Here is a 288,358-nt window from a genome sequence, read left to right on the forward strand (position 1 = left end):
TTATTTATGTCTGCGTTGGGCCTTTGCTGCACGCGGGCTTTCTCTAGTTGCGGTGAACAGGGACTACTCTTTGTTGCAGTGCATGGGCTGCTCATTGCATTGGAGTCTCTTGTTGTGGAGCACGGGCTCTAGGCACACGGGCTTCAGTAGTTGTGGCTCGCAGGCTCTAGAGCACCGGCTCAGTAGTTGTGGCGCACAGGCTTAGTTGCTCTGCGGCACGTGGCATCTTCCCAAACCAGGGCTTGAACCCGTGTACCCTGCATTGGCAGACGGATTCTTAACCACTGCACCACCAGGGAAGCCCTTGCTTAGCCCTTCTTAGTCACTATCTCCCCATCCTTCACTAGTTTCCTTTCACTGCTCTGGACCATCTCCAGATTCCACCTTCCTTCTTCACTTCCTGGACTGGCTAAAAGTAATGAGGACTCAACTTTTCTACCTGGAGTTTTCCTGCTCATCACTTTTGACATTGTGCTGACCCCTTTGAACACAGCACAACATTGTGATGGAGTTCAGCAAATATTTCATTTCCCAAAATTGAATAGGATAGTTCTGGAAAAAAAATAACTCTGTGGATTAAGTTTAGGATGTCCAGAGTAGACATCTATTCAGAGTCTGATCATGAGAACCACACCTCCTTCCACTCCAAATTTGTACTCCTAGGAGAAGCTACTATATCTTCCCATGATTTCACTCCCCTAATCAGTTGATTGGTTCATGAGAAGGCATCTGACCTGAGCAGTGTCAATCACACTCTTTCTCTAGAATCTTTTTTTCAAACTATAGCCAGGAAAGAACAGTTAGCCTTCTTTTTAGCAATAGAAGACACTTCGGTGGCCATGTCTCCTAGGAAGAAGTCAATATATAATAAAAGAGAGTGAAGTTGATATGCTTCCAAAGGCATTAGACTTCTTGGTTCCATTCAGTCCGGAGGGAAGATGCACCCTGTTCTTCCCTTGTACTAGTACATAAGCCACATCAGTTATAAACCCATAAATGGCATCTTTTGCCTAAGTTAGTGCATGTTTAGTTTCTGACCCTTAAACACAAGAGACTTGATATGAGTTCTCAAAAAACTAGGTCCCTGCAAGATTCTTTGAAACTGGGTCTTTGGCATTTTCATCCCATTGTGATTTGCATACATTTTCATTTGCTTTAAGTGCCCACCTCTTAGTATTTTACGACATGGAGTACTGGAAAAAAAAATATGGTCTTTAGAGACAGAAAATCTGGTTTAAATTCCGGCTTTAACCCTTTTTTGTGACAGTGCAAGGGCCTCTCTGAGCCTCAATCTCTTTTCTATAAAGTGGGGATAAAAATAACCTTTGCCCTAGCAACCTCTTGGGGTCATTATGAGGATCAAAATAAGAAAACAAGGAGGAATGGGGCCATACTCATCTTTGCACTCCTAATGTCTACCATAAGGCATGGAACAGTGGTGTAGATACTGAACAAATACTTGATGAACAAAAGAAAAAAGAATGAAAGCATTTTGTACACTTCAAAACACTATTTAAATGTAAATTAATATGATTAAGACCACAACAGCGGAGTATATATACAAATATTTTCATTGGCAGGTTGAGTTGATCTTGGGCTGAATGACAATTTCAGTGTTGTGAACAAAACTTCCTGTAAACAAGATGTGAAGTGAATGGAACTTTTGTCCACCATCCCTCCATCCTCTCTTTGGTTATGCTCCCTCTGGTCCAGATAATGTGTCAGAGTGTCTCTGATCCCAGGTTCTAAAAGTAGCCAATGCTCTGCAGCTGCTGGATGCTGTTGCAGAAGCATCAAGATGGAGGCGATGGTGAAGAAAGAGGTTATTAAAATGATCTAAGGCCCTTTCACTTATAATTAGCACATAACCTTACTTCTCCATTTAAAGCATCAACACAGCTAAGGCTCCCACAAAAGTCTCAGGATGCAAATTGCCCATTTGTGACTCCTTTTTCCCTTCCTAATCACCCATGTAGAACTTTACAAAGAAGACACAGGGACTCAAGAAGCACAGTTGCCCGGGGCCATTCAGTGTAGGGACAAACAGACCTACACACTGTATTATAATATAGCAAAGTGTAGCCACCAAGGTTTATAATGATAATTCTGAATCATCATCAAGTAAAACTTTATACACGGCATAGTCTGGCTACTGAGGCAAGAAAGTGGTCAATACTTCATTTTAAAAATCCATCAACATGACTAAAATTATTTTAAAGGTTTATTGCTTCAGAAAGTATGTTCTGAATTATCTGAAACACATTTCCCCAAATGATTCATTTTCCAATTATTCAAAAGAGCCTTAGTTTTTGGGTATCATTGTTTATCCAATGGTTCAGTAAGTTAATTGTAAGCATTAGATGCCCATAACATAAAAATCCCAACCCTTAACATCGTACAGTAGGTGAAAATGAACAATCTCCCAACAATAATAAGTATATTCGATTGGGATAAAAATGTTTTGCCTCACTAACCTTGACTTTTAATTTGTAAGGGAAATCTGTCTTTGGTCAAATTTCCTACAGTTAAAGATTGTTGAAAAAAATGAATTATCGTGGGCTTTGGATTTTTCTTTTATCCCCACCAATAGATCACTAAATTGTTGTTAATTGTTTGAAACAAATCATCTCCCACTTTCCTACCTTAATAGATGTAATATAGTATGTAAGCCATACAGAAGAAATGCATGTTTGCATTTCTCACTGTTCTCTCAGAACAGTGAGAGGGCCAGAGGGACTGGGTGAGAGAAGAGAGGAAGAAGGGTAGAAACTGGGGACAGAGGAATATGGGGTGGGACTCGGGGTAAAGGAGATAACGTGGGCCATTGTAAAGACATTTGCTTTTACTCTGAATAGACTGAGAAGCCATTGGAGGATTTGGAGTAGAGGAATGACATGAACTGATTTAACATTCATATAGATCAGCTGCTGGGTTGAGAATAGACTGTAGGGGGCAGGAGGAAAGGTGGAAGCAGAGAAACTGCTCGCTGATGAACTAGAATAGAGGTGAGGGAGATGGGTCGCTGGGACCAAGGTGGTAATACGGCCGTAGTGAAGATGTGAGGATTAAATGATACAACACATGCACAGAAAACAGCATCATGATTGGCACAGTCAGTGCCCAGTAGACACTGGCTAGTATTAGTATTACATCATTCTGAACCCCATGACTCATCAGTAAATGGTTGGTTGATTGAATGGCAGAGCCAGGTGAGTGATTACAAATTAGAGAGTCAATAGCAGGATTAGAAAAGGAACTTTTTTTTTTTAACATTTCGGCATCGATCAACCAAAATGAACTGGAATTGAATCAAACCTAAAGAGTTCATGCTCCCCCTCATTGAACTGTCTGCTTGGATTGTTTTTTTAAATTACATACATACACACACACACACAAAATCGAAAAATCTGTGGTCAAAATGGTTGTTGAATTGCTGCCATTGCCCAGAATCCAGCCTGACCTTGCAGCACTCCTAGATATTAAAAATCCTTTCCATGGTCTTACATTTTTTGGTTTAACAATCATAAGAGACCATGAACTCCAATATCTGAAGCAAACGTGTTAAACATCTGGGATCTGGCACAAGTTTCGCCTGTGGGATGCTTTGTTTGGGCAAACTTTTATTGAATTGAAAAAGAAGTAAGGACTGAGTTTCAAAATATTCGTGTAACCTAGTAAAACTATTTCTCTGAAGCCCGAGTCAAAATACAGAGTTCTTCAAACCAACTAATAAACTTAATTTAAAATCAGGCTAGAAATCAGTTCTTAAAACACAGAGCGGTGTCTAAAGGGAATCAAGCTGACATATCCAGAACTCTTGCTCCAACAAGAAGATGGCTAGTCTGAATTAAGTGGATTTTTCTAGACTAAAGGCTGCAGTTCACAACCACTCGAAGGAAGTCCATGACATTTGCAGGAAGGGCACCAGTCTGCAGTTTTGGGCAAGTTCTGTCACTTAAACACAGATGATCTTGGGCAATTTACTTTACCTCTAGATTTAAGTTTCCTGTATATCCTATAAAAATTGGAAAGAACAACCGCCCCATGGGTCTTAGAAATTTACAGGCATTAAAAAATAGAATAATAAGGGTGACAGAACATTTAAAAGCTCTATACATATAGGTTCATAGGAGAAGAGGAAATATTGGGAGGAGGAAATAGAATGCAAGAGATTATTATTAGAAGATAGGAGAGAAAAAACAAGCTGAACAACGCTTTTAAAGAAGAGAAGCCAAGGCTGGTCTTCCGAAGTGTTCTTCAGGGCAGGCTTGTATTCTTTTAGTATCTCCCCAAAGTGCCCAGGGCAGCATCCACTGACTGAGAGACAAACACATCCCTCTCAGCTTCCACCATCTACATCCTGACATTCTAAAGGGTGGGGTGAGGGTTAGGGTTAAGGCCGACAACCTACCCCATTGTGTCTAGCAGGCAGAAGGATGGAAGTAAAGCAGGAACATGTCTTCTGAAAGGGGGACAGAAATCGTTTTTAAAACCCACCTTTCCCTTTTAAGAGGGACCGCTAGTCCCTGCAAAGTATTTTGTGCAGCTGAGCATCTGGAGGGGTTTTGGCCTGAATGGTGAGCTGGGAGCTGAGTTTGAGAGTAGGCATTCTGCATCCTAGAGCCAGATGCATTTGGAGTTTGTGGACTTCATGGGAAGGAGGGACAAAGAGGCAAGCTGAATGGAAGAGGAAGAATGGGGGGTGGCAGAGGACCTACTGAAACAGCAGGGATGGAGAGCTGAAGTGTAAATTACTCTCTGTCCCACCCTCCACTCTCAAATCCTCAGTAAATTTTGACTCCATACACAAATGAAAACAGTGTTTGTATTAGTTTCCTAGGACTGCTGTAACGAAGTACCACAAACTGGGTGGCTTAAAACAACAGAAATTTATTCTCTCCCAAGTCTGGAGGCTAGAGTTCCCAAATCAAGGTTTCAGCAGGACCACACTCCCTCTGAGGCTCTAGGGAAGAATCCTTCCTTGCCTCTCTCCCAGCTTCTGGTGGCTCCTGGAAATCCTTGACATTCCTTGGCTTATACCTACATCACTACACTTCTGCCTCCATATTCACGTGGTTTTTTTGCTCTCTGTATATCTTTGATATGCCCTCTCCTCTTCCTATAAGGACGTCAGTCATTGGATTTGGGGCTCACCCTACTCCAGTGTGACCTCATCTTAATTTGATTGATTATCTGTGCAAAGACCCTATCTCCAAATAAGGCCAACTCTGATGTTCTGGATGGGTATGAATTTGGGGGGGACACTATTCAATCCACTACAGTGTTGTTTCATCTTTTTTTCTGTAAAAATCAGAGTTTCATGTCAGAATCAACTGGCAAGGGGCTGGGGGTCGGGGGACCGTGTTGGTGGTGAAATGGCCTGTGAACCAAGTAAATTCAGAGAAGTTCAGAGTTTGAAGTCAGAGGTGACCACCTCCCACGAGACTGTTCAGAAATCTGGAAAGGCTTTGGAATTCTACAGGGCATGGAATGAGGAGTTCAAGGCAATATTATCTAGATCTCATGGACCAGGAGACCCCAGCTGACTTCCGGGTTATCACTGAAAGAAAGACACCTGGAAGAGGGCAGAACAAGTGGAAGAGAAGGAAGAAGAGGAAGAAAGGTGGGGAGATGAATAAGAAAGACAGATGAGTTTTTAAAGGGAGACCAAGGAAAAAGAAAGCAGGGTTAAGGAGCTAATGTAAGACCTGGTATATTAAAAGTGCTCAAGATAAGTTTGGAGAAGAGAGAAAAGGAGAAAGAGAGGGAAGGAGGAAGAGATGTGCATGGGAGGCCTCATACAGTGTCACCAAAATTGCCTCCACTGTCACCCAGAGCTGTCCATATCGTGGTGGCTTGCTCATGACCCTGATCAATTTCAAAGACGAGCACACCATGTGGGAACGCTTATTCCTTCTCTCTCTGTATCAGTGTTCTGTGGACTAAAGAGGTCGCGGTCCATTTTCCACCCAAGGGCCCTGAAGTCTTTTTTTCCAATAATGCATATTCTGTCTCAACTCTAATTTGAGTTGCCACATACTTGTGGTCTCCTTGTGGTTTTTGCTGTCCCTCATTGTGCCACAGTTTACCTTACTGAGTTCCCGTGAAAGGACATGACAGTGGTCTAAATTAGTGAATGTCCTTCAGCACAGAAGGGCAAGGAGAACCCTTGTGGATTAAGCAAATAGCTTTCAGATCACTTGAGATACAAACAGTGTAAATAGCTCAGGATTGGAAAGATTCTGTGGTTTAGGGGAAAGAGAACTACTAGACCAGGAATCAGGAGACCTATATGCCAATCTACCACCAGGTTACCTGGAACAAGTCAATCCCCTATTCTCAGCCTTGGAATCTTCATTACAAGGCAATTGGACCTCATGACATGATTTCTAGATCCTTTCGGCTGTCATGGTCTATAGGGAGGCATTATCAATAAAATCCAATTAAAATGACCTCCTTAGGACATCAACAGTGTATTGGAAGAGTGAAAATGTTGCTGGAAACCACATTCCCACTTTGTACAAAGTTGAGATGAAATGGACCTGATTTCAAGTTGAAATGAAATGAAATGAAATGAGAAGGAAACTGCTAAGAGTATGCTGAGAGAAGTGAGGCCACTTTGGTCCTTCAAGTTCCAAGAACTGTTTATAAACTGAGTCGTTGCTTGGGTGAATGGCTTGGATATTTGGAATATTTGAGGTGAAGAAAGGCATGGGGCAATTGCTGCTTGCTAGGATAATAGGGGAGAAAATCACCAAGCATTTCCACATACATCATCTTATTTCTCAAAACAACAAGGAGGTGAGTATCATTAACCCCATTTCACAGATGAGGAAAGTAAGGCTCAGAGAACCCAGGCAACTTATTCCAGGTCACAAACTGATAAGGGGCAGAATTGGGACCCAAACCCAAGTCTATTCAACTCCAATCCCAGTGTTCCCTCTGCCTCCCCAGATTGACACTATTATACCCAGTTGTCTGAGCCAGAACAAAATTCCTGTAAAGAACCTGAGTTGTGCATACCTCACTTTTTCATCCTCTAGTGTAAAGAACACAGGCATGCTTTCGAATTGAGAGTGATGGCTATCTGGCCAGAGGCCAGAGCAAAGAACTGTTTGAGCAGGGATTCTTAAGCAGGTCAAATCCAAGAACAGAGTAGAAACTTGAAAAATATTTGTTGAGGAGTCAAGTGAATACAGGGTTCAGGGTTAACATTTTTTCAGGTTACAAGGAAAATCTGAGGCTCAGAGAGGCCAAGTGTCTTGCCCTAGGTCAAGAGAGACCTAGAAAAGTTCTCTCTTTTTCCAGAGAGAGCTGGAAAAAGAACCAAAGATGTCTAGACTTCCAGACTAGAGATATTCCCACCACATCACCATAACGCCTAAGGCCAATAGAATTTTTCCTATACATTTAATTAAATGCAGTATACTTTAGGGGGAAATGAATGCTAACCTCCAGCCAAGAACATTTATTTGCCTAATGGGTTAATAAGAAAATGACTCTGCTGTTTCGGAAGCTAATAGATGGCATGGTTAATGTAATTTTCAGTTTTGATATTGGGCCATGAGTCATTTTTGTTTATCTTAGCATTCTTTCCTCAGGTATGGTATGTACTGACCATAATTACTGGGAGTAGGAGCCCCGTCACTCACTCAGGAAGCAATTGACGGACTCTCAGGGAGTGGATGACTGCTTTCATGAGTGTCTTTGGTCTTTTAGATCAAAAAATGGATCCTTGGGTTTCTCATCCTCAAGGAGCCACCTCATCTGCATCCCCGGGACCACTTCTCAAAGGACCCCCAGAACTCAATCTCTAGCGTCAAACTCTCTCCTCCAACACATACTTCTGACCATCTTCAGAATACCTCCACCTGGATGTGTTACAGTCACCTCAAAGCCAGCAGATTCTACCTGTCCAAGGCTATCTAACTGTGCAGTTAAGACCTATGCACTTCCCTGTATGTAAATTATACCTCCACACAAAAATAAAAATAACAGAGCAAGTTTAAAATGGAGTTCATCTTCCCCTACTTCCCAAACCCCTCCTCCTGAGGTATTTCTCGGCTTGGTTCAGGGTGTGCCTTAGCTCCGTAAGCCTCCACACCCAGTAAATCAGCAAGACCTATTGATTCCATCTACTGCAGTTCTCCTGACTCTTTCCCCTTCTCTCCATTTTCTCTTGTCAATTCCCATCATCATATTCACTTGAATGACCCTGACCCCCTACTTTGTGCCAGGTGCTATGCTAGCCCTTAAGCCTACAGTGACGAGCAACATGTAAATGGTGTCTTGAAGGAGTTTGCATTTTAGAACTCCGCACGGTAATCACAGCCACAGGAACACAGGTAACAGGAGTGTTTCATTCTACACAGGAGTAGAGGGCGGAGTTGGCAGTGTAGTCGTAGGGTTTCAGGGATGGGTCTGGAAAGCTCAGAGAGGAGCTGACCTCTGAGGGGAATACTGACAGATGAAGAGGCATCTGGCAAGTGGACAAAGAGAAGCGCTGCCAATGAGAGGAGCTCTAGCAAGAGCAGCTGGAGGGAATATATAAGCCTTTCAGGTTGGGGGAGAAGGGTGTTGTTTGTTTGAGAATTTGTCATGAAGGAGGGGAAAGTGATTGGAGATGGAACTGGAGAAGAAGGCAGGAACCAGAACATGGAAGGCTTTGTCAATCACGTTCAGGGGTTTGAACTTTACCCCATGGGCAGAGGGGGGGCTGGGTGTCAGTAAAGACTTTTAAGCAAGGAACTAGTCAGCCTTCTCTTCAGAAAGATCAACTTAGAGATAATGATCTTTTATGTGAACAACCTGCAGTATTTTGCTTGACTCCCATTTCTCCCATCTCCATACACCACTTCCAAAGTGATCTTCCTAAAAATAAGACCATGTCCCTTCCCTAATTAAAAAGCAAAACAAAATAAAATACAAACCCTACCATAGTCCCCCCCGTAGCAGACAGCAGCAATTCCCAAACCCTAAGGAAAATTACTGCTGGGGATGTTGATAAATTGTTCTGGGGAAAAAAACATTTCCCTTGCAAATAAGTTTGATTCACCTTTATACAAAAATTAACCAGGTTTCCTTTTCATTGTAGGACTTCTCAGAGGCTTTAATTTTCTAATATCAATTGTGACTCTTTCAAGAAGGAACTCAGAATTCAGATTCCCCAATCTAGTAAACAAGCGAACTCTTCAGTCTTGGAGCACGGGTTAGCATCTCCGTGGGCTAGTGTTCTGTGAAATTCTGGTCTCTACAATAAAGTCCAAACTCATTTAGATGAATAGGGCCATCAATAATGTAAAGAATTCCATTGCTCCCTGCCATACACACACCCTTGAATCCTCTGCTCCAACCACATTGGTCTTCTCAGTGTCCTTTCCTTCCTATGCTTGAGGACCTCATGGTCATCCTTTAAGTCGCAGCTAAATCTCAATTCCACTGTGAAAAAGGGGTGTACGGGTGAAGGTTGCAAAGATATAGGTGGATCTGAGTAAAGGTTACTGTTCATAAAACCACAGTATGTTCTATTTGGGAATAGTTTGGATGAACAATTCTATAATCTGTGAATTTACGAAAAGTGCTAGACTACATTTTACAAAGAAAGTTAAGGGTGATTTGTTACTGGCAGAGAAACCCTGGTCTTTAGAGACTGTGCACGGTCCTGAGTTTAAACGGACTCCAGTTTTTCCCAGCCTCTGCTCCAGATTATACGAAGACTATAGGCACCATGTCAAGCTGCTAGATGCCACGATGGACTAGGGACAAAGAGTATTGGAAAGATTTTTTAAAGTGCATTTCTGGTAATGAGTGGGGGTAGCCTGGCCCCTGACCAAGGGGTGTTGGAACGAAGGAAGTCGAGCCTGGAAAGGAGAGATTGGAGGTCAGAAAGGACTCTGAGAGTGAGTCCTCAGGAAGAACAGCCACAGGGAAGACCCAGGGTCAGATCACTGGATAAAGATTCTTTCTTTTTTGAGCAGGGATGACAGGAGAAAAATGAGAAAAGGGAAGTCGTGTCTTTGTTCAGGAAGGGATGTTCTGGAGACTGGGGAGAGGTTCTGTGTGCTTGGGAAAGAAGAGAAGAGGCGGTGGAGAGAGGAGGTGGAGGGAGAAGAGGTCAAAATGCATCCATAGTCTTGTACTTTGCCCCTCAGACCCAGCTGTGCTTTCACTGGACCGGACCCGACCACCAACTCGCAACTTTGGGTTGGAGATCAGGCAGTAGGGGTCAGGGGACAGTGCAGAAACGGAAAGACGAGAGAGAAGAGAATAAAGGGAAGAAATGAGAGGAGGAAGAGGAGGAGAATGAAGGAGGCTCCCAACCCCAAGCCCACAACCTTACTCAGAAGTAAAGCAAGGAAACGGCGTTCACACTCCCGGGGAGGAACAAGAGAAGCTCCATCTCTATCCTCGTCCTCTGCTTTGCCACCTCAGCTTTCAGCAGGTTGTTGAGGAATCAGCAAAGGAATGGAGTGGGGCTAAGTGAAATCTGGTGAAAATTAAGAACCAGAGTAGCCTTGAGGCAATCTCCCAAGATGGAAGCTTGCAGCTGGAGGGAATAAGTGTGAAGAGCAGAATATTTATTAGCTGAGTATTAGCAGAGTACTGGCTCAGTATTAGCTGGAGGAAGCGACATCCTTTCCTTCCAGAGCCTGCCCCTTCTCTGCAGCTGCTCCAAATGAGGCAACCAGCTCCTTTTCCACTTGCCTTATTGTCACAAAATTCTTGCAGTACACCTGGGAGCTCTTCACCCCCTACTTGAGAAAAGTCCTGGCTTTTATGATGGAAAATGATGCCACGAGTCATTTAAAAGTTGTACTGAGGGCCCTAAGAGGTTATACATTGAAAGTTCCAAAAGGAAAAAAGCAGGAAGCAAGAGGGCCTAGCTCTCCCCCAGTGTGCATAGATTCTGAGCTGAAAGGATCCTCTTGACTAACTGTGGTTTTACTGAAAAAAAGTCAATTATGATTTCAATAGTGCCTTTGCACTTAAAAATGCTGCCTTTGCAGCAGTGTTATTGGCCCACATATCTGCTTTTCTGAAAGACTGGGAAAATGCTGTGTGGAAATGCCAAGCTTGGGGTGGACATCTCTGTGGGGGTCTTTTTCAAAGTGGAACTAGAAGAAAATGAAACAAAATAAGACAACACAAAATTGTAAGACTACAGAATCACTGTAAATAGCTAAGTTATTTGCAAATACCACAGCTTGGTTTCAATAACTTTTTTTTTTTTTGGTAAAATTTTTAAGAGCAGAGGATGGAGGACATTAACAAATATAAGAGCAATCCATGCTCCTCTTTATGGACAAATTATAAGTGGTTTGCACATTAAAGCTCAGAAGAACTCAAGGCATGTATTTGAAGTATAGTAGCTACCTTGTGATAGAAGCCAGTTCTGCAACATCAAATGCATTCTCGGTAGAAAGTAGGATAGCAAGAACTGGAAAAAAGGCTAGGTAGAGACCAAAACAATCCTCCCCAAACAAAAACTACTTTTAAGTGGCATCCAGCTATCCAATGACTCTCTGGTAGCCCTAAATCAGCATTAATAAATTAAAAACATCAAATCTTGATAAATAGGTATCATAAGGACCTTGGTGTTTGCATCCATGCACAATTTACTCCTACATTCATCTTGCATTATTGCTCAAGAATACTCCAAATTCCTGAAAAAAATGTTGCTAGTCACTGCCTGTCAACATGTCATTGCCTCTTTGAGAGAACACCAACAATGACAATATAATCGATCATTCCTGTGTTGACACCTATTTTCTCACCCTAATGGTCTGTTTCACTGATGGATGCTGGTGAAGATTCATTACTAGGAAGCATTAGCAAGTCAGAGATTCTAACTGGATGCTGTCACTTCCCCTGCCCCCCCCACCCCCGGCAAAAAAAACTTACCAAAGTGATAAATCTTGCCCCAGTGCACTCCTTTTTGTCCTGAAACTTCTTGATTATTTTTTTTAAAAACATCTTTTAGTTACTTATGTTAGGGATTCTAATGAAGCTATCAGCCTTCTGCTAAGTAAAGGCACTAAGAAAATTGAGAACAAAAATATCAACAGGAAAGAACAATCTGTATATCTGTATGATAGTTGATGAGCATTGGCCAATTTCAAAATAATGAAGAGCTTTACTAAAAGTTTGCTTTTCTTTTTCCATAGAGATTAAAACATTGTATTTCAAGGTACCTACAAACAGTATCCAAAAGAAAGAAAATTTTCAGCTAACATTGATTTTGTGTTTCCTTTCAGTGTATTTAGTAAGCCTAAGCAGAGACATCTATTTTTTTTAATTAATTAATTAATTAATTTATTTATTTATTTATTTATTTATTTATTTATTTTTGGCTGTGTTGGGTCTTCGTTTCTGTGCGAGGGCTTTCTCTAGTTGCGGCAAGTGGGGGCCACTCTTCATCGCGGTGCGCGGGCCTCTCACTATCGCGGCCTCTCTTGTTGCGGAGCACAGGCTCCAGACGCGCAGGCTCAGTAATTGTGGCTCACGGGCCCAGTTGCTCCACGGCATGTGGGATCTTCCCAGACCAGGGCTCGAACCCGTGTCCCCTGCATTGGCAGGCAGATTCTCAACCACTGCGCCACCAGGGAAGCCCGAGCAGAGACATCTTATTCTAAATTTCAAACATGTTTCTGAGGATGTTCATAAGAATTTTTGTTGTGTGAAATAGACATGTCTTAATAATTATGAAAATCTAACCAAAATCATTTTGTTCACACTGCTAAAATGTACCCACCACGCTGTATTCCAGTTTTGTCTCAGAAGCTGCATAAACCCTTAGATAAATATCTTATCAGGGGCTTGTATCTATCTTGTTCATCTCTCTGAAGCCAGAAACTGGCCCAACCAAAGTGTGTTCTCCTCTTACAATGAAAACCTTCTACAAACAGGATTTCATGTGCTGAGAGGAGAGGAAAGAATAGTTGCTCCTTTATCGTGTCATCTCTCTCTGGGTGACCCTCTTGGCTCACCCAGATGAAGAGTTTGTACATATTACAGTAAACAGTCCACAAGAATACATTGAAACCACCGAAAATGAAGTAATCAGACCTGCTGAAATGTTTTCACCATCTGGGAAAATAACACCCCAAGGGCCAAGACAGTTACCTAAGAAAATTTTGAAGTATGTTTTCCAGGCCTGAGAGGCTACAGGTAGGTGGATTCTGTGCCAGTTAGAAAGTGTTATGATTGGCAAATGGCTGTGAAACTCTCAAATTGCAGTTTAATGGAAATGCTGGCTGTCATCCCCAAAGTACATTTCAAGAAATCACAAAACTTTAGAATTAAAGGCAGCTGAATGGAAGGTTTCATCCACATTGAACCCAGAAGATTAGGTGGTAACACAAGAACTTTTGCAGGTGTCCCAGCTCTTAATCTGGCACCTCTTCCACCACAGAGTCCTTCATTCTTCCAGCCCTGATGGAACAGAACAGAGCGGGGTTCATGTGACAAGCTCTCAACCCAGCTCGGAGATGGGGCAACGCTGATGAGGGGGATGGTGTGGAACGGCCTGATACCTCAGGGTCCAAGGGGACAGCCAGCCCCAGCAGACTCCAGCGGAGGGGGCACAATGCTGAGATTCGAAGAGCAGGCTTATCCCCAGTCTTGTGAAAATAATAACACCCAACTATTCCCAAGGGGTGGCCGAAGGCAACAGCTTTTCGGGTTCTGGGAGCCTCTGTAAGTGTTTCCCAAGTGTCTGGGGTTTGGCCCTACAGTACATACACGCTTAGCCCCAGGGCATTTTTCCCTTAAGTTTTAGGCCCAAGGGTATTTTAAGGTAAATTGATCCCACATGCTTCTGATTCATTTACACTGAACTCATCAGACTATGTTTGGAAAGAACACTCTGCAGGCCAAGAAGCCCTTTGAGGCTGCTTTTATGAGTCTTTCTGTGCCTTTTTTCTTAGAAGTAGGAAGCCACGTCTTAACATGAACAAATAAAATGCACGTCCTAGAGACACAGGTCTGGTTCCAAATGTGGCACCTCTGAAACCCATGGGTCCTCAAATCACCAAGACAAGGCTGCCCCTCCTTCTTTCTCAGAAGTTAAAGAAAACCTTACCCTCGAGTTGTGTTGAGCCTGAGTCAGTCATTCGGAGCGGCTCGGTGCAGAGCTCACATAAGCCTTCAGCATTCTAACTCCACACCCAGTCCTGACACCTAAGCCTCCCCACCCAGGGGGAGCCCAGGGCTCAGGGCCACCTCTGCTCTCTGCTCTGTGGATCTGGGCCCGCACACTGGCAAATCTGTAGGAAATTGTCCTTTCTCTTCTGAGCTATGAAACTGGGGCGGTGTGTTGTTGATTTGTTGCTGGTGTTACTGTTAATATCACTTGAACCTGACGGAGAGGGCACAGTGGGAAATGGTTTGGAAGAGCTTTGTTTTAGGAAGGAAGAATTAACATATCCCCTCTGGAGGCTGACGGGAACCAGGAAATGTTTGACTTTTACTCCTTCCCCTTTTAGTATAAAAGAAGCCTGAGGTCTAACTCGGGCAAGATGGTTCTTTGGGACATGAGTCCACCGTCTTCTCGGTCTGCTGGCTTTCCAAATAAAGTTGCTATTCCTTGCCTCAACAATTAGTTGCTCAATTTATTGGCCTGTCGTGCAGTGAGCAGTACGAGCTTGGACTCGGTAACAGGGTTGACTCCTGGGATGGGACACAAAGGTAGCTGTCCCCACCTGTTCTCCCATCTGTGACTTGCACTGTTGACTCTCTTTGTCCCTGCCTGGGGTACCAAGATTGAAGGGAATTCAGGTCCCTGACCAGGAAAAGAAAAATGAACCCTACAAGTAAGAAAAGATGTTGAGGGCAAGGTGACCAGGGCTTGGGCCACATTTGTCTCCCTCTCTTTATGCAATGAGCTCTCAACTCCACCTATTTATTAAAAGTTTTAAGATTCCCCATGCCTGGGCCCTACCTAAGACCGACTAAATCAGAATCTCTGGGGGTGAGGCCCAGGAAGTCAGGTTTTTTTCTAGAAAGCTCCACTGGTTATCTACTATGCAGTCAGGAATGAGGGCCACTGATTTAAAGTAACTTGATACATTCCTATTCTGGAAAAGTACCTGGAAATAATCTACATCAAGGGGGATTGTTTGTTGTCTTCCAATTGAACGGAATAAGATTCAGGCTTGATGCATTCCCCTCCCTCCTCCACCACCATTTCTCTCCCCACCCTCACTCCTTATCATGTTGTTAACGATCATCTCACTCTCCGGAGAGCTTTTCAAGCCAGTACACAATAAACTAAAGAGAACGAGAACCAACCCCAAAGGCTGAATCATCTCCGATGTCAAAATGAACCAAACACAAGATCTCTTCAAATATTTAATCAGTTTGGAGACCTCTGCCTTCCAACCCAGTTGTGTAAAAATTCTTAAAAAAGCATGATGAAGGGGTCCTCAAAGAAAACGTTGGGCTAAAATGGAGAGGAGACTGGGTTTGGGAAGACAGAACATAACATGTGCCTTAAGGTCTTTTGAAGGAATTCTACCGCGGATTAAAAAAAAAAATACTCAAATGAACAAGAAAAGATTAAACAGTTATACAGATTTAAGGACAACTAAAACTTCTTTTATGGCTGAAAATACCAGACATGGCTTTGAAATAGACTCTTTAAAAACCCTTAGATCCTGCTGTGGTTTCTTTCCATAGCCTTCTCTGTACATGCAAGAAGCAAGCTAGCTACACCCAGCATCCCCAGGAGCATTTTGGGCCTTGGCAAAGAAGCAATCAGCGAGAGATAGAAAGAAGGCCTGGAGGAGGTGAGAGGAAGCGGTTCACAGTTTTTGAACGTGGACTCAGACCCCAGCCAACCTAATCTATTTTCTTTCAAAAATATGGAAATAAACTGAAGGCCTTGAAAAATCACCATCGATCTCAGGTTAGGGTGCCAATGATAATGCTTTTTGATAACTGTGTCATAGCAACTGGGGAAGCATGTCCTTCAAAGTGACGGGGTTTATAATAATACAGGCGTGGTCGGGACTCGGGGCTGACTCCCCAGGAGACGTTCAGCAGGAAGGGCGTCACGTCTTTCTCGCTCTCATTCTCTCTCTGGTTTCTTCGCTTCTCCTGTCCCTTGGTGCTGTTGAGAGGCAGTGTCAGAGGCTCCAGCCCAGGGCTCAGAATGGGTACTGAGACACGTATATCCGCAGTCGGATCACGGAGCTGCCTCTGAAGTTGATGACGGTGTTGACAGTGATCATTTCCAAGTCCAGCTGTACGTCCCGGGGCCCTTTGATGGGGCGTGTCATCACCAGGGTGGCACTGATGGGGCCTGTTTGCTGTGGACGGAACCGGGGATACCAGTTAGAGAAAGTCTGACTGGCTTAAGGAACCAGGGTGAGCTTGACCCCAGAAGCTGTTGAACAACGGCAGAGAGGGTGAGGAAAGCTGTCTATCAGGAGACGTGGCCCCTGGGACAGTCACCAAAGCAGAAAGCCAGGTGGTCTGGCCACAGCCGGCCTCTGTAGCCCCAGTCGGGGCGCTCCTCCTTGCCCACTGCTGGCGGACAGCCACCCCTCGATGCCATGCTCTTCCCCCGACTTTGAGCATGCTCCTCCTGGCTTCTCCCTGCTGTCCCTTCAGGTCTCACCTGAAGTATCACCTCCTCGGAGGAGCTTCTGTGCTTTCCCCAGTCTAATTCAGGTCCCTATGACCCTCTGCCAGAGCACCCTCTACTTTGCCCAGGAAGGAAGGTATTCGTTACCGTGTGTCATCGTCCACCCTATTTACTTGGTCCACGCTAGACTATGAACTCTGTAAGAGCAAGGACCGGGGGCAGGTTTTCCACCCCTGAACCCCCCAGCACCCAGCAGGGTGTCTAGCATGTGGTAAGTGTTCAGTGACTGTATCTTGAATGAAAGAATGAATAATTGTCCAAACTAACTACGTGACTCAGGGCTGTCTCTTCACTTCTCTGTGCCTCCTCTCTAAAATGAGGGTTTGTACCAGATCAGTAGTTCCCGAGTAAACAGCTCCAAAGCACCTGGGACACTTTTTAAACTAACAATTCCAGGGGCCAATTCCAAGATTTTCTGCTTCAGTGGATTTTTCGATGATGCCTGGACAAGTGTGACTTGTTTACCAGCCTCCAGTTGGTTCTGAGCATAGCCCCTGCTGGAGGTCCCGGCTGGACACTCTGCACTCACCTACAGCTTCACCACTCTGTGACCCTATCGCTGTGGTCCTGATAACTTCATGTGAGCTTTTTTCCTCCTCTGAATCTTTTTCTAAAGCTTTCAAGGAGGTAAGGAGAGAGGACTGACATAATTGAGCTTCCGCCATGTGTGAGGCGCTCTTCTGGCCACTTTTATGTATATGTGCTTATTTAATCCCCGTAAAAGCTCTGAGAGTCCTGGCTACTCAAAGTGTGGTCCCTGGACCAGCAGCGTCAGCATCATCAGGGTGCTTATGAGAAATGCAGGCTCTCAGGCCCCCCTAGGACCTACTGAGCCAGAATCTGGAGCTTAACACAATCTGCAGGTGATTCATGGGCACATTAACAATTGAAAGGTGCTCATCTAAAAGCACAGGACCCAGGCTGGGGAACCTAACTGCCATACTAAAGGTATGTCTCATTATTTCTTTTTTTCACCGTTCCTTGTGAACTGAGGCTCCATGAGTTAAGTCATTGCTTAGGGTCACTAGACCAGTCAGGGGCAGAGACAAGGGATACCATTCCGGTGCTTTTGTCTGACCCCAAACCCCAGGCCTTCTTTACCGCACAACAATTATCAGAAAAGACTGATGTGTGTTTTACTTCTTCCTAGCACTGCCCTGAAGGACAGATGCTCGGGGGTCAGTGTAACGGCCAGAGAGTGGGTCCCTGGAAAGGAAATAGCATAAGGGAACAGGGCATGCTGGATAATCACTTCCTACAAGCTGCAGAGTCCAATGCTGTGCCCAGAAACTGAAAGCAACAAGCTCTGCAAAATCAAGAAACGGCTTGTTTAAAGCCACACCAGGCATCTTATCTGTCTCCTTGAAGGGAGGGCTCCCCATAAAGTTCTGGACATCCCCAAGAGCTGCCACAGTTAGGACAAGGGCGGGGCAGGCAGACAGGTGCCACCCAGGGGGTGGGACCTCCCCTGTCCTCTGGGCTATCAGCAGCTTTACAGCCACGCCATTTCCTCTTGGCATCAGCTCCCTCCATTCCCGTCAGCATCTGCGCAATTGACACCCTCTCATGCAGAGGATCGCTAGCACTTCCTTGTCAACTCTTGCAAAACCTCGGAGCCCTGGGCCAGGACTTCAGAGGGTACAGCCAAACAGGGAAATGCCCAGGACATTTACATATACAAATATCTCACCAGCTTTCACTGTTTGCATGAACAAAGGCCAGGAGCTGAGGACCCTGAGCTGACGGCAGGCCTCTGGAGGGAGAGCTGCAGAGGCTGCGACGACGACGACGGGGAATGGAACAGCTGGAAACTTCCCAGTTATCCCTCTGGGCTGTCCTTGTAAATGTCTCCAGAGTGTGAGAGCATCGTTGCCTCTCCTATTTGGAAGTAATCTTAGAGCTCAGACAGTCTGATCCCCACCAGGATCAGATCTACAGCAGCCTGAGAAAGGCCTGCCCACAAGCACACGGAGGACTCAAGTGCCTGCCAAGAGAGCTAAGGACCGACATCTCCACTCCTCACTGGGCTTTTAGGGCAGAGCCAGGGCATTAATGAAATAGGCCTCCCAAGAGGCTCTAGTCATTGGTGGACTTGGTGGTCACTGGTACAAAATGATGATGGTGACGGTGATGGTGGTTGATACTAGGCATTTGGATATGACCTTGCATACATCCCTTATTTAATCCTCATAACCCTACAAAGTAAGTAGGTTAAGTACACTAGCACATGGTACTAGAGCATCTGACTCCAAAAATCAAGCTTCTAGCCACTAAGCTGTACGATAAGGTCTCAAGTATCTCTCAATTTCCTGACGTCCCATGGCACTTACTCTAGTTGAGAATCACTCCTTTGCACTGTAAATGTTTGCCTGGTTGTTTTCCCCTCCCTACCATAGTGTGGATTCCTGGGGGCAGAGGCCACATCCTGTTTGTCCCTACACTCTCAATGCCTGACTCAGAGCTGCATATGCAGCTGCAGCGGTGCTGAATTAACCTCCATGACAGAAGAAGGAGTGAGTGACTGAATGCCTGTGAAGCTGCCCGCATGGGAGTAGCTTGCAAACAGCCCACCCGCTGTCTGGCTGTCTGTCTTCGTGGCCCTGCTCCTACACACGCTCGGGTCTGTTCTGAGTCAACTCGCGGGATGGCATTGTCTGACATGGGGCAAGCAGCCGGGCCACAGCAAGTCAGCGTCCCTTGGCCCGGCCACATGATCCCCGTGCACTTGGCCACAGTCTGTACCCTGTGACCGTGCTCCTTCTTCTGGCCCTACTTGTGTCCCTAAGTCACCTGGCCAAAGCCAATCACCAGTCCTCCGTCCAGGGCTCAGTGTGAGACAGATTGCCAACGGGGCTCATGAAAGGGATGTGCGCCTGCGTATGCACCTGTGCATTTGTGTGCACGTGAGTGTGCACACATGTGCATACCTGTACCTATGCATACAAGCAAGTGTGTGCATGTGAGTGTGTGTGTGCGTGAGTGTGCATTTGGTGGGTGTGGCTGTGCATACCTGTGTGTGTGTGTGTGTGCACGCGTGTGCATGCATGTGTGGGTTGGTATGCATGTGGCTTGCCTGCTGTGTAAAATGAAGCTCTTCCCAGGTGCTCGTAATACAGTCAGTGACTCTCAGGGTGGCAGAGCCTGAAGAGCCATCAAGCCCCACCCCTCACGGGATGCTCCAGTCCCTTGAGCATCTCTGACCTCCCCAGGGCCCAGCAGCCCACAAACTCTTAACAACAGTAGCAGCAGCAGCAGAAACGATGCTATCGATACAATCATAACTAATGCTTATTGGACACTTTCTATTGTGGTTAGATGTTAAGGTAGACTTTTCTTGTTATCTCAATCTCGGCTGAGACCCCAAAGCTAGAAAAGTAGGTGAAAATACCCTGCATCCTAAAAAGAAATGTGAGAGTATGTACAGATACTGGTGGCAGACTGCCTGGGTTCGAATCCTGCTCTGGGGCTTCGGAGCTGTGAGATCTCCGGCAAGTTACTTCGCCTCTCTGTGCCTCAGTGCTCTCATCTGTAAAGTTGGGAAGGTCAAACAGGCCCCAGAGCACAGGATTGTGGTGAAGATGAAAGGAGTGATACATGGAAAGTACTTGGCGTATGTCCACACCGTATAGGATTTGCTGCCAGTGCTGTCTGTGTAGTTCCTGTTGCTGTTGTTATACGATGTAAGTGTATTAAACACACTTACCAGCCCCAAAATCAAGCAAGAGGGGCTTTCACTGTGGGTCCCCTGACATGAAAGGAAGCAGAGAGCAGCACCGGACTTTCCTGGAGAAGTCTAGGGAAGAGAGCCCCAGAGCTGCCCTGCACCACGGGGAGGAGACGGGGCTGCAGGGGAGCTGGCTGCGGGTGTCCTGAAGGCCCAGTGTAAGGTCTGCCCGCTAGGGTGAGGCAACACCCACACACACAGACTTTCTGAGAGAGAGGTTTTCGGTGACTAGCGGCCAACTAGAGGCCCTCGCCCACATCTGGGGATGGTCAGTGCAAAGTCAGTCCTCAGGGAAATCTCCAAAGAACCCACAAAGCATCCCATGAAAGCAAGAGCATTTGGGCTCTGCCCCAGAGAGAGCAAGAAGGCCTGCCTACAATGGCAACAATCGAGTAAGACCCCATCCCTCCTAACCACTCCCCTTCCACCATATGTATCCCCAAAACCCTGGAGGAGGAGCCAGGGCAGCACGGTCAGTGGGGGGAGGGGAAGAGGAAGGCAGTACAGAGGCCAAGCTGGCAGGGGGGCGGGGGGGGTGGCGGGGCTGGAACTTTACACTGAAGGAGAGACTGGGCAGTTGAAGTTTCCACGTAAAGCAGCTGGGACTTCTGATATGGGAAAAAAGACAATTCAATAGTAACTGAAAGTGCCTGCGAATCTGATGGGATCCACCTGACAGCTCATCTAGGTGTGTGCAGGTTCAAGACAGCAGAGTGAGAAAAAGAAAGTTATTGAATGTTCCATCCTGCTGGTTTGATAAAAACAGCCGTTCTGTGCTCCAGGCACTTCGCTAAGTAGATGATCTCATCAAATCCTAAAGTAGATACTGTCATTATCCCCTCTTTACAGATGAGGAAACTGAGGCTCAGAGAAGTTAGGTAACCTGCCCAAGGTCATACGGTTGGTAAGTTATAGAATGCAAACGAGGCAGGTCAGCCCGTCTCCAGAGCCGACGTTGGAATGACTCTGTGGGGCCTCCTGAGGAGGGCAACGCAGCTTTGCACAGCTTGGAAAGGGAAAGCCCTGCTTCCTCCAACAGATTTCTGTCTTCCTGGCCCCATGCCCTGTGGCTTCACAGGGCCCCTACACCGAGCCTGTTTTCTCTTCCCAGGGGCAGCCTTCGAGATCTTTCCAGCCAGGATCCACCTCCCCATCCCTAAGTTCCTTCAGCCATTCCCAGGGCAGGTCTATGTTCCCTCATCCCCTTCGTGTCCTGACATCCTCATCTGAATAAATACTAAAGAATTAGGGCTCTTCTCAATGTTCTCAGAGAGAGAGCAAACCACCTACAGCTCAAAGTTTTGTGAGTTTCAAGGGTCCCCTAGTCGCTGTGACAATCCAGGCACTAGAGGAAGCTCCCAGGAAGGGGCCCTCCCACGTGTTCACTCCACCTGTAGAAGAAGACAATCTTCTTCCCACCCCTCCCACCCCCACCCCCACCATTGCGGGGTAGCTCTTGCAAGTCAGCCTCACAGGGAACATTTGGGTCTAGGGGATTTTAGGAGGTGGTGACCTGGGAGTGAAATCTTGCCAAGACAAGGCCGCTTCCTGCAGGGGGATAACCTGAAGCAGGTAATGTGGGTGATGGTATTTTAAATCCCCAAGAGGGGAATCTCTGTGCCCTATGATTGGGACCCACTGTGTCTGTACAGATGACAGAGGCCAGACTGGAGAATCCTGGTGGGCTAGGCTTATGCTCGGTGGGGGGGGGGGGGTGTCGGGGGGTGGAAAGACCCCAGAGGCTCAGGCAGGTGGGCTGTGCTGGGTGGCCATGGCTTACGGGTTTGGAGAAAGGACTGACAGAGGCACAGCTCAACTTTTTCATCTTGAGAAGTTCCCCTACCCTCAACTCACTCCAACGTCTTCCAAAGCCCTTGACCTCACTACACTGATCTACAGAGGCTGGGTCCGCAGGTGTGTTATCACACATGACCCAGCCCTTTTAGGGTCTTGCCAAAAACGTATTAGTGAGGAAACAGGCAGCTGTTTACTCAGCTCCTGGGGCCTTTTCTAATCTGTTCTAATCCTGCTTCTGAGACCTCTCTGTTTTCAGACAGTCCCAGCACCAGAGGCAAGGACTGGAAGGTTCTGCCAGGGGCTGGGGAGAGGGCAGGGAAAGAGCTCAGGTACGTGGTTCCCTCACAGGCCAGTGGGCTGTGTCCCGTGAAAGTGTGTAAACTTCTGAGTCTAACGCCCCACGGGGAGCCTGGAAGACCACATACTGTATTCGTTAGTAATGCAGATTCCTAGGCTGAATCATGGCCCCCAAAAGTATCGGGTCTTAATCCCTGGAACCTGTAAATGTTACCTTATAAGGAAAAGGGATCTTTGCAGACATGATTAAGTTAAGGATCTGGACATGGGGAGATTATCCTGGATTACCTGGATAGGCCCTAAATCCAATCACGTGTCAATTCGAAGAGACAGAGGGAGATTTGATACCCAAAGAAGAGGAGGAGGCTCAGTCACAATGTGACAACGGATGCAGAGATTGGAGTGATGTGGTCACAAGCCAAGAAATGCTGGCAGTCACCAGAAACTGGAAGAGATAAGGAATGGATTCTCCCCTGGAGCCTCCAGAAGGAGCATGGCCCTGCTGACATCTTGATTTCAGGGCAGTGAAAATGATTTCAGACTTTTGGCTTCCAGAATAAATTTCTGTTGGCTTAAGCCACCAAGTGAATGGCAATCTGTTACAGCAGCCACTGGAAACTGATACACTAGGCCTTAGCCACCATCTTCTGAAATAGATTCTCTAGAGAGGACGCTCTGGAATTCATATTTTCTACAAGTACCCAAATTCACACTGAAATGTGAAAAACATCGCTCTAAGCCAGGGGGCGCTAAAGACAGGTGATTACCCCAGAGGTTGCAGGCGATGAAGCTCAATAATAGAAATGGTACAGTATTGGGTGTATGTAATTTACAAAGAAGCAAATATATTTTAGGATGTGTGCTCTAAATTTTTTTCCCCGATACGGATAAGCTGGTGCTGTCCAATCAAACTTTCTATGATGACAGAATTATTCTATATCTGAGCTAATACAGCAGCCACATATGGCTACTGAGCCCTTGAAATGTGGATAGTGCAACAGAAGAACCTAATTTTTAATTTTACTTCATTTTCATTAGTTTAAAGAGCCACGCAGCTACTGTGTTGGACAACGCAGGTTAGAGCCCACTTCTGTGAGGAATGCCTTTAAGTTCACTGCCATGTATGTGCCATGAGGGCAGGGATTCAGGACTGTTTTGTTCACTAGAAGTCCTTCTAGTTTCTAGAAGTCCATAGTAGGTACTTGATGAGTATTTGTCAAATGAGTGGATGGAAAAAATGGATATGTGAATTCCTCTCCCACAGGATTGCAGGAGGAATCTGAAGAAGAATATACATATGTAGATAGATACAGATACAGGTATAGATATATCTATATAAATATAACTGAATCACTTTGCTGTACACCTGAAACTAACACAACATTGTAAATTAACTATACTACAATTTTTTTTTAAATGGTTAAAAAAAAAAAAAAAGAAGAATTCAGGAGGAAAGAGACCTACAATTGCATCTTGGCCTGATTTCTCATTGCAGTTGAGGATTCTGAGGCTCACAGAGGAGAAGCAACTTTCGCAAGACCACACAGAAAGTGAGAGGAACCAGGACATTGGAGTCCTGACTCACATCCACTTCCCTCTCCTGTCTTTACACCTGCCCCTCTTGACTCCACTCTGGCCTATTTCTAGAAGCATGCTCCAGGCTAGACAACAGAACACCTTGTTGAAGATGGTGACCATCACTCAGCACCCCCTCTTACCCGCATATAGAATTCTCTGCCCTCATTCCCAGACTTGATCTGGAAAATGTAATAAGCCCCAGGGTAGCGGGTCGTTGCTTGCATTTGGAAGATATCAGCAGGAACAGAGCGTCCAGACACCACGTCCATATCCCGGTACAAGATGGTGAAGGGCTGGTCTCTGCAGCCAGGATTCTCAGCGGGACACATACAGCGGCTGTCGGAAAGGGAAATCATGTGAGAACTCGGGAAATCCTTTCCAGATGCTGGATGTACCTACTTCCTTGTTTAAAACACTGAAAAGGAGGCCACCGCATTTTTACCATCCAAATGCTGTGACTGTAGAGGCTCTCTACTCCCGGCTCAGGTCTAAAAGCTCTCTAGCGGGGGCTTCCCTGGTGGCGCAGTGGTTGAGAATCTGCCTGCCAATGCAGGGGACACGGGTTCGAGCCCTGGTCTGGGAAGATCCCACATGCCGCGGAGCGGCTAGGCCCGTGAGCCACAATTACTGAGCCTGCGCGTCTGGAGCCTGTGCTCCACAACAAGAGAGTCTGCGATAGTGAGAGGCTCACACACCGCGATGAAGAGTGGCCCCCACTTGCCGCAACTAGAGAAAGCCCTCGCACAGAAACGAAGACCCAACACAGCCATAAATAAATAAATAAATAAATAATAAATAAAAGCTCTCTAGCATGTAGGTGAGCTCCCTGTTTCCTAGAGAATGGCCTGTTCTGGCCAGTCAGCTATTCTTGCTACTAGAGCATAAACCTGAGATGTCTGGTTTTCAGAACACTGGGGACATCCTCTAATGCACTTCACATTTGTCACATATTTAGTCAGAAAAATGTGCTGCATAGCCCTTCACTTCCCCAGCCATCCATACTCATTGAGAAATTTCAAAAGTGAGAAAGTACATTAGACTGACAGGTCTTGAGTGGTCCCTCTACATTTTCTGTTGCACTTACCCCAGTCTGTGTGGAATATAATTCAATATTTTCTTTCTCTAAACAAGCACTCAGAACTCACTATGTATAAGATACAACATTAGGACATGACTTTAAGATGTTAGGACATTAACTGTAACAATAAATAAGATCCTGATCTTAAATTCACTCTCTAACAGGCGAAATAAATCACAGATACAAATATCTCTAATACAAAGCATCTAATTTGAAACACTAGTAATAGCATTATCATAGTATGAAGTTGACTCATTACCAAGGTATGCCTGTTATAGACACCCCTTGATTTATCCGTAAGCACTCCCATCTCTCACCTCATCCCTGAGACTCCCCCTAGGGGGTCAGGGTGCATAACAAGATGAGAACATCTGTTGATCTATGCCTTGGTGGCCAAAACTGGGAGTAAGCCTTGCTATGCTTCTGTCACTTTCCCTAACTTCCAATCTATCTTCAAAACCTAGCAGTCCTACTTCTAAAATGTAGTCCAAATCCAACCACTCCATCTCCACTGTCAGTGCACTGTCTCACTCACTGTCTCACCTGGACCTCTGTGACGGCCTCCTGTGATGGAGTAGAGGGCGCTCCCGCTCCAATCTGTTACACCACAGGCAGAGTGCCCCTTGTGGAACATAAATCAGGTTATGTCTCTATCCTACTTCAAGGTTCTACGGTGGCACCCATCGCAACTTGGACAAAAACGAAACACCCATTTTAGCCTCTAAAACCTCATGGGGTCTGGTCTCTGTCAGTTCCTCTAACCTCCTCTTGGGTCACCGTCCATGTCATTCATGAGGCTGCAGTTTCTTCCGGTCCCTGAAGACATCAAGGTCACTCTTGTCTCACAGTCTTTGCACACACTGTTCCCTTTGCTCATCCACCTCTGTTAACATCGACTCACCTTTCCATTCCAGCCCAAGGGTCATTTCCTCGGAGGGGCTTTCGGATTCCCCAGGCTAGACCAGGTCCAGCCTACTCTTTCATTTTGTAAATTTCTGTTCTTCCTGTTCACAGCCCCTATTACCATCTACGATCATGGATTGATTATATGACAATTTGCTTACTGTCTTCTCCTCCACTAGCATAAGAGCAAACACCACAGCACCTGGGAGCAGATGTGGCACAGAACAGGAGCTCAACTAACATTTCATAAGTGAATGTATAAAAAGAATTTTTAAACTTTTGTTTTTTAAGGCTCCATCAAAATATCCAAGTCAAAATGTCCCGGGTGCCAAAGTGGCCGCATTAAAATGTCACGTGTCACACAGAAAAGAATTGTTTCCTAAAAGAAGCTTGGAGGAGGGAGAGATGGCTCCTAGCTGAAGAGGATCACAGATAGCTGGGAGAGGTGACACTGGAGCTCAGATCTGAAAGATGGGGCACATCTGTCTGTGTGGCAATGGCAGGAATGCCTTCCATATGACAGAAAATGTGGGCATGGAAGCCAGAAGGCTGGACATTCTGCGGCATGGGTGAAGGTGAGAGTAGGTCCTGTTCAGGTTGGCAGGAGTGCAGGACACCTGAACGAGGAAATGAGCTGGATGGGGGTGGCTGGAGTGAAACTGGAATGGAGCCTGGAGACAGGGAGTCTCCCAGGGTTCTCAGTGGCTAGTTGGGGACCTCGCCAGTAACACCAGCTCAGTGCTGCAAGCTGCACCGGGTCAGGTCCCCACCACAGACAAGAGTGGCCTGGAGAAACCCAGGGAGAACCAGGAATGGGAGCTGATGAGGGCAGCCTGAAGCTCTGCTCTGCTCCAAAGGGCCCTGGAACCAGAAATCAAAGAACCCTATTCTAAAGGCTACTTAGAAGCACAGCTCTTAGCAACAAGTGAAGACGTCTCTAAGGGACCAGCCTGTCCCTGCTTTGTCCTCTTCTGTCCAGCTTTTGATCAGAGCAGGAAGCACACTGGTAAGCTGTGGATTTCTCTTGGAAACTGCATCCCTAGAGGGCACGAATGATAGGCACGTCCATTCATCTCTTTATCTCCAGTGGGAGGGCTGGGCGATGCTCAGGGCATTTGACTGGAAGAGAGAAGGGCAGAAGACATTCCTGCATGTGTGCATGTGAGTGTGTGTGTGTGCACGTGTGCGCACGTGGGCTGAGGAGGAACTCAGATGGTTAAATAGGAGCTAAAGAGAAGGAAAAGGAATTCCTAATACACCAGGGGCAGAAAAACACTGTCCTAGGGCATTCACCTTGTAGAGGTTGCCTTCAATTTAGTTCTCTCCTCAACTCTAATATTTGCCATCTGGTGACTTTGTAAAATCACTATTGTGGGACTTCCCTGGTGGTGCAGTAGTTAAGAATCCGCCTGTCAATGCAGGTTTGATCCCTGGTCCAGGAAGATCCCACAGGCCGCGGAGCAACTAAGCCCATGTGCCACAACTACTGAGCCTGCGTTCTAGAGCCTGCGAGCCACAACTACTGAGCCCATGTGGCACAACTACTGAGCCTGTGTGCTGCAACTACTGAAGCCCACGTGCCTAGAGCCCGTGCTCTGCAACAAGAGAAGCCACCGCAATGAGAAGCCCGCGCACCGCCACTAGAGAAAGCCCGCACGCAGCAACAAAAACCCAACTCAACCAAAAATAAATTAATTAATTAATTAATTTAAAAAATCACTATTGTGACATCAAAAACTTGATTAGAGCAAGCTAGGTACCCTCGGTTATTGAGAACTCTCTAGCGACCTCTCTAACCCCTCACTACTCCCAGCAAGGTCCAGGGAGACTGGAAGCATACGTTTCACCTGGGGGCTTTGTCTGCAAGGCTGAGTCTCGCATCACCCCAGGCCCACAGAATCAGAATCTGCCTGCTAACAAGATCCTGGGTGGTTCCTATGCACGTGACCTTTGAGAAGTCCAGCTCTAAAAGACCCTGTGTATCCAGAACAAAGTCACTAAAGAGAAAAGGAGGTTCATGAGCCCTGCCTCTCCTTTTGGTTAGCTTTCTAGAAAATCTTCATATAGCTCTGGCATGAGTGGGGGAGTGGTAGAGAACAGTGTGTGTGTGTGTGTTGTGTAGTAGGCAGTAGGCCAGGTCTCCCAATGTCCTGGAGGTACACTCTCCTTTACACCACACTGGCAGCCTTCTGAACCAGGCCCCTCACCATGTTCCCATTTCCCAGGGGAAGCCATGACTTACTTATCGCTGATCCGCAAATAAGGCTCCTCGCAGCGGATGGGGTCAATGCACTTGAAGCCCCCTTGCAAGTTGTAGCAAGTCTGCTGCAGGATGCACGTGTGGTTTCTGTGCTCACACTCGTTGATGTCTGAAATGCACGGTAGACAAGAGGCTGAAGCCAGGTAGCACCTCCAAGGTGATGGTCACAGGCCAGATGGGTGGGAATGGGGGGGGGGCTGCCTGGGTCTTTCTATAGAGCTATGCTAGCCAATATGGCAGCCACTGGCCACACGTGGTCACTGAGCCCTTGAAATGTGGCTAGTCCAAACCGAGATATGCTGTTAAGTGGAAAATATACCAGATTTCGACGACTTAGTAAAAGCGAAGAATGTAAAATATCTTACCAATAATTTTTATATTGAGTACATAGTGGAATGGTAATATTTTGGATATATTGCATAAATAAAATATGTTCTTAAAATTAATCTTACCTGTTTCTTTTTACTGTTTTAATGTGACTAGGACATGTTACTAGGACATTTTAAATTACATATGTGGCTCACATTTGTAGCTCACAATATATTTCTACTGCCCGGCACTGCTGCGTGGAGAATTCTTGCTTAGTGTTTGGGTTAGGCAGGTTCAAGGAGCTGAAAATGAGTCTGTTGCTCAGCTACCAGCCTCCTCCGCTTGCCCCAGTGAGTGGAGCATGGGAGGGAAATCATCTCAAACAGCCAATCTGGAGGAGACCCATCCCTTTCACAGCCTGGGGTTCTGACCCTTGGAGAGACACAGCAGTCAGAGGTGAGAGGTATCTCCAGCATCCATTCTCTAGGAAGTCAGTAGAGAAAAGCTGACCAGGCTTGTCTCCAGGGGCCATGAGAAAACCTGCTCATGGACCAGGGCCAGGCCATAAGATGTCCTGGTCGGGTCTGGAGCAGTCTTCAGAGAGGCCGCAGAGATCTGCCTGGGAAGGCATGACCAGCCACCTGTATCTCCAGAGTTCATTCCAGAAGCAAGAGTGGCCTTGTCCTTTCTGAGGCCAAAGGATGGATTGCAGGGCAGGAAGGCACCAGCCCAGGCATCCTGCCCAGAGCCTGCCACTCTGGGAGTCACCAGCACCCACTCACACCCTCACCTCTGCCACCTTCCCCGGGTAAAGGCATCCAGGTGCCCCCCCCCCCCCGAGCCAGCCCCACCTCACACCTCCCCTCTGAACAGCCTTACCCTGGCAGCTTCGGTTGTCATCCAGCAGGATGTAGCCAGCTGGGCAGGAGCAGAAGTACGTGCCAGGCTGGTTCACACACTCATGTTGGCAGAGGAACTCAGAGAAGCTGCACTCGTCCATATCTGGGGGAGACAAGTTACACCTGCTGTTTATAATCACAGACTACCCAGGGATGGGAGCTTAGTGCTATTCCAGCTTTATTTATTCCAGCTTCCACACTCTCCTGACACATAGGATAGCTTTACTGCCAAGAGTTGCCAATTCACTTCTTGAACACTTCTGATGACGGGGAGCTCACTACCTATCAAGGCTGCCCATTGATATTTGAACCGCTCTAATTGTTAGAAAATTCTCTCCTACATGGAGCTGAAATCTGTCTCCATCAAGCTTATAACACCCTTTGCCTCTGGCTCAGCTACATCATCTACTCATCACTGGCTCATTTTTGCTGTATAGGTGAATCCACCCTCCACCTCTGGAGGTGAGATTTGTTTGCCTGCTGGAGTTTTCTGGGTGCAGAGCTCTTCCCCCAGACCTAAACACATTCGCTGGCCCCAGTCTTCCGAAAGGGCAACTTTACGAGTGCTAACTCCCCTCTAATCTCCTGCAAGTTGAGAAACAATATTATTCCTAAAATCACAACTAAAAGGGACATCTCCAGAAGGCCAGGGGGTGTGAATTATATTAAAACTTCAGGGACTTCCCTGGTGGTCCAGTGGTTAAGACTTCGCCTTCCAATGCAGGGGGTATGGGTTTGATCCCTGGTCGGGGAGCTAAGATCCCACATGCCTCCCAGCCAAAAAAACCAAAACATAAAACAGAAGCAATATTGTAACAAATTCAATAAAGACTTTAGAAATGGTCCACATCAAAAAAGTCTTTTAAAAAAGCAAACAAAAAACCAACCAAACAAAAACAACTTCATTGTGTCCAAAAACCTCCTTGAAAGAGAAAACTGGAGCGGCATGGGGTGGCCCTCCTGCCTCAGCTGACCCCTGGGACGTGGGACCTGTCGCTGGGCCAACTCTCCAGCCGCAGAGGTGGGGACGTGAAGGGGGAGCCACTGAACTTTTAGACTGTGGCCGCTGATGCAGAAGCGGGCGTTCCAGGAAAGCCAACTCTTCATCACACACAGCGTTAGGCAACAGAGCCCCCATTTGAGCCTCATGCGATAAGCACGCCAAAGAAAACATGTTTTTCTTTCATTTGTTGTTTCCCGAAAACTTGCTTTCTCTGTTTTCCCCATGTGACATGTCCTCGGATTGCTCTCTGGAATCACCCAGAGAGGGTGTCAGCGCACGTGAGGCTCCTTCTCCACCATCTGACAATTCCAGGTGTTACATGCCTGATGTCTCTCACATTCGAGAGGGAAAAACTCCTTCCCTTTTCCCCCAGGGGCCTTTGGGCGACAGGTTATGAGCCAGCAGAATTGGGAGGCTGATTTGAAAATTTAAGTGATAGGGAGGGTGGGAGGGAGACGCAAGAGGGAGGAGATACGGGGATATATGTATAGCTGATTCACTTTGTTATAAAGCAGAAACTAAAACAACACTGTAAAGCAATTATACTCCAATAAATATGTTAAAAAAAAAAAATCACACTCAATGAGTCAGATCTGCTCTGTCCTGCCCGCCTCCCGCTCCCCAGGAGCCTCAGAGAGTCTGGTCTTGGCCGCAGCCAACCTAACAGAGAGTGTCCTGCTTATTTCTGTTAAACTTGTAGATTCCATTCATACCTTTAGTAGAAGCAGTGGTAAAACCTGTCATTTCCTGAGAGCTCGCTATGTACCAAGCCCTGGGTTAGATGCTTTACATGCCTCATTTTATTTAATCCTCACCTCGGCCCTAGAAGGAGGTGCAATTACTAACCACACCTTACAGAGAGAAAATGGAGGCTCACAGAAGTTAGGTAACTTAACTAAATTTCCTGATACTGAGTAAGCAGGAAAGCTGGGATTTGAACCCAGCCAGCGGCCCTCCAGATCCTACACTCGTCAGCACAGTGCCATAATGTCTCCCTAAATGTAAATCATGCTCAGGACTTAAAACTGGTGGATCTGGGGAGTCCTAGGGTTGGGAAATCCCCTGAGCGGGGCTAGCCCCAGTGCAGATGGAGAGGGTAACACCCACCTCCACCTAACAGACCCGCTCAGTTTATCTCGGGCACAATCCCCAGACGTTACTAAGGGCTGTGGCTCCATCCTCCACTTGAAATACAAAAGCTGAAATACAAGGCTGGTTCTGGCAGGGAGCCCACATGAGGCCATTTTCACACATCCACATGAGAACCCACCATGGTTTCCAGGGTCAGCTCACTTAGCAAATCTCTAAGGGACACGGCTAGGAAGGGTCTGGGGCTGCACGGAGGGGCCCCACCAGCTGGGATAACACAGTGAAGGTAACAGTTCCTGGGGGCGAAACAAGCAGCACAGAAAGGCAGTAAGTAGGAGGGGACAGACAGCAAACTCCCTGAAAACATCCCTGCCTACTCTTCGGCCAGCCCTAAAGCCCGCAGTGGACAAGAAAGTGGGCATCGTGGTGAACGTGGAGAAGATGGCCATTTTGGTTAAAGTGAGTCAACTGAAAATCTTTGCCAAACCACCAAGGATGGCTTCTTGAAAAGCCAGAAGTCCCTTACACCTTCACTTAGAGAAAGTAAGTTAACACATAATGACACTCAGTTACCACAGCTCATTTAATCTATATGAGCACCCTGTGAAGGTGTTTGTTTGTTGGTTTGTTTTGTAACAAATGGGGAAACTGAGGCTCAGGCAGTGACTTGGCCAGGGAAAGTACTAAACAGGAGAACCAGACTTTGACCTTGGCTCCGTCTGACTCCGCAGTCGCTCTCCCATACCTCCTGCGCAGGAGGCCAGTAACCATCTGTGGATGGGCAGACAATTCTCCAGAAACGAATAATCCCATCTCATAAGGCTAAGCTTTCCACCTCTTAGTTCCTTGGCCCAGATTCCCCAAAGGAGTGCCATGGCAGAAGGAAGGGGGGGCGGTGAAATCTAGGAAGAAAGTAGCTTTTCATGACTGAGGGTATTTTATGGCTGTTTCTGGGACTGACATTTAATCGATCTAAGGCTCTCTGTAACTGCCTACTTTCGGCTCTGGCTTTCCTGGCCCTGGGGAGAAGTGCTCATTTGTTTCAGAGAATTCTGTCCCTAGAACACTCCGGTCCTACGTGAAGCTATTACACAAGTCCCATTCATGAAACCCTAGGATTAGGAAACTTTCCATTCTGGAGGACAGAAAGATTTTCACACCCTCGGGTATGGCCCACTCATTTTGAAAAATACAGGGAAGCATCATTAATTTGTACTGTGCTCGTTTACAATTCCTGATGATGCTAAAAGCAGATGGAATAGAGTTTAATTCAACATTTACAAAAAATAGGGAAAGAAAAGAAGGAAAAATTAAGCAAAGGTTGAGCTGTACATGGCTCTGTGCAGGATGCTACAGGAACAAATATGAGTAAGATGCTGTCTCTATTCTCAAGGAGTTTACAAGAGTTTACACGTTTCTAAGAAAGTTATAATAGTGTCCATACGCTAGCTTGGGCAGAGTCATAGCTTCTTGGGCTTGGAAGGAATTAGCGAAAGGTCAACTGAGCCATCTATGTTTTCACAACAAATTAAGATTTTACTCATTCAACATCTAATCATTCATTAGTTGATTTGCAAACTAGTTATTGCATGCTCGCAGTGTGCCAGGCCTGGAGCTAGGCACTGATTGTAGAGATTTTAATAGTTTACATACACAGTCTCATTCATTCAACACTCCCCCTCCCAACCCTACCCTGTGAGACTTGCTCTTATTCCTGCTATTATTCTATTAGTACTATCTGCACTACCCCCAAGACTTGACTCAGTGCTGGGTGAGGACAGATAACTCAACCCAACATGCAATATTAGGCAACTCCTTTTCCTCTTCAACGTCGTGTCAGACCCTAAAAGGTAGCTCCACTGAGTTTTGCACTAAGGGTCAAATGACAAGGACATGGGACTGCACTCCACCTTTCGGGAAGTGACTCATCTCTGTTTTGTGTGGTTGTGACCCACTGCACTGGAAAATGTCCCAAACTGGAGATGTGTCTGGGAAATGAGAGGAAACACCTGTGAAGAAAGCCCCCGCCCCTGTGCCCCTAGTACAGGTGGAAGTCTCCAACGCCAAGCCCATTACCACTGCAATGAACTCCATCATCCTCAAGTTCATATCCCGGGTCGCAGCGGCAGATGAAAGAGCCATAGGTGTTGACGCAGGTCTGCACGCAGGGGTTCTCAGTTGCACACTCGTTCACGTCTGTGGAAAACCAAAGCACATCACTGACCATTCCCACAACAGAACATTTGTACTAACCGGGCAGTAAAATGCACCAGCAACAAAATTACTACCACTAGGAGACCAGATCCACAGGCACCAAGGATCTCCATCTAGGACCAATCAGACGGAGAGCTCGGACCCCAAAGTGTTCACTGAAGAACCAGGGCCTCCATTCATACGTCCCTTCTGGGGTTGCAAGCTGGGAAGGGTGGAAATGGCATGTATACATATCATATACATGTATACTCATGTACACGTATACACCTCCGAGAAGTCCACTCTCCGAGGCTCACCAACAGGAATTTCTAGGCAACATCTGATCTTTCCCATCACCAATTGAATTCATCCCCAATTAGCTCTTCCCTCACCTCCACTGACTTTGAAGTTTCAGGTAAAGAGGTAAATAATCATGACAATTTAAATAATAACTCTACTCATTATTGCTGTGGACTGAATTGTGTCCCCTCCAAAATTCATATGCTGAAACCCTCACCCCCAAATGTGATGATATTTGGAGATGGGGCCTTTAGGAGGTAATTTAGGTTAAATGAACTCATAGGGTGGGGCCCTCATGATGGGATTAATGCCCTTATAAAAAAGAAGCACCAGAGAGCTTGCTCTTGTTCTTTCTGCCATGTGAGACGTAGGGAGAAGGCGGCCACCTACAAGCCAGGAAGAGAGGCCTCACAAGCACCCAACCATGCTGGCACCTTAACCTTGGACTTTCAGCCTCCCCACCTGTGAGAAAATAAATTTCTGTTGTTTAAGCCACCCAGCTTATGGTATTTTGTCATGGCAGCCTGAGCTGACTAAGACAGTAAGACAGAAATAATGTCACTGATTATTACAAAAGGATCTCACACTCACGGGATACTTACAGCCCTGTTTCAGGACCATCACCCCATGTTACAAGTTCAGTAGAATAAGGAGAAGACCACAAAGGGGCACAAGGAAACTTTAAGGAGTGATGGAATATTCATTATCTTGAGTTGGTGATGGTTTCATGGGGGTATACATAAGTCAAAGTGCATGAAATCATGTACTTTTAAGAGTGCAGTTCATTTTACGTCAATTATACATCAACAAAGATGTTTACCTCTGTTTTGAGGTTGAGAGATGTGCCCAAGTCCCCAAGCTAACAAGGGCACAGTTGAAACTGGGACGTAAGTCAGGGGTCTTTCCACAATACCCAAGATTCATTCCGCACAGCTCGGAGAAGGGGGAGGGAAGGAGGGAGCCCCTTTGTACAATGGCATCAGCTGACCCGTTCTGAGCTCCCCCATCCCGCTGCCACGCTCCATAGGGCAATGACCAAAGTTCCAGCTGAGAGAATTTCTATCCCCTTCAAAGTCCAGGTTAACCTCTGAAGACTCTTAACAGAGATTTGAGGGCCTTCAGAGCTAAAAGGTAAGTGGCTTAGAAAAAGAAAAAACAGATAGCCATGCATGGAGGGTCCAGTGAGATACCAGTCTCCGCTGGTGCCCAATGGGAGTCTAGAGGCGGTCCACCCAGGAGGCCAGGAAAATGTCGTGGTGCCAGGCCGTCGAGTGCAAGTTCAGGCAGAACTAATGAGCATTAAGGGCTGCAGTCCTCGGCTTCCGGCCGGATGCTGGCCATGCAAGGTGAATGAGCTAACGGCCCACCCGCTCACAGCTCTCAGCTGCTTGCGCTTCTGCCCCCTGGGGCCCTGGCTGCCCTCCCCTGCCAGCCCTGGCGTGCACACGTGCCCAAATGCCCTTCGGAGTCCTTTGGGAGCAGACCGCATCCCACTCCGACTTGCTGGACAGGAAGGCTGGACCCTTGGTTCTACACTCATCTCTGCCACCACCTAGCTGTGTGACTCTGGCCAAGTTGCTTAACCTTTCTGAGCCTCGATTTCCTCATCTGCCCTGCCTACCTCATAAGGTTATTGTTGGAGTTCAGTGAAATGAACAAACGTGACAATGCTTTGAAGAGGGAGGGCAAAGCACTCTTCCTTGCTTGAGGTGTTAGGAATACAAAAGCTCGCCGGAGTATGTAACATCCTGTGTTGCCGCGGGCCCTGCTGATGCAATATCCCAGTGGCCAAGTGCCCAGTGTCCAGGCCTGGATGCCGTGCCTGCTGCTTTATCACACTGCTGGCCTTGGCACTGCCAGATGTGTTAACTGTTCCTTGTCAAAGGCCGGTCCCTGAAGGACACATGGGCCTTTTGGCTCTTCTGCACGTGGCTGTTCCTTAGTGGGCGCTGGGGGAAAACCTGGGCTGGCAACTCGAGCACCCAGCCCTGGCACAGAGAAGCCTGCATCTGCTCTAAGCCGCTTATCACAGCAGCAAAGGAGCCAGGCGCCTGCTCCCTGCTCTATCAGCTCCCTCAACCTCCCAGCCCAGGCTCTGCTCTCAAAAGAAAATGAGTTCTCCTGGCGAGAGGAACACAGTCGAGACTTCTTGGAACAAGCAGCAGAACCAACTTTGGAAGAGAGGCTTAGAAAGAATCCAGGATCCAACTCTTTAACGCTGATGCCTTCCTGTTTACCCAATGATTTAGATACGATTAAACTAATGGAGACATAATATCCTCCAAGTAGCTGGCCAGAAGCCTGCCAGCCAGACCTCGAATGGTGTGACAAGGAAATGGATCCTGCAAAACCTGGTGACAGGCTCCAAACAAAGACCTCATTCTGAGTCCCCGGCGCTGCCTCCACCCTGGATGGGGCAGCTGCCAGGGCCTGGAGGCCCGGGCAGCGGGCTGGGGGTGGGGAGCTTGAGGCCAGGCAGGAATTGCACTAATTCTTGGGTCTTAAGTCCCCCACTCACTTCCTGAGCAGAAGAAGCCTTCAGACGGCAACTGCAATAGGCTTGGAACTTGTTTTTCTTACTTATCAGTATTCGAAGCGATCATGTGAAAGTCAGAAAATGCCTTTGTTTCTTTCATTCTGTTACTGCGGGGAATGCTGGGTTGTAGGGGAAGTTACCACCACCTCCAGACGCTCTGCTAAATAACAGGCCCTCCTAACACGGGTGAGGGGAAACTGTAAGGAGAGGCATCAAAGTTGCCCGTGAAAACCCTGCATAGAGTGTACCTGAATATTTTGCAATTCATCAAGAATCAGGAGCCCTCTCTCCTCATCTCTCTTTGGGCCTCAGGAATTGAACTCAGGCTATAGGACATGTGACAACACTTCTGGTTGGCCAAAAAAGCTGGCAAGGCTACTTGTGGACAGCAGATACATAGAGAGAAGCAAATCCATGAAATCATAAGCTCCCAGCTGGTGGATGACTGTGGTTCTAATTTCAGCAATACTCAGAGGACATTCTGACATGTTTCACATAACCTCAGTTAGGATCTCAGGTTTCCGTAAACAATGGGATGGGCAGGCAGTGACAATGAGTGGAAATACACTTTAACAACAGCGTTTCCCACCAACATAAACTGTCAGACTCTGAAGAAGACAGCATCTAGGGTTTCACATTGTGTTCAAGTTATCATTCACATCACATACCTTGGCAAGACCTTCCATCCTCGTTGAGGGTGAAACCAGGGTTGCACGTACAGGAATAAGATCCAGGAACATTCGCACACAGCTGCTGGCAGTAGCCATAGCGACATTCATCAATGTCTGGAAACAGAATTGCAAGCAAGGTAAGATATTCTTTCTTCTCAATCACCGATGCCACCCCAGCATCATTACTGGAGTAGGATCACAAAGGGAACCATAGGGGAACTAACACAACAACAGCACCTACTAAGTGTCAGGGATGGTGACACCCTCGGGATTCCGGGCTCAATCTCTCTACCATCCTCCCTGACCCATCTCAGTGCTATCAACACCTGAACCTATACTGAAAGTTGTAGAAGAAATTTCTGCTTAGAGTGGAACATTGGTCAAGATGGCCTCTAAGATTTTATACAAATCTAAGATTTAACGCTAAGATTTATCCAACACCAAGAGTCACTCTAAGATCCTACTTAAACGTGTCATTGCCCTGGAAAGGGACAAGTTGGCTTGAAGTGTAAGAGGAATCCATAGCCTGGCTCCTGTAGGCTCTTTGCCAGCTTCACTAATAATGAATATGTCCAGCTGTCAGGAACAAGAGTGAGTGTAGGCCAGGTCAAACTGGGTAGCACTGCGGTCTGGAGACCTATGAATCCAGGGACACAAGGATGCCGGAGTTGGCCTTGCATCTCCTCCTTGTAGCAGAGTGGACATAAAACTCTGGATAAACACACCTCTTCCAAGCCATGATTGGCCTTTCCTGAGCAAGCAGCTATGTGGGTGAATGGTTCCTTCTAGCAGAGCCAGGCTGACATGTACCAGTCAACAGGGAGGCTGACGTCATTGGGAAAGCACTTCTCAATACCCCAAGCTGATGGGCTGACGGGCTGACAGCTGGAGAATTCACTCCTGCAGGATAGGGTGTTTCGAATGAAGCCTCCAGGTGGGGACCAAGTCTCACCTGACTATAGCTATAACTGGTCCTTATTTCATCCTCACCTCCCCCTAAACATTCCCCCTCTGGTACCCCACTTCCTCTGGAACCAGGGTCCACCAAGGGCTCTGAAGGCCAGCTCAGAACTTGTCTCTGTGCCTGGTTTCTACCACCTACTGCCAAAAAGGACCCCATCTCCACCTCACTCGTTGTTCAGCCCTCCTCAGAAACCGTGCCCTGCCCTTGTCATTCTGTTTTATCTCTGAGTCGCAGCTACTTCTAACCTGGCTCACCCCACTGCCCACCAAGTGCCACGCAGCTCCTGCTTATAAAGCACATTGCCTTGTGCAGTTGCTGATCCTGATCTCTTACGTGGGTGCAGTTGGGCACGTCCCCAAGCCAGGGAGGCAGCAGGGGGAAAAGAGGGCATCTTCTGCCTAGGGGTACCTTGGAAGAAAGGCGATTCCCAGCCCCTTACTTTTCTGCAAAAGCAATGCCTCCAAAGTCGCACAGAGTGGGTGGTGGACGGCTATAGAATTTGCATTTTGAAAGAGAAAGAAGAGTTTGGCTGAGAGAAGGCATGAGTTTAGCCCATACTGAGGAAAGGTCTTCACTTTGGATGTAAAGTGTAAGCAGGCCATGCATGTAGCACCACGTCAGGCCTCCAGGAGCATCCCTCCCAAAGCTTCATGCTCTGTGGAAGAGAACAACCCCCCTGGTAGAGGAATGTCCCAATTACTGCCCCCACTCAGAAGGGGAGAGGTTTCCTGGCCCCAACGTCTCTGTAATCTGGCCTGTATGTCCTGGTCACCTGGTTCTCTCTAGCACCTTCTTGTAGTGGAAAAAACTGGACTGAGAAACAGGAGACAGATTTTAGACCAACTCACTCTAACTTTGTCCAACACGTTCCTCTTCTTTGAGTCTCAGTTTCCAACTCTATAAAAGTTGGATGACATAATATCTAACATCCCTTCCAGCTCTGAAATTCTACATACTGACTTCCCATACAAATAACTCACACTGGTTTGCTTATGTTCAAATCAGTGGCATCAAATTTTCCATAATAGCTGAGGTTGGTTAAAATGCAAAGCAATCATCATATTTACAAATGCCCATGTGCAGCCAGCTCTTTGGTGCCTGCAAAGGAGAATCAAGTCAAGTCTAGGCTGGCTTGTCAGACCCCAGGACGCTTGGACAGGGCTCTAGAGGAGACCTCAGCTCAGTCTCAATCAAGAAAGACCTGGAAAGAAGAACTTTTTTGTTTGTTTGTTTCCATGATGTTGTTTGGATTTGTTTCTCAGCTCCTCCAGGACTGACTTTCAGGAGACAGAATAGTGTCTTAGAGAATTTAAACTAGTAGGGCTTTTCCAAGAAAACAGCAAAGAAATCTCACCCTACAAAGAGAAAGTGCAGTGACAGCTAGAGATTGCTATGATTTCATTGCAATGTTTTGCAATGGTTTAGTTTTGGCTAAACCAAAAACTAGAGGAGAAGAAAGGAAAATAGCCCTCCAGTAAAAATAAACAGAGAGATCATATAGCCGATGCCAACCGCAAGGGACAAAATTCTCAATTGGTGCTGACTGACTCCTTAAAAAAAGACCACAGTTAGTGGGGTGGGCGTGGGGTGGGGGCTGTGATGGGGTATTAGGAGGAGATGATATTAGACCAGAATCCGCTGATCCACATTTGAGACTTGGGACATTTCTGTGACTAAGCAAGAATTCCCTTCTATTGGTATGATTTCTAATTGGGACAGAATAACCCTCACCTCTATCACTTCCTGCCTTGGTTATCAACTTCCTGAAGGCAGAAAGTCTAGGTAGAATCAAACATGAACCCTTAAAAAGTACTTTCAAAAACTCTGATGACGACATGCAGTGATGTGGTGATGGTGACAACTGATTTTAAAGGGTGGTACTACGCATAAGCCCAACAGCCTCCTGCCTCCCCCACCCCCAAAGAAAAGCCCGCTGCCCTTAGACCCCCAGCCATGCCCACATTTCACTATACCCAACACAAGCATTAACTCTCAAGAGTTTCTGTGTAGCCCACAGAGCTGTTACCTAAGCACTGGCCTTCGAGCAGCCAATAGCCGTCAGTGCAGGAGCAGGTATACCCTCCTTCTGTGTTGATGCAAATCTGGGTAGGGTTGCACTGGTGGGAATCCGTTGCACACTCGTCCACATCTGTAACACAGACATGTTCCAAAGAATGTCACTTACATGTTTAGAGCCCTGCAGCCACTAGAGGTGCCAGCTGCTTGCTTGTCTGGCTGGGAGGCAGTTGATAATGTCCCTGGGTTATATCCAAGGAGACGGAAGCACCTCCCTAACAGGTACCACTAGGAGACCCTGACCTTTTTGGAGGGGGCAGAGCTAATCTGCTCCCTGGAAATCCACAAGGGAAATGGCCAAAGAGAGAACACACATCCTTAGGCGCATTTCTGCCATCCTAGCCCATCATTCTCTGAAAGCAAGTTCAACCATTACTTGGTTTAGAAATGCATTTTGTATTAGGCTTACCCATTCACGTATTAAACCGGTCTGTTGTGTACCTGCTGTGTGCACAGAGCTATGATAAATACCACTGAGAACATAACAGAAGAAAAAGAAACGTCCCTGGCCAGCGGAATGTTGTAGTCAAGTCACTTCACTGCATCCATGCGTGAAAATCTTTCAGCGTAGAGCTCCTGCTCCTTCATGAAGCTCCCCAGAGCCCTCCAGTCTTCCTTCCACTCCGGAGCTCCGAGGGCTGATCTCTTGCTGCCCGCTGCTGACACTGGGTTTCTCCAAGCTGCTGCGTCCCCATCCGCCTGCCATGACAGTGTGCAGGTACTTATGTCCAAGTCGGTCGGTCCCGTTTCCTTAATTGGGATCTCAGAGCACAGAGACCAAGTTGTTTTCATGGCCACATTTCTCATCTGGTGTACACAGCACTCAGAGAACTGTTTCAGCTGAAACGAATCCTTCTTCCCTTTCTCCCCACACTGCACTTTAGAAAGAGTGTTCAATCCTATAAGCGGTCCTCCTGACACCACGCTCTCACTTTGACCTAAAGGACAAGACCCCCTAAACCTTTGGCTATGAAGGGATTCACCCAGCGGCCTGGATCTGCCTGGCCAGGCCCCGCCTCTCCTCATCACTCCTGCCCTCACCTGCCTGTACTTTAGGGCTCCTGCCTTTTGCCCCCTCCTCACTGCAGGCAGGGTTTGCTCATCTGCCCCTTCTCCCCGCCTCTCCAGAACGGACCGTCGTGCCATTGGAAATAACATTAAAAACTGCACTTCACTGAGCCTGGGCAGTGCGCCCGACTCCTCATTTTTTCTCACAATTGCCCCATGCGGTGAGCTGGTGACCCCCACTTACAGATGGGAAACAGTGAAGATGCTGAATCACCAAGGCCAGAGCCAAGTCCAGGCTTCCCCACCTGCCTGCCTCCCAACCCCCTCTGCGCAGGAGTGACAGAGGTCACACCGCGTGGCCCAGGCAGGTCAAGCAGAGGAGAGAGGGCTGAGCTTTTGCTGCCTTTTCCTGCCCCACCTGGAAAATTGTCTGCCTCTTGACATCACAGATGGAAGACTGTGGTGGAGCTGCGGGGCACCTAGGATTCCAAAGTGTAAGCTCCTTGGGTAGCACAGGTGTGCACTCAGGAAGCAAGCACAACTGGTCCAGTGAAACGTTCAGCCAGGTAAGCGATGGTCTCCAGGCTCCAAGCGACACCACCACAATCCACCACCACTGGTATCACAGGTCAACACCAACGACACTGGTCAGTTCCCATCCCACCCCCAATGACCAGGTGTCTGGGCATCGTGTGGAACCAGGCTCCAGCCCGCGAAACATGGACCACCTCCAAGAACCCGCTTCCAGGGTGGCAGCAGCCTCTGCTCCAGCCTGACACGTGACGACGTGCAGCCTCAGCGGCAAAGACCCGCCGCCATTCTCAGCTGCAAGAGCTCCTGCCTTTGCCCTGGGCCTCGCTTCCAGCCCCAGGTCTGCCCACCCGGCAAAGCCTCCCAGGGGAACCGGCGAATAATGCTTGGCCAGCAGCCTCTCCTGCTCAAATCCATACTGAAGCCTCTGATAATAAATAACACCACTATTGGCCAGCACATAATTACATTTTTTCAGCGGGAAGTGATAGATGGCAATCGTACCCTGGGAACAACATTGCCTTAGGAATTTGTGCTCTTTTTCCTGCTACAAGGGGAACACAGGGTGAGGGAGACTTAAGGGGCAACAGAGCTGTTAGAGAGACTTGGTGATAGCAAGTTCCCAAGGCTCTGTGTTTGTGTAAACTGGGTGCACACGACATGCCCCCAAAGCCCTGCACAGAGGAACCAAACGCTCACGAGGGGACCAGACTGGGCTCAGAAGGGCATGTGAGGTCTAAATGTGTTTGCACATGTGCACACACAGGCACGTGCAAACTATTCAAATACAGAAACAAAATCTCTAAAGTTTTTTTTAAAAACAAAAAAACTCCACCACTTTTACTGAGTTAAAGAATTAACTCAGTTATACCACATTTCTGTTGATGTACGTTCAAAAAACTACTTGAATTGATTGATTGAATGATTGAATGGGTTGAATCAATCAACTGACATTGGATTGTCAACATAAATATATTTTGAGAACTCAATAAGTTTGGAGTCTTTAGGGGATGTAAGTCCCATCTTTATATCCTCAAAACATACCTGGGGCTTCCCTGGTGGCGCAGTCGTTAAGAATCCACCTGCCAATGCAGGAAACACGAGTTCAAGCCCTGGTCCGGGAAGATCCCACATGCCGCGGAGCAACTAAGCCCATGCGCCACAAATACTGAGCCTGCGCTCTAGAGCCTGTGAGCCGCAACTACTGAAGCCCGCGCGCCACAACTACTGAAGTCCGCGCGCCTAGAGCCCGTGCTCTGCAACGAGAAGTCACTGCAATGAGAAGCCCGCGCACCGCAACGAAGAGTAGCCCCCGCTCGCCGCAACTAGAGAAAGCCCGCGCACAGCAACAAAGACCCAACACAGCCAAAAATTAAAAATTAAAAACAAACCTGGTTTAACCTGGGTCCATAGTAAATGTTTAATAACTATTTGGTGAATGAATGAATAAATGAACACATGGGCAACAAACATTAGGACCTTTGAGCCCCCAGACAAGCTTTTCCCAGCCAACTTGCTGACAAGTGCGTGGATTTTGAAAACCACCACCCCACAGAAAAACCCCATCAGCTTGCACACCTGTGGGGCTGAAACTGGGAAAGGTCATGCTGTGGGTTCCACACGAGGCTAAAAGACTCATCACACATTCCAGCTCACAGCTGAATTGCTTACATTAAATACATTTGACTTAAATAACAGAAGGAAAAGTACGTCGAACCACTCCAAGGACATTCTTTGGCAAAGGGGCCTTGTCTGCATCAGTGGAAAAGTGCAAGTTACGGCAACCTGAGTAAGTGTCATTATCCTTGGACGCAAACCATGCCTGTTACTCCTTTCCTTTTCTGTGGGATGTTTAGGAAGCGTCCCTTAAGAGAAAAGAATGCTGGGTTCATGCAATCATTCATGTACTCATTCACTTATTAATTCTTTATGTTCTACTGTGTGTGTGTGTGTCCTCCTAAATTTCTAGGCCAGTGGGAAAGCTGGTGTCGAGTGCAGTCCCTCTAGCTGTATGGTTCCCGGAAGCAGAGGGTCCCTCCAGGGGGCTGTAGCCCTGGGCAGCTGCCTGGGCCCTTCGAGGATTCCAGCACAGCAGCCATGGCTCGTCTCTCCCCAGCTGGGACAACATCCCCCCACCGGCCAGGCGACCAGCACCCTGGCAACGGAAGGAAAGTGCTCACTGACATCTCCAGAACCAGATCAAAGCCCAGCACTGTGCCTGCCCAGGAAGAAATCATCCTCCATGTTGAGCAGCACAGCTCTGCTGCCCCACGAGGGGCACTTTGAGGAAAGTCCTCAAAGCAGGCAACCTCATTTCCTTGACACCCTTCCAGAAGGCAGAAGGGAGCTCCCGGCCTTGGGACAGCAGCCTGCACGGCAGGGATACTCATATAGGATGTCATACCGATAGCTGTGTCCCATGTCCCCAGCAGGTGTGCTAAGGCAGTGTGAGTGAAGAACACCCTTCCTCCAGTCAAGATCTCACAGGGGTGCCAGCTGGAGGAACTGGGCTCAGACTTCAGAATACACCTGCCCAACAAACTGGAACAACAAAAGGAACAGAATCTTCCAGGCTGAGACCTTAATAGACATTTCTCCAAAGAAGACATACAGATGACCAGTAGGCACATGAAAAGATGCTCAACATCACTAATTATTAGAGAAATGCAAATCAAAACTACAATATGGTATCACCTCACAGGGATCAGAATGGCCATCACTAAAAAGTCTACAAATAACAAATGCTGGAGAGGGTGTGGAGAAAAGGGAACACTTCCACACTGTTGATGGCAATGTAAGTTGGTGCAGCCACTATGGAGAACAGTGTGGACGTTTCTCAGAAAACTAAAAATAGAATTAGCATATGACCCAGCAATCCCACTCCCGGGCATATACCCAGACCAAACTATAATTCAAAAAGATACATGCACCCCTATGTTCATACAGCACTATTCACAATAGCTAAAACATGGAAACAACCTAAATGTCCATCGACAGATGAATGGGTAAAGAAGATGTGGTACACGTATACAATGGAATACTACTCAGCCATAAAAAAGAATGAAATAATGCCATTTGCAGCAACATGGATGCAACTACAGATTATCATACTAAGTGAACTCAGAAAGAGAAAGACAAATACCATATGGTATCACTTACATGTGAAATCTAAACTATGGCACAAATGAACCTATCTACAAAACAGAAACAGACTCACGGACATAGAGAACAGACTTGTGGTTGCCAAGGAGGAGGGGGCTGGGGGAGGGAAGGACCGGGGGTGTGGGGTTAGCAGATGCAAACTAGTGTACATAGGATGGATAAACAACAAGGTCCTACTGCATAGCACTGGGAACTATATTCAATATCCTGTGATAAACCATAATGGAAAAGGAAATTTAAAAAAAGGAATGTCTATATGTGTATAACTGAGTCACTTAGCTGTACAGCAGAGATGGGCATAACATTGTAAATCAACTACAGTAAAAAAAATAAAATTAGAATTTTTTAAAAAATTTTTTAATTTAATTTTTTTTTTATACAGCAGGTTCTTATTAGTTATCTATTTTATACATGTTAGTGTATACATGTCAATCCCAATCTCCCAATTCATCCCACGACCATCACCCCCCCACCCCCCCACTGCCACTTTCCAGGCTGACTTAAGGGACAGCATGAGAAAAGGCCACAGCCTACAAAGCTGCTAGGTTTAGCCCTTGGAGCAGGAGTCTGTGATGGAGGCAAGTGGTGATTGGCAGGTCCCCCCTCTCTCTTGTCAGACGGAGTTCTCACAGGGCATTGTGACTATCATGCTATTGGTTTATGCCTATTATATGTCCTTCCTTGGGAGTGGATTAGTTCTCAGCATACAACCCACTTTTCTGTCCCCCGTAAAACTAATGGTTCCAAGTATGATCTTAGGGTTAACTCACAGGTTGTTATATAAAAATCTCTACTGGCAGGTATAATGGACAACGTACTGCTATAAATATGCATGAATATGTCTGAATACAAATAATATGCATATGTATGCCAGCTACTTATTATATTTGAATGTACATATTATATACCTACACGCATTTACATTTCAGCATTCCTAAAAGTTCAAGGGAAACTAGTTAAACTGTTTTCATAACACAAATTCTCATTGAAATAAATATCCTTTAAAAACGGTAAAACAAAGCAAAACAAAACAAAAGCTAATGGTTCCCCCATGCCCACAGGGAGAACATTTCCTAAGCCATTCTGCCAGCACTAAAGCTTAAGAGAAAAAAAGACCAAAGGGCTGAGACTTCCCCAGAAAGGGCTACTGGGTAAAAAAAATAAGAACTTTGAGAGGCGGGCAGAGCTGGGTGTGAATCCAGCCTCCTGCACTTAATAACTGAATATTACTGACAAGTTGATTGATCTCAGGGATGCTCAGATGCTCTGCAAAATAGAGCTTCAGCAGCCTGCCTCCTAGGCTGCCATGAGAGTTCACAAATCAACGTGTTTGCAGGTCCCATCGCCATTGCCTGGCACATAGGAGGTGCCCAGGAAATTATAGTTCCCTTCCCCAGTGAGGTGCTGTTTCTAACAGCTGAGAAAGGTAGGGGAAGCTTGGTTTCTGCCTGCTGCAGGCTTTGTCCTGGGATTCAGAAGACACCACGATGACAGCCCTCAGTGGGCTGTGAGACGTGGTTAGTTCTACGGTTCCAACACAGTTAGAGCCTTCTCCCCCCAGAGCCCGGGAAACGTGACAGGAGATTGAGACAAGAAGTGAAAAGAGGAGGGTACATTCCTTTGTGGGGTCTCAGGCTCCGCCTACACACTTTGGCATCTATAAATCCAGCTATGATTCTGTAATTGTAGACGTCCGAAAGCCTAAGGGTACGTGTGTCTTCCTGAATTCCACAGCCAAATGCGATCAACCTTAACACCACAATTCTTCCCTCCTCCTGTATCTTCTCTTCTCCAATACTGTCAATAAGGCAGGGCTGACTTTGTGAGCCTGTGTACACACCCTCGGCTGAATGTCTCCGTTCTTGAGTGAGAACGGCCATCAGCCAAAGGGAAACATTCTCATTGGGTGACACTGGGAGAAACTGTCGAAAAACGTTTGGAAGACTGCACCTTTCCAAAGGCCTCCACGAGTCCTTTTTTGGACATGGCCGAATCACTTCCTTGGTAGTAAATTTTTACCCAGTGAAACAACATGTTTTCCCAGCCCGTTTTTGTTCCTTCCTCGCTCAAGCTAATGGGGCTTGATAAGAAAGAAGAAAATAACAAGGCACATTCCAACGCCTCCAATTGAAGTCAGTTTTAGGCCTGCTGCTGGGCTGGATCGGGGCCATTTTTCAGCAAGACGACCTCAGTGAAGGCTGGAAGCTACACAGACAGGACAGACTTCCCAAACACCTGCTTAATTAAAGATCTCAGCATTTGAGAACTTGCTTGTTGAATTCCCAGGACATCTGCATTCCATGTGTCTTATGGGTCCTGGGCAGTCATCAGGAGCCAGATTTTTCTGTGTTTACAGCATTTTTCCCAATCCTTGATACCAAGCTTAGAACACAAAGCTTGCTCGTTTTGTGCCTCTAATTAGGCAACAAATATGTGGTCCATTTTCCAAACAACAAAAAATCCTCTCCTTCTGGATGAAACCAGCTGGACTGTAGCTTCCAACCTCTCCATGGATTCTATCTTTCTACCCATAAAGCGAGAACTTGGAGGAGAGCTCTGAAAGGCCCTTCTAGCTGTGACCTTCTACAGAAACAAAGTATGCAGCTAATGGGGGTCACATTGCTTGGTTCTTGGGTAATTATTTTCATCCAGAGCGCTTGGTAAACATCAGCTGACTTTAGCTGATTTCAAAGTGGGCAGGGAATTGGCTAAGCTCATTCAACTTTTTTTTTTTTTTTAAGTTTTTTGCTCATTCAACTTTTGACAACGTATGAATTGTCACTGCAGTTCCAGGGGTGGGGTGGGAGCGAGGGGGTAGTGACATATGTGTTCCTTCTTGAGCATCATGCATCAAATTGTCCTGAGAGTAAGGGGACAAGGCTGCTTATTGCCAATGTAGACATGGTATTTTTTTAAAGGGCATGAGGCTTTAGCCATTATTGTGATTATAAACCAGACAAACATGGAGCTCAAACTAGATTTCCATTTACCAAAAGTCCTGCCATTTGTCCATCAACAGAGAAGGATTTTTGAAACTATACAAGTCAGTGGTTCCCAAACCTAGCTACACAAGAGAATCGCTGGGCTAAATCAGAAAGTCTAGGGTGGAGGCTTGGAAAGCTGTTTAAAGTTACCTAAATGATTCCAATGCAAAACCATATCTGGAACTTGCTGTGCCAGACCAGTACTTCTTAAACTTTAATGTGCATATGAATCAGTGGGGATCTTGTTGAAATGCAGGCACTAATTTGGTCAATTCTGCATTTCTAAGTTCCAAGTCTGCTGGCCCAGGAACCACACTTCGAGAGGCAAGGTGTTAGATTATTGTGGGTGATGTTTGGTTCTGTATCCATGCAACCTACTCAGAGTTTAAGAACTGTTCAGGAGAGTCTAGGAGGGAATTAAGTGTTCAAAAATCAAGCTGGCAATCCCTAACCAGATTCTTCTCTAAGATCAAACCTGCTGGTTACAATAGTATTGTGATTTTTAGAGTCTTATTCAAGAAGTTCTCAGTGCAGCCTAAACCACAGTCTAAAAAGTGCTTTCCTGGGGCTACATACCCAGCCATTACTCATGTCCACCTGCAGTGGCTGGGCCCAGAGCACTGTGTACCTTCAGAAGGTTCTCCTCCTTTCAGTTTGCTGGTGGTGTTTTGATTTCCTAAGAGTTAACTCAGTTCCCTGAATCTTAACTAAGATCTTGGCAATACTGTCCCCAAAGTGACGACAAAAACTGCAAAAGATTCCAATTAGGAGCAAAGACAATGTTTTTCCTTCAATACAGACCATCCCTTGTTCAGGAACGCAGTCTATAAATACTATAGCTCTTAAATCACGTCATCTCCATTGCATCTCACCATAGGCTCCGGCTCCCGGTTCCCTCTGAGCATATTTCTCCCCCATACCCTTCTCTCCTGATGCTGTCTCAGTTCACGGTGTCACCGTTTTCCTGAACCTGGGGCTAGAAAGCTCAGTCATCCTTAAGTCCTTCCCCCCACCTCCTACTCTCACACAATTCGCCTTCTGGAAATTTTGCAAATTCTTTCTTTCCATCCCTTACCCCCCAATATTCCAAGGCCTTGCTGTCTTTTCTCTAAACGGTTGGAATAACTCCGTACTAGGCTGCCGGCCTCCAGCCTCTCCCGCTGGAAGCAAATGAAACACAGCCTCCAGAATCATCCAAGACATGGAAAAGATCGTGTGGTCCCACAGCTCAACACTTCACTCCCTTCCTTAGAAACCACACAGCTTTCTTTTTACACCTCGGCAACAGAGCACGTCAAGCCTAATTTTATACTCACACATGTGCTAATTAAACACATCTGGTTTTATAGCATTTCACACTGTATGACAGAATTAGCTGTGCAGGGCTCCATCTTCCTCCACCAGACCGCAAGTTCCTGGAAAACGAGAAATGGTTCTCATTCACATTTGTGTCCTAAGCACCTAACATAGCACCTGGTGATGGAGAGCATGGAAGTGAATGAGACTGGAAATGAAGATACTTTGTCCTTGGACTTTTCTGAAGGCAAGAGGGGGAAGTCAGTTACACCACAGGACAGGAGAGGAAGGCAGTTCGGCCAACCACCTCTTCGGTGGCCCCATGTCTCACGCCGTGGGATGGAGGATGTCTGGGAACAGCGCCTGCCCAGCAGAGCCTCAGGCCCCCACCTATAGTGCCCGGGGCCTCATCCCCATCCCAGTCTTTGCCCAGGGCTGATTTGAGAGTGTCCTCAACCTCCAGAGGCTTTGACACGCCATGTGCTTGGCCTGATGGAGTGAGTTATGTTTCCTCTTTCCTCCTAAAGAGCCGTACATCTCAGACGAGGAAAAAGTTTATTCTCAACAATCACAGGAGGGAGGAACATCGGAGGAGAGAAAAGAAACACCTTTCCCTGGCCTGAAAATGGGCACCAGCAGGACCCCTTAGGGCACAACCAGCCCAATCCTTTTTGCAGGCTCAGGACCAAACCCTTGGCCTGGTGGGGGCTGGGAGATTACCCGGGTATGCAAATTCACCCCAAGGAATCAATCAGCCTGTCGTCAGCAGCAAACACTCCCCGCCAGTCCCTCTCAGAGCACGAGAACGGAATCTGCATGTGTTCTCCTCCTCACGCCGGGGTCAGACACTCTGCTACCACTTCTGACTCCATCACTAACTAACCAGGGCACCCATGTGTATGTCATCGGCCTGCATTTGCTCCCCTGCCTCTGAAATGGGGCCACCATCACCTGCCCTCCTAGGACTTGCAGGCTAGTGGGGAAGGCAGGCGGTGAACAGAAACCAGTGTGGAGGGCACTGCAGAGGCTATGGGAACACATAACAGTGAGTGTCCCACATCTGGGAGGTGAGGCCAGGTCTTGCCCATGGACAGTGACATAGGGGAACACTTCCTTCACATACACCCATTCCTGGAACCCCAGGACAAGGGAGGCGAGTGACAGATGGCTCTTTCAACATAACAAGTTACAAGCAGCAGGCCAGCAGGTGATTAAGAATATAAATATTTCGAGACACCTTCAAGATGGTGGAGGAATAAGACATGGAGATCACCTTCCTCCCCACAAATACATGAGAAATACATCTACATGTGGAACAACTCCTACAGAACACCTACTGAACGCTGGCAGAAGACCTCAGACTTCCCAAAAGGCAAGAAACTCCCCACGTACCTGGGTAGGGCAAAAGAAAAAAGAAAACACAGAGACAAAAGAATAGGGATGGGACTTACACCTCTGGGAGGGAGCCGTGAAGAAGGAAAGGTTTCCACACACTAGGAAGCCCCTTCGCGGGCGGAGACGGGGGAGGGATGGGCAGGGGGGAAGCTTCGGAGCCACGGAGGAGAGCGCAGCAACAGGGGTGCGGAGGGCACAGTGGAGAGATGCCCGCACAGAGGATCGGTGCCGAGCAGCACTCACCAGCCTGAGAGGCTTGTCTGCTCACCTGCCAGGGTGGGCGGGGGCTGGGAGCTGAGGCTCCGGCTTCAGAGGTCAGATCCCAGGGAGAGGACTGGGGTTGGCTGCATGAACACAGTCTGAAGGGGGCTAGTGCGCCACGGCTAGCTTGGAGGGAGTCCGGGAAAAAGTCTGGAGCTGCCGAAGAGGCAAGAGACCATTGCTTCAGGGTGCGCGAGGAGAGGGGATTCAGAGCACACCTAAACGAGCTCCAGAGACGGGCGCGAGCCGCGGCTATCCGCGCGGACCCCAGAGACGGGCATGAGATGCTAAGGCTGCTGCTGCAGCCACCAGGAAGCCTGTGTGCAAGCACAGGTCACTATCCACACCTCCCCTCCTGGGAGCCTGTGCAGCCCACCACTGCCAGGGTCCCGTGATCCAGGGACAACTTCCCCCGGAGAACGCACGGCGCGTCTCAGGCTGGTGCAACGTCATGCTGGCCTCTGCGGCTGCAGGCTCGCCCCCCATCCATACCCCTCCCTCCCCCCAGCCTGAGTGAGCCAGAGCCCCCGAATCAGCGGCTCCTTTAACCCCGTCCTGTCTGAGCCGGAACAGACGCCCTCAGGCGACCTACACGCAGAGGCGGGTCCAAATCCAAAGCTGAACCCCAGGAGCTGTGCAAAGAAAGAAGACAAAGGGAAATCTCTCCCAGCAGCCTCAGGAGCAGCAGATTAAATCTCCACAGTCAACGTGATGTACCCTGCATCTCTGGAATACCTGAATAGACAACGAATCATCCCAAAATGGAGGCGGTGGACTTTGGGAGCAACTGTAGACTTGGGGTTTGCTTTCTGCATCTAATTTGTTTCTGGTTTTATGTTTATTTTCGTTTAGTATTTAGAGTTTATTATCATTGGTAGATTTGTTTATTGATTTGGTTGCTCTCTTCCTTTTTTTTTTAATGTATAGATATATATTTTTTTTTCCTTTTTCTCTTTTTGTGAGTGTGTATGTGTATGCTACTTTGTGTGATTTTGTCTGTATAGCTGTGCTTTTACCATTTTTCCTAGGGTTCTGTCTGTCCATTTTTTGGGGTTTTTTTAGTATACTTTTTAGCGCTTGTTATCATCAGTGGATTTGTTTTTTGGTTTGGTTGCTCTCTTCTTTCTTTTCTTTAATTACTTCTTAATTATTTTTATTTTAAATAATTTTTTATTTTAATAACTTCATTTTATTTTTATTTATTTATTTTTTCTTTCTTTCTTTCTTTTTTTCTCCCTTTTCTTCTGAGCCATGTGGCAGACAGAGTCTTGGTGATCTGGCTGGGTGTCAGGCCTGTGCCTCTGAGGTGGGAGAGCCGAGTTCAGGACATTGGTCCACCAGAGACCTCCCAGCTCCATGTAATATTAAACAGCGAAAGCTATCCCAGAGATCTCCATCTCAACGCTTAGACCCAGCTCCACTCAATGACCAGCAAGCTATAGTGCTGGACACCCTATGCCAAACAAGTAGCAAGAGAGAAACACAACCGCACCCATTAGCAGAGAGGCTGCCTAAAATCATAATAAGGTCACAGACACCCCAAAACACACCACCAGACATGGTCCTGCCCAACAGAAAGACAAGATCCAGCCTCATCCACCAGAACACAGGCACCAGCCCCCTATACCAGGAAGCCTACACAACCCACTGAACCAACCCTAGCCACTGGGGGCAGACACCAAAAACAATGGAAACTACAAACATGCAGCCTGCGAAAAGGAGACCCCAAACACAGTAAGTTAAGCAAAATGAGAAGACAGAGAACTACACAGCAGATGAAGGGGCAAGGTAAAAACCCACCAGGCCAAACAAATGAAGAGGAAATGGGCAGTCTACATGAAAAATAATTCAGAGTAATGATAGTAAAGATGATCCAAAATCCTGGAAATAGAATGGAGAAAACACAAGAAACGTTTAACAAGGACCTAGAAGAACTAAACAGCAAACAAACAATGATGAACAACACAATAAATGAAATTAAAAATTCTCTAGAAGGAATCAATAGCAGAACAACTGAGGCAGAAGAACGGATAAGTGACCTGGAAGGTAAAATAGTGGAAATAACTACCGCAGAGCAGAATAAAGAAAAAAGAATGAAAAGAATTGAGGACAGTCTTAGAGAGGTCTGGGACAACATTAAACGCACCAACATTCGAATTATAGGGGTCCCAGAAGAAGAAGAGAAAAAGAAAGGGACTGAGAAAATATTTGAAGAGATTATAGTTGAAAATTTCCCTAATATGGGAAAGGAAATAGCTAATCAAGTCCAGGAAGCACAGAGAGTCCCATACAGGGTAAATCCAAGGAGAAACATGCCAAGACACATATTAATCAAACTATCAAAAATTAAATACAAAGAAAAAATATTAAAAGCAGCAAGGGAAAAACAACAAATAACACACAAGGGAATTCCCATAAGGTTAACAGCTGATCTCTCAGCAAAAACTCTGCAAGCCAGAAAGGAGTGGCAGGACATATTTAAAGTGATGAAAGAGAAAAACCTACAACCAAGATTACTCTACCCAGCAAGGATCTCATTCAGATTCGACGGAGAAATTAAAACCTTTACAGACAAGCAAAAGCTAAGAGAATTCAGCACCACCAAACTAGCTTTACAACAAATGCTAAAGGAACTTCTCTAGGCAGGAAACACAAGAGAAGGAAAAGACCTACAATAACAAACCCAAAACAATTAAGAAAATGGTCATAGGAACATACATATCAATAATTACCTTAAATGTAAATGGATTAAATGTTCCAACCAAAAGACATCAACTGGCTGAATGGATACAAAAACAAGACCCATATATATGCATATATATATATAAGAGACCCACTTCAGACCTAGCGACACATACAGACTGAAAGTGAGGGGATGGAAAAAGATATTCCATGCAAATGGAAATCAAAAGAAAGATGGAGCAGCAATTCTCACATCAGACAAAACAGACTTTAGAATAAAGACTATTACAAGAGACAAAGAAGGACACTACATAATGATCAAGGGATCAATCCAAGAAGAAGATATAACAATTGTAAATATTTATGCACCCAACATAGGAGCACCTCAATACATAAGGCAAATGCTAACAGGCATAAAAGGGGAAAATCAACAGTAACACCATCATAGTAGGGGACTTTAACACCCCACTTTCACCAATGGACAGATCATCCAAAATGAGAATAAATAAGGAAACACAAGCTATAAATGACACATTAAACAAGATGGACAAAATTGATATTTATAGGACATTCCATCCAAAAACAACAGAATACACTTTCTTGTCAAGTGCTCATGGAACATTCTCCAGGATAGATCATACCTTGGGTCACAAATCATGCCTTGGTAAATTTAAGAAAATTGAATCATATCAAGTATCTTTTCCAACCACAACACTATTAGACTATATATCAATTACAGGAAAAAATCTGTAAAAAACACAAACACATGGAGGTTGAACAATACACTACTAAAGAACCAAGAGATCACTGAAGAAATCAAAGAGGAAATAAAAAAATACCTAGAAACAAATGACAATGAAAACACGATGACCCAAAACCTACGGTATGCAGCAAAAGCAGTTCTAAGAGGGAAGTTTATAGCAATACAATCCTACTTCAAGAAGCATGAAGTATCTCAGATAAACAACCTAACCTGACACCTAAAGCAATTCGAGAAAGAAGAACAAAAAATCCCCGAAGTTAGTAGAAGGAAAGAAATCATAAACATCAGATCAGAAATAAATGAAAAAGAAATGAAGGAAACAATAGCAAAGATCAATAAAACTAAAAGCTGGTTCTTTGAGAAGATAAACAGAATTGATAAACCATTAGCTAGACTCATCAAGAAAAAGAGGGAGAAGACTCAAATCAATAGAATTAGAAATGAAAAAGGGGAAGTAGTAACTGACACTGCAGAAATACAAAGGATCATGAGGGATTACTGCAAGCAACTATATGCCAATAAAATGGACAACCTGGAAGAAATGGACAAATTCTTAGAAAAGCACAACCTTCCGAGACTGAACCAGGAAGAAATAGAAAATATAAACAGACCAATCACGAGCATCGAAATTCAGACTGTGGTTAAAAATCTTCCAAAAAACAAAATCCCAGGACCCGATAGCTTCACAGGTGAATTCTATCAAATATTTAGAGAAGAGCTAACAGCTATCCTTCTCAAACACTTCCAAAATATAGCAGAGGGAGGAACACTCCCAAACTCATTCTATGAGGCCACCATCACCAAAACCAGACAAAGATGTCACAAAGAAAGAAAGCCAATATCACTGATGAACATAGATGCAAAACTCCTCAACAAAATACTAGCAAACAGAATCCAACAACACATTAAAAGGATCATACACCATGATCAAGTGGGGGTTTTCCCAGGAATGCAAGGATTCTTCAATATATGCAAATCAATCAATCTGATAAACCATATTAACAAACTGAAAGAGAAAAACCATATGATCATCTCAATAGATGCAGAAAAAGCTTTTGACAAAATTCAACACCTATTTATGATAAAAAAACCCTCCAGAAAGTAGGCATAGAGGGAACTTACCTCAACATAATAAAGGCCATATATGACAACCCTACAGCCAACATTGTTCTCAATGGTGAAAAACTGAAACCATTTCCTCTAAGATCAGGAACAAGACAAGGTTGTCCACTCTCACCACTATTATTCAACACAGTTTTGGAAGTTTTAGGCACAGCAATAAGAGAAGAAAAAGAAATAAAAGGAATACAAATCAGAAAAGAAGAAGTAAAGCTGTCACTGTTTGCAGATGACACGATACTATACACAGAGAATCCTAAAGATGCTACCAGAAAACTACTAGAGCTAATCAATGATTTTGGTAAAGTAGCAGGATACAAAATTAATTCAGAGAAATCTCTTGCATTCCTATACACTAACAGTGAAAAATCTGAAAGAGAAATTAAGGAAACACTCCCATTTACCACTGCAACAAAAAGAATAAAATACCTAGGAATAAACCTACCTAAGGAGAAAACAGACCTGTATGCAGAAAACTATAAGACACTGATGAAAGAAATTAAAGATGATACAAACAGATGGAGAGATATACCATGTTCTTGGATTGGAAGAATCAACATTGTGAAAATGACTATACTACCCAAAGCAATCTACAGATTCAATGCAATCCCTATCAAACTACCAATGGCATTTTTCACAGAACTAGAACAAAAAATTTCATAATTTGTGTGGAAACACAAAAGACCCCGAATAGCCAAAGCAATCTTGAGAAAGAAAAATGGAGCTGGAGGGATCAGGCTCCTGGACTTCAGACTATACTACAAAGCTACAGTAATCAAGACAGTATGGGTCTGGCACAAAAACAGAAATATAGATCAATGGAGAACAGGATAGAAAGCCCAGAGATAAACCCATGCACATATGGTCACCTTATTTTTGATAAATGAGGCAAGAATATACAATGGAGAAAAGACAGCCTCTTCAATAAGTGGTGCTGGGAAAACTGGACAGCTACATATAAAAGAATGAAATTAGGACACTTCCTAACACCATACACAAAAATAAGCTCAAAATGGATTAAAGCCCTAAATGTAAGACCAGACACTATAAAACTCTTAGAGGAAAACATAGGCAGAACACTCTATGACATACATCACAGAAAGATCCTTTTTGACCCACCTCCTAGAGAAATGGAAATAAAAACAAAAATAAACAAATGGGACCTAATGAAACTTAAAAGCTTTTGCACAGCAAAGGAAACCGTAAACAAGACCAAAAGACAACCCTCAGAATGGGAGAAAATATTTGCAAATGAAGCAACTGACAAAGGATTAATCTCCAAAATGTACAAGCAGCTCATGCAGCTCAATATCCAAAAAACAAACAACCCAATCCAAAAATTGGCAGAAGACCTAAATAGACATTTCTCCAAAGAAGATATACAGATTGCCAACAAACACATGAAAGGATGCTCAACATTACTAATCATTAGAGAAATGCAAATCAAAAGTACAATGAGGTATCACCTCACACCAGTCAGAATGGCCATCATCAAAAAATCTACAAACGATAAATGCTGGAGAGGGTGTGGAGAAAAGGGAGCCCTCTTGCACTGTTTGTGGGAATGTAAATTGATACAGCCACTATGGAGAACAGTATGGAGGTTCCTTAAAAAACTAAAAATAGAAGTACCATATGACCCAGCAATCCCACGACTGGGCATATACCCTGAGAAAACCATAATTCAAAAAGAGTCATGTACCACAATGTTCACTGCAGCTCTATTTACAATAGCCAGGACATGGAAGCAACCTAAGTGTCCATCGACAGAAGAATGGATAAAGAAGATGTGGTACATGTATACAATGGAATATTACTCAGCCATAAAAAGGAACGAAATTGAGTCATTTGTTGAGACGTGGTTGGATCTAGAGACTGTCATACAGAGTGAAGTAAGTCAGAAAGAGAAAAACAAATATTGTATATTAACGCATGTATGTGGAACCTAGAAAAATGGTACAGATGAACCGGTTTGTAGGGCAGAAGTTGAGACACAGATGTAGAGAACAAATGTATGGACACCAAGGGGGGAAAGCCACGGGGGGGTGGGGATGGTGGTGTGCTGAATTGGGTGATTGGGATTGACATGTATACACTGATGTGTATAAAACTGATGACTAATAAGAACCTGCTGTATAAAAAAATAAATAAAATAAAATTCAAAAATTAGAAAAAAAACTAATACTAAACTTTCTTTGCATTATTTGTATGGAAATATGTTAATATAAATGTTTCAGACATTACATGAAATTCCTAAAAATCTTATATGTTCTGGTATAATGTAATAAGTCATAATTCTAGTTATTACTTTAAAATGTATATCTCAGAAATAACTAAATTTCCTTGTCAATTGCATTATTATGAACTTCCATCAAATCTTTAACCGTGGTCATTTTTATGTCTTTTGTCATTTACAGACAGTTCTGGGTGTACTCTGATGCTTTTGCAAAAATGTTCCTATAAAAGGATTTCATCTTCAAGGAATTCATGGAAAAGACTCTGACAAGTACAGGTTTCTGGTAACTGACTATACTGCTGAACTGAGTGAATAAGCATTTTCAGAACTCTAATGGAAAACTGATGAATTCATAAAAGTGCTAACAGAAGATCAAGATGAAAAAAAGATTAATTACATGGGACTCAGTGAACTGGTGAGGATGATTATAATTTTTGTGAGTTTCTGTTTGAATAAAAAAAATGTGATAAAAAAATGTAACTTTAAAGATCTGCATAGTATTTCATAGTATATTTAACAATTTCCTCACTGTTGAACATTTGGTTCAATATTTGTTAGAGCAAACAACATTACTATATATACATATTTGTCTGCATTTCTGTCTGTTTATTCCTTATGATTGATTTCTAAAACAGTGCTCTTTTATTGAATTGTATTTATTTCCTACTGGAACACTGCATTTTATTTATATTTTGAAAGTCATATTTTTCTGTCTATTCAAGTATGTATAATACCTAGTTTTGTTCATTGCAAAATAGACATAAATTCTTTCAATTCAATTCTTAAAACTGAAACTGTACATTCATATAATGATGCAAAATATAATACAGAAATGCATGTTAAAAAGTACTTAACCAATACTTCTGCTTACAATCAAGCCTCCCCCCAAAACATGTAAAACTTTAAATCATTTCTATTTTTAGTTCTTGTGATTATCACTATAATAGTTAATGATATTCTTTTATAGTCACTTCTTGATCTGAGAACTTGGGCATTTTCTGTAGATTCTTGCTATGAGAGGAGGATTTCTCTCTATTATGGTCCCCCCGCCCCAACCTACTTCTTTTATTTTTGACATCTATATTATTATTCTTGCTTATTATTGCTTATCTCTGTAACTCTATGCAATAAAATTAGGTCATTTTTTTCTTGTATTCTCAAAAAAAAAAAGAAGAAGATGTGGCACATATATACAATGGAATATTACTCAGCCATAAAAAGAAATGAAATTGAATTATTTGTAGTGAGGTGGATGGACCTAGAGTCTGTCATACAGAGTGAAGTAAGTCAGAAAGAGAAAAACAAATACCGTATGCTAACACATATATATGGAATCTAAAAAAAAAAAATGGTTCTGAAGAACCCAGGGGCAGGACAGGAATAAAGACGCAGACGTAGAGAATAGACTTGAGGACATGGGGAGGGGGAAGGGTAAGCTGGGACAAAGTGAGAGAGTGGCATGGACATATATACACTACCAAATGTAAAATAGATAGCTAGTGGGAAGCAGCCGCATAGCACAGGGAGATCAGCTCCGTGCTTTATGACCACCTAGAGGGGTGGGAGGGAGACATAAGAGGGAGGAGGTATTGGGATATATGTATACATAAAGCTGATTCACTTTCTTATACAGCAGAAACTAACACAACATTGTAAAGCAATTATACTCCAATAAAGATGTTAAAAATAAATAAAATAAAATGGTCAAAAAAAAAAAAAAAGAATATAGATATTTCATCCTGCAACCAACACCCTCTGCTGGTCTCTCCTGCCCCCCATCCCTCTACCCTGCTATGGTCCAAAGCTCCCTGCTCCCCATCACTAGCCGATGACCTCAGCATATCAGAGAATAACTGTTGAGGCTACAACTGAAGAGGAGGTGAAATTTCAGGGGATGGGAGGAAGAGGCGAAAAGCAGGTAGGGACCCTGAAGGTAGGGGAGAGGATGCCAGAGAGAGAGAGAGTCTGAGGGATACTGTCTGCCGGCTGAGGGGGCCACATGTCCTGAGAGTCTGGAAGTGAGGGCCCCACCCCAAACGGCACAGGACTGAAAGAGCCACACATGCTCCCCACCACTCTTTGGACTTGGTAAGAGTTGGACTGTATCACTTAAACCAAAAATAAATATTTGAACTGATTAAACACTTTTCAGGATTGCATGTTTATCTAGCTGATGGAGTAGGGGCTGCCCTCTTCCATCCCCCACTCTGTGGTCACTAGCAGACATCTGGATTTCTCTAGTTCAGACGGCAAGGAGGTGAAGGAGCTAAATGCAGGGCCAGCCAACTAGCTGACCTACCGACCAGTCTAGCTCTCCCTCCCACCATAAAGAGCACAGCGCCCAAATCCCAGGGCCAATAACACAGCTATTCAGGATTCATTTACGCCACACCCATTCACTGGGAGTCAACACTGCGGTAGGTACTAGGGATTCAAAGATAAATGACACGTGGGCCATGTCTGTTTACAGTCTAGCAGGCAACAGATAAGGGACCAGATAATCCCAATTCAGTATGGTAAGTGTCACCTGGAGAAAAGAATGAGGGCATTTCCAGGAAGAAGAGACTTTCTGGAATAGAAGATATTTGGGTGAATCTAGACAGATGATGTGGCAGAGGCTGCCACAATTGGATATTGCCCTCCAATATCCATTCTCCCAACTAAAGACTGCATTTTTCAGCTTCCCTTACAGTGAAGTGTGGCTATGTGACTAAATTCTGGCCAGTGGGATGTAAGTAAAAATAATGTGTTACAGCTTCTGGGTCATGCTTTAAAAGAATGACTGTGTGGTTCCTTTGTCGCTTCTCTCCTCCCTCTGGCTGGGATGTAGGTGTGATGGTGAGAGCTGGAGCAGCTATCTTGGATCCAGAGGTGAAAGCCACACATTGAGTTTGGTCTAGCCACCCTACCATCCCTGAACCACCTGCCTCTGGACTGTACCATGAGAGAGAATTTTAATTCTCTCCTATCTAAACCGGTGTGTTGAAGGTCTCTTTGTTATAGTAGCTTAGCTTGCACCCTAATACAAATGAGTAGGAGTTAGCCAAAACAAGTAGGTTGGGAATGGCATGTGCAAAGGCACTGAGGCATGAGAGGCATAGCACATTCAGAGAGCCAACAGCAGTTAATACAAGCAGACATATGTGGGTGAGTGAAGAGGAGGGAAGGAGGAATAGGAGCCCATTTGTAAAAGGATCATGTGCCAAGCTAAGGATGCTGGAGGAAGAAGAAGAGAAGGGGAGCAGAAAGAACAGGAAAGGGGAAAAGAAAAGAAAAAAATGAAGAGATGATGAGGAGGGCAAAGGAGGAGAGAGGGAAGGATAAATCCAGTCATTCTCTCCTGCATGTGGGAACTTGTATTGGTTCTTAGTCAACCCCCACAAAAGTCCTAGCCCTTTGCAGTTCTGCAGCAATTAGCATCAAGTTTTATGTCTTGATGAGCTGAGTTAGCTTTGATCAGAAAATATTAACGTACATATTTTTTTTAAAGCCACAATAAGCTGAGCCCCCCCGCCCCCTGCCAAAAAAAATTTAGTTTCTGATGCTAAATGGTTGGGTCAAGAGTCTGCTCAGTTGGGTTTTTTTTTTTTTTTAATTGGAATATAGTTGATTTACAATGTTGTGTTAGTTTCCACTGTACAGCAAAGTGAATCAGTTATACATATATATATATATCTCCTCTCTTTTTTAGATTCTTTTCCCATATAGGCCATTACAGAGTATTGAGTAGACTTCCCTGTGCTATACAGTAGGTTCTTATTAGTTATCTATTTTATATATAGTAGTGTCTCTATGTCAATCCCAATCTCCCAGTTTATCCCTCCTGCCAACTTTCCCCCTTAGTAACCATAAGTTTGTTTTCTACATCTGTGACTCAATTTCTGTTTTGTAAGTAGGTTCATTTGTACCATTTTTTTAAGATTCCACATATAAACGATATCATATGATATTTGTCTTTGTCTGACTTACTTCACTCAGTATGACAATCTCTAGGTCCATCCATGTTGCTGCAAATGGCATTATTTCATTCTTTTTTACAGCTGAGTAATATTCCGTTGTATATATGTACCACATCTTCTTTAGCCATTCCTCCGTCGATGGACATTTAGGTTGTTTCCATGTCCTGGCTATTATAAATACTGCTGCAATGAACATCGGGGTGCATATATCCTTTCAAATTATGGTCTTCTCCTGATACATGCCCAGGAGTGGGATTCCTGGATCATATGGTAGCTTTATTTTTAGTTTTTTAAGGAACCTCCATACTTTCTCCGTAGTGGCTGTACCGATTTACATTCCCACCAACAGTGTAGGAGGGTTCCCTTTTCTCCACACACTCTCCAGCATTTATTGTTTGTAGATTTTTTGATGATGGTCATTCTAACCTCTGTGAGGTGATACCTCATTGTAGTTTTGATTTGCATTTCTCTAATAATTAGTGATGTTGAGCATCTTTTTATGTGCCTCTTAGCCATCTGTATGTCTTCTTTGGAGAAATGTCTATTTAGATCTTCTGCCCATTTTTTGATTGGGTTGTTTGTTTTTTGGATATTGAGCTGCATGAGATGTTTGTATATTTTGGAGATTAACCCCTTGTTTGTCACTTCGTTTGCATATATTTTCTCCCATTCTGTGGGTTTTCTTCAACTGCATTCTTAATCAGGTTTTTTGATAAGAGTTAGTAGCAGTAGTGGAGGAAGTGCTAACAAAAAATAATGAAAACAAATGGCCCAGTGTAACTCTCCCCATAACCACTGCATTTTTCTGGGTCCCTCTGCCACAGACTTCCTGGAAGTAGTTGTCTACAGTCGCTGCTCTGCCTCCACACCTCCCACTCTCTCTTTAACCTGCTCCAATCAGACTTCCATCCCTTTGATTTTACTAAAGCCTCTCTGGTCAAGGTCACCAATGATTTCCACAAGGTCAAATCCAATGGTTTAGTCTTTATCCTTTGTTACTTCTCAGCAACATTTGGTGCAGTCATCCTCTCCCTTCTTCTTTAAAGACTTTCTTCATTAGGCTTCCATGATCCCACCCTCCCCTGGTTTGGGGTCTTCCCTAAGGGTATCCTGGTAGTCAGTATGGGTGGGTCAGGACACATTATGGGTAGTCATTATGGGTGGGTGGTTACAGTATTATTCATAGTATCCAAGAAGTGGAAGCAACCTTACTGTCCATTGATGGATGAATGAATAAACAAAATGTAGTCTACACATACAATGGAATATTACTCAGCATTTAAAAGGAAAGAAGTTCTGACACGTGCCACAACATGAATGACCCTTGAAGACATTATACTAAGTGAAATAAGCCAGTCACAAAAAGACAAATATTGATGATTCCACTTATATGAAGTATCTAAATGTAGTCTAATTCATAGAAAACAGAAGGCAGAATGGTGGTTACCAGGGGTTGAGGGGAGCGGTAAAAAGGGAGTTAGTGTTTAATGGGTATAGAGTTCTAGATTTGCAGGATGAAAAAGTTCTGGCGTTCCGTTTCACAACAATATGAATATACTTAACACCATTCAACTATACACTTAAAAATGGTTAAGATGGTAAATTTCATGTTATGTATTTTTACCCCAATAAAGTTAATATCTGTAAATCAAAGCATATTCATTGAATTCCATTCTAAATTTTATCAATTTTTCCTACCTGAAGACATACTTGACCTGTGATCTGAAATAAAATCCCAGAGAATACACATATGGCAGCATCCTGTGCTTCTGAGGAGCTTAACTCTCTGCCCAAACAGCGCGCATCCCCTTTGTAGCTCCCTTCTCCACAACGGAATTAAGACTTGAGTATCCCTGGATGGGAGTAGAGAATCAGGAGAACAAGGAGGGAGGGGGAGAAAGATGAAGGCATAGAGAGATGGGGAGGTAAGCAGGGAAGCAGGAAAAAAGAGGTCTGGACTATGCGTGGGTCATCTCATACTTCTGTGAACTAGGTTCAAAGGACAACAGAGGTTGGTGAGAATATGGGCTTTGGAGTCAGACCTGTTTCAAATCCTGCCACCCCCAGTTTTTTAGCTCTGTGATTTTAAACAAGTCTTTTTCTTGTTTTTTGTTTGTTTATTTCTTAGCCCCTAAAAGCCTTGGTTTCCTCATTTGTAAAAGGAGCTAGTGATGGTACATTACTCAAGGGGTTTTGTGAGGATCCTATGTAAGTAAAACCTGTAAATCAGTGCCCGACACAGAAATGGCCCTCAGTCAAGGTTGATTGCTCCAGCTTCATGTCAAAAAGTAGGAGGAAGAAGAAGGGGAGGAGAGGGATGGGAGAAGGAGGGGAGCCCACCTCCTAAAAGAAGAGAAAAAACTAGGAATTCAAAGCCAGGTCCTAGTCCAGAACCTCCCACTAGCTCAATGGTGGCCCCAGGCAAGTTCTTCTCAGCCTGTTTCCTCCTCTGAAAAACAAGGTCTGAGGTCCCCTCCATCTGGAAAGGTTGATAAATCTGAGTCCTCTCTGCTCCAGACCAGTTTCCTACTCCCATCACTCACTGTCTATACCTCTTACCTATGCAGGGCTGCGGAGGCCCTCTGGAGGACGCAAGAGGAAAAGACATAAACGTGGCCAGGAGCTGCTCACAATTTGACTCAGCATACAAAATGAGGACATGACCTTGTAGAACAGACTATTACAAAGTAGGGAGAAAACGTAGGGTAAGAGAGTAACCTGAATGGGGAAGGGCTTCTTATCTGATGCTCTTGGGGAGCACAACTGAGTTATCTTCTACTTTCTGTTTGGCCCCATGTCAAGTGTCTATTATAATATATAAACATTATTATCATGTATGACTATTGTTATAGCATATGAACATTATCATAATATGATGCAAATATTGTTACAATATACGAATGCTCATGTAATGTATAAACATTGCCATCTTTCCTGAGATTTACCCTGAAATAAGGAAGTTCTCATATTTCCCTCTGGACCTCTTTCAAGACCTGTTGAATAGGCATCTTCAAAAGGCCTTTCTCAGGGGCTTAGGAAAAGACAGAGAAGCTAATAATTAACTATTTTCTCCTTCATATGCCAGCTTCACCACTAACTAGGTTTACGTCAGTTTTCCTTTTTTTTTAAATGGGGGTATTATGTCTAACTACTTTCAGGGACTCAATGAGATAGGAGTTTCCTTTGGAGGAAATGCCACCTTACACATATTTTAAACTATTACCGTTATAGAAGAAATATTTTTCTCCAGAAATACGTGCAAAGCGATTATCTAATTCTATTACATTTAAGACTGGGTCTGATAGTCTCACACTATCAGTTTTGAAAGCAACCTCTCACCCAGCCACTCAGTGTCTGCTTCTCGGGCCAAAGGAGGAAGGGTGTGAGCAGGATAGAAGACAATTTTGGCGGGCCGTTATATTCCTAGTGTGCACTTGCAAGGGTATTTTGGAATAAGATGTAGCTGGCAGGATTGGACATCTTGGCTGAGTATAAAGAGATAATTCCTCTAATGCCTGGTCACTAGACATTGATTCATCTGTCATTCATTAGATCGGCATTTACCAAACAACTTCCACATTCTTGGCATTATGCTAGGTATTGTGGATACAAAGTGAATAAATCATGTTCCAGACAAATTTCACAGAATCAGTATCACACAAATCATATTCCTTGATGACAATGCAATTAAATAGAAATCAACAACAACAAAAAAGATAAACCCCCATAAATATGTAAAATTTAAAAACTCATCACTAAATAAATCATGGACCACAAGAAGTGGTCACAATAAATCAGAAAATCCTTAGAACTTAATAGCAATGAAAACACTACATATCCAAATTTGCAAAACACAAAGAAAAATATATAGTCTTAAACGTTAGGAAAGAAGAAAGGTTTAAAATTAATGAGCTAAGCATCCAGCATAAGAAATTAGAAAAGGAACAAAGAAATCCAAAAAAAAAAAAAAAAATTAGAAAGAAGATAATAAAGATAAGAGCAGAAATTAATGAAATAAAAAGTAAAAAAAAAGAAATAAAGATCAACAAAGCCAAAAACTGGTTCTTCGAAAATGACTAATAAAAGATATGACTTTAGCATATTTTTAAAGAGCACAAAAATATTAGGAATGAGAATAGCAATAGAACTACAGATTCAGTAGAGATTTAAAAGATAATGCAAAGAATGCTATGAAAAAGCTCATGCAAATTAATTTGAAAACTTAAATGGACAAATTCCAAGAAAAATATAACTTTGCAAAACAGACTTAAGAAGCAGTAAAAAGTCCTAACAGTCCATAACTGTTAAAGAAATTATATCAGTAGCTAAAAATCTTCCCTCTCTCTCTCTCTCTCTCTCACACACACACACACACACACACACAATCAGACCTCAATGATCTTACAAAAAAATTCCAATAAACCTTCCATGAATAGATCATTCTAGCCTTCCAGAGAACAGAAAAGGAAGAATATCTCACTGTATCAAGCTAATATGTTGACACCAAACGCAGCAAGAGTAATTTTAAAAAAGAAAAGTGATGCGTCATTTTAATATATAGACAGTGATGAAAAAAATCCTAAACAAAATATGAGCCAAACAAATCCAGCAGTTTACTGTAAACAAATTATACTATATCATGACTAAGTCGGTTATACTAGGAATGAATGAAAAGTGGTTTAATAAGAAAATCCATCATTGTAATTCCCCACAAAAGCAGATTTTTAAAGCCTATAATTATCTCATAGTTGTAGAAAAGCATTTGATAAAATTCAATACCCATTAATTATTAAAAAAAAAAAGAAAACTCAGCAAAACTCATTCTTAGTGAGGAAACATTAGACACAGTCTTTTTACCACCAGAAAAGAGACAAGGATTCCACTGTCAACACCTATATTCAACATATTTCTAAAGGTACCAGCCAGTGCTGTAAGACATGAAAAATAAATAAAAGGTATAAAAATTAGAGAAGAAAAGAAACAAAATTCTCATTATTCACAGATAGTGTGTTTGTCAGAATCACCCAAAAGACTCTACAAAGTATTGGAAAGAATATGAGAATTTCACAAGCCATCTAGATATAAGCTCAATATATTAAAATAAGTTGTGTTTCTATATACTAGCAACAAAAGAAACACTGAATTTTTAAAGATATCATAAACATAGCAAAAAAAAAAAAATATATATATATATATATATACACATATATACACACTTCCTAGGAATGAATCTAGACAAAGATGTGCAAAAAGGGAAGAGATTTAATGTCCATGGATAAAAAGATTCAATAAAATGAAGATGTCAGTTCTCTTCAAATTTATCTAAAAACTCACTGAATTGCAACCAAAATTTCAACAAGTTTTTTCTTTAAAAAAAAAAAAGTTACAGGTCTCATTGTCACCACTGCAATAATATTACAGTGATGGAAGCAAAACCTGTGTTCTCAATGTAGCCACATTAACAACTTATGGGCCCCATGAAAAACAGCGCCCATTTTCAATAGAATGAGGCTTCAACAATTTTTTTTAAGGGATTTGGCCCAAGAATAGCCAAGACACTCCTGAAAAAGAAAGTAAAAGGAGTCTGTCTTATTAGATAGTAAGACTTATTAATGAGCTATAATAATAAACACTGAGGAGTATTGGTGCAAAAACTAACAGTGGAAGAGAGTAGCAAGAACACAGATACAACACAGGTGTAGACACTTGATAAGTAAATGAGGGGACATTACAGAGCAATGGGGAGGGGAGTAGCTACTCAATAAAGGGTGTTAGGGTAGGTGATTGTCCATATGGAGAAAAGTGAAACTGGATCTATACTTTTCACCATATACACAAATAAATTCCAAATAGATTCAAGAGTTATATGTGAAAAGCAAAGTCTTAAAACTTTTAAAAGACAATATAAGAAAACATATTTATGATCTTAGGGTAGCGAAGGATTTTTCAAGCAAGCCTCCACAAAAACATTCAACTACATTAAAATTGGGAATGTCTGTAGCTCAAAAAACACCATGAAGATACTGAAAAGATAAGCCATAAATTGGGAGAAGATATTTGCAACCCATACAATTGAAAAAGGATTAGTATCTAGATATATAAAGAAATTCATACAAATCACAAGTACAAAAAGGAAAGAAAATTCAATAGGAAAACAGGCAAAAGATATGATCAGACAATTTCACAAAAGAGGAAACACAAATGGCCAATAAATATACTAAAATATGATTATCCTCATTAGTAACCTGGGAAATGCAATTAAGAACACGAAAACTACCATTTTACAACTACTGGACTGGCAAAAAATTAACAAGTCTATCAATAACAAGTGTTGGTGAGACTGAAGAGCAACAGAAAATCTTAATCACTGCTTAGTGTGTAAACCAGTATAACTATTTTGGGAAACAACAAAGCATTGTTTTGTAAAGTTGAAATTTCCATACCTTACAGCACAGGTGTATGGCACTCAGAAGAATGTTCATAGTATCATCCTTTGTAATAACAAAAAACTAAAAACAACCCAAATGTCTTTTAATGAAAGAATTAATTAATAAACTGTGATACAGTAGAGTCTCATTGTGGAAAAGTATACAAAAGCAAAAAATAAACTGCAGCTACATGCAACAACATGGATGGGAATCTTAGAAATATAACATTGAATGAAATAAGCAAGTCTCAGAAGACCTTGAAAGGAGATACAAGGTGTGATGGTGGAGAAGCCCACAGGTTCTTAGGTTGGGTGCTGGGTTCTCCCATATGCATAGTTAATAAACATCTGGCTTACATATGTTACATATAATTGTGTGTGTATATCAAATATTGCATAAGTCCTTTCCCAGTTTAGTTCACGGTTTACTGAGACAGCATGACAACAAGTACACTGCATTCTGATAAATATAATGGAGCAATTTATTTTAATGCTCTGGAAACAATTCTGCAGATTTTATAGGAACTAAAGGCTCTACTGTATCACTAATAATGCTGTGAGGTAGGCAGGTCAGGAATTGTTATCCCCATTTTACAGAAGAGAAAACTGAGATTCAGAGAGTTTAAGACACATATCCAAGGTCACACAGCTAGTGAAGGGCAGAACTGGAATCATGTCCAGATATCCTGGCCCCGGCCCTGAGGTCTTCCTATGGATGCTTCTCCATTAAACACTTGGAGGGAATATTCTAGTCTATTTCTGACATCTCAGTACTATGCCCTGAGCATAACTCTGGTCCTTTTCCAGAAAAGCATTATTCAATTTCTTCAGATTTTCTTTCTTGGTCATGGGGCAGTGGTGCATCCCTGGGCCATCATTCCAGTTCAAAAGCTCTTAGAAGCTATCCGCACTTCGTAAGTGACCAGTGGGGCTTTTCTTTAAGGGCAGAAGTTAATTACTATAATGAAGCATGTCTTAGGGAACATATGGCTACATATAGCTATGCATCTTACTTATTTTAACATCTCGTGCTTTATATATATTCTTTTAATCCTCATGGAAAAACTTACGAGATAGGTATTATCCTCATTTTATAGATAAGAAAACCAAGGCTATTGCCAAGATTTACTATGATAAGGGGCCAGGAGATAAAAGGATGACCAACAGCTCTGCACATGTGAGTGTTGGCAGTTACCGTACATGACCAATTAACGTATCACCACCGTTAAAATAAAAATGGAATCAGAGACACATAGGTGCTTTGATGTGGGATGGTGAAGATGATGATGATCATAATGATGATGACAATGATGATGATGGTTATACACAGTACTAATCTACCATTCTTTGTTTTTTTATTTTTTGTCTTTCCTAAGGGCAGGATAAGAAAGACAATAGCACAAGTGATTCAAGCAAGGTACTAGGCATTTCTTCTTGACTCAAAGAATTATAACAGCCTGATATTTCTATAAAGAGACTTCATGGTATTATCTCCCTGACAATTTTTAATGAACAAGAGAGTTAGTTGTCTCTGAGGGACAGTGTGGATAGCTCCCTACATGAGGACAGATGGGTAGCATAAATAACAGTTCCGGGCCCCTGCCTTCTTTACTGGTGACCATCCCCCAGTGTCACAGAAGAGTGCATGTATGAAGGACACTGAATCAGCTGGGGGAGCACATTCTCCATTATCTGTCACTGTTGGCTCAGAGCAAACAAGAGTCCTTCCATTTCCTCTTTTTCCACGTGGAAGCCGGGATCCCAGGTATAGCTCTTGCCCACTCAACGTCCAAACTCCCTTCAGGAGGTAACAGCATTCCGATTTTCCTTTGAGAAACCATATTTCCTCACCTTTAGCGTGGAAAGTGTGTTCCAGATAGCTTTACATCCACTACTGGCTCCGGCATTGGACCTGTGATGCAGGTTTGGTAAATCAAAACCCCACATGTTTCTGGTCACAGTGATGAGTTTAGGAATGGGCATGTGACCCAAACTAGCTAACAGAGTCTGACTTCATCCTTTTAAAAGAGCTCTAAAGATTGAGGCAATCTCTCTGTGTTGCTAACCTGGTAAGAGAAAAGCCTGCAGCTGCCAGGGGCTACCTCTTGAGAGAGCCTGCCCTGAGAATGAAGAAGCCTTTGTATTGGAGACAGGAGATGGAGAGAGAAAAAAACCAAGTCCATATGATATGATCCAGTCATCCAGGGCTCATTCTACTCGTGGACTTCTCAGTTATGAAAAAATAAATTATGTGGTCATGCAGTTGTGTCTGTGTGTGTGTTGTTGTTGTTTTATTTATTTTTTTGCTTAAGCCACTCTGAGCTGGGTTTCTGTTACTTGCAACCACAAGAGTCCGGATGATTAATACATTGAACGTAATCAAATTTCCCTACAACTTTACTGAACCACAGAGTCCTAATATTGGCATTCATTTTGTCCAAAGCCAGAGCACCAAGAGTAATAAGTGAATGTGTTTCATTTGAAAAGGTAAATATTGAGAAACCTGCTCTGTGATCCTAGAAATCTCTGCAGAATACATCAGTCTAAAGCAGTCCTCCCCAACCTTTTCCATTTGGGGGCACACACAGAAAATTCTAGAAGTGTGTAAGGCACAATGGAGAAAGCAAAGGCAATTGGCCCAAAGACTCAAGCATCCCAAGCCCTTGCCAACCATCCCAAGAGCTGAAGGGACCGATCCCCAGGCACATCTACCTCCCAGGGACCAGGTGGGAAGCTTTACTAGAAGAAAGTAAAGGTAGGAGGTGAGGGAAAGTAAAGGTAGGGATTTCAGAGCAAATCCTCAAATGAGTCTTCTCTTAACAAGATGGGGGACCTGCCTTATCTAACAGTACATTCTTCATCCTCCATACACCATTCTGAAACAGAGTGATTTTCAATTATTAGCACTGTTTTTCAAAATCAGCCTGCCAAAACCCAGCTGTTTCCGCACAGTCAGGCCTTCTGGGCTGCGTGGCTCTGGATTCGTGGGAAGGACCCTCGCTCTGATGAAACTACTTCTACTCTCTACAGCAGACCCAGACGTTCAGCCAAGAAACAAGGGGACAGAAGGTCACTGAACTGGGGGTGGAAGGAGGAGTATCCACAGAGCCGGGCCAAAAGAATGTCATTATTCAAGAAATGATTGAAGAGTTTCTTCAACACTGGCCACAGGAGTCATCCTCTTTGAACTCTGGGGGTTTAAGAACGCTGAGCACCCAGTTGGCAGGTTCTTCCGTTGACCCTTTAGGTCAAACAAGGTTAGAAGGGTGGAAGGAGCTTCTTTTCTTTATGAATCCAGGAGCTCGACTTTGTCCGCGAGTGCAAAGACTCTAAGGAAAGGCACGTTGCTGTTGCTGTTTTATTAATAGCTGCATCTTCCTGTTTATCCAGCACTTATTACCCAACTTCCTTGGACAGCCGGCCCATCAACAAGCCAACAAATATTATCAAACCTGCTCTATATGCAAGACAGGAGGCAGGGGATATGAGAGAGACACAAAGATGCCTAAGACATGAGGCTTCAATAAGTCAGGAGCATAGACACATTTCTAATTAAGTCTAAGGTAGATGATGATAAATGCCCCAATAGAGGTACCAGCTAAGTGTTTGGAGAACTCGAAGGGAGGTGGGGAGGGAGTCCAATGGGCTTGGACAGGGCGGTAAAGATCTAAGAAGGCTTCCTAGGGGAAATCACCTAAGGCCTGGGTCGTTAAGGATAAGAGCAAAAAATGGCATTCCCAGTGGCTTCTGATGTCACATGGGTCCCCCTCCCAGAGGAAAAGGGACTGTGTCCTGTGTTTTGGGCTGAATTGTGTCCCCCCAAAATTCATACGTTGAAGTCAAATTGTGTCCCTTAAAATTCATATGTTGAAGTTTTAACCCCCAGTACCTCAGAATGCGACTGTCTTTGAAGATAGGGTCTTTCAAAGTGATTAAGTTAAACTGAAGCCATTAGGGTGGATCTTAACCCAATGTGACTGGCATCCGCATAAGACGGGGGAGTTTGGACCCAGAGATACACAGAGAAGGAAGACGATGTGAAGATGACTTTTTATAAGCCAAGGAGAGAAGCCTAGAACAGACCTCTCCCTTGAGGCCCTCAGCAGGATCCAGCTCTGCCTACACCTTGATCTTGGACTTCCAGTCTTTGGAACTGGGAGCAAATAGATGTCTGTTGTCCTAGCCCCCTACTCTGTGGTACTTGTTATGGCAACCCGAGTACACTCAGACTTTCTGTGTGCTTCGCCCTGGCCCTGAACACCTCCCACCTTGGAGACTGTCCCCAGCCTCCCAGAGGGACATGACTGGCTCGCCCTCCTCCCTCCCCCGCCTGGTCTCAGGGTTCTCAGTGTGGCTGTGGCTCACTGGGCTCAACTCTGGAACCGCACACATTCTTCCTCGCGGTCAGTAGGCTGCCCTGGAACGCGATCCTGGCAAGCCTGTCCTCCTCATGAGAGCTAAAACCCAAGTCACACTATCTCCTACTGTCTTAATCGCTTTCTATTTTATTAACCCTTCTGTGATTTGTCCGCTTCTGAAGTACCAGGGTCTCCTGCCTCCGTTTAATTTTTTTTTCATCTTCAGAGAGAGATCATGCTAACAGCCAAACTTATTCCATTTACAACTCTTTATGGAGCTTGAATGTGGAAAGAACAGAGCTGTATGACTTACAAAGCAGATTTGGCTTGGCCTGCCCATGCAGCTGGGTTGGGGCAGAATTCTTGTGAAACCAAACTCTAGTGAAAGGAACTGAGGCCGATGCAATGAGCCCACTTTAGAAAGACAGTTCAATTTAATGCCCTGACTCACCTTATCCTGACAAACACTAGCCTGACCAAACTGCTTAGAATATAAAAGTTAACACAGGCACCAGAATCAGAGCTCCCGCAATTGTCCGTCTGAGATCCTGTGTTGTTCATGTGTTATCCCCACAATGAGTGAGTGCACCTAACTAATCCTACAGATCACGCTCCTCTGTGAGGCCCACGGAGAAGAAGGGACTTGTTCAAGGTCACTCAGCTTCCAAATCCAGTCTCCTTCCACAGTACAACACAGTTTCCTGGGATTAGGAATCCTGCGACTTTGGGCTTTATCCCACCTCTGCAAATGACAGGCAAGGTGACTTTGGACAAATTATTTCCCATCCCTGGTCTCCAGATTCCCAACTCAACTATGACCGTTCCTTCTCTGGGTAGACTTCCTTGACTCTCTTGGGCAGTTAGTTGTCCCCACGATACTTATTCCAGGGCAGCCATGTGGTGGTCTCCAAAAGAGTTGGCAACCCCCCATCCCGCGGATACACACACACACACACACACACACACACACACACACACACACACACACTCCATTTCCCTTGGGTCCTCAAAGGAGCCCTGCCCCCAACTAAAGGACGAAGCCTGGGCCAGCTTGGCCCCAGTCCATTCTCAGCACTCCCCCAGCCACAGTGCTACCTTGGGAGGATCCATAAACACCTCAGACCTCACCTTCAACTCCCCTTAGACAGGGAAGATCAAATTTTACATTTAAAACCCAATTCCAAATGTAAAATAGATAGCTAGTGGGAAGCAGTTGCATAGCACAGGGAGATCAGCTCGGTGCTTTGTGACCACCTAGAGGAGTGGGATGGGGGGGTGGGAGGGAGATGCAAGAGGGAGGAGATATGGGGACATACGTATATGTATAACTGATTCACTTTGTTATACAACAGAAACTAACACACCATTGTAAAGCAATTATACTCCAATAAAGATGTTAAAAATAAAATAAAATAAAATGCACTAGTGAAAATAAAAAACAAACTAACCCTATTCCAGTCTGGCAAAATCTCAACTTTGTTCTTTTGAAATGTCAGGGTAGGAGAGGCGTCAGACACTTGAGGGTTCTGAAAGTACCACTTTGGGAGTTAGAAGAAGTGTTCTACGCTAGCCAGTCATAAAATTCTAATTCATTTACCCAGAAAGTTCCCAAGAGGTTTACAGCTGTGGCATCTGGGCTGGGTTGCAGTTTGTTTGAACAAAGTGCTGACAAGCCCAAGATCAAGGTTTCTTCCCTTAGTGCCAATCTGCTCGTCACAAAGGGAAAACCCTGAGTCATGGTCCTAACCTGTATCCTCCCTCCCACCCCAGTCGCAGCTAGCTCGCCTGTAATTTGTCCCAAGGGGGAAGAGGGAGGATGTGTGGGCTCTTCCCCACCTGCTGACAGGTGAGGTGAGTATCAAGGTTTAAGTACAGCACAGAGACACGGCAGACTCAGGGAGCCACACTTGGTCGGATGCCCTATGGCTTGGTTGGATTTTGGACAACCCTCCTTGAACCCCGACAGCGCAATTCATTGGAATTTTATAAAAATCGTCCATGAAATCTATACATAAATTTAATAATGACCCTTAGAACAACAAACTAGTGAACATAACAAAAAAATAAACAGATGCACAGATATAAAGAGCAAACTAGTGGTTACCGGTGGGGAGAGGGAAGGGCGAGGGCAAGACAGAGATAGGGGATCAAGAGGTACAAGCTATTAGGTATAAAATAAACTATAAAAATATATTGTACAACACAGGGAATATAGCCAATATTTTATAATAATTATAAATGGAGTATAACCTTTAAAGTTGTGAATCACTGTGTTGTACGCCTGTAACATATAATTTTGTACATCAACTATACTTCAATAAAAATAATAATAATAATAATGACCCTTAGAAAAAACTTGAGTGTGAAAAAAGTTAAAGAAAAAGGTAATGGGGAGAAGAGATCAGACCAAATAAATCCCAGGGTTTCTGTCAATGTTTGACCTTCCTTCTTAGGTGTGGGATGATTATAAAGCAAGGAGTCCAACTGAGTCTTCAGTCAGTACTCATTTGGCAAATACAAATGATGGACCAGGCACTAGGGATAGAGCAGAAACAAGATAAGAGATGGAATAGACAATAAACAAAGAAGTACAGCCAAGATATGGAAACAACTCACATGTCCATCTGTGGGTGAATGGATAAAGAAAATGTGGTATATATATAATATAGAATACTATTCAGCCATAAAAAAGGGAAATCTTGGGCTTCCCCCGTGGCACAGTGGTTAAGAATCCACCTGCCAGTGCAGGGGACACGGGTTCAAGCCCTGGTTCAGGAAGATCCCACATTCCGCGGAGCAACTGAGTCCGTGCGCCACAACTACTGAGCCTGCGCTCTAGAGCCCGCGAGCCACAACTACTGAGCCCGCGTGCCACAATTACTGAAGCCCCTGCGCCTAGAGCCCGTGCTCTGCTACAAGAGAATCCATTGCAATGAGAAGCCCGTGCACCGCAACGAAGAGTAGCCCCTGCTCGCCGCAACCAAAGAAAGCCCGCACGTAGCAAAGAAGACCCAACACAGCCAAAAATAAATAAATAAAACAAATAAATTAAAAAAAAAAAAAAGGGGGAAATCTTTCTATTTGCTACAATATGGATGGACCTTGAGGGCATTATGCTAAATGAAATAAGTCAGAGAAAGACCAGTTCCTCAGACCTCACTTATATGTGGAATCTTAAGGGAAAAAATGCTCATAGATACAGAGAACAGATCGGTGGTTGCCAGAGGTAGGGGGTAGGGGTGGACAAAATGGGTGAAGTGAGTCAAAAGGTACAAATACCCAGTTATAAAATAAATAAGTCATAGGGAGGTAATATACTTCATGGTGACTATAGTTAATAATACTGTATTTCATGTTTGAAGGTTGTTGAGAGTAGATCTTAAAAGTTCTCATCACAAGAAAAAAAATATTTTTAACTACGTGTGGTGATGGATGTTAACTAGACTTATTGTGGGTATACAATATATACACTGAATCATTATACTGTACACCTGAAACTAATATAATGTTACATGTCACTCATGCCTCAATAAAACTAATTAATTAAAAGATAGTCATCAATCAGTGGTTCTCAAAGTAAGGTCCCAGACCAGAAGGATTAGCATCACTTGAAAGCCCAGGTCTCACCCCAAACCAACTGAATCAGAAATTCTGGGGGTGGGAGCCAGCAATCTGTGTTTGAAGCCCTCCAGATGATTTTACACACTCTCAAGTTCGGGACAAGTAATAATGATACGAGCTGTGACGGAGAATGATTGCAGGGTGACTTTGGACAGGTTGGTCAGGGACAGGCTCTTTAAGAAGGTATCATCTACTAAGCTGAGGCCTGAAAGAGGAGAATGAACCAGAGAGTTCCAAACAGAGGGACTTGAAAGTGCAAAGGCTCTGGGGTAGGGATGCTCTGTTTGAGGAGACAAAGGAGGCCAGTGTAGCCTGTGATCAGTAAAGAGCATCTGGCCCATCTTACGGGAGGAGGAGGGTCTGAAAGTCAGCAAGTCTACACTCTGGTCGGCCTCTCCCACGGACGAACTGTGCGATATTGGGACAGTCACAGAGCCCTTCCAAGTATTCTCTAAAATGGGGAAAACGATCCTGAGCCTGCCTACTGGGCTGTCTGAGAATTCAGTGGATGCGAAAGCATTTGGAAAAGCGAGAGGCAGTGTTCAAGTGGGAATTATTATAATTAAGGGAGTCCCTTAAGGATGTAACTATAGGATCCAGCTTCCCACAGTGAGTAGCCATCAGACCACAGGCCAGCGCCACCTGGTCCTGGGCCAGCTCTTGCTCTCTAGAGCTAAATGAGATTGAGACGATCCTTTAAAAAGGGTCTGTTTAGAAGGTCTGAGGTGGGGATTTCCCAGAAAGGTCTGATTGTGGAACTCTTACATTCTTAGCCCGTTAGTCAATCTAAGAAGATTCTTGGCTCCGCAAGGAATTTGTGTTTTGCTCCAGCTGCTTGCAAACTCTCCCCAGGTGTTATAAAGGCAACGCCAGATTTCTAGCAGGAGCAGGCCATGTGCTATCATCACAGTCAGAGCTAATTTCATCACCATCCACTGATGCCCCTTTCCTGGAGGGACTCAAAAAAAGGGCTCATCTCTGCCTCAAGCTTAAAAGAAGGCTCCAACCAGGACTCTTAGAGAGCATGGAGGCGATATCATTAGAGGTGGTCCAATCATTAGTTTAGACTTACTGCAAAATCACTGCCTCCAGTGAAAAGATACTATCTCTAGAATCTACCTGCCTCCAGAAGGTACCCTCACCTAGTTGTCACAAGCATGTCCATATCCTGAGTGGTCAGGGCTGGAGGGAGCCTTGGAGACTGTGGTCCAGCCCCTCTCGTATAGATGGGGAAACGGAGCCCCGAAAGAGAGGGAACAGGAGCCACGACCCCCCACTGAGCTTGTTGCAGTGATGAGATTAAATCAAGACCCCAGTCTTGATTTAATTCCTGGGCTCCTAAACCAGGAATCTTCTTCAAACAGATGTCAAGACACCACTTAAAAACCAGTGTTTACAGAACAGAGCCCAAGAGATTGGCATGGCATTCAAGGCCATGCCAAGTTCCTGCCAAGTTCCTTAGCCTCATCTCTCACTCTATGGCTGCCCCGACCCCACCCCATGTCCATGCTGCAGCCATGCACTGGCTGTCGTAAATGGGCAGGTGACCAATGGGCTCATGACCAAGGCTGGTCCTCACCAGTAGTCCTCAATGTGCCGTGAAGTTTCTGGCCTCCATGTCTTTGCCCAGGCTGTTCCCTCAACCCAGAAAGCCCTTCCCCATCTCCCACATGAAAATTCTACTCAAGCCTCCAAACATCGACTTAGAGGCCATCATATCCATTGCCAGAGCAGAATCCCTATTCCTTGCGGGCACCCCTACAGCACCCGGCCATACTGCTCTCACCACCCCTCACACTCCGGCTCATGTAAAGACACTGATGAGTTATGTGCACCCACCCTTCCCCAACTCCCACTCACATCTGCTCAGCTGTGAGATCCTGAAGGCAGGGACCAACTCTTATTCACCTTTAGATCCCCTCCCAGGACTTGGCAGTGTCTGACACAGGGACGTGCTCAGTGAATATCTGTATAATCAAATGGATGCATAGATGTGTAACACCTGTCCTTATGGAAGGATTCTATGATCACTCCAGCCAGGGCCAACACAGAGCCTCATACCTGCTTTGGCTGCTGTCCCATTACCTTGGGCTATAACTACGTATGTGTTGGGTTCCCTACGTCCTACCAACCTACCTCAACTCCTGGCAAGAGAGTGTGAATTCCCGAAGGTGGTGATGATGCCTGATTTATCTTTGTGTGCACAGCACAGACCCCAGCATGGAAATGATAAATGAATGAAGTCCATTAATGATAATAAATTAATCTATGTGGACAACTGTACCTGAGATGTAATCAGTTTCTCTCACTCATTTGAACACTATACATACAATTCACCACATGTCGCTTTTCTGCTTGTTCAACAAATATTTATCAGGTGCTAAAAATACAATGGTGAACAAGACAGAAAGTTCCTGCTGGACAGAGAGACATTAAATAAATAATCACAAATGTCTATTTATCACAGTTACAGAGCATGCAGCAGAGGACACAGTACAGGATGCTGCGGTCACTGCTAAGCTGGCTCTGAGTTCATCGTCCGCCCTAGCGCCCCCCTCCCATCATGCTTCATTTTGGTCACAGTGGCTTCAGCAGAAATGGCCACCCCTCATCCAGCTCAGATGCAGAAAACAGATGACTTGTCTTTCTCCCCAACGGGAATGAAGCAGAGTCCAGGTTTTTTGTGTCTTTGCAATATTTAATATAATCTCCCTTAAATTATTATCCCTTGCTTCCCATGGGAACTGTTGAAGATGCCAATTTCATACTGATTCCGGATGCAAAGTCTGTTCTGTCTGACCTCATTGATTCCTGGGGGATGCGTTAAGACCTGTGAAATATGTGGGGCTCATAAATCAACTCTGGCTGGGTTTCTGCAAATGTTTTAGCTTGAAGGAAAGTCAGTTCACACTGACAAGTCCCCCACGCCTCACCGCCTCCCAGCCCCGACCCGCCCGCGTCCCCTGGAGCCTGTGGATGCTGGCTGCCTGGGGCAGGGCCCAGCGCTGGCTGTCCCCATCTCCCCTCTGGCCCGGCTCCGACAAGCCGAGGGGAATGGGAGGTCAGTCCTTAACATCCAGTCTGATGTCTGAGTCCCTCTGGAGGGAAGGAATCCTGTGAATGTCCTTTCCCTGCCAGCCCCCAAGGAGATGGCCCGGGGACCCTTCCCCAAGCATGCACCTCTGTTTCCAAGACAAACAGGAGCCTCCTGCTGGTTGTTGGGCTCCAGGGGATGCCAACGGCATGTCATACAATTGAATGGCGCCCCTTGGAGTTTTGTGAGGAGCTGACCCTGGCTGGAGGCAGATCCCTGAGAGCCAATCCCTCCCATGGCAGAGAAACAAAGTCCCAGGTCCAAGGTGGAAAGAACACAGCCTACCACAGATTTCCCCTGTGGCACAGCCCAAAGCGGAAAGGATGGTGGAGGTAGGTCTCTTTGTAAATCAGTCTGAACAGATGGTTCTTCACAAGCATCTTTTCCCATCAGCCCCTCAGCTACAGTGTAAATTCAATTCAGTTCAACACCCACCGAGTGCCGGTGGTCCAAGGAAGCATGCCAGGTGCGGGGGCACACACAGTAACCACGGCCCTGGCGTTCAAGGAACAGAGAGACACTTGGTCATCTTGGTCCTCCCTCGGCACCCAGCACAGCGGGGGTCGGTCGGGGGTGGGCTCTGAGGGGTGATGAGAGACCGAGTGTGGAAGTGAGTGAAGGTACCCCCACTCGCCTGAGTTGAACGGTGCCCACACTCTCCTTCCATTCATCCCTTCACTCATTCATTCATTAGTTGTCAATAGCTTATTGAGAATTCACGCTGCCAGATGCTGAGGATAAACAGTGGATGCTGGCACAGTGGCTGCATCCAAGGAACCCTCCCGCCACAGTCCCAACTCCCAACACCCATGCCCTGGTGAGAGCACGTGGGCACCTGACTGCCCTCTGTCACACACCTGGGGGCTGCCAGGAAGCCGCGGCCTTTCTGCCTCCAAGCGGGAGACCAGCCAGACTGCTTGGGGGTCATCTGACTCAGGGGTCTCTCTGATGACGGGTCAGACCAGCCCACCAGCACTTCCCAGTCACTGCCTGACTGGCCAGCGTGGCCTGGAGTCTGTCTTTCTGTCTGTCTGCGTGTCCATGTGTCCAAAGAGGCTGGCAGCCAAAGGAAGAGAATGAATGTACCCATCTGCCTCCTAGGCACCCCCAGGGGTAAGAGGGCCCCAGAGAACAGCTCAAAGGCAGGCCCTCTGGCTGAGTGGAGCCGGGGAGAAGAATCAGCATGTGGTCACAAACCCAAAGGCGGTGCCTTTCCCTCGCCATCTTTTTTTTTTTGGCCACACCGCTTGGCATGCGGGATCTTAGTTCCCTGACCAGGGATCGAACCCGTGCCCCCTGCAGTGGAAGCACAGAGTCCTAACCACTGGGCCGCCAGGGAATTCCTCCCCTTTCCCTCTCCCGCCTCAAACCTCCCCACCAGGGATAAGCTGCCAGCAAGCACCTGCCCCCTGTCTGCCCCTGTGGCTGGGCAGGGATTAGTAAGATATGACGCAGCAGAGTTGCTGCCCCTCCGGGAAGGGGTAGGGAGAGTGACAGCAGCAATTGCTTAGGGGTTGCAGACAGGACTATCAGACACTCAGCACTTCCTTTGCTAAAAACAACCCCACAAGGTAAGTACTATCATCCCATCTGGAAGATAGGCCACTCAAAGGGTTTACCGCTCGGAGCCAGGCACCTGTGCGGGGATGGGGTTCAAACCCCAGCATGTCTGAATCGAGAGCCCACGCTCTCCCCACGCATCCAACTGTCTTCCACCACTCCCTGGCCTAGTCACCGACTCCCTCCAGGCCTTTGAGAAAACAAAGATCCCCTTTCTTTGGGTAACAGCAGGTATAACTTGCGTCTCGCAGACGATATTTACTTGAGGCTGTTGTTGGCAACATTAAATATGATTCCTAATTTATGGTTTTAATCAGTTTCATACTGATTTTGAAACTGACCATACTGATCAGTTTCATGTGGTTTTCAATCAGTATGCATGCACACACTCTCCATGACACTAATACTTTGCTTTCATGTGGTATTTTTACTTCTTTATTTCATTTCATCCTTTCCTAAAAGCACAGAGAGTTCCCAAATCACTCTGTTTCTTGCATCACGCTGGGGTGGGGGCAGGAGCCACAGACACCATGCACACACGCAGATCAGAGCCATGCAGAGCTCCTGTAGAAGCTGCCAAGGCGGGCACAGAACCTATGCGAGCAGTTCTGCTCTCAAGTTTGCCTGTGGTGTGCTCACCCCCCTTCATCAAAAGGGTCTTTGAAAAGAAATCTACAACCAGTCTCGACGACAAAGGAGGAGGTACGGACGCCTTCCCACATATCCAGAACCACCGCGCCTCTCTGAGAAGCATCGTAACATGCACCTCCCACTAATTCCAAGCACACGTGGCTGAACGGGCTGCAACGGTCCTCCAGCAGGGGCTCTCTGGAGATGCGGCCTTAACACCTGCCTTCACTGGAACCATCAAAAGCAAAGCTGGATCGTGCTGCTGCTCGAAGTTCCCACTTCTCCATCCTCTTGCAACACCCACCCTTGCTCTTCACACACAACTGGCTAATCCCAGAATGGAACATATTGAAAAGGAACACGACCAGACCAAGGAACATAAGGTGAGAGCCAAGAAAAAGTTGTGGTTCATTGAGAAAACTGCCACGCTAGGCAGCAGGGAAGTGCCTATTCCACACACAAAGGCACCCAGGGCCGGGCGTGCCCCACGGTGGGTTCCCACCCAGCGCGGAGGCTGGCCAGTGTCCTGGACCTCACCGCAGGCCTGGGCCAGTCCCCGTGGGCGGCTCCAACTGTGGGTGGTTCGGGCTTCCTCATAAGTGGAGAACTGACATGGTCCTAGCCGAAGATGTCACCAAGCGCGTGGGCTGGTTGAAACACACAAGTAGAGAAGGACCACATCACGAGTGATCCAGGTGAGCACGAGTTAACAGAAAACCCAGGCTGTCTGGAAACAAACATTATCTTTCCTAAGGACTGGGAATTGAAGAAATCATCTGGTCCAGGGAATGTGTTTTGCAGACCGATGAAGCCATGGACCCTTTCTCAGAATAATGCTTTTAATTGCATACATTAAATTCACAGGATTATGAAAGAACCCAATTACACTGAAAGACAGTCATCAAAATATTTTTTAAACAAATGTGTAATATGTATAGTAATATACACGCTTCTTTATCAGTGACAAAAATTAGAAATGACAAGATTGGACAGCAGGTCTAATATCTCCTACAATTTTGAAGTAACGGTAAGTGAGAATACCTCAAAATAATATTTCAAAATACATCAAAAACTTCAAAATATGTCAGAATAACTGGTAGAGCTGTAATGTGATGTATAAATATCTGTGTTTCTCTTGTTAATACTGCCACGGGTATTGCTAAGAGTCCTGCGGCCTAACTGCCTCTATAAAGAAAAATAATACTAAATTTCATTAGAAGTTAGTAGAGAAAAAAGATGAAAATGGATCCCCTAAATTCCATCCACAGACCCCATATTAAGACCCCTAATCCCTTCTTTTTACAGATAATAAACCTTAGGCCAGAGAAGCCAAGTGACTTTCTTAACGGCACACAGCTAATCTGGGATCAGAGTGCAGCCCTTACTGATGTCCTGTCTTTACCACTACAGCATGCTGCTTCAATTTAGGCTTTAAAACCATTTCTTTTGGATTTTTTTGGTTTGGTTTTTAAACAGAAGTAATACATTCTTCTAACAGAGTCATATAATATGGGAATTTCATTTAAAAAATAAAGTTTCTCCCTTTCTTTACATGCAGGCCTATCTAAGAGTAGACAGATGGACAAGAGCCTTCCTGGACCAGCAGCGTCACATCATCCAGGAGCTTCTGCAAAATGCAGAACCTCAGGCCCCAGACCAGACCTGCAGAGTCAGATTCTGCATTTCCCCAGGTGACTCAGGGGCACATTCACGTCTAAGAAGAGCTGCTCTGAACAACCTCCTGGAGCCCCTTCTCTGCTGCATTCTCCTTGGAAGCACAAGTAACCCCAACCCCTGCCACTGAAAGTGGCAAGAATTCAACCCTCAACCCTCTAAAAGCCTTGCATTCTTAAGTCTAATTCCCAGAGGAAAGAATAAACAATAACAGAATAACAGGACTAGGCGTTTGGAGTAGGAGAATTCATCATGGAATGATGAGATCTGACACAGTAAAAATAACATTATAACAACTAACTGTTATTAACCCCTTCTGAGAGCCAGCCTCCATACTAGACCAGGCACATGGACTATCTCATTGAATTCTCACAAATATCCTACACTAATAGTTAATGCTGTCATCCCTATTTACAGATGGAAAAACTGAGGTTCAGAGAGGCTGAGCTGCTTGCTCACCGTCCCAGCCAATGATCAGGAGAGACCTGAAGCAAGACGGGACAACCTGAGTGGGGGTACCGCATGTGAACAGGCTTGCTGAGGCCCAGTTCACAAGGACCTCTGAGCAAACCTGACTGTGTCCCACCTCAATCCTGGGTCCCCCTCCTCACCAGGCCTGCCTGGTCCCGATGCCTTTAGCAGCTAAAGAACCGAGTGGTTTCTGCTTCCTGTACTCTCTTTCCAGTCTCATCCGGAGGACTTGGTTTCAAACCTGTATTAAAAAAGTAAGAAGAAAAGCCTGCAGGCGGCTGCCCCATCCAAACACTCTTGCCCTTGTCTCACCTGCTGGGTAGTTAATTGTTTTGTTCCACAATTAAATAAACCTAGCCTTTGCCGGCATCTCGAAGCATCTGACTGAAGTCTCATTAAGCATTGAACTGGGCAAAGCCCAGCAAGGTCTGCAAGGTGGGTGAGTACCACGCTCGGTTTTAGGTCATTTTAAAAGTTTTGAAGAACTAGGCCCTCAATACATTTTCAGACTCGATGACTCTCTACAGGTTATCTCAAGACCCTAGAATCTTTCTCAATTAACATTTACCACGTGATATTCCGTGCAGACACCGGGCAAGATATTTTCACATGTTATCTGTGAGGTAGGCATTGTTGTACCCATTTTACAGATGAGGAAACTGAGGCTCCAGTCTAACAGCCAGGAAGTGGCCAAACCAAGGTGAGAATCAAGGCCTGGCTGGCTTCCCAGTTCCAGCCCTCTCCACTCCAGCACACACAGCCTTCCCATCTCTGCCTTCTCTTCGAACTTCTCAGGAATCAATCAGAGGCCGCCTAGTAGTTCAGCTGCTTGTTCCGTGACTAATCTCCCTTCCTTGACGGAAAGCTCTGAAGACAGCCCCACGGCTGTGCCCAGACTCCCTGCCCCCTCAGTGCCTAAGCCAGAGCCTGGCACCAAAGAGGTGCTCTATAAACAGTGACTGAATACACGTTGGCTGGCTTTCAGGAAAAATAACTCAAGAGAAAGCCTCAGGCCAATGCCATTCATCTTCCAAAAGGATCCATTTGTGTTCCTCTCTGCCCGCCCAGGCGCTTTGATCAATGAGAAAACCCCGGGCCAGGAGGGAGTATAAAGATATTGCTTGTAACTTCACAAATGACCAGAGGAATTCCTTCAGTCCCTGGGGTAGCGCGGCTCTAGTAAAAGGCTGCTTTCTCAGTTGTGAAACATTTCACGAGCATTAGTTATTGGTGGAGTCCCTAGATTTGACAATGAGCCAAGCTGATTAGCAAAGCCAGAACGAAGAATGTCCACCCAGAGTGGTGACGAGTTGAGCCCCCAACGGGACAAATACGCGTAAACAAGTGGCATCAACATTCGGGGACCCTAGCCAAAGGTCCTATTCTCAGAGGCAGTATGATGATAGAAAGGTTTCTTAACAGGGGTTCAAATCCCAGGTGCCCCAATTGCTCAGCTCACCCTTCCCCGAGTCTTCAGCACCGACACTGTTAACTCCACAGCATCCTGCCTTTCCTGCATCAGCCCTTTCCTGGTTGCCAGTAACCATGTCTATCTGGCTCTCCATCCTCTGAGATGCTGACCACCAGATCTCCCAAGGGGCCAGCATCTGGGGGACACATTCTAACCAGCCATGAGTCCACCACCCTCATGGAAGTTGCCCTGGTGCTGAGCACCCCCAAGCCAAGATGCCAGTTTTCTTGATGACAAAGATTTTCTTGGTTCCTGAACTGTAATTCTTGGATTACTGCCTGCATCACTCTGCCTGCAAAGGTCCTGAGTGATCCAGATTTACATCTTGGGGCTTGTGGACTCAAATCTGAGGCCAAACTTTGTTCCAGAAAGAGCAGGGTCTAGTCACCTCCCAAGTGGAACACCAAACAGAGAGGTCAAGAAGGAAGCTCAGGGCTTCAGGGGACCCGGGCTCTGAGCCTGGCCCTGCCCAGCCTGCAGAGGCAGGGGACAAGGCAGGAAACTGCTGCCTTGAAAGTGGGTCCAAAACCCAGAAAGAGTAAGCCTCAGTGAAAAGTGTCCACTTGCTTTTTTTAAGGCAGACTTACTTACAGTTTATGGGAAGAAACCAGGGCATGGAAAGGACAAAAGAGCAAAGGCACTACGTAGGAAACAGTTGGCCCAAAAATTTAAACTTCAATTGGATCAAGTCTCTAGATTTAACTATTACCAGTTTACGGAAAAATAGAGGGGTTGAAGGAATACGTTAAATACCACCCCAAGAACACAAGCAGCAATATCCCAAATGTAGGAAATTCTACAGGACAAACGACTCAGCCTCTTCAACAAACACGTGGTTAAGAGAGACGAAGAAGATTAAGAGATAGTTAAGAGATTTGTCAACCAAATGCAATCTGTAGACCTTGTTTGGATCTGATTCTAAAAGAAAACAGTAGAAAGGGGACATTTATGAAATGACCAAGGAAAGTTGAATCCCACCCAGATATTTAACGATAAAAAGGAATTATTGTTGATTTTTGTAGGTTTGATAACGGTATTGTGACTATGATTTTTTGAAGAAGCTTTATCTCTTAGAGATACATTCTGAAGTATTTAAGGATAAAATGATTTGATGCCTGAGATTTGCTTTAAATTGATCCACTGGGTCAGAGTAAAGAAGAAATGAGAGTGGGTCTGTGTAGACAATTACCAAACTGGGTGAAAAGTAGACAAGTGTTCATTATGATCTCTCTGCTTTTGTCTAGGTTCAAAGTTTTACAGAACAAAAATTTATTTACAAAAAAAAAAGAAGGCAAGAGAAGGCCCTAGTTTTTCATCATGGCTCCAGGACTGACTCTTAAGAGGCTTGAACAAACTTTTACCTCGCTGAGCCTCAGTTTCCTCATCCAGAGCCTGAATGGGTTCAAATCCTGGCTTGGCCCTCATTTGCTGTGTGACTTTGGACAGATTCTTAACCTCTCTGTGCTTCAGGGCCAACAGGAACAACAATAGTCCTACCGCAGAGGTTGTGGTGAGGATTCAACATGTTCATTCAGGTAAAGATCCTGGCACGCAGCACTACATGTTTGGTTTTATTCCTACTGCTGGCATCATTACTGTTGTTGATTATTTTCTACATTGAGGAGGAGGAGGAGGAGAAGGCCCCCTGGAGATGTGGTCCTCCTCTCGCAGAGCACCCAAGTTTTAGAAGCGTTTCTCAATTCTCCCCATCACACTGGAGCTGCTCACTCCAGCTTCCTCCCCAGGATCAGACCTACATTCTGGGAAACAGGGACACTCCTTCTCTGGCACTGACAACCCCAATCACCTCCTTCTCCTTTCTCAACAATGTCCCCCTCTCGGTTCCTTTGGTTCCTCCCCGCTTCCCTGTGGCCTGTTCCCAGGCCCGCCTCTCTCATCCCTGTTCCCGCCCTTCTGGGGCCCCCTCCCCATGACTTCCCCTCTCATAATGCCCAGAAGGACCTGTGTAAACCAGAAAAGGCAGGGTGGGGTGAAGGGAGGTTGGAAGGAACCCGGGACTTATGAATGCATAAGGCTGATCTTTTTGGAAGTGGACGGGCCGGGTGCCAGAACTCCTAGGGTTCCTGGATCGTATTCTCCTTACAAAAGGGCCATTATGAAGACTCCGCATCTCCCGTGTGACAGGTTGGGGGCCTGTAAAAGTGCATGACGTCACAGGGACCAGGAGACGAACAGGGTTCCCAGCCGTGTCTTATTCTCGAGGGCAATGGGATCCTGGAAAGAGGGCTGCGGGAGGGAGGGGAGTGCTTCAGAGAGCCCCGTGGCCACGCCAGGCTGTTCCCCAAAAGGGGCCTGCAGGACTGCCCAAGACATCAGGGAGCCCTACAGCCACCCGAAGCCCCTCCCGAAACCCTGGAGTGACTCGGCGGGTCACTCCACCCACTTCCTCAATTCAAGACATGCACATGGTCACTCAGCTTATCCAGCCCCACAGGACATCTTGGAAGAGCATCACCCCACCTCCAACCTCTCTTTCTCTGCATTTGCTTCGGGATCATTTCTTTTCTACCAAACGAGAGAGGTCACATGGGCGAGTTAGGAAAATGTAGGCTGGTTGTCAGGAGAGCTGGACTCCCGTAATTACCTAACTTGGTGGAGCTCACATTCCCCTTTTTATAAAAGGAAGAGGTTGCAGTTAAAGACTGTTAAAGTCCCTGCCATTTACAGCGGTCTATTGTTCTACTGGTTGTAAGGAAGTACGTTACTATCTTCCCCACCAGCACTTCAGTCCACGGCTTGATTCAGTCTACTCTTTCCCGTGAACACTCATATATGTTCAAAGTGACCATCGGCCAGCTCCCTGCCCACCCCCCCCCACACACATATACACACACACACACACACACACACACACCCCTTGAGACCAGTAAGAATAGAGAAGTTTAGTTAAGGTGTATCCAATTTCCCTTTTAGCTCTGAATGACACTTGTTTGCACATTATTTCCATGTAGTCAAATGGAAATGCACTCATTTGCATGAACATATAGAAGACATTACAAAATCACCAACACAGCCTCTCTAACAGTGGGTTACAGCTCAACACTTCAGAGCCCTGAAATGGGACCAACAAAAATCTCACTAAGTAGACTGATGGTCTACCAAACTTTCAGGGTATAGGAAGGAAATATTAGAATTTCAATTCATATTTATTTTGATCACATCCTTTAAATTTTTCTATCTCTTACATATACTTTACACTCCTCCAACCATATTAGAATAACAGGATATGCATGTAATTTATAAACATGCATATAGTAAGGGTCCAGGCTCAGAAAGATTTTGCAGATGGGGTGCATGATCAAAAAACTTTGGAGCCATCATCACTCTAGACCATCTCCCAAAGCTGCAGACAGTTGCAAAGTTTTGGTCCAACCAAAGCTGAAGCAACAAGGGAGGATCCCAGGTAAACCTCCACCAAGGCCACACTGGCCAACAGAGCACCAGTGCATACCAGGGCACCTGTCACACCACTTGCCAACAGCCTGGGGACATCATGGCATATGGCGTCTCCTTCCTCCCCAAGGTCCACTCTTGCTACGAGCTCCCATCAGCGAGGCTCCTTTTGGTCAAAAGAACCCTGGTCCCCACCGAAGGAACCCACTTTCTTTCCAGAACAGTTGGCCTTGGCCCTCAAGGCTTCTTTTGTTTCAGGAGCAAACGTTCCATTCGAGGGTGAGTGATGCTGAAGACCCTAGAAAGCTGGTCCTTTCTGGATCTTCTCTCTGGGATTCACTTACTACATCTGACCAGATATATTTGTTATCGAAGAGAGAAAACATGACCTTGGTCTTCAAATAGATAGATGATAGATATGATCTAAAGGCAGATAGACAGATACATAGATGAATGATTGATAGATAGATGACAGATAGATGATAGATGATAGGTAGATAGATCGATAGATAGATACATAGATGATAGACAGATAGATAGATGAAAATAAAGAAAAAACAAATTGGCTTTCTGGAGGACTATCAATGAGACAGCAAACTAAACTCCTCCCTAGGTGGGAGGGTGCCCAGAGACACAGGCTGCTAAGAGTGAAAGAACCATGTAGAACGTAGGTTGTTTCACTGGTTCATTGCATGGGAACTGACTTCCCGTTTGGGGTTGACCTGCTACACTAGGACGATGCCTTCACCAATGGAGAGGAAGCCTAGGACGCTGGGCTACTCACCTACACACTGGTTGCCTTCATCCATCTGGTATCCAAGGCGACACATGAGAGGTCTCGAAATCGTGGGGTAGTTTGGAGCTGACAGCGGGGGTGCAGCTGCTGGGTACGGACCTGAGTAGGGGTTGGAGTAGGGGTTCGAGTAGGGCCCTCGATACACTGGGTTTGTTCGGGGGATGCATAAATACCCGCCGTTTTGGTTAACACACATCATGTCTCCTCGGCAGGCCTCGGGGATGGTCCGGCACTCATCAATATCTGCAAGGGCCACAGAAAGGACAGGCGTTAATGGCCCCTTGGGCACATTGTGCAAATTTCAGCAGATCTCTGTACCAAGAACGCCATGAAGGACCCCAAAACACTCTTTACCAGCATCTGCTCCCAAACATGTAGGGCTGTGCCTGGCAGCTACTCCCCAAATATTGGCTGAACTGAATCAAATTGACAAGTGTCACCCAAACATCAGCCATCAAATACCATCATCATGACATTTGGGCCATAGCTACCAAAACCTGTACTGTCACATGCTTAATACTTTTTTCTTAAATGAACCCACACTGAAAACCCAAGTTGGGACTTCCCTGATGGTCCAGTGGTTAAGACATCGCCTTCCAATGCAGGGGGTGTGGGTTTGCATCCCTGGTCAGGGAGCTAAGATCCCACAGGCGTCGGGGCCCAAAAACCAAAACATAAAACAGAAGCAATATTGTAACAAATTCAATAAAGACTTTAAAAATGGGCCACATAAAAAAAAAAGAAAGAAAAAGAAAACCCAAGTAAACATATTTTTTTCATCTTACATCACGACAGCAAATGAAAAAAACCCTATCAATGATCAAAAATAGAAGGTAAGTAAAAATAAATATATAACTATTAAAATAAAGATTGTTTACCTGTGGATGTATCACCTAAAAACATCTCAGGTACTCTTTTGTGTCCATCTGACCCTCGGGAAACGCTGGGATGGACCTAATAATTGTACCCACTTCTACTCCAAATAATGGCTGGGCAGGGAGAAAGAGTCCGTTGCATCCAGAAAGACAAGGCTTGGCCGAGAGCTAGTTTCTTATTAGGAAAGCAGAGGCTTACTTGAGAGTCGGCTCACACCGTGCCAGCAAACAGGGCCCGTTTCCAGCCAGGCTGGTGCTCTGCTTGTTGTGTCTAGAGCGGGGTGTGGGAGTGGCAGGGGGGTAGGTTCTCTAGAAAATCAGCCTTGTGGGGCCAGGGACAGGGGAGGCCTGAACTGAGGCGCCAGCATGAGCAGCTGCCCTGACCCCCCGCACCGGGGCCTCCCTCCAGCCTTGGGGTCTGCTCCATGTGGGGCTGGAGGCTGGGAGAGAGAGGCCGGAACCCTGACCGCTCACCCCAGCCACCCCATCTGAGACTCGTGCCAACTCCCGCCTCGGGAAAGGGAAGCGTGGAGTCCCATTTTCTAGCTGTAAGCCTGAAAGCGTCATTAAAACTGGTGGGCCACAAAAGACGGCTGCCGCCCCTCTCTGCATCCCTTGGCACATTCTCAACCCCCTTCACCTTAAGTCAAAGTGCGAGCCTAGAGCTTCCAAGGCGAGGCTCTTTTCCCCACCACCCATCATTCTTTTCAACCCTAACTAAGCTCAGAGACTACAAATGATTTGGCCTAAATCAAATATCATTAAAAAGGTAAATATATCCCCGAGGGGACAGCCTTATTCCTTTTCTATACCCTATGCTCCATCCACAACAAACTAGTGTATACTCTGAATGTCTTTTCAATGCCCTGGTCTTTGCTTATGCTGTTCCTACTACCTGGGACGCTATTTCTCAGGATCCTATTCATCCTTCAATACCCAATTCAAATGTGACTTCCGTGAAGGCTTTCTTTATTGACCTCAGACATAAGGCATCACTCTCTCCCTTACTTCTGCAGGGCTGATTGCTTTTACCTCATCTTGACAGTGACTTTATTCTACCCTGTACAGTTTACTCCATCTAGACCTACCTCTCCCGCTAGATGGAGAGCTAGGAGAACAGCCCCAAAATGTCTGTCCTCTTCCTTGGAAACTGTGGCTACATTAGGTTACATGGCAAAGGGGAATTAGGTATGGATGGAATGGAATTAAAGTTGCTAATCAGAAGACCTTGAGATGGGGACTTCCCTGGTGGCACAGTGGTTAAGAATCCGCCTGCCAATGCAGGGGACACGGGTTCGAGCCCTGGTCCGGGAAAATCCCACCTGCCACGGAGCGACTAAGCCCGTGCGCCACAACTACAGAGCCTGTGCTCTAGAGCCCGTGAGCCACAACTATGAGCCTGCGTGCCGCATCTACTGAAGCCCGTGCGCCTAGAGCCCGTGCTCCGCAACGAGAAGCCACCGCACTGAGAAGCCCGCGCACTGCAACAAAGAGTAGCCACAACTAGAGAAAGCCGGCGGGCTGCAACGAAGACCCAACACAGCCAAAAATAAACAAAATTTTTTTAAAAAGGGTTCTCTTAAAAATAATAATAATAATCTTAAAAAAAAAAAAAGAAGAGCTTGAGATGGGGGAATTATCTGGGATTATCTGAGTGGGCCCAGTGAAATCACACAAATCCTTAAAAGTAGAAGAAGAGGCAGAAGGACTGGTCAGAGAGATGAGACAACAGAAACATGTGAGGGACTTAACTTGCTGGCTTTGAAGACGGAGGAGGGGGCCATGAGCCAAGGAAGAGGGTGGCCTCTAGAAACTGCGAAAGGCCTTCAGCCGACAGCCAGCAAGGAACCAGGGGCCTCAGTCCTACAACCACAAGAAACTGAGTTCCGTGGGAATGTAAATCCATGCAGCCACTATGGAAGACAGTGTGGAGGTCCCTCCAAAAATTAAACCTAGAAATACCATATGATCCAGCAATTCCACTTCTGGGTATATATCCAAAGGAAATGAAAACAGAATCTTGAAGGGATATCTGTACTGCCATGTTGATTGAAGCACTATTCACAATAGCCAAAATATGGAAACAACCTAAATGTGCATCAGTGGATAAAGATTTGGGATGGATAGATAGATAGATAGATAGATAGATAGATAGATGTGATATTATTAATATTATCATCCTATGAATAATATAATATTAATAATAATCATATGAATATTACTCAGCCATGAGAAAGAAGGAAAACCTGCCATTTGCAGCAACATGGAAGGACCTTGAGGGCATTATGCTACGTGAAATAAGGCAGACAGAGAAAGACAAATGCTACATGATATCACTTATGTGTGGAATCCAAAAAGCCAAACTTACAGAAATGAGAATAGAATGGTGGTTATCAGGGGCTGGGGGGTGGGGGAAATGGGGAGATGTAAAGGGTACAAACTTCCAGTTAGAAGATAACTTCTAAGGAAATAATGCACAGTATTGTGATTATAATGAACAACACTGTATTGCATACTTGAAAAATGCTAAGAGAGTAAATCCTGAATGTTCTCAACACAAGAAAGAAATGGTAATTATGTGATGTGAGGGAGGTGTGAGCTAAGCTACAGTGGTCATCACATTGTAATACATAAGTGTATCAAGTCAACACATTGCACACCTTAAACTTACACAATGTTGTATGTCAATTACATCTCAATCTTTAAAAAACAGAAACTGAATTCTGCCAACAATATGCATGAGCAAGAAAATGGATTCTTCCCTCAAGCCTCCAGAAAAGAACACCGCCCTGCCATCACCTCAATGTTAGCCTGGTAGAACTCCCATCAGGCTTTTGACCTGTGCACCTGTGAGATCATATATTTGTGTTGTTTAAGCCACTAAGGCTTGTGGCAATTTGTAAAGGCAGCCCTAGGAAACTGATACAGATGGAGAGCTCCTTGAGGCTGGGGATCAATTCTTCCTCATCTTTGCCCTGTCGCAGGGCTTACCCAGTGCCAGGCACAAAGAAAGTGATCAATGGAAGGGTGTCGTTGATTTCAACCATCCCGTGGCACTGTTTTCTTCCACGGGCAAGGCTGATACAGATTTGACAATACTGAATGACGGCTGAGACAGAAATGGTCCTGTGATCGGGCTGTCCCTGCACTCCACCCAGAGAAGGATCTTCAGTGGCCTCCTACCTAAACACTGTCCTGACGAGCGGTCCAGGTCAAAGCCGTTAGTGCATTGTTGCTGCAGGAAGGGAGAGAGAGAAACAGGAGAGGTCATTTTGCTTACTTACCTTTTTTTTTTTCTTTCACTATAAAAGTATTCTAACTGCATCACAGGAGGTACGGAAAATGGTTAAAGAAACAAGGCATTTATAATACCAACATCTGTGTTATAACCCCTATTTGTCCCTTTTTTGGGTATTTTCTTACAATCATTTTACACTTTAGCATTACTTTTTAAGCCCCTGCATCATTGCTTCAAAACGCCCATTTTTAGCAGATGGTTATGGGGACTTCTTCCTGCTCTGGTCATGAAGAGCAATATTAATCGCATCTGATCTGCGCAGTGAGGCTTGCCCTGTGCTCAGCCCTTTCTGAGAGAGGATAGGACTGCTTTTAAGGGCAACCACTCTCTTTCTTTGGGTGCTATTTAACCCCTTTTCAGCGTCCGGCATGAATTCTTCGCCCCCTATGAAATCCTCGACCTGATTATGAGGTCTGTGTATAAAATAAATCTGCACAGTGATGGAGTCAGTTTTCTCAGAAAAATAGAATTGGGGAAATTCTTCCATTTTAACCTCAGGAAGACAATTACACAAAGATGAGATGCTTCCAGAGACCGCCAGGTCTCAAAAGTCCCTGAGGGCTGCAGGCTTCACATACAACTTGACTTACAACTTCATGCATTTAGAAAAATCTCATGGGATCAACAATCACCCCTAGAGCTGACATGTTATAGGAATAAGTCAAGGAGGTGTGGTTTTGCCTGTGGGGGTCCCTTCCCTGGCCTTCCCTACGGTTTATGGGGTTCAACTTCCTTGAGCTATGCGCTGGTATGTGGAGATGATAGATTTAGCCTGCATTCCTGGGAGTGGGTTCAGGCACCTTAGGGCCTTGGGGCAAAAGAAATGGAGCGGATGAGCCAGGAGGTGGTGCCATAAAGTTCAGGAAACCAAGAGACTCGACTTGCAGCCCTGGCTCACCAACTAAGTGCAGGTGTGGGTTCAAGTCCACTGCCTGGCTTCAAATTCTCACTCTAGCCCCTACTCACTGCATAACTTTTCTATGCCTCAGTTTCCTCATCTGTAAAATGGAGAGGATACTACTTACTTCTGAGTGGTTGTAAGGAGTAAATTGTTAGTGCACGTAAAGTGCCTATAGTGCAATAAACACTATACTATAACCCGCGCCCTCTCTGGATCTAGATGTTAACTGTCACCACAGAGCTAGATCAGAGGACGCCAAGGTCCTTCCAAGGTCTAAAAGTCTTTGGTACTCTTCCCAAGATTCTTTCCACCTCCAATGAAATATATTTCAAAATTCTTAATATGAAGGGAAAAAACATTTAAAGGGTGTGATCAAAATAAATATGAATTGAAATTCTAAGATTTCCCTCCTAAACCCTGAAAGTTTGGGAGACCATCAGTCTACTTAGTGAGATTTTTGTTGGTTCCATTTCAGGGTTCTGAACTGTTGAGCTGTAACCCACTGTTAGAGAGGCTGTGTTGGTGACTTTGTAATGTCTTCTATATGTTCATGCAAAGGAATGTGCATTTCCATTTGACTACATGGCCCCTCAGCCCTGCTCAGAGGTGGGGCTTCTCTCATTTCTGAGCTAGAGATGCAGAGGGGCTGCCCTGAACTCCTCAGGAGGGATCTGTCCACCTTTCTCAAGGGCTGACACAACCGTCACTTTGTAAAGTCAGGGACAGTGCAGGCTTCTCTGCACAGCCACCCAGGAGCCCAAGCTCCCCTTACACACTCCTCCCAGGGGTCCGGGCCAGAGGTGGGTCCTCACGGGTTGGGCGCTGAGATGCCTCACAACTGCATGTCGGCCACACACACCCACGTGGGCCACATGCAGGCACCGAAGGGGCACCATTGCCCAGAAACACTAGAACACGCTTGACTTTTTAACACTTACACTAAGTCAAGACCCCCCAGCCCCACCAAAGGGACAGAAATGAGGCAGCATGATCTGATTATAAGAGTCTTGGATTGGGAACCAGGACACCGAGGTCCAGCCCTGCCACTTATATACTGCGTCACCTGGGGCAAGTCTCAACTTCCCTGAGCCCCAGCTTTAATCTCTGTACAATGAAGAGCTCGGTTTAGGTAAACAACACAATGCGTGGCTGGACACCCTCGCCCTGGTTTTTAACACACTTCCTGATAAGTAACAAAATAAAAGTCTTACCTGTGCATTCCCAGGACTTGGAAGACAGAGAGCCAGAATGGTCACAGTGAGTATCCTGTGGAGGAGCAAGAAGTCAATATAAATGCTCAGGATACTCCCTGGACCCAGGTCTGGGGTAACATGTGCCTCTCGCGCTGCCGGTGTGTTTACAATGATGACTTCACCTCGTGCTTGTCTTTGGGCAGGGGGATGGGGGGCGATGCTCCAGAGGGGCCGGGGAAACTCCAGATGCCCCAACCACCCCAAACAGAACCGTGCCCCCTCCACTGGTTTCATGTGTTGGGATAATGTGTTAGGTGGCATTTTTTTAGATAAAGGGTCTTGCTGCTTCAAAGAACAAATCTAACGCCCACCGCCATGGTATTAACAACGTATTCACCAGCTGCTTGGCCTTTACTCCTGACACAAGCGGACCTGCCTGAGTTTTGAACGTCTTCATTCTGAAATGACTACAGTGTGAAGGAGCCGTCGTGCCCTCGGATGATGAGAGGAAAGGAAAGTACAAACGTGAAGCACGTGAGTTCCACGGAACAGAGGTGTCACGGGGAAAGAACGCACGTGCTCCCAGGGCGCGCCTCACACAGACCCTGATGGAGGAGAGGACGCGGGGACCTGGGCAGCCCCAAGAAGGAGCACAGCTGACACTTAGGAAGAGGTGTCAAGAAACTGTGTTTCTGCATAAGCCACCAACCCCTGAACCTGCGATTTCTACTCTTCATCATTCACAAGCTGCTATCCAACAAAATCGTGGTCGCCAATTAGCTTTAAAGATACAAAATCAATACCACCTCACATCCAACAGGATGGCTACAACCAAAAAAGCCAAAAGCTGGTGAGGGTGTGGAGAAACTGGGAACCCTTGTGCACTGTTGGTGGGAATGTACGTTGGTGCAGCCACTATGGAAAACAGTCTGGAGGTTCCTCAAAAAATTAAAAATGGAACTACTATATGATCCAGCAATCCCACTTCTGGGTATATATACAAAAGAATTGAAAACAGGGTCTCAAAGAGATATTTGTACACCCATGTTCATAGCAGCATTATTCACAATAGCCAAAGGGTGGAAGCAACCCAAGTGTCCATCAACAAATGAATAAGCAATGTGTTATATACATGCAATGGAATACTATTCAGCCTTAAAAAGGAAAGAAACTCTGACAAGTGCTACAACATGGATGAACCTTGAGGACATTATGCTAAGTGAAATAAGCCAGCCACAAAAAGACAGATACTGTTTGATTCCACTTATATGAAGGACTGACAGCAATCAAAATTATAGACAGAAAGCAGAATGGTGGGTGTCAGGGGCAGGGGGAGGAGGGATTAGGGAGGTGTTTATGGGTATAGAATTTCAATTTTTCAAGATGAAAAGAGTTCTGGAGATTGACTGCACAACACTGTGAATGTACTTAACACTACTGAACTGGACCCTTGAAAATTGTTAAGGTGGTTAAAAAAATCTATGCAAATACAGAGCTTTATTCTGTGCTGTTATTATTGAGTTCAACAGGGGTTTATCTGAATAATTACTAGCTGCGAGCATGGACCCTAGGTAGGCAGAAAAAATACAAAACTATGACCCAGATGCTGCCCTGGACAGCTGGTGGGGGAGCCACATGAACCAATAATGTCTACACCCTTTGGTTTGGGCACTGATAGAAATGCCCACTGAGTGCCAGGGGAGCCAGGCAGGGGTTAGGGAATGGAAGGTCAGGGAAGGCTTCCTGGAGGAGGTGATCTCAAAGCCTTCTTCAGTAATTCAGTGGACCTGGGACCTGGTTGGATTTAGTGACCTGTTACTGTCAATGTACACCTTCACTTTACAATCCCTCCCTTCAGAATAAGAGCGTTCAATAGACTGCAAAACTCACTCAATCCAGGACAGAAGGCTCATATGAATCAGCAACGCTGGGGTACTTGGAGGGCCCCAGAATTAAGGCGACATCCAGAGGAAACAGGACCCTAATGTGGTGTTGGGAGAGGCAAGCCCACTTCCTTCATCTAGTCCTCAATCCAAAGAATAAAGACCCTGGAAGCCCACAAGTTTTCCTTTCATCTGAGTGCCTGCGTGAGCCAGATTCTAGAACACTGGAGACAGCTCTGACCTTATAAAGTGCAGAGCCAAATCCCAGGGCTTTTTGATATTCGCAACAGCCAGATTTATATCTGGAAGGAATGAAAGAACAATAACAAATTTATTTTCCAGGCTGTATATTATGAATTTCAACGTTTTCCTGTTTCTTCACATGAAGTTTCCTTTTGGTTGGTTATAAAACCCTGTCTCGTTTTTGTTGGAGACAGGACAGGCTGACTGAACGCAGTGGACTTCAAGACCTAGTGGAAAAGGCATGCTAACCCATTTCTCCCCCTACCCCGCCTCCCCTACTCCCTTTGGCTAGAGGGCAGTCCTGGGACAGGTCTCCTCTGAGAAACCCCATCTCAAGCCCGGCCTCCTGCAAGGGCCACAGCTGGGGCTTGGGGGCCAAGTAAACTCCAGGCTTAACTGAGCCGGTTTCCCGAAAATGACGTAACATCCAAGCATTGCTGCTCTCACAGCGTCACCCTTAGCTGCACTTTGTCATGAAAAACTCTAGAAAACTCCAAAATAAGTTAACTATAAGAATTTTGGGGATCCTTTGATGCTCATAACTGGTCCCCGGAACTTTCACAAGCAGGTGGGTCCACCTATTTTGGGCTCCATCCTCAAGTGGGAGGAAAGCTGGGCAGGGGTGGGCGTGGGGATGGAGGTGGGGGACCAACTGAATCTCACAGGGCCGTCTGTCAGAGAAGTGCTGGTCCCCGATCCAGGATGACAGGATTACAGCTTCGTTTTCAGCACACACACACACACACACACACACACACACACGCACGCACGAATGCACGCACGCGCACGCATGCACACACTTTGTCTAAAGCAGCTACGTTTTCAAGAGTGCGCTGGATAAAAACTGCAGAGGTAATCTAGATAAAATTCTTCAAGCTTTAACGATCACTTGACTGGAACTTCAATTTCCTTAAGGAATATCAAAATGTTTGCTTACATGCATTTCTGTCTGCAGTCCCCACTTTTCATTGGCTCGAGACTTCTGGGTCGCATGCCCTTTGAGAATCCCACACAGACATAGAGCAAATCCAGCCCCGGGATGTGCAGCTAGCCCGTTCGCTTGTCCAACAGCCGATGCAGCAAAATAATTGCTAGTGAACTAGTAATTGATCTCTCAAATTAAAAAAAAAAAAAAACTTAAAAAAAAATTTAAACGGCACACAAATTTGCTGCCCTTTCGGAAAAGAAAGAAAGAATCAGGCTCTGAGATTTTTGCCGACCTCTGTCGGATGCTGGCTTCTGAAACTGTCTTATAAAATACCCACTCCCAAAAGAAGGCTTCAAGATGGAAATTACAGAGGCGCAGCTTTTTACAATTAACAATATCATTGCATCACTAGCTAATGTCTTTTCCAACATCCTGACACAGCCTGAATCACGGCCATAGCCATTTTCCACCCATCGGGTTTTCAGTAAGGTTTCCAGACCCTGGAGGAAAAAGTCCGGAGCAGAGAACGTACCTTTTTAATCCTGGCATGTCCAAGATGCGTGGGCAGGAGAAGCAAGGGGGAAAAGAGGGAGAGCTCTCAGCGCGGGACCCTCGGAGCAGTTCCTGAACTTCGGCCTCCTCTGGGCCTGTGGGGCTCGCCGATACTTTTATTCCAGGGGGGACGAGCGAGGCGAGGAGAGGACAAGGGGAGAGCCTGGGTCCTCCGAGCCACTGGAGAGCTGACAGAGAAAGCACCTGGTTTTGCTTAGCCCTCTTCAGTAATTCAGCATTAAACCAATTGGAGGAGGAATGTTAAAAATGAACACTTCATTTTCTAAGTATGTTAAACAATGCAAATGGGGCCTCAGTCTGGACACAGCTGGTTCAGATTACAGCACTCACCAACTGGCTAGACTCCTCACAACAATCTTGGGGCGTCTGCCAGGACCAAGTGCTCAGTGCTGGGAGGAGAGCCCTTTCCCGGGCGGCAGAGCAGCCACACTCGGGCTCCCAGCATCTCTACGGGAGGCGATTGGCGGGCAAGTGCAGGAGGGTGGGGTGCGGTGGGGGGGGGGGTGCTGGGAGGACCTGTTGACCCTTTACTTCCCACCCGGGGAGGAGGTCCCCAGGCTGGGCGGTCGTGGCTGAGGCGGGGGCGGGGATCCAGAGCATCTGCACTTGGTCGTGGCATTGGGACACCCATGAAAGTTATTCCCCTCTGGGAGAGGAAGAACTTGAAGTCATGACAAACACAGCGACAAGGACTAGAGTCTTTTGATTTATTGGGAAACCAGACCCAATGAAGCAGAGGCTTGGGGTAAGCGGCAGGAGACATGGTTTTCCAGAAGAAGGGGTGGGGAGCCTGAGGGGGTGGGAAAGAGGAGGAGGATGGAAATTGGCTGACACTTATTCAAGACGTCAGCTTGTGCAATGCAAACCTTGGGGAGGACACTCTCCCCGGCCCGCCCTCATCCCCTGATTCTCAGGGGCCTGTTCTTGCTTTAAGAATTGTCCATGGACCGAATCAACATGTTGTACACCTTAAACTTACACAATGTTATATGTCAATGATATCTCAATAAAGCTGGACAAACATTTTTAATTGAAAAAAAAAAGTGTCCCTTGGCTTGAAAATGATTTTAACAAGTAACAAGGTGATTTGAAAAGACAAAAGGACAGTCAGGGAAAACAGAATGATGGATAATAATAATAACAAAAGCTCTTTGCTAAGTCCTTTACATTTGTTGTATTGGTGGTTTCACACTATTTCTTTTTCCTTCTTACTGTTCCCTTTTTTTTTTTTTAAGCATTAGATCCCTTTTTATCAAATGAAATCTTACCGAAGACACTATTCTTTAAAAGACGAAAATGGATTGGCAGTAGTCCAAGCCCCTGCTTCCCCACCTGCATCTTCCCCTGGGCTCCTCAACACAGCCCTACCTCCAGCTAGGAAAGCACCGATGAGGTCCTTTCTCCTCATGATAACTCTGTGCAGTAGGAATTATTACCTCCATTGTATTGGAGGGGGTTAAGAGAGGTTAGGTAACTTCCCCATGGCCACACAGCTACTCATTGATACCGCTGAGACTCCAAAGTCTGCATATTTAGCCTTTTTAAAGGGCATTTTTTTTGGTAAGTAAACGGAATCCTGCTTATGAAAATACATTCAACGAGAAAGGCAAAATGTTGATAGTTGTTGAAGCTGAGTGACCATTATACTATTCTATTTACTTTATATGTGTTATACATTTCCCATAATAAAATGTTTTTAAAATATATTATATTTACAAGGTTATTCCTTGCTCCCATTGCTTGGAATAGCAAAAAGAGTATAAAGAGCCTTATCATCCATCAATTAGGCATCGATAGGGTTAAAGTAAGGGACTTCCAAAAATAGACTATTGTGCAACCAATACAAAAAAGTGGACATATAAGAGTACATACTGGATGACACCTTTGATATAGAATTCAAAATGAGGTAGTGACTGGGAGGGGGCACAAAGGACCTTCTGGGTGCTGGTAATATTCTAATTATTCATCTGGATGCTGGTTCCACAGGGGTGCGTACACTTAAGATTTGTGAAGTCTTATGTATGTTACACTTTATTTTAAAAAGAAAAAGACTGAAGGAGTTCCTTATGGGCTGGTATTGAAAGACTTCCAATAAATTTTGTAGGTCAAAATTGTAGAATATCGGTAATTTCACATCGATCAAACTAGTACATTAATAAGTGTAACAATAAGTTGTAGAACTGTGTGTAAAGCATGCCACCGTTTGAGAATAATGTATATACACAAGTTCTTGCTTGCATGTGTATAGAGAAGACCTCTCCAGAAGGATATAGGAGAAGCTGTTAGCATTGTTTGTCTCCTAGGAAGGAAACTGGGTAGGTGGCTGGGGAAGAGATGTGAGAGGAGAATTAGCCCTTCCCTGCTCACCTTTTGCTATAATTTGAATTGTGTACCATGTACCATATTTTGTACCTATTCAAAATATGAGGTTAATTTAATTTAATAATATACTCTATTTGTGTAGAGCTCTTTGGTGGGGTAAGGAAGAGGTTTTTTTTTGTTTTTTGGGGTTTTAAAAAAATATTTATTTATTATTTATTTGGTTGCGCCGGGTCTTAGTTGCGGCTCGTGGGCTCCTTAGTTGTAGCATGGGCACTCTTAGTTGTGGCATGCATGTGGGATCTAGTTCCCCAACCAGGGATCGAACCTGGGTCCCCTGCATTGGGAGCGCAGAGTCTTAACCACTGTGCCATTAGGGAAGTCCCTAGGAAGAGTTTTAAATGACTTAGTCCATTACCTCACTTATACTATCAACCCTTTTGAAGGATAAGGAGGGAGAGGAAATCAGTATGACTGTTCTCTACATGAGCAAATGGAGAGCCTTGAAAGCAAAAACTGTCCAGAGACCCATCTTGGACCAGAGATTGCTCCCACCTTAAAACTCTAGGGTTGGAAGAGGGGAGAGAACAAGAGTTCCAATAAAATTCTGAGTCTTGATTTTGCCACTTACCTGTTGGGTGACCTTGGACAAGTCACTTAACCTCTAGGCATCTCAGTTTCCTCACCTGCAAAACAGAGATACTATTTACCTCTCAGGGTAGCTGTGGGAATGAAATAAAAGTTAGTTATCCTCGTGATTGTCACTGTGTCTAAATTCCCACCCCTACACACTCCTCTCCCAAATATCTTTAATAACTGGTAAATTATCCACTTCCACGGACGAAACAGCCCCGCTCACTGTTGAGCAGGTCAAATTGCTAGAAAAGTTCTGTCTTGCATTGACTCCAAATCTGCTTCCCTATGTGGAATTACCTTCCATGGATTCTAATTCTCCCCTCAGCAGCCACGGGCTAGTCCCTCTTCTACGCAACCAACTTCCTTTTTGTGAAAACAGTTCTACCCCTTGACCCTGCTGGTATTCTCTTCCCCAGGCTGAACAACGTCACCCCCAACCCTGCCCCGCCGGTGTCACGTGACCCTTGTGTCACGTGACCCTGCGGCAGCCTGGTCTGTCTCCTCCTCCCTGGGCTGCATCAACTCTTGGTTTGCACTGAACTTGCACCAATGAAGCAACCTGGAGTCCACAGGCTGCTTAACACCATCTCCGCTATCCCACGCTTGGGTTGCAAATTCTTTTTAAGGGAGAACAGGTTTTGCATGCGTCCCTATTAAATTTTTGTTCATTGCTCAAGATCTTTTTCAAGATGAATTCTCCTAAAGTATTAAGTATCACTCCCAGCTTTAAACAAGTACAGATATGTTGACCTTGACTTTTGTGACTTTATCAGAGTTATCAATAAAAAATTTACTGGGACAGGTGCTGGAGTGAAGCACTTGGTCCAGGTTGGCACTGATCCACTTCTTTCTTCAACATTTTGGGGCCACTGCTGATTGTCTAATTCAGGGTGCCACCCACTCCACTCACTCAGCTTACATTTCCCCAACTTCTCCACAAAGACTGGGTGAGAGGCTTTGTCAACTGTCCTGCTAACATCAAAATGCACGTTTTAATCGCATTCCTGATTTAGCAACTCTGTTTTAAAAAAGAAAATGAGATTTGTGAGCATGAACTACCAAATGAGTCTGGTTAGTTTCTCAGCACTTCCCTTCCTAAATGTTTTTTGTTTGTTTTTTGGTTTTTACTTGCAAAATAAGGATCCCAACCTCTGCCTCTTCTCCCAGCATCAGAATCAAACACAACTACAGAACGACTTACGACATGTAAACTGTAGTAGAGGGAAAAGTTTTCAATCAGCAGTAATCGCGCCTCCGTTAACCTCGTTGGCTACGATACTGCCACTGCGCAAAGCTAAATTGCAGTATAAATGTTAAGAGGTTATCACCTGCTAAATGGGACTTTCCTGGCTCCAATGAAACTCAGTTTGCTCACAATGCCGTGGGTTGGAAGACAGATGGGCTATTTTTTTTTAAAAAAAGGTAATGCTTCAAATTGGAGGGAAAATTCACAAAATTAGAACTTTAATGATAGATTTGGACGATTAATATTAAATTGTTCATTTTTTCACTGTCCAAAAATAACTACATTGCAGTGCCTTTCTAGGAGTGAATGCAAAACGCGGAAGGGGACACTATGAACTGTCTACGGTTGTGCTGGTGTCTACACACACTCTCTCCTTTGACCCCCCACAATAACTCTGTCAAAGAGGAAACTCTCCATTTGGCAGAGGAAGAAACAGACCCAGAGAGATCAGAGCCACACGGACAATAAACAGTCCAGATTGAAGCCCAAACCGAGCCTATCTGGTTCTGGAGCCCTCATTGCCTCCAGCTGGCCCAAGCCTTGCTACCCCTGACTTACAGCTTACAAGGCTGGTTCCCGCCCTTCGTCTTAGCTCCTCAGGAACACTCCAGAACTCCCTGGGCCCTTCCATCATTACCTTCTCTTTCTATTTCCTCAGTACTAATAAAGCCTTTCATTTCTTATATTGTCCAAACTTGGCCCAAAACAATCCGAAAACTAAAATGGCAGCCAACGCCGAAGAACGGTATTGGGCAGCAGCTCCACTCCACAGGTCCTCCCACCCTGGAAGGCGGGAAATTGTTGTCCTGATGTCCTAGCGGCTTCCGCTCTCCTCCTCCCTCCATCAGGCCACTCAGTGAGTATGTGTCAGTTACCACCTAGTCCCACCTTAACCCTCTGAAATCTCACGATGTCCCCACCAGTCACCCAAGGTGGTGCTCCCTAAGTTTCCTAGTGATCTCATGGCCAAATACAATGCCCTTTACTCCATTCTAACTGTTCCTTTGCCTCTTTGAAGTGTTTGACCATTGATGACCCATCTTCTCTCTTGTGTCCATGACTGTTACCTTGTTTTTCCCCACGTAAGTCTGACTACATTTTCTCCAGCCCCCCCTCCCCCGTTTCTCTTCCTCCCTGATAACCAGAGTCCCCCAAAGTTAGATCCAGCCTTTCTTTTTCATGTGGTTTTTGGTTTGGGGTTTTGAAGGTTGGTGGTTTGTGGTTTCTTTTTTTAATAGTAATAGCTCAACAATTATGTTTGATGGCAAAACGATATATGTTCTTACACTATGTTCTGTAGGTTGGTGGTTAGGGCTAACTAGTATGGCAGCTCTCTCTTTAAGGTAACAGAGATTCAAGCTCCTTCCATCTTGTTGCTTGGCAGTCTCTAGACCTTCCTCTACCTGGTCCAAAATGGCACACCACAACCACACCCACAATTCCGGAAGCAGGATAGAAATTGACAGCCACACCTAGCTGCAAGGGATGCTGGGAGATGTAGTCTATGTTCTGAGAGATCACAAACCTACTTACCCAAAAATCTGGAGTTCTCCTACTCTGAAAGCAGAGAATGGACATCAGAGGACAAGCAGCAACCTCTGCCAGAACCCTTAGGAGCATCAATTTCATGCTCAATTTCTCTTTCTTTTCCCATCTTTATTTCCATAGTGAGGATATTTCTCCATTGCCATTTATGTTGCAAATATTTTCCTCAGTTTGTCTTCTGCCTTTTATTTTTGTTCACAACATTTTTGGAAACACATACAGTTTGCATTTTTATGTATTTACATGACTTAATCCCATCCTTCATGGTCTCTGCCTTCATTGTCATGCTTATGTTAAACATATAATGACCTTTAAAAATATTGGTTCTGGGAGACGCATATGGGGATATATGTATACGTATAGCTGATTCACTTTATTATACAGCAGAAACTAACACAACATTGTAAAGCAATTATACTCCAATAAAGACGTTAAAAATATATATATATATTGGTTCTGTTTCTCTGGAGAAGCCTGACAAATACAGGACCCTAAGCAAGTTTTTAACCTTGCTGAGCTTCAGGTTGTCAGCTATAAAATGGGGGCTAAGGGCTTCCCTGGTGGCGCAGTGGTTGAGAATCTGCCTGCCAATGCAGGGGACACGGGTTCGAGCCCTGGTCTGGGAAGATGCCACATGCCACGGAGCAACTGGGCCCGTGAGCCACAATTACTGAGCCTGCACGTCTAGAGCCTGTGCCCCGCAACAAGAGAAGCCGCGATAGTGAGAGGCCCGCGCACCGCGATGAAGAGTGGCCCCCGCTTGCCACAACTAGAGAAAACCCTCACGCAGAAACGAAGACCCAACACAGCCATAAATAAATAAATAAATTATAAAAGATCACCAGAGATATCAGCTTCATTTAAAAAAAAAAAAATGGGAGCAAAAATATATCATGGTGTTGTAACGGAGACAGTATTCATAAAGAACCTAGCAGGTGTCAAGGCACAGTAGGCTCTCGGCAAAGGTTAGCACTCTCTCTTTCTCTCTCTCTCTATCATGAGGCAATGATTGGTCAATAGTGCAAGTAGGTGTGCATAAGCCAAGGAAGGGCATAACATTGGTCAATTACCAGAGCCCCCAAATGGTTGTTTTTGACCATTTTAGTTTTATACTTGTTTTTTGTAGGGAGGATTGACTGACCTCTTCACACTGCCCTGGCTGGAGATCCCTCATAATATCCTTATTGTTTATTCTTAAATGTTTAAAACATTTCACATATACACACACACAAATTAAAGGATGACGGCAGGGGTAAATACTTTTCACCAACTAAAACTAATGTCTGAAGGGAAAAAAATAAAAGTGAAAAGACTTATAAAAATGGAAGTATTAATATCTCAAGTAGCAATTTTGTGGAGAATTGATGTTTACCATCATCAATATGTTTCAACACAGGAGCTACAGGTGGCAAGTGCAGCCCTAAAGGAAGCAACACAGTTTGAACGCCTGTATCCAGGCTACTCTAGTAGTAAATTTGCATGAGGCCCTGCAAATGCCTTAGAGAGATGACTTTGAAATGATTCCAAAATTTTTCAAAGACTGTACACTCCATATAAGTTTTCAAAAATAAAAAATTACCTCATTAGTCTACAACTTGTAACTTTATCACCATCATTCCCTTTTTATTTGAGGAGAGTGCCTGAAAATCCCTCTTATAAAGGGACTAATGTGTTAGCTCTCATATAACACCGTGGTTCTTTAAATACAGCTAAACGGAAAGAGCTGCGTAGGAAACCTGAGCAAACTTATGTTACTTTCTTTCCAACTCTTTTCTTTAAATGAAATCATGATTCCCTTCACCACCTGGGATGGCCCTTGCCCTTTGGGAAGTCTATGCACTTTAAATACACACCCATTTACCCATGGGTCCATAAGGGCTTGAGACTGATTCACCATTGTTGGAGGAAACCTCCTCACAATATAATGTCCTTCAACATCTAAAATGCCTTATATTTTGCAAAGTAGAATAATGTATCTTACATTCTTAACAGTCCAAGTATATCTAGAAAACTTTACCAAACTCTTAAGTTACATTAAGTTCACAAATATTTTCAATCACTGAGATTTAATTTTTGAGGGTCAGAAATAGTTCACTGAAGCCTAAGAATATTTGAGGTGAAAAGGAGAGTACTCTTGTAAAATAAAGTCACAGCTGAAAATGATCACGGTCAAAACATCATTATAGGGCAAATTATTAATTTCTTAACCCAAGAAGGGCTAAAAGACGGATACACAGTAATAGCCAAGGCAGAAAACCAACTAAGGGTTCAAATATTTGCCTTAAGTGATCCATTTATTAACATTCCTAAATTTTTCTCTATCTCCAAAACAAATATTGTTGTAATTATAATGGATTAATAATTTACTGGATGTATTAAATTATGATAATAACATGCTGTAAAACTTTCAGATATATCATATATTCACATGACCTAAATTCCAAGGACAGGAAAACAAGGTTCAGGTTAGTAATAATTTGTATTCCACTAGAATTCGTTAGAGCGAGAACTGTTTTTTACCTGACATTTAATTTGCTAGCTTGCTCCCTTCTAGGGTGCGCCAGTGGTACTTCCTTTGAGATATGCTTAACCACCACGCCCCCCATCTGTCTGTCAGGCCTAAGTCAGGGCCCTCAGGCACTTGGCACATGCCCACGAGCACCGCTCTAGTACCTGGACAAGCGTCTGTCTCTCCCATTTGACTGAATCCCTCAAGCCTCAGACCCTCCTCTCCCTCATCTGTAGCAGATAAAGCTCCTTGCCAACCTCACAGTAGAAAATTTGCATTTTCCCTCCACCTGCTACCCGTGCATGTCCCCTCTCTTCCATCACTCCCGTCCTAGTAGGAGTCCTCCCTGAGGCCAATCCCCCCATCTGTGTTCGGACTCTATCAGCTCCCCCCTCAGGAACTCTTCTCCCCACTCTTCAGCCTCCATCTAAATGTGTCCTTCGCACAAGCATTCACACGTGCTCAAGTCTCCCAGCTTGCAAGTGCCTCCACCCCACTCTCCTCTTCTACTATCTCCTTTCCCCTTCACAACCTGATTTCTCAGAAGAGATGCCTATAAACACCATCACCACTTGCTCAGCACCTACTCGACCTACTTAACATGGCTTTCACTCCCACCATTCCACCAACACTTCTCTAAGTCACAGCCAACAACTTCCTAAGCCAGTTCCTAAATCCAACTGATTCTTCTTAAAACTCAGCCCACCGGAGCAGCAAGAACTTCAGGCGTTTGACCTCTCCTTACCTTTTGAAACAACACTTGGATTCAGTAACACCCCCATCCCTGACATTCTTATCTACTTTTTGGCAGTAATTATCACAACTTCTAATATCTGTGTAGAACTATAGACTTTATAAAGCATTTCCACAAGTGGTACATTTATTCATTTAATAAATATTATGAGTGAATGGGTCATTTCATCCTTATAACCCATAAGTTTAATAGGTGTGTGTTATTTCAGAGACAAGAAAAATCAGTCCCATAGTCAAAGTAATTTTGTTAAAGGTCACACAGAAAGGTTCAAAATCCGTACTCCAATCCATCTCTCAAATTTAAAACCCATGTTCCTTCCAATCCTACCACATGAACAGTTAAAAATATACAAGTTCCACATCTAAGAAAAAATGAATACATAACTGATTATTTTGCAGAAAAACCAAGAGCCCAATGATGCATAGTATCACCTCTGGAGGAAAAAAAGGGCTGGCTAAAACCTCTCAGATCCTCTTTTCACACATAATCTTGAGCATCTATTAAATCGTTCATACTTAACATTTCCAAGGCTCAAACAGTATCCTAACAGCAGACATCCGGTGAACACTTGAAGATAACAGCTTCAGTAGTTCATCAACTTCTGCTGTAAACAACATGTGTAAGTCATTTCTCCCCCTTCTAAAGAAAAAGTCAGCAGCTGTTTGCTAAAAAAGTTTTTTTTTTTACTGTGGATGAAGACATTGCCAACTTACATATATCATTTTTATTTGGAATAGTTTTTTTGCCTTGCAGCGCTCCTGAGAAATTCAGAAATGCATTGACTTTAGCTCTATAAAACACAACCCAATATTAAGGCTGGGCTGTAAATATCCCACTAGGTATTTCCCTAAAAGTCAGAAGACAAATTATCAGTTTTAAGTAGAGAAAGCTTAATAAGTTAAAAAGTAAAGACTGGCAAATAATCACAAATGTCAGATCATTAAAAGTACCATTATTTTTTCCATAGGAATATATAAATGTTATACTTAACTTGATATTTAAAAAACTAAAGATAAATTTTTGTTAATGGAAGATGCTTTAGTTTGATATATGAACAACTTCATTAGCCTTAAAAATCAAATTTAAATGCCTTAAGTTTGACACATAATAGCTCTTTATCAATAATTCTTATTATCTCTTGTCCCTGAAGCATAGTTGGGTTTTTTTTCCACCTACTGACTGGAAAAGTATTTTGACTTTTTCCCCCTTTCAATTACCCATTAAAAGGTTAAAATAAACTAGAGGCTTTATTTGGGGGGGATATTTAGTATTTAGTTGGATGGTTTTAAGAAAGTCATTCCTTTTTCCCCCATGTTTTTGTTGCTTAGTTTTGGTTTTGTTTTTTTCTTTCAACTCAATAATGGCAGGAACTAAAAACTCAACCATGAGATACAGTATTATACTAAAATCAAATTCAATGACTGGATGAATTTTCTACTACAATATAGCAGTTGAAAACCATTAGGAATGCTGTGAAAAACTGTGGCAGCTATGGAAAAATTCAACCACAAATTTTAGTAAGTTTATAGAGAAGTAAACAGCAAAATTACTGTAGTTAAAATACTGCAGTAAAATTAGTGTTAGCAATGTCCAACTGCTAACATTAGAATTACAAGCTTCATCACTATATGGTTCCTAAGAAGATTCCTTGAGCAGGTGGTTCATCTCTGACTCAACTTAGTTTCAGAAAAGTAGATGAGTTATGCCTGGTTTAGATCAACAAACACTTGGTATGCACACCAGTGAGCTATAGTTTCGATGAAGATACAACTGAAACATTAGGTACTACAGCTTTAGGACGAGGTCACATACTTTTTAAAATAGCAGCCATGTAAGGTCATGTTGGGATGTTTAGATATGCAATCCACCCATAACAGCTTTCCAACTTATGTTAAACTATGGGGTAATGGGGGGGGATAGGCTGTTTGGAGCAGGGAAGGAAATACTGAAAATGTCATAAAAGGCATTTAAAATATGATGACATGCTACTTATACCCACCATGCATCTCCTTTTCAAATTAAAAGAGGGAATTTTTTTCTATATTTCTTCAAAATGAAGGATCATGTTGTCTTTTTTTTTTTTAAACTTAGAAACTTTTATTTCGGATGCTCCACACTGAAAGAAAAATTCAATGGCAAGCAGCAAATAATTTAGGATGGTCAGTGAAAGTATCTTTGAAAGGACCTTATAAAACCTAAGAGTAATAATTTCGTAGAGAAACAATAATGGGCAAACCGGACAGGAGACAGTTGGATAGTTCTAATAAAGCACTTGTATGACAACTTCCTTTAAAGTATGCTAAATAAAGAATGGCAATATAAATAAATTAGCAAAGAAGACAAGGGATGTTCTGAAGGAGCAATGTCTAAGTTACTAGATTTTTCAGAAAAACAAGTTTTATCCATCAATACATAAAGACTTCCAATCCTCTAAATACAGTACAAAGTATACAGTTAATCACAGCAAAATTTACAAACAACCAAATTTAGCCCTGGTCAGAGCCAGGCCTATTTACATATTTGGATTAGTATCGTTTTCACCTTTCCTTATTATACAGAGGTTTCTATTTTAAAGGCATATCGAAATTTACAAAATTTGCAAAGAAATGTCTTCAAATGTACAACTTCAACAACTAATACAAACATGAACGTCCCGATGTAATTAAATTCCAAGTCAGGATTTTTATGAGGGGTTTATAAAAAAATTAAAGGAATACTCCCTTACCGCTAAGTTCCAAACACCTGGTGCTGGTGTCGTTGAAGTGATTTCACTACCCTCAGTGACCGTGAGGATGAGAATGGATGACTCCAAGGTGGCCATACCTCTCATGTCAATACCTCAGATAGAGGCAGGAGGTGTCACGTCTAGTGATATTGCTAATTATAGTTATGTAAATGCAGCTGTAGAATTTAACACTTAGATGAAAGTTGTGAGTAGGTGTGTAGAAACAGTTTTAAGATGTTATCTTTAAAGAGACACCTTAGCTCTTAAAACTAAGCCATATGTTCACAGTATGTACTCAACAGTAAAGAGGAACAAGTTTCCGATATATTCAGTGACTTAGAAGGATCTCAAGGGAATTATGCTGAGTGAAAAAAGCCAGTCTCAAAAGGTTACATACTGTAGGATTCCACCGAATGGCACTCTTGAAATGACAAAATTATAGAGAAGGAGTGTAGTGAGGGGTTGCCGGAGGTTATGGAGCCGGTATGGAAGGAGGTGGCTATGATTGTGAAAGGGGAGCACAAGGGGTCCTTGACAAAACTGTTCTGTCTCTGCACTGTCATCACATGAATCTACACACGTGATGAAATTGCATAGTACCAAATACACACACCTTCCACCTTAGGACACCTGTGACCTCCCAGGGACAGTCTTGTTCTTGGCCTGTCTACTCCACGTCCTCTTAAAGATGATTAATATATACTTTAGATCAATTTTTGCACTATGCAGATAAGCCACCACTATTTTCTTCTTCCCTTTTTTTGGTAAATCTGTTGATTATCTCTAAAAGATAAACTACATGTCTCTAGCTTAAATGAGCTTGAAAAGGAAATAAAGAGCTGATATATAGCTACTAGTGTTTTCGTCTTTCTTTTAATTTTTCTTATTTTTGTAAATTAAAATTAAAAGAGTGACTGTTTCTAGCTTAAGTTACATCAAATCAGACAGGGGAAAAAAGCAGATAATATAGCAAACACTTCCTCCTTTAACACCTGCAATTTCTAAAAGCATTAAGAATACCTCTATTAAATTTAGATAAAGTACAACTGCGAACAAATACATGACTTTTTCCAAAAGGCCACTTTGTGATAAAGTACATACACATAGTGTTCACGGGTTTTTTTTAAAGTGCTATATATGTCATCTCTGGCTTAAGAATCACCTACTGCTTTAAAAGGTCTTTCAACACAACTCCGGCGCTACTGTCAGGTAACACTGGCAAAGGCGTAAATGTGGGCAGTACGTCTGAGATGGGTTTCAAAAGGAGATGCCCAGGCCCTCCAGGTCCAAGTCCAGCTGGGTTAATGAGAGGCACAGCCGCAGAGCGGGGAGCCAGGAACGGATTCACATCTGTTCTTCTACCAGACCTGGATTCGGTTGTATCTAAATGACAAAATATGAATGATTTAATCTCCCATATGTTATTTGGTCACTGTTATACATGTGTTTTAGGTTCCTAGATTTGGCCCCCATATAAATTTCATTCATATGCTGCTGGGTTCTGGATCGGATAAACAGGGTCTATGAAACACAGAAGGTGAAAGAGGATAAGGCAATAAATAGAGAAAGAAATGGAAGTGAGAAATATTTGTATGTAGAGCTAATACTTTATTAAACACATTGGTATTGTTGTCTTATACTTAATACCAGTTATATATAACTGATTAACGTCATTTACTATAACAACAGTTTTTTAAAAGATGTTTTCTATGTAACCAGGCAAACTCTATCTAACCACCTGAAAGATGGGAGGACTTGAGAACTTGTTTTGCCCAAATAATTATAATGGTCATGAAAAAAACTAGCATCCATATTACAATGATAACAATCAGATTTACTATTAATTTACCAAAAGAAAAAACAACTTATGCATTACATTAAATGATCACCTTTTAGACGTTCAAAAGTCTGAAAATAATTCTCATTAGATTATTTCTCTGTAAAGTCAGGCTGAACAATTAAGTTTTTACTGGAACAGGCATTTGGTTTACGTACTAATTTCTTAGTGGGCAGAATTCTGCTTTATTACCCAAGACTGTTAACAACTTCATTGTTGAGAGACAAGCAACCTGTCGAAGGCACCCACTTCAGCAGTGGGAAACTCAAATAAAAGAGGCCTCCAAAACAAAGGGAGCATTGAGACAAATTCATCAAATCTTCTTATCATTGAGCATCCTTGGGTCCCCAAGTTGTACTTTCCTGTGAATGACAATTTTCCAAACTCTGAAAAAGCTTCTGGTGCTATGTGGTAAGCTCTGGCTTTTGTCTCTGATGAATACAAATGAAGCTGCGCATGTGACTCGATAACTGAAGGTGGGGAGGTGTATGAAAGAGGAGGAGAGGGAAGAAGGGGAAGGGGTGGAGACAGGGGGAAAGAGGGAGAGGGAGGGGAGACCCTGCCAAAAGAAATTTTGGAATCAAAATTTAAATAATGTACATTTAAATAAAATTTAAATAAAATAAATTTAAATAAAATAGAATAAATTTTAGCTTCAAGATGCTAAAATCTAGTATAACAAGAAAAAGTGTTTTAGTATAGTCTACACATGTTAAAGTTGAGACTTTTCTTTTCTTTTTTTTTTTTAATAAATTTATTTATTTATTTTTGGGTGTGTTGGGTCTTCGTTTCTGTGCGAGGGCTTTCTCTAGTTGCGGCAAGCGGGGGCCACTCTTCATCGCGGTGTGCGGGCCTCTTACTCTCGCGGCCTCTCTTCTTGTGGAGCACAGGCTCCAGACGCGCAGGCTCAGTAGTTGTGGCTCATGGGCCTAGTTGCTCCGCGGCATGTGGGATCTTCCCAGACCAGGGCTCGAACCCGTGTCCCCTGCACTGGCAGGCAGACTCTCAACCACTGCGCCACCAGGGAAGCCAGAGACTTTTCTAAAGACTAAATTTCGTAGACAAATCTTTTATCTAAAATAATTCTACCACTTTCTCTTTCTATAAAAGTTCAGGAAAATAGAAATATTCACCTAAATAAGAACTAAGGAAGTTCTTTAAATTTCAGAATATAAATTCAGTATTTTATCCAAATTTAAGTATCTGGCATGTGACAAACTTGACAGTATACAATACGTACCTTTACAGTCCAACCAGCAAACATGTTAGTCTGTATTAAAATATGAAGATTTCATATAAAAGACAGCCCTTCCAATAAAGAATTCGTATATAGTCTAATGGATTATACTTTAATTTGAACTCAAGAAACTTTAGTATATGCCAATATAGGGGATATAAATAGCATAAGATCCTTACAACCTAGTGGGGTAGAAAACTACGTCCACATATTGTAGAACCACCATACCATTTGCTTCCAGGCAGGCCTTTCAACATATAAGAACTCTTCATAATGTTCTTGGATGTGTAGGCCAGTTTAGTAAACAGCTCTTGTACATACTATTAACACACCAACTTCGGTTTTTGAGTGTAACACTTAGATTATCACAGGGGAAAAATCTTTCTCTAACTATAAACTACAATTCGAAAGGAAAAGGCGTGAACAAGCAAAAGTTTACCAGTTCAACCACCACTTCCACGAATAATTCAAGGTGTCTTATGCAGAGAGAGAAGAATTATTCCAATATATAAAGGGAAAATATATCATATTGCTTAAATTAATCTAAGCTAATTAAATATCAGGTTGCTACAAGAATATATGAAGCCAAAATCTAATGCCTTACTGGAATTTCGGAAGAAGTCATTGCACATTTTCAAAAACACTAAAAATTTAGTTAATATCACTGTAAAACATAATCAAAAATCATCAATTTTTTTAAATTGTAGAAAAAATAAGTATCTGATTTTACCTTTAAAACTTCCGGGTACACTTGTATCTAGTTTTCTCCTTCCTGGTGAATCTAGAGGTTTCATATCATGAACAGAAAGCTTGGGTGGTGGAATAGATGGATGAGATTCTGTTTCTAGAAATTTAACAAAAAGTTCTGAAAAAGACTAAGAGAAAATATTTGGGATATATTAGGCAGATAATAAAATTATATTCACTACAGCTAAGAAACTGTACCAGCTATTCTAATTAAATATTAAAAACTAGTCATGCTATCTGAATCATTTCTTTAAGAGCAAGCCTTATGAACAATTAAAAGTGCTAGCACTCTGATACACAGGTATCAATCAAAAACTTTAACAATTTAATCAATAATGTTTGATGACAACACTTGTTACAAACCTCATAATGAGAATTAGCCACCAGATAACAGATTTCTCACTATCAATGGCACTTAAGACATCAAGTCTTAAAATCATTTTAGTAACTGTTTACATAGACATAAAAAAATTTCAACAGAAAACAAGCATTAAAGTTCTATTTTTCTACAGTAACACCCAATGAATGAGTACAGTAAAAGCTCACCAGTAATATTATCAGATTAAAATAATGTAATGTAGAACTTTCCTTTAAATTAAATTTTATGCCATCCAATTTGAGTTCTATCTTTCACCAGCTTTGGGTAAGTCACCTATCCTCAGTTTCCTCTTTAGTAAAAAAAAATAAAGAAGTAAACTCGACATTCTAACTCACAGTGCTACTCAATTCAATTAATACTCATCTTAAGCCTACTATATACCAGGCATCATGTTTTTGTGTTTATTAACTGCCTCCTCCTACCAGAATGTAAGTTTGCTGAGGGAAAGCACTTTACCTATTTGGTTTGCACCTGCATCCTCAATGCTCAGAACAGTCTGGTACACAGCAGGTGCTCAATAAATATTCACTGGCTCAATGACTAAGTAGATACATACAGGCATAAAATAGAGCCTCTGTCTTTAAGAATCTCATAACTTAGTAGTAAGAGGTAAATGATTGTGGGCTGATAGCAGCATGATCAAATACAAAGGAAGGAACAGTTAATGCTTTGAAAAATCAAAGTACCATGTAAACAAAATGTTAAAATAAAACCTACTGATATATGTAATAAAATTATTAAAACTGGCTTATTATCCTTAAGCTAATCACCTCTCTGGATCTCAGTTTCCACAACCCCAAAATAAAAGGGCTGTATAAAATAACCTGAAAAAGAAGTCTAATTCTTTGCAAATGAATATGATGCACAATCATTTCACTGCTCATATCCAGCAGGAATAAATCAACTCTTACACTATTAAGCAGAGATTGCTGATTTGGTCTCAAAGGTGTGTTGGGAACACTTTTTGATCCTCCTCCAAGCCACCCAGTCATCCACTTGGTAACACCACCCTGATCTTCATTCAACAACTGAAAGATTATTTTAAAACAGAAAAATATTATCAACACAAGAAAAGAAAACAGAAGCATTTTTACATGATTTCAGATGGTAGTAAACCATGTTTTCCAAGTCCAATTCCTTGTTTCCTACGGATAGAAGCTACATATACACTGAAATGTCATCCTAAGCACTATTTCAAGTAAAATTTGAGGACTGTCATGTCTCAAACTTTAAGCATTCTGATATGAACGGTTGCATATAAGTTACAAAACATTTAAACTAATATTATACAAGCTGCACAAATCTGCTTCTTCTTTGTAGTATAAAATGATTCCATTTCCACATTATTGAGAAAATTGTATTCAGCAAGTTATATAATACACAATAAGAAAAAATTATGTGATGCCAAGCATTTTAGTTATAAATGTATTCAGAATGGCATTCAATATTCAGTTACCTGCTCCATTTCCTCCTTTTTGATACCTAGGATGCTTCCCATTAATCGTAACACTTCATGACGCTGATTTTTTGGTGTGTGGAAGTGTCCAGTAAAGAGGTTTCTCATCAGGACTCTATGAAAACGGAGGCAGAAACAGCTCAGGCTAACTCACCAGTTGTCTCAATATCTAGTGTAGCCAAACAATAAACACTAAACATACAAATATTTAATCATATTTAAATAATAGTTATAAAAAACACTGAACAGTAAAATATTTTAAAGTAGCTTTAAAAAATTTTTCACAAGTCTAATTAAGAATATTGCAAACAACCCAAAATGTGTACCTTTAAAAACATCACTTACTAGTCACCAACTTTCTTCAACCAAATAATCAACTGAGATGGTACCTCATTAGTAATCTCAGTGCCTGTCTGGGTTGATGTCTTAAGGAGACACTTCAGATTTTTCCCTCCGTATCCTAAATGGTGATGATAGTTCTTGTGCTTAATGGTTATGCTTATATTTCCCCATTCATTAAAAATTTGCTCATAATATCTAAATCTTTAAAATGTTAGAGATATACTACATGTATACCTAGGTTTCACACCTAATGCATCTGAGCAAGATATGTCCACTTAAGGGCAGTAAAGAGAACAAAAAAGAATGGTAAGAATAAACTTTATATTTTCTAAGTACTTTATATTGCGGTGATGTTTTAACTCTTCCCTATGGTTTTAAGAAAAAGAATTTGAGCTGGGAAAGTCTATTTAAAAACCAAGAGAAGACAAGTTACTGACCCCTCATTAAAACTACCTGCAGCTCATCACTATATAAGAAAAAGAAAAAGTTTTTTAAAACCTTGATCACATACATTACATGTAGAAATTGTTTTTACCATAAAAGTGATCCCCATGAAATACATAAAAGTAAAAGGCAGAGCATACTTGTCCACTTTTCCTTCTGTGCTATTTACTAAATTCATCAATTTCTTTTGTACATCATCCAGCATTTCTTGTCGGAGATCATCTGTTTTAAAATATGTGAATAAACAGAGTCATTAACTGATTAAAATAGTCTGTATGAATATATAATGAGATTTATGACATCTTTACGAGAATTTTGAATATATGTACTTATTCTAATTAGGAATACTCAATTGCATCCACCTCTTCTTTGGTTCAGGGAATTAGGTTCTCTGGTACAGAAATTACCTAGAAGCCAGAGTATGCATTAATTCACATTGTTTACCCCCAATAAAATAATCAATTCTTTAACAGAACATTTAAAAACCAAAGGTTTTCTCATTCTCTTCAGAAACTTAACAGCAAAGAAGAGATTTTTCACAACTGCTTCCTTGCATGAAACATCTCCAGAGCCACTCTTTAATGGGAAAAAACCGGAAAGGACAATTTAAAATTTTCCTTTTTCCATTTTCCCGGCTGGAATCTTTTTTGGTGAGCTAAGAAGAGCAGCTAACACAACCAAGACCATGGCTCAGAAGGCAGCTGATAGGGCAAAGTATCCTGGGGTAAATAAGCTGCAAAAAACAATTCAGATCACTGGTTCTAACACACTAGGCAAGATACTATAGCTTACGACTGATTTAGAAAGATGTTTAGATTATTTTATTTTTAAATTCTTATTTATTTTAAAAGGAAGCAAAATCTGTAAAGTCTTGGCAGAATACTAGGAATGTGAACAGTATTAAAAGCAAAGTCTAGAATTACAACAGGAGAGACCCTGTTCATAGTCAACCATGCCATGGCACCATGGATTCCTAGACTAAGGAACTCTCAGCAAACCCATGGAGTTTACACCCATTTCCTCAGAAATGGATAGTCTGAGCCGAAGGAGATGCTTATTAACATCAAGCTAGATTACAAATTTCATTCTGAAAGAAATTAAGAGAATGCTTTGCAGTAGAGCTCAACTTTTCAAATCAAGAAACACTCACATCCCAACAGGAGACAACTCTGACCTCTTTCCACAAACCTACTCTTTGAGTTATGCAGCATTTTCCTAGTGGTAGTGGGATACAAGTTTCCTTATCCAGTATACGACTTGCAAATGTTTTCTCCCACTCTGTGAGTTGTCATTTCACTTTCTTGATGGTATCCTTTGAAGCACAAAAGTTTTTAATTTTGATGAAGTCCAATTTAGTTTTTCTTTTGTTGCTTGCCCCTTTAGTGTCATATCTAAGAAGCCACTGCTTAACTCAACATCACCAAGATTTACTCCTATGTTTTCTTCTAAGAGTTTCACAGTTTTAACTCTAAAATGTAGGTCTATGACCCACTTTGAGTTACTTTTTGTGCACGGTATGAGGTAAGGGTCCAACTTCGTTCCTGTACATGTGGATATCCAGTTGTTCTGGTACCATGTGTTGAAAAAACTATTCCTTTGGAATACTTGTTGAAAATCAATTGACCAGAAATGTATGATTTATTTCTGAACTCTCAATTCCCACTGCAAGACCTCTGCAAATGTTTTTCCTTTTGCCTGGAAAGCTCTTTTCCTTCGGCACTGCCTATTAAACTCCTCTTTACCATTCACATCTCAGTTCCCAGGTCCCTTCCTCAAAGAAGTTTTCTCTGAACCTTACAGATTAGGCCAGGTTCATCTGCTTTATGTTTTCATTCTGTCTGTACAATACTAAAATTCTGATTTACAGTACTAAATGTATATACAGAATGTCCAGTTTAACTGTTTGCAATGGTTTGTGGTTTTTCCAAATTGCAAAAATCTAAACTGCAAAATGTAATAGGCTAACTTTTACCAAAACAGAGATGGTTGTCATAACCATATTATAAAAGCAAGGTTTGTGTTTGGAAAATCTACTACAAACATTTCCTTTCCTGTCTTTCCAGGGAGGAATTTAAGCTTGGACATTAAGAGAGAGACAGACAGACACAGAAAGACAGACAGAGACAGAGAGAACAAGACTGTTACTAAAGTCTGAGTCAGTAAAAGACATTTTAGATTCTTAATGGGCACATATATACTACGAACCATGGTGCCACGTGGGCCTTTTCTAGTACTACCTTCTAAATTAAGTAGAACTCTTAATTATTCAGAGGAAGAACAGCAAGTAAGTTAATCTCTTGTTGATGTTCTGAATTAACCACCCCACTCATGAACTAAAGTAAGAGCCAGAGTAAAGATGGGTAGTCTTCTCTTTCATCCTCCTCCACTTCTCCCCAAGGCTATACAAAGGTAGCAGAACAAGAGGTCAAACTTAACCTACCCCAACCTTCTCTGAGACTTCCCTTCTCCTAACTACTTTCTTCTAAAATTAATGATTTTTATATTGATTACATGTCAAAATGATAATATTCTAGATACATTGGGTTATATAAAATACATTATTAAAATTAATCTCCCTGTATCTTTTTACTTTTTAAACATGGCTACTAAAATTTTTTTAAATTATAAATGTGGCTTGCATTGCATTTTTATGGGATAGCACTGCTTTGGAGTATAACCAGGATATAACCACTACACTATACTGTCTCTTATTAAAAAAAGAAAAGGAAGATAAAACTGAATGATAGATATCTTCAGAGTAAAATTCACAGAGCTGATTCTGATTAAAATGATTTTAGTAAAATTAATTAGAAAAATTTAACTTTGCTCTATGAAAAACTGATCAGGAAATGCATCTTAATAAAGTTCGAGTAGAAAATATTTCCTTGATGAAAATTCCTTAATATGGGTATAACTTTTATTAAAATCTCTGTGTTCTGAAAGGATGATCAAAACATCCTTAAGGCCAAAATAATAGGGTAAAATTTCTTAAACTCATTATCAGAATACAAGTTAGTCCTGAGCTAATGAGAAAGAGAATTGACAATGTGCATATCCTTGCAGACATGTAGAGGGCTATTTCAAATACGAGCAGTAGTTTAAATGGATTCTGATATTTGAGTCTAGAAAACAACCTCAGAATTTGGGGGAAGGGACTGGAAGGATGGATTAACTAGGAAAGATTTAGAAAAGAAAAGAAAGGCAAATACTGACTTCAAAGGTCCCTACAGATTTCTCTTTTTCCCCAGGCACACCTATTCTCCTCCCACAAAAGAGTCTCAATATTTCTCCATAAAAACTGCACACTAATTCAAACCACAATTTGAAATAGAATTATATTTATATGGGCAGGCAAAACATAGTTATTCAGAAATGGGGTTTTAGCCAAATACAATATCCCTGTGAAATAACCTAAAAACATGCCAAAATAATTGTCTGGAAGTTAGGGGGGAAAGAAAAGGCGGGGGGGTTCACTTTAAAGTTGAGCAATAAAGCAACTGAGGTTGGTCTAGTTTAGGGGAAGAGTTACTCTGAATATCTGACATCCTAAAACCATATCAGAGCCTCATCTCTGTAATACCTAGAGATGGTCCCATGACCGTCATCATTTGATTTAAAATCAAAATTTAACATAAAATGTAAGTGACTATAACAAATTAGTACATCATAATTTTACATTTTATTTGCAATTAGTAACACTGCACTATTAATACTGTCTTCAGAGAGCATCGTACAGTTAGGTCACACTCCTTACAAAGTCATTGGCTATTTTATGACTAAGCTCCCTTGGACAAGATTCAAGTTTATTTAACAGTCACCTGACTGAGAAAAGAAAGATGGCTGGAGCAGGACTTGAGAGTCGGGAGACCTGCATGTGAATTATGGTCTTGTCACAAGACCTGGATGTGAATCATGGTCCTGTCACCAGGGCCGGACTTTGTTGCCTATTTTGTAAAATGAGCATGCTTATCTCAAAGGATTTTGAGAGAATCTACTGAGTGATTAAATGTGACATTTCTAACCAGTAAAGTTCTATATAAAGCATTAGTATTCATTCATCTGATTTTTTTAAATATCATCTTTCAACCTAGCCCTAACCATTATCGATAATATGTATCACTTTGGTTAACATTAACACTGATAACTTTTCCTCCATTTTGCCTTATTTGTCATCTTTACAAACTATGGCAAAGAAGTCAACGCAAGGAAAAAAGAATGTTAGCAATATAATTTTATTATAGATATGTCAGTAAATAAACTGGGTCTTGTGTCTTACTTGGACTGGCTACCTAAAAAATAAATTTAAATCTGATATATTAAATCTAATATAAGGAAATTTAGCCTCTTCAGTCAATTAAATATAATTAAAGCAAAGGCTAGAAATTTGATGGTCTTTTTATTACAGAATTTCAACTTATACAAGATCACTTTCATTATAACATCAAACGATTTTTTTTTTCCTAGCTCTGCCAAAGCAAGGCCTCAAAAAATTTACTGAACACTGATTTGTTTCTCTCCACGGAAATCTTTAGTAAAAGGCGAAAGATTTATTTGATCTAAAGAGAAACCAGAGTATCCAAATGATATTTTTTAAAGGCACCTTGTATTTATTTATATTGGAAGTTAAGACATATTAGTGGGCTTTCCTGGTGGCGCAGTGGTTAAGAATCTGCCTACCAATGCAGGGGACATGGGTTCGAGCCCTGGTCTGGGAAGATCCCACATGCCGCAGAGCAACTAAGCCCGTGCATGACAACTACTGAGCCTGCGCTCTAGAGCCCCGCAAGCCACAACTACTGAGCCCATGCACCACAACTACTGAAGCCCACGCGCCTAGAGCCTGTGCTCCGCAACAAGAGAAGCCACCACAATGAGAAGCCTGTGCACTGCAATAAAGAGTAGTCCCACCTCGCCGCAACTAGAGAAAGCCCACGCGCAGCAACGAAGACCCAACGCAGCCAAAATATATAAATAAAAATAAATTAAAAAAAAAGACATATTAGCAACTGCTTTGTCTTTTAACTCGATTCCTTTCAACCATTTCAACAGAATTTTAAGGTCTAGAGTATATGGTGAATGCTTTCTTGTTCCATAATTATAATTATTAATTGCAGAGTAAAAAGTAATTTTTGAAACTCCACTTCCTAGCAATGAACTCACAGAAAAGAATTTTATTAATACCGTATAACCTCATTAACTTGAATTTCAATAGGTTAGAATCTGTGATTAAACTGAAATATCAATGTTGAAGTCTACTGGATTATTTGTACAGTTAAATTAGAGTTACTATGTGCATTTGAAAGAGATTTTATGTAAATATTTTTAATGTAACCAGATCAAATTTATTTTCCCTCTCCATCCTCCTCCCTCAATCCTTTAATACATTAGAATTCAGATAATTTGTACTGCATTTTTCATATCAAAACAAATTTTTTTAAAGACTGAATATTATGACTCAAGTAATTTTTTTTTATTTTTAATTTTTTAACACCTTTATTGGAGTATAATTGCTTTACAATGGTGTGTTAGTCTCTGCTTTATAACAAAGTGAATCAGTTATACATATACTCATGTCCCCATATCTCTTCCCTCCTGTGTCTCCCTCCCTCCCACCCTCCCTATCCCACCCCTCTAGGTAGTCACAAAGCACCGAGCTGATCTCCCTGTGCTATGCGGCTGCTTCCCACTAGCTATCTATTTTATGTTTGGTAGTGTACATATGTCCATGCCACCCTCTCACTTTGTCCCAGCTTACCCTTCCCCCTCCCCGTATCCTCAAGTCCATTCTCTAGTAGGTCTGCGTCTTTATTCCTGTCTTGCCCCTAGGTTCTTCATGACCTTTTTTTTTTTAGATTCCATATATATGTGTTAGCATACGGTATTTGTTTTTCTCTTTCTGACTTACTTCACTCTGTATGACAGACTCTAGGTCCATCCACCTCACTACAAATAACTCCATTTCGTTTCTTTTTATGGCTGAGTAATATTCCATTGTATATATGTGCCACATCTTCTTTATCCATTCATCTGTCGATGGACATTTAGGTTGCTTCCATGTCCTGGCTATTGTAAATAGAGCTGCAATGAACATTTTGGTACATGACGCTTTTTGAATTATGGTTTTCTCAGGGTATATGCCCAGTAGTGGGACTGCTGGGTCGTATGGTAGTTCTATGTTTAGTTTCTTAAGGAACCTCCATACTGTTCTCCATAGTGGCTGTATCAATTTACATTCCCACCAACAGTGCAAGAGGGTTCCCTTTTCTCCACACCCTCTCCAGCATTTATTGTTTGCAGATTTTTTGATGATGGCCATTCTGACTGGTGTGAGATGATATCTCATTGTAGTTTTGATTTGCATTTCTCTAATGATTAATGATATTGAGCATTCTTTCATGTGTTTGTTGGCAATCTGTATATCTTCTTTGGAGAAATGTCTATTTAGGTCTCCTGCCCATTTTTGGATTGGGTTTGTTTTTTTGATATTGAGCTGCATGAGCTGCTTGTAAATTTTGGAGATTAATCCTTTGTCAGTTGCTTATGAGTCAAGTTATATATTTAATTTTTAAAGGTTCACACAGACCTGCCATATCCCAAAAGAAAGGGCCACAGTTGGGTCAGTGAGCAGTAAAGTCATTATAATAATTTTGCCACTTACTGAATATCATCATCACTATATACTTATACTGATATTTATTAATGACAAAGACTTTCTAGGCTACAGACTAAACCTCAACCCGTTTCTGAAAGCTCACTGTTGCAAATTAGCACGAACTAAATCTGATACAAAGAAATGTTTTGTTCAGACCACACAGGGTTTTTTGAAAAACTTAAATTACATGTCACGTTAAAAAATTGGAACATTTCACATAAGTCTACATTTCTGGTGTCTCTTGAAAGACCTGAAGATCTGGCAACCCTGGACCCACATTCCTACACAACAACAGTTCAGTGAAGCTGAGAATTTGTTGCCCCCTATAAGAAGCTCTCCAATTCACCACAGTCTCTACTTAGTCCTATTTGCTCCTTTACATTATAAGTTGTGCCCCAGTTTACAATTTCTGTTTGTGATCCATACTTATAGTTTCATTTCTTCACAAAGCAGCTCACTCCCACCTCTGCCTTCTCGGCACTCCACACCAACACAGCACGCACACGCACACGTTATTAGTCCACCAGATCTTCAGCCAGTTTCCAAATTATGACACACAGTTTCATACGAATTCCTCCCTCTGTCTAGAATGTTCTTCCCCAACTCTCTGCCTGCTTCACTGTACGTATTCACCATTCAAGTGAGGGCAAGTATACCCTTCGCTAGCCTTTTCTACCCTTGTACACCACCATCAAGAAGTAGAATGGATTGCTTCTTCCTTTTGAAATCGCTTGCTGCATGTATGTGACTACATGTAGTCTTCCCCTATTCCTGCTTGACTATAAACCTCCTGAAGGTAGAACTCTTGTCCCGTATCTTTGTATCTTTAGTACTTATTTTAGTGCTTGGTACACAGCACAAAACAATGAATTTGTGATAAATGAAAGAATGACTGACTTTCCTCTGGGAAGGGAGACTATCTGAGAATAGAACACAGGTCAAAAAAGAATAAATGATTTATGTTATGAATTACTCATATTATTCATATGAGGAAAAATACACAAAACATACAAAGTCAAAAAATTCTCATATCTACATAATTTGCTTTTCCCTTTATACTTAGAAGAATTAATAAAATATACATTTAAAAATACAACCATTAAGTTGAAAAGGGCCTAATTATTTACCTAATTGACATAGCTTTTTTAACTAAAATGTTGACATTTTCTAGTATACCCAGATGTTTATATCATCACAAATAATTTTTTTAACTATTTATGGCAATTCAGAAAACTGCATCTGGTATTTCTTATATGTTTCCTCTAAAATCACCACTTCTGCCAAAAACATCTATAAAGAAATCCCTCAAAAGGTTTGGGTAACAAAGCGTCTGGGAATGTATCTGGCCTATGTTCAACAGGACATTATATGTTTTCTTGTATAAATCGTGTCCTGGAAAACGGAATGTCTTTATTTAAAATAAAAACTCTACCATCCAACACCATAAAGGCGGTTCCATGAAAAACATTTTAAACTTCTTTTATATGTGTAGTTTTAAAATACATTTTTATGCTTCATATTACAGTTGGTTTACTGGGGCTTATTTTATACATTCTTCTAGATTTTCTTTAAAAAACACTGTAAGGAAATTTTCCATTCTGAACTCATAGAAGACTTCTTTTTTAAAAGCAGTCACCAAACCTTCTTAAAGTAAGAAAAAATCAGTGATGGGGCCCTTTCAGATATGGCTATAAACTGGCACACAGACCAGAAGACTTCCCCAGTGCTAGAATCTAAACTTGTATTGCTTATGAAAATTTATTTTTCTTGGTGTACCATAAAATTTACCACCCTTTTGAATAATCATTATCAAAACAATAACTCTTTTTTGCTTGCTATTTCAATTTTATCCAATCGTTTTCACTTAAGCAGGAATTTATCTCAAGGATGATGGTAGAGAATAATAAGCAAAAGAAGGAAAATGTTAAATTTGGCCATGAATATAGGAAGATAACACATCTTTTCATGGTTCAGGTTTCCACAGGTAGTATATTTTCCCATGAATGACAATTCCATAGAAATTCTGAACTCTGATCAACTCAGAATAGTTAATGAAAGACACTGTCCTATCTGCTTCATAGAGGACTAATGTCTTAAGTTTGAAAAAAATCAATAAAATACAGGATGGCATGTGAAATAAGTCTTTGGAACTACACTGAAAAAGAACACTTTCAGGTAACATGTTGAAAGAATAACTTCTAAAAGGAAGGGAAGCAGTAATTCTTCTACCAGCCAACATTATCTATTAAAATATAGCACCTATAGGATCTTTTTTTTTTTTTTAATTTTTGTCTTTGTTGGGTCTTTGTGGGTGCTCGCAGGCTTTCTGTAGTTGCGATGAGCGGGCCTCTCATTGCAGTGGCTTCTCTTGTTGCGGAGCATGGGCTCTAGGCGTGTGGGCTTCAGTAGTTGTGGCACGCGGGCTCAGTAGTTGTGGCGCATGGGCTTAGTTGCTCCGCGGCATGTGGGATCTTCCTGGACCGGGGCTCGAACCCATGTCCCCTGCATTGGCAGGCGGATTCTTATCCACTGCGCCACCAGGGAAGCTCGTAGCACCTATAGGATCTGAGGGTTTCTTTTCGTTGTTACTTTCCCTTGGTGTGTGGGTCAGGGGGATGAGGGGGAGAAGACAAAGAACTACTTACATTTGGGGAGTAAAATCCTACTACTAGTCTAGAGCTCTGTCTGCTCAAGTTTCTTTCCTCCATGGAATGTCCCTAACCCTTCATGGGATTCTTGGAGAACTAAATATGCACTGTCTGACCAGAGTTGAGCACCACTGTCTTAAGCTATGAAGCTATGGTGTACCTATGCCATGTGTTACTTCGTTAACTAAGCTCCTTGAAAACAAAGGGATCCTATCTAGTATCTCACACAGCATCTAACATGAAGCCAAGTAGTTGGTTCTCATTAAGTATTTAATGCCTGATTAAGGCATCTTCATACTTTTCATACAAAGCCTGTAAATACTTGGAACTCAAAACCACAATTGCACATACACGGCACTGACAGTTATGGGCTCTAAGAATGATTGAAATCATCAACAATTTACTATTTTAATACTGGTGTTATAAGCAATAGCTCCCTTTTCATATGTTTGACCAGATTGAATCATCTCATCTCTGGTGGCAATTACATAATTAAGCATTTCAAATAAAATGCCACTTTTTAAAATGAGTTTCCTAATATTGTTTAAATGTTGAAACTGCATATCAACTAATCATCGACAGTCTACAGATGCTTAGAAATAAAACAATACTTTGCCTCTATGATTCAAGTCTCTGTGTACTTTCTTGCAACAAAAGCCAATCTGTCTTTTTCAAAATTGTTTCTCCTGGCAAATATTTTTGCTGTCTGGCCAAGTTTTGCATTAAAAATAAAGTACAGTATTACAACATCAATCAACATTTAAAGTACTTAATGATCTATGAAAGAAAATATACAGTGATTCTTTTGAAACAACCAAGCCAATCAAAGTTTTACTTATATTATCAAATCAAGAGTACAGCTTTGATAAAATAAAATCACATTTGTGTTTAGAGATCTAAAAGCAATATTAAGCACTTAGGTAATAAAAGAAAACAGACTGTTAAGAAGAGCTTAAATGGCAAGAATGACTTAAAGAGACAGAACTGTCTGTCCCTTTACCCCCGCTTCCTGTCTGTGCAACACTGGCCTCTCGCCTGCCCTTTCAAATACCAGTTGTATAAGCATAATTAGAGCTTTTTCTGTGGCTAATATTAACTTTACAAAATGAGTCTAAAGTTCCTATATATTTACAATGAATTATTACTGGTAACTTTTTACACGAATAGGGACCTAGGCCACCTAAGCCTTGCCATTTACAATCAAAATCTAAAAATATTCTACTCCTGAGGATTTAAATGGTGCCTAAACAACTTACTAAGTAGTGCAGGGACTCTGATAACATTTAGCAACTACAATAAGTCACAGAATTTTTTATCTTACCATCACCTACTGGGAATGACATAGGTAGTTGTCTAAAAAGGTATGTGAACTTAATTAAATATTACAGTAGCATGACATATATAGCAACCTTGTCACAGCCCAAGGAGTTGGTTCAGAATACTGCCTTTTTACCTTCATTAGTCTAGCCCTTCCCTAGGATATCAATTCTTCGGCTAAACCCTTGGGTGCTCAGTATGTCTCCTCCAGGCTGCCCGTATGTCTTCCAGATAATGTTGTAGTTACATTGGCTTTCAACCTAACTAGACTGTTTTCCCAACAAACACTGCCTCCGGGTAAGGGCAACCATTTCAATATTTAGGGCACAGCACAGAGGATACTGTCCTATCTTCAAAGGAGATATACAGAACAAAATACAAGTCAGACTATAAACAACTGTTTTCCTGACAAGAAGAAATACAGTAACATGGAAAGATTATGAACTTTGGTCAAGGATAAAAGATCAGTTTAAATCTCAGTTTCTTTAACTTATAAAATGGAACTAAATACTACCTACTTTAGAGTTTCTTGTGAAGAGTAAATAAAATATGAGAAGACTAAATAATACAGTATAGGTTATATAAAATGCCCATGATACTCAATATATAATTGTTTCCTTATTGTCCATTTCCAGCCCCTCTATTACATTTAGAGTTCTAAGGCTGGCCAAATCTTACAAAGCAAACAGAGGACTTTTAGTTGGGCACTAATTTGCCACAGAATCAAGTTTTCTTGAGGACAATACCTCACATGATCTTATTATTATTTTTTATTCCTAACAATCTCTCATCTCCTGTCTCCTGCTGGTTTTAGGCCAACTTCCTCGGCTTGTCCTTTGGTATCCACACTTCAGTGATTTGTCTACTTGCCTCCGTAATGTCCAAGTCACTGTTTCTATTGTCTGACAGTATTTGTGCTGTACCATCTCCTACTTTTTCCTATTTCTAACTCTATTTCATGTTAGGGGGTACTTCTTAATTACTTCATTACATGCCTTGGTACTATTGTGCCTAACCCAGACACCTAAAGTTGACACATTTCTAGGTTCCTATCACCTTTCCAATAACCTTTAATCATTATCTACTAAATGTAGCCCTAGAATAGCTTCAACTTCCTGGGGACTGTTACATCAGAGATTAAATGAGAGCATGCCATCTTGTCAGCAGTTAAGAGTTAACAGAGCACTATGAACCACCTGATTATCTGAGGCCCAACTGATAATCCTAAACACAGGACTCACCCTCGGGAATTGACAGGGCCTATGAGATAATTTACAAGCATCAAAAAATACATGATGAGTGCCTGCATGTAAAGCACCATCTATAATCATAAACAGCTAGTTATAGCCAGACATTCATTCCAGAAAAAGTTACTCTTTTACTTGAGACTTACAAGTACTTACTTGTAAGTACTTACTCTAACGTATCAGACAGCTTTAGGCAGGATGACCACAGACTGAACAGGGAAAAGTTATACCATGACAAGTCGAGTCAGTCGAATCAATACCTTTGATGGTCAACAGGGTGGCAGCCAGCACAACTGGACTGCCTCAATATTCCGGAAAACTAACTGGACAGCCAGGGCCAACTTATGACTCTGGTTTCCCTAGGACCAGATTCAAATCAAAGCAAACTGGTCATGGGAGATGGAAATGGAAGTCACAAACTAATGGCAGTTGGTCTCACTCGACTGTACCAATGCATGGGGGGAAACCACATCTGATTCAATACTAGTGTTGTAAGGGAAAAACGAAAAGGAAAAAAACCTACTTTGTTTTTTAAGTTCTTCAATTTGTTCTTCCTTTAAATCTAACTGTTCTGTAAGTCTTGATGCTGAATCCAACGCAGCATTTGCTTCATCCAAACGCTCCTGAGGAAGAAAAGTTCATTAAAAAGCAGCATGCAAAAACTATTTCACAAACTATAGGGCTGGAAGACATCTTAAAGTCAATCAACCCCTTTCAGCTAATGAAGCTGTATTTCTGTGACCTTGGGCAAGTTCATTTGATACTAATAAGTATCAAAGATAGAACCCACACTTCACAACACAATAATGTCTCTTTAAGAGAAACTAAATAAAAAAGAGAATGCTATTTAAAGACAATATGGTGACAAAAGTTTAAAAAGTGACAATAATAAGAATAAAAACTACAAGAAAAATACAAAAAGTCAAGAAATATAGCAACAAATTTTTTTTTTTTTTTTTTGGCTGTGTTGGGTCTTCGTTGCTGCGCATGGGCTTTCTCTAGTTGCGGCAAGCGGGGACTACTCTTTGTTGAGGTGTGTGGGCTTCTGATTGCGGTGGCTTCTCTTGTTGTAGAGCTCGGGCTCCAGGCGCACAGGCTTAAGTAGCTGTGGCACGCGGGCTCTGTAGTTTGCGGCTTGTGGGCTCTAGAGCACAGGCTCAGTAGTTGTGGCGCACGGGCTTAGCTGCTCTGCGGCATGTGGGATCTTCCCGGACCAGGGCTCGAACCCACGTCCCCTGCACTGGCAGGCGGATTCTTAACCACTGCACCACCAGGGAAGTCCCAACAAATGTTCTTTTTTAATTTTTGCAAGTCTGATGGGTATAAAGTGATGTTTCATTATTACTTTATTACTTTTTTATTTCTCTAACTATAATCCATACTAGTGAATTTGAGTAATTTTTCATGTTAATAGGACAGCTGGATCTGCTCTTATGCAGAAATCTTTGCATACCTTGCCCATTTTTCCATTGAGCTGTCTTTCTCTCATCAGTTTGTAAGAGCACCTTATATAGTAGATATGAACCCTTTGTCATCAGTGCTACAAATATAGTCAAACATGTCCTACTTTGATTCTTGAGTTTTAGTCTAGGTTAGGCTCCTCCCTGCCCTGAACTGCACATGTGGTCTTCTAGATTTTCTTGGAAGATATTTTTCTTTTTTAACATTTATATCTTTAAAATAGTATGTCTCAGTAGGAGTTCTTTCAACATTCCTGGCCTCTGGCCACTAAATGCCAGAAGACCTACCCACAGTCACTGTAACAGCCAAAAATACCCCTCAGATTTCCAGCACCACTCCCAGTTGAGAACCCTTGCTTTAATACAGTTGGAATTTACTTTTGTATATAGTGTAAGATAGGGGTCCAATTTCATTTTCTTCCATACAGACAGCCGGTTGTATCTACTGTTTATTAGATAACCTACCCTTTTCCCCACTGAACTGAAAGTAGTTTAGGGTTTAGTTTTAAATTTAATTCTCACATATAACCTGGGCTCCATTTCTGGATTCTCCTTCTGTTCCACTAATCTAGTCAATATGGTATTGATTTATGGCTCTATTCTGACATTTAGTAGGCAAGTCCCTCCTCACCATTATTCTTTCACACAATTTTCTTGGCTATTCTAGAGGATTCACCCACGTACATGTCAGGTCCAGTTTCATCATCTTGAATCAGAGTGTGATAGCTTTTTTGATGTATCATCTTGGATAGGCTAGTCCCCAGTTACCAAGTCAAACTTAAGGTAGGTATTGCTGTGAAGGTATTTTGCAAATGTAATCAAAGCCCAAATCAGCTGAATTTAAGGAAGGCGCATTATCCTGGATAATCAGGGTGGACCTGATTGAACCAGCTGAAACTCCTTGAAATCAGGACTGAGGTTTCTCCATAAAGAAGAAATTCCATCTGTGGACAGCAACTTCAGCCCATGTCCACAGAGTCCATCCTGCTGGTGATTTTTTTTCCTGACCACCTGTGGACAACAGCTTTGGCCCACGCCTATGAGTTCCAGCCTGCCTATGATGTGATCTTCCCATTTTGACTGCCAAACCTACCTAACTTGCTTAGCCAGGCCCCACAATGTTGCCAATTCCTTGTAACAAATCTCATAGGTATCCATATACAGTACGTACATCAATGTATATGTGTATGTATATGTATGTGTACACACGTGTACACATGTGTATGTATATGTATGTGTACATACGTGTACACACATACACATCCTACTGGTTCTGCTTCTCAGGTTAAACCTTAACTGATACAAAGAGACTGAAACAAAAAAATTTTAAACAAAATCAACATCCAAAATCAACAAGATTAAATTTAGTGTAAAGGAAATTTAAATAAACTTTCATATGACTTTGTTAACCTCATAGCATTTATATTTAAGAAATAATTAAAGCTTAAAAAAACTACACTAAGACGTTTTTGAAAATTAACATTTAGATTTCATTATTCTTTCTACCATTTTTTTGTTTTTTATTTCATTAATTTCAACTTTTATCTTTACTAATTCCCTCTTAGTTTCTTCTGATTTATTTTGTTGTTTTTCTAAATATATATTACATTAAAAAATGTTTAAAATAGAGCTAGTTTAAAAAGAAGATCTGGACTTCTAACAGTATGACCTACTAGACATTTTGGACCCACTGAAAACAAAAGCATCAAATAAAATATCTTTTTAATGTGTTAATGAGCTAACCAGAAAGTAAGCATAAATGGTGAATAAACATATTAAAAGATGCTTGACCTCATTACTAGAAATGCAAATTAAAACCATAAGATAGCCCTTCCCACCTACCACACTGTCAAACACTTTAAAAAATTCTGATAATGCTAGCATTGCTGAGGATGTAGAACAAGAACTCTTAGTACCACTGGTAGGAGAAAATTAGCACAAGTGCTTTAGAAAACAATTTGCCCCCAAATCTAGTAAAATTGAAATTGCCCATATATATCCCATGACTCAGCAATTCCAATCGAGATACACACCTGAAACTCTTATACATGTACACCAGGATATATAAACAAGGAAATTCATAACCACATTGTTTGTATGGCAGATAAGGGAAATGTCCTTTATCAGGAAAATGGGTAAATAAATTACATATTCATGCAAGGAATACAGCAGTGAAAATAATGAACCTTCTAACACAGTAACTACACAGCTACACGGCTGAAACTCATGAACATAATACTCAGCAAAAAAAGCAAGCCTCAGAAGAATTCCATTTACATACAGTTCAGAATTCCATTTATACAGAGTTTAAAAATATGCAAAACCAAACAATGAACTGTAAAAAGATGTAAATCCATGTGATAAAACCATAAAGAAACACAAGGGGGTAAAATACATAAAAGGTGATAAGAAGGAGAGGAGATGTGGAGGGGTGCTTACGGAACTTCAAAGGGTGACATTCTTTTACTGGGTGGTGAGTATGTGGGTATTTGCTGTATTGCTATTCTTATATTTTATACGTATTATCTAAATATTGTTTTGCAGTCACTCAACATTTAGTAAAAATTTTAAAACATTAAAGGAAGTATGTCTTCAATTATTTAGAATATTAATATGCCTAAACAGCATATTCACCACTAATGACAGATACATAAATTTTATTACTTTCCACCAGCTATCACCAGAGTCTACTTATGACTCAGAAAAGTTTATCCTACATCAAACAGCAAGTCACTGTGGTGTCTCTTCATGGGGTTCATTTAATTTATTTCTTATATATAATATTTATAGGCATGAAATACAGCATAATAATAAAGAGAAAAATATTTTAAAGAATTAAGGTGCAATATGGTCACCTTATCTTTGATAAAGGAGGCAAGAGTATACAGTGGTGAAAAGACAGCCTCTTCAATAAGTGGTGCTGGGAAAACTGGACAGCTACATGTAAAAGAATGAAATTAGAACACTTCCTAACACCATACACAAAAATAAACTCAAAATGGATTAAAGCCCTAAATGTAAGGCCAGACACTATAAAACTCTTAGAGGAAAACATAGGCAGAACACTCTATGACATAAATCACAGCAAGATCCTTTTTGATGCACTTCCTAGAGAAATGGAAATAAAAACAAAAATAAACAAATGGGACCTAATGAAACTTAAAAGCTTTTGCACAGCAAAGGAAACCATAAACAAGACGAAAAGACAACCCTCAGAATCCGAGAAAATATTTGCAAACGAAGCAACTGACAAAGGGTTAATCTCCAAAATACATAAGCAGCTCATGCAGTTCAATATCAAACAAACAAACAACCCAATCCAAAAATGGGCAGAAGACCTAAATAGACATTTCTCCAAAGAAGATATACAAATTGCCAACAAACACATGAAAGGATGCTCAACATCACTAATCATTAGAGAAATGCAAATCAAAACTACAATGAGGTATCACCTCACACCGGTCAGAATGCTGGAGAGGGTGTGGAGAAAAGGGAACCCTCTTGCACTGTTGGTGGGAATGTAAATTGATACAGCCACTATGGAGAACAGTATGGAGGTTCCTTAAAAAACTAAACATAGAACTACCATATGACCCAGCAATCCCACGACTGGGCATATACCCTGAGAAAACCGTAATTCAAAAAGAGTCATGTACCACAATATTCATTGCAGCTCTATTTACAATAGCCAGGACATGGAAGCAACCTAAATGTCCATCGACAGATGAATGGATAAAGAAGATGTGGCACATATATACAATGGAATATTACTCAGCCATAAAAAGAAACAAAATTGAGTTATTTGTAGTGAGGTGGATGGACCTAGAGTCTGTCATACAGAGTGAAGTAAGTCAGAAAGAGAAAAACAAATACTGTATGCTAACACATATATATATGGAATCTAAAAAAAAGAAATAGTTTTTGATGAACCCAGGGGCAGGACAGGAATAAAGACAGAGATGTAGAGAATGGGCTTGAGGACACGGGGAGGGGGAAGGGGAAGCTGGGACGAAGTGAGAGAGTAGCACTGACATATATACACTACCAAATGTAAAATAGACAGCTAGTGGGAAGCAGCTGCATGGCACAGGGAGATCAGCTCGGTGCTTTGTGACCACCTAGAGGGGTGGGATAAGGAGGGTGGGAGGGAGACACAAGAGGGAGGCGATATGGGGATATACATATGCATATAGCTGATTCACTTTGTTATACAGCAGAAACTAACAACACTGTAAAGCCAATATACTCTGATAAAGATGTTAAAAAAAAAAAAGAATTAAGGTGCAAAAGAAAAAGATCTAATGGGATAATATACATTATTTTAATCCATGTGAAATAAAGTGCCCAATATACTTTGTTGAAAACAGAAAATTATACAGTTAAAATTTTACATTAATTTTTTTTAGTGATCTCTAAAATGCCCACCTGTGCTAAAAATTTAAATCTCTTATTTGCTGTGTCTGTGCTAAACTATAAGTAACATGAGAGAAATCCTAAGTATCTTATTCACTGTTATGCCTCAGTGACAACATTTACTAAATTAACTGTTTAGGAGATTATTTCCAAGACAAAAATTCTACAAGTAATTGTTTTGTGCATAATAAAATTTACAAGAGTAAATTATTTCAACCAACCTGTAATGATACGAGTTTTCCTTCCAGATTTTCTGCCTTTTTCTTCCATTCAGCAACAAGTTGCTTGTGCTTTTCTAGTTCAGCAGAATACATAGCTTTTTCCTCTAAAGAGGAAAAAAAAGTTACATTAGTATTTTGTAATTGTGTGATAAAATTAGAATTTTAAACCACTTGAAATTTTAATAATTCAACAAAAATAGTTCAAATGTCTTAACAAGAAAATTATATATGCCTTAGTGATGACGTTAACTGGAATTAAAGTAATGAGATCACTTTCCTCTGCTTAAATCCTTCTCCACCATGTCCAGCTTGCAAACTTTCCCTCCCTTCAGAACTCTACTCAAATATTTCCTCTTTAGCAAAGCTTTCTCTATGGCCTCAGTATCATACTATTTTGTACACATGTCCACTCTAGTATTATACAGAGCAGACCTAGAGAATTCTTACATATAAAATTCAAAATTTCAACCATAGGAGTAACCCTGATATGTACGTATGTACAAATGTTAAGTTTTGCTCAGGCACAAAACTATAACTTCTTTAACTTCATTAGCCTCACATCCTCTAACCGCCTGCCCCTCCACTAGCAGTTCATGCATTGCCAGTAATTACAGAATGTATGAGTTGACAAATGGATGGGTAAACGATCTAAAGGGGGTAAATCTGAGGATGGGAGGCAGATGTGAAAAAGCATATTTGGTTATTGGGGTACGTGTGCTCTGGTCACTATTACTATGTGCCTAGAAAAGTACTTTCCACCTGAACTAGAAAAATGCAGTTACCTTAAAGTATAGATGAACAGCTAAGAACAAATTAATACTTCAAAAGAGAGTAACTACTGATGATTAACTCTCTGAAGTGGATTCAACCTCCAACCAACATCTCAACACCTATCTTTTTTTTCCTACATGTGTGCCTCTCTCTTCCTTTGTATTCCCCTTTATCATGTGAACCTCCTTACTATGTTACCCTCATACTTCCCTCAACTCTCACCTTAACTAAAGTATCATAATATGACACTAAAAAAATTTTTTTAATAATTAGTATATACAGTTTATGTTCTCTACTCTTAACTGTAAAAAAAGTCTAATTTGTTGATGGCTACTTATCTTCTCCCCCTACAAGTGGGTAACCTTTCAAAGATTTCCCTATGCCTAATCTAAAACAGCACTCAAGCCAAAATTCCCAAAACTATAGCTGATCTGTGAACAACACAGGTTTGAACTGCATGGGTCCACCATATGTAGATTTTTTTCAGTAAATATATTGGAAACATTTTTTGGAGATTTGAGACAATTTGAAAAAGCAGATGAACCACATAGACTAGAAATATCAAAAACATTAAGAAAAAGGTTATGTCACGAATGCTTGAAATACATGTAGATACTAGTCTATCCTAACATAGGCAGAAGGTGAGTGATAATATAAATTTAACAATATGTTAGTTTTCTTACTGTTTTATAACTTTGCTTCCAAAGAATCACATTACCATAAGGTATGCCTCTCTCTCTTGTAATTGGAGAAACTGCATATCAGCCTATCATCACAAGGAAGCGGTTTTTTTAAAAAATGTAACAATGTTTCCAGTACTATATTATGACTATGACTGTTTTACTGTATACCATAAAAATTTTATAACCATTCATTAGTGTAAAGGCTAGGCTATCATAAAGTAATAATATTGCTACTTCTTCATTATCAATCACGAATCATTATACCTAAATATGAATTTCTTTTTCACACATTTCATTTTTGATGTCTAGTGTTAGTAATATGTATAATATCTACAGTGTTTTCTATCATACAAGAGAATACTGATGTAGGTACTAATAGACAAACAATTCATCTTGTAAACAGATGACATAAACTTATAGTATCAATAAATACAGTACAGTGAATGTATTTTCTCTTCCTTATGATTTTCTTAATAACATTTTCTTTTCTCTAGCTTCCTTTATTGTAAGAATACAGTATATAGTACATATAACATACAAAAAAATGTGTTAATTGACTATGTTATTAGTAAGGCTCCTGGTCAACAGTAGGCTATTAGGAGTTAAGTTCGGGGGAACTCAAGTTACGGATTTTCAACTGCATGGGGGGTAGGCATCCTAACCCATGCATTGTTCAAGGGTCAACCGTACAATAACTCTTCTTCAGTGAAAGACTGGCCATACAACTGACCTTGCTGGAAATGCTCCAGGACCATCTGCAGGTTGGAGAGTGACAGAGCATACTGCTTTACTTGTTCCTGAGACATGGAAAGCTGTAGTGCAGTTTCATCCCTTTGCTTGGATGCCACATTCAACTGTTCCTGCAATGACTCTACCTGTAAACTGGCCTGATGGCTTTAAACAAAAAGAATAAAAGTCAAACTGTTTCTATCTATTTAGACACTTTGACAAGATGAAATACCTTCCCTACATTTTACTGCACTAAATGCAAGTTATATTCAAAGTATTTAGATACTTTAACAAGATGAAACCTCTTCCCTATGTTTTTTTTGTTGTGGTAAAATACACATAACATTTACCATTTTAACCATTTTTATGTGTACAGTTCAGTGGTAGTAAGTACACTCACATGGCTGTACAACCATCACGACCATCCATCTCTAGAACTTTTTCATCTTCCCAAGCCGAAACTCCACCCATTAAACAAGAACCCCCTCTCCCCCCAGTAACCACCATTCTACTTTCTGTCTCTATGAATCTGACCTTCCCTACATTTTATTACATTAAATTCAAGTTAGATTTCAAAGAAACTTGAAGAGTTCCTCTGATCTTCATTCTCCCTGCTTTTGTTAATTCAATCATCCTTCCTGTGAAGGTGACTTTGAACAAATGGCAGTCATTTTAAACACAGAACTGGGCTAAACAAGATATGTCAGCTTAAGAAAAATTTACAAATAGCCTGCAACTTTTGTGTTTCGAGGCTAAAACTCTAAGATGTAATTTATCATAAACTTGTAAGTTGTAAGGGATCTTGGAAGTCATTTTGTCCACCTCCAACCCAACAAGCAATGGATTCTATGATACCCCCCTTGCTTTTGGAACTCACAATCCTAGTAAACCCACAACTTTGCAAAGGTTATCCCATCTTTTACTGTCATCTTTCTTTCTGCTTACATTAAATATAATAACCGCTACACCTGTCCCAAATCGGAGATTCCCTAAGAGAATTACAGAACATCTATCCAGGCTTATGTCATTGAGGTACTTCCTTAATGTACAATTATTACATACAAAATATTGCAATAGCCTTTCCTGGGTTTTTAATATCCAGTTAAATTCTTATTCAGAGCAGCCCAGTAAAACCCATTAAGAGCAGCTCACTTTGAAGAAACTTTACCCAATAGCACCCTCTTTTGGAAAAGGCAGTAACCTGATAACCAGAGGACTTAACTCTCCCCTCTTATGTCCCTGGACTTTATTCAACTTTGCTGGTTAGCAAATCACTCAAAGGGTGATTGTAAGGATGAAATGAACTGTGATGTCGTTCAAAAAGTTAATAAATACAAGACGTTACTATTGTTAGGGGCTCAAAACACCATAATCTGATTCTGTAGATTTGAGTTACTTACACACCAAGTATTTATTGAACATCTATGAAACTATATGTAAGAATGTATACTGTGGGAAGAGTGTGAAATAAATGGCATCATTCCTACCCACTGGTGACCTTACACTTCACTGGGTGGGAGAAAGTGTAAAGCAGCTCAACAATTACAAATACCCCTAAGTAAAATACAAGTGCCCTATCAAAGACTCAAAATACTATGCAGGTTCAAAGGAAAAACATCACACTAGGGTTTGATTTTGGATTTGAGGAGTGGGGTGCTAAACAAATAATTCATCATGAAGTGCTATTTGAAGAATAGGCGGGATTAACAGAAAAACAGTGGGCCCCAAATCATGACAGTCTAACCTGGTTTTGAAAAAAGGAGCAACAAGACCACAGCCCTACCTACCGAAGGTTATTCTGCAGTTATTATGAATGGTAAACAGAAATAGGCAGAGATTAGAAACTATTTCAATTAGAGAAAATAAGGGCCTGAAAATTGAAAGGAAAGATGATCAATCTTATAGACTACGGATGTTTTGCTATTTCTGCCAATGTGAAACACATACACAAATGTTCACTCACTGTTTTAATTCTCATTTTAAACAAGTTCTTCTTCTGAGTCTGAAGGTACAATAATACATCCTACAAAGGGGGTAAGGAGTTCACCCTCAGAAATACTATCTCTACTGGCCTATATTCTCTTTGCAGAGATAACATCTACTATATCCTTATATTTCCCTCAGCACCATACACAGTAAAAAGATAAAAAGATGCACATACAACTAAAGGGAAGATAAATGGACATGATTTTTTTGGAAGATTATTTGGCAGTACATTTCAAACGTTCTAAAAACAGCCTTTCAATCAGAATTTCCATTTCTCAAAATTTACACTAAGGAAATAATCTGTCATCAACACAAAAATACCTATTTTGGGTTATCAAAACAGCACTCTTAGGCTTCCCTGGTGGCGCAGTACTTAATAATCTGCCTGACAATGCAGGGGACACAGGTTCGAGCCCTGGTCCGGGAAGATCCCACATGCCACGGAGCAACTAAGCCCGTGTGCTACAACTACTGAGCCTGCGCTCTAGAGCCCACAAGCCACAGCTACTGAGCCCATGAGCCACAACTACTGAAGCCCGCGTGCCTAGAGCCCGTGCTCTACAACAAGAGAAGCCACCGCAGTGAGAAGCCCGCGCACCGCAACGAAGAGTAGCCACCGCTCGCCACAACTAGAGAAAGCCCACTCGCAGCAACGAAGACCGAATGCAGCCAAAAATAAAATAAATAAATTTATATAAAAAACAAAACAAAAACAAAACAGCACTCTTAGTAATTCTGAAAAGCTGAAACACTCTAAATGTCCAATAATAAATGAGTGGGTTAAAGAAATTATGGCAAATCCAAATAATGGTACACTATGCAGCCATAAATGATATTGCAGGAACATATGGCTTAACGTGTACTCATATTCATATTACTAACTGATAGAAGCAGGTTACAAAACAGTATAAATAGTATGATCTCAATTTTGCTTTAAGAAAATAATATGTAATATATACACACATATACAGAAGCATACAAAGGCACAAATAAAGATTATCTCTGGATGAGTGAGTCTGTGGCTTTATGTTCTTTTGGTTTATGTGACTTTCCTGAAGTGGAAAATATGTTTTTGTAATAAGAAAAAAAAAAAAAAAACACATTTTATTGAGAGAAATAAAATTTAAAAATATATAAGCAGGGACCTGGTCACTCAAAAGTTCTAACAAGCCAGGAGTTAATTCACATTGACCTAGGCCTTTCCCTTGCTACTTCCTTTACTCTCTCCTTTCTAATATCCAAACTTTGTTCAACCTTAGATCACTTGATTAAAAATTAAATCACATAAATTAAATTAGTTCTTGGGGAACCTGACAACGCTAATTAAATCAGTCAGAATTTAAGTCTAGCCTCCTAAAATGATGAGAAGCAATTATCTAGGATAACAATTAAGATTTGGAGAAACCTCAGTTTGAATGCCAGATCTGGATAAGGGTTACAAACCCAAGTGTGACACCTACATGTGCACTTTGTGTGCCTGACCTTGGGAAGGTTATTAAACCTCTTTACCCTTAGTTTCTTAGTCTGTAAAATGGAGATAATGAATTTTGTGAGAATAAAATAAGGTAGCATATGAAAAGTTCTGAGTCTGACACTCAGGAAGTATTTAATTAAATGTTAATACTAAAAAAAAAAAAAAAGAAAAAAAAAGAAAAAGTTACCTTGCATTTTCCATTGCATTAGAGGATGAAACTAGCTTCTCCTCCAATACTGTTACTTTCTTTCTTAGCTTAGCCTCTCTATCTTCTGCAGCCAAAACTTCACGGGTGTAAGAATCTTCTGATTCTAAAAGATGGTTACGCAATCTCTCTAGCTCCTGGTTTAAGCGTAATTCTTTGTCACGTAAATGTTGAACCTAGGTAGAGGACATTTCTTTTATTTTTCTTCCATAAAATGCTCCCCCTTTCCCCTCCTACAAGCCACTCTGTTATCAAATCTTTCCCCATTATTGAAGTGTATTAATTGTATACTAATTTCTCATACTGCAAGATATATTTATGCTAAGAAAAAAGGCTCCTGAAATCATCTTGAATATTCATTTGGAAGGTTTACTTTGTAAGATCTCATTCCCTGTGGCGATAATGGAAAATGGAATTGTACAAAGTACTAGGCTTTTTGTGACAGGCCACTTTTTCAGTAAATCTCATTTTTTTCATACTTTGTGGGTAGGAAATTTTTCTTATATCCAAGATATGCCACCTTTTTCTTTTCTTGAGGTATAATTTAATTTCAGGTATGAAACATAATGATTAGATCATGGTTTTTGCTTGAAAACTGAAACAGAATGCACTTTGGGAGATCAAAATCCTACTAAAGCGCATCAGAGTAAGACTAAGAAAAAATCACCTAAGAGAAATTCATGTTAATTGATAATCTTTATAGTTTTCTTATTTAAGAGTTATTAGACTTAAGTGTTTGAATCACTATTTCTTTAAAGTGAAAGTATACCTCATTCTGTACAGCCGTGTTTTCCATTTGTTTCTGTTTCAGGGCCAACATGACTTGATCTCTCTCCTGCTGAAAGATAACTGTCTTCTCCTGCATTGACTTAACTGCGTTTAAAAGTTGATTTAACTCCCCAGTCTTGCCCTTTTGGAAAGAAATAACTTTAGCTTTAAAGAAAAACACATTTTAAAAAAGACATTTCTTCATTAAATAATTTAAAAATTCAGTTAACTATGTCAAGGTCATCCAAAACAAGGAAAGTCTGAGAAACCATCACAGTCTAAAGGAGCCTAAAGAGACATGACAACTAACTATAATGTATCCTGGATGGGACATGGAACAAGAAAAGGACATTTGCTAAAAAATTAAGAAAATTCAAATAAACTATTAATGTATCTACAAAGGTTCATTAGTTGTTGCCAATGTACCACAGTAACATAAGATGTTAATAAAAATAAGGGAAACAGAGTGTGAGGTATGTGGGAATGCTGTACTATCTTTCCAACTTTTCTAATAATCTGAAACTATTCTTAAAGAAAAAGTTTATTTAAAATGCTTTAAAAAGAACTCAAAAGACACAATCTCTTCGAATTTACCCTACACAACAAAGCATACACAAACCCCCAAATCACCCAAAAGTATGTGTGTGTGTGTGTGTGTGTGTGTGTGTGTGTGTGTGTGTGTCTGTGTGTGTGTCTATTCATCAGGCATATGCAACTGTTGTTAGGGAAAGTAATTGTGGAGTTGCTGGCACAGGAGAAAAAGGGAAGTCATTTCACATGCACAACCTATTTTATAAGAACATTTTGGCAACAATTTAACAAAAGCAACTCTGGAATGTTATCTTGCTAAGACTGTTAGGAAAATTTATTCCTGAATGCCTTCCATACAAGAACAATATATTAAAGACGGCAGGAAAAAAAAAGATAACCTTTCATTGCAGAAGTAGGGCCATGAATTTAAGATGATAGCTAGAATTCTAAAAAGCACAAAAAAATGTCAGACTGTTTACAGCCAATTCTTTTCTCTGTTTGAAAAGTGCCTATCGTCTGAATCTATTTATAGATTGGTATCATTCTTACATTTTCATGTAAACTTTCCATTTCTTTAAGAATATATAACACGTCCCCCAGGACAAATCATTGAAACCAAAACATAAAACCATCTGTTCCTTTTATCTCAACACCCCCTCCTGGAAAAGAAGGCCAATATTTTCCGAACAGTTTTTCAGTTCAACATTTTTTTCATATTAGAGAAATGCTTGACAATTAAAGAGCTGAAGATCTCCTGTTGAGAACACTCCTGTCTCCCTAAAGAAAAATGTTGTTACATTCAAAATAAAGGTATTCTTCAATTATATAGAGTATTATAAGAAATCAATTAGTTTATGCTAATTACCCTCAAGTAATACAGTACTTAAGTACAACTTAACTAACTTAGGAAAGCTTCCTGAAAGGTAGGTGAGCCTTAATTAAATGTGTACACTTTGGATCTATAAATGTCAATGAAATAGAATTAGACTGTACAAGATGCTAAAACTACAATAGGTAAAAACATATAAAAAGAATACTCTATTGTCCTCCTCTCCTCCATTATACTCTTACAAGCCCTAAGATGCTACACCCAATTCTGGCTAGTGAGCAATAGAAAGCTTCTACCCTCTACCAGTCTTTTTCATACTGAACATAGATCAGTACCATAAGAAGCTGAGAAGCTATTCCTGAAAGGAGGAGCACAAGCCAATACATCAGTGTACCGATTTAATCAGATGACAAAGAAGGGGAAAATGAGGCAAGACTTTTCTTATCAAGTGAAAACTACATCAAGCATTCACAAACTTTAATCCGAGACTCTTAAAAGAGAATTTAATTGGCGAAAGAAGTTAAATCATTTTGTATCTTGTGCCCGGCAGCATGTAAACACTCAAGAAGCAGTTGCTGAATATTCCATTGTTCTGCCTCATTTCTTTGCTAAATTTCCACCACTTTCTAGTGGTATAGAAATAAGAGTAAAAAGGCACTACATCAAAAAAGCCCATAGCTTTGATCACAGCATGATGTATTGGGTCTTCAATACATTCTTATCAAAATCTAATATCAACTGAATGTAAACATTTAAATATATCAAAACTACTGACACTTTTAACCAATACAACCTTCCTTTTTATGGGTGAATAAACAAACCAATAAAGTCAAAACACACCCAAAGTCACACAATGACACAACTGAGATTAGAATATTTATTGAGTCTACTTATGTGAAAAGTACCATTCATAGCTAACGCTTTTCAAATACCAGGCTGTGAATGATTCATAAAAATCAATTTAATGGGTCATCCAGCACTTCCTTTTTTTAAGAGAGCATCACATGTAGTAAGGGTAATTTCTGATTCCTGAAACTTTTGTTTCAGTTTTACACACACACACACACAAGTGCTTATTGTGTCACAATGTAAAATGTATTTCGTACTTCAGAGCATTGTCAAAGATGTAGCATGTATTTCACAGAGCTTCCCTTTGTATAAAAGAACCTCTAAAACCAGCACTTACTGAAATAAGCCTAAAATGTGATTAAACTGCAGTAACCTCAAAGTTCTTATATCACATTTCTATTTTCTAAAGAAAAACATTAACTGCTTCTAAACTTTTTCTACTTAGACAGTAAAAAAAAATTAATCTAGAACTAAAAATATTTGGAAATATCTAGTAATTTGGGGGAGAAACTTGCAGATGCCTCTGAGGAAAATTTATTTTGAATTAATCACAATACCTTGAAATAAATATTTCTAAAAGAACAAATGCATCTTCCCCTTCAAAGAACACCAATAAAGTAGCACACTAAAAAATCTCCTCCACCCCAAACTTCCCTCCACAACATGCCATCCAGAACATACCTGCTCTTTTTCTTTCAGTAGATGCTCGAAAGCCAGAGCCTTCTCCTTCAATGAATGGCATTCAAACTCTTTTTCTCGAAGCATCATAGAAAACTTCATATTAGTCTCCTGTAATGCTTGATATTCTGTTTCCTTTTCCCTGGATGTTTCTATTATTCTTTCATTTTCCCCTTTTAGTTTACAAATGTCCATTTCTAAGATTAATGTTCTCTCCTTCAGGTTTGTTACTGCCTGCCTCAAAAGTTCATTTTCATTCACCTTGTTAGTGAAATTTTCATTCAAAGAAAGTAACTGATCACTTTTGGCTTTGATTAAGAGGTCTTTTTCCTTAAGTGACATTTGTAAGATATCTTGTTTCTCCTTGAGCTGCTTAATTTCTGAATCAGTTTGTTCGTGTTCTTTTCTTTCTAGCTCCGAGGAAGCAGCAATCGAATCAGACAATCTGTGATTATTTTCCTGGAGAGTTCTAATTGTTGCATCTTTTTCCTGCAGTGATTTTCTTAGCTCTTCTATTTCTTGTTTAGAAGACTCACTCAATACATCAGACTTAATTGTTCTAAGAGACTCTGCTGACTGGGAAGTAACCGACGATCCAGAAGAGAGCTGAGGTGAAATAATATCAAGTTTTCCTAAAAGAAGATCTTTGGTATTGCAAAGCTGCCCTATGCTGTGCTGAACTTGTGCTAATTCCTGCCCAAAATTTTTGAGTTTGGTTTCATTCTGCTCATAACTTTGGATCAGGCCAGTATAGTTCACTTGCAATTTAGAGTTGTTATCACTGTCAACCAGAACTTGTGCCTGAAGCTGATGAAGCTCCTCCTGCAGCTGGGCTGACTCGTGTTGCATATTTTGTACTGTAGTCATTACCTGCTGTTTCCACTCTTCCATTTTCTTTACTTGTTGTTTTAACTTATCGCGTTCCTGTAGAAGCTCCTCGAACTGATTACTATTAACACCTCCAACCTCATTTTCAGTGTTGGATGTTTGTAAAACTGTCAATAAGGTCTGACATTTCTGACTTAATGCATCTATTTCAATGTCTTTTTCTCGAATGATACGTGATAAATTCTGAATAGTTTCTCTAAACATATCTTGGCCACTACTTTCAAACCTTGTGGACAATTTTTTATTTTCATCTTGCAGCTTATTGAGAGCTGCTTCTTTTGCAGCAACTATATCCATCATCTTGTGATATTCTGTTTTTAGATGGCTATTTTCCCTAGTCTTCTCACTCAAAACAGCTAGTACCTGTTCTCGTTCCATAGCATAGGCCTGCAGCTGCTGTTGAAGGTAAACAACATCCTGGGGGTAGGAAGCTGTAGAAATTCGAGCATGAAGAGCTTGTATCTCCAAATCTTTCTGCTGGATAATCTGAGTTAGTTTACCAACCTCATCTCTGGAAAGCTGATCAATCTGTTTAGTTAGAGATATATTCTTTTCATTCAGAAGTTTAATCTCCAATTCTCGTTCTTTTATTCCTTTTACTAATCTTTCGGTTTCAGCTTTAGATAAATCATGCTTTTCACTTCCATTTTCTATATTAAGGCCCTGAACTTTTGTTTCTTGAAAAATAACACAATTCTCTGTTTGAACGTCCTGTCTTTCTTCATGCAACTGGGTTTTGATTTGTTCAATTGTTTTTTGCAAATTCTTAATTTCCTCATCTTTCTCTAAAAAGAGCTGGGTGTGTGTGGCGTTCATTTGCTCATGCTGGTATCTAAACTCATCCATTTCCTTCTTCTGCTCCTGTAAAGACTGAAGCAGCTGTATTTTACTCTGGTTTTGATCTTCAATTATCTTTTGATGATGTTTTATTTCCTCTTTAAGATTATCCTTTAATATATTCAGCTGATTCACCTCAGATTCTAGCTCTGTAATACTATCAAGGGTTTTAGGCTCAGCCACAGGTGCAGCTCGACTCTGCTGTTCCCTGAGTCGTTCCAACTCTTCTTTCAGATGATTGTTTTCTTCTTTCATGGATCCAAGACTTCTGTCTTTTTCCTCTATGGTTTGCCTTAAAATTTCATTTTTTCTTAAGGCCTGAGTATATTTATCTAATTCCTCCTGAAGCTCTGAACTTCTTTCTTTAAGTTTTTCAATAAAAATTTCGTTCTCATTTACAAGCTGGGTCAATTGCTTCTGCTCTTCTAAGCTAGATGACAAAATTTTCTTAGTTTCCTTATGATCAGTATCCATCTGCTTGATATTCTTTTTGAGTTCTGCTATTTCAAAGTCTTTCTCTTGATTGAGTTTAATTAAATGTTCATGGTCCAGCTGTAAAGCAGAGATACTCAAATTACGTGCATTGGACAGTTCTTCCATGGTTTGCTCATACTTGTTTGCTTCTTCCAACAGCCTCCTTTCAGCCCGACACAATTCTGCATCTAACTGTTCTTTCTCGATTTTTAGAGCCTCCACAATAGCGTTTTTTTCCTGAGAAATCTGATTGTTACCAGCAATAGACTCTTCCAACTGATGTCTTACATTTTCACATGCTAAATTCAACTTTTCATTTTCCATTTTGAGATCAAAAGCAACTTTCTTTAAATTTTCATTGAGCTGTTCTATTTCTGAAAGATTTTGCCTTAAGTTCCTGACTTCGGCTTCCCTTTCTTTAAGTAAGTCATCCTTAAAATTACTGTTAGAGTCTCGATTAAGAAGAGACTGCGTTATTAACTCATCCCTGACTCTAGAAAGCTCCTCCTCCTTTTGTTTAATATGTTCCTGAAGTTCAAAGTTCTCCTTCTGGATGTTTAAATTTTTTGTGTGCAATTTATTTAGCTGATCTACTAAATCTGCTACTTTATCCTCAAGCTTCTGCTTGGTTAAATGTAAATCACTTACTACCAGTTCACTTTGAATTAACTTTTCTTTCTGCACATCTAACTCTTTAGTAATGTTCATTTTATCATTTTCAAGTTGATGAACTCTCTTTTTTTCATCATTTAGATCTTTTTTTAGTTTACTGATGACATTATCTCCCTCGTTTTCTTGTTTTGATAGCTGATCTTTGATCAAAATCATGTGCTGAAAGAAAAATTAATTTGCATGGTAACTTTAAAACATTCTCTCATTTTAGTACCTAAAGGAAACTTTATAAAATGTCACACATAATAGAAGAATAATCCTCAGACATTTCTAATCCTTCTAATTTTGTTGGGAACTTTAAAAAAATTCCCAACAAAATTATTTACTAATTATCTTACAGCAAATCTATTTAATTGTTTTAGAGATTAGAACTTAAAAGCAAAGAAGATAAATGATATATGTTATATCATATATATAAACGATAAGTGATATTTTCAACTCTTAAACACTGAAGCAGGGAGACAACAAGCTACAGCCCATGGGCCGAATCACACCTGCACCTGTTTTTGTAAGTAAATTCTTATTGGCACAGAGCCAGGCTCGTTCATTTACATATGACAACAGCAGAGCTGAGTAGCTGCAACTGCAACTACATGGCCTGCAAAACCAAAGATATTTACTATCTAACACTTTACAAAAAAAGTTTGCCAACCTCTACAACTTGAGCATCAATTAACTAAAATATTGATTAAATCACTGAAATTAAATCACGCCAGTTTTGCTTATTAATCCAGTGTTCAGTCTACTGAGTAGAACATGCTGCTGCACTGTCTTTAATATATCATAAAATATAATTTAATAAAATATATTGTTACCTTTGTAGCCTCTTGGTTCTGTTTATCCAATTCTTCTAACTCAGCTATTAGTATTTCCTTTTCAGTAATGCTCTGATTGAGTTCTTGTTCCTTTGCCTCCAAATTACGTCTTAAATCACATAATTCTGAATCCAAATCCATGTCCCTTGCAGCTGTACTTTTAATTACTTCATATTCATTGTTCAGTTTTGAAAGTGATATTTGCAGTTCTTCCTTAAATGAAAAAAGGGAAACAAAACAACACATACTATCAACTGGAAGAAGAGACACCAAAAGATTAAAAATATACATATATAAGCAAAACTTGGGAATGTATTTTTAGATGCTCTGTGTTGGAAACATTATTGAATAATACCTCAGCACTAATACATAAAATTCAACAAGCCACAGCCTTCATTCATGTACAATTTTATTTGCAGCTTCAAGCAAAACATTTCTATAGTCCTAGACAAGATGCAACAACTGTTAAGTTTGTCCTCTACCTCCAACTTCTTTACACAAAAACTTTCCCATTTGAGAGCCTTCCCACTCCCACTCCCACTCCCACTCCCACTCTCACTGCTGCTTCCCTTCCGTCTCCTCCTTCCCCCCAACACACATACTTTTCAAAAGGTCCGGAGCCTTCCAGCTCCCTTCACTTCCATCCCTAACGTCCCTAACGTCACCACCAACAGCCCCAGGCAAAAATGTAAACTATCGATATTCATTCGCTCTGAAGTTTGTCCTCTCTAATTAGAAAATAAAAGGCTTCTTTTCCCTCATAAAAGTAATTTCCCTTGTAACTGGCTTCTGTCAGAACATGAAACCTTTTCTTGACCCAAGAAAGAACCCTCCTTTCCTTCCTTTACCTTCTAACCTAAGCACAGAGTAGGTTCCCCTCTCTAACCTAACATTGCTAAAGATACACCTGTATGTGATTTTTTAAAGCACATTTTATGTTCTGTTCTATTTGTATTTAATGCTTTTCCTCCAAAATCCCAGACATGGGACAGTTCTCTATGCTTCAACATTACTTCAACCTCTGAATATGATGTTTGTGATAAACCCTCTATCACTGTAAAGACATCTTTCATTGACAGAGATTTTTAAAAGCAAACTTCTATGGAATCTATTTTAAAGTAAATAAGAACCTCAAATTTTCATAAGTAGTCTAACATATACCTTACAAAAGAGACCAATGAAAACTGTATTAGAACATCTGCCTTACAATTCTCATTCCCTTCCAATTCAAAAGTTTATTCTGAACCGCAACTGAAAGATGGAAATATCATTCTCTTATGCCTTTCTAGAGTTATCTGTTCAATTAAGAGAACCACAGGGACTTCCCTGGTGACGCAGTGGTTAAGACTCCACGCTCCCAATGCAGTGGGCCCAGCTTCGATCCCTGGTCAGGAAACTAGATCCCACATGCATGCCGCAACTAAGAGTTCACATGCCACAACTAAGGAGCCCGCCTGCCGCAACTAAGACCTGGCACAACCAAATAAATAAATAAATATTTTTTTAAAATTAAAAAAAAAAGAGAACCACAAAAGAGACTTCCCTGGTGGTCCACTGGTTAAGACTCTGCGCTCCCTCTGCAGGGGGTGCAAGTTCGATCAGGGAACTAAGATCCCACATGCCGTGGAGTGTGGCCAAAAATAAACAAACAAACAATAAATAAATTAAATAAAATTCTAAGAAGAGAACCACAAAATTTTTTGTCATGTGGATCTTAAGAATACACATGACCAGGACTTCCCTGGTGGCGTTAGTGGTTAAGAATCCGTCTGCCAATACAGGGGACACGGGTTCGATCCCTGATCCGGGAAGACCCCACATGCCACGGAGCAACTAAGCCCGTGCACCACAACTACTGAGCCTGCGCTCTTGAGCCTGCAAGCCACAACTACTGAGCCCAAGAGTCACAACTACTGAAGCCTGAGCACCTACAGCCCGTGCTCCGCAACAAGAGAAGCCACCGCAATGAGAAGCCTGCACATGGCAACCAAGAGTAGCCCCCACTCGCCACGACTAGAGAAAGCCCGTGCACAGCAACAAAGACCCAACGCAGGCAAATACATAAATAAATAAATAAAATAAAATATTAAAAAAAAAAAAAGAATGCACATGACCTTGCAGGTATTTTTGGCATTCTTAACCAGTGAGCAGACCCATAGCAGACACAATTCAAGCAAGAGTTGCAGTGGATTACCTAACATCAAAAGAAAGGAGAAACAGCTAATCGGGAATAGCTACAGAATCCAAAATTATCATGAGGAGGTTACAGGCCCTATCAGAATACATGCAGAGATTTGCAAACTACAAAATACACTTAGACCAGTTAGAGAAAGGAATAACTGAATGAGCTGAATGCAATGGAAGCAGAAAAGAACAGAGGAAACATGTATAATATAGTAATTAAAAAATGACTGGAAGACACTACCGGCATTTAGTGGGTAGAAAAAGTGGGGGCAAGGAACCTACAATGCAGAGTACACAACTAAGAATTCTCCCACCTGAATGCCAATAGTGCCCCTCTGAGAAACACTGCCTATATACTAATGTGCAAGGATACTGAAAATATAATATTAAGGTATGTATGAACAGTATATATAGTATGCTAATATTTGTATTTTTTTAAAGATATTTATATATATAAAATCATATATGCATAGATATAGTCTGGAAAGATACACAAGAAACTGGCAAGCAAGAACACCTCTGAGGAAGAGACCAACCAACAGAAGTGTGAAGGATACTATATTTGTACTGTCTGAAGTTTTTCAGGATGTATTACTGAATATATACATCAGGAAATATGTGTTACTTTTTTAAAAATTAAGATTTTAAATTGAGTTGAGACACTGACCTGTAATAATAATAAACAATACCAGCTTACAACTGTTCTATATTTAAGAAGCTGCCTTAACCAAGGACTTACCCCCCAAGTGGTACAAACATAAAAATACCTTTCCCCATTTCCAACATTGCATTACAGAATCTTATTCCATCCTTGCTACCAGTATACATATTTCTACCACTGAGAATGTCCCTCTTTACCTCTCACCATTAAGAAATTCCTGTCCACCACACCAGACATATTCGGGAGCATATAAGTAGTGTATAGTTACTATAGTATGCCACTCCAGACTCCCGACCCACCTGTGTATGTTGCTGCTGACAGGACCTCATCTGAAACCAAAACAGAGCCTTTACCTATCTTTTCTGCTCATATCTGTATGCTTACTGGCTTATCTTTAAACGTAAACCCTAGCCAGCCTCTCATACTCTGAACCTTGCCCAAGTACTTCAACCTGGCCTGACCAGCATCAATGAGATCAGCTTTATCCTCAGGACTCTCAAGAACTAAATACTCCATTTTGATATAAACTGGCCCTTAGCTATGACCTACAATTTTAATTCTGCCCCCATATTTATTGCACCCACCTTTTCTTGATTCAGTAATGAATTCTCTTTTTCTAAAACTTGGACATGCATTTTAAGTTTCAGATTGTCTTCGGCAAGATTGTTATCCTATAAAAATGTTAAAACACTGTGTTTTCAAATAACAAGAAATTTAAAGTTTACAAAAAAGCAGGCAAGCTATACAATTGTGCATTTCTACTCTTCAGTGATATATAAAAATTATAAGCATAAAACACTGGACCATCTAAAACCAGTCATTTTATAGACATTCTTAAAGAGGATTTCTTTACTATATTTGAAAAAATATGTAAATACATTTACAAAATAACTTGTAATCATTAAAAAAAAAAAAAAAGAAACTCCTTGAATTCTTTAAGGGAAATCAAAATGCATTCCTCACTTTGGTAGAGGATCTGCTTCCACTGTCTACACATATATATCATTTGTTAAATTAATCTTCAAAGAAATATACTTGCATTTTTCAATTATGTACTTTTAAAATTATGTCAATTTATGATGTAAAAAGTTTCTGTTACTAATCAGCAAACATAAAATTACTAAGATGAAAGTTCCTTGGATAAGTTCACATGAATTGTAAAAACACAAAGTAAGTAATTATAAATAATCAAAATCCTTTTTCTTGGTAAACCGAGAAAGCTTGGTAAAAGCTTTCTCTCTTAAAAATTAGTTTACCTGGTTTAAATTACTCAGTCTCTTTATTTCATTTTCAGCATCTGTAAAAACAACAATGGATCTGACATTAAAATTCTTTAAAATAACTTAATAATTATCTCCTATACTAAATTCACAAATGAAATCCAATTAAAATGTTATTTATAAGCATAATTAGCAAGCCCTAACAGTGAAATGTATTTTTGCTATTTTGTATTTCTATTTTGACTATACCAAATAAGTCATAATATAAATGTCAGTCAGAAACTATGTTAAAATCCAATTCTATGGACTAGTATAAGAAAGAATTTATAACTGTATTCTGGATGAGTCATAAGTTATTGCCTGGATAAAAACATTAACAATTTCAAAATGAGTTGATTAGTCTGTGTAGCAGGAAATAGTATAAGGACTAAAATTAGAAAAATGAAAAAACAATGTATAGTTATACCACAATAATAAAATAATCTCTCAATTTTCTAAAATGACTTAGACATGACTACTAATAAAAAGACCATTCAATCTGGTATTAGAGATAGATCCACAAATAGAAGTAGTTCTAGAAGAAGAACACAAAGACAAAATACCATGAGTTCAGCTGAAGTACTTCATTCAATGTTCATTCAAGAAATATTGAGCATTTACTATGATGAGTTGCTAAACAAGATGGAAAAATTTAGTCCATGCTTGCTCTCAAGAAGCTTACAATTTAGAGGGGAAGATAAAAAAGGAAACACATGAGAACAGTACAGTGTGATACAGGGAGCACAGGTGCTACCAGAGCAAAAGGGCCAAACAACTCATCCAGACTGGGAGGGCCAGGGGAGTGGGGTGAATGGGGTCAGGGAAGCAGCAGCGCTAGGTACCTCCCGGTGGATGCAACACCTCTATTGAATCTTAATATACTAAGAGTTAGTGGGGAAAAAAAACAGAGACACTCCACACAGAAAAAGCAACAAATGCAAAGGCAACAGAGCTTAGAGACAACATTGCTGGCTTTAAGGAGCTATAGAGAAAGTTCAACATGGCTAAAGCTTAGAATGTTAGGAAAATGGGAAGAGTTGAAACTGCAGAGGTAGACAGAGACCAGATCATGAAAGACACCATATGTCCAACTAAGATGTTTAGACTGTATCCTGAAGTTCACAGGGAACCACAAAGTACTAAAATCAGAAAAGTGACCTGCTTTACATTTCTGAAAAATCATTCTGGCTGCAGAAAGAAAACATATTGATTGAAGAAGGAATCATGGACACCAGAGAATAATAGGTAACACTTTTATAATGCTTATTATGGGCTAGACACTGTTCTAGAGAGAACTTTGCAGCTAGTAACTCATAAAATCCTTACTACAACCATGAATGAGATAGTATTATTATCCCAACCATAGAGATGAAAAACCCAAAGTATAGGGATGTTAATTAACTGTCCAAGGTCAGTTAGTTAGTGATGGAGCTGGATTCCAACCTAGTCATGTTCTTAACCACTATGCTATTCTGCTCTACTAAGAGACTGCTATAGTTAAACAGGCAAAAAGAAATTATAATTGGCTGAATTTATTCAGTGGCAGTGGAAATGGAGAAAAGGGGAAGGACTAGGGCAGCAGGTTTGTTTTTAAAGCAAATAAACTCATATGGATCACCCAATATATTAAGTAAATAAATTTATTTTGAGAAGAACAGAGCTACTCTGAAGTCAAATGACAAAGTCGTCCAGAACCCCACCACACAGCCTTCCCTTTGTCTTCATGGCAGTCCCAAGACTGAGGCACCTATGAGAAACCCTAGAGCTCCTCTGGGACACAATCCTGAAATAGCACTGAGCCAGAGAGAAGTCAAGGAAATAGAACCTATAGGACTTGCAAGGTGATAACTTCAAGTTTTCTGTTTTGGGAGAGTGGTAAATGCTACCGATCACCAAGGTAGGGAAAGGAAGAGGGGAGGAAGAGGATCACTCTACTTTGAGCCTAACTCTAAATTTACTCCAGGTCAGGAGCTCCCGATAAACAACTAAGTAAGGAACACAGAAGGGGCAGGCAGGGGGTATCACAAGCACATAAGGGCTAGAAACCTCTAGAGCAGGAATGAGTTCATAAAGTGAGAGTTCATATTGTGAGAAGAGGACAGAGTGAAAAATAAAATGCATCTTTTCAGTGGAAGAGCTCCCATTATGTTTTCCTGGCATAAATAAATACTGGTGTTTGGCCTATTTCATTCAATATTTATTTTTTGTAACCTAGAACTCTGGTGCGGTAACTAAATATCATCTTGAGCATAATAAGTGGTGGAAGACCTATGGCTCTTATTATTCTTAGGTCTGCTTAGATACAGATCATTTTGAAAGGTAATATAGACTTTTGAAGAAGATAGGCTGCATTCTCTAACTGGAGGGTCTGGGCCCTAATGAGTTACAGGAAGTATTTGGTAACCTCCTCTCAACAAATGTTTACATAAACATTTCTCAGAAATCTACATGGTCTCCTAAGTCAATGAGTTCCATGTAAATACTTAAAGGATGAAGAAGGGAGGCTGAAAGAAACCTAGCCAATCCTTAACCCTTTGTAGTAGAAATATCCTATTTGTGATCTATTAATTATGGCACTGAATCCAAAGCAAGCAATTCTATTCAAATTCCACACAGTCATTTCCATTGATACTTCATTTCCATAAAGTGTTCAATTATTCAAGTGTTTGTCTCTGAAAACAACTAGTATGAAATGAAACACCAATCAGAAATAAGTTCCAAACATTTTATACCAGACAGTGCTTGTTGCAATCTGAACACTTCTTCTTCAACTGAAGAACTGTGTGGAAGAATTCTTTCCTTTTCTGTCACAGTATCACTTTGCTTTGCAGCGTAAGGCTGCAATTTACTACATTCCAGTTTCAAGCTTTCACATTCTTCAAGTAACTGTCTGTTTTCCACACTTAGTCGTTCTTGGTCCTTCTTCAAAACACCTCTGTCATTTTCTGCAGAAGATAATTTTTTATTTATGCCTTTTATTTTATCCTCAAGTTCTTCAATTTTTTTTGTAGACTCTACTTTTTCAGCTTGTAGAACTTGAATAGTTGTTTGCATCTCATGGATTTTAGAGTGATCAGTTACTGCAATTCCTGAGCCACCTAGAACATAAACATAAAATCAGGGACACATCAAATGTCAAGTACCAAGAGACAAATAGCCTGCTATATACAACTAAAGATTTAATAAAATTCAGAACTTGGAAGGCTTAAAAAAAAAAGCTAAAATAACAGTGAGGTAATACTACTCATTAGAATGTCCAAAATCCGAACACTAACACCACCAAATGCTGGTAAGGAGGTGGAGCAACAGGAACTCTCATTCACCGCTGGTGAGAATGCAAACCGATACAGCCAGTTTGGAAGAGTTTAATGATTTCTTTCAAAACTAACAAATATGATACTCTTATCATATGATCCAGCAATCATACTCCTTAATATTTACCCAAAGGAGCGGAAAACTTAAATCCACACAAAAACCTGAACAAGAATGTTTATAGCAGCTTTATTCATAATTGCCAAAACTTGGAAACAACTGAGATGTCCTTCAGTAGGTGAATGGATAAAAAAACTGTGGCACATCCAAACAATGGAATATTATTCAGCGCTTAAAAAGAAATGAGCTATCAAGCCATGAAAAAACATGGAGGAAGTGTACACCTGAAACTTATATAATATTGTACATCAACTACACCTCAATAGGGACTTCCCTGGTGGTCCAGTGGGTAAGACTCCACGCTCCTAATGCAGGAAGCCCAGGTTCGATCCCTGGTTGGGGAACTAGATCCTGCATGCATGCTGCAACTAAGAAGCCGGCATGCCGCAACTAAGGAGTCCACATGCTGCAACAAAGATCCCGTGTGTGCAACTAAGCCAAAATAAATAAATATTTAAAAAAAAAAAAACTACACCTCAATAAAAAATAAATTTAAAAAAAAACATGGAGGAAACTTGAATGCATATTACTAAGTGAAAGAAGTCCATCTGAAAAGGCTACACACTATATGGTTCCAACTATATGACAATTTTGGAAAAGGCAAAACAATGAAGATAATAAAAAGATCAGTGGTTTTAAGGGTGGGATGGGGGGAATGAATAGGCAGAGCACAGAGGATATTTTAGGGCAGTGAAAATACTCTGTATGATATTATGATGATATACATTCGTCCAAATCCATAGAATGTACAACACTAAACGTAAACTCTGAGATAAATATGGACTTTGGGTGACTATGATGTGCCTTGGTAAAAAATGTACTATTCTGATGAATGACGTAGATAGTGGGGGAGGCTATGCATGTGCGGGAATGGGATATAAGGGAGATCTCTGTACCTCCTCAATTTTGTTATAAATTTAAAACTGCTCTAAAAAAATAAAGTCTTTTTTAAAAAAAAGTTAAATTACCGTAATACACAAAGCATTTTTAAATAAATAGTTAAGGAAAGATATTATTTGAATCAAATACTAAAAAGCCTTTGTATCTGAGTTTGAAATAAAGTGAAAACACACCAAACAATGCAAAGAAATCTCTGTATTATAACTATTTACCACAAAGGTAAAAGGCCTTTTCCATTTTTGCAGAATCTTGACAATAGTGGTGCCGCTGTAAATTTCTGGCAGATGAGCAGAACCAGTCATTTACTCATTCCTTAGAACTTAGACCAAGTTTACATCAGCTAAGTCTATCATTTAATTATGTCATTTAATACACTAAACTAACAAAATTAATAACCTTCTTGTAACAGATCTTCCAGTTCTTCAATCCGTTCTTCATAGTCACTTAATTCTTCTCGATGCCGACGAGTTATTTCTGTCAATTTCTGTTGATGTGCATTCTGCAATACTGACATTTCATGTTGATGGTTGTCAATTTCCTGACTTCGGTTTTGTTTAAGTTCCTTTAAAAAAAAAACAAAGTTAACCACATTTAAAATAAATGAATTTAACTAAACTATTTCATTGTTGTCCAAAAGTCCATATTATTAAAAATAATTCTCTGAACATGCTCAGGCTGAAAAAATTTAAATACAGGCCCCAAATGTGGACAATTCTAAAAGACCCCACCCTTTCCTTTCTTGGGCCTTAAAAGCAGTTTTTCTACTTTTGATGAGGGAACACCAGCAAGAAACAACTGAAACAAAATGCAAGCAAAAATATCTTTTTCTCTTTAGTATCTGTGACCATGAACTTCTCCTGCTAATGACATATTCCACCAATATCAGTGTCCACCTTCTGGCCAATCTGTTCCTGTTGTCCTATTATACCTAACTTTTTGCTCAGTCTTTCCTTCTCTCAGTCTTGATAGGACCCCTAAACTGTCAACCAAGGTGTCTCGCTACCCAAGTTGAGACCACTATCTCTCTCCTAGGAACCTGGATATTCAGCTGCGTCTTTCAAAGAGGGAAATTGGTTAGACCAGAAGCATTATAATAGCTGCACCCTGGAGAGCCTATCCACTGTGTCCCACTACCTAGATCTCTGATGCTGGTCTAATTTCTACCCTTCCTGAGGCCAAAATGCTCAACTTTTCCTTCAATCCTGTGGACAGAGTATCCTGGCTCCTTCTAATAAATCCTCTTATGCTTTACTTAGCCAGAGATGGTTTTTGTTGGTTGTAGCCAAGAATCCTAATCAACAAATCAGCTTCTATTTCCTGAGAAGACAAGTAAAGTTATTCTTTAGTCCTACGCACTTACTTATGTACCAGTACTTGACAAGGAAGTTTACATTTAAACCTCAAAAACAATCCTACAAGAGAGGATTTTTTTCCCCAATATTTTTAATGCATAAATACATTTTTACACAAATCATATTGTATATATCATCCTATATTTTTACTTAAGATATGAACGCTTTCTTATTTAATATTAATCAACATCACTTTTAACAGCTTTTAAGACTTTGTATACATTCATGATGGTTTCTGAAGCATACATTTCCAGGTAGAATTTTAAAGTCAAAAGGCAATGTTTAAGGCTTCTGGTATTGATTGCCACAGACAGCATCTATTCACATCTCACCAGCAGCAATAGAGTCCCAATTTCCCTGAATCTTTGTTAGTTTTATGAGGGAAAAAAAGTGCCATCTCAACTCTTGCTTTAATATACATTTTTAATTCTAGCAAGGCTAATATTTACTGTCCATTGGCATTTATTCTTTTGTGATTTGCCTATTTAAGTACTACTTTTTTCTATTGGGACTTTTTCATGCGGAGACAGTACAGAGTAGTGGCTCCCCAGACGCATTCTGGATTCCTATTGCCTGGGTTTAAAGTCTGACCTCACCACTTTGTATCTACATGACCTTGAGTAAGCCATGACCTCAAGCCTTCATTTCTTCATCTGCAAAATATGGGCTGTCTGAGAAGTAATACATATATACAAAGCCCTTTGCAAGTACCTATTATGTTTCTTACCAATATATGTAAGAACCCTCTATATAAAGAATATTATGATATCTACTTCACTGATGATAAACAGAAGCTTGTAAAAGTTAAGTAACTCGCCCAAAGCAGCACAGCTGGTAACTAGTACAGCCAGGATTCAAAGCCAGGTCTGAATGAGGAACCCATCCACACTGGTATTGTAATAACAATAAAACCAAAAACTAAAAAAATTCTATACATGACAATAATTTACATACTAAAAACAATTCACTGCCCTGCTAAGTATATGTAACTGAGACTTCTCTTGAAGGAAATAATTGACACAAACTAGCAAAATTCCACCATGAAGGGAAAATAACTGTTTACAATAAATAATATTAACATTGTATTTTGTCAGTATCCTTTAACCCTAACCCTTGAAATTTCAGTGACCCTAGAATTGTTTTAATAAAGACTGTTTTACGAGATACAATAGAAGATACTTATGAAATATAAACTACCTAATAAATAAATATTCAAAACCAAATGATTTTGGAAAGAGAGATATTATTATATACTTAAGGTGCCATAAAGAATAGAGAAGATATAAAAACAGCAAAAAAAAGTGAATATCATAATCTATAAAATACTTTTATAACTGAGCCTTTTATTAATTTAGGCTTATACATTTTTTTAAAAATTTACTTATTTAATTTATTTATTTTTGGTTGTGTTGGGTCTTTGTTGCTGCACGTGGGCTTTCTCTAGTTGTGGCGAGCGGGAGCTACTCTTTGTTGAGGTGCGCGGGCTTCTCATTGCAGTGGCTTCTCTTATTGCGGAGCACGGGCTCTAGGCGCGTGGGCTTCAGTAGTTGTGGCTCGAGGGCTCTAGAGCCCAGGCTCAGTAGTTGTGGCACACAGGCTTAGCTGCTCCGTGGCACGTGGGATCTTCCCAGACCAGGGCCTGAACCTGTGTCCCCTGCATTGGCAGGCAGATTCCTAACCACTGCACAACCAGGGAAGCCCCTAGGCTTACACTTTTAATAAACAAATTTTAGATGTATAACAGCCATTGTTCCAACAATCCACCTTACCTTAATGATATTCTGTAGTTTGCAGATTTCACTTTGATCAGAGCTATCTGATCCTTGTGCTTTAGAAGTCTAGATCAGAAAAACACAATTAGAAAATAATTGTACTGATTTTCTTACAAAAGAGAAAGTCAGAAACTAACTTTATTAGAAGATACGTTTTTTAAAAAAGGGGCATTTGCACAGGGAATACAGCCAATATTTTATAATAACTTTAAACAGAATGTAATCTATAAAAATACTGAATCACTGTGTTGTACACCTGAAACTAGTATAAAGCAACTATACTTCAATTAAAAAAAATTTAAAAAACAAATGTAAGTAAGAAAAAATGCGGGGCATTTATTTCCCAGACAAATTCTTATTAAAGAATGCCAAGCACCTTTTAAAGAACCTAGTCCAATAGTGAGTAATACACAATAAATACAAGATACCATTCAAGAGTTTGTTAACTAATTAGGGAAGACAATACTTTTACAAAATAAGAAGGAAAACACCAAAGAATATTTTTCTTGGCTCAACAAAATGTAAATCTGATGATAGTCAAGCAGCTTTCTAAAAGGTTAATTTCTAAAATGGAAAGTTACCCAATATTAATGCTAAGATTAATATTAACATTGCTAATAATGCTAATATTAATATATTGGCTTTTGCATGATTTTCTTCTCATTCAAAGCTGTATGTTGCTCATTTATCTTTATTAACATTTACTATAGCATGTTAAGGAACCAAAAGCTGCTCTCTGGATAAAAGAAGGAATACAGTACATTGGAAAGAACATAGGATTTGAAGTCGAAAGATGTGTGTTTGAAGCACAACTTAATCACTGTGACAGTGGATGTTATTACTTAAATTTTTACTTTGCTCATCTGCAAAACAGAGGTAATAAATACCTCTCATAGTTATTAAAGATACTATATTAGATTAGTATATATGGAAACATCTTGTAAAGTATGATACAAATATTAATTTTTATTATGCTTTACTAGAAAATTAAGTCCCCTGAAAGGTGCCAATTATACCTTTTTCACTGTAACATCCCAGTACAGGTCTGTCATATAGTAGGCATTCAAGATATGCTAAAGGAAATATACCAAATCTTTTCCACATGAAATCTTACCTAGGCAACGTTTCTTAAAATGTGTTCCTCAGATCATCAGAATCACCTGGGTACTTATTTGTTTGACTATATTTTTCAGCATCCTACAATAGGCTACAAAATACTAATCTCTAATCTCTTAAGGTAGGACAGGGGACCTACAATATTACCAAGTTCCTCAGGTTATTCTTACACATACAAAGTTTAAGAACTACCATCTTTCCGAGATAAGATGGACAAACAGATCATCTTCTCTTAAGGTTTATTTTGGGTACTGGGAATGTCTAGCAACTTGGGAAGCAAGGAGATCATTTTAATTGGGAGGATTTCTCCTTTACACAACAAGATTACACTCACAAAAAGATAGAAAATAACTCTTTACTTATATACTTTATTTTTTTCCACACTGATGGAATAAAGTCTATAAGAACAATGTTCCAGTTTATTTCAGGTCTCGTGTGTATTGGCAACCTCAGTAATATATAAAATCTGATAAAGAAGATAAAAAAGGGATCCTTGGAAGAAAGTTTACAGCCCAAAATAGGAAGGACTTAATTTCTATTCTAATGTGTGAGAAACAACACATAATAGTTTATGTGTTTTATAATACCAATTATCAGATTTTTCATTTTACATATAATTAATGCAAAGAAGAACCTCAGACAACATCTAAGCACGTAGTTTCAAATCTGGTGCCTTGGTTCCACCAGAGAAGTCTCAGGGACTCCAGGGGAAGAGGTGCTGGTTCAACCACAGCAACTCCATTTTTGTCTCCTTTAAGTGCTGGACTTGTAGCTTTTAATTTTATTTTAAAGCATGGTTCTCTTGCTTTAAATTTTTTGGAAATTTCTTCCAAATATTGTACAGAAGGGGAAACTGAGGCTGAGAGAGAAAGATGACCTGACTAAAACCACTTAAAAAGTCACTGGCTGAATCAGAATACAGGTTTCTGATTTCCTAGTCCAGGGTTCTTTCTGATACCAAAACTTCTACACATAGCATCATTACTTTTACTCACTCACAGTTTTCAAAAACTCATGAAAATTCTACCTACCTGAGCAATATGCCTCCAATGGCCAACTTCAGACTCAAGTCTTGAGACTTCATTTGACAATCTGTTTATTTCTCGTTGTGATGAAATGATGTCACCAAAATCCATGTCATCATCGTGGAAAGCTGAAGCATGATGACTTAAACCATAACCGAATGAAGGAGATGCAGTGGTTGCTGGTACACCACCAGCTCCTGAAATCACTGACTGAGCAGCTGACTGCAGCTTCAGCAACTGATCCTGCAGCGCAATCTGTCTTGCTTTAAGATGGCTGATTTCTACCTATATTTATAATCCATATTTTAGAGAAGGTACTTCAAAATAACCATATTGACCCTTTTATACATTCATAATGTTAAAAGCTATAATAGTTTAAGATGACCCAACGACAGTACTCTATCAACTGAAACCAAGTTGTCTATTAACACCCCAACATAACATTTTTATTTCAAAACCATGATTACCATACAGCATAGATAATGTTCCGATTAATATGAGCAACAGAATTCCACTCATACATTAACTAAAGCAATAAAATCCTCAGTTAAACATCAGTTTACCATCTTCTATATATCAGGTAGTATAGTATATGCAGTTTCTTAGGGTTCTGTTTGTGATTATCAAGCCTCAAGAGATGAGAAAATAAAAGCTGCAACAGTCTATGCACTGGTAAGTGTCCTTAGAACACCTGTTGGAAGAGTCTTTTGTAACTGATTATGTATGGCTGGATTTAGGCTTAAAATGCACCATGAATCAGGTAACTTTGTACTGGTCTACACAACACAGCTGGAAGAAAGCTTTGATTTATTAATCCGATCTTCACAGTAAGCCTGTAATTAATAGCCCATTAGCCTTAGAAAGAAATCATGCACTGAAAGAGGCCTTGGCTTTAGCCTTGGCAAAGAAAGGCCAGTGAAAATCTGACTCTACTCAGGGAGACAACAGTATAAAAACCGTGAAACCCCAAGTGGAGTTTTGACTGAAGGCTTGCAATACCAAGTCAATGTCCAAAAGAAGTTATAAAAATAGGACTTACCATAATGCCACATCCATTCCAAGTAAGAGATTACTCAAAACATAAAAGCAAGCTAGAGAAAACTGAAATAAGCTTTCTGTAAAATACTCAAGCTAGTCCAAAAGACAACCTGCCACAACGGAGGAAAATTTGATACTGAGGAGACAGTCAGCAAGTAACAGTATTTCTAATGTCAAGCAATTAGACAAACAAAAACCAAATACAATTATGTTAAATGTCAGAGTAAACAGACATTTTTTTGTATCAGAGCCCCTTTTCTAATGGAGATTTATAATAATGTACAAATTTTATTTTCCCATAAATGATATGAGGCAAATTGCATCTTTGGGCAATGTGAACATCACAACAAGGGCAACAAATAGATTCAGAAAATAGCAGATCTAAAGTATATATTATCTTTCATTCTAGTAAAAAGTACTGAAATCAACAATTCTTTTCAAATGTAGCTATAATGCAAAGAAAGTTCTCATTATACAACAGACATTTACATCAAGTTGTAGAGTTAAAAAGTACAAACTCTACTAACAAAGACGTATTCCTAAACTTGAATTCTTAATTTGCCCTCTAATATCCATAGTTAAGTAGAAAATAAAATGCCAGATTATTCCACAGCAATTTTTTCAACTAGGATATAAGCATCAGAATCAGCTATGGGGTTTTTGAAAAATACCAATAACAGAGCCCCTTCCCAGTACACTAAATCAGAATCTCCTAGAGGACCTAACAATGTGTATTTTTTATGATTCAGCTGTAAACCCCTGGGTGATTCAGCTACTGCTCTATTGGAGTATCTGTAAATCAGTGCTGCTCAAAGTGTGGTCTGTGGACCAATGCCACGAATGTTTGCTACCAGTCCGTGACAAGATAAGTAAAGAAACTAAAAGAGTAAGGCTTAAAGACTTTTAAAGCAAGTTGACAGGGGCTTCCCAGGTGGCGCAGTGGTTAAGAATCCGCCTGCCAAGGCAGGAGACATGGGTTCGAGCCCTGTGAGCCACAACTACTGAAGCCCGCGCACCTAGAGCCCATACTCCCAACAAGAGAAGCCACCGCAATGAGAAGCTCGCGCACCTCAACAAAGAGTAGCCCCCGCTCGCCGCAACCAGAGAAAAGCCCGCGCACAGCAACGAAGACCCAACGCAGCCAAAAATAAAGTAAACAAATAAATAAATTAAAAAAAAAATAAAGCAAGTTGACAGAGTAATTTTACATCTTCTGAATCCTTACCCAAAAAAAAAAAAAGTGGGCTTTTAACTTTAATTTGAACTTGTAACTTTGCTTTTTTACATTCATTTTATTTTTGTAGTAATTCATTTTTATTGTATTTTATGAAATCAATTCCAGATTGGAAATTTAAGTTCTTCTTTAAATGTTTATATTTATTTTCAGTGTGGTTTACTTTTATTTTTCATCTTAGTATGTCACTAAAAGAACTTGAAATCAATGCATCTAAATTTTAAAAACCCAAATATAAAGTGATGGTAGAAATGAACATTTAATCAACAAACTGACGAACACCCCAGTGATCTGCATAATTAAACAAGAAATTCTGTGGCTCAATTCCACAGAATCATTTACTGAATTCCACTTACATACTAAACACTAAAGAGAATTCAACGACAGAATGAAACATTAGGGACATAGTCTATTATTTTAAGGATTTGTAGTAACATTGGTTAAATTATATAATATTATCAAAACTGCAAAGGAGGGCTTCCCTGGTGGCGCAGTGGTTAAGAATCTGCCTGCCAATGCAGGGGACACGGGTTCGAGCCCTGGTCTGGGAAGATCCCACATGCCACAGAGCAACTAAGCCCGTGAGCCACAACTACTGAGCCTGCGCGTCTGGAGCCTGTGCTCCGCAACGGGAGAGGCCGCGAGAGTGAGAGGCCCGCGCACCGCAATGAAGAGTGGCCCCCGCTCGCTGCAACTGGAGAAAGCCCTCGCACAGAAACGAAGACCCAACACAGCCAAAACTTAATTAATTAATTAATTAATTATTTTTAAAAAACTGCAAAGGAAAGATAAGTTACCTCCAAAATAACCATTTCTATCAAACTAAAGGGGGAAAAAATTATAGAACAGTATAAGTCAACTATAAAATACCTAATATTCTGTTTTTCCATGGAAAATCAAGTAAACACTAATAAGCATATGTTAACACTTGTAGTTAAAATCATTTTTTAAAAAAGAAATGTTATTAACAATCACAATGATTTAAAACAAATTTTGGTAAATAGATGAGAAATAAGTTTCATAAAATCAGAAATTATAAGCAACAAATGCCTGAAGATATTGTACACTAAGACTTTTCTTCTTTTGGAAAGTAGAAATTAAACTCCACAAAGGTTAGTTTATGTAATATAAACGTAAAAGCTTACAGAGTTCTTGTTAAATTAGTGATATCATACTGAGTTGGAAATTACTAACTTCAACACCCTTTTGATATTTTCATGGATCTAAACAGAGCTTGATTTATAACTTTTAGAAACCATCCTAAATACATTACAATGAAGTAAATATGAAGTAACTGTAATAACCTTTACCTCTTTCTGTTGCAGTTGATTTCGATAACTCATAGACTGCTGCTTTATTTGAAGCTCTGATGCTTCATGCTTCTCTTCCAGATCAGTACAAAGTTTTTTGAGTCTCTCATTCTAGAAGCAAAGAAAAAAGTGTTTTCAACAAAAAGACTAAAAGTAAAACATGATAGTAACAGTTATGTGCAGGGCATTATGAAAAACATATTGCTTCATGCACAAAAAAGATGTACTATAGTAGGTCTCAGAATTCTGACCTTTAAACCACAATTTCAATTAAAGTTACAAGTGCAATAAGCATGTTTATAGAGATTATGCATAATTCTGAACCAAAGTTTTTTAAAAATCTTGCTCAGTTTGATTTTCTGCTAAGAAAAACTCACTGATCAGTGTTTCCCCCATCTTTGTACACCCAGTGTCTAGCATACAGTTGGCAATAAATGTCTGGTAAATGAATGACCTAGATTACATGTTTAAACTTTTGTTTTCTCCCTGAACAGTAGAAGTTTTTTAAAGAGACCTTTTTTAAAAAAGACTTATGGCTGAAGTATAGGTAGGAGGCCAAAACCTGACATTACTTGTCTGATTGAACCCTAGGCTCCTGAGTGAGGCACCTCTGAAAAATCCATTTTAAAAACCACTACTAGAACTCAGTTTGGAAAACCACAGTTAGAAGTACAAAAAATACTCTAAATATAATTCAATGAATCTAGACATCACAGTCTTTTGTTTTAAGATGTTGGAAAATATGAAAAAAATTACTTAAATTTTATGTACCTAAGTATTAAATTATGTTAACCTAATATCATCCTTTGACATCTGAATGAATAAGGGTATAATGGAGCAAGAGAAACGGACACTAAAACTTTCTGCAAAAAGGAATTTACAAATTATTACAGATAATAATGTACTAAGAATTCTACTAATGTATCTGCAAGCAGAGTTTAACAATGATAACTGAGAATAAGGAGATTCATGGCGGGAAAGAAAGCTCCCACTAGAAGGTGAAGACTTTTTCACTTGGAGGATGTCATCTGTTTTCTTCTTAGATTCTAGGAATTTCTTACATCAACAGATATGAAAATTATGATCCAGGGAGATTAAATGAATTCCCAGAGAAAATCAATGGTGTAAAATAAAGGAAAAATTATCACACACACAAACCCTAGTTTGGGAGTCTATCTCCAGAAATCTAACAGACCTTGGTTATCTTGCAGAAATATGAATAAGAAACAGGACCAATGGTCACACAGCTAATTACCTTCTACTCTACTGGCTGCTTTTGCACGATTTTCTGTGAGCTGTTCACATGAAAATACCATACATAACTGAGGCAAGAGAATATACTAAAGTCAAAACCTAGTAATAAAGTCCACTCTAGGCTTTTTCACATAAAAATACCTAAGGCTATTTGTTTAACTCTGATGAATAACTAGAACTGGAAAACTTTCAATTTGGCCAATAACTAATTGGTTGTCTTTCCTCATCTCCCTAGCCATGTAAGAGTCAGAAAGGTTGATAACGCATATGAAGGACAGATTCTCTTCATGTGGCTGACCCAAAACATGCCAGGAGTTGTCCGTGGTCATATTTTCTATTATATGAAATATGAAGCAGAGGGGGCTGGTCTGAAAGGAAAAAAGAATAAACACACACAAAGAACAGAGAGGAATAAAAATGAGAGAGATGGATTCCTGATGGCATCCAGTTCCGGTTGAAGCCCTTTCCTAAAGACTGGCTAAAATTTATGCCCCTGGATTCCATGAGACACTCATATCCTTAAATTATTCCACTGTGCTTAACCCTTCTTATATCATCAAGGTCTACTGGAACCAATTTTAGTTTGTGAGTTTCTTTTTTGAGTAATATTAAGGACTGATATTTAAAACATTTACTCTTTCTCAGTAGTCTTCCAACAAACAAAGAGAAAATACACTTTAAAAAAAAAAAAAAGATTAAAACTCATTCTATCTTGCAATTACCATAAGGGTACATTGGGCCCTTTTACAATATAAATCTAAGAATAATCATGAGGTCACAATGATCTTGTTTTTTCTGTATCTTGAAACGTTTTGCTATTTTATCATCCTAAGAATTAATCATTAATCATCAATTATTTACAACTATGTTAAAAAAAGACGTAAGAAAACAGAAGAACTGATGGAATCACCTAGAAGAATGATGCAACAGTGAAATAACCAGTTTTCTGACTGCATTACCCAAAGTACTGCATCATCTTTTAAAAAGGAAAAAGCCAATCTGGAGACACCATCTTTGCAGTGGTTTTTTTGTTTGTTTGTTTTTGGAGGAGTTTTTTTTTTTTTCCACTTTCATTGAACACAATTGGAAATTCAGAATTTTCACTTTCCAACGGAGAAGAAAACTGACAGAGGAAAATATTCCACAATTAGACAACTGAGAAGATAAATGCAAAGAGACAGAAAACAGCACTCTAGAGTCTAATGGTTATGGTGAAAATGAATGTAGAAGCAAAATCTCAGACAAGTCTTCGAATAACAAGTCTACTGAATAACAATATCCTAGATGAATTTCTCAAACTCAAGAACTGAGGAGTGAACAACATATTTCTAAGAACAAAAAGGAAATATGGTGTTCTCATGAAGTTAGTCATTCCATAAGAAAAGATTTTATCTCACAATATTTTGTGACAAAAACCTGAACCATTCATGCCACTTTACTAAATGGATATGTAACAGTATTCTTTCATTATGTATGATATTTGTACACCAGCATTTACTTGATACAGTCCCTACATGGACAAATGCTGAAGGCAGGTGTATACACAGGTGACTAGGAGGAAACAGATGACATAAAAATGAAAAAACTCAGTGGATTGATCACTCTAATTGGTATTTATAAATCTAAGAATAAAAATGCTTTGTAATTATGGAGCAAACAGCCACGCCTTTAACAAAATCATAAGCCGTCAAAGTTTTCGTAAGTATTGGTTTTAATGACACAAGTCAGGAAGAAAAACCAGAAGTAATAATAGGTTAAAATCTATTGGAGACGTAATTGAAATCTGGAATCAGTATTTACAAGGTAAGATACATTCCAGTTCACAAAAAGAGTTAATAAGCAGTTAACTGCATTCAAAGAACATTGCCTATTTTGAGCATATATGCTTTCAAAAGCAGAAACACATGGAATAAAAATCTGAATTTGCTATATATAAGTTCTTATTAAAATTTCTAATAAAGTTTTTCACTATCACTTTATTCTTCTGTAAATTTTTTATAAAATAACTTAAAACAAAAAAATTAAAAGCACATTGGATCGAGATGGTAAATGTGAAGACTTTTTCTTGGCACAGATGGTTAAATTGGCTTAGATTGGTTGCCATTAGTTGCAACTGAGGAAACTTAACTAATTAAGTCAATTTCAAATATTAACATCTGTAAGCAAATCTAATTTCCTCTAGAAAACATACTGCCCTCTGTCTATACTAAAACTTTCTAAATAAATAGAATTTTCTATTGTAATTTCCTAGTGGTTTCAATCATATGTTCACTTTCTCTTATTGCAGTCACATAAGGCATTACCTTTATGAAGTGCTGATGTGCTGATAGAAGGCAAGAATCATGTATAGTCAAAGTCACCTTAGAAAATAAAGTCCTTGGGAAGTCCAAGTTTGTTCGGGAACCCAAACAAACTTTTTGGCCAACCCAGTATTTGAGTAGCTAACGGTACTCTGAATAAGCACCAAACAAGGAAGTTGGCTTTCATTTGGGGATGTGTTATACCAAAAATAAATATTTTTGAACACTAGAACCATACTGGCCACAGTCCAAACATAAAATTAGGAGAGAGACAGAGTTGAAATCAACAGAGGGACAGAAGATTTCTATCTCCCTTCTCAACCTCAATACAGAGCAGTCATTCATTAAGCAGGTTAACCCCATTTGCTTCCCCCCACCCCCAGATGTATACTGGCAAATTTAGCTTAATTAATACCATTACACACATCTCTGCCATCTAATTCTCCGGGGTGGGCCCATCCTGAGTGCTTCCTCAAGGATTTCTTTAGGGACTATAGGGACTACTTCCTATCTCAGCCTTACAAAGAAAGAAGCTATTACATTCATCTGTCACTGAAGCATCTACTAATTAGGTAATTACAGCTAAGGTCTCTTAAGCGCCACCAAATTGCCATCTTCTATTGAGGCAGAATACTTCAATAGTCCCTCTTGAGAGATCCCTCTACTTTCAAATTCCACAATCTGACCTTGATAATCTAGACCAGAGCTCAGTAATGCTTGTTGTCAGAAAGTATTTTCTTATATTTAAATTCCATTTTCTCTTTTATGGGCTTAGCAAGGGAAAACATGCTTACCACAGTCCTCTAAGAATACTGTTTGCTGAAATACTATTAAGTGTTCCCTCGCTGTTCTTATCCAAAGGCTAAATAGTTGGGTGTCTTTAGTACTTTACAACAGATCCCACTTTAAAACCTTTCATTTTCTTTACGGCTTTCCTTTGAACCCTTTCCACGTTTTCCTCATCCCTATTAAGTAAAATGTCCAGAGCTAGTTACCACGAGGCACTGACTAATAATGAAAAAAATGGTAAAATTAATTTGCTATTCCTATATTCTACATTCTCTGTATACAAATATCACACTTTTTTAATGTTAGGGGATTAAAAAGCTCTAGATTAAACGGAATTGCATTCTTCACATTATACTTAAATAAATGTACTACTGCAGTTTAGCATACTAATAAAACATAGTAAATCCTTGATAATGATAAACTGTTGCCAATGTTATTTTCTAAATTTGGCAGATTTCCTTCTTCCAGCATTCAGAAGCAGCGGTGGGAATATTTAATAGCAAAGTGCAGTAACATGTAAATATATTCTTCATCAAAGGAAGATGACAGGGCTTAAAAAAAAAAACTAAGATAAAGGGAAAGAGAGAAAAAGTGCATTAAAAAGAGAGGACTGAAATAAAGTATGAATAACTTTCATGGCTTCAAAAAAGAAAAAAATCTAAATCTTTACGTTTCCTTACCTCTGATCTTAAGATTGTATGAATGGCTTCAACTTCCTTTCTCCTAGCATTAGGTAATTCTGCTACAAAAGAAACAGCATATACTGAATATATATTCAGTCAACACCATGTGAAGTAAACAGGCATTTTAAGGAAAGTATATTTCACTGAGCTTTAAACAGAATGGTATGCTGATCTGAGAACAAATTCAGAAGACAAACATCACTCGATTGTTATCACAACTTTCTATTGTCACAAATGTTCTTTATTGTCATGTAAATCATTCTTTGCCTATCTTCTATACCCTAGAGCATCTACCTTTACCCATTGGAAGTGTTCATTAAAATTTTGTTATGGGGCTTCCCTGGCGGGGCAGTGGTTTAAGAATCCGCCTGCCAATGCAGGGGACACGGGTTCGAGCCCCGGTCTGGGAAGATCCCACATGCCGCGGAGCAACTAAGCCCGTGTGCCACAACTACTGAGCCTGCGCCCTAGAGCTCGCGAGCCACAACTATTGAACCCGCTCTCCACAACAAGAGAAGCCACCGCAATGAGAAGCCGGCGCTCACCGCAACTAGAGAAAGCCAGCACACAGCAACGAAGACCCAAAGCAGCCAAAAATAAAATTTTTTAAAAAATTGTTATGGAAAATTAATCTCTCTCTGTTGGCTTAGTATAAACTTTGATGAAACTTACGCAGCTGGGGTTTTAAGGGCATATTTCATTTCTTTTTTCTTTTTTCTTGGTTTGGCCGTGCTGTGTACCTTGTGGGATCTTAGTTCCCCGACCAGGGATTGAACCCAGGCCCTCGGCAATGAAAGCGCCAAGTCCTAACCACTGGACAGCCAGGGAATTCCCAAGGACGTATTTCTCTTATGAAACTGGGGTTTAGAGGGCCTTATTTCTAATTTTTTCTGCTCCCAATACTACCAAAAAATTAATGACCTACAAACAAAGAATAAAAATGCAGCAAAAGAACACTTATTTCAAGTAACGTGGACACAAGTTATTTAAAATGGGAATGAGCTCAGTCTTGTTTTGTACATTTTCATTTAGAAGGAAAGTCAGAGGCCCACAGTACCAAAATGGCACAGCTGATGCTGCCAGATAATCATCATCCAGAGTTAGATTCTTTTCTAAGTATTAGTATTTTTCATTACTCACAGCCCTTTAATACTATAAAAATAACTTCTCTGAATTAGTTTAAATCAAAAGAAAATACAAGTGGCATCCGATAAATAATAGTGACAAACCCACTCTTCCTGTTTTGAAAATCACCAGGTGGGGATGCTTGGGTGGTTGTTTATACATCTTGCTTGAAACTCTGACAGGATTGTCTAACTGCTATTCAGAAGAGAACATATTATAATCTAATCTGTTTAGGAAGGTCATTGTTAGAAGCAGCAACTGTTTCAAAGAGGGATTTAAAAAAAAAAAAGTCATGAAGACTTTTCCCCAGAGCCGCCCCCACAAAATCCTGGTCTTTTTAAGAATAAAGGGGAGATGTTATGCAGACCAAAAAAGTTTTCCTCAGTGAGGGAAAACAAAAATAACAACTATCATTTATTGATGGTTACTATTTGTTAGGCACAGTGCTACGCATTTTACACTCATGATTTCATTTAATCCTCCCAACTTCATGATAGGTATAATTATCCCTATTTAACAGATAAGAACACTCTGCTTTTTAAAGGTTAAGTATTTAATAATTTGCCAAAGATCCCACAATTTGTAACACATGGAAGTGGAATTTCAATCCATGTCTGATTTAAAAGCCCAAGCTCCTAAATCAATATAGTGTTTGGTAAAATAGCAACTTTCTGATATTGTAAAGATGGGTAATTTTCAAGTTGTATCAACAGTGCTATTTTGGAACTGTTCTTGTTCACTGCTGGCACAGGGTAGACACTCAATAAATACTTGTTGAATGAATAAATGAACTGCACTCTGACCCTATTTTTAAATGAGTCACAAAATCAATAAATTGGGTGTTAAGCAAGTCCTATTTTGATGCAAAGGGAAAACAATAAAAGCAGATTTTTAATCACTCAGCAAATTTTTTATTGAGCATCTACTATGTACCAAGGAAGGGACCACATACTGGTAATATAAGGATAAATAAAATAGAGCTGTCAGAGAGAGATCCACAAAGTTCTGTTAGACACAACTCAACCTGCCATGGAGTCAGAATGGTTTCACCAGGTACCTGACATGTGAGCAGGGTCATACAGGAAAAATTGTTTTCCAGGCAAAGGAGGGTAGTGGAGGAAGTAGAAAGGAAGGGCTTTCCATGCAAAGGCCTGGAGCTGTGTAGGTACCTCACAATGTTGCCTGTGCAGAAGCTCTGGGTGTAAGCATGCTTGTGTATATGAATGTGCATATATGTGGCTGTTGGGAGAGAACAAGAGGCAAGACTGGAAGAGGTAGGTTGAACCCGGATAGGATAGGTTTCTGGTCTTCCAAAATTAAGAGGCTTGGATTTTATCCTGTAAGTAACAGAGTCAAGAGATTTTAAAGCACATTTGTTTTTAGAAAAGTAATTGGCAACACAACAGGAAATGGAGTAAAGTAAGGAGAAACAAGTGACAGCACATGAAAGAAATAGTGTGTGGGAGAGATAATGGGGATCTGAACTAAGGAAGTAGGAATAATAAGGAAAGGACAAACACAAACAATTCAGGCACAGGATGAACAAGATTTGGTGACTAACTGGAAGTTGGAGAAAAAAAAGAAAGAGGCAAAACAAAGTGACAAAGATTTCTAAGTTTAGGAGAATGGGTAGATGGTGAAACCATTAAAATTGAGAATACAGGAGCACATTTGGTGGGAAGAACAAACTGAATTCTACCTTAAGCCTGCAGGACATCCAAGTTGGAGGCGGGGTGCCTATTTTCTGGCTTAGGGTCAAAGGAATAGTCAACTGTTTTCCCCTATCTAGGAAACAAGGAGAGACTAGGCACTTCCCATGTTATCTAGCCCTTCTCTGCTTCTGACTGCCCTCAGGGTCACATGACCCTTTCCTGAACACAGGAAGAATCCCTTTAACTCCCATCCCCAACCTGTCCCACCTGATGTACCCCCAAGCAGTTAAATGGATTTCGGCAGCTCCCCAATCTTCCTCCCTTCTAAATAGACCCCACAGAAATTCTAAATATAGATACTATTTTTCTAAATCAAACCATCTTTCTCTATTTCAACCAAATAAACACGAAGACTCAGTTAAATCAGTATTAAAAAATTAAACCAGAATTCTAATTTATTTACAACAAACAAAACTACCAAAGAAACTGCTCTCATCCAAAAGACCACCCATTATCTCTCTGGAGGCAGACCCAGATTGAAATTTAAAAAGTCTTTTGATCTAAATACTACTTGCTGAAAGAAATACCAAGAAATCAAAGGGGTAACTAACTTAATCAACGATTACCATGTAACTCTGGGTCACTATTCATTAGTAAAACAAAATGAGGACTTCAAAAATGAGTGAAGGTTGCTAAGGGTACCCAAAGAACAGGGTTATCTTGCTTGTTCTACTGTAGAAATATGGGGGGGGGGGAGGCAGTGGGCAATTAGGCACAAAAGTACACTTTCAGCTGGAACGCTGTAATGTGTCACCAGAATAAGCAAAACTATAAAATAATAGGAAAACAATACCCATGTTTCACTAACAATATATTCAAGTGAGAAAGGGTAAGAGTCACTAAATATCTTAATTATGAGTTACTTCAATTGTTAACGAAAATCGAAGAAAACCCCAAAAAAGTGACGTGTCATACACAAATAATTTTTTAAACGGTGTCAGTATAAAGGAAGAGGATCAAAATCAGTTCCGCCCCCAAGTTAAGGGCAAAGGAAGAGGTGGGCGTGGATGAACCAAACAAAAATACTCTACGCGACGTAGGGGCAGTTCCACTCTGCTCTGAGCTATCCTGGGTACTCAAAGGAGAAGAACCAGAACTCTTCCCCCACCCCCCGACCCCAGTGGTCTCTCACTAGAGAAAATCGGTTAAGAGGCAAAAGGAGGAGTGACACTCCTCTGGACCTGTCTGCGTCTCGTGACAGATGGACTTGGGGACCAAACGGACGCTCCCAGGGTCCCAGTAAACCCCTCCCTCCCATCGCCCCAGCTGTTACCTTCCACTTCCTCCGTGCCCTCCATCAGCATATCCTTCGTAAAGTTTGAAATCTGGCCAGTGAGGGAAGCCAGGCTGCCCCCGACTTGACCCAGGGACTGGCCCAAGCCGGAGCCGAGGCCCCCAAGCCAGGACGACATCGCTGCGGGTTATAGAACAACCTGCTCCAGCGTCGTCGGACGACCCAGCCAAATGTCCTCGAACCGCTGTCTCCGGGGGACCGGTCCAAATTACAACACTCAGGATTTGATACGACAGGGGTTCCTAGGCAACGCCGGCTTCGGGGACCCCCACCAACCGCCGGGCTCTGACTAGAAACGCAGAGGCCTGGCCTGGGACTTTACCAGGGGCCCAATTCCAGTGACATGGGCACCCCCGCGGGGCCTCCGCTCATTCTCACGACTTCCCACAGTCCGGGTTAGGCCACTTCTTCCTCTGCTTTAGTGACTTTCCCCAGTTCCATTGGCAACTCCTGCCAACTCGACGCCGGCAGCCATGACACCCACCATGAACGCGGCAATGGATCATAGAGAGGGGCCGCGATGGCGTAGAAAGGCCCTGCAGAGCCGCCGGACGTGTCCTTGGCGCAAGGGAGCATGGGATCTCGGAGGACCAAGTGCGGCCGCGGTGGCCGCTGTCTCCAGCCCAGGGCAAGGTCGTCTTCCACGTAGCCTGCCCGCTTTGGCAGCAGGTGGAAGAGCGACCGGAACCCGCTGCGACGCTGCGCTTTCGGCCGACCGCGGCTGGATTTCAGGCAGAGCCGACCCTCGGTGGGTGTCCCCCAAAGCCGGCGTGGCCTGGGAAGGGAAGCCCGTGGACTCTTACACTGTTGGTGAAACCTGAGTGTTTTAATTCTGACTACACTCGCGAAGGCAGCGGTGCGAGGAGATTGGGCGGAGACCCTCCACCGGACAGGAAGTGGACTTTACATAACTTATCACACGTATACAGTAATGATTATTCTACACCCTGTCAAGGGCCGCTCTGTGCCCGGCACTACGGTATTAACTAAGGATACACAGAAGGGATGGGTTGCAAATTCAAGTGTCCAGGCAGCAAACATACTTATATTGATTACCTTCATAATGGAAATATTCTCTGCTGGCTTTCCAGCTCACAGCTGATACCCTGCCTTCTTTAATATACGAAGAGCTTTATTCATGAAGCCAACCTAACCCATGAAGTTGAAAATACAGACAACCTCTTTTCAAAGTAACTTTTTAGAGGACAGTATGCCAACTTAATACAGAAGAAAAGCTCTTCTAATGTGAACTCTCCTAAGGTATTGGTGGCACTAGCCCTGCAAGGCCCCACCCCTCCCACGGTCCTCAGTTACACAAGTTGGTGCACACCCCTGTGTCCTGAATTGCTTGGTTTCCTCCCTAAAGGAAAAAAAGTCACGTGACTTACAGGCATTTGCTGCGGTGGTACGTGAACACACACTACCTGGCCAGAGAGACTGCCACAATTTTTACTTTGAAAAGAGCAGGATAGGTCTGCAGGTCTTTTAAGCGTAGCACCAAATATACCAGCATCTTTCTCTTCGATTTTATTCACAGCAGGGGCCGCCACAGATTTCATTTCATTTCATTTGTGAATGGAACATTGGGAATGACTCCAGTATTTGAAATCTGATGGCACCTAGGAATAGTAGCCCTCCCAGAAATCTGGATGCTTTTCAAATAAAATTTGCATCCCGTTCTGGAAGTTTTTATTAAATGTTTTCCATGTAGTTTTTTGAAAGGCATCATTGCCCAGGGATTAGATGTGCAGACTCTGGGGCCTGACTGCCTGGATCTTTCATTTATTAGTTGTATGACCTTGGGTAGGTTACTTAACCTCTCTGTGTACCAGTGTCTCATTTGTAAAGTTGGGAATGATAATAATAGTGTCTACTGGGCAGGGTTGTTTGGAGGATTAAGTAAGGTAATTTTTAAGTGCTTGGAACAGTGCCTGGTACGTGGTGAGTTCTATTAAGTGTAAAGTTTTAAAATTGTGACATAAAGGTGACCTGCAAGTTATTAATGTGTCTCCCATTATTCTGAGCACCAGGGATACAGCAGGAGAAAAAACACGAAGTCCCTGATCTCGTGGAGCTTGCATTCTACTGGGAAGGAACAGATGAGAAATAAAATGTAATAAATATAAGACAGGTGGCGATGGCTGCTATGGGGAAAATATAAAACAGGGTAAGAATGATATGGAAGGGATGTGGGGAGAAATGGCCCTTGTAATATTGTAGAAGGTGGTCAGGCAAGGCCTCACCGGTATGGTGATATTCGAACAGAGACTTAAAGGAAATAAGATAATGAGACATGTGGGTATCTGGAAAAGAGCAGTCCAGGCAAAAGAAACAGCTGATGCAAAGGTCCTGAGGTAGGAGAATCCTTGCCAGGTTAGAGGATTAGCAAAAAGGCAAGGACGGCTGGAGCAGAGTGGGCTGGGGAATGGTGGTAAGCAGTGAGGACCAAGGAGTAAGAATAGGAGAGGGCAGATCAAATAGGACCTGGTAAGCCAGTGTAGGAACTCAGAGTAGAATGAGGGATTGCTTTGAGAAAAGGAGCCACGTGAACTTAGGACCTAATTGGGTTCCTGGATGACAGTGAAAAGTTTAGTGTAAATCAAGCTCTTATTTCCTACAGGTGTAAGTTCTCTGGAGTGCCATTTCCATAAACTCATGTTGTGCCATAAAGATACTGCAATTAATGAAGAAAACAAACAAAATATATGTCTTCACATCATGTATTAAGTTATTAACATAAAAGCTATGTCCTAAAGTCCTCCTTATGGGGGATTGTTTTCAGTGCAATGGACTATGGTCCGAGAGACTTAAAGTCTGGTTCTGATAAATAGCATGATATGATGTTTGGGATGTGCTTCAGAAAAATGGGGACAGGGTAGGTGAAACAAGAATTGTCAGGACTTGATCATTGTTGATGCTGGGTTATGGGTACATAGGGGTTCATTATACTGGTCTTTTACTTTTGCACAGGTTTGAAATTTTTTATAATAAAAAAAAGACATACAAGTTTGATGAAGTTTGGGCTGAAGACACCTCTTCTTTTTCTTACCCAAAACCCCTGTAGCTAATAAGGGTGTTCATCATCACTTAATGAGTAGCAAAATCAGCCCAGCAGTATCAAACATACCACATCAGACAGAGCCCATGAATCTGCATGGCTCCACGTGGTGGGATCCAGGCTGCCCAGCTGAAATTCTGAATTTAGGATTTTTGTAACCTCAACAGGTAGAAGATTTTTTTAAAAAGCTAACAACAACAACAACAACAAATACTATCAACTGCAAACTGGTTTCCATTTCTCGAGGCAGCATCACGAATACTTCTCTAGGGAGAACAGTTCCTTTGTTCTGATGAAACCATCCAAATGTTTTATTTATGCAAATGTGAAGAAAAAATACCCATTTTTTAAAGTAGAATTTAAAATATTAGTTTGATCTTTCCCTCTGAATTTCTAAATATTTTGCTTATAATTGCCATTTTCTCATTAATTTTAGACATTACCTTCTCTCTATTACAGAAAATAAAAGATTTAGCAGTCTTGTATTACCACATGCCTGTATTTCCCTTCCTTCTGAGCTCCCAATAGAGTGATATCATAATTATTGGTAACATCACTAATTATAGTTTACTTTATATGACTACATAAGTGTCGTTCATTGCTGAGCCACATGGTGTGCTAAGATTACATTTCCTTTATTTTTCAAACTTCTGTTCTTCCTGAAGTTAACAAATTCCATCTTTTAGATTTGCACAATTTTCCGTTATTACAGAATCACTAATCCTTCTAAAACTTAGCAACAGAATTGTAAAACATGCTCCTAATTCTTCAAGAAGGTATCAAGAATTCTATTATTTGCTTAGACTCAGTCCTTTCTACCCGGAGTCCTCTGTTTCCCTGCTCCACTCTCCCCTGACCTATTCTCTGGGCCTTGTTTTTCTTTCCGGAACCTCGTAGACGCTTCCCTTTATCTGTGATGCTCTGAAATTAATAATGATGTGCCTTGGGGTGGGTTTGTTGTTTCATTAATTCTGTTGGGGACTCAGCAAACCCTTTCAAAAACCATGTCTTTTAGTTCTGCAAATTATTTAAAACACTTTTTATTGATGAATGGCCCCTCTCTAGGGAAACAGCTGCTTTTCGGATATTTTTAATCAACCCTCCTGGTTTCAGTCCGCATCTCACCCCCACCTTCCACGATAGTTGTTGCTTCATGTCCTGTGTACTGCTGCATGTCGTCTCTTTAATACTTAGTATGCACCTTCCTCAGTTCTGCTCATTCCCGTATCAACTTTCTCCGTCTTCCAAAGAAAAGTTCACATCTCTCTTCTGCTGTTGCCTCAACTGGCAGTGACTGCTAATTGTTCCCCAAAGTCTGTTCTCCCCTTTGGGCATAGTAATTGAACCGTCACTTTTTACCTGGACGATGGTACAGTAAAAGATGCCAGTGCCCCTCCTGATCCCGTCACCCCTTTACCATTTTCGTGCACACCTATCCTTGGGGTGCTTTTACGCCCAGAAGTCAGCACCCATTTCTCTTTGGCAGAGGACTGCCTTCAGGCTGCCAGAGCCCACATTGCCTATGCCCAAGAGAGCTGAAACACGACCTTGTTCAGTAGCGTTTTAAAATGACACAACTCCCCTGCCCACGGTGGGACATCTCTAAGATGTGACTATACTTCCTCTGGACCTGTCTGCAAGATTGAGGCTCTGTTTACTGTTACACCCTTGCTTGGCTTCCTTTTCTTATCTCCCACCCCCCTTTACCTGTTCCATTTCTTCCTGGGAGCACTTTTTTAAAATAGTTTTCACTTATCTCAGGGTCTGCCTCTAGGGTGCTCAAGCTAAGACTCGTGACCACCCAGAATGAAAAGCACCTTGTAGCTAGGAGTGGCCATGCGATTCAGTTCTGGCCCATGTCATATAAGTGGAAGTGGTGTGTGCAACTTTCAGGAGGTAACCTTAAAGAAAGGGCACATGGCCTTTTCCCACCCTCCTTTTGCTTTCTGATTGCTGGAATGCAGATGTAAGCATGGGCACCATAGCAGCTGTCTGAGATCCATGGGTTGACATTAGCAATGGAAGCCATGTATGTAAAGCAAGAATACGGAAAGCAGATTCCTGACACTGTGTGATGCCCTATCAGCCCTGGACTGGCAATCTCTACATTTCCTGAAGATGAGAGAGAAAAAAATTTGTAGCGTGTGAAGTCACTGTTATAGTAGGTTTTTCTATGACAGTCAAATCTAATCTAATGAATTCATCTCTTCTGCTGGTCTCTCTGTACTTATGAGTTTATATTTTTTTCTTTACTTTCATTTATGTAGTTCCTTTTTTAAAAATTTTATTTATTTTTGGCTGCGTTGGGTCTTCATTGCTGTGCGCAGGCTTTCTCTAGTTGTGGCGAGCAGGGGCTACTCTTCATTGTGGTGTGCAGGCTTCTCACTGCGGTGGCTTCTCTTGTTGCGGAGTACAGGCTCTAGGCACGTGGGCCTCAGTAATTGCAGCACATGGCCTCAGTAGTTGTGGCGCACGGGCTCTAGAGCACAGGCTCAGTAGTTGTGGCGCACGGGCTCAGTTGCTCCGCGGCATGTGAGATCTTCCCGGACCAGGGATCGAACCCGTGTCCCCTGCACTGGCAGGCGGATTCTTAACCACTGCGCCACCAGGGAAGTCCCTTTACTTTCATTTAGGTGGGATTTTGGAAGGGAGTAAATACAGTGATCAATCCTATGTATTTTTTATTGTGATAAAATATACATAACATTTACTGTTTCTAAGTATACAGTTCAGTGGCATTAAGTACATGCACATCGTTGTGCAATCATCACCATCCATCTCCAGAGCACTTTTCATCTCCCTGAACTGAAACTCTGTACCCATTAAATAGCAACTCCTTAGTCCCTACTCTACCCAGCCCCTGGCAACCACCATTCTATTTCCTGTCTCTATGGATTTGACCGGTCTAAGGACCTCATAAGTAGAATCACACAGTAATCCTCTGCACTTAACTAAAAGTCCCTGGGAGACGATTCAGATGATTGTTCAAAGAGCTAAATCTGCTTTGGGCCTGAGAATGTTTTCAGTGTTGGAGACAGGGCTGCCCCTGTGCAGAAGAGAAACACAGCTTTTGGAGAAAACACATCTTATTTGGAGAAGGCATGAAAGGTGTGGGATCACCTCATTCCTGGCCTCTGGCACTGGGTTTGAGCCACTTTAGAGGGGTGAACACCAGAACCCAACTGAACGATTTTCTGAGAGACTCAGCAGGACTCTGGGTACCAGCAGAGCTGCTCAGGGCCTGTGTGACAATGTGTGGTTTGGGGCTGAGACAAGGCCATTCCACTCGCCTTTGCTTGGAACTTATGACCCATCTGGTGCTCCAAGGATTAGACGTTGTTGAGCGTGGCAACTTTTGCATCTTATTTTCTACCAGGTTATTGCTGGCATACAAACAAGCTATTGGTTTTTGTTGACTTATTGACCTCCCTCATTAGTTCCGGTAGCTTTTCAGTTAATTTCCTTGTGTTCTCTAGGTGTACAATCATATCAGCAAATAATTAGGCATCATCCTTTCCAATATTTACACATCATCATTTCATATGATAACATGTTGACAGTAATGGAGGTTCACTTAAAGGTAATTGGAGTGACAGGCCTAAAGAGCTTTGGGAAAGCTGGTTTCAAAAACAGAGAGGCCAAAGGCCAAGTGAACAGGTAAGATGTTACGGCACATGCTTACATGTGACATGATGATGTCCTGGACTAGAAGTGGCTGAGAAAGGCCACAGGGAGCTACTCAGATATTAATCACTACAAGTGATGATGGGGATTGACAAGCAAAATATCAATACAATGCTAAGTTTTCAAAACGGTAGTTTCTGACAGTGATGAAAAATACTGCATAAATATAACGGGAAGGAAAACAATATGCACAAGTGGGAAGTGGGAGCCTTGCCTAAAATTCTGATCTGAGATAGGCTAAGCAATATACCTTTAGTGTTAAAAATTCAGTTTTTCGGGTTGCTTAGGGTGGACACTGGCATGGAAGGCTCTTTGGTAGAAGATGTAGTTAATGGGCCTTTTAAAAGATTTTAAAGTGGGAAGTGGGAGCCTTGCCTAAAATTCTGATCTGAGATAGGTTAAGCAATATACCATTAGTGTTAAAAATTCAGTTTTTCGGGTTGCTTAAGGTGGACACTGGCATGGAAGGCTCTTTGGTAGAAGATGTAGTTAATGGGCCTTTTAAAAGATTTTTTTTAAAAAAAGGCTTGGGATATTCTAGAGGAGAGAATATTCTAGAAAGTGGCATCAGATTGTTTGGTGTAATAAAATATAAACACAATTCAAACTTATCTTTATAAAACTCTACGTAAGATTTTGCCTACATCCCAGTTCCAGCTTTTGTTCATTACCTGCTAGCCTCTCCAGCTACCTCTGTTCTTCAGAGACAAGCAACCACCTCTGCCTCAGGGTCATTGTGCTTGCTGTTTCCACAGGCAGTATAGTGGCTCCTCATTTTTCAGGTGTCTGAAAGGCACCTCTGCAGAGGCCTTCCTTGAAACCAGTCTGAAGCAGCACTGCCTCCCAGTCACATGCTATCACATCGTCGTTTCCTATCTTCCTATCTCACAGAACAAGCATAGCTCTTAACATGTTATGAAGCCATGCTCAGTAATTCAGATGTTTCCTCTGCCTAATGGCCAATCAGAATGCAAGCACCAGCAGAGCAGAGTATCTTAATCATGGCTCTGTTCCAAGAACCCAGAACCATGCCAGGCACAAGGTGAACGCACACAGGTCTTGCTGAGTGAGTGAATGAATAAGGAATTGGTTTTCTCTTGTAGCCCGTGAGACAAAGGGTGGTTGGGGATCCTGACCCAGGGAGAACTGGAACAATCTTGAAAGAATAAGGTCCAGAGAAGGGCGGCAGTCCAGTTGAAAGAGAAAGTCCTCACAGCAGGCCAATGACCTTTAGGGACAGGGATACCCAAGGGGCAAAGGCAAAGGGGCAAAGGAGAGTGTTAGGGTGCCTGGGGGTGAGAAAGAACTCGGCTTCTTTGAAGACCTATAAGGAGGCCTGCTAGGACCATAGTGTGAAAAGGGGAAATGTCAAGAGTAGAAGCATTAAGAGGTCAGCTGGACCCGAACTACCTATAAAATTAAACGATGAGCATTGGCGATGCAGACACAAAATGGTTGAAAGGATCCTGAAACACGCAAATCTTCAGGATAAGGACAACCCAAAATTTGCCTATCCTTTATAAAAGTTCTTAGCTAACCATAAAATGGGCATTCAAATCAACTTGTACGTTTCATAGGGCCCACAGGTGATGTTGATGAGATGAGTCATTTGGTGGCATCCAAATTCAATGGATTGGTCCTTCTGAGGACTAAGCTATGAAGTTATGCTAAAAAGATGCACGTGATCAATTTGAAATTTTTGTTTCAAAATTTGTGCCCAACCCTAACTAAAGCTAAAATGGATATACAACCCTCATTGTAAAACCCGAGGATTCTATAACCCTCAATCAGTCCAGGTGGATTCCAATTGTTAGCCTGGTGTCCAGAGTTAGATAAAATGAGGAAAAATGGCACTCTTAAAACTGTCACTAATGTGCTTTGCTTGGCTCTCAGGGTTAAAAAAGCAACTGAGCCAACATTTTAAAATCAGATTTCAAATGAAAATATGGAATTCTTAGCCTCTCTTAGAAAAGATCAGAGGATCCAGTAACAATGGGCCTTCTGGCAGCAGTTACTGTAGTTGGAATGGAGAATCAGTGGCTTCCCCTGACCTGCTTCTTTCATCACCACATCCATAAAAAAATGCTTCTCAAATTCACTCTGCATGTGAATCCCCTGGGGAATCTTGTTAAAAATGCAGGTTCTGATCCAGTAGGTGGGAGTGTGGCCTGAAACGCTGCATTTCTGAGAAGCTCTGAGGGTGCAGATGCTCCAACCATACTTTGAATGCAAAGTTATAAATTAACAATAAACACTAATAAAAACATAAGTAAAAAAGCAAACATTATCTTTATTTAATAATCTTTGATATTTAAAATACAACTCATCGAACATCCACATTAACAACAGTATCCTCAGTGTTCAACAGTGCTTTGGAAGCCCGGCTTCTCTAAGGACCAGACAGGAAGGCCTGTGTGTGTATTAACGGCAAAACAACTCAGACAGAGGAGCACACACAGAAGGGCTGCAGAGTTGGGTCCTGAGCAAATGGCACTGCCACAGTGCACTTGTGTCATGGCCAAAAGAATGCTTTTTACTTCAGATGTTTTTTGGTAGTTGAATTTCAAAGTTTATTTGTACAGAACAGTAATTTTTAAAAAGTTATTCCTAGTAGTCCAGTGTTGTAGAAATTACTCACATTCAAATGTATGTTTTCCTCTTTAAAAAAAATTCCTGAAAACATTCACCTTTGAAATATGAAGGAGCCAAGTGAAGTGCTTCCTAAATGAATCAGGCATTTCCACATATATTTCACTAATGCTTCCCATTCCTAGTCTATGAATCCATAGTCTTAAAATATTTACTGATACACTATTATAATTAAACATGCCAATTGCTATAAATTTAGAAGTGGTTACTAGCATTAATTCTTAAAATGCCAGACCATTTTGCAAAAAAATTAAAATAGCAGAGGTTTTCTTCAAATTAAAAAACAAAAAGATAAAAATTCAAGAATTAACCAACCATGTCAATAATCTTCTCATTCATAAGAGCAAAATGGAACAAAAATATTTTATGTATAAGACTTTAAAAAACAAGTTGGTTCATCTCTTTAGCAAAAGATGCTGGTTATAAATGGACCAGAAATGAAGCAAAGTTTTTATTTTGAAAATATGAAAAATTACTTACACTGCTGAAATGATTAGTTAATCCAATCTGATTTTTCTTATTTAAGATCACATCTGTAACATCTCCATACTTGGTAGGGCCCTGCTACAACAAACAATTTACTTTGAAAGTAGTGGCCATAAACCTCTCCAATTGCAGATGAAGTTTTTAATAGAAAGTCATCAATATTAATAATTGAATCCTCTTAAGCATTTAAAACATCAAGATTTATTTTTCATTCTAGGCTATTTCAATTATTATCATTATATTTTGCTTATGCACTGAGAATCAATCTTTTTTGAATTTGCACAGGTCCAATGGGCCAATTTTAAGACATTTAGTAAATCTTGGCACTAACATGATACTATTTAAAAATAGTATCAAACATGCAGACATTAAAAATGTGACTTAAGCTTTTACTGGCAAAAAATTTACTTTATTTGACTTAATATTAAATGAAACAATGTAGACTATGGGTAGTTTTGCCTATAATGATCCTCAACTAGTTGAGTTTTTCCTCATTAACTTTGGCATGAATAAAGTCTTAATTAAGAAAAATTAAGTTTTAAAGAAAAAAAGCACCTCCTTAAATATTCTGCGAATTATAAATTATTTGGCCAAGATCTTAGAGCTGAAATACAGTTTACCTGCAGCAACCTTTTCAAACAATTTACATTACTGAAATATTCGTATGTTAATTACTGTAAAAATGCACATTGATGGTTTAGATCAGATGTTAACTTCTCTGAATTTTTAAAACATAAATAACTACTTATTAAATCCATGACATCTATAAGTATGAAAGTGTTATTTCCAAAGCTTGTTTAAACTTTACTTATAATGCTAGCATTGTCATGGTATGTATTTTATCCCGGTAATACAAATTATACATTAGAAAAATGATACTAATAGTTTAAATATTAAACATTAAGGTGTTCCCAATTGGTAAAACAGAATGGAAATCTTTATATAAATAAAGTTCTTGGCAGGACAGTTATCGTGAATTTCATTGTTCCTGACTTTTGCAGGTGGTTTAAAGTAAACAGCACTTCCTGATGTGTGAACTATATAGCTTTGTGTAACTTTAAAATTTTCTTACTGTGGTTATGAGCATTGGCATCTTTTCATACTGGCCAACTGATTAAGAAATGGAATCTAAATGTTCAGTTAAATATATGCCAATCCACACAAGATGGCAGTTCACTAGTGATTCTGAATCTGCCTGCCAAATATAACAATTTCACAACTAAATAAACACATTCAAATATATCCAGTGTGTGCTCAGCCCTGCTTTAAAAAAATCCCTAACAAACGAAGGTCAACATGCCACATTTCTTTAAGTGCTTTAACAAGGGTGTGTAATATAAGAACTAACTCTAACCCTAACTCTTAAGGTTAAAACTTTTAAATGTATATTCATTTTCTCGTTTTTATATTAGGTAGCTCATCAATTCAAATATATGAAAAGTTTAACGTAATTTTTCAATGGGAAAAGATACGGGCCAAATATCCATGGAAAATATGACTAGCATACTTGGGATAACTACAGAAATGTCCAGTCTTAAAATATTTTGGTTTGTAAATCTTAGGGAGTAGTATCAAACTCCAACATCCCTTGTAGTTCTAAAGTTTTGTAATTCTTCTAAAACATTTTCAATTGTCAAAAGAAAACTTTAGATTTTAAAAGAAAACCATCTAATTTTATGGAAGGGAAACTTCAGAAAACTTACTTGGCACAAAATAATGACTAAAAAAAAATCTGTCTCTATCCAAGAAGAAGCTATTTCATAATCATAAATAAAAGGCAGTTTTTCATCTCTTTTCAGTTAGCAATAAATCCTACATCAAAAATTTTTCCCTGATAAAATGTGTGTAGCCATACACCAGGATACGGCAACATATCATACTTTAATTTTCTAAGTTGTCCGCTGAAATTTCTTCTTAAATTTTAGCTTATGAACAATTCAACAGTCAAAAGGGCTTCAAAAGGGGATGGAGAATGAAGGAAGGGGAGTAGATGACAGAATTTAAAAGGCCCATTTCAGAGAGACATGATTAATTTTCACCAAAATCATCCCACTGCATTGACCCAGCAAGAAACTCTGCATCCCAATTAAAGAATGTTTATCAAAACTAAAGACTTTCTTATTTACAGACCCAGTAAGTACTGTGACTTCTGTAATTCTAAGCTATTTAAACATGATGCACGTGTTAAATCACAGTATAAATTTAAACGTAGTTTTGTTGTTAAATTATTTTCATGTTCTAGATCATTCTCTCTGGCAAGCTATACCTACTAAAAGATGTACAGCAGAAGCAGACATCTGCACTTCGTCACTCAATTGTAAACAGAACAGACAGCTCCAGTCACAAGAGGAAAAATAAAATGAAACTGCTGCTAAAATTGAAGGCCAAATTTTATCTATCATACATTCATGGTGGGCACTGGATGTTGTTTTGCAACAGAAGGAAACTTGCACACTATGCTTCTCCTATTTTTCTCAATTGGAAAAGAAAAGGAAATAACAAGGTGCAGGAAAGAGGGTTACAACAAACCTATAAAGTTCTGACATAACTGAGAAGACATTCACAAAGCATTTGGGAAAGGATGTGCTCACACATTAACAAAATTCTCATTTATTCTCAAATACTTGTGCAGAGCTGATTTCAGAGTTTAGGAATGCACCAGAATCATGAAATAATGATCCCATCTTAGAGGGCTTAAAAAGCAAAACCTCAAGAAACATTACCATCTTTCAAAAGAGTTGTAGAAAGTAATGAAAACCACGTAGCAGAGAAATTGTGATCAGAGAAAATAACATGAGAAAACACCCAAGTGCACAATACATAGTCAGAGGGTAAACAGCTTATCCTTCTGGAACTGTTACTATTACCAACACAGAGGAGAGACACTGTCCTAAAAGGTTAATTTGGTTAAAGAGAAATAAGAGCAACTTTTAGATGATGAGAGTCAGCCAAATTCCCTATGCAGAAGGGTGGAAAAGAAGATAAAATGTGGGGGAAAAGTTCTGTGGCAATAGCTGGTTATAATTAGTTGGTCTGCAAAAAGATCCAAGAAAAATGCCCTAATTTTAAACATGTTAGATATTGCACACTCAAAAAAGAAAAAAGAACATTTAGAAAACTATTTTAAATTTCTTTAATTGCTGAATGCCTCTTTGGCTAGTGTTTGGAGGATCATTATTTAGTCCTACAACTGATGTATTTTTCACCCTCTCAGCTTTTTGTTTGCAAACCACCTAAGTCTTATTTCCTCTGTTGAAAATTGTTCTCTTTGACACATTACCAAAATGGACCCTATGCTGTAAACACACAGGACAATATTGGAAAGACTGAATATCTAAATGATTTGTGAAAGGTATTATTTTTTTCCTTCTGTTTTGAAATTACTTCTAACAGTTTCTAAAGACATGGTCACAGCTGCCTGAAGCATGTCTTCTTCACTCATAGCATCACCTGTTGGGGATAAAACACATATTTCTTAGAAACTTCTAGAAAATTTCCAAAGTCATCAAAAGGTAAGCTCTTCGAAACTGTTTGACTACTATAGTTTCCTTTGTTGATTTTGAAAGTTTACATACAATAAAATCCACTCTTTTATAATTCTGTAAGTTTTGACAAATACATAGAGTGGTATAACCATTATCACCACCCAGCTACAGAACCGTCCCACTGACCAAAAACATTCCCTCGCACTGCCCCTTTGTAATCAATCCCCAAGCCCTAAGTCTAGGCAACCACTGATCAGTTCTCTGCCCTACAGTTCTGCCTTTTCCTGCATGTCAACACAAATGGAATCATCATTATGTATGTAGCCTTTCAGTATGGCATCTTTCACTTAAAAGCATTCAGCTAAGGGGAAGAAAATTTAACTTTGTGTCTATCGATGATGAATTAGTTAAAAAAAGTTTGTTTTGAGAAATAATTATTTACTCACAGGAAGGTGCAAAGATAGTTCAGAGAGGTCCTGTGTACACTCCGGCTAAATTTCACCTAATAATTAAATCTTACATAACTACAGCTCAAACCTAAATCTGAATATTGGGACTTCATCATACATGTAGATTCGTGTAACCACCGCCACCGCAATCAAGACAGAGAACTGTTATGGCACCATAAAGATCTCCCTCCTGCCATCCCTTTTTAGTCACACCCACCTCTCTTCCCCCCCACTTTCCCTAACTGCAGGCAACCACTAATTTGCTTTCCATCTCTATAAATGTCGTTTTTAGAATGTTACACACATAGAATCATACAGTATGAGATCTTTTGAGATTTTTTTTTGCACTCAGCATAATGCCCTTGAGATGCATCCAAGCTGGTCCATGTGTCCACAGTTGGTTTCTTTTTAATCCCGAGTTGTATCCATGGTATGGAGGTACCGCAGCGTGTTTAACCATTCACCTACTGTAGGACATTTTTTTTTTCCAGTTTTTGATCATGACAAATAAAGCTGCTATGAACATTCGTGTACAGGTTTTTGCATGGATGGAAGTTTTCATTTCTCTGGTATTAAATGGGAATATAACTGCTGGTTGCATGGTCAATGTATGTTCAGTTTTTATAGAAATTACCAAATTATTTTCCAGAGTGGCTATACCAGTTCAAATGAAAGTTAGAAATCTTACCTCCCTTTACTTTCCCCTGTTTATAACTGCCTTAAGTATTTCCTATATTTTACGCTAAAAACCAAATCAATGTTACAATTCTTCCTTCAGTCGTCAAATGTAATTTAGAAAACTGAAAAGGAAAGTCTATTGTGCTTACCCATATTTTTATTCTTTCTACTGTTCTTTTTTCCTTCTTGATGTTTCAAAATTACTTTTTAACAGTTCTGTTTAGAGAACTTCCTTTAGCCATTATTTTCCCCTTCATTCCTGAAGAAAATTTTCATGAATTCCGGGTTGAGACCTCTCTTCTTTCAGCACTTGAAAAATGTGTGTCACTTCCTTCTGACCTCCACGATTTCAGATGAGAAATCTGATGTCATGCACATTGCTGTAGGCAAGCTGTTTCTAGCTGATTTTAAGATTTTTTTGTCTTCAGTTTTCAGAAGTTAGACTACGATGTGTTTTGGCATGGATTTCTTTGGGTTTATTCTGTTTGAGGTTCACTCAGCTTCTAGAATCCGTAGGTTGGTACCTTTTGCCAAATTTGGCAAATTTTCAGCTATTATTTCTTTAAATACTTTTTCAGCTATACCCTCTTTCTCATCTTCTGGAACTCCCATGGCACAAATGTTAGATCTTCCCCACAGGTCTCAGGCTCTGTTAATTTTTTCCAGTCTAATTCTCTTTGTTGCTCAGAATGGGTAATTATCTACTGTTCTGTCTTTGAGGTCACACTGATTCTTTCCTATGTCCTTCCATCCACCTGTTGGGTCTGTCCACTGAGTTTCAAAATTTCAGTTATTGTTATTTTTCAGTTCTAAAATTTCTATTTGGTTCTTCTTTATATCTTCTATCTCTTTCTTAAGGCTTTCTATTTTTTTCATTTGTTTCAAGCATGTTCATTACTGCTCACTGTAGCATTTTATGATGGTTGCTAATTTAAAATCCTTGCCAGATAATTCTAACATCAGTGTCATTTTGGTGATGGTGTCTACTGATTGTCTTTTCTCATTCAAGTTGAAATTTTCCAGGCTCTTGATGCGACAAGTGATTTTTAAGTGAATCCTGGATATTTTGGGTATGATCTCATACGAATGTGAACCTTATTTTTTTTTAATAAATAAATAAATAAATTTATTTATTTATTTTTGGCTGCGTTGGGTCTTCGTTGCTGCACGCAGGCATTCTCTAGTTGTGGCGAGCGGGGGCTACTCTTTGTTGTGGTGCGTGGGCTTCTCATCGTGGTGGCTTCTCTTACGGCGGAGCATGGTCTCTAGGCACGTGGGCTTCAGTAGTTGTGGCACACGGGCTCGGCAGTTGTGGCTCGCGGGCTCTAGAGCGCAGGCTCAGTAGTTGTGGTGCACGGGCTTAGTTGCTCCGCGGCATGTGGGATCTTCCCAGACCGGGGCTCGAACCCGTGTCCCCTGCACTGGCAGGCGGATTCTTAACCACTGCGCCTCCAGGCAAGTCCCGTGAATCTTATTTAAATCTCCTCTTTCAGCAGGCCTCCTCTGACACGAGCTCCAGTGGCAGAAAAGGGGTGCTGCCCCGCTGCTTCCAGATGGGGAGAGGGTGTGTGTGACCACTACTGTTGAACATCCGTGGGAGTTCCGGCTTCCCACTGATACCTGCCTGATTGGGAGGGGTAGGAATGCCTCGTTACTGCCTCTCACTGGCACTGTGGGGGTGGTCTCCTCATTACTGCCTCGAATCAGTGACGGCCTGATTCTCCACTACACCTCTTCTGACATCACCCAGGCGACAAGCCAGAAGGATGCCTCTTTATCGCTGGGTGGAAGTCCAGGCTCCCTAAGACCACTGACACCATGGGAAAGGGGGCATCATTGTCTCCTGGAGGAAAAGAAAATCCCAGCTCTCCACTTGGCTTTTTCTGACACCACTCTGGCCCGGAGAGGCGGGAGATGTGCCTCATTACGTTACTTGGCCTTTGCCAATGGGGTAGGGTGGCAGTAGGACCAGTTTATTTACCTCGTCCAGGCTGGCTGGACTAGAGTGTTTATTATCTAAAAGCTTTTGTCTTGCCAAGTAGTCCCTTTTGGCTCCATAGAGCAGGCTTTTCTTGGGGCAAAAAGAAAATCCAGAATACTGACCACTATGTCTTCCTCTGGTCCTGAGCTTCCCAGCCAGTCTGTCTTCTACCTTTCAGATCCTTCTTCTATTTGTTTTATACAAATGTCCAGGGTTGTTAGCTATACTTAGCAGAATGATCAGGAAAAAGTACCCATTCATTCCTTTTTCTTGCTAATAGTAGTCCACTGTTTGGATGCAGCATTTTCTGTGGTATGTACCAGCTGAAGGGCAACATGTGAGCAGTTTCCAGTTTGGGGCTGTTATGAACAAAGCTGCTGTAAGGATTCATATACAAGATTTTGTGGGAACCTGTATTTTCTTTTCTCTTGGTTTTATACCTAGCAGTGCGACTACTGGATCACATGGTTAAGTGTACGTTTAAGTTTTTAAGAAAATACTAAACCATTTTCCAAAGTTGCTGTACCATTTTACGTTCCTACTAACAATGTATGAGCCCCAGTTGCTCTGATTCTTGCCGCATTTGGTATTGTTAATTTAATTTTTTTATTAAGCCATTCTTGTAGGTGTGTAATGGTGTCTCATTGTGGGTTTAATTTGCATTTCCCTAATGACTAGTGATGTTGAGCACGCTTTCATGTGCTATTTGTCATCCATCTATTTGGTGAAGTGTCTGTTCAAATCCTTCACTCATCTTTTTGAATTGTTTTCTTATTTTAGTTTTGAGAGTTCTTTACATACTCTACTTAAAAGTTCTTTGTCATGTACAGTTTCCTTCTCACTCGATTTCTACTACCAATAATTGGCCAAAGTTTAAGACCTATTATTAAACCAAGGCCTGAGGAGTAACTCTAGATTTCTTTGTTGTAATCCGGACTACACTCAGGTGTTTTCAGTTTTCCCAGCGGTAAAATGAACTTATTTTCCACCTACTAATATTCATTATCTCTGAGAAACTTTTGGAGAACGTACAAATTACTGTGAAGTTGCAAGTGATCTTTACAATTTTAAAGCAAAACATTGCTTAAGTGCTTTAAGGGCACTTAAGGATACACTAAGGAGTTAGCCTGCTCCTGAATCCAAGAAAGTTTGGTAGATTACAAATTCCTTCAAGAGTTTCAATATAATGAAAGCGAGGAGAAAAAAAAGCCTATAAAGCCAAAAATCACATGGAGTCTGGGTGTCAAACAGAGCGTGCAGGTAACAAATGGGATGTACAATCAGAGAGGCGTACCTAGATCACTGTCAAGTGCTCCTGAACTTGTGTTCGGCTTTTCACGTGGATGTCCTGGTGGATCTTGCTGCTCCTGCTGCTGCTGCCTGAAACATTCAAGAGTGAATGTGTATTTAAAAAACAAAACCTAAGAATAAATATGCCACGAGAAAAAATATTCACGTGGAAGATAAACGGTTCCACAAAACAGAAGAGTCACTGGCATGAACACCACAAAAGAAGGCAAGAGCAATCAGTCTGATAGAAAACAAACTTATGGTTACCAAAGGGGAAGGGGGGGAATAAATTAGGAGTTTGGGATTCATAGATACACACTACTATCTATAAAATACATAAACAAGGTCCTACTGGATAGCACAGGGAACTATATTCAATATCTTGTAATAACCTCTCATGGAAAAGAATCTGAAAAAGAATATATATATCTAAAACTCAATCACTTTGCTGTACATTTGAAATTAATACAACATTGTAAATCAACTATACTTCAATTAAAAAAAAAAGAGCAATCAGTCTCATATAAATTACTGAAAAGCATCACAGTGCTGATCCTAGAAAACTTAGAAAATTCGAATTTATCAGGCAAATGAATGGGTAGGTATTTTCACCACAAAAATAACACATTGTACAAAAGGAGTCACTGGTAGCTATTTTTATGCAAATGTATTGGTTTACAGATCCTTAATATTGATGGAAGTCACTGAAAATAAGCACCTTTGAGAAGATAAAGCATCTCAAATTACCATGTGAGTTAACTTGACCTTTCCATGGCTGGCTCCTTCTTGCCACCAGATCTGGGCTTCAGCATCTTCTCAGAGCTCCCGCTCCTGACCACCCCGCCTAAAGCAGCCACCTGGCGCCCTCACGCGCTCATCACTCCATTTTAATTTTCAGCATAAACTTATCACCATCTGATATTCTTCTGCCTGTCTCCCTCTTTACAGTGTCAACTAACAAGAGCGCAAAGTTTATCCTGTTTGTTTCCCCAGTGCCTAAAATTGTGCCTGTCACCAAACACTTGATGAATGAAAGAAAACAACTATTTAACCTGCATTATCAAGTTTCAGTAATACCTGTAGCATTAAAATAAGTTCTCCCTGTATTTTTTGCAAAAGGAAAATCAATGTCATAATCCAAATATTAAAACATTTAAATATGACAGTTATGATATAAACATGTAGGAGAATGTCCTTGTACTTAGAAAATAGACACTGAAGTATTGAGAGATGTAATGGGAAACTGTGTCTGCAAGTTATTTTCAAGTGGTTCAGAAATATCAACAATTAGGGAATCTGGGTGGAGGGTATAAGGAGCTCTGTGAACTATTTCTGCTTTGACATAAATTTTAAATTATTTCATATACGTACATATGTATATGCTAAAAATTTAAAAACCAAAACGTATAAACATCTGACAATCTAAGCAAGAAGCTATAGCTTTCAAAAAATGCTTAAAAGGATTTTTAAAGGAAGCAGAATTTTAAAATGACCAGTAACACTATGAAAAGAATAGCATATTTTTTTCTAGGGTCCCTCTTAATCCTGTGTTTTAAATATGAGCAACAAAGCAAATTCAGCCAGTGGGACTTTCAGTTTCTCCCTGTTGGCCTTTGAGCCAGACACTGACGTGTGCATGGGTTTATGACTCTGGTGAGCATGGCTAATGAGGGACACATAGGCACTGGGCTCCTCCTAGCATACCCTGATTCTGGAACATGGCACAAGAAAGACAGGCTGTGAGGAGAGGAATTCCTGGCACATCCTCTCCATGCCCTCCTTCCCCTCCATTCAAGAAAGTATGTCAGAATGCAAGCGAGTGACTGGTGAGACAAAGACTTTAGAGGGATAACCTTTATTCTACTTTAAAGTGAGAAGTAAATCAACTGCCAACCTTGAAACAATTCTGACCCCTTTCGTATGTGATGACACTGTAAGATGGAACATGTTCAAGTAGCAAATCAGCATCCATTCTCACTGTGCCTTCTAATGTGCCTTCGGTATGACAGAGGCTGGGAAACTCAAAACTACATGTCTTAGATTGCTTTATAGCTAGGATTCTGGTTACCAATTAAACACTTGCATGAGATTTACAAGGCCGATGAGGCACAGCCATCTTCCTGCCGCTTTTGTTGTTCTCTGCTGGCAAGTAAAGCCATGGAGATGCCAGTTCCAGAATTCTGCTTCCTGGCAGTTTCAGTGGGGGCCAGACTTCAGGTTCCCTCGTCTAGGCAACTGTGGTGGCAGCTTCTTGATGCTAGGATCACAGCTAAAGCAGTGTGTTCTTAAACTTCATATCCTGATTCCCCATCACCCAACTGGGGCAGCGTTGCAGCTCTTCCAACAAGTTGGTCTGTGGTATTCTGGAGGCCTGGCCTACAGCGTGCCCCTCCAGTTCTTCCCAACATTGTGTAAGCCCTTAATTTATGTATTAAATTCTTTTCTGCTTAAAACATCTCTAAGTCGTTTCTGTTTCTTAAACTGAACCCTGATAAACTACGCCACGCCACTGAAGTGGTAGCTCAAATATTAGGCAATCAAAAAAAATCATAGCAATCCATGGCTATGAAAACATTTGTTTCCCTCCTTGTTGGGAAACACTTTTTTAGTGACAGAAAGAATCTGAATCATTTCAGAGCTACACCTGGAGAAGGCATTAATAACACTGACATATACCTGTAGGCTACTTCACAGTTTACAGAACAGTTTTACACACTGCCTCATCTGATGCACATAACATGCGAGTTAAGGTTTTACAATGACATAGCTGACACAGCAGAGTTTTTCTCAGGGTTTTATGATAGGTACCATGGATTTGGAGATTACCATTGGAAAAAATATCATGGCTACGAAAATATCAGTTAACAACTCTTACTCATAAACTATGAATTTGTAACAGGTAGACTTTCAACAGCATTTTCATGCTTAATGCATGAACACTGTGGCTACTATATTAAGTGTGAAGCTTCAAACACTCTACAGGAAAAAAAAAAAACGTATAAATTTCAATGAAAAACAAATTAGCACCAGGGTCAGTTTGGAAAGGATCAGAGGGAAGAAACGGCTCCATAACCTTAGAGCCAAGTTCTCCAAAATAGAAGCTATTGAGACAAGGACCCATATAGGTTTAGTAATCAGGAATTCTACTGAAAGGCAAAAATTAGTTTCTCAGCTCCTTCACTAATGAGTCCTACAAGATTCTGAATGCTAGCCAAAGTTAAAAAGAAACCCCAAGAAGTTAGCTCTTAACTCTTCTCAGCAACAAGTAACTGTGTAAAATATTCTCTAGTTCTACTCAAGTTCTCACCAGTATTTTCAAGCCCAAACCAGGAGGCAGAGGATAGTAAGCCGAAGCTGGAAACCATCACGGTACTTTCTTACCCAATCAACTACCCCCAGTCAGAAAGGAGACTCAAACATTTAAAAAAGGGTGCAACGTTGAATAAAACACCTGCATTAGTTACAGCTGGCATTGCGCTTGTTGTAACTTACTTAGTCATTATGGAATGTTACTGCATTATCCTTTATATTCTAAAAAGTTTAACTCATTGGAAATTCTACATCTTTAATCCAAAAAAATCTAAAAAACTTTTTTTAAAAAAAAGAGGGATTTGTTTTTATATTTTAAAGACACTTTCTTTTTCTTACACGTACTTGTGAATTTTATAGTTTCTCTATAAAGTGTGTCTGTTTGGACCATTTTATTCTGGAAAAAATTGAAGTCTGAATAAAAGCATGGCAGAAGCATCACTTGGAAACTGTTCTGGAGAGCAGTTTAGAAATCTGTACCAAGGCCTTAAAAATGTTCATGTCCTTTAACTTAGTAGTCTGAAATTCTCAGAATAATTAGCAGCAATGATGAGAGATTTGAGGCATAAAGTCAATACAAGGATTGTTCATTGCATTATTAATTATAATAGCAAAAATCAAAAGGTTCATAAATTGTGATACATAAATTCATTTTATGAAATATAGCCTATTACAAAGAATATTTACTATCATGGGAAAATGGGTATAACTGATATACAATATATGGGCGTTTGTGTGACTAGAAGCATGCGACTGCCAAAACACTCCAATCAGTTATTAAAGGTAGGATTATTTTTTTTTAATTTAGATATTTCTAAAAATAAATTTTCCAAAATATTATTTTTTATCGAATTAGACATTTAAAGCTATTTTTAGCAATAACTAGATAGTTGATGATATTATAGAACTACCATTAATAATTATCATGTGATAATTATTCCATTATTGTATGACAAGAGCATTTCTATATTAAGAAAAAAGCATATATTTTAGAGACACACACGGAAATTAATACAGATGCAGTATGATGATTTAGATTTGTTACAAAATAATCCCACCCTGGGGGTGGGAGAGCAGAAAGTATGGGAGATGGGGGCATAAAAAAAAACAAGATGACCCATGTGCTGATATCTGTTAAATCTGGGCAACAGATAAATAGGGGTTCCTTATGCTGGTTTCTCTACTTTTATATAAATTTGAAGTTTATCATAATTAAAAAATAAAAAAAGTTAATTTTAAAATTTAAAAGGGAGTGACAAGCACTAATAAGCACTATTTTGAAATTTTATACATAATTAAATCCATTAATCTATCACTGAATAAAGACTAGAAATATCTCACATTAAGAGGATGTCAGTTGATCAGAACTTTCCTTCATATACTTCTGAGCTGTGACTTAAAAAAAAAAACAGAAAACAAAGTAAATATTATCTTCATTATACCATCAAATGTAAAATGCTCTAACATTTTAGATACTACTAAAGTACTACCAACTCTGATGTGTACGAGTCTTCTGAATTGCAGAGATGCTGAAATGTGAAAAAATGTGCACCTTAGAATTGTTGAAATATAGTAAATAACAGGCCAGACTCAGCCACTGGCCTTTGTGTTCTGACCTGGGATCAGAGGATCTGAATATCATTATAGATCTTGTGATCTTAAGATGAAGTTATATCATTAAAAAAAGAAAAAGGGATGAAGACTTGTGAGTGACAGTTACTGGAAAGTATAATTTTATAGGTGAAACTTCTATTTTGAAAGCACTTATAAACCTGGGCACAAAGTTAGGTTTTAGGAGCTGATGATTCAGATTTATGGTTACCCTCATGTCCCTGATGCTGATGGGCCTGCAGTACCCCCCTACTGTGGCAATGAGTGGAGCAATTAACCATCACCTCTATTTGGGGGTGTGCTCCCCTACCGCAAATGCTGTTTTTCCTATTAATTCACAGGAGAACTTTGCAGTGTTGGTCAGGTAACCAAGAAGTACATTCAAAGGATCATTAGGCTTTGCTCTTGCCTTGACCCAATTCCATTTTCCTTTTGATGATGAATTTTACAGGGTTTCCTTCACCCTATTTCATGTAAATTTAATTAGTACTGGGGCAAACTTTTCCCCTAAAACTATATTTGATTTCACAGTTTACTAGCTACAAATTTTTTAAAAATACATTCAAATGCTCACAGGGTCAGGCAGTAACCAGTATTTTAAAAAAAGGAGAGAACCCTCAATAAAATAAATGGTTTAAGTCAAAGCTGATGTTTACAAATAGACAAAACAGCCAAGGTAAATATTAAATATGCAATTTTAATATTGTACCAACTACTTTACTTTTCAAAGTAGGCTTCTCTTCTCTTCCGTAGCTCTTCTGAAGTAAGATGTGTACCTGACGTCTGTGGAATATCTTGACATATATTTCTGGAAGGACCTGAAGACAAAATAAAACAGAACAAAAAACGATTTTATTTACCAATTCAAGCAATAATATGTTTACACCTATGTGAAGGAACTTTTGAAAAGTTTTCTTCTCAAAAATATTCTGTACCATTCTGTAAATGTAAGAAAGGCTCTGAAAGTCTCAGGGAGAATCTGAATAAGGCAGTTCAAATCTAACCTGTGTCCACTGCAACCAAAGCTGTTACCCATCTGTGATGTAGTGGATGTGAGGAGGTAAGCCCAACGACCAACTTGATGGGAGAAATAATTAACGCCACACTTGCGTGCTCTCTTATTAGAAATGAATCTGCACTTTCAAAGGCACAGAATTCCTAGAAGCAACTCAAAGTGGATGATCATAAAACAAACCCATTCTCTGTATCCCTCTATCCTCAAACATTTGGGTACTACAACAACTTAAGTATGTTTCCATGTTCTTACTTCATTATTGCACCCATCAGAGATTCTGCACAAACTGTGAAATAAAGTGGAAAGAAGAGTAAAGTATACAAAAATATCTAAAACTATTAAAGCTGGTGTCTGTTCATTACTGGGCTAATCTAGCAGGGCTCTACTAATCCAAAATGGGCCTGCACACCATATGGAGTACTCATGAGCCTCCTGGCACACCTCTGAATTCCTTATTTAGATATTTAAGGAATTCAATTGACAAGTAATTTCATTAGAAAGTAGAAGGCAAATTCACGTTAATTAGACAAAATCAAAACTACCAAAAAAAAAAAAAAAAAAAAGAAAAGAAAAGAAAAGAAAACCCCTCACACTTTTAAGTAAGCCCCTTTGAGCAACATCCCAGACAACTCCCTCAGCTTGGATTCCCTGAGGGATGCATCTTTACTCTTAGCTGATGGGCTTATATCACTAAAAAAGTGGGCTCACCAAAATGGGCTTAAGCTGTAAGCTGCACAGCCACTAAGTGTTAGAGTTTTGTAAAATCAATTTACTTTCTCTGTCCAGGCCTTCCTTCATGTCCACTAGCATACATTTTTAGAACAGTTGGTCTGGCTAAGGGCCCACTGACCTCACAATGATTAACCTCAGTTTGCTATTGTGTTAGCACAGTATTATAAACAAGTGGAATAACCAGAAATAAAAATAAAACTAGTCCTAATATAACACAAGCCGTAAAAAGTTGTTTTAAAAGAAATCTAAAAAACAATAACTGATTGTACATAGCTATTGCTTCCGCAGTGATTGTCCAAGACCTTCTACCAATAGTACATTAACTTCCAGAAGAACTAAGAATGATCTGAATCAATTCTTCAACAATGAATAAAGTATGTGTCGGAACGTCCATACCTTGCATGCTGAGCTGAATGGCCCTGCGGAGATCTGCTTCTTCATCTTCCAAGTCAATTTCTTGGCGACTTAGCGCCAGAGCCCTCTGCAGATCCTCCTCATCTGCGTCTAACATTCCTGATCCATCATTTGCTTCTAAGACGCGTTCTAGATCTGTTTTCTGGACTCTAAAGAATAAAAGCACTAAAAATAACTGCAGACCACTCTTCTATTTTAGATATAAGATAGAGACATTTATAAAGCAAAGATTTTTATGTAAGTCAAAACTTACACATTTTCTGGCAGACAAGGTCTAATAATATGAAGGTTTTATTGTGATGTGAATCTAAGTTAGTATATTTAAATAATTCAGAGTTGATCCACGGTTAAACCAATAAACTTCACTAAAACATAAAGGTCTAAAAAGATCACCAATAATAAAAGGACCACATCTTCAGTGTAAGCATGAAAATTTAATTTTTGTAATGAAATACTATCATGTATTCCATACTGCAAGCTCAATTTTACCTCTGTTCTTTGAGTTGTGCTAATTCTTCTCCAATAAGTTTTGGTCGATGCATCTGTTGGACCCTGACCATCTGTAGGAGCTGGTCAGCTTCACAGTCTGGCAGGTCACCCTTAACAACAAATATAGAATAACCTAAAAAAAAAAAAGGCAAAAATAAACTAAAACAGTTAGCAAGTCATTCAAAACTGATTAAAAATGACAGCAGAAAGAGACGCAGCACAGAACAGTGGGAAGAACACAGACTGAGGAGTCAGGAGTACCTGGGTTCAAATAATGAATCTTACGCTTACTAGTGGGGTGATCTAGGACAAATTACTTAGTCTCTGAACCTTGCTTTCTTCACCTGTAAAATGGGAATAGCCATCTCACAGAGTGACTATGAGAAGTAATCGAATCTGTAAAGGGATCTACTAAAACAGTGCTTGACCAAGTAGGTTACACTAAATGATAACAGAGAGGCAAGGAAAGGAATAAGGAAGAGCAAGGAATCTGGAATCAGATGACCTGGGTTTTAATCCCTTATCTCTTCTACTTCCTAGCTGCCTGGCCTCTGGTAAACCCCTTTACCCATCTATGTCTTGGTTTCTTCAACTGTTACATAGATTATACTGTACCTTTCTCGGAGGGCTATTTGAGGACACAATCAGAGGATATGTGTGATAATGTGTAACATGGGTAAAATGAGTCATCTGTGGAAATAGCTGCCCCTGCCCCTGACACTGACACATACACATCCCTCCAAACCGAAAACAGGAGCTGGAAAGCCAATATCCCAAATCTAGTCAAGGTGTTGAAGATGCAGTTCATGTTTTGAAAAAATTACACTGGCCCAGTGTAATTTTTTATAAATACGATTCTAGAAAGCCAGGGTTTTCCCAGCTGGATACGCCACACAATAGCTAAATAAGGGTGGGCTACACCTAAGTCATTCTAATCAATTTACGTTTTTCTTCATTTCTTATTTTTGGCTGCACCACGTGGCATGTGGGATCTTAGTTCCCCGACCAGGGATCGAACCCATGCCCCTGCACTGGAAGTGCGGAGTCCTAACCACTGGACCTCCAGGGAAGTCCCTCAATTTACATTTTTCTACCATACATTTTCTTCAACTTTGGTGCTTGTTATGGATATTCTTTGTGAGCATTAACAGATAATGAAACAAATGAACAAAGATGAAAAGGACTGTTAATGGAAAAACTCAAAAAGAGTAAATCATAATACACTTAACATTTGTTTTTCAGAGTTCAGACGGTTTAACATGTTTTACGCCAATAAAATTGTTTCTAGATTCTAGAATAAACTATGTCAGCTCACGATGCTCTTCCACGCAGAGCATCAGGAAGGGCAGAAGCTGCCTTATGGAGGTGGCACCGTAAGGATCTTGGGTTTCACTCAAGATTAGATTTCATTCTACGTGTGCTAGGAAGCCACTGAAAGGTTGATGAATGAAGCTGTGCTATAATGTGCATTACATTTTAAAAAGAGCACTCTAGGCTGCTTCATCAACAAAATATATAGGAACCAGCGTGCAAGAAGAGTGGGTCTTACTAAAACGGAAAACCTGAGGGATAGCATATATGGGGAGAAAAAAAAAAATACGTCTTTTGTAGACGTGTTCAGTTTGAAATGCTTTCTGGACTTCTGAGTGGAGATGTCAAAGTTAGGAGTTTGGTGTTCAGTGTAGATGTCTAGGCAGAAGATAAAAGTCTAAGGAATTATTGGCAGATAGACTATTTAGAGATGATATTTAAAATAATGGGACAGCAGTCAAGAAGTTGTCCAAGGACTGAACTCTGGGTCACTTCATTAGTTAGAGATTGAAAAGAGTAAGATCCATAAAAGGAATCTGAAAGAAGCAGCCAATGATAGTAGGTAAACCTCCAAAGAGGCCTGGAAGCCTCGCGCAGACAGTATTTCAAGAAGGGAGGATATAGCTAGGAACAAAGGTTTTAGGCATAAAAGAAAAGGGATACAAGTATATAAAATCAAAGAAGTTACAACACTATGATCTTACATGTAAACTGGAGAGAGGTGCATGACAACCAACCTGGTAGCAATAAGCATGCCAGTGCCCAGACTGTGATCTCTAACCACCATTACTAACAGGGCAGGAAATATACAAGATAAGACTGAAAATTCTTATTATATGAGAAAGAAGGGCTTCAAAAGGCTAGAGTGGTCATTTCAGAAGCTTGGGAGTCAAGTTCAAAAGGTTCCCACTCATCCAAGATGGGACAATTTTGAGTATCAACATGAATAATAATTACAGTGGACTAAACCATATGAACTATGGTTTTAATGGATTTGTTTACAATGACACTTCAGAAACAAACCAATTACCTTTGGAGAAAGGATACTATGAAACCAACTCATTTAAAAAACTGATAAAAGAAATATTTATCCTGCTTTTTCTATATGAACTATACTTCAGGATAACCGAACAGTTGATGAGGGAAAGTTTATTTGTATAGAAGTCCTCCAACCAATAAATGAAGGAATGACAGGAATCTGATATCACCATTTTGCAGTCTTCAATGAAATAATGGACTAGGCATTGATCATCAATAGCTATCCAAATCACAGAAACAGAGATAACTAGACACCACCATCTGTAAAGAGAATTCTGTCCTCCCAAAATCAACCTAAATCTGATCAAGCCTCTAGATATAAGGACCAGTCTATTGGGCATCCAGGGCTCAGAGGAAAAAAAGGATGCAACCAGCAAAATCTAGAATGTGGGAAAGAGAACAAAAGACCCATTTTCTTCAAAAGAATAAATCAAGGAAAAAAATTAAGAGGAGAAGAAACCTATAGATAGATTTTAGAGACACAGCAATCCAATGGAATCAATTCACCTTATTTCAACCTGCTTTAACTGTTAAAAAAAAACCAAAAAAAACCCCAGAAGAATCAACCAAGGAGATTGGAGATTTGAACACTGGCTGGCTAGTTGATGTTATTAGTTGATGTTATTACAGACTTGTAATTAAACTTTTATGTGTCATTATAGTATTATATATATACTTTTAAACAGTCCTTGTTTTTTAAAGATTTTAAAGATTTTAATTAAAAAGACACCTACAAAGGACATAATAAGACAATTAGTATTTTCTCAAAATAAACTGGAAAAGGAAGTGGGTAGGGTAAAGGTAAAACAAGACTGGCCATGAGATATTTGTTGAGGCTGGGAGAAGGGTACATGAGGATCCATCACATTATTTTCCATACTTTATACTTGTTTGAAATTCTTGGTAAGAAAGTTTTGTTTTGTTCTGTTTAAAGGAGGATATAATCAACTATACCCTCAAAAAAGATGAGGTCAAAGGAAGACTGAGAATTGAATACTGGCAGTGGCAAATGTGGAGGTCATTGGTGACACTGAGAAGAGGGTTTTCAGTGACACATTGGTTATGACAGTGTAACCGGAATGAGTTCATGAATAGGAGACAACACACTAGAGATGATTCTAAGGAGAAAATAAAAATGGGAGACAGCTGGAGTTTCCTGGTGTTAAAGATGCTTTTTCTTTTTACTCAATGGAGAGAAAAAGTGTATTTCTCTGCTGATAGAAATAATACAGGAAAGAGGGGGAAACTAATCACACAGGAGAGTGGAGTGACAAAAGCAGAAGCAAAGATCCTGAGTAGGTGGGAGGAGCTGGGACCTAGCCCCAAAGTGGAGAGGTTGGTCTTGGTTAGGAACAGGGGACAATTCATCTATTTTAATAGGCTCAAAGCACAGGTAGAGATAGAAACAAGGTGATAGATTGCTGGTAGAAAAATGAGGACGTTCTCTTTTAGTTGCTCCTGTTTTCGTAGTAGAATATAAAGGAAGGCCATAAGCTAGGAGTCAGGAAGGGGGAGGGGAGTGGTTAGAGGTTTGAAGGCAGAAGTTGTGAAATCATCATCTTGGATAGCGGTAAGTGAACTAACCGAGAGAACATAGTAGGGATGTCCAGCAGCACTAAAGGCTCATTTGAAATTTGTGATCATATAAAAATTAAAAAAAAAAAAATTTGTGATTATAAATTTAAAGCAAAATAAATCATATTTTATCTTTAGCCATGTTCAGCTGTTCTGATGGAGGATTGTACAAGCCCAAGATTGGGTTTTAACCAGGGTTGGGATTTTGTCATAGAAGTATGATGGAGGGAGAGAAGGACAAAGGAGTTGAGAAATGCAACAGAGTTATTATAATGATGGATTACCGGAAATAAGCAGGGTAATACAGGATTTAAGGATGTAAGGGGAATGTTTAGGTTTGTAGTAGGGTTTAAAGAATTGTTGGAATTAAAAAAACCCGAAAATATGGTATAAACATAGGAGGCAATAGTCAAAGAGTAGGATGCTTATAACTGGGATTTGAAGGTGGTACAGTTGTTAGTAATGGCAAGGCAAGAGTGAAGAAAATGATCTTTGAAAGTAAGAAGAGGTTGAACTGGATTGATTTTTGATGTAGAAATCACCAAGAATGATGAAAGGAGTTGAAGTAGAGAGATGACAGTGAGTCAGATCCTAAAATCTGCAATGGAAAAGGAGGAAGATCAGACTGCAAAAGACTACAAAAGAGCATGGGGTAGAGTTTAATCTCGTGACATGTATTTCAAAGCACCTGGAGTTTTTAGGGAAGAAGAGTGGCCGAGAAGGGGCAAGGAGGAGCAAGAAGAATAACTACACCTCCCCTTGGCCCTGTGGTATGTGGGGTATGGAAGACAAAAGAACCATTACTGTAGAAGGGCTGCAAAGGAATCAGCATCCCCAGGGGAGGGCCAAGTGTCAGCAAGAATGCTAAATGAGCAGTATCATCCAAATCACAGCCTAAAGCTCACCACGTAAAACATAAAAATTATATCCCTGCCACTGCCACAAAAACAATATTGTTAAACTCATTTTTTTAAAAAACTTTTTAAATTAATTAATTAATTTATTTTTTTTGGCTGTGTTGGGTCTTCGTTGCTGCGTGTGGGCTTTCTCTAGTTGTGGTGAGCGGGGGCTACTCTTCATTGCGGTGCGCGGACTTCTCACTGTGGTGGCTTCTCTTGTTGCAGAGCACGGGCTCTAGGCACACCGGCTTCAGTAGTTGTGGCTCGCAGGCTCTAGAGCGCAGGCTCAGTAGTTGTGGCGCACGGGCTTAGCTGCTGCACGGCATGTGGGATCTTCCCGCACCAGGTCTCGAACCCGTGTCCCCTGCATTGGCAGGCAGATTCTTAACCACTGCACCACCAGGGAAGCCCCTTGTTACACTCACTTCTAATGAGATAGTTTTATCTGGCTACTTCAAAAGGTAACATAAAATGTTCAGTCTTTACTTACCTTCCTGTTGTAACTGAGCCAAGAAAAGTGCAAGGTATGTGTCCGATATTAATTCTGGACCCGTCAAGAGAGAATTCAAGTTGAACCACTGGAAAAAAAATTGTCAATATTTAAGTTAGTGCACATTGTAAGTAATAAGGAAGTTTCACATGTTAAGGATAGATATAACCCATCTAAACTTAGTAAGACTGTCTAAACACTGAAAACATGTCAAATCAAGATTTTTTAAAATTAAATAATGTGATTCTAAAAAACTGAAATAGAATGCTGCAAATTTATCACTATTAAATGTTTTATAAGTTTGCTTTAAGCCATAAGCTCTAAATCCCCCCTCCAAAAAAGAAAAGAAACTGATAGCCAGTATTTTAAAGTACCTTTATTGATAGCAACAATTAAATCTTTTTTCAAAGGAACAGCCCAACAAAATCCTCATCTAATCATATTATATTGATGGTGGAAGAAAAAGGAAAACTACCCAGTTCTCCCACTGTTGATAATCTTGGTCAAAATATTTCAATTGAGAGAAAGCCAGACATTCCAGGAAGAGAATTTATAATCGCCAACTCATTTTAAAAAGTTCACTAAGCCACTACTGCATGTAATTAGCATCATTTGGTCACTACTTCATGGGCGTCCTAGTTTAACCCACAAGATACAAAACTTTCAGAAGTTACTGTTAGCAACATGACCAACTACTTTTCCTGGATTTTCACAAAGACAGTACTATTCTCAGTCATCTTTTTCTTTATACAGGGACCTCAGACAAGAGTCTATAGGGAAAAATATAATTTTAACCAAAAATACAAATTAGAACCAAAGATGACAAGCCATAATTTGACATTTCCTGTATTTGTCAAAGATAATTTGAAATGTGTAAATTCGATTTTGAAGAACTAAAATTTTAAAAATTTCTCAAAATAGGGGACTTCCCTGGTGGTCCAGTGGGTAAGACTCTGCGCTCCCAATGCAGGGGGCCCGGGTTCGATCCCTGGTTGGGGAACTAGATCTCACATGCATGCCGCAACTAAGAAGTCCGCATGCCGCAACTAAGAAGGCCGCATGCCGCAACTAAAGATCCCGCATGCTGCAATGAAGATCCCGAGTGCCACAACGAAGACCCGGCGCAGCCAAAGTAAATAAATAAATACAAAAAAAAATTTTTTTTTCTTAAAATAACAATGTAAGTTTACATGCAAATCAATACAAAGGAATTTCTAGAATTTAAGTCTTCAGATCTTGAAAGTGAAGAATATTTGATCGTATTTTTAAAGATCTAAATAAAACCCAGAGGTTAAATAACCTTGGCAGTTGTCCTGCCCTGGTTTTTCCCAGAGTTGATTCCCACCTGGGTCAGTCTTTCCTGCATCACACCACACCTCCTTACTTGCTCTTTGCCCCCCAGGAGGGACCTTAAGAAATAATCAGTTATGATGAAGCTGCTTCTAGGCAGCAGACTTAAAATAGCAGGGCTTTTGTTTTTGAATTATCTTGTATTGATTTAATTCAATGTACTTTCTTGATTTCATTTCCTTTTTTGTTTTGTATTAGTTTATTTTTTAAAACAGCTTTATTAAGGTATGATTGACATGCAGTAAACTGGCCATATTTAAAGTATACAATTTGAAAAGTTTTAACATATGTATATACCCATGAAACCATCACCACAACCAAGAGTGAACATATTCGTCACTGCCAACTTTCCTGTGCCCCTTGTAATCCTCCTCTTTCACTGCTCCTTGCCCTCCTCATCCCCAGGCAACCACTAGTCAATCTGCTTTCTGTCACTATAGATTAGTTTGCATTTTCTACACTTTTATATAAATGGAACAATACGGTATGTAGTATTTTGTGTCTAGGTTCTTTCACTCAGCATAATTATTTTGAGATTCATCCATGTTGTTACATGTATCAATAATTCATTCCTTTTTACTACATTAACCTGTTTTCAGTAATCCTCTTTCTGACTTCCCTGGTGGCGCAGTGGTTAAGAATCCGCCTGCCAATGCAGGGGACATGGGTTCGAGCCCTGGTCCGGGAAGATCCCACATGCCGCGGAGCAACTAAGCCCATGCGCCACAACTACTGAGCCCATGTGCCACAACTATGGAGCCTGCATGTCTAGAACCCACGCTCTGCAACAAAGAGAAGCCAGTGCAATGAGAAGCCCGCGCACTGCAATGAAAAGTAGCCCCCACTCGCCGCAACTAGAGAAAGCCCGTGCACAGAAACGAAGACCCAATGCAGCCATAAATAAACAAACAAATAAATAATGCCAAAAAAATAATAATAATCCTCTTTCAAAGAGTCAAAATTCTAAGAAAAATGACTTTAACTCTGTTTCAAAAATGGTATCGTGTATACAAAGATCACTGGCAGGGCTTCCCTGGTGGCGCAGTGGTTGAGAATCTGCCTGCCAATGCAGGGGACACAGGTTCAAGCCCTGGTCTGGGAAGATCCCACATGCCGCGGAGCAACTAAGCCCATGTGCCACAACTACTGAGCCTGCGCTCTAGAGCCCGCAAGCCACAACTACTGAGCCCAGGTGCCACAACTATGGAGCCTGCGTGTCTAGAATCCATGCTCTGCAACAAAGAGAAGCCACTGCAATGAGAAGCCCGCGCACTGCAATGAAAAGTAGCCCCCGCTCGCCGCAACTAGAGAAAGCCCATGCACAGCAACGAAGACCCAATGCAGCCATAAACAAACAAATAAATAAATAATACCAAAAAAATAATAATAATCCTCTTTCAAAGAGTCAAAATTCTAAGAAAAAGGACTTTAACTCTGTTTCAAAAATGGTATCGTGTATACAAAGATCACTGGCAGGGCTTCCCTGGTGGCGCAGTGGTTGAGAATCTGCCTGCCAATGCAGGGGACACGGGTTCGAGCCCTGGTCTGGGAAGATCCCACATGCCGCAGAGCAACTAGGCCCGTGAGCCACAACTACTGAGCCTGCGCATCTGGAGCCTGTGCTCCGCATCAAGAGAGGCCGCGATAGTGAGAGGCCCGCGCACCGCGATGAAGAGTGGCCCCCGCTTGCCGCAACTAGAGAAAGCCCTCGCACAGAAACGAAGACTCAACACAGCCAAAAATAAATAAAAATAAATAAATAAATAAATTAATTAATTAATTTAAAAAAAGATCACTGGCAATTATTTTTAAAAATAACACTTTAGGTACTTTTCTTGATCTTATAAAAAGCCTTGCTCAAGACACATTCCATGTCCTTTTTTTAGAAAAAAATAGAAATGATTTATGCAGATACATATATTACATGGCATTTTGGAATGTGAATAACCTTGTTAAGCAAAAGCAAACATTACTGGAAATTTTTATTCATGCTAGACACTATTTCAGGCTTTGTGACATTGCTATGCTTAACACAAACCCATGAAAATAGTAGTTAACTGACAGAGCATCTTTACAACATAAAAACTCATAAACATATGAAAAGTAACCACGGCTGTATTGTCTTATTAAATAGAGAATTTTACTTACGTTCTCTCTCTCTCTATTGAAACCAGGCCACATACACACATTATTGGTGAGTTTCATTTGCTACTGAAGTGAAAGGGACGGGTGCCTTAAAGATGAAGGTACAAATCCCTTACACTTCAGTTGCAAATGAGGTACAGAATGAGAAAAAAGACACGGGAAGATGGGAAGCATTACCTGTTTTCCTAATTTTCTAACTGTAAACCAGTGCTCTTTATAATTGCATATAAATGATCTTTCATTTCTAGAAACAGGAAAAAAAAAATACATAATATTAAGTTGAAATACTAGAGTTCATATTCATTTAGTTTGTCTATTGGAAAGTATTACACAAAACCTATGATGATTTAGGATTATATTCACAGTTTTAAGTATTACTGATTTTTAAAAAATTACAAAACAGTATGAATCTCTGTGCAGATAAGTGATGCCGTGCAAAAACGATGGCACCACACTCCATTCAAAGATCAGCTCTGCACTGCCAGACACTGAGGGGTCAGGAAGGCTCAGTGGGCAGATGTTCACAGACAGCCGCAAAAGGTGAACTAGGAAAACCTGAGGGATTGAAACGGGGAATATCAAAACAAAAGCATGCAAGATGTATTTTTCTCCTTTAAGAAAGTAGAAATTTAAAAATCAAATGTAGGAAAAGCAAAATAAAATCTTACATGGGATCGATCCTGAGCCTCTGATACTCTGGACTGTTAAACAGGATTAGTTCTAAACCCCAAACTTTCAAGGCATTGCTTATAACCTGTTATAAAAAAATAGCAACTTTTAAAAATTCCAAATTTAAGTAGTGTAGCCATGTTAGTTGTATATACAATTGTAGTTCATATATAAATTTCCCCAGAAGGTTATGGTTTTTAAAGTGTGTGTGTGTGTGTGTGTGTGTGTGTGTGTAGATATATCACTAAGTCCATAAATAATATACAAATGTAACATTAAAAGAGTACTTTTTACACTAAGTTTCTGGAATGTTCCAGAGAACCACACAATTCCTAGATAAAACTGCCTCAAAAATCCAGATGTATTTTCTATCCAGTAAGTGCTACTCTTAAAACTAGTCCACTGCAAACATGTGATAATTTGGCTGCTATGGGTCCTGCTTTAGAAAACTGATAGTCAACTCACTACCTGATATGTAATAATGATAATTTTATGTCTATTAAAATGAGTTATTTCTGGGGATTTAAACTGAAGCTTTCATAAATTTTAAACTTCTATTATCATGGGTTTGTGATTTGTAGGAAAAAAACAAAAGATAAACCTGTATTTCAAACTGAGAAAAAAAAAGGGAAATTTCTGAAAATTCACTACCTACCCTCCAAGGTAGCCAACAAAGCAGCAAGAGAACCAGGCACGAATACAGACAAAAAGTGAATGCTATGAGGTGGGCAAACGTGAACTGGCACCAAGAGCAGCGCTGCAGGGACTTCCCTGGTGGTCCAGTGGTTAAGAATCCACGCTTCCACTGCAGGGGATGCGAGTTCCATCCCTGGTTGGGGAAGTATAATAAGATCCCGCATGTCACGGCCACGTGGTACAGCCAAAAAAAAAAAGAGCAGCATTGCACAAACAGGAAATGGCAAGCACTGGGCCTGCTCAGGCCTCTGCTCCAAGCCCTGCAGTAGCTGTCACCTGTAACGGTCCACAATAAAGCACTGGCTGGAAACGCTGGTGACTGAGGAGTCCAGGAGGACAGTACAGCGGAACACAAGCAGAGATATCTGCTGAAAAAGATCCCCCAAGAGAAGTTCTAAAGAACTCTGGATATGCCACACAGGTGTTAGAAATGGAATGAAAGATCCACGGATGAAAGAATCAATCTCACAAGTACACATATATTCACCCACAGAATTCAAGGGGAGTGATAAGATTTAAAAAAGGAAAAAGGCAAAAGCCACAGACCATAATGAAAGAATCCACTCCTAGTAGGCTGATTTAAATGGAAGGTAGCAAAGTGTTGTATTTTCTCAAATTTACACAGGAGATGGTAAGTTTGAAATACTGTGACTTACTGGAATTACGGTTATTAGCATCCAGATGCAAATTAACAACCTCCTTTGAAAAAGCCCTACTCTAAGATGAAGATTCTATCATCCTAATTTTCATGTTTATCTATATAAAAATCTAATACTCTGGTGTAGAATCTTATACTCTTAGACACAATCTACTGGAGGAACTTCTGAAGGTCACATCATTACAGTGACTATGAAAGACTGTGAAAAGCATACCCTGAGCTTAAACAGTGCCTGGGACATAAACAACACTTAGTAGATGCCTGTGAGTACTTACTTGAATAGAGAAAAAGCCACTGTCATCCATATTTCCAGAAGGCTGCTGTTTAATTTGGATAGGTAGTTGGGACAGGGGTCGAGGGTGGGAAGAGAAGGATAGTGTCGTTAGTGTGCATATTTAAAGTAACACCTTGTGCATTCCCTTCTACAAAGTCGAGAGCCGATTTATAATTAACAAGTCAGATACCCATAAGAAGAGTGGTTCATCCTTTTCTAAACAGTACCCACATTTCTTTAAGAAGTGTGATTTAGTGAGTTTAAAATCAGTACCTGCAAAAATGTGCGATAGTCTTCACTAGTAACTCCTCCTTCTGCCATTCTCATCCTCTCTTCCTCATCTAGCTGGTGTGCAATTGAAGATAATTCCACAGGGCTGAAGTATTCTCCTTGTAACAGGTTATTCAAGCAATGTTGAGCACAAAGTGAGCCTTCTTGCTAATATTTCCAAAAGAAAAAATTCAAATGGGATTTGTAAAACAGATTTGTACAGTATCTTCCCCGAAACAGAAATTTAATCATTAACTTAACACAGCCAAACCGAACATTTTTAGCTTTAGACAAGCATGATTAACACAGGTACATGCATTTTCATTTGTTAACATTTATTTTATAATTCTACCATTAATGAAACTACAATTATTTAGCTATATGATCAAAAATTTAAGAATGATTTATACTAAACAAACATCATCTGTCAAATACACCGAATCCCATTTTTATTAAAAACTACTCTATAATAAACATTTAGCCTCCTTTGTTTTCAGTGGCTAAAATAAATACATTTTTGGAGATTCCATGGTAAATTACTAATGCTGAAAGGGAATTTTAATCCCTAGAACATTTGTTCTTTTAACAAGATAATCTCTAATCCACCTAAATGCTCGTTCATGGAATTTCAAATCCATGAACAGATGAAGAATCTCAAGAATTGATATAGTAAGAAAAATTCTGTTCCATGTTTATGAAGACTTATAGCTACAGAGCCAAGGTTCTCTTCAAGAACTCTGCAGATAATGTACACAGTTTTGGTGCATGAGCAAAACTGTCCAAAAACCACCCCTGGAGTTCACTTCTGGACAAACCAGCAAGGGGGCTGCATCCAAGCTCAGTTCTCCAATTGGGAACTGGGATCGCTGGCTTCCTGTTATGGGGGTGGGGAGAAAACAACTTCCCACAGGCCCTTCGCGGGCTGGGCAGCTGGCTTTCTTACACAACTGGCACCCCAAACCTAAATCCAGGCTTCCTCCAACTAAGCAGCCTGTGTATCACCCCTCTCCCCTCAACAGTGCTGCTTTCCTGATTCCCTATAAGAAGGGAGACTAATGGGTGGATGAGGTCCCTCCCAGTGAACCCAGCCCCGGGTTGGTCTCTCTGTAGTATGATGGCAGATGGGAGAACACCTTCTTCTCCTGCTAACTCTGGCCCTCTAAGTTCTCCATTTCCCCAGTAAAGTCTGTTCCTTAACCCAACCTGTCTGACATCCTGCAGTTTGTTTCGAGCTATGTCACACAATAGGTCAGACCCCAAAGACCAACACTTTGCAAGATACATCTTTTTCCTGAGTTAATTTTCTAGGAACAAAATTCCGCTGCTGAAAAAGATACAGGATGTATGTATATAATGGAATAGGAATGCAGCACTGAGACAGTCTGAGTGTGAGAAAGGGGGCTGAGACAAGTTTATCTTCATATTTTGGTATGGAATAAGTAACTTGAAGTAAAGAAGACACTATCCATCCCTCAAGTCATAACTACGATGGTGAGTGAGTACTTGTCTCCACTTCTTTTTTCTTCTACTGTATTCCTCCTGCCAGAAAGCCAGTCTCACTGAACAATATAATGTGAATTGGAGGGATACACAGATGTCTACTTATATTCTATTGAAAAGCGGGCAAGACAAACAAGAACTCACAAGAGGATAGCCAAATGGATAAAAAACACAGAGGGGGGCTCAACTTCATTAACCATCAGAGAAACCTATATTAAAACTACCAATGTGTTACTACTACACACTCCAGAATGGCTAAAATGTTGGAGACGATTAGAGACATCAAAACTATTATATACTACTGATGGAAGTGTAAATTAGTTTAACCACTTTGGAAAACTATTTGGAATATCTACTACAGCTTAACATCTACCTACCCTATGATCTAGCAATCCCACCACTAGGTACATAACGTAAGCAACAGAAATGTAAACCTGTGTTCATCAAAAGACATGCATAAGAATGTTCATAGAAGCACTATTTGTAACTGGAAATTACCCAAATGCTCATCACAGTAGAATGGCTACATTGTGTTACATTCACAAAGGACTACTATGTAACAATGACAGTGAGTAAACTACAACTACCTGCAACAATATGGATGACTCAATCAATGTTAAACAAAAGAAGACAGACTCAAAAGAGTACACTCTATATGAGTCCATTTACAAAACCTCAAAAACAGACAAAACTAATTAATCGATGACTTTAGAAATCAGCGTAGTGGTTACCCTTGCAGGGGTGGAGGGAGAGTTAGTATCCTGGAAGAGGATGTAAGGGGGCTTATAAGATGCAGGTAAATGTTCTGTTACTTGATCTAAGTATTATTTACACACTTGTGTTCACTTCATGAGAATTCATTGAGCTATACTCTTATGATCTGTGTGCGCCTACACGTGTAATCCTTAATAAAAAATTCAAACAATGATGAAAAAGTCTCTACTAAGATACAGCTACTTCACATCAAGAGCTACCTAATACAGTGACCAGACACTGGATTATCTTGGAATTTTCTGTTTGCTGTCAGGCTACATGCTTCAGTTTGGGGCTCTCAGACTATGGTCACCATATGTAATAACATATATAGAAACAGTGAATCCAAATATTTGATTTTAAAATTCTCTCTATAAAAAATTAGCTTTAAAATACAAAAAATAAGCACTTGAAATTAAACCTAATTGAAGTAAAACTGTATTGCTTTAGGAAATTATATCAAGTTCTGTACTTCTAACATGATTTAATAGAAGGAAAGAACAAATTGTACAGTCAAATTTAAATAAAATTATTTTTTAAAGTCACAAGATGAGTCAAATTCTACATGTACCAAAAAAATTGTAAAATGGTCCCATCTAAGATTATGCATTTCCCTGCCTGCCCATCCCACCCCCACAAACTATCCCCAACCACTTCATTCATTCATTCATTCATTCGGCTATGCCGGGTCTTAGTTGCGGCACTCAGGATCTTTGCTGCGGCGTGCGGGCTCTTTAGTTGCGGCACGCAGAATCTTTTTAATTGTGGCATGTGGAATCTTTAGTTGTGACATGTGGGATCTTTTGGTTGTGGCATGCAGGCTCTTAGTTGTGGCATGCGGGATATAGTTCCCTGACCAGGGATCAAACCTCGGCCCCCTGCATTGGGAGCATGGAGTCTTAACCACTGGCCCATGAGGGAAGTCCCCCCAACCATTTCTTTCTTTTTTTAAAAATCTATTAATTAATTAATTTATTTTTGGCTGCATTGGGTCTTCGTTACTGTGTGCGGGCTTTCTCTAGTTGCAGTGAGCGGGGGCTACTCTTCGTTGCGGTGCGCGGGCTTTTCATTGTGGTGGCTTGTCTTTGTTGTGGAGCATGGGTTCTAGGCGCACGGGCTTCAGTAGTTGTGGCGTGTGGGCTCCGCAGTTGTGGCTTGTGGACTTCTAGAGCGCAGGCTCAGCAGTTGTGGCTCACGGGCTTAGTTGCTCCGCGGCATGTGGGATCTTCCAGGACCAGGGCTCGAACCAGCGTCCCTTGCATTGGCAGGTGGATTCTTAACCACCGTGCAACCAGGGAAGTCCCCCAACCACTTCTTTCTCATCAAACTTTAATCAAAGTTGGATAGAAGTTCACTTTGCTATAGTCAAAGTTCAGTGGTATTGAAATTTCATGATTTCAAGCCCAGACTTTATTGTGTTGAGATCCGAGGATGAAAAAAATGCATCTTCAGTTTTACCAAGATATCTTACAAAACCACCAAGGGTAACTTTAACCAAATCATTCCCTCACTGTCCCCAAAGTCTTCAGGACCTCCCTGAAACTAGTTCAAATTCCCAGAGACACTACTGCCTCCAACTGAAACTAGGCATAAACCCAAAGGTGTGCTCAGAAATGGCCTAACTGGGGCCACACAATCAACCTAGCAGCACTTGTTCATCTCATCTTAGTAAGAATAAGGTCCCACCCCTTACTATGAGGTTCGGCAAGCACAAGCATCTGAATAACAACAATGGCCAGCACTTGTCCAGCACTGTGTGCCAGGTAGCATTCTAAGCACTCATAACTGAGATAGACACTTCAAAATCCTCAAATACAGTGGAGGAAACTGGAGAACAGAGATAATAAGTAACTTGCCCAGGATCATACAGGTAGTAAACGGCAGAGCTGAGATTCAAACCCAGGCAGAGGTTTCAAGTCTGTACTATTACCACTTCCTTAAGCCACTTATTTGGAACTTGGTGATTCTTAAACTTCAAATATCCTGAAGATGGTTAAGAACCAGCAATCACAAAAAAAGCATAACGAATGTCATAGAGTCAATTCTCAGCATCTTTCCAGTATTTTCACTGATTTTAAATATAATCCCAACAAGTTTGGTTATCATTCACAGCTATAAACGCATAAAAGTACCAATTCAGATGGCACAGTAACCTCACCAAGAGCAGTCAGCAACAGAAGCGATAACAAAAACGACAGAAATCAGGCACCAGAACTAAAACAAAAAACCCAAACAACAAAAAACTCCAGCAGTTGGTGGCCATATAGCACTAGGGTTTAAGTTAGGGATTGGCAAACTCTAGCCCTTGGGCCAAATTCAATCTGCCCCAGGAGCTAAGAATGGTTTTTACATTTTTAGATGGTTGGGAAAACACAAACACACACACACACACACAAGAATATGTGAGAACATAAAAGACCTGCAAAGTCTAAAATATTTACAGAAGGACTTCCCTGGTGGCGCAGTGGTTAAGAATCCGCCTGCCAATGCAGGGGACACGGGTTTGATCCCTGGTCTGGGAAGATCCCACATGCCACGGAGCAACTAAGCCCATGCGCCACAACTACTGAGCCTGTGCTCTAGAGCCTGCGAGCCACAACTACTGAGCCTTCGAGCCGCAACTACCAAGCCCGCACACCGCAACTACTGAAGCCTGTGAGCCTAGAGCCCGTGCTCCGCAACAAGAGAAGCCACTGCAATGAGAAGCCCACACACCGCAACGAAGAGTGGCCCCCGCTCACTACAACTAGAGAAAGCCCGCACAGCAGTGAAGACCCAACGTAGCCAAAAAAAAAAAAAAAAAAATCCTATTTTAAAAAATAAAATATTTACAGAAAAAATTGTTTACTTTAGATAAATAGCACCATATACATCTTAGATGCTCAAGGAACACTCTTGATTCATTCAAATATTTATTGAGCACCTGCTATGTGTCAGGCACTGGGGATATATCAATAAACAACTGTTGAGTTTACATTTTAATTTAACAAAGGGCACTCCAAGTGACAACTCTGAAAATGGAGAAACCAAAATTCCAAGAGGAAGTGGTTGCAAAGTCATTTGTAGGCAGATAACCCTACATGCACAGCTTCCCTAGGGCCAAAGTTGGTTCCCTGGCTCTCCAAACCCAGGGACCTAGAGTTAAATGTATGTGGAGGAGGGGAAGGGAGTGCTCTGGAAAATGTCATATTGAGCTCAAACATTCCCAGAATGGACTGTGTATGAGATGGACAATGGGCCCTATGGTTACAGGTGCTTTCCATACTATTGAAATATGCCTGAAGAACTCTAAGTCTTCATTTGCTAAGTACCTATAAGTTGATAAGGGTAAATGTGTTCTTGAAGTAGGTTTAAGTCGACATTCATGCTGATAATTCAGAGTGACTGCTTTCAGGTAAGTAGATTTTCATTAGGCTAGCGTCCAGCTTCTTTTGATCCCATGGTTAAGCAGCTACCTTCACTGAACTCTATCCAAACTAGGTACCAATCATTATTGTTAAAAAAATATATTGTATAATTCTCAAGAAGTGATGTGGACAAATTTAAAATCTTCAATGTTGAACCATCTGGTCCTACAACAAAGCTTTTGAAAATCAGTCATAAAAATATGCCCACTCGAGGTTCTCTTCATCCAATCTCCTTAGCCAAGCAGCTAAATTTCTCTTGTCCAGGATTCATATAACATGTCAGTCAAGTCAAAAGATTAGTGATAACCATACCACTGAGTCCTTCCGCACCCACACATAAAAACTGGTCTATTCTAGTACCAAAGTTTCTGAAATGTTTCTATAAAGAAAAGCATTCCATAACAATTTGGTTAGATTTATACTGCACTTCCTTTGTCTTTGATTGCTTTATCTGATTGCTGTGTATTTTTAAATGGACAAGTATTTAACGAAACAAAACCCCTTTGCTCCTACTAAATAACAGCCTCACCAGCAACCCTTTCCAAACACGAAACTATTATGAAACAAGATATGTGACAAAGTTGTCCTGAGGAAGGTTTCACTCACACCCAAATGGTTTGATAACTGCGAGGAAGACGAGTTTCTCCACATGCCACAAACATTATCTTCAAGCGCATGGTCATGGAAGAATCAAAGCAAAACAGGCTAGGCAGACAAAAACAAAATTATTCCTGCCCACTCTTAATACCTCATAAGAAAGCTGGCCTCCTGATCCGGAAAGATGCCACTACCAAAAGAAAGGAAACCCAAACATCTCATAACAAAAACTCTTGTGACGACTTCCCAGTTCAGGGGCGCACGGGGTTTCCTACTTCACTTCCCTAAGGGTCACGCCTTCCGTGGGACGAGCCAAGGTCCCTGCCCCCGGGATGCTCACGGACCCAGTGCAGAAGGATCTGAGTGTATGAGAAATTCCAATTTAGAATTGAGGAGCCCAGAGAAGGAAAAGTTAATTCTTCCAAACGGTAGGACTGGGAGAGCGGGGTGGAGTTGGGAAGGGTAGAGGGAGGTGTCCAAGAGGTGGCTAGCTAGAACCTAGGGGGAGTGGGGGAGAGGAACTGGAGAAGGACTCCCACGGAAAGTGGAGAGAAAACGCGGAAGCCACCCCCTCTCTCGTGCCGCCGTCCCTGCCCTTATTCCCTGCGGGCTTCCCAGACATCCCAGGCCCGGGTCTCCTCCGGCTCCTCGGGCACGGGCCTTAGGGTGCAATGGGGGCATCGGTGAAACTCCCCTCCAGGTGAAGCTCCTCCCGCCCGGCGAGATCGGGATGGGGGCATCTCGGGCTCCACCCAGCTCCCCGGGAGGCAGCGATGCCGCGCCCCACGCCCGCCACCGCGCCGCAGACAGCTCCCCACCGAACGCGGACACTCACTTTTTCATGGAAGATGGACTCCATGTTTATTTGTCTGGAGCCAACGGCCCCCGCGCCGAACCAACCCCCTCCAGCTCCGCCCCCAGCCCCACCCCTCCGCCCACCATCCCCCGCCCCGCCTCGTGCCACCCCTGCCCACGTGTCTCGTGTAGACCAGTCACCCCCGAGAATGCGAGTCACGTGGAGCGAAGAGGCGTGAACGCCGGGGCGGTAAACTCCGGGGCACGTGACCTTTGTAGCGCGTCCTCCCATCTCCTGTTATCCCCCCGGCTGGAGGATGATGCAGCGCCCCCTGCCGTGTGGAGGATCATCTCCGCTTCCCACTCATTGCGGTGGATTCTTAGGCTTCGGGGGGATTGGATAAGGACCACCCGAATTCTATGTTCTTTTTGTTTTCTGTTTTACCTTGTACTTTCTTTTTATCACATTTGCATACGATTATTTAATATCTTTCTCCTCCTCCTGCACAGAAATTCTCATTACATCCCTGAATACTGAGCACTTGTGTAAAAATAAGAGTTAATATTTACGTAGGGCTTACTGTCGGTGGGCACTCTTGTAAGTGCTTTGCATATATTAACGAATTTAATACAGCAAACTTTGATGTAGGCGTTATTATCCTTATTTTATACATGAGGAAGCTGAGGCATGAAGAGATTAAGAACAGCACAACTAGATAGGTAGATAGATAGTTTGGCTGTAGAACGGAGAGCTGTTGGCGTAAAAAAGGGAACTGAAACCACAGGAGTGAATATAATCATCTTGGGGAAAAGGAAGAGACTGAGAAGAGGATCTCACAGAGCCCTGAGGGTAGAAAAGGCATAGCCTAGGAGAAGGGAGGAAAAGCAGGAAGGTGTAACGTTATGGAAGCCCCAGGAAGGAAATGTTTCAAGGAGCAGTCAGTGTCAGTTGCTGCCCAGAGGTCCAGCAACATAAGGACTTAAAGAGCCAACTAAATTGTGTTGCTATGGAGACCATTGGTGACCTTGGTGAGTGCAGGTCCAGAGGAACAGAAGGGGCAGTGGGAGGGAAGGAAAGGAGACTGCCAGCGAGGACCAGGTTCTCAAGGGGAGGATTCAGTAACCATTTATCCAATGTCTCTGCATGTACAGTCCTGTATTGGAAATACAGTCCTGTATTGGAAATAGTCTGTGTTCTTAAGAAATTGTGGCCTAACTGGGGAAAGAAATCATGGTCTCATGAAGCGAAAAAGTATGCAGACCAGTTTTTCTGATTTTTTTTAAAGAAAATGTGTCTGTGTAGAGAAACATGTATTTCTTTTTTCATGCATATGCTTTACAAATCTCTGGAAGAATATACAGAAAACCCAGAGGTTACATGTTTGAGTGGTAAGGGAACTAAGGCAAATGGGGGAAAGAGTGGGGGGGAGACTTTTCACTGTATACAATTTTAGCCTTTTTTTTTTTTTAAATAAATTTATTTATTTATTTATTGGCTGTGTTGGGTCTTCGTTGCTGTGCGCAGGCTTTCTCTCGTTGCGGCGAGCGGGGGCTACTCTTTGTTGCTGTGTGCGGGCTTCTCATTGTGGTGGCTTCTCTTTGTTGCGGAGCACAGGCTCTAGGCACGCGGGCTGCAGTAGTTGTGGCACGTGGGCTCAGTAGTTGTGGCTCGCGGGCTGTAGAACACAGGCTCAGTAGTTGCGGCACACGGGCTTAGTTGCTCCGCAGCATGTGGAATCTTCCCGGACCAGGCCTCGAACCCGTGTCCCCTGCGTTGGCATGTGGATTTTTAACCACTGCGCCACCAGGGAAGTCCCTAGTCTTGTTTTTTTGAGCTAATTAATGTATTACTAATTCAGAAAAAATATGTGATTGTATTCATTTCCTGAGGCTGCTGTAGCAAATTACCACAAACTTGGTGACTTAAAACAACAAAATTGATTTTCTTATTCTTCTTGCGGCCAGAAGTCTGAAACCAAGGTGTCAGCAGGGCCATGCTCTTTCCAAAGCCTCTAGTGGAGAATCCTTTCTTGCTTCTTTCAGCTTCTGGTGGCTCCTGGTGTTCTTAGCTTGTGGCACCCTAACTCCAATTTCTGCCTCTATCTTTACATGGCCTTCTTCCTTCTGTGTCTTGTTTGTGTCCTCTCCTCTTATAAAACACCAGTCATTGGATTTAGGTTCCATCCTAATCCAGAGTAATTTCATGTTGAGATACTTAACTAAATACATAAGCAAAGACTGTTTCCAAATGAGGTCTTTGGTTCTGGGTGGACTTGAATTTTGGAGGGTAATGATTCAACTCTCTACAGTGACTAATTGCTTATTAGGATGTAAACGACCCCAAAGGACCTTATAGTTTTGTTCATTTAGCATGTAGAACAGTGCTTGGCAATATTTAGTAATGTTGAATTACTACTAATCGTTTCATTAGGCCTTCTGACCTATTGAGCATGTGATTAATAGCAAGCATCATAAAATGAAAAGATCAGTGCCTGGAAATCAGAATGCAAATTCTGGGTGTGGCTTTGCCCCTGAAGCCATGTGTGAGTTGGGTATTAGATTTGCTGCATTTCCTATTCTGATAACTCCACTTGATATTCGGCACATCCCAAACTTGAACTTCATAAGTTAACTCGTATTGTTCATCAAAATTCAATGACCACACTCTCCAGGAAGCATCCCCGGCTCTTCAACTAACTTAGAAGTTCCTGTCCCTCCTCTGAGCTCCTGTATGTGCCTGTATCTTACTTGGTACCTTTTACACAGTATCATAACAGTTGGTTTGACCATACATCTCGCCAATACCCTATAAATGTCTTGATGGCAGGGCCCATGTCTTATTTGACTTTGTATATCTTGTAGTCAATGCCTTTCAAATGAATTAATGAAGCTAGCATCTGGGAATCATTCTCGATTCTTTCCCCCCCATGCTTCCACTTCACATTTTGTTCTAATCAGTCCTCAGATGTGCATGTTCATGGCTCTTTCCTCTCTTGTCTGCTTTGCTACTGCTTAGCCTTCTTAGTCTCTTGTGTATTCCAGGTCCAAGATCTCTGAGTTGGTCTTCTGATTCCAGCTTCAGTATGTTTAATTCATAGTGCTGTCAGTGATCTTTCAAAAAATGCAAACCTCACCAGTTTTTCTTTGTCTTAACAAATGGAATGTTACTATGTATCAGGCACTGGGACTAGAGCCATGAGAGAGACAAACAGTCCAACTTTCACAGAGCTTATATTGGGGGGGATCCTTAAATAATTACACAATACTACTCTATTTGAAATCTTTCAGTGGCTTCCTATTGCTGGATTAAAAAGTTTCTTTGTGCTCTGGACCTGTCTGGCTTTATCTCCTGGAATTCCCTCTGCTCCAGTCACACCAGCTTCCCTTGACTTCCGGAAAGTCCTCTGAAGAAAAGTCGTCTGTGCCACCACTATACCTTGCACCTGCCTACATTAAAACCCTCATTACAACACACCGGACTTACTACTTTATATGCCAGTGGACTATCAGCTTTTGAGGGTCAAAGGAGTCTTACTCTTTATAACAAGGGTTGGTGCAAAGAAGTGAATAAATGAACAAATTTTGCGGGCACAGACAAGTATTACAATAGTTCAGCAGGAGACAGTGATTACTGAGCCAATCAAGGAGTTCCTGGAGACAGAGGACATGAAATAGATGCACTTCCAGGAGACTTCTATTTCACCTTGGGCAGTTCGACTTATCTCTAAATCTACCTCATTGAAATTTTATGTTAACAAGCGAGATGGCACAAAGTTATATCTATCTTCTTGAACATTGTCTCTTTTAAACTGGCCTAAATCTTGTTACCCCAAATAGTTTAACAGAATTTCAAACAACTGAGGTTTTAAAATTTATGTGTGTCATCTTAAATGTCCTGAGTTCTGAAAAGAATCAGTGATAAGGGAGTATCATTTCATTGTAATTTCACTTCACCTAAATTCAAGCCTACCTGAAACAAATAACATTTGCTTTCCAAGAAAAGGTAGTTGAATATAACAGATGACATATGTATAGACCCAAGAAACCATCATCATAATCAAGAAAATGATTCCTCCAACCCCTTCCTGGACCACTCCCTGGCAACCACTGATCTGCTTTGTTACTATAGTTTGCAGTTTCTAACATTTTATATAAGTGGAATCACATAGTGTGTGTTTTTTGTCTGGCTTCTTTCATTCAGGATAATTAATTTGGAATTCATCTATGTTGTATCAATAGATCATTTCTTTTTATTGCCGAGTAGTAATATTCCATTATATGGATTCAATACAATTTATCTATCCCTGTGTTGATGGACATTTGGGTTGTCTCTAATTTTTGGCTATTACAAGTAGAGCTGCTATGAACCTTCAGGTAGATGTCTTTGTGTGGACATATGCTTTCTTTTGGCATATATGCCTTTCTTTGAGGTAAATACCTCAGAATGGAATGGCTGGGTCGTATGGTAGGTGCGTGTTTAACTTGAAACTGCTAAACTGATTTCCAAAGTGGTGCAACTTCTGGCAGCTACATTTTCCATTCCTGCCAGCAGGGTGTGAGTTCCAGTTGCTCCACACCCTTGCCAACACTTGGTAAGATCAGTCTCCTTAATTTTAACCATTCTGGTAGGTGTGTAGTGGTTTCTCATTGTGGTTTTAATTTGCATTTCTCTAGTGACTACTGATTTGAGCATCTTTTCACGTGCTTGTATGCCATTCTCATATGCCTTTTTTGGTGAAGTGTCTGTTAAAATCATTTGCTTTTTAAAAATCAGGTTGTCTTATAAGTTATGAGTTTACATATTCTAAATGTAAGTTCTTTGTTGTATGTTTTGCAAATATTTTCTCCTAGTCTATGGCTACATTTTCATTTCCTTAACAGTGTTTTTTGAAGAAGTTTTTAATTTTGATAAAGTACAATGTCTTGGTTTTTAAAACTGGTTCATGCTTTATGTATTGTATTTAAGAAATCTTTGCTAAATTCAAGGTCACTAAAATTTTCAGCTATTGATTTCTGCCAAATAAAATCCTAGCATCATCCTTTTAGAGCGCCTTTGAAGAACATGGTTTGAAAAAATTTTTCTGAAAAATTGAGCCATATGATTCAGTGATTATTTTTTAATTACCAAGTGTGTCTGTTACTTGAAATGGGAAAGATTATTTCAGCACAAAAAGACTCACACTTCAAAGTCTTCAAATTAAGTAATGAATGTGTTTTTATTTCTCTTATAATTTAAAAACTGTGAACATTCTGTAATTCAGCAGCAGCCTTTACTTCCAGGTGACTTCTTCACTGGGTCTTAATTCCCTGCATGGAAAGAAAAAAAAGGAAGAAAAAGCAAAAGTGTAAATAAAACTTTTACGAGAGGATAAAAGGGAAAGTCAGAAGAATATGGATTCAGTATTTTATATTGTATTAAACTGACCCATTTAAAAGTTTTTATTAGATTCAACATATTCATTCTATTCTCTCATGATTTTAAACTTTTACCATCTCTTCATTTTTCCAGATTAAAGAACTGTAATTTCTTAGTCTATCTTTATATGAAAGCAATTATCCTCTCAGTGAGTCCATTTAATGTTTTTTATATTCTTTCTACCTCATTTTATCTGTCTTGAAATCCCTGGCTGGAACCTTCTCTACACAACGCCTTTGGCTGCTGCTTGGTTCTCTTATCCCTTGAGCTTCCTCCTGCCCGGCCGCACAGTCAGCGGCAGACACCCTGTCTTGCTCACTCGAGCTCTGGTGCCATCTCCAGAGACACAGTGGGACCAGGCAGCTGCCAGTTGCTATTTCATCACCCAACCACCATGTCTAAAGCTCTCAACCAGTGTTGCTGAGAACACAGCACCAAGCCACAATTAGTGCCATTGTTTTCAGCTATATCATGGCCTAAGTAAGACAGTGTATGATCATATATGTTAAAGCACATAGAGGAGGCTTTGGCAAGCTGGTTTAAGACTGTTTCTACGTTAAAATGTACCCTGACTTAAAAAAAAAAAAAAGACTTTCAAAGATCTGAAATAGCCTGTTCAGAAACTAAAGACTTGTTTATATTCCAAAAGTACTCATAGAGTTTTGTCTAAGGATTAAGCAACAAACAAGACTACAAAATAATATCACTTAAATCTAAATCCTCAGGGGGGGAAAATTACCCCTTCTGTTTATTTTGGCACAAATGACATTAAGAAGAATACTTCTAAAACCTGACTGTTGGTTTAATAAAAAAATACAAAAACTAACCTTTTATATAACAGACTCTTGTTCCGGAAGGCAATTAGCTTTTCATCATTCTTTCTGTCTAGGTAACATCCAACGACAAATCCCACAGGGACAAGTATATGTACCCAGTGGTCACGCACAATCTGAAGTAAGTTCATCGTGAATGCTATAAAAAAAAAATGACCAGAAATATAACTGCCTTTGAAGTACCTTTTAAATCACATCTGAAACAGGAAGATAGCTCTAAATATAGGCTATAGATGTTAAAAGCATAATAAGCCTCTTTACATTTGTTTGGCATCAGAATGTAGTATACTACTTAAAATCTACTTGATGAAGATTATATAGGTACAATGATTAGTATAAAAATTATACTGCACTAAAGTCAATTTACTACCTTTTATTTCTAGCTCCACCAGTGATCTGATATAACACAGGAATGGAGAGAGTATTAACAAAATTCTACCTGCAAAAGCTCAGTATTTGCACCCTCCTAGTATTGATTTAGAACCTTTACATTTGTAAAATATTTTTAGAACCTCTCACAATGTTAAACCAAATATAATAGTATTTTGTCAGAAGCAGAATTCTTTCAAGCTGTAATTATTGAAAACTATTTTTTTAAAACTAATTTTTGAAAGGAAATGAAAACATATGAGAAATTAAAAAAAAATCATATTGAATAATGTCACAACAGATCTGGATATCAATTAAATGACTCTACAAAACATATGCGGACAGAGGAACTTACTTTTGTAGAATGACTACCATGTACCAGAGCCATCATATAGTCCAATATAGAATGCAAAATATTGTTATCCTTATTTTACAGATAAGAATACAGTTTAACCCCAATAGGTATTACGTGTAGATCTGGAATTCAAACTCAGGTTCATTCCAAAGCTCTAGCTCCTTCTATCATATCCAAATGCCTCTTGTAGAGACCCTTCCCCTAATTGATATTTATGGTACTTAAGACTTTTTAAGTGTTAAGAGTTTCTAAAAGGCAGAAGAGGAGGACTTCTTCATAGAAGAACTAGAAGTCATCATATGGAAAATGAAATTTGCAGTAATTCAATAAAAACACAGTTGAATCATCAATTTTCTGTAAAAATTTATATCTAAAGAGGAAATCAAAATACATATGTATGCACATGAATCTATAATAAATCAATCCTGTATTATGGCTGAGAAGACAGGACATCATAGAAGGATAATACATTACTGCTAACAAGAGGGCGTAGCACTAAACTGTGCCAGGATGATGTAGACTGGATTCCTGCTGCTCCTTCTAGGATGCTGGTTCTCACACACATTCTAATTCTTTATTTCTCACGCTTTACTATCTAAAGGCACTGGGTTAGGAAACGGACATGAAGTTAAGTCACACAATTACTACATACTGTCTTTCACAGAGTGTAATATTACACACAGCAGATTCCAGTCTGAATATCACCGATCTAGAAAATTATGATGTAAGTAAATGAGATGTCTGAAATAACTCCCCAGCTGATTTGCTGCAAATAGTTCTTGGACAGATAAATGTAAACGTAACCAATCTTACCTTATTCCTAGAAGATGGTGGTTCTCTTAGTATTGTACGTTTCCCTAAGTAGCATTATTTGCATTTAGATCCTTAAATACTGTTTGATAAGCATTTAGGTACTTTTTGTGATTCCGATCAAGTTAGCCACTTGTTTTATAAACTTGAGCCAGTATGGGAGTATGGGAATAACAATGCATGCCTTAATCAAATGATGTAACCTGGAAAGCACTAAACTACAAAATACTAGACAATGTAGGTCTCTAGAGAAGTCTGGGGGTCATCTATTCTCCCACCTGTCCTTATTAGGTTCCTCAAGTTTCTGAAGAGGTGTCAATTCTAACACTCAGCACAGCTGACTGTTAGGTAACTGTATTTAACCAACAAAAAAAGTGATTGCTGACTCTCAGCCCAAGACTTTTTAATTAATTAATTAATTTATTTATTTTTGGCTGTGTTGGGTCTTCATTTCTGTGCGAGGGCTTTCTCTAGTTGCGGCGAGCAGGGGCCACTCTTCATCGCGGTGCGCGGGCCTTTCACTGTTGCGGCCTCTCGTTGCAGAGCACAGGCTCCAGACGCGCAGGCTCAGTAGTTGCGGCGCACGGGCCTAATTGCTCCACGGCATGTGGGATCTTCCCAGACCAGGGCTCGAACCCATGTCCCCTGCATTGGCAGGCAGATTCTCAACCACTGTGCCACCAGGGAAGCCCCCAAGACTTTATTTATTTATTTAAAAAAAATTTTTTTTAATCAGTCATCAATTTTATACACATCAGTGTATACATGTCAGTCCCAAGATTGACATACCTCCTAGAGTAATGGAAATAAAAACAAAAATAAACAAATGGGACCTAATGAAACTTCAAAGCTTTTGCACACCAAGACTTTTTAAATAAGCCCATGGCCACCTGTGGGCTATAAGCCATTACTGTTGGCACTCCTCTAACAGGGCCAGAAGGCAATTCTGTCTGGCTTTACTCTAAGCAGAAGAGATGAGCCAAGCCCTTGAGACTCCTGCTGTATACAGGCTCTCACAGAGACTCCACAGGATTCAACTACCATGAATGGAAGCCTGATTCCATCCCAAAGACATAAACGGCAAATCTTAGCCCCACAGGCATATCACATTACAACTGTACAATCTACTACTAAATGGACTCTGGGACCCAGTGGCACTCAGCATAATTTGTCCTGTATATGTCACTGGGAAGACAAAGGGATGACCAGGGAAGACAAAGATTGATGGACATAAAAAGTGAGCAAGAATGATTCCCTAGAGAAAGGATAGGAGGGGGAACGTAGACAGGCTCTTGATCACGGGCTCAAGACAGTAAGATGGCTTCATCTGATGGGCAAAGGGCAGCAAGCATCTGGGACAGTCTCTAATGAGACAAGTCTAGGCTTGGATAAAGAGTGACATCCACATGGGTGCCCTCAACAGCACTGTACATGTTATTAGTGTCTTCTTTATATGAAGACCGCTCAAGAAAAATTTTGTTTTTACTTCGGAACTGGGGAGTAGCTATGCTATTCCTGAAACAAAACAAAACAATCTGGTTTTTATCTTATGGACTTAGGGAATTGAGTAACGGATGATGTATCCTTTGATACCACTATGATCCAAAATTTTTTCCCTACCTTTAGAAAGAGCTGACTCTTAGAGTACTCTCTGTAAGGCATGTTCTTAATGCTTTTCATAATCACCAATTCATGTAATCCTCACATTACTATACATGTATTAACTAATACAATGTCCCCAATGCAGTAGGAATATTTTTTTCAGATGAGGACATCCAGGGACAATCAACTTGCCTAAGGTCACAGATGCAGTAAATGGCAGACTGGTATTAAAACCCAGGCAGTCTGGCTCCTTGGTCCAAGCTCATTGGTGCTTTACTGTCTCTTACAGTAAGTATAAAGGTCAACATTTATATTAACCTTACTTTTGGCTTTATCTCGTTTTTCCTAATAAGGGCATAACTTGGAGATATCATGAGTTTGGTTCCAGACCACCGAGATAAAGCGAACATAGAGATAAAGCGAGTCACAAGGATTTTTTGGTTTCCCCGTGCACATAAAAATTAGGTTTACACTAGAGTCTATTTAAAGTGTGCAATAGCATTATGTCTAAAAATACAATGTACATACCTTAACTAAAAAACACATTATTGTTAAAAAATGCTAACCAACATCTGACAATGCAGGGTTGCCACACACCTTCAGTTTGTTAAAAATGCATTATCTGTGAAGCACGATAAAATGAGATATGCCTATATTACCTTTTCTTCAACCCAATTTTTTTCCGCTTAACTTCTAAAAAGAAACTTGTATATAGTGTGTATTTTTGTAAGCCCCTCTGAATTCACGCTGGAATAATATAGACGACTAGACATTAAAAAAATAAATTCTACTCTAATTAGTCCCTACAGCACTTTATATGTAGTGATCAAAAAGTGTCGACTTAACCTATAAGAAACACTTCTGGATGCATGCAGAAACGGAACTCCTTGAGGTCTGGAACCTCGTCTTAACGACGTATACGCCCTAGAAATCAAGCATCAGTATTACTTTTTTAAAAATTAAGTTTTGAAAAAGTGTGTATTTTGTGGAATGGTCGGCTCAAGAGGGTTGGGGACTTAGAAGAGAGCAAGGTTAGCTTCCAATCCTGAATAACGAGGAAGACAGAACTCTGCAGCAGTCCCTTCCCCGCTGCAGCCTAGGAGCCGTGAACCTAAAGATATTTTCCAGTTAGGACAGCCTCAGAGTACCCCTTCCCAAAGGCGCCAGGCGGGAACCGTGAGCGCAGCCGCCCACCTCAAAGCAATCCCTATTTCCTTGCCTTTCCCTGTCTCCTTCGCTGGAAGCCTCGGGAAGGCGGGCCGTTGCAGTCACGGGGAGGCCCAGACACCCCAACCCGCAGGTACACACCGCCGCTGAGGGCTTTCCTAGAGGTGCACCCTCCCCGCCTGCACAAAGCGGACTCTCGCCGCCTCGACCGCCCCGGATCGCGGACCCACCTGAAGCCTCGGGAGCAACAACGAGTCCACGACCTAGGGCGGCGGTGAGCCCAGCCTCCGGCGCCGGCGGAAGCTGCGGCCTCGGGACCCACCATTCGCCGCGCCCGCTCGAAGAGAGGGGTGGCTCCGAGAAATCATTCCTCTTCTTCCTTTCACTGCTTGACTCTTCTCATATTTCTTTTAGCTTCAATACATTGTAAATTCTTTAAAAATAAAACTTCGGCCCCAGGTGACGAGACTCGGTGTAAATGCCACCTCCTTCCTCCAGCTTAGTCCCTCCCACCCCCGAAGATGGTATCACCCTGGCTCTCCCCGCCTCCGCGGATCGCCTCCAGTTTCAAAATGGCGGCCGCCATTGAGGGGCTTCTGCTGCCTGATCGTCACCGGCGCTACTGAGCCAACCTCATCTTTTCTCGCTCTTGAACCTGGATGCGGCTAGGGGTTGGGAAGGGCAGTGGACGGCGTTGGGGGAGGACTGACGAGGCAAGTGGGGGCGGAAAAAAGCAGTGCGCCTTTGGATGGGGGAGGGAACGTCTCGGCCCTCGGGGAGAGCCTGGCTCCGACTCCGACCCGGTCTCCGCCGCGGACGTGCCCCCAGGGTTGCGGGTGCGACTGTCCTGGTCGTTTCTGGCGGAAGTGTTCAGCGAGGGAAAGAGAGTGACTTCTCCAAGGGTCTAAAGCTCTCGGTCTTTTGTGGCAGTTCCTACGATTCACTCCCAGGCTCTCCTTTCCTCCTTTTTGCTGTTTCCCTCCGGCCTTTCAGTCTCTCGTCGCTGGAGGAGTTAATCCGACGCCAGCTTTGGCTCCTTAGCATTGTGGCTACCTTGTTCTCAGCCTCCTCGCTCGGGGTCTTCCCGTCGTTTCGGGTTGAGAGATCACGAGGCTACTGGGCACAAAGTAGGCGTTCTTTTTAGTTAATCGACTCCAAAGACCTTTAAGAAGTTACAATGCTTTATTAAAACAGCCTCGGCCCTCCGCCCCCCGCCCCCCGCCCCCCCTCCCCCGCATCTCCTTTGAGCGCTTCCAGCATCATCACTCTATTTACATGCTCTTCAGTAAACAGGAGGTCAGAATAATTTTAACCCCGCCAAGTCTGGCTTCCTGTGACCTGGCGAGCCTGCGTTATCATTGCCCATGCCCTAAGTTTTAATTTTAGAACCCCTTTGACCCTGTTGTGAAAGCCGTGCTCTCCCGGAATTGACCAGGAGGAGACTTTTCTCACTTGAGCTCCAGGGCTAACCCAGACTCTTTCGTTTTCCCTTAGATTTTGCATGGTTCCCCTCAGTTGTCATCAACATGCACGATCGTTATTGAGAGAGCAAGTAACTGATAGATAATTAAGGTGAAATGGTATCCGTCAGAAATCACTGCCCGGAAGGAATTTATGATATGGTGAAGGTTCATTCCTTTCAGTACACATTTATGTTGCTTTGAGCACTGTGCTTGGTATTGGAGTTAAAAAGATTCACTTTTACTCTTCCCCCATACATTTAACATCCATCCAACATACATTCTTTGTGCCCACTTGTGCTAGCTAAAAATAAATAACATTGCCTGGAGACACCAAAATAGCTTTATAAAGGAGTAAATATTTGAGCTGGGTCACGAAGGGTCAAAAGGAATGTACTAAGCTCAGGAGAAGGTCATCCCTGGCTGCAGTACAGAGATGCGGAGACTTGAGAAGTTTTGGCGTGCTTAGGGAGAGCGGGAGAATGAATGCGCTTGAGCATGCAGTATAAGGGCGCTTGGTGAAGGAACAGGGAGATTGAGGTAAACTTGTGAAGGACCTTGCTTTCCAAGGAAGGTGTTTAGATTTTATTCAGTATTTAGCCGGAAGTCAATGACTGCTTTGCACAAGGAAGGGGCATGAGGATATTTGTTTTTTAGGGTGGTCTCTCTGATAGCTGTGTGGAAGATCAACTTGGAACAGGAAAACTAGATGAGAGGAAATTGCAATCATTCAGGTAAGGTAATGAATGCCTCCTTTGAGGCAGGATAGTAAAGGATGTCAGACAGACATTTCTGAAATGTCAAATAGGATTCAACTGGTGGCAGCCAATTTGGTGCTAAGAGGGTGACTTCAGAATTTTTAGTCTGGGAGACTAAGTGGTTGGTGATACCATTAAATAAAGCCTAAGACATGTACCTAAAAATAGTATGGTGCCAACTTGCACTTTAGGAGTTGCAAAGCACAATGCTCTACAGTCCAAAGCATTGATTTTAGAGTCTAGAAATCTCTGCTATTACAGTAGCCTCTAACTACATGTCGCTATTGCACACTTGAAAGTGTGGTTAGTTTGAATTGTGATGTGCTATATTTATAAAATACACACTAGATTTTGAAGGCTCAGTACCAAAAAAAAACCTCAATAATTTCTTTAATGATTACATGTTGAGATGATAATATTTTGGATATACTGGGTTAAATAAAAGTAATTTCACCTGTGAAACTTCAATGTGGCTGTGAAAAAATTTTTTAATTACATTTCTGGCTTGCATGATATTTTTGTTGGACAGAGCTGTTCTAGTCTAGACTAATGATAGAGGGATTAGTGAGGAGGTGGGATTTGAGCTGGGCCTTAAAATGATGATAGTCAACGGTGATGTCAGAGCAGCTTGCTGGCTCCCTCCATTGCCAGTTAAGGCATTCAGGTTCTGCTTTTTCAAGCAGTAGGAGGCCTTCAGAGATTTCTGAGCAAGGGATCCTATGTGCAGGGGTGTTTTGGAAGATTAATCTGGTAGTAAGGTATACGTTGAGATGAAGGAAGGAAAGGCTGGAGGCAAAGAAACAGAAACCCAAATGTAAGGTAATGAGGCCCTGTATTAAGGTACTTCCAGTAGGAATGGAAAGGGAATGATAAAGGTACAAGGCATTCTCAGGGGGAAATAATCAGGAGTTGGTAACAGTCTGTTCAAGAAGTAAAGGAAGGAATAAAACAAGGAGTGTTTCAAGCCTTGGTTATTTAGATAACAATTAAGAAGTCATGTCATAAGAGTTATAAGGTACATTTGCGTCTAAAGAAATTTAGTCTCAAAATAGAACCAGCAAAGTTGAAAGGAGGAAGTGTGCTGCTAAATACCTAAATACTCTCCTTTTTTATCTCCCTGCTTTCTCTATCTTCTTTATCTAATCATGTATTTCAGCTAGTTTTTCTAAAATACAGAACTACCTGTATCACGTCATCTTACTTGATAAGTGATCTTAAAATGTCTCTCTGTTGCCTGTTCTCTGTTCAACAATTAGAACTGGGTCCAAAGTTTCTAAGGCCTTTCATTAGCTGGCCCTTTTCTATTCATTAGGACTTTTCTTTCATTTTTTGCTTATATGAAAGTGTGCCAGGCTAGTTTTGTCACTGGTACTCTAAGTTTTTGTTTTATGCCTTTGATCATGTTATTCCCCTGTTTTGAATAACTTTTTCTCTTTGTCTCTTTCTGCCCACGGCCTACCAGTCCTTACCAATGGAATAATTTATGATCCCACCTCTTTTCTGATTCTCAATAACATAAGCTAATGACAGTTTTTTAAATCTTATTTCCTAAGCCACATATTTCAGCCCCTGATTAGAGCCAATTTCATGTTATTTATTTTTGTCTTTTATTATCTTAGTCCTATTTTTTTATGTAAGTTTAGGCTTCCTAAAATTATGACAAATTTATTTTTTTTAAAAAAGAACCATATAGGGACTTCCCTGGTGGTCCAGTGGTCAAGACTCTGCACTTCCACTGCAGGGGGCACTGGTTCCATCCCTGGTCAGGGAACTAAGATCCTGCATGCCTCGCCTCACGGTCTTCACCTTAGGGCAAGACACAGACATTAAATACCGTAATTAAAAACAGAAGTAAATCATTATACCGCATTCATGAGACTCTTATTTCTTTATTTTTTAGATTTTAAAGAACTCTTTCTTTGAATTCATGGTGTTTCATCCTATATACGACTAAGATACCAGTAAGTAAAGACTGTCTAATAAAGATACAGCTTTATTATATTATAAGCAATTGTAATAAAAATCTTTTCATCTATTGAAATCTGGGTCTGTCTGCAAAAAAGTTTTAACATGAACTCATTCAGTTCTACCTGCAAGAAACTTTGTACTTTCACTTCATACTCTAAATAAAGAAAGTGGGGGGGTAAGGTAGATTTGAGTAGGAAAAGTTTCTCTTAGGCCATTAATATAATTGTGGTACAGGGAGCTTTTTGGCAGGGAGATTCAAGTCCTATCCAAAACTGTATTTATAAATATTTTTCATCAGATAGAGAATTAGTATTTGTATTTCTCATACCTTACAAATAGGAACACACCAAGCCAATATATTTTTTAAAATTAATTAATTAATTAATTAATTAATTAATTAATTTGACTGCGTCAGGTCTTAGTTGCAGCACACAGGATCTTTGTTGTGGTGCGCGGACGGGCGCAGGCTTCTCTAGTTGGGGTGCGCGAGCTCCAGAGCGCACAGGCTTCTCTCTAGTTGTGGCACGTGGGCTCAGTAGTTAGCGGCACGCAGGCTTAGTTGCCCCGTGGCATGTGGGATGTTAGTTCCCCGACCAGGGATTGAACCTGCGTTCCTTGCATTGGAAGGCGGATTCTTAACCACTGGACCACCAGGAAAGTCCCTAAGTCAATATATTTTAAATTTTAACTTATTTGTTTCAGTAACTATTTGTTAAACAACCACTACGTGTAAGACATGTGTTAAAATAGTAAGGATACAAAAATAGATCAAACCTAGTCCTGCATTCAGAGAGCTCTCCCAAGCCAGAGGAAATACATGTAAATAGGTAGCTGTTAATGGTGTGGTAACAGCACTAAGCTCATTTAATGCCAGCCATCTTCATTTATTCATTTAAGAAGCATTTACTGACCACCACTATGTGTTAGGCACCGTGGGGTGTTGGAATATAACTATGATCAAAATAGACCAAGTCTCTACTTTCATGGAGTCCTTATTCTGGTGTGGAGGTTAAGAGGAGAGAAGGGGATGGACAAAGTGAGTCAGTAAATAAGCAGCAAGTGCAGGTGGGCACTAAGTATTTTGAGGAAAATACACGTCATAGGATGTAACTGAGGTGGGGATGGACTTTAGGGTGGTCAGAAAATGTTTCTGAGAGAATAAATTTGAGGCAGGGAAAATAATAACTCAAACTAGTTAAGATCTTGGTGATAGTGGAGATAGAATGAAATACTTGAGAAATTATTATACTTGAGAAATACAATAGAAGTAAAAATGCAGGACTTACTGATGGATTGGATGTGAGCAGCAAGTTAAGGAAGGAATCAAGGATGATGCCATCAGAGGCCAGATGGTCTTAAAGCTGTGAGATCGGGTAAGATCACCTAGAGAGAAAAGAGAAAAGAAAGTCCTGCTGAAAAGCACTGCCTCATTTAGAGGTTATGGGGAGAAAGAGGAATTAACTAAGGAGAGTGAGGAATGGCCAGTTAGATATAAAGAAAACCAGGAGAGGGTTGACAGAGGAGAAGAGGAAGGTGTTTCTGGGAGGATGGAGCCGTTAATTTTGTTGATTGCTGCTACGATTTCCAGTAATTTGGGACCACAGAAATGTCTATTGGCTTCAGTTGTATAGAGGTTTGTCAGTGACCTTGATGAAAGCTCTTGTAGTGATAGGGTAGAGAAAGATGTCAGATTTAGTAGTGTGAATGGGAGGTGAGAAAGTGGAGACACATCTGTGGACAAATATTCTGAGAAATTTTGCTGTGAAAGGGGAGCGTAGAAATGATGAAGCAGTTGCAGGGGATTGGAGAATTAAGAGAGGGTTCTTTTAAGTTGGGAAATTCTAGAGTATCTTTGTATTCTAATAGGAATGGTACATCAGTGATATGTTGATGATACAGGAGAAGGAGGGGATGATTGAAGAAGTTATCTTTAGAAGAGAAATGAGAGTGGGATTCAGAGCACATACAGGGGATTGGCCTTGGATGAGAGCTGAGCTATTTGTTCCTTATGATAGGAGACACAACAGTATACATGCAGATAGGTTAACAGATACGGTATTTGGAAAATGAGGGGTTACTGTCTGATTACTTTTATTTTATAACTGAGGAATGAGGTGAGATTATCAACAGACAGTAGGGTGGAGAGAAGGGTGCGTGATACTTGAGCAGAGAAGAGGAGATGTGAAATGATGGTCTCAGAGATGGAAAGTCAACCTACTAAGAAAAATCAGATTGATAGGTAGGACATAGTGCCTGTTTGAGATCTTTGGCCATGAATTTGAAGAGCAAATAGCATAGTTTTGTGATTGTTTTTTTTTCCCCTTCTGGCAACATTGAGCTGCTGGAATAGACAAAGTGAGTGATTGGAGTCAATGAGGGTTGGGATTTTGCCAGGCTTGTACAAAGGAGGACTAGAGCAGCAAGATACTTGAGAGTGTTTGCAAAATAATCATGATGGATCACGGATTGATGGTAAGACATGAGTGGAGACAGGAGGGGGTCATGGACGGTGAAAAAGTAGTCAGTGGATTAGAGATACCAGTGAGGCTAAAGGATTTTTGCAGTGGGAATTCTAGAGTAAGGAAGGTGGGAGTGAGAGAGGGAGATAGTTGAAGGTGATATTTTGAAAGTGCTGCAGCTTATTTGTCATGATAAGGTCACGGTTGTGACTGTGGTGGTGGGTAGCTGAAGTGAAATGAAGATTATTGGAGTTGAGAAAGTCAAGGAACTAAGAGGTCAGTATTGAAGCTACTCAGAGGAAGACTGAGTCAGGAACTAAAGTCCTCAGTGAGTGAGGTCAGATTAATAGATGCCAACAATAAGAATAGGAAAGGCTCACAGTGAGCTGGCTGGGCAGCGTGACCTTCAATGGGACTGGAGTATTTTGAGGAGGAAGGAGAAGACAGGTTGGAAGCTGCAGTGAGGAGGAAGGAGCACATCCTTCTTGCTTTGGAGGTCAGGGAGTACAAGAGGAAAGAAGGCCTCTTGAGAAGCCTGCAGGAGAAACTAGGTTTCTATGAAGATGTGCAGGTGAGGAGAATGTTCAGAGAAGAGGTTGAAGTCCAGGTGAGTGCACTAGTTCCAGAGGGCATACTGAAAGGGTTTCGGAGGGAGAAGAGGTAGTGGATTGGGTCCAGTTAGATGTGCACATCAGTGATGATGCATAACCTAGGAGTCTTGGATCTTTGGCTGTGACCGAGGTAAACAAGGATGGGAGATATGGCAGGATTAGCCCCCTGACAGCCCGTTAAGAAAGGTGGGCAGTTTATCTTAGTTTGTTGAGATGACCTTGGGCAGATGGCGAGGGATCGTGAGATATGCAGTGACCTCTCTTACTTGCGTAGTTAGCCAGGAAAGGCTAAAGCTGAGATCTGAAATGTTGCTGTAGAGTTGTACTTTGCTAATCAATGTTTTTAATAACATCTGTTTAATAGCACACAAATTCTAGGTCCTAAATTCCAATACATGTGTTCATGTTGTATCTTCTTGAAATATGTAGTAGGCATCCTGACTATATTCTATCAAGTATGTGTTGAGCACCTACTATGTGTCAGGTTCTCTTTTAGGAATTACAAACGTAAGGTACTACCTCTTTTTCAGTTGCTCACATTCCAGTGCAAGAGTTCTTAACATTAAACTCCCTGAAAAATACATGATTTTTTACATGTATATGGGCCTTTTCGTCTTTTTTTAAGGACTGGGGGGAGAAGGAAAGGTCCTTAGCGCTTCATCAGATTCTCGGGGGGGGGGTCCCTTTATTTAAGGACCACTGGTCTACTAGTAGAGAAAGACCCATAAACTAATAACTGTAATACAGTGTAATTACTGCCATCACAGAGCAAAATAAAGGAGGAACAAATTTACCGTGAAGAATAAGTTCACTAATTTAGTCTACATTTACTTATTGAGGAACTTAGTAGCCTCCATTCTAGGTAATTTACACATTATTTGAAATCTTCCAACATCCTTTTTATGTATATATTAATACTCATGATTTATAGACTAGGATACATAAGTGAGGAAAAGTTAATTAACTTGCCCAGAACCACATAGGAGTAGATTCAAATATGGGTCTGTCTGATTCCAAAATCTACTACTTTTCATTAAACCACACTGGAGAGCCACTGAAGGACTGTTTGTAAACAGGAGTGTGTAAGATTATGTTTGTACCTTTACACTTAGCAATGATGGAAATAGGTCTTTAAAATGACTTTTATGTTTAACTGTGTTTTTATTTCTATTGAAAGAACCTTTTGAATTGTTGTTATTGGACCGAAAAAATGACGTCTATTATCAAATTAACTACCCTTTCTGGGGTCCAGGAAGAGTCTGCTCTTTGCTATCTTCTCCAAGTCGATGAGTTTAGATTTTTACTGGACTGTGGCTGGGATGAGCACTTTTCTATGGATATCATAGATTCCCTGAGGAAGTAAGTTACTGTTACTATTTCCACACTTTTAGTAAATCAACTTCTCTTTTTTACGCTGTTATACCATTTTGATGTTACACAGTGTTTGCTTTTTTGCTCTAATTTAGTTGATAGTAAAATATTTAGTTTTACTTATGCCGAAGAGCCAAATAATGACTGTTTTTATTTGTGTAGTTTTGATTGACTCAAGCTGTGTTTATTGAAATTCAGCGAAAAATTAAGTTAATTGTTACTTGGCCGATGGAACTCAAGTCGAAATTTTTGCACCCTAATTTTAGAAAAAGAGTAAGATTAAGTTTATAAGAATTTGAAGAGAGGAAAAACCTTCCTTGTAAAAGTTCTGCAGTCAAATCACATTAGCTTATTTTCTATTATCTTTTGATGCAATTCCTGTTATCATTTGATTCAATTTGAGAACTGGTGCTTAGAATAAAGACAGTGAGATACAAAAGGATACTAATCCATCAAAGAAAAATTTAGTTACGTTAGCAGTACTGTACTAATTATGGAAGGAACCAGGACTTAAACATTTAAAACACTTAGAACTTGTTGCAAAAAATTTTTTTCTTATTTTTTTGTTGATGAGAACATATTATTCATTGACTAATTGAAGTTTTACTAAATGAATATACTGTCAGTCACCATGCTAAAAAGCTGAGACAAAAATCCATAATAAATATGTGGCCTTTTAAATATCCTTTCCTTAACAATTTCTTAAATTCTAAGCTGAGTTCTTGAACTTAAATTAATAGTGTACAAGATAGCCACTTGAAATCAGCTGATGTGTGGTGTCTACTGTTTCCCTTTCTTTTTCCTTTTTTTAAAAAAATGTGTCTAGACACTATATATTTACGTGCAACTTATACCATAATTTTGATCTCTATGTAGGACAGCGGTAGTAATAGTTGAAATTCATAGGTAACATAATTTTAGCTCTTAGTTTTTCTCTTTTACCCCAGCATAGTCTTCGATTCAGAGTACTGAGAGGAATCAGAACTGGCAAATTAATTTTGAGTATTCTGCCTTTACCCTTGGGAACAAGACTGAGAAACAGTCATTTTGATTGTGTTCTAGGCATGTTCACCAGATTGATGCAGTACTGTTGTCTCACCCCGATCCTCTCCATCTTGGCGCCCTTCCATATGCTGTCGGAAAGTTGGGTCTGAACTGTGCTATCTATGCAACCATTCCTGTTTATAAAATGGGGCAGATGTTCATGTATGATCTTTATCAGGTAATTTAAGCAATTGAAAAAAAATTTTTAACACTCCTGCAGTGAGCATTTTTAACCTTTTATTTGTGTTGTTCTTTTAGTCCCGACACAATACAGAAGATTTTACACTCTTTACACTAGATGATGTGGATGCAGCCTTTGATAAAATACAGCAGTTAAAATTCTCTCAGATTGTGAATTTGAAAGGTAAAACATGTTTCCAGTAGCAAATAATTGGACTAATGGGTTTAAACTACTGAAAAGTACAAGGGGAATTTGTCATAAAAATTATAGGCACTATTGTCTGAAGAATAAAAATTAGCATTTTTTCATAGGGAACTGTGAAATTCCCCGAAGTCACTTGAATTTTGAAATATTCCAGACTAAATTCGAACAAAATGTAACAGCTCAGGCCTTTTCACATTTAATTTGGGAAAGACTTATTTAGTGTTTACTGTATATAGAGCACAAAGGTAGATGTGGCCAGATTCTCTTCCTAAGAGCTCACAGTTAGGTTGAGGACAGTAGATCAGATGTAGGTTGAGTAGCTCAGATGACTAAATGTAGTGATTGAAGTAAATGAAGTGCTATGGCAGCAAAGAGTAGCACATGCCTGAATTCTAGAATTGAACATTAAAAGAAAATTGTCATTTAATTAGGTCAGGAAGTCATATATTAAGTATACATTTTTCATCTATAGAGAGAATTGTATTAAAACATTTTCATAAATTTGAACCCATAAATATGAAAAAATGGCACAAAATGGACTCTGAAGATTAGCCAGCAAGTAACAATGGTCTTAACAGTTTTGCTTGTACTTGTTTTCTGTACGATACATTCTTTACCATAATGAGATAAGAATTGTCAATTTAGAGGTTAGCGAAGATGGAAACACTTGATAATTATGTGGACAATAGAAATATTAAAATCTATTAGTTCATACGAAGTTATTAAATAGTAATGGCAATCTCTAGCCTTCTATTTATCAGCACAAATATATCTGCAAGAATATATAATAAAATGACAAGAGTGCCTGCATGAAGGTATGGGGTAGCTGGGGGACAGGCGGGTGAGACTTGCATTTCACTGTATGCCTTTTTACTTTTGAATTTTGTATCATTGCATATGTTACCTATTTAAAAATAGCTAAAAATAAATAACCTTTCTTTAGGGTTGTAAAAAGAAATCTGAGTACTGTCATTATCTTGTTGACATAGGTAAAGGACATGGCTTGTCTATCACACCTCTGCCAGCTGGTCATATGATAGGTGGAACAATATGGAAAATAGTCAAAGATGGAGAAGAAGAAATTGTTTATGCAGTTGACTTCAACCACAAGAGGGAGATGTAGGTATATCAAGACAAAAGCTAATGGAAATGCAATTCGTATTATTTCATTCTTTGGAGGGAAAATTAGAAACAAAGTTATTCTTTTAACTAGAAATCCAGAGCAATTTAAAAACACCAAACAGTGAATGTTTTCAAAGTTATTTGCATTGTAAGGGAAAAAGGTTGATATGAGATAAAAGACATTGTTTTGAAATTTACATGCAAATATCCACTCTATAAAACAGATATCTCTCTGGAGATGTTGCAAAGGAGATTAATTTTTGTACAACAAATAATATTTTATATGTTCTTGACCTGCTATTTAGAGGAACTTTGCAGGTGGGGTTTTTTTGGGTTTTTTGTTTTTGATAAAGTCATTAATACCATCTAATATAACTATATTTAAAGTCAGACTCCCTTTAAAAGGGGACACAGTAGTTTAATTTTAAAACTTCATTTCGTACTTAACAACATTTCTATAAAATTGTTTTGGCTTCTTTTGTAATTTCTGTACATCAAGTACATAGCTATTCTATATTAGATTACAGTATCCTCAAGATCTTTTGTATCTTATTAAGAAATATTTAAGACTAACAAGTTGAATTTTAGGCTCTTGTAATCACAGGTTAATGAGGAAAGATGGGTATTTGAATAAATGGTATTCAGACATTTTGGGAAGAAACTTGGTTTGTGTCTTTTTTTACCGCATAATAAAATAAATTTCAGGTGGATTAGAATTAAATAGAAAATGAAACAGTATTGGTGAGTCTGATCTCTTGATTTGGAAAAGACTTTGTAAGCAGAGAGGCAGTGGACCAAGTTGCAAAGGAAGACTGCTAGATTTGATTACATACAGGTTTAAAATGTCTGAAACAAACTAAATTAAAGACCTATAAACGAGGGAAAATATTTACATCAAGTTGAGCAAAGACTTATGTATAAGACCAGGTATTAATCAATCAAAAAGATCCTAGTTGCAAAATGGACAAAAGTTATAAAGTCAAAAAAGAGAAAATTTAAATGATAATGATTTTTTAAATTAAATACTGTTAAAATTGTTTTTAAATGGTAGTATTTTTCTGGGAAATATTTAGTGAGTTGGTCATTCTTTCTGGTTGAACCTTTCTGGAAAAGGGAGAGCTTTCTGAAAAAGGTTAAACCTTTCTGGAAAGCCATTTAGCAATATCATATATTCTAGTAAATACATTTCTAGGAATGTGTCCTAAAGAAACAACTAGAAATGCAATTGAAGCTTTTTGCAAAAGTTTTCTTTGACAGATTATTTATAATGGCAAAAAAAAAAGTAACCTAAATATCAATAAAGGGAAATGACCAAATAAATATTGTACAAACGCAACAGAAAGCTTTTATAATTGTTAAAAATCAGATTTAGAAAATGATTTTAATGTCATGGGAGAAAACTAGGATATAGAGCTGAGTATATAATCATATACATGGGATATCACCTTTGTAAAACACATATACCTATATACGCATAGAAAAATTTATTTATGTTCTTAGAAGATAATACCCCAAAATATATTGATTATCTTTTGAGTGATGGTACTCTGGAAGAGCTTAATTTTCCTTTTTTGAATTTACCAGATTTTCTTATCAAGGAACATGTATACTTTTGTAGTTAGAAAAGGAAAAAACCTTATAAAAGAAGTTATTTTTTAGGTAAGAAAAGCTATTGTTTATTTGAAATGATATAAAGTATTCCTCTTCTTCAACTTTGTTATAGCCACTTAAATGGATGTTCCCTGGAAATGCTAAGCAGACCCTCTCTACTTATCACAGATTCATTTAATGCTACGTATGTGCAGCCCAGGAGAAAACAAAGAGACGAGCAACTTCTGAGTATGTATTGCATACTGTCCTTTGTACAGAGCTGTGGAAGTGCATGGTAGTATGAATTACTGTTTATTCTGTTCTGTTTGACATTTTTCTTGTCATATGAGATTGGCTAACTCTAGTATTTTTGAAAAAATATTATGTGACCATATCAATATTTTTACAAAAAGATGCTTTAGTTGGTTTGAATTTAACTTCTGTGGGATGGGTATAAAGATTGGTTTCTTCCTGCCATTCAGCACATAGCTAGCTCTCACTGGTATATGTCTAGGGAACATCAAAATATATAAAGATCTTGTATAAATCTACTAGAAAAACATTTACACTCTAAAAGAAAAATGAACAAAGGAGGTAAATGAGGGTGCAAATAGTCTGCTGATTTTGGTGTTTGGGTGTTTTATGCTCTAATCTAGTAGTCTTGATTGTAAAGAGATGTATCTGGGCCATCCCTGGTTGCTTCTGCTTTGGCTTGAGCCCTATTACCTTACATTCTTTTTTTGTAAGCTGCATGGGAGTTCAACAGGGAAAATTGGATTCCACTTTCAACATGTTTGATACCACTGCCTTCATTTTTCTACTTAAAAAGTATGACTTATAAACTGTGTTACTCTAACTTTAAGAAGGTTTTCAATTCTTGGTATTTTTTTGTTGTTTGTTTGTTTTTGCTAGAGTTTGATTTGACTAAATATTTCCAAACAGACTTTCATCTAGAAAGTCTTTTATTGGAAGAGGGAATATTATTTATCTTTTATTCTACAGGCATACATACATACAAAACATGTATGTATTAATCTAAACTATAAATGTGTGTGTATAAATTTGGGAATTATGTTTTATAATGAAGTTCATTGAGGTAGGCAGGTGAGACCAGAGTGACCTGGAAACCCAAGGCTGATTGCATTTGCCCTATTCACCCAATTTTCCCAGTATACTATACAAATGTCATTTTCTATGTGTACTATGGGTGAAAGGGTTGGAAACCACCGATTTATAATTTTTCAATGAAAAAAAAAATCGAGAGTTAGTGGCATGCTTATAAACTATAGTCTTTATAGTAAAAACATGGAGATAAAGTTATCTTTAATTTTATAGCAAAGTATTGTTATGTTCTATAAGGATTTTACGTTCTTGTTTTCTAGCAAATGTCCTGGAAACACTTCGAGGTGATGGAAATGTGTTAATAGCAGTGGACACTGCAGGCAGAGTTTTGGAACTTGCTCAACTCCTTGATCAAATTTGGAGAACTAAAGATGCAGGATTGGGTGTTTACTCATTGGCACTCCTAAATAATGTCAGTTATAATGTGGTGGAGTTTTCTAAGTCCCAGGTTTGTTTTCCTGTTATCATTTGTAATAAAGATGTTTGCTACAGAGATTGGGCTAATGGAAAACAATGTGTTAATTGCCCTTTGGATTTTCTTTTTCTCTTGGGGTTGATGATAATAATGTTGGTAATGATGATGATGATGATAAAAACTAAAAATCAACCACTTACTGTTCTGTACACTTTGTGTATTATTTCATTTAATCCTTGTATATCCTATGAAGTAGGTTCTGTTTTTGTCCCCATTTTACAGATTGGGCAACTTGGTTCTCTAATGCTTAGTATCACAATCTGTAAAATGAGGGCAAAAATAGAACCTACTTCATAGGATATGTAATTGTTAGAATCTGTTTTTCTCTTCCTTTTGGATAAGTTCTTTCTCTTGCAATAGCAATGTCTGGGGTAAGATATTCATTTAGAACTTATATACTGTCTTCTGAATAAGATTTAAGGTGACTTATAACTGAAACATAATGCAGAATTAGATTTCTAGGGATGAACAGTGGTCTGGGAAGATCTGATGGGGAATAGAAACAGACAATAAGCTGCTTATTAACATGGTACAAATATAAGCAACCATTGGTGGAAAAAAGACTTTAAACAAGATGGAACTTGAACTCCTTGACTATTGTAGGATACATTGAGGTTATAATACAGTATTTTCTAATTATTTTCACCTTTTCCCCCCATATTAGGTAGAATGGATGAGTGATAAATTGATGAGATGTTTTGAAGACAAAAGAAATAATCCATTTCAGTTTCGTCATCTCTCTCTATGTCATGGTCTTTCTGACTTGGCTCGAGTACCTAGCCCTAAAGTGGTACTTGCCAGCCAGCCCGACCTGGAATGTGGATTTTCAAGGGATCTCTTTATTCAGTGGTGCCAGGACCCTAAAAACTCGATCATTCTAACTTACAGAACTACTCCTGGGACTTTAGCACGTTTCCTAATTGATAATCCTTCTGAAAAAATTACAGAAATAGAGGTAAGTGCTTGTATGTGAACTTTATCTTTTTTCTTTTTTGGCTGCACTGTGTGCCGTGTGAAATCTTAGTTCCCTGACCAGGGATTGAACCCACGCCCCTTGCAGTGGAAGCACGGAGTCTTAACCACTGGACTGCCATGGAAGTCCATGAACCTTATCTTAAAATTGTTTGGGGGTACTTTATACAAGATGTTTATAACAGTGACCCAAAATAAATCTTGAAGTTGTTTCAGGATTTTTATCTAACAGTAGAGAGGCTTTAATAGAATACATTTCAGAGCTCCTTAATTGGAAACTCTCAGTATTGAACCCTTCCATGGTACCCTCTGGAACCATACCCAGAGAGTATGCATATATGCTGTATTCTTATTCACTCTTTGAAAAATTCCTTTCACATCCTTCCTGTAATTGAAATCTGGCTATTTCCTAATGATTTCTTTTTCCTGTAGCCTTCTCTTTCATGCTTCGTGTACTTTGGGCGGGGTAGGTATCCTTGTTCTGTGTTGCAGCTTTCAAGCCATTTCTCTTCCCTCTGTAGTTCATGCCGTCAGACTTGAAAATACACTGACCCCTCCTTGTTTCAGACACTGATCTCTTGGTCATTCTCTGTTGTTCATCGGTGACTTTAGACCCTGGTTCACAGTCTTCCAGTGCACTCATACTCAGGACTCTATTCTTGATGACTTTAGCATCCATATGTATGATTTATCCAGTTTCTTGGCCCTCTCAGTTCCTTGACACCTTATTTCTTAATGATCTTTTCCTCCACTCCACCTCAGCCATCCCTTCCCATGATCATGCTGTCCACTCCCATGGTCATACCTTTAACCTCGTTATGATCTCCAGATCTCTCCCACAAGCATCCTACTCTGGTCTCATAGCTGACTTTCTCTAGTACGCTCATGCCGACAATTCTTTGGTCCCATTGGGACTTTCAATTCATGAACCTCACCACTTCTGCTAATCATCATTGTTCCATCTTCTGGCTGTGTTGGGTCTTTATTGCTGTGCACAGGCTTTCTCTAGTTGCGGTGAGCGGGGGCTACTCTTCGTTGCGGTGCGTGGGCTTCTCATTGTGGTGGCTTCTCTCGTGGCAGGGCACGGGCTCTAGGCGCGCGGGCTTCAGCAGTTGTGGTGCATGGGCTCAGTAGTTGTGGCTCGCGGGCTCTAGAGCGGAGGCTTGGTAGTTGTGGCGCATGGGCATAGTTGCTGTGCGGCATGTGGGATCCTCCCAGACCAGGGCTCGAACCCGTGTCCCCTGCATTGGCAGGCGGACTGCCAACCACTGCGCCACCAGGGAAGCCCCATATGTCTAGGGTTCTTTGCCCTCTCACCTTGTTAGGGGTATTTCTTCTGTAGTTATTCTTTTTCTCTCCATGATCAATCACCTTTTCCCTCTACTTGGTGACATCCAAAATAATTTTTACTATTCCTCCTCTATTCCCAAACTTGTTCTTCTCTGAGTCTCCCTCATGTCATGGACTAGCAGTGCTTTCCACATATTTATTCAAGCCCCAAATACAGAAATTTAAAAAATGTTCATTGAAGTGTAATGTATACTGAAAAGTTTTCATATTGTAAGTGTACAGCGTGATGAATTTTCACAAATTGAACACACCTGTCCAGCTTATACCCAGATCAAGAAGCAGACTGTTACCAGTGCCCGAGACGCCCCCTTGCTGATCCTATCCTTCCAAGGGTAACCACTATCCAGGCTTCTAGTGCACAGATTATTAAAATTTATTTTCAGTTCCTTACTTTCCTCTCACTACCCATATCCAATCCAGCAGCAAGTCCTATTGACTCAACCTCCAGCTATATCCTAAATCTGTCTACTTTTCTCCATCTCCGCTCCCAGTCATCCTAGCCCGTGCTAAGTGGTGTTGCCTGGACTGTGCGGTGGTTTTCTAATTGGTTTCGCTGTTTTTACTTTTATACTCCCTTAATCCTTTCTTCTCATAGCGGCCAAAGACATATCTTTCCCTTTCATTCTGTCTCTGTCTCTCATTTTATTGCGGTAAAGCCACATAACGTTAAATTTACCATCTGAACCATTTTTAAGGGTCCAGCACAGCAGTGTTAACTATATGAACATTGGTGTACAACAGATCTCTAGAACTTTTCATCTTGCAAAAAGTTCTATACCCATTGAACAACTCCCAAAGGCATCTTTTAAAAATTCATCATTTCATGTCATTCCCTTGCTTAAACCCTCAGGTGGCTTCCTTCTACTCTTTGAATAAAATTCAGACTCCTTACCTGGGCTTTCAAGATCCCACTGATCTGATCTCCGCCCACGTTTCTGACCATATCTCATTCTACTTTCTTTATGCTCTACACTGCTTCACTACATCAGGGTCTCCTGCCTCTGATGTTCCTTCCCAGCTTTGCACTTGGTCACTCCTTGTCATTCAAGTCTCAGTTTAAAGGTCACCTCCTCAGGTAGGGCTTCTCTGACTACCAGTCTACTTACTCAGTTAGTTCAACCCATCACATTACTTTATTTTTCCTAGCTCTCATTACTACCTGATATTTTCCTTTGTTTGTTGTCTTCCTTTTCCTACTACCAACTAGAATACAAGTTCCATGAGAAAGGGATCTTGTTTTTTTATATCCCTAGCACCCAGAACAGTGCTTGGTACATTGAAGGTCCTCAATAAATGTGTTGGTTGAATTCATGAATGACCAAATAGGTGAATAGGCAATAAACCAGATTTCTTATCATGTTAGATAAGAGTTTACTATGTATGGTATTTTTTCATCTACATTTATCACTCTCTAGAGTCAAATCTTACTCATTTAAGAAGAGCAAAAACAGTAAATGAATAAGGATTAATGAATTGGAGTAAATTTGATTAGGAAAAAGCAATAACTTGGAGGTAACACAGTGACGGACTAGGGAGAAAAACATCTTAGGGTTGATTATTCTAGAAATCTGTTTTTGAATATAGCCATTAATTTTAGCTATCTTAAATGAAAAATAAGATGGAGAGTAAAATTGATTATAGCAACAGGCATAAACTAAATCATGGGGTACATGTTCTGTCAAAGTTTATTTGTGGTTAAGATAGAGATCTGTGTAAATTGCTGAGACTGTGTACTACAGGAAAATAATGACACTTTTCTAAATTGAACTTATTTCCAAGTAAGCAAATGTGGGATGCCAGGTGTAACATGTAAATCACTCTTTCATCCTATATAGTAGAAACACTTGATTTTGGTTTAATTTTTTTTGTTGCTTTTTGTTTTAAAATAAGTTCAATGTTAACAGAAAAGTTATAAAAAAATAGTATACCCAGATTTCCCAATTGTCAACATTTTACTGGATTTGCCTTATGACTTCTTTTTATACATATAGACACAATATTAGATATTTTTTTGAAAGTAAGCTGCAGATATTCCATCATTACCTCTAAACACAGCAGTGTGTATTACCTAGAAACAAGGACTCTCCTGCAAAACTGTTGTATAATACATCCGTTGAAATAAGGAAATAAGCACCGATATGATACTACCATTTCATCCACTGAGTCCACTTGACTTTTGGTGAATGCTCCAACAATGTCCTTTATAATTACCCTTTCCTTTTTTGTTCGGAATCCCATCCAGGATTACACATTGCATTTAGTTGTCATGACTTGATATTTTTGAAGCATATATGTTCTAGATTTTTTTTTTTCTATTCACATACAAATATCTATATGATTTTTTAAAAAAAGAAATGGGGCCAAATTACCCACATATTTTTGAACAGTGAAAGTAGATACAGATTTACTTTATTCAATACTTGGTATTGATAAACTTTCAAATGTTTTTGAATAAGTGAATGAATTCTTTTTAATAATTCTTTAATAATACATTATGTATATGTACTTTGATTATTTAATCCAGTGGTTCCCAAAAGTATGGTGCAAGGACCCCTGGGGACTACCTGAGACGCTTTCATGGAGTCCACAGACTGTTTTTCATGATAATATTAAGATGTTATTTGCCTTTTACTGTGTCTACATTTATATTGACGAATGAAAGCAATGGTGGGTAAAGTGCTGGTGCCTTAGCATAAATCAGGGCAGTGGCACCAAACTGTATTAATCACTGCATTTTTCATTACCACACACTTGTAGTTCAAAAAAGTCAGTTTCACTTAAGAATGTCCTTGATGAAGCAGTAAAAGTTATTAACTTAATTAAATCCTTTTAGTAAAAAGGTTTTTTTTAATAATCTGAGTGCCAAGATGTGAAATATACAAAAGCACTTGTGTTGCATACTGAAATATGATGTTTGTCCTGAAGAAAACCGCTTGTGTAATCGTTTGAGTTGTTGAGTTAAACTAGCCACTTTTTTTTTCCTGAAACACTGGTTTTACTTGAAGTAATGACATAGTTATTCAGACTTGGCTATTTGGCAAATATTTTCCCAAAAATAAATAATTGAGCTTGTGGATCTAAGGAAAACAATTGACAGCATTTCTTGCCTCAGTCTGATAAAATTGAAACTTTCAAGTGAAAATTAGAATTCTGGAAAACTTATGCCCATCACTGTGAGACTGACAACTTAAAAGACTTTTCTGATGAGATTGGCAGTGGTATTTGCAAATGTGATTTTTAAAAATATTGTCAATATTTGTAAGATCTGTGTAACTTAGTGAACTAGTATTTTCCAAATAACTAATCCATGAAGTTGCAAAATAATGTACAAATAAAAGATCCAGTCAAAGTGTAAGATAAATCAGTAAATTTTAGTAACAGAGTACAAAAGTTATCGGTATGGTTACAGATTCCACATTACAACTAACCTTTAAGAAACTACCACTTTTTGAGTTTTAATGTAATATCAAAGAAGAATATTCATGAAAAGGCTATTTAAAAATTTTTTCCAACTCTTCATCTGTGTGAGGCTGGATTTTCTTCATATACTTTAACCAAAACAATATATTGCAAGAGATTGAATGCAGAAGCAGATGTGAGAATCCAGCTGTCTTCTATTGAGCTAGATATTAAAGAGACTTGCGGAAATGTAAAATAATGCCATACATCTTACTAATTTTTTTTGCTTTGGAAACTATAATTATCTTTTGTAAAAAATGATGTTAATGTTAACATGTAATGAATGGTTTTATTACTTTTTAATGAACAGATAAATATTTTTTAAATCTCTCAGTTTTTATTTCTGATATGGTAAATATTAATAAATATAACCCACAAAACCCAAAAATTCTTTTGAGGTTCTCAGTAATTTTTAAGAGTCTAAAAGAGATCAAAAAGTTTGGGAACTACTGATTTAATCATTCCATGTTGATGGATTTTAAAGTTATGTCCAGTTTTTTACTATTACAAACATTGCTGCCATGTACTTTTTTTCTTCATGTTTGTGTGATCATTTCAGTAGGATAAATTCCTAGAAGTAGAATGCTGTGTTAAACGACAAGCACATTTTTAGTTTTAGATGTTGACAAACTGCCTTCTGACATAGTTGCACTAATTTTCCCAGAGCAGATGAAAGTACCCTTTCCCCATTAGTAATTAGCATTGCCAATTTCATAAATTAAAAGATGGTATTACGTTTAAAAATTTTTCAGAAATCATTAGTAAAGTTATATATCTTTTTTTGGCTATCAGTTATTTTTCTTATTTTATAAATTGCTTATATATCATTTTGTTCTTTTTTGATGTGTTGATCATCTTTTTCTTAACTGATTTGGAAGAGCTCTTAGGACAAAGTAGCTTCTGATAGTCAAATAGTGCTGCAAATAATTTTCTCAGTTTCTTTAAATTTCATGAGATTTAAAATGTCAGAGGTTTTTTTTTTCCCTGTCACCGTATTTATTCACGTTTTCTTTTGGGTTTTATGTCATGTGTAGGTCTCACCTATACCAAATTATAAAAATACTTCTCTGTATTTTCTTTGCCTGATTGGTGATTTTTAGCCAGTTTGATTTAAATTAAACCCATCCTGGAAATGTGACAGCTCAATTTTAGTACTAATCTGAATAGGATCTGTAATTGCACATAATGGAAACTTGAATAATTTCAGAGGAAAATTTAGTTTAAAGATGATGAATCAATTTAGAGATGCGATGTATCTCACACCCCACTGCCTTAACCCCCTAATATTGATATTTCTTTTCATCTGCTATTTTTCTGTAGTTGAGGAAACGTGTGAAACTTGAAGGGAAGGAACTTGAAGAATACTTGGAAAAAGAGAAACTAAAGAAAGAAGCTGCTAAAAAACTTGAACAGTCAAAAGAGTAAGTTGTTTTCAGACAGATTAGAAGTTTATATAAGTAATTTGATAACTTATTTCTAGACAAAAACGTTTAATTGAAAATATTTAAATTTTCTTTTGACTTTATTACTTTTATTACATCTTTCCAGTGGTGCTAGAATACTAAATCCTTTCAGTGCTAATGTTAATATGTATTTATTAACTGGCAGTTAATGCTATATTTCACAAAATATCAATCCAATAATATTATCATTATCATTGAATTAATAGTGGATGTTAATTTATTAATAATTTTATAAATATTAATTAAAAGTCTTTTGGGGACTTTATGACCTTTATCTTTTCCCAAACTCCCTTAGGGCAGACATAGATTCTAGTGATGAGAGTGACGTTGAGGAAGATATTGACCAGCCATCAGCTCATAAGACTAAGCATGACCTGATGATGAAAGGTGAAGGTAGTCGTAAAGGAAGCTTCTTCAAACAGGCTAAAAAGTCTTATCCTATGTTTCCTGCCCCAGAAGAAAGAATTAAATGGGATGAATATGGAGAAATTATCAAGTATGTGAGCAAAACAAGTTTTTCTTTCTTACAGATTGGAGGTAGTAACTGTATTGTCATTTTAGCTCAAAGAATTTGGTCTTTCTGGTCATCATGTACCTAGTTTCTGAGTATCTCAGCTTGTAGTTTGAAATGTAAAAATAGAAAGGTTGAGGAACATATAGAGAGTTAATAATAAAGGAAAACTGGTAGTTTTATTACTTAGGTATGTGAAATGTTTAAAACGATGATCAAGACTCTTTCCCGCCCTCCCCACTTAAAAAGAGGTAAAGGATGTGCATTGGAGAAGGACATATGATAGGAAGAACTTTTGATGGCTAAGGTTATGTTAAGTTTGGGAAATGGGTTATGTCTCAAGTAGTGATGCACACATGTTTTAGTTACAAGAGGAATAGGAGATAGTGTGAGTGGAACCATAGAAAATCTACCAAATCTATACCCACTATTAGAAAAACAACTGAAATCACACATTCTAATCACAGATTTGAAAACACTACTATCTTGAATAAAGATCAGTCAATGTCAACTGCCTTAGCATAATGCACGCTGTCTTTCACAATTTGGTTTCTCCCTACTTTTCTATTATATTTCTCTATATTTCTCTTACAGCAGTGTGTGTTCTCCACTCTGGTGGTTCCAGCCTTCTCTCAGTTTCCCCCTGCTCAGCTTTTTCATATCATGCCTTTACCCATGTTCTTCCTTCAGCCTGGTTCTACCTTCCCATCCCAAGCTTTCAGGCTGCTGAATCTGGCCTCACAAACCACTGGAAAACTTTCCTGTCTCTCCCTTGCCACCGCAACACAGTTAGTTCCCTCTCTTTTACTTTCTTTGTAAATATCTTGAGCATATGGTCTTAGGTCATCCTTGAATTTAATTAGGAAAATTCTACTGTTTACTTGGCCCTCTAAAATAGTAGGGAGAAAAACTAACAATCTAAACCGTATTGGTGAGTTTGCTTACCATTTCACTTAATTAATGGCCACTCTGTTTATCATATGGACAGTGCTCTTTAGCTTCAATTTTCTTATCTGAAAAATGGGGGTAAGAATACAACGAGGTTATGCTTTTTAAGGCACTTAGCGTAGAACCTGACTCATAGTAAATGCACTTTAAGTGGTTGCTACTACAGTTGTTATATGGATTACAGTTGGAGATACTGGGCTCCTGCAGCAATCTAGATGTTGGGTGACAGAGGCCTGGATTCTCAGGAGTGTGAGGGGATTTGGGGGTAGGGCATGATCAATATAGAGATTAGAGAGAACATTAAAAAAAGTTTGCTTTTTAATTTTAATGTAGAACTCTCTCTGATATTGGAAAATAGTTGTGCTAGTAGTTTGTTGAAATAAAGATGAAGGCTTTTGAGGGAGCTAATGATTTTGTATCTCAGGTTTCTCTGTAATGTGCAAAAATGGAGAGTCATCTGCCTTCATTGGGCAGGGAAGGAATAATGTGGGTGTCTTAAGGAAACCAAAGGAGATCTGAGATTTATAAGGACTGGAAATTGACAAGAGAAACCACAGAAATTGAGAAAAAGAATTACTGAAACAAATGCAGGGCCAGGTTGCAAGAATACTTATGATAGCCACTAAGGTCTTCTAATGACGTGTCTAGGTAGGGCCTTTTCACTCACCCACATGGTGTGTTTTAAAGTGTACTCCTTGATGGTCATGAAGAACGTAATATATGCAGTCATCTGATAATTGATATTGTGAAGTTGCATTGACTTTGGATCAGATGTGTATTTGAATCTTGATATATGTGAGGAGTCTAAAAATTATGCCATCTACTAATTAGTTGTATGTATTAAATAATATTGGCTTGCTTGTTACTACTTCTAATTAGAGACTTTTTATTTAGACCAGAGGATTTCTTAGTGCCAGAACTTCAAGCTACTGAAGAAGAAAAAAGCAAATTAGAGTCTGGCCTGACAAATGGAGATGAACCCATGGATCAGGATTTATCTGATGTTCCTACTAAGTGTATTTCTACAACAGAATCTATAGAAATAAAGTAAGTGCTCTTGTTGCATTTTGAACATAGAATACGAGGTAAAATTTCAAGCGCTTGAATCACATAATTTACATTGTTTCAAAAGTGAGACTTCCGAATATCCTCTAGTAAGTTTGTGCTTTTATTTTAAAATTTAATTTTTTTCTTCTTGTGAAGTATGGTGTTTTTTTTCCCTTCATTAATGATATTTGAATGCCAAAATGAATTGGTGGTGAGGAGGGGGTTAAACTTTAAATTGTACATGTATGTGAAGAAACATTCTTTCTGGTCTTTTTAGTAAGTCTAGTAGCAGGTGAGCTTGTATAATTCCAAGTTCAATTTTTCTAAACGCTTGTTTAATAAAATAAACTCCTTGACTCAAACATCTCTGCGAGTGCATTAACACCTTAAAAATACCACTGTGTCTTAAAAATACCACTGTGTCTTAAAAATAACCACTGTGCCTTAAAAATAACCACTGTGCCTTAAAAAATTGTGAACCTTTTTTTCCCTTTCTATTTAGTGCAGTTAACACCAGTAAATGATCATTTTGGAATATATTTTTTAAAGTTATCAGAGAGCAAAGTGGCTTTTTGTCTAGTGGTATCATCTGGTATACATTCTTGGGTATGACTAAGAGCTCAACAATACATATTAACAATATAACACATGTATCCCTCAAATCCTCATTCTGCATATTGATACATTTCTTTCCTGATGATAAAAGCCATTAAAAACCTAATTTTAGAATTAACTTACCAGAAAAGTAAGCTTGAATAATCATCTAATTACAGAGCCAGGGTTACTTACATAGACTATGAAGGACGCTCTGATGGGGATTCCATTAAAAAGATCATCAACCAGATGAAACCACGGCAGCTGGTCATTGTCCACGGACCGCCAGAGGCCAGTCAGGACCTTGCGGAGTGCTGCCGTGGGTTTGGCGGGAAAGATATTAAAGTGTACATGCCAAAGCTACATGAAACAGTCGATGCCACTAGTGAAACTCATATCTACCAGGTAAGTATGCTGGCCTTTGAGCCACATAGAAATAAGTGCTTTTTGTTGCAGATTAGGACAGATAGATTAGGAATACAGTGGTGAGTGAAACAAATGTGGTCCCTTGTCCTAGCAGATTTTATAGTCTGTGGGGCTTGTAACAAGGAAATAGCATTTATCGTACTGTTATACCTCTGATAGAGGAAGTACAGGATGCTATGAGAGTATAAAGAGGGAGATTCCAACCCAAATTTGGGAGGTTTAGAAACAATTTCCCAGAGGAAGGGATAACTAGGCTGAATCCCGACGGCTATTTAGATGGGTTGTCAGGGTGGTATATAGAGTGGTAAAGAGAGGGAGAAAAAGTGTTCTAAGCAGAGGGAACAACATTTGTGAAAGTATAGAGGTGAGGGGAATGGAGAGTGTTAAGGAATTCAGAAGTTTTCTAAAAATTCACAAATGTTAAGGTTCTATTCCTAATTGAAAAAAATGGAGACAGCTATAGAAAACAGGAATGGCACAGAGGAGGGCTTGATTAACTCATATCTGGTAGTAGGAGATGGTCTCAGGTAAGGCAAGAGTGATGTCTATATTTGTTTGGAAAAAATGGATTGGAATTCACCAGGCAGCAGCGTCATTCTGGGCAGAACAAGAGGAAGCAGCGTTCCAGGAATATGGAGGTGTGAAACTGCGTGGTATATTGAGGAAACCCTAAGCCATTCAGTACTCCTGAAGTAGCACCAGGTCCTAGGGGCTGAGACTGATCAGTGGTTCTCCACCCCGGCTACACATCTGGAGAGCTGTGGGGGAGTCAAGGGGCTCAGTGTTCTGACCTTAGTCTCACCAGTTATATTAGAATCACTGGAGGTGGGACCCTGGCATTAATGTTAAAAAAAAAAAAAATTGCCGTGTGGTCCCAATGTACAGTCAAGGTTAAGAACCTTTACTTAAGAAAGTAGACAGGGGCCCTATGATTTTACAGGCCATTAGGTCATTACCAGTTACAGTGAAGATCAGATGAATGAAAGATTTTCAAATTTTAATACACAGTACTAGAGTTAGAAAATGATAATAGATCATATTTAATTGTTAAGTTATACTCTGTGGGCTTTATTTCTCTCCCTCCCCTTTGCATCATATCTAGGTGAGATTAAAAGATTCACTTGTCAGCTCCCTTCAGTTTTGTAAGGCAAAAGATGCTGAATTAGCTTGGATAGATGGTGTCTTAGACATGAGAGTTTCCAGAGTGGACACAGGAGTTATTTTAGAAGAAGGAGAACTAAAGGATGACGGAGAAGACTCAGAAATGCAAGTGGACGCTCCTTCAGATTCTAGCGTTATAGCACAGCAGAAGGCCATGAAAAGTCTGTTTGGAGACGATGAGAAAGAAACAGGTGAAGAAAGTGAGATCATTCCTACTTTGGAACCCTTACCACCTCATGAGGTAAAAAGCATGTGCTGCTTCTCTCTCTCCTTTAATTTTTCATCCTTTGAATGTTTTTTTAAATGTTTTTAACCATTTAAAATATGTCATATATAGGCTAATTTTGGAGTTTTTAAAAAAATTACTCAAGGTATGTCTCAGTGTGCGTGCGTATGTCCTCTATGGCTAGAGAATGATAATGATAGTAAGGAAACCTTTAGCAGATCTTCTTATAAGATACATAATTGTTTCATGATTTGTTTTTCAGTATGGATTTTTAAATATTAAGTTTGATGATTGTGAGGGTCACCTACCTGCTTCCAGTCAGGAGATTTATAATTTTCTAAGAATGTCATACTCTTGTACTCCATTTTTGTGTGTTACTGATTCAACTTAACCACTTTTGGTTTTGATACAGTTAGAAATCATTTACTTCCTATAGGTATAGTTTTAGTCTAGTATTTTATTTACATGATCTCAAGAGATAGCTAGTTAACTGGCAGAGCTTTCAGGTATTTAACTTACAGCAATATTAAAACTATATTATGAGAGTCTGACACGACTGTCAAGTGATGTCTTTGGCCCTTCTATGCAGTAAAGAATGGAGAGACGGCCTCTGTCATTGGATTCCCTTCAAGTACAACAAAATTGTGGGGAGGAATTAGGAACTTTCTTCTCTCTGTGCTAAAGCTGGCACTCTTCAAAGCAACTTCAAAGCGTATGTCCTCTATGGCTAGAGAATATATTCAAAGCAGCGGCATTAGCTTGAACCGCTTGCCTTTCTGATTCTAAAACCCACGGCATTCACTGTGAGGGAGGAAGAAAAGTGGAAGTGGGATCAGAGGAGAATTATCCTCTGAACTGTATACAAAGGACTGGGATCTGGAAAATGAATTTTTTGTTCAGTTCTGCCTACTCGCACTCTAGTTGACCCCCTTAGGCAAGTGGGGGAGTGAAGAGCATAACATTATCAAACGTCTTTCTGTTATTATGAGGCACGACTAATAAAATTGATTGTGAAACATTCAGAAAATGTGAAGGGCTTTGTAATGTAAAATAATGAGGTAAAATTCAAACTAACAACTTGGAATGTGATTTATAGTCTTGAAATGATCTGTCAAAGGAATTCAGGGGATAATAGGAAATATCTTAGAGATCATGTGTTATTTCACTTTATTCAGTACAACTGTGTGTCTGGTGTTTTATTTGAAGTTCTTCTTTCCCCTTTAACCTTATCTAAGGTTCCTGGACATCAGTCAGTTTTTATGAATGAACCAAGACTGTCGGACTTCAAACAAGTTCTTTTAAGGGAGGGAATCCAAGCTGAGTTCGTAGGAGGTGTACTCGTTTGCAACAATCAAGTAGCAGTCCGTAGAGTAAGTGTGTTTTTAAGAAGGGCTGAATTGAACAAATGCTCCTGATGTTTTGTTATTTTGAATTCTGTAATTCTTGATTGAATTAATTTTACAAACTGGAGATCAGTAATTTATAGTGAAGACATCACATTTATAGTGATGACCTTGACGGCTTTTAAAAGTGACTCTCAAAGACGTGATATATAATTTTATTGTAAATTTTTATTATTTGAATCCTGTGACATTTATGTGTCTATGTAAAATTCATGACTTGAATATTATATCCATATTCTGTGAATCAGAGCAGTCCATTTCCTAATCAATCATAGAGCAATCTAGTTAATATATTTTGGTTATTATGTCTGCATATTAATGGATAGAAAATCTGCTAAATAACTTATTTTTTTTACTTGGTTTCTAGACGGAAACTGGACGCATTGGATTAGAAGGCTGCCTTTGTCAAGATTTTTATAGGATAAGAGACCTTTTATATGAACAGTATGCCATTGTGTAAAGGACATGATGTCAAGAAGTATCTGTTTGACCTTTCTAAGAAAAAAGGATTCTTACTCTAAGCTTTTGCTTTTTCGCTTTGTAACATACAAAAAGAATCTGCCAGAAAAACTTAACATGCATTAGATTTTTAAAAATGTAAATAGAAACCATATTGCTAATGCTCAAATGAGCATGCTACCTTTTGGCTTTCAGAGTGATAAGAGATCCTTACAAGTGTGCAGGCCCTGGAGTTGAAGGTGATTGGCTTCCTTTAGAGACCCCTTATTCTAGAAGGGCTTGTTACTTGAATAAAACAATGCAACTTAGCAAACCAGTTCATGGCCTTAGAGAAACATGTTTGCATGAATTCTTACAAACTGTTTCTTACATTTTCTGGAATGAAAAGTGAGAATTTATCTTAAAAAGATGCGCTATAAAAAAACCCTGATAAAACAGTTTTTTGAGCCTATGTATTTAAAAAACAAAAAAACAAAGAGTGTGTGCTGTAACTCTTTTGAATTCCTGTATGCAGTTTTCTTCACAGGGAGCTTATCTACTCCATGCCTACGTTTCCCAGTGATTCACTCTACTGTGAGATGGTACACATTTGGTCCAGAAACCAGTTCTTATTTCTCCCATTTCCTGTTTTATCAAGATTTTGTTGTTGTTCAGCTTGAATTATAACACCATCATTTGAATATACATAATTCAGAAAAACTCCTTGACGTGTTCTAGTCTTAAAGGTCCTGCATACATTTTAAACACATCTTAACTATAAGCTAGGTTACTGTACTGGAGACTGTTTTGTGCTTTGCTTTTAGGGAAACAAATGTTGAACCTCACATTTTTATAAGGTAGCAGTATAATTAAAAGGTGTAAAGGTCTTCATCTCTTAGGCTTGCTTTCTCCTAAGGTTGCCCAAGCAGTGGTTGGATTTTATATACATTACTACAGAAATAATACTGAAGTTGGATAAGGCCATCCATTCTATGTTCATGTCTTTCTTGGGGCTAGCAGCCCTGATACAGTATAAACCACTTTAAGAGTAAGTGTTTAAGAGTAAAAACAGTATATGCAGTTCTCATTGAACTTAAAAATGAAAGTCATGTCACCCTATTGTAATCTGTTGGTGCTTTTTTAGAATGTAGCTTAATCATGACAGACCTTGGTGTTTGTTTCTTATTTAAACCCTCCTCTTTACACTTAAGCATTTATAGAAGGGTCAGATTTCTTGTTTAACTTATATGGAACTATGTATAGTACAACCCAGTGATATCAGACAAGAATTAATATTTCACTCTATTTCAAGTGCTTAGAAAGCTTTTATTGTGAGTTAAATTGCTAATGCAAAGTTTACAGCCTTCTGGTACTGAAAACCAGACACACAAAACAAGTTACAGACGATGAAGATAAAGAGTATGTTTTCTTTGCAGAGCTTTGAAAAAAAAATCTTACTACTGAATAGAGTAAGCCTAGAATCCTATTTATATTCCAGGGAAAAGAAAGTCTGCATTTGTTTCATGGCTTAAAGCATCTGGTTATACATATTACATTGCAATAGTGATATTGAAAAATTGTCTCTTGCCTAGCGTTTTTATTGTCCTATGAACAGGAATTAAATTTTAAAGTACTGCTTGAAGATGGCTGTGCTAACTAATGTCAATGCAGGAGCAATATTTTTACCTGTTTATAGATGACAGTATTACTAAAATTTCTAAAATGAAGGCATTTGTTTAGTCTCAGTTACTTAAGAAAAATACAAATTTTAAAAAGGACTCTGAGATAAATCATGAACTCAGAGGCACTTTCAGATCGTCATTGTTCAGAGGCAAAATAAATACAATGGACCATCAGCTGATATCTATAATTTGGTTAAAAAGAAATTTTGTTGTAATATTTGTGGCAGTGGGATTATAAATGTCAAGTATCATTGCAAACTTTCTATATTTTCATGAACCAGTAGGTGGCCTGAAACAAGTGAGAAAATCAATTTTCTAAGGAGGGCCTTTGCCTTTTTAAAAAAATTTGAGATATGATTCACATACTTTTAAAATACACTCTTTTAAAGTTACATTTCTTGTTTTTTTTTAGTATATTTACAGAGTTGTGCAACCATTACCACCATCTAATTCCAGAACACTTCATCGCCCCGAAAAGAAACTCCATACCCGTTAGCAGTCACTCCCCATTCTCGCTTCTCCTCAGCCCCAGGCAAGCATTAATCTATCTTCTGTCTCTATATGAATTTACCTATTCTGGACAGTTCATAAAAATGGAATCATACAGTATGTGGCCTTTTGTGTCTGACTTCTTTCACTTAGCATAACTTTTAAGATTCATCGGTGCTGTAACGTGTATCAGTATTCTTTTTATGGCTGAATAATATTCCATATGGATATACCACATTTTGTTTATCCACTCATCAGTTGAGAAACATTTGGTTTGTTTCCACTTTTTGGCTATTATGAATAATGCTGTTATGAACATTTGTGTACAGGTTTTTTGTATGGGCATATGTTTTCAACTTGGGGAGGCATATATGTTAAGAGTAGAATTGCTGGATCATGTGGTAACTCTGTGTAACCTTTTGGGAAATTGCCAGACTGTTTTCCAAAGTGACGGCACCATTTTACATTCCTGTATCCTCGGCAACACTGGTTACTCACCATCTTTTTTATTTTAGCCATTTTAGTGTGTATGAAGAGGTATCTCATTGTGGTTTCGATTTGCATTTCTCTAATGACTGATGATTTTGAGCTTCTTTCCTGTACTTATTGGCTGTTTGTATATCTTCTTCGGACAAATGTCTGTTCAGATCCTTTGCCTATTTTTAAATTGGGTCATTTATCTTTTTATTGTTGAGTTAAAGAGTTTTTTATACACTCTGGATACTAAATCCTTATCATATGTATGATTTGCAAGTATTTTTTCCCATTCTGTTTGTTTTTTCACTATCTTGATAGTGTCCTTTGAAACACAAAAGTTTTTAATTTTGATGAAGTCTAATTTATCTGTTTTATTCTTTGGTCCCTTGTGCTATTGGTGTCATACCTTAGAAACCCATTGCTTCATCCAGTGTCACAAAGATTTATACCTATTTTTTTTCCTAAGAGCTTTATGGTTTAATATAGTTCTTACATTTAAGTCTTTGATCCATTTTGAGTTAACTTTTATGTATGATGTGAGGTAGGGGTCTGATTTCATTCTTTTGCATTTAGATATCCAGTAGCCCCAGCATCATTTGTTGAAAAGACTATTTCCTCATCAAATTTTCTTGCCACCTTTGTTGAAAATCAGTTGCCCATGAATATATGACTTTGTTCTTGGATTCTCAATTCTATCTCACGGATGTATACATCTATCCTTATGCCAGTATTGTTTTGAATACTGTAACTATGTATTAAATTTTGAAATCGGCAAGTGTACATCCTCCAACTTTTTTCTCTTTCAAGATTGTTTAGGCTGTTCTGGTTCCCTAGCATTTTCATATGAATTTTAGAATCAGTTTATCAATTTCTGTAAAAAGGCCACTCACTTTTAATAGGAAAAAAAAAAGTACTTGAAATTTAGAGCTTAAAATCTTAGAATGTTATGGCTGAGAGGGACTATAGAATTCATCTAGTTCAACACGTTTATTTTAGTATTGAATGAATGGGCCTATGGGAGGTAAGGGGTTTGCTTGAGTCAGATAGCTGGTCAGAGACAGAGTTGGAATTGGAACCTAGCCTTCATAGAGTCTGTTCATTTTATATTAAATGAATGAATCTAGAATCCTTATAGAATCCATTGATTCAATACTAAAATAAGTATGTTGAACTACGTGAGTTCTGCAGTTCCTCTCAGGCATTAACATCCTGAGATTTTAAGCTGTAAATTTCAACTACTTTTTTCCCTGCACTGCTGTGCTGCTTCACTTCCTTAGTTATATTCACTTTGCTTAGGGGGAGTATGTTCAGTTTATCTGCTCTAAGAACAGCATCTGGCCGCTGTTACTTAGGACAATAGGCTGCTGAGAGAGAGACTGCTTCCATTCTGTGTGATGGCCAGTGAAGGTGGGGAGGGCGGGGAGAGAAAGGGTAGATGTCACCTTCGGTACTTTTCTTTGGTTTTAAGGTTCTAGAGTTTTATCACACGGTTATTGTCCTTTAAATATTGATGAACTCATTACCACTTAAGTCAAGGGGTGTAAATAGTGGTTAGTAATTCAGTGATTGAGAGGTTGATTGTTTGCTTGTTTGTTTGTGTGGTGGTTGTTCTCTGCCACCCCTAACCCCTTCTTTACTCAGCCATTTGATAACTACAGAGTGGATGGCTAAGTGATGACGCAGTGCGAACTAGAGAAGGAATCTTCAGATCTGCCTACCTGGGCGGGGATCAAGAAAAGGTTTTTTTCCTTCTTCTTTTGCTTTTCTCTCACTCTAACCACGTGAATTGTGTTTATGAGAAAATCCCCAAAATTGTCACAATAAAATCCCAGGACTTCGCTGGAAGTGAGGGTATCTTTGCTTCTCTCTCCTGTTGGTCCCCCCTCCTCCCCGCCCCCGCCCCATTCCCACACAGCTCTGTTTTTTTGGTGCTTTTTCCTTCACTACTCAAGCCCATTTCATTTTAGTTCTTGAGGTCAAAATGTGATTTCGAGGAGCAAAATAGGAGTTTGGAGAGTTTTAAATCTCTCCTCATTGTAGTTGAAGAGAACCGAAAGTGTATGTGCTTCTTTTGTGAAATTGTTAATGGATTCCATGGATCCTACTCAAACATTTGATACTGAGTGATAATTTCAAGCAGAGAATACACAAAGGATTCATAAGGACGTACTACATCGCTTTCTGAAGTTATTTTAATGTTCAATATCCAATTTATTGTGTGTATTTCCTTTTTCTTCTTGACAGAATTTTTTTTTTTTTAAAGGCACCACTAATTGTACATTCAAAACTAGTGAAGTCCTTCGAACAAGTCTCTATGGGAAGCTGTTTTTATTCTAAGGGTGCTGCCTGCTGTCCTTGTTTTAAATATTTTTGGAGCTCTCATTTCTCTTCAGATTCATTTACCGAGCTTATGAGAAATGTAATTTATCTTAGAAACACATTGTGGTCTTGGCCTAACATATGCCATTACCATTTGACTCTAAATGACCCACCCCCCCCAATATTTAAAAGCTCTTCTTTTATGGACAGACATTTGCTATCATAGGAGATTTTTTATATTAAAAAGTTATCTATTAAATACCAAACTATAATGAAAATAAAAGCAGTGGAATATACCAGAAATCATAAAGATGCTGTCATTCCCAACATCATCAGTAGGTCATTGTTCAGGTTAAATTTCATACTCAAGTATCAAAGGATGTATGTCTCTAAGGAGATTATGGAAATCTTCTGTCAGTTATAAGAAAAACAAATTACCTAAATGTATAGGATTCATATTCTCAAGATTTTTCAATATCTCCTATGTGTAATTTTTTTCAAGGAGACAGACTATTGTAGGAAGAAAAGTTATGTTTAATGAGAAAGATTCAGAACATTGTGCATTTTTAACTATTAAGCAGAATCTTGTATCTACATTATTGCCCATTAAAAAAAACTTCTTTCACATTTATTTCAAATATTCTTTTGAATAGTTTTACCTGAGATAAGGAAACCATTAAGCAGAGATTTTTCTAGTATAAAAACCAGTGTAATAAATTCGTAATAGCTAAAAGACCACTTGTGTGTGTGTTATTTTTTAACTTCTTATTTTGAAATAATTTTAAACTGACAGAAAAGTTACAAGAATAGTTTAAAAGATCCTATATATCATTCCCCTAGGTTCCCCTGTTAACATTTTGCAGTATTTATTTATCATTCTATCTATATATTCGTATTATTTTTTGAACGGTTTGATACTAAGTAGCAGTTATGACGTCCCATTAGCCATAAACACTACAGTGTGTATTTTTTAAAAACAAGGACTCTCCTGCATAACTACACTACTTCCATCAAAGTCAGGAAACCAATGTTGATAAAATTCTACCATTTAATCCACAAACCCCGTTCACATGTTACCAGTTAGTCCAAAATGTCCTTAAAATAATCCTTTCCTTTTTGGTCTAGGATCCAGTCCAGGATGATGCATGTGCTTAGTTATGTTTTCCCTTCAGTCTTCCTCAATCTGGAAGACTTCCTCAGTTTTTCCTTTTTTAAAATTTATTTTTATTTTTTTATGACCTTGACATTTTTGAAGAGTGCCGATCAGTTACTTTGTAAATGGTCCTTCCTTTGAGTTTGTCTGATGTTTCCTCATGATTAGATTCAGGTTATGGGTTTTTGACAGGAATACTAGAGAAGTAAATGATGCTTTGTTCTTCTCTGCATTATACCAGGAAGCACATAGTGTCAATTTTCCCCATTACTGGTGATGTTAATTTTTCATGGTTATGTTTCCAAGGTTTCTCCACTGTCAAGTTAATAAATATTTTGTGGGGAGCTACTTTGAGACTATGTCAATATCCTGTTCTTTATAAATATTTATCCTCTAGTTTTAGCATCTATTGATGATTCTTATCTGAAGAAATCAGATAAGATTGCCAAAAGGTGATTTTCTGATTACACTGTGGCTTCTACATTTATTTGACATTGTAGTGTAAGCACATTCTCTTCTCCCCCATTTGTTTGTTCATTATTTATATCGGTGTGGAACATGGATTCTGTTTTATAATCTACAAACTATCGTGATTCATTTTGATGCTACAGTTTTCCTAGATTTGGCTAGTGGGAGCACTTTTAAGCTGGCTTCTGTGCTCTTTTGACATGGTCTCAGGTTCTTTTTTTGTTTGTTTTAATTGTGGTAAAAAACATAACATTAAATTTACCATCTTAACCTTTCTTAAGTATACAAGTTCAGTAGTGTTACGTATATTCACATTGTTGTGCAACAGATCTTGAACTTTTTTATCTTGCAACACTGAAACTCTGTACCCGCTGAGCACTAATGTCCTCACTTGCCTTCTCCCAGCCCTTGGTAATCACCTTCCTACTTTCTGTTTCTGTGGTTCTGATTGCTTTAGATACTTAATGAGTGGAACAGTACAGTAGGTGTCCTTTTGTGAGTGGCTTATTTGACTCAGCATACTGTCCTCAAGGTTCATCCCTGTTGTAGCATGTGACAGGATTTCCTTCCTTTTAAAGGCCGCATAATATTCCACCGTCTGGCTGTACCACATGTTCTTTATCCATTCATTTGTCGATGGACATTTGGGTTGTTTCCACCACTTGGCTCTTGTGAATCATGCTGCAGTGAACATGGGTGTGCAAATATCTCCTTGAGATCCTGCTTTCAAGTCTTTTGGATACATATCCAATGAGGCTGCTGGGTCACATGGTAATTCCGTTTTTAATTTTTTGAGGATTTCCATACTGATTTCCATAATGGCTGCACGTCCCCATGGTTCTTTGAGCACTTCCTAACTTTCAGTCACCACAAGATGTTCCAGGCTCCATCTTGCATTTTCACTACCCCAGTCCTGGGATCAGCCATTTCTCAAGAGTCCTGGTTCACTTTAGTGGAGAATGTCATTTAGAACCAAGATTTGGGTGCTTACTTGTGCTCATTGCCACGGTGCTATCATTGCTACCAGGTCCTCAGTATACAATTAGGAAATATCTACGTCTATGCTTGTTTTCTCATCATCCATCTCTCTATGTTAAAAACCACAAGTTCACACTGGTCTCCAGTTCCACCTCTACTCCACAAGGTTTATTCTAGCCTTCCCTCTCTTCGTATTTGTACCTCCTTTACCCTATAGTAAAAACAGGGGCTCTCATAATCTTCAATATAGTCACTTATTTGTTCACTCCCCTGTAATTAATCAATTTTGACCATGGTGCTGGCTGCTTTGCTTGAAGCCCCCTGCACACAGCTGCCGCAAGAACAGAGTTTCCTTCTATTCCTCGCTCCATGGCAGCACCTGCCAAGTGAACCCCACAGCAGGTATTTTAAAGAAGGCACCTTTGGCCTCAACAGATGTTCTGTTCCAATTTACATGATGGTCCAGCAATGGTGAAATAAGCACAGATTCCGAGGGTTTCTACTTTGAATGGGACTTTATAGTCTTTGGGTATTTGTCTTGGTTATTTTGCTACAATATTTTCCTCATTATTTCCTACTCTAGAGTTAAGCCAAAGTAATGATCACTGTGGAGTGGGGTTAGTGGAGGAGAGTATGAAAAGGAAGGAGGTGGAAACCCCGTCTCAGGGGAGTAGCGGGTCTGGCAAGAGGATACCACACATGGCAATCACAATCCAAAATGCTGTCTAAGCAAAACACATTAGCAGTTAAAGCTCTTAAGATCTGTGTTAATATTATTTTATAACTGTCCTTGCAAAAAAACTTTGCCTGTCATTTCATCATTTGGATCATCCACCCCCTTAACTCTTAAGCTTTAGGAGTGTCATGACCAAGTTCACTATACTGAGTGCTGAGGTGTTCTTTTATTAAACAGTCAGTTATTCTTCAGTCTTAACAATTTGTGGAGTGGGAGGAATAATATGCCCTTGGACAAATGATTCCTCAGTAAGCTTAGGATGGAGTCCAGTTATGTAACAAATGTGGAACCTGTATAATAATTACTAGAACTTAATCCTACCAATGGGAAAATGGAGTCTATGGCCATAATTATTTCCATTTTAGAGATGTGGTTCACCTAATGGGAATAATTGCGCAAGTGCTTTTTTACTAAAAAATAACTGAGCCCCTATCATAGTAGCTGACACTGAATATTTTCTATGTACCAAATACTGTGCCAAGTACTTTACATGCATTGTCTCATTTAATCATAATGATCATGGGCAGGATGGACACTGTTATTACCCCATTTTACAGATGTGGAAACTTAAGTTTATGGTCTGTTATTAGTCTCCCAATTCTGACACATAATAGGCATTACAGTATGTACTTGTTTTGATATATCATTAGAGTTCTTTAGTTTTGAGTACTACTTTGTGTGGATTGGGCCAGTTACTTTAAATCTTAGCACTTCAAATACATGGGGATGGTAATGGTACCATTGCCTAGGGTTGCATGAGGATTAAATAATATGAACCATGCAAAGCATGTGGCGTGTCTGGCACATGGTAAGCACCTCAATACATGTTAATAATTATTTAGTGCCACTTTCACATCCATCACCTCATTCAATCTTTATTACAACCCTAAAGGCTACGTATCACCTCATTTTTACAGAAAAAGAAACTAGCTCTGGGGTGTCTAAGTGGCTTATTCAAAGTCACATAGCTGATCAATAGTGAATCGGGTGCTTTTATCACTTGATCTACAAAAAGTGCTCTAATATTTATCCTTTGAGCTTCTAGACAAGGATCCTTCAAAGTAACCTCTAATGTGTTACTCACAGTTTACTCTAAATAACAGTGGAATTTATACCACATGACCTAATGTAGATCAAAGACGTTTTTATCTTTAGACATTTTCTAAGACAATTTAAATGCAGCAGACTTTCTGATTTGATCAAGGTGATAATGCATTAATCTAAAGATACTGAATCTTTTCTTATCTTTACTGGTGATGTTATTCCCCATAGAATTACAGAAAACAGACTTCCCTTGGTCAAAATGAGAAAACTGACAAGCTGCATGAGAATCTTGGGATATATTTATCCAGGAATGCTTATATATTGATTCCAAAAAGCCACTTAACACTTTGCCTTAAAATCTTTATGGATAAGAGGGAGAGATGGGGGTTGGGTGAGATTGAGTCAAGTGGGTTTCTAGCCCTTCTATAGCCATTGCTAAAAGCTGCTCACTGATGGACATGTGCTAGTCTGAATTAGCAGGCTCTGTCCTCATCTTACCTCACATGCCATTTTTATAAATTTTCTGGTTCAGGATACTGGTGGTAGGTTAAGACAATTTGCAAATGACCTGCCACTAGAAGAAATAGCTCTTGTATGATAAGATAACATTGGTACCTAAAGGGATCCTGACAAGTTTGGACAATGGGTGAAATCTGAGAAAATGAAATTTCACCTGTCTTTCTAAACCAATGGCACAAATATATAATGGAGAGAAAACCCTAGCCTAGGATTCTAGGTTTATAAAGAAGCATTTCAGGGACTTCCCTGGCAGTCCAGTTGTTAAGACTCTGCGCTCCCAATGCAGGAGGCACGGGATCGATCCCTGGTTGGGGAACTAAAATCCTGCATGCTGCACAGCGTGGCCAAAAAAAAAAAAAAAAAAAAGGCATTTCAGTGGACTATAAGCTGAGTATAAAGATAGCTGTAAAAAAGGTAAAGACTTAGGGCCGTATCACTAACAGACACATGGACTTTATAATTACTAAGACACTGTTTAAAATAAAGATGATGATGGGCTTGCTACTTCATTCTACTGGTAAGACCCCACTTAGTTCCGAAAACATTTTTCTCCCTCCCCCCCCTTTTTTTTTACTTTCCCTTCTAATATTTAATAAATGCACATGATAGGAAATTCGGAGGGTGCAGAAAAGCGTAAAGAAACAGGAAAAAGCCCTATCCTAAATGTAGTACTTTTATCATTTTGGCCTATTTCCATCTCTTTCAATAAAATGTTTATGTAATACATATACAATTTTGCACTTGTCTTTAGAGAAGAATTTCCCAGGTTTATAAACATCTTTTAATGGCCGCAAATATTCCATCATATGGCTGTATCATTATTTACTTAGCTCTTCCCAGTTTTTGGATGGTTTCCAATTTTTCTCTATAATCTGAAATGCATACAGATTTATTCATAAAGTCATGCATCATGGTGATGATATTAGTACTAGCTCATAATTGCAAACAGCCTAAGTACCACTCTTTATGGACATGAATATCTGAATTAGGTCCAGAGGAGAGTAACCAGCTTGTTGAATGGCCTGGAAACCGCCACAAATAGAAACTGAGAATATGTGTTGGAGTATGCAATAGGGCTCATTTTTTGGGAAAGAGGGTACCTTACAAAGAAATGAGCTAAGGATCTTACTAACAGCATCCAAGTCAACTGACTATCAGGTAAGTTGCTGTGTTCTTCAGTTTCCCAATAGTGACCTGGCTTTATGTACTCAACGTGCAGTCAACGCCTTTTCTTTGGAGAAGAAAAGTAACGTCTTCAACATTCAACAACTAAATGATGAGAGCATCAGTGGTATACCCACCACCAACCCCCAAACATAACTATTCCAAGAATTTGCTTCCAGTGCCAGCATCTTCTATGTGAATTATCTATCTTTCCTTCTCTTGCTGCCTTTCCCCCTCCCAAGGTTTCGCTCTCAAAACTTACGACATCACATTTGACCCTGACCGTCCTGGGGGAGCCAGAAAAATTTTTTTAAAAGATTTGTTAGAACTGTCACTCTCTTCATTACCTTATTGCTAGTAATTATTAAAAATATGTTTCACGGGCTTCCCTGGTGGCGCAGTGGTTAAGAATCCGCCTGTCAATGCAGGGGACACGAGTTCGAGCCCTGGTCCGGGAAGACCCACATGCCACGGAGCAACTAAGCCCGTGCGCCACAACTACTAAGCCTGCGCTCTAGAGCCCAAGAGCCACAACTACTGAGCTCATGCACCACAACTACTGAGCCTGTGCTCTAGAGCCTGTGAGCCACAACCACTGAGCCTGGGTGCCACAACTACTGAAGCCCGTGCGCCTAGAGCCCATGCTCCACAACAAGAGAAGCCACCACAATGAGAAGCCTGCACCACAACCAAGAGGAGCCCCTGCTTACCGCAACTAGAGAAAGCCTGCGCACAGCAACAAAGACCCAATGCAGCCAAAAATAAAATAAGTAAATTAACAAAACAAAACAAAACAAAACCATGTCTCACAGTGGGAAAAGGCAGAGCACGTGAGCAACTGTACAAAACTTACCCACAGACATCAGCCTCCAGCAGCCACTCCTGGAAGCAGCAGTGCTTTAGTCTTGGGTGAATTCTTCATTCCATGACTTTGGTTTCCTGAAAAATGAGGTCACTATAAGCATATTTTTCTTCCAATTGCTCAGAAAGGATTAATATCTTTTGGCAGTCCTATGGAAATTGATGAAGGACAACAGAAATATAAGCTGTAACAATAGTATGCTATACACTAATACACCAGGGAGAGAAAGGATCTGTGTTTCCATTGACCCAGAATGAAGAGGACTATTATTGAACACTTACTATGTGTCACACACTTGCTCTGCATTACTTTTATTTGACCCTCATAGCAGCCAGATTTAACAAGTTGTCCCCACTTTACAGATGAGGAAGTGAAGACTCACACTAAGAATTTCCCAGGTGTCAATCACTAGTAAATAACAACTGTAGCCAGGATATGAATCCAGATTTTCTGAGTATTCCAAAGTCTACACTCTTATAATAGATTAAAGACTTCAAAAGATTGACTACAATTGTAGACCTATCCCAATGTGGCAACAAATAGATATTGAGGAAAGAGGAAGGAAACAGTTGTATGGATTGAAAGAATGTGAAGATACAAAACGACAGGTGTATTTCCTATCTTTCAGAGAAGGAAGCCTCCATGTTTCTCTGTCCATTGGGTTGAAACTTCAGGATCTGTTTATTCCCAGGTCTTCAACTTGCTTTCCTCACCACTATTTCAGAATAGAAATAGTGGTCAGCTTAAAGCTGATGTTTAATCCAGAATCATGTGATGTTTCCCTTGTTTTAAATGTTTCCATTTTTTTAGTTTTTTAAGGAACCTCCATACTAATAAAGATGTTAAAAAAAAAAAAAATGTTTCCACAGCACGCTGCTGCTTCCCCTGTCCCACCTTTGGAGCATTTTTCTGCTGCTGATAGAGCTGCTCCAGACAGATTTAACATTTTGAGATGTCCTCCTTTGAAATAAAGTAGGAAAAGGACTGGTGTCAAGTGCAAATTCAGAAAGTAAGAAAAACGAACTCAGGAAGCAGAGATGTACAAAATGATTAGTGAGTCTTTGGAGTTGTTACCTTTGACTCCCGTTTTAATTCCATTTCTGGTTGTGAAGGCACCAATAGCTAAGGAAGACAGGGAGCCTGACATTTGGTGTGCCTTTACCGCAGGCACTGGCCTAAGCACTTTATTACTGCATTTTTTTGAATAGAAAACCTGATTAACACTGAACACCCATGTAAAGGGAGAGGTTGAGTTGATTATGGTGTTGAATTGATTATTCCACAGTGTGGAATATTTAGCACCCATTTAAAAAAATAATTTTGATTGACAGATTGATATTACATACTGACCTGGAAAGATGTTCACATTAATTAAAATGAGAAAAAATAAGTTGCAGAGTAATATATAAGGTATGACTACATTTTTGTAAAACCATATATGCAAATGGCGGAGGGAAGATTTTAACCTAGGTCTGCATTGAAGATGAAAAATTTCCCAGGTTTCGGTTCAGGAGTTTTACTAATTCTTTTGCCTCAGTGAGTACTCTGTCTAAAAGGACAGAGTATGGATGTCACATGAAAATTCCCACCTCCCCTTTCTTCAGCAATCCTCAGTGCCAGTGTACAGAGGAGCTGCAGAGAGGCAGTAGGGGAGGTACTGGGGAAAGAGGGGAGGAGGAAAGAGCATGAAGGTAGAGAGGCTGCATGGAAGCATTTCTCCTGGAGCATCACTGCCCTTGGCTTCATTGCCCTCCCATTTCTACTCTTGCAGCGAATGGACCCCTGTCCATCTGTGTCCATCTCATTTCCAATATATGCTAAAGTCTGGACAAGTTCTGATATTAAATGTGGTTTCAGGTGACATGTTCAAAAAATTTGGGTCTTGTCCTCAGCTTGGCCACCCAAAATGGATGACAAGCATGATGAGTGAGAACAAATGAGAGTCTCAGTGTAGGAAGAAGGCTGATTGGAGACTTGGAAAGCTGGGTACTGCCACTCTCTAGGGGACCCTGCCCAAGTCTCTGGTCCTCTGTGATCCTCACTTTATTGATCCATAAAATGGACCTGGGCTGGGATTAGTCTGCATAATTTATAAGACCCTGCCTACATTATGATTCTATCACCCAAGTCAAACATATTGCGCTGCTTAGGGCACGACATTCTATTTTTTAGATCCAGGGCACTGTGGGGAATAGGTAATAAAAGTAAGACCTGGCAAATGAAGACTTTCTGGGGTCCCCACAGCTCTCATCCTCCACAAGGCCCTCCCCATCCTCATTACCATTACAACCCGGTAGGTAGAAAACAAATATCACATTAATTCAGCCCACTGCTCTCAGCAAAGGGGAAAACTGCTCACGTAATTTTAGTACTTCCAACCAACATTCCTTTGTTGGAAGGATTTACTATAGATCTCCTCAAACCTGAATTGCAGAAAATCTTTTTTGTACAAATGGCTGTCCCCTGGAGGTATCTTCCTATTGAAACCACATTTTGTTCATAATAAATTGGTTTTATTAGTAGTTTTCAATGGTGGGAAACCCAAAGGCTTCTACCTAACACCTAATCTTAAAAAGGGTAATTAGTTGGAGTTATTAAAAACTCACCATCCAACAGATTTTTGAAAACTCATACAGAGCTTCAGAAAATATTAATTCTCCTTTCTTCTGCAACATCACCTAAGCAAATGAGATATTCCTTAGAAATAAGAGAAGTCCTATAAATTACGATGGAAGTGATAAATCTTTAATGCTCTGGATATTCTAACTCCCTATTCTCAGCCTGAACTAGGGGATAGAATCTAAAGAAGACACATTAAAATTTGAGGAAAATGAAATATATTTAATTCATTTATATCTATCTATAGAAAAAAACGAGTATCTCAAAGAATGGAAAGAGAAATGTAAAAGAGGGACTTTTTTACTGTGAGGAACTAGGCTAAGAAAAGCCATGATTTGGAGAAATTGTTTTCGAAAAAATGCACTGTAAAGCAACTGAAAGATGCTTTGATTAGAAAAATAACCCTAAGACCAATTCATACCCAATGTAATGCTTATGGAATTGTTCCCATCCACTCTGGAGCAATCTGTGGCTTCTGGAAAAATCTGTGATCAGAAAATTTAGAAAGAGAAATGAGTAATACCTATCATTATGCCGTCTCTTAATCTACTGAATGTTAACCCTCAAGATACCACCAAAGTGGAGTTAGTGCAAGTCAGAATCATTTATGGAAAGCTGACTACCTTCAGAGTGCTGGACTAGTCATTCTGGGGAGAAAAGAAATAAGGTGCCATCCCTGGCATTAAATAGTTATATGTTTAAGAGCACAGGCATGGCAGTCTCTTAGATAGATCAGAACTGTATTGATTGGATAGACACCCAAGAGCAGAGTGGTGGAGAGAAAGAAGGAAGTGGGGGACACTACTGAGCTCCTCCTACTGGCTGGGGAGCAAGGGTGGAGCAGGGCCAACCTCAGGAAGAAATGGAGGCTGGGGCCTGGCTGGCTTTCCCGTTGCCCCCCAGCAGGTCTAAAGGAAGAGCATGAAGCGGCTTGACGGTTGACTTACTCTGGACCCGAGAATATGTTCTCTTTAAATGATGGGTTGCTTTATTGGGATGGTGGTGGGAGGTGAGCTAACAATGTGAGGCACAGTAGGATGATATAAGCTCGTATTTCTGGCAACGAGCATGAGTTTAGAGCCGAACAGCAGATGGCCCAAGTTCAGGTATCAGTTCAACCACTTTAAGGCATGTCAATGGATTTGTCTCCACCGATGTGCAAAGAGGCCATGGGCTCTGTGGTCTGAGATCTGGCTCTAAGACCCAGGACAATGCCTCTGTACTTCACTTTTCTCAACTGAATAATGAAAATGGTGAATGGAATAGACTTCTGTAGTTTTTGTTTACCCAGCAACCATTCCCCACCCCCCACCCCCTTCTGCTAATAACAACGCCAGGTTGCCTTTGAGAGACTCATTCTCTCCTGGGTCTCCTGTCATTTGACTGGAAGGGGAATGACCACGCCCCCGGGAGCAATTGACACAAGGCAGAGCCACAGTAATTGGTTCAGGGTTGGGAATGTGACTCAGGTCAGGCTGAAGAGGCCCAGCATCCAACTTTTATTGAAACAGTGGTGAGAAAGGACCTTGCTTTCCACTGGACTGCTAAACTGGTAGCATCTAATCCTGGGGTGGTCATCTCTGCTTCTTGGGGGACAGCCTGCCTGAGAATGAAGGCAACACAGAAGAAAGCTAAAGTTGGAAACAGAAGGGGTGAGGGGAACAGAGAGAGAGAGAGAGTGTAACCAGAAGTGGGGTCCGGCTGCTTGCTGCTCTAAAGCCAAGAAAGAGGCAAGCTTGGTGGAAAGGAAAGTCTGCTTTATTTCACAGGCTGTCAACCTATTGTGGGAGCTGGGCAGAGGGCGGACGCCTGTCCGAAGGCCGACTCCCCCCACTGACAATCAGGGGGCGAGAACTTTTAGAGACGGAGGGAGGGGGCTGCACGCGGAAAGAGCACAGTCAGCTCTGACCGTCATATTGAAATTGGTCCTGCAGTGGTCTGATCAGCATCATCTTGACTGTTTTAAGTACGGTTAGTCCTCAGTGCCAGGGTCGGTTTGTTCCCATTTCTTTGAGGCCAGTTCTCAGAATTGTGGCAGCTGATGTCATGGCGGCAGTCTGGTCATCATGTAGGTAACTTCTTCCACCTGGTGGGGATCTCAGTATTTATACGACAGCTCACGGGATACGGCTCAGAATATGATCTAGAGCCGTCGAGGAGGAATTAAGGTCCTTGACTTTGCTTTAATGACTAAACTATTATTATTTGGTCTTGTTGGACTGCTTTCCTTTGCTTCTGCGTTTTCTCACTTCTCTGATTAAACTTATTGTTTGGCTAAAGTTTTTCCACAGACAAAAGGCAGGCGGAGGACATGGGGGGCGAGGACCACAGGGTCCTGCTCCGTTTCAAGAGGAGGGAGAGGAGAGAGCTGAATTCCTCTGAATTCACCCCTTGCACTTCTTATATGAACCAATGAATTCCCTTTTTTGGTTTGTTCATTTGTTTAAGCTGGTTTGAGCTGGTTTTTCTGAAACTTGCACTAGAAGAGTTCTAACTAAAGAGGGCCCACCCCATAGGACCAAACAATTGTAAAAGCCAAACAAATATTTGTTAGTTCTCATTTTTCTCTAAACCTAAATCTTCTCTGATCTCCAAATTGGAGGTAATACTTGCCCTGCTTACCTTGAGGGGTCGTTGAGGGGATCAAACAGGATAGATCGACAAGCCTTTTGAAAATCAAAACACTACACGACTGTACCACTAAATAATTTTTAGTCAACTCTTCTCTCAAATCAAGATTCTTTGGGGAATTCTGAGTAGAAATGTTGCTAAATCAGAGATTTTCCTTAATTTTTTTTAGTATTTCAAAATATGACACCAAATTCCTTAAATATTTTTTTTTTTTCCTTTTGTTTCTTGTCATCAAGAGAAGCACTAACCAGGCCCTGTAGAGGGGAAAGCAAGTTCAGTTTGGATTTCTAAAAGTTCCTGAATGATAGGGAAGATGATGAATTATTGGAAAGAGGTAGGGTGTAGCTTGGATTAGAATTTGCTAATGCTTGATCCAGAAAATTCTTTAGACATTGAATCCCAGGAGGTAGATTGTCATTGGTTACATCTTTGAAGGCAGGGAATAGGCAGAGCATGGGGAGCTCAGGCCTCCACTGGGTGGGGGGGGGCGTCATTACTCTCCCCCAACTTCCTGCCCTACATCACTCTGCTCTTCTCTGAAGGACCCTGGGAAAGCCAGGGCTTTTATGTCACAGGTAAGACATTTTCTCTTTAGAATTAATCTCTGATGAGGGAATCCTACACTGTTGGTGGGAATGTGAACTGGTACAGCCACTATGGAGAACAGTATGGAGGTTCTTCAAACAACTAAAAATAGAGATACCATATGATCCAGCAATCCCACTCCTGGGATTATCCAGAGAATACATGAACCCCAATATTCAAAAAGATACATGAACCCCAATGTTCATTACAGCTCTATTGACAATAGCCAGGACATGGAAGCAACCTAAATGTCCATCAACAGAAGAATGGATAAAGAAGATGTGGTACATGTATACAATGGAATATTACTCAACCGTAAAAAAGAATGAAATAATGCCATTTGCAGCAACATGAATGGACCTAGAGATTATCATACTGAGAGAAGCTGTCAGACAGAGAAAGACAAATATGATATCATTTATATATGGAATCTAAAAAAATGGGTACAAATGAACTTATCTACGAAACAGATAGTTACAGATGTAGAAAACAAACTTATGGTTACCAGGGGTAAGGGGTGGGGAAGGATAAATTGGAAGATTGGGATTGACATATACACACTACTAAATATAAAATAGATAACTAGTAAGAACCTGCTGTATAGCACAGGGAACTCTACTCAATACTCTGTAATGGCCTATATGGGAAAAGAATTTAAAAAAGGGTGGATATACGTATATGTATAACTGATTCACTTTGCTGTACAACTGAAACTAACACAACATTGTAAATCAACTATACTCCAATAAAAATTAAAAAAAAAAAAGAAAGTACCTTGGTTACTGATATCTGCAAATACTTAGAACTCTTCCAAGTATTAAACAATAACAATATTCTTATCTAAAAAAAAAAATCTCTGATGAAAAAGGACAACGCTAGTTGAATTTGCCTTTCCCTCCCCCTCCAATAAGGTCTTCTGTAGATCTTGCAAAGAGAAGGAATTCCCAGCCTAATGCTTCCAGTGACGATGCTAAGGGGCTCACCTGGCCGTTGAGTGTCTCAAATGTTTCAACAACTGTTCTTCAAGTCACAGCCCAGGAAACAAATATGCATCCCTCCAAATATGAAGCCATCAACCTAAAATTGCAGGTAAGTGCAGGTTTTAGTTCCCTTCAGACTAAAACATAAACTCTAGGCCCATTAATTCTGTTCCTATTATGCCCATATATGCCCAATTCATATAACTCTAAGTATAAAGCAATTTCCCATTATTCCAATGAAAACATGCACAAACAAAACCAGCCAACCAAACAACCAAGGAAACAAAGACCAATGTTTTTGGCTAACTTGAATATATAAACTTCTAGAGAAATAAATAAAATAGTTACGTATTTATGATTCAATTTTTAATGTACCCTCCATATCTAAAAGTCACACATTATATAAAAAGGATATATTAATTTAGAAATTGGCTTTTTTGCACTGTCATGTTTCATGGAGCAACTTCATCCAAGCTCTGCTGGAGGTTCATTGACATCTGTATCTCTGTCCTTACTCATCTGAGTCCTCTCACAGTTTACCACCTCAGCCCATGTTGGTAGAGATGCAAACTCTTTTGAAACTGTGTGTGACACTGTCATTGGAAACACAGGGAACAATTCCTCCTGTGGACACACATTCATAACCTCTGCATTATAAGTACTAAATGCCTTGCCTTTTTTTCCGCCTTAAACTATTATCTTAGTGTTCTGGAAGTCAGAAATCTGACAGAGTCTCACTGTCAAGGTGTTGGCAGAGCTGCGTTCCTTCTAGAGGCTTGAGGGGGAAAATCTATTTCCTTGCCTTTTCCAGCCTCTAGAGGCTGCTGCATTGCTGGGCCCATGGTCTGCAGCTACATTGCATCACACCAACCTCTGCTTTTGCTGTCACATCTTCTCTGACCTCCTGCCTCTGTCTTATAAGGCCCCTTGTGATGACTTTGGGCCCACCTAGATAATCTCCCATCTCAGGATCCTTCATCACATCTGCAATGTCCCTTTTGCCATGTAAGGTACCATATTCATAGATTCTGGGGATTAGGACGTGGACATCTCGGGGCCATTGTTCTGCTCCCCACAGAGAGGGAGTGTAGAGGCTGCAAGACCTCAGCGGAGGCTCTCTGGGTGAGCTCATCCCCCAGCGCAATGTGAAGTTGGGTGTGAAAGCCCAAGAGAGGGGGAAAGAGGCATCCAGGATGCCCGAGATTGGTGGGGACCCAGCAGGTGCCCAGCCTTGCTAAATGCATTGCTTTTTAGTGGTCTGTAAAAAAGCTTTTTTTAAAAAAACAACATTTCACATAATTGCAAGGCCCTTCCCCTTACGCACTAAATAAATCTGTGTTAAGTGTCTGTCTCCTTTTTTATTGTTTCTATCAGGTGATTATCAGGATCTTTAGAAGCATCCCTAATTAGCACCGATTGTTTTTCAGACTGATGTGTCTTCTCAAAACAGTATTTTAATGTTTTAAATAAGAGAGCTTCCTGTAACATGCTAGATTTTGTAAGGACCTAAGGCAGCTCCCTTTTCTGAGGGATAATTTTGGGGGGAATCTTGACGAATATTTGTATGTATAAAACAAGAGCTTAGTCACCAGGAGAACTTATACTTTGCGTTATATTTACCTGCCAATCATGAATCCAACAGCTGCTATGTGATAGGTGAAGAGGTCATTGATGGTTATTTATAAGCCAGAAAAAAAGTATTAACATGCTCCCCATACTCCGCCCACAAGAGAACTAATCCTTTGCTATGTGGGCAGCTTCTGGGCCTGGGGCGGTGGTGGTGTGCTAATGATGATGGGGGATAGAACTGCAGAATTTTTAAGGGCAAAGAAAATGTAGATTGAGTTATTTCCAAAGGGGCAGAGATCTGCATACAAGAGAAAAGGGGTAAATACCGAAATGGGAGGAACAGAGAGAAAAGAGAAAGGCCATTGTGGGCTAGGCTTTCTTTTTCTCTCTCTCTCTCCTCCTCCCCCTCTGTCCTTTGTTTTGGGAATTCTTGGGGAGAGAGAAAGGGGAGGGAGGAAGAGAGACTGAACTGCCTGAATGCAGTTTCAAGACAGCTACTGGGTGATGCTGTAAGAGATACACCTTATAACACATAGGACAAGCACGAGAGACATTGAATCCCATTTTGGAATTTTTGAAGAGACTAGCATAAATAAAGTTTAAATTGCTTTCCAGTCATTTTGGGGTTTCTTCTGAAGGTGATAGCATGCTGAGATGGAACCGCACAGCAGCCCGGGTTTGTGTATTTTCACTTGTAATAGTAGGAAATTAAATATTAGTGCTTCACAGTTTTCAAAGTGCACTGTTATTCAACATCCGTCTCGCTGACGATCTGCCTCAGAAATGGTTTCCTCTTCTGTTAATGGGGTCAGGGTAGGGACCACCCAGGTGATGAGTAGGAGGGTTGAGATTTGGGGGTCTCCACCCTCCTTCTTCCCTCCCCTCACTGGGGCTTGCCTGCCCTTCCAGTGTCCCTTCCCCGCCCTGCCTGCTGCGCAGGGACAGGTCTTCCTGTGACCCTCTGCGCTCCCTGCAATTAGAGCATCCAGAAGGGGCACGAGGCAAAGTTTGATCCCATAAACAATCCGTTGCTGATCAATGTGCGTCTCTCTCTGCAAGGCTGGCCCTCCCGCTTCCTTTCCTTCCATGACCTCTCAGAGAAGTGGGACACATAGCAGAAACAAGTAGGATTTGTTGTCAGAACAGGTCTTGAAAACCCCACATCCTCGTTTACCATGTGACCTTGAATACGTTCACCTACACCAAGGTCCTGGTTTTCTGACCTCTCAAATGAGGATTATATCATATTTCATTGATTCCAAAAAGCACATTTTCCCACATTTTAACACCTCTGAAATTGGGATGAGTCTTAAAACTGTTTGCACGTCAAAATTTCACTAGTAGCATTTCCCCCTTCTTAGTGGCTTATAAAATAATGGCATGTCTTAGAACTGATGAAAAATGGTGTATTTACCTCTGTGGGCTATTGTGTGGGCTGGAAGTCATGTGCCTGTGACAGAAAAAGAATTCATCTGATATTCCAGCCCTCTGCTGCCAACCAGGAGTGTGCGTCCTGGACGTGTAGCCAAGGCTTGCTCTGACTTAAGAGTCTTTCTGGCTACTATGAGGCTATGAGGAATGAGTAAAGGCCGTGATCTGTTTGAGGTCAGTTTTAAGTAGTGGAACCAGCCTGAGGACCTGAGCTCCCCACAAACTCGTTCCCAAACTTCTAGGCCCCTGCGGTGTGCAGGATTTGGGGTCTGTCAATGGGATCATCCTGTAGGAAGCCTGGCACCTGCCCCTGAGTTTTCATCTTGAGGAAATGTTCTGCTGGCGGTGAGGTAAGGGTTCTGGAGTGAGTCCAGGCCTGCGTGTGGCACAGGAAGGGTCAGGGAAGGGTCGGGGGACACCCTCCTGCCCCACAACCCTGATTCTGCTGGTGACTGGGAGGGAGCACTGTGGCCCGGGTTCCAGGCAGCAAGCAGCTGGGTTGTGAACCTGGTGCCTGGCAGAGCTGGCGCAGGACACTGGGGAACCCGAAGGTTTCTAACTGGACAAGCTGGGGAGTCCGAAGCTCAGACCTCCTGCCCCACTCAGTGTGGAGGACTCTTAATCTGGAAGGGGTGATGGCGGCGGGTCTCAGGTAAACAGTACACACCTCAGGGACATGTGGCCAAGGCTAGCTCTGACCGAAGAGCCTTTCTAGCTACTATGAGGCTAACCTGGGGAATGTTAGCCTATGGGCTCTGAAGCAAGACTACAGGGTTAGCCTCGGACATTTCCGTGCCTCAGTTTCCGCATCTTTAAATTGGGGGTTGTAATATTATCTACTTTATATTACTGTGAGGACTAAATGAGGTTATAGTTGTAAAACACAAAGAACAATGTCTGGTAAGTGCTCAATAAGGGCTACTATTCATGTTATTTAAGTATATGAATAATTCTGATTTTATCCATTTTATGGGGATTATATAATTCGCCCTCAGAAACAAATTTAGTTATATTATTTTCACAGCCTTGGGAGGAAACTGTTGCTCTTTAAATGTACTATATATCAACCACATTTACCATTTCTTTCATTCATTCATTCATTCCTTATTCATTCATTCAACATTGAATTCTAACTGTCTCCCTGTCAGTGTCAATTCGGCCTTTCTCCGCTGGTGTTGCCTTCAAACCCACTAGGAATCCCCAACTGATCTTTCCTCCTCAACCTCCTGCCTTCTGATTTGAATGGTCTCTCAAACATTAGAGGCAGGTAGTTCTGACGGGTCATAGGCCCAGACTCTCACCTTACAGGTGAGGAGACAGAGGCCCAGAAAGGCAAGCTGGCTCACCTGGGTCGCACAGTGAGTGACAGGACAGGCACCCACTCAGGTGTCCTCGTTCCCAGCTCCCCTCCCCCCACCCTACCCATCCTCTGCGGAACTGGTGCAGCTGGTCAGAGGGCCTGGGAGGGGGAGCGGGGAGCAGGGCCGCACCCCCCAAGTCCTGAGGTCCCTGCTCAAGCGGCTTCTCTAGCCCATAAGAGACCCTTTCCCCCCCGTCAGTGCTCGCTCGCAGCTAAAGGTGGCACCAGCCCTTTGGAGATGGCAGCTACGGATGAGCCACCTGAGCCACCAGTCAGAAGTGTGTCCTAATCCTGCTCTCTCCTGCTCTAATTCCCTGCAAATAATCTTCCCAGGCTGGCCTTAACCTACTTGCCGGGGCTGGAAGGCACACGAGGTAAGCCACGTGGCTTAACCGCAGAGTGGCCAGGCTCAGGAGCCACAGCGCGCCACCAGCCCGCCCCACCCGGAACGGGGGGCGCTGGCATCCCATTTCACAGGCCGGGAAGCTGCGGCCTGTGAGGCTAAGGGCTCGTCCCAGGCCACACAGCCGTGGGCCGTGAGCTCAGACACCGCACCGTGAAGCTCGGCCCTGGGGGGACTAAGCCAGCACCCGGAGGCCCTCCCCGGGGCTGAGCTAATGCGTGAGCGAGCAGCCCCTGAGGGGACATCTGCTTAGTTGTCCTGAAGTGACAGGTGCAGTGGGCCTGCTCATCGCCACCACTTAAAGCCCGTGTGTGAACAAGCACCATGGAGCCCCGTCAGCTGTGGGTGGGTGGGCGGCTGGACCACCTGCAGCGGAAGAGCTGAGTCAGAGGCCTGAGGAGATGTCCGCTCATTCAACACACACTGATAAAACACCGTCTATGTGCCACCTTTACGAGAGGCTCTCAAGTGTTACATCTCACAGCAACGCTAGGAAGTAGGTGCAGTTATTGGCCCCAGTTCCTCAGCTTACAGATGGGGGAAATGGGGCACAGGGAAATTCAGTTATTTGCTGAGGCCACACAATGAGAAGGTTGGCAGAGGAGAGATTTGAACCTACAACATCCATCTCCAAAGCCCCCGTGTTCTTAACCACGTTGTTGTACAGTCGCTGTTGAATGTCACTCTACATGCAACCCTCAGAGATGGCTAAGATGGAAACCGCCTATCCCCACAAAGATACTAGCTGTAATAGTAACACCTGAAGCCCAAGCCACAAAGGCAAGGGTGCCCATAGCCAAGGACCGATAACGCTCCCAGGACTTTGGGACTTCCCTGGTGGCGCAGGGGTTAAGAATCCGCCTACCAATGCAGGGGACACGGGTTCGAGCCCTGGTCCGGGAAGATCACACGTGCCACGGAGCAACTAAGCCCGTGCACCACAACTACTGAGCCTGCGCTCTAGAGCCTGCGAGCCACAACTACTGCCCGAGCTCCACAACAAGAGAAGACACCGCAGTGAGAAGCCCGCGCACCGCAACGAAGAGTAGCTCCCGCTCGCCGCAACTAGAGAAAGCCCATGTGCAGCAACGAAGACCCAATGCAGCCAAAAATAGATAAATTAATAAATAAATAAGTTTTAAAAAAGCTCCCAGGACTTTAGAGAAACAGGGATATCACCTAATATATTAATTAATTCAAATATTTTTGTTTAGCTTTACTTATTTACTGGCTTGTCTGTTGTCTGTGTCCCCACACTAGAAAGTAAGTTCCAGAAGAGCAGGAACTTTGTCTTGTTGCCTCTGCATCCCCAGCATGTACAGTAGCACCTGGCATGTAGTAGGTGCTCAATATATATTTTATTGTTTAATAAATGTGGTAAATTAAAGATGGCCATAAATTCTTTGCTCATCTTCCCATTGAAATGGGGTGGAAGGGTCTACTACTCCTCACTTTGAATCTGGGCTGCACTTAATGACTTGCTCGACCAATGGAATATGGCAGAGTGATGCCCTGGGACTTCTGTAGCTCAGCCATAAGAAGCTTTACGGGTTCTACCTGGGGTTTTGGAACTCCTGCTCCTGGAATGCTCCTTTTCACAGCCTGTTCTTCTTGCTTCGAGAAGCACTGCGTGTAGGTGCCCCCAGTCAACAGCCCCAGCTGAGCTCCCAGCTGACAGGTAGCATCAACCGCAGGTCACAGTAGTGAGCCAGTTTGGACATCCAGCCCAGATGGGCATTCAGATGACCACAGTTCCAGCAGAGGAATGTATGATTGCAACTAGATGAGAGGCCCTGTGTGAGAACCGCCCAGCAGAGCCCAGTCAATCCAAGAACCATGAGAGATGGGGAGAGGGGCGTGGTTCTGATGTGGGATGAGAGGGGAAGTGGCAGCACGCCCATGCCCATGATAAAACAGCATGTATGTTCTGGTCTCATTTATGTAACATCACGTATGTATCTATAAGCCTAAAGAGCGGCTTGAAAGATAATTACCAGATTGCTAATGGGTGGTTATCTCAGAACGGAGACATCCACGTGACCTTGACTCTATATTTTAATGAGTTGTTCAGGTGCTTTACAATGAGTATATGTTATATCATTACATATAATAAGCAAGGTTACTGAGGGTGGAGTGGGAGAAAGATAATAAATTAACCTCAAGGTTTTTCTACAACACAGTAGATAGCCTTGAAGATTATCATGGCTATTTTCTTTAGGTGGTAAAATTAAAAGGACTTAAGTTTTCATCACCAGGATTTTATTCAGATCCTGGGTCAGGTGAGTTTAAGGAACTTGCCCAATGTTGCAAGGCTAGTATATCAGTCAGGGCTCCTCTTTGCCACAGAAACCAACACTAGCTGATTTAAGCAGATAAGAAATTTCTTAAAAATCACTGGGCACCTATTCATGATAAAAACTCTCAGCGAACTAGGAATAAATGGGACCGTTTGCACCTTAACAAAGGGCATCAGAAAAACCCTGCAGCGAACATTATATTTAATGGTGAGTGACTGGACACTTTCCCCCAAAGTCTGGGGAAAAGTCAAGGATGTCTGCTTTCATCACTCCTAGTCAACATCCTAGTCAGCACAAGGCCAAGAAAAGAAATAAAAGACATAAGGATAAGGAAGAAATAAAACTGTAGGCAGTATGGTCCACATAGAAAAGACCAAAGAATTTTCAAAGACACTATTAGATCTAGCAAGTGAGTTTAGCAAGAAAGAAGGCTACAGGGTCAATATATTGTACAACAAGTTATTTATTTAATTGAATCTTTGTGTGCTAGCAATGCACAAATGGAAATGAAATTAATTTTTTAAAAAGGTGCCATTTATAGTAGCACCAAAATCATGAAATACTTAGGGATAAGTAACGTGTAAGATTTCTAAGCTGAAAACTATAAAATATATTGATGAGAGCAATCAAAGAAAACTTAGATAAATGAGATCTACTGTGTTCCTGGATTGAAAGACTCAATACTGTCAAGATGCCAGTTCTCCCTAAATTGATCTCCAGATTCAATGCAATCCCAATCAAAGTCCCAGCAGGCTTCTTTGAGAAACTGACAACCTGATTCTAATATTTATATGGAAAAGCAAAGGACTTAAATTGGCCAAAACAATTTTGATAAAGAACAATATTGTAGGACTCGTAGTACTTGATTTCAAGACTTACAATAGTAATCAATACAGTGTGCTATTGGTGAAAGGATGATAGATCAAGAGAACAGAAAACAGAACCCGGATATAGGCCCATACATACATCAATTGATTTTTGATATAGGTGCCATAGCAATTCATTGGAGAAAGGATAGTCTTTTCAACAAATGGGGCTATTGGACATCTATATACAAAAACAAAACAAAACCCCCCAAACCCTCAATCCATGCCATACACAAAAAGCAATTTGAAATGGGTTATAGATCTAAATGTAAAAGCTAATATAAAACTTCTAGAAGAAAACAGAAGAAAGTCTTTGATACTTGGGGTTAGGGAAATATTTTGTAGGACACAAAAGTGTGAATCATAAAAGAAAAAAATAATAAAATGAACTTCATCCAAGTTAAAAACTTCTGCTCTTTGATAGACACTTATGAAAATAAAAAGACAGGCCACAGACTGGGAGAAAATATTTGCAGAACACAAATCTGATAAAAGACTAGTAACCAGACTACATTTTTAAAACTCTCAAAACACGATAATAAGAAAATAACCCAATTTAAAAATTAGCAAAATATTTGAACAGAACACTTCACCAAAGAATATATACGAATGACAAATAATCACATGAAAAGATGCTCAACAGTACTTATAATTAGGCAAATGGAAATTCAAACCATAACCAGATACCACTATACACCTATTGAAATGGCTCGAATTTTAAAATCCTGACAATTTCACAATGCTGGTGAGGATGTGGAGCAACTGGAACTCTTACACATTGCTGGTGGAAACTGGTGGAAATGCCAACTGGTACTGAAACGGAGCAGGACCCTATGGTCCTCGCCCCCCATGTCCTCTGCCTGCCTTTTGTCTGTGGAAAAACTTTAGCCAAACAGTAAGTTTAATCAGAGAGGTGAGAAAATGCAGAAACAAAGGAAAACAGCCAAACAAGACCAAATAATAATTGCTTAGTCATTAAGCATATTCAAGGACCTTTGGCTCCTTCTCAAGGACTATAGATAATATCCTGAGCTGTATCCCGTGAGCTGTCTTGTAGATACTGAAGCCCCCACCAGGTGGAGAAGTTAACTGCATGATGACCAGACTGTAGCCATGACATAAGGTGCCACAATTCTGAGAATTGACCTCAAAGAATGGAAATCATTCTGCCATTTGCGACAACATGGATGGAACCCGACAGCATTTTGTTAAATGAAACAAGTCAGAGAAAGACAAATACTGTATGATCACATTTATATGTGGAATTTGAAAACATCAACCCATACAAACAGACAGTAGAATGGTGGTTACCAGGGGCTGAGGGGTGGAGAAAACAAGAAGATGTTGATCAAAGGGTACAAACTTCCCTTCCCTTATTCATAAGATGAATAAGTTCCGGGGATCTAAAGTACAGCGTGGTGATTATGTTAACAATACTGTACTGTGTACTTCAAAGCTGCTGAGAGTGAAGCTTTAATGTTCTCACAGCAACAACAAAATGGTCATTATATGAGGTGAAGGATTAACTAACCTTATTGTGGTAAACATTTTGTAATATATACATGTATCAAATCATCATATTGTACACTTGAAACTTACACAATGATAGACGTCAATTATATCTCAATAAAGCTGTGAAAAACATACCCCAATAAATCTGAAAAAAATGGGGGCCATTGAGAGGGCCAGAGAACCTAGTTTTGAGAGTATATGCCATGAAAAATGCTCAGAGTCATACTGGACTCTGGACTTAGCCTCAGTGAATGTCCAGTCAGGAAAACAGAAAGCACCTCAGGTTTTCAAGCAAAACAAGACTTACTCCATAGGCTGAACTGATGGAATACATGGGGCCCAGGTCACGTGCCTGTACCTTAGCAGCAAGGGAGGCGAGGATTGGGAATATCTGGCATTTTCAACTTTTCAGGTGGAGGATTCACCATAAAATAAGGGAGTCCAGATGCTAGAGGCCAAAAGGAATGACAAACGTCCACTATAGCTAGTAAATATGAAAGCTGGGTTTCGAGCCCTTATCAACCAGGACCAAGGTCTTCATCATGCCATGGCAGGTCTTGGGGTGGTGCCTGAACGCTGCTCCCAGGATCCAGAACCAGTCAGTCTGGAATGGGTTAATAACTGTGGCCCCCCTACCGTGCTCTCTCCACCGTGAGAGCGGTGAGCTCGGGGCTTCCCCTTGGCTTCAGCTGCTTCTCTCGGCCCTACCCACACTGAGATCCCACCTGGGCCCTTCGGCACCGTGTGTGTCTTCAGCCGGGAATGTCTTTTTTGGCTTAGGAGCGCCAGGTCCTCAGAGGACAGAGGCAGGAGGGACGCCCCCTTCATGGGCGCACAAGACGGGGAAGCTGGAACTTTGAGCAGCATCCGTGTCCTGATAGAATAGGAAGGCGGAGAGGGAGGTCAGGGTGGGCTAAGGAAGAAGAGGAGAGGTTAAGTTGAGGTTCTGAGATAAAAGCCCTTTCCTCCCCTCTGTCCACTTGCCCTGTTCTCAGAGAAAGTCTGGCTCCGGGCAACCCAGGCTTTCACCTACCTCTGGTCTCATCCTCTGTTGACCCTCCCAGGCTGCTTAGCACCGTCTTCTTCCCCCTTCCACCGACCTCTGGATCTTTCTACCTACTTCTTACTAACCCACAGCACATCCTGAATCTCAGCCTTGAAACACTCGCACACGTAAAAACACTACCTGCAGGGAATAACACAGCTGAGAGAAAGGTATGGACTCCCTAATTCAAAACTGACCAAGCCTGGGAGGGCATCTTGGGAAAAGGAAACACCTGCAGAGCAGAGAGGAAAGAGAAGGAAGGTGCAGGGAACATCTTGGATACACACCCACCCAGCAAATATTCTCCACTCCTGCTTCCTCTCCTCCCACAAAGAGGCTGAAATGGCCAGACACACACCTTCCCAGCCTCCTTTGCCACAGAACTAGGGCATATGCTCCAACCTTGGCCAATAGGATCAATAAGAGGAGGAGTTTGTTGGTGTCTTCTGAGTGAGGTATTCTCCCCTAATGAAAGGAGCTGCATGGGTGGGAATGCTCTTCTTCTCTAGCCAGATGTTGTCACATCTACACATGATGCTGGAACTGTGGCAGCCATTTCGTGACCATACGGACAAGCCTAGGACCAAGTTATTATGCTGAGGAAGGTTGAGAAGACAGATGAAAAGGGGTCTGCGTCCCTGATGACATTGCTGAGAACCAACCCTGGACCTTCCCTCATGTAGGTGAATTATGTGAGATAATGAAGCCCCTATTGTTTAATCCTCTTGTAGTTGGATATTTTGCTCTGTACAGCTGAAACTATTCTGATGGATACAGAAATAAACCAGCATTTGCCAAATTCCCCAGTGTGTAAGGCTGTGTTAGGAGCCTTTTATAAGGTCGTTACTACATTATCCCCATTGTACATTTGAGGAAACTAAGGCTTTGAGAGGATAAGTAACCTGCACAGAGTCACATACTAAGTGCCAGAGGCAGAACTCTAAGCTGTTGTGACTTAAACAAATTTACTGAGCGCTTACTACGTGTTCGGCAGTCTCCAAGGGCTGGGGAGGCAGGGCAAAGGAGACAGACAAATCTGGGCTTTCAGGGAGGTTCCATTCCAGTAGAGGAGGCTGTAAACAAACAAGCAAGGTGATTTTAGATTAGCGATGATTGCTAAAACGGTCATAAATAGGGTGATATGGTGGAAAGTAACTGGGTTTCTGGTGTGTGTTGGAGGGGGAGTGAACATTTGAGACAGGGTGATTGGGGAGGGCTTTGTAGATGAGTCACATTTGAACTAAGCCCTGACAGACAGGAAGGCGCTGCCATCCCCATGTGAAGACCCAGCGAAGGGCCTTCCAGGCAGAGGGAGCAACATGTGCAAAGGCCTTCAGGCAGCAAAGAGCTGGGGACATTTGAGGAGCTGAAAGGAGGCCACTTGACTGGAGCTCAGTAAGGAATGGAAGAGGCTAAGTTTGGAGAGAGGCAGGAGCCAGTTCCTGTAGGGCCATTGTAGGGCCTTGGAAAGAGCCTGGATATTATTCTGATTGAGAAGAGGAGTCATTGAAAGGTTTTAAGCAGGGGATGGCATTATTTGATTTACGTTTTAAAAAAATATTTATTTATTTAATTTATTTATTTTTGGCTGCGTCAGATCTTAGTT

The 288,358-nt window shown here is 40.7% G+C and overlaps 5 protein-coding genes, 2 non-coding genes and 1 pseudogene across 17 annotated transcripts; 1 reads left to right on the plus strand and 7 right to left on the minus strand.

Moving 5' to 3' along the window:
• Positions 1-15,335: 15,335 nt before the first annotated feature.
• On the minus strand, positions 15,336-102,132 carry FBLN5 (fibulin 5). 2 transcript variants are annotated; one of them, XM_061181183.1, is made up of 12 exons: positions 102,079-102,132; positions 99,088-99,295; positions 95,520-95,574; positions 93,293-93,344; positions 89,223-89,477; positions 40,273-40,395; positions 37,280-37,396; positions 33,659-33,778; positions 29,471-29,593; positions 28,265-28,391; positions 24,182-24,377; positions 15,336-16,307 (listed from the first exon to the last, which is right to left on the minus strand). In XM_061181183.1, the coding sequence occupies exons 2-12, from the start codon at positions 99,102-99,104 to the stop codon at positions 16,146-16,148; spliced, it is 1,347 nt and encodes a 448-aa protein (XP_061037166.1). In that variant the 5' UTR covers positions 99,105-99,295; positions 102,079-102,132; the 3' UTR covers positions 15,336-16,145. The 2 variants fall into 2 exon arrangements, with proteins under 2 accessions (XP_061037166.1, XP_061037165.1); XM_061181182.1 differs by lacking the exon at positions 102,079-102,132 and adding an exon at positions 99,459-99,606.
• Positions 67,097-67,231, minus strand: LOC133086062 (small nucleolar RNA SNORA1). The gene has a single exon (XR_009699845.1). It is a non-coding gene; the product is annotated as a small nucleolar RNA SNORA1 (small nucleolar RNA).
• Positions 102,133-103,250: 1,118 nt separating the features above from the next.
• LOC133086198 (U4 spliceosomal RNA) lies at positions 103,251-103,379 on the minus strand (annotated as a pseudogene).
• An 8,448-nt stretch (positions 103,380-111,827) lies between these two features.
• On the minus strand, positions 111,828-175,377 carry TRIP11 (thyroid hormone receptor interactor 11). Of its 4 annotated transcripts, none has more exons than XM_061181185.1 (21): positions 174,871-175,377; positions 170,758-170,816; positions 165,735-165,845; positions 162,159-162,437; positions 160,009-160,077; positions 157,284-157,449; positions 155,288-155,653; positions 152,553-152,593; positions 151,881-151,967; positions 148,452-148,664; positions 144,769-147,795; positions 141,880-142,020; positions 141,093-141,286; positions 137,447-137,610; positions 135,263-135,366; positions 129,692-129,791; positions 117,445-117,526; positions 116,519-116,633; positions 115,974-116,090; positions 114,667-114,811; positions 111,828-112,245 (listed from the first exon to the last, which is right to left on the minus strand). In XM_061181185.1, the coding sequence occupies exons 1-21, from the start codon at positions 175,007-175,009 to the stop codon at positions 112,025-112,027; spliced, it is 5,940 nt and encodes a 1,979-aa protein (XP_061037168.1). In that variant the 5' UTR covers positions 175,010-175,377; the 3' UTR covers positions 111,828-112,024. The 4 variants fall into 4 exon arrangements, with proteins under 4 accessions (XP_061037168.1, XP_061037167.1, XP_061037169.1 ...); XM_061181184.1 differs by having other exon boundaries at positions 170,758-170,819; XM_061181186.1 differs by lacking the exon at positions 170,758-170,816 and having other exon boundaries at positions 174,871-174,937.
• On the minus strand, positions 121,768-121,880 carry LOC133086232 (U5 spliceosomal RNA). The gene has a single exon (XR_009699993.1). It is a non-coding gene; the product is annotated as a U5 spliceosomal RNA (small nuclear RNA).
• A 12,032-nt stretch (positions 175,378-187,409) lies between the features above and the next one.
• Positions 187,410-218,751, minus strand: ATXN3 (ataxin 3). Of its 7 annotated transcripts, none has more exons than XM_061181188.1 (11): positions 218,689-218,751; positions 211,600-211,764; positions 211,328-211,372; positions 209,698-209,783; positions 209,207-209,273; positions 205,535-205,622; positions 200,222-200,354; positions 199,715-199,881; positions 198,293-198,389; positions 192,656-192,741; positions 187,410-188,218 (listed from the first exon to the last, which is right to left on the minus strand). In XM_061181188.1, the coding sequence occupies exons 1-11, from the start codon at positions 218,710-218,712 to the stop codon at positions 188,124-188,126; spliced, it is 1,053 nt and encodes a 350-aa protein (XP_061037171.1). In that variant the 5' UTR covers positions 218,713-218,751; the 3' UTR covers positions 187,410-188,123. The 7 variants fall into 7 exon arrangements, with proteins under 7 accessions (XP_061037171.1, XP_061037174.1, XP_061037173.1 ...); XM_061181189.1 differs by lacking the exon at positions 187,410-188,218 and adding an exon at positions 197,302-197,355 and having other exon boundaries at positions 192,654-192,741; XM_061181190.1 differs by lacking the exons at positions 209,207-209,273; positions 209,698-209,783 and having other exon boundaries at positions 187,411-188,218.
• Positions 218,752-223,845: 5,094 nt separating this feature from the next.
• On the minus strand, positions 223,846-229,536 carry NDUFB1 (NADH:ubiquinone oxidoreductase subunit B1). Its single transcript, XM_061182818.1, has 3 exons — positions 229,431-229,536; positions 224,892-225,036; positions 223,846-223,955 (listed from the first exon to the last, which is right to left on the minus strand). Exons 2-3 carry the CDS (start codon positions 225,026-225,028, stop codon positions 223,919-223,921), a joined length of 174 nt encoding a protein of 57 aa, XP_061038801.1. The 5' UTR covers positions 225,029-225,036; positions 229,431-229,536; the 3' UTR covers positions 223,846-223,918.
• Positions 229,537-231,301: 1,765 nt separating this feature from the next.
• CPSF2 (cleavage and polyadenylation specific factor 2) lies at positions 231,302-257,900 on the plus strand. Its single transcript, XM_061182819.1, has 16 exons — positions 231,302-231,394; positions 233,319-233,379; positions 237,634-237,815; positions 238,890-239,049; positions 239,130-239,235; positions 240,246-240,375; positions 242,102-242,217; positions 243,351-243,538; positions 244,230-244,520; positions 250,667-250,767; positions 251,105-251,305; positions 253,163-253,315; positions 254,089-254,314; positions 255,438-255,737; positions 256,958-257,092; positions 257,493-257,900. The coding sequence occupies exons 3-16, from the start codon at positions 237,667-237,669 to the stop codon at positions 257,583-257,585; spliced, it is 2,349 nt and encodes a 782-aa protein (XP_061038802.1). The 5' UTR covers positions 231,302-231,394; positions 233,319-233,379; positions 237,634-237,666; the 3' UTR covers positions 257,586-257,900.
• Positions 257,901-288,358: the final 30,458 nt, after the last annotated feature.

This window comes from Eubalaena glacialis, chromosome 2 (assembly GCF_028564815.1).
Source record: "Eubalaena glacialis isolate mEubGla1 chromosome 2, mEubGla1.1.hap2.+ XY, whole genome shotgun sequence".
Classification (NCBI taxonomy): domain Eukaryota; kingdom Metazoa; phylum Chordata; class Mammalia; order Artiodactyla; family Balaenidae; genus Eubalaena; species Eubalaena glacialis.

What these genes read in the sequence shown, in the direction of transcription:
- FBLN5 (XM_061181183.1), bottom strand. An exon ending in CAAGTCCTGGGAATGCACAG is followed by an intron (nt 93,345 to 95,519) that starts GTAAGACTTTTA and finishes CCCTTCCTGCAG; the next exon opens with CAACAATGCACTAACGGCTT. An exon ending in CTCGTCAGGACAGTGTTTAG is followed by an intron (nt 89,478 to 93,292) that starts GTAGGAGGCCAC and finishes TGGCCCTTGCAG; the next exon opens with ATATTGATGAGTGCCGGACC.
- TRIP11 (XM_061181184.1), bottom strand. Translation starts at nt 175,009, where the DNA reads ATGTCGTCCTGGCTTGGGGGCCTCGGCTCCGGCTTGGGCCAGTCCCTG. An exon ending in ATCAACTGCAACAGAAAGAG is followed by an intron (nt 162,438 to 165,734) that starts GTAAAGGTTATT and finishes TTATAAATATAG; the next exon opens with GTAGAAATCAGCCATCTTAA. An exon ending in ACAGAAGGAAAAGTGGACAA is followed by an intron (nt 116,634 to 117,444) that starts GTATGCTCTGCC and finishes CCGTTTTCATAG; the next exon opens with AGTCCTGATGAGAAACCTCT.
- ATXN3 (XM_061181188.1), bottom strand. Translation starts at nt 218,712, where the DNA reads ATGGAGTCCATCTTCCATGAAAAA. An exon ending in AGGCTCAGGATCGATCCCAT is followed by an intron (nt 209,274 to 209,697) that starts GTAAGATTTTAT and finishes TCCTGTTTCTAG; the next exon opens with AAATGAAAGATCATTTATAT. An exon ending in TTAGAAAATTAGGAAAACAG is followed by an intron (nt 205,623 to 209,206) that starts GTAATGCTTCCC and finishes TTTTTTTTCCAG; the next exon opens with TGGTTCAACTTGAATTCTCT.
- NDUFB1 (XM_061182818.1), bottom strand. Translation starts at nt 225,028, where the DNA reads ATGAACTTACTTCAGATTGTGCGTGACCACTGGGTACATATACTTGTC. An exon ending in AAGAGTCTGTTATATAAAAG is followed by an intron (nt 223,956 to 224,891) that starts GTTAGTTTTTGT and finishes CTTTCCATGCAG; the next exon opens with GGAATTAAGACCCAGTGAAG.
- CPSF2 (XM_061182819.1), top strand. Translation starts at nt 237,667, where the DNA reads ATGACGTCTATTATCAAATTAACTACCCTTTCTGGGGTCCAGGAAGAG. An exon ending in AAGAGACGAGCAACTTCTGA is followed by an intron (nt 242,218 to 243,350) that starts GTATGTATTGCA and finishes CTTGTTTTCTAG; the next exon opens with CAAATGTCCTGGAAACACTT. An exon ending in ATCAAGTAGCAGTCCGTAGA is followed by an intron (nt 257,093 to 257,492) that starts GTAAGTGTGTTT and finishes CTTGGTTTCTAG; the next exon opens with ACGGAAACTGGACGCATTGG.